Raw genomic sequence first — 261,862 nt, forward strand, 5'->3', positions numbered from 1 at the left:
ACACAAGGACAGAAGGAGAGTCAGCTGTGTCAGAGTGACACTGTGTCAGTACTCCCTGGTGGCCTTTAGAGCAGTTGTGACTGGTGGAGGCAGGTGCCAGATGACAGCAGGGCCAGGAGTAAGGAAGGCGGGAGGTGGAGGCAGGGAGTGTAGATGTCTGGTTGTGAAGGGGAGGGAGAAATGGGGCAGTGGCTGGAGGGAGATGTGCTCAAGAGAGGGCTTATTTTTCAGATGAGAGAGACTAGAGCACTTTCACTTGTTAGGTGCTGTTGAAAGTTTCTGGGACCGGGGAGAGGTTGTGCATACAGGAGGAAGACAGCAGTCCCTCTGGGGCTGGAGAGAATGGAAGGCTTAGGGTTAGGTCAAAGGAGCTCTGTGCTCCATAGCATGGGCCCCATGGGACTAGGACAGAGAAATTGTTGGCAGCATGGAGGGCCCAGCTGAGGTGGGTGGCCATTGATCTGGAGGCCCCAATCTCCTAAGCCATGTGCTTTACTCCAGGGCTCAGAAAAAGGCTGGTGGACTCCTCCAGCGTGGGGTTCAGACAGACAATGGTTATTTTGAGGAGCTGAGCGAGAGTGGAGAGATGGAGCGAGTGATGTGAGGTCAGAAAGAGAGTGGAAGGGTGAACGGATTGAGGCTGAGGAAGAGCGCTAGAAACTGGATGCATGGGCCAGAAGGTGGGGAGATTATGATATGGGGGTGCAATGTCTGAGTTCTTGGTGTCAGGAAGAGGTTCTGTCCATGGGAAGGTGTGATTGAAATGGAGTGGAGGGCAAGGTCTTTGGAGATGAGGTCAAGGCACAGAAAGGCCAGGTTGTGGGCTAGATGGACTGCAAAGGCCACCGAGGTAGGATGGTGGTGGCAGCTGCGTGGGGAGAAGACTGTGAGCCCATTGCCAAAGTCTTCGGTATATGAGGGGAGTAACCAGGAGGAAAGTGTGCATAGGGTGAGGTATGGCTTCAACTTCAGAGACTGGAGGGGAAACGGGTGGATCCGGCCTTGGGGAGCAGGGAGGCTCCGTGGCCCCACCTCCTGACCCTGAGCTTGTGGAGTGTGAGAAAATGAACACCCTGCGCTGGACAGAGTTGTGGGAAGCCAAGACTTTGAGGGGTAGGGGCAGCCACGTGTCAGTTACTGCAGGAGGTGAAGGCTGAGGGTGTGGAGGTGTTTGTTAGCTTCACAGTGAGGGCTTTGGGCTCTGGAGAGGAGAAGGGTGTTTCCTCGGGAGGACGATCAGAGCAGGGTAGAAGGAGAGCACAGCAGGAAAGGGAGGTTGAGGTCCCTTCTGGGGCTGTGAGCCAGGGATGAACGTCATGGGTGGCTGAACATTGTGTGAATACAAGTGCTGGCCCCCACAGGGCCTCTCGGGCAGGCTGGAGCACTCCTTACACAGCTGTACTCAGGAGGGGCCTGGCAACAGTATGCTCCCTCCTCCCCCGCCCCCCAAAACGGCTCTCAGGACACAGCTGCACCTTTTAAGCTGTACCCCACGATTATAACTGCTTGCTGCAGGGAGGGTGTGGGGCCCCTAAGCTGAGATTTGCCCAGAGAATGTGGTAAATGTCCAGCTGTTAATGGGACTGTTCCTCAAAAAACATCTCACTGGGCCAAGTTTGTTATCTGTAGATAAAAGATTTTCAAGGCCAAGCACTTGCACTGGAAGGCCCCTCTATCCAAAAGAAAAAAAGTCTCTGCCCAGCTGCGGTCTTGTGTTTGAAATTGTTTCAGTGGGGGAACCACAGCTCTTAATTTCCTGAGATCAGATAAGTGGTAGAAGGCAAAGGGCCCTGGGGTGAAGGACGTGGCTAATCAGCAGATTCCTCACCCAAAGCAGGTGTTGGCTGAGTGAAAGAATGAGGGAGAAAGAGGCAACACTTAGCACTTTAAAAAAATGATTTGTATTGCGATGAGACAAACACCATTAGCCTGACAATGGACCCCATGGTGGTGGAAATGGAACTCGAGCATTTTAACCCCCAGTACAAAGTGCTCGGAGAAAGCCCGAGCTAGACCCTCAGTCTTCGTCTTTGGCAGCAACTGTACAAAGCTTGCCTCTCTCATCTTTGATTTTATTTCACTTTTCTCTCTCCTTATGATGCACCCACCCTTCTCACCCCATCCCTGTCCACCTCCCCTATCCCTTAAAATACTTTGAGACTCAGCTGAAGGCCACCTTCCCTAATGGCCCTGATTTGGTGGCATTGCTGCCCTCTCTGAACCTCTTCTCTGACACATTTATTCCTTTCACTCTGAGAAACACTGATCTGAATACCTTTCCTGCTAGACTGTAGGTTCCTTGACAGCAAAGACTGTGCCTTTGGCATCTTTATTTGACTAACGCAAAGCTGGGGTCATTGTTGAGTGAACTAAATACTATGAAATCAGACTCCTCTGCCACACAGAGATTGCCACGCAGTGAAATTGTGAAGGAACATTGGGTGTAAGAACAGTCAACCAAGGGCAACATGGAGATATATCAGATTTCAAGAGATTCTGCTGCTAATGGAATGGAAAATGATAAGACCTTGAAAGCCACTGTGGTTCTAGAATCAGCAGATGGCTCCACACCTCAAAGCCAAAACATACCAGTGGTGCCAAAAAAAAATGTATACACATTTTAAAAGATGTTAACACTTTGGTCAACTTTGCTCAAGCAGTAGTTCGCAGTAATCAGAAGTGTCTGAACGCTGATGGTAACCACACTGAGCACCTCTTGCAATTGCAGAAGTCAAACGTGACTTGTATTCATCTTTTGTTATCGGTATATATTAATATAGTCTTTTCCTTTCTTAAAATGTGTACACATTTTTTTTTGGCATCCTCTGTATCTTCATTAACTAAAGCTAAGATTCTCTCAGTGCTTGAGGTGTAGCAAGGGTCTGTGTGGGGGAGATTATGAGTGATCTCTCAAGATCTGTGGGTTTCACTGAGCCAGAGGGCAGCTGGCCATCTGTCTTGAGTGATTACCTCCTCATGTCAAAGAACCTGTGAACTTGGATGGAGGGACAGAGAAGGTGGGGGTTAATTGTGAAAGATTTTCTAAAATTCAGATATTTTGTTGTTCATACATCTTTTTGCATTAATTTTGATTTTTAAAATTACTGCCTTAAAATATGATTTATCGTGATTACTGAATATTTTGGTGCTCACCTAAGTTGTGTGGCTGAGATGTGTTACTTATCTCACCCTCGTCCCAGATCTAGTTCTCAGGTAGGAGTGGAGCTAAGTTTGGTCTGGGGAGGAAGGGTCTGGTGACTGGCTCTGGAAAGTTAAGAGCCAATAGGTTTGAGATCAGGGCAGGAGGGAGACAGGGGGCGATCCTGAGGAAGGAAGTTTGTGTTTTAGGAAGATTCATTCATGTGCATGGTAGACTGGCCCGGGAAAGGCTGGAAGCAAGCTACTGGAATTTGTATACTAGATCATGTGTTTCTAGAAGTTGAGAAGCTAAAAAAGGAAAAAAACTGGAGGTATTTGGGTCAGACTTCTTTCAAGACAGATGTATCTTAATACATTGGGTGGTGGAAGTAAAGGGGTCCATGTAATGGAAGAGTTAACAGTCCTCACGCAAGGAGTGCCTGCTATATACTAGAGCAAGGGTTGGCAAACTTTGACTATAAGTGGCCAGACAATAAATATTTTAGACTTTGTGGGCCAATCTCTGTCCCAACTACTTAATATGGCCATTTATTGTGTGAAAACAGCTATAGACAGCACGTGCCTGAGTGAACATGGCCGTGTTCCAATAAAACTTTATTTACAAAATAGGCATCAGGCCTGATTTGACCTGAGGTAGTTGTAGCTTATTGACCCCCTGCTCTAAGGCATTGTCACCTTCACGGTCAAGGCCATGTGGCCATGGTTCTAATTAGTAATTGCCAAGAAAGCATGGAAGAAGTGCATCCACCATCCTAAGGCCTGGAAGTGGCATACTTCCCTTTCAATCACATTCCCCTGGAGAAAAGTTAGACCTGTCCCACATCTTACCACCAAGGGTCTGGGAATGTAGTCTAGGGAAGAAGGAGATTTCAGTGGTCCATGAGCAGTCTTTGCCACAGCTTCCTTTAGGGGCAGTTTCAGAACCTTCATGAAAGGTATGTTTACATACTCAGATAAATTTTGATGAATCCTTCACTATTATGGCAGAAACTGTTTGGGATGGAAAAGAAAAAGCCAAGTGTAGAAGGAATGATAGAATTAGGAAATCACTATTTTCCAACCACTAACGTAATCAATAATTCGGGCAAAGATCATCAATAGATGGTACTGGATGAAAGTTTGAGGAATATGATGTGGTCTCAAAATCTCTCTCCATAGATAACTTATTAATTTTAAAGGGAAAAGGCACCTTTACAATGGAGAGATCTGGCAGTCACAACCTTTATCAAATGACCAAGCTTAAGATCACCAAAAATGGGACAAACATTTATGCCTCCTGATCTGATGGAATGGGAAGTACACCACATCCCCTGTGTAACAGTCTACCAACCTGAATCTAATGATGTGTTAACAATCAGAAAAAATCCAAATCTTTGTTGGACATTTTACTTAACAATTGGCCTTGCATCTTCATAGACCCAAATGCCATGAAAGAAAAGGCAGAGTTTCCTATATTAAAGGATGCTAACAAAATGCGATAACCAAAGGCAATACACGATCCTTGGCTAGACCCTGAACTGGAAAAAAAAAAGCTATAAATGAAATTTTTGGGACAACTGGAGAAATTTGAATATATCCTGTATATTAGATCATATACCAAATGTTAATTTTCTTAGGTATGCTCATGGAATTGTAGTTATGTAGGATAATGTCCTTATTTTTAGGAGATACATTAGGGGTGAAGTTTCATAATGTTTCATCAAAAATAAAAAAGTACAGGGGACGGCCGGTTGGTTCATTTGGTTATAGTGTGGTGCTCTTAACAACAAGGTTGCTGGTTCGATCCCCACATGGGCCAGTATGAGCTGCGCCCTCCACAACAAGATTGAAACAACTACTTGACTTGGAGCTGATGGGTCCTGGAAAAACACACTTAAATAAATAAAAGTTTATAAAAAATTTTTTAAAATAAAAAAGTACATATATTTATACACATAAATATACATGTATATATCGGGGATATCAAAAAATGTATACACATGATTTGTATTCATCTTTTGTTATTGGTATATATTGAGTATTACAATTTTAATACAGTTTTTTCCTTTCTTAAAATATGTATACTTTTTTTGGCATCCTCTGTGTATACATATTTGAATGTAGACTAGTAAAAGAAATGTGGCAAATGTTTAAAACTGGTGAACCTATAGGTGAAGGGTATATGGGTTTTCATTGTACTATTTCTTTCTACTTTTCAACAGGTTTGACATCTTTCAAAATAGTTTTTGGCCAAGCCTAACTACCCTTAAAAAACAAAAAATAAAAAAAATTTTCTTATTAAATGCCATCATCAATGTTTTTTGTTTTTGTTTTTTTTTTAACAGAACTGGAAACTTTTCATTTTTACCCTCAGGAAAAAACAGAAAAGCTTTATATAAAAATTTTAGATTACAACGTTTTCCAGAGGATGTTAAACTTTATTATAAAATCCTAAGGGGAATACATTAAAAATCTATTATAACTAATTGAGTTCAGCCAGGTTGTGGGATAATACCAATATACAAAAATCAACTGTATTTTTATATATTAGCAGTAAATAATCTGAAAATGGAATTAAGAAAACAACTCCATCAAAAATAATTACTTGGAAATAAATTTAAGAAAGGAAGTACAAGATTTGTACACTGAAAACGACAAAACATTAAAAGAAATGAAAGAAGAGCTAAATAAATAGAAACATTCCATATTCATGGATCAGATTTAATATTGTTAAAATGGCAATATTCCCCCAATTTGTTTACATTCAGTGCAATCCCTATCAAAATCTCAGCTGTCCTTTTTGAAGAAATTAACAAGCTGATTCTGAAATTCGTATGGAAATGCAAAGGACTCAGAAGAGCCAAAATAATCTTGAAAAAGAACAAAGTTGGAGGACTCACACTTCTTGATTTCAAAATTTACTGCAAAGCTACACTGTAGTAACTGGCATAAAGACAAACATATTTCAGTGGAATATAATAGAGAGTCCAGAAATAAACCCTTACATTTACAGTTAACTGATTTTATGTCCTTAAAATGTTATTATTATTTAGAAAAGAGACTGAAAATAAATCGATTAGCTAATGATACATCTTTCCTTTTTTTTTTTTTCATTTTTCCATTTCTGGGACAGCACAGTTTTATACATATTTTTAAATTGTGGTAAAATATAAATAACAAGATCTACCATTTTAAGTGTTGTGCAATTATCACCACTATCCATCTCCAGAACTTTTTTATCATCTCAAACTGAAATTCTGTGCTCATTAAACTACCCATTCCCTCCCACTTTCCCTCTCCCCCAGCCCTTGGTAACCCCTATTCTACTTTCTGTCAATATGAATCTGACCCTTCTATGTACCTCATATAAGTAGAATCATACAGTATTTGTCCTTTGTGTCTACCTTATTTCCCTTAGCACAATGTCTTCAAGGTTCATCCATGTATCATGCATCACCATTTCCTTCCTTTTTAAGCCTGAATAATAATCCATAGTTATGTATACACCACATTTTGTTTATTCATTCATCCATCAATGGATATTTGGGTTGTATCCATCTTTGGGCTGTTGTGAATAATGCTGCTATGAACACTGGTGCACAAATATCTGTTTGAGTTGCTGCTTTCAGTTATTCTGTGTATATACCCAGAAATGGAATTGTTGCATCAAAGGGTAATTCTAACTTTTTTTTTTTTTTGAGGAAATGCCACACTTTTCCATAGCGGCTGCACGGTTTTACATTCCCATTAACAATGCACAAAGGTTCCAATTTCTCACATTCTCACCAACACTTGTACAATATTTTTTTTGCTAATTTTTGAATCTTTTGCTTTAAATATATTTTTGATAGAACTTTATAGCTATAGATTCCAACTAATTGTAATTATGGAAAAATGACTACTATATCAACTAATTGAAAAGTCCTCATTGGCAAACCAAGGAGTCAAAACTGATTTACCTTCTGTTAGGAAGTCTGGCTTCATTTTATATGTATTTCCACAAAAAACATCTCACTTTTGAATTTTAAGACAGAGAGCTGTGTCATGAATTTGTTGTCTGAAATAAAATACTGCGTCTCAATATTTCTTCCTAATGCTCTCTTCACTTTCCAAGAATTCTCTCTCAGGATTGATGCACTGATAGTACTGAGACGAAAGAGGTCAGGTCTTCATAAACAAAACCTTTCACCTGGCAACCCAAGAAATTTTTACACAGGGACATTGTGCCATTGTAATGTTGAGGATGTGTAAGAAGTATGTCTTTCTTTTGTAAAATGGGAGAATGGGGGTGGTGGAAAACACTGAAGTTGACTCTTAAAAATGTATGTGCCTATGCATTTCCTGGAGTCTTTCTTTGTATGTGTATCCCTGTTTAAAGAACGCTTGTCTAATTTATTTTGTCCCCCTCCCAACTAGACATTATTGCTTTATGCAGTCTGTTGGCTTAGTTTTCCCCACGTGTCCACTTTCTTTGTTCACTATTCTTGCATTGGAGATCTGTTTTTAGTTATTCTTTTCCTTCCTCTTGAAGTACATCGTTTAGAATTGCCTTTGGTGAAAATCTGTTTATAGTAAACTAAATTTGTTTTCTGAAAATATCTTCTTTGTGTATTTGCACTAAATGATATTTTATAATTCGAGGTTAACAGTTATTTCCTCTCAAGACTTTTTCTGTTGTCTTCTAGTTTCAATTGTTGCTGTTGAGAAGTCAAGTGTCAGTGTTATTCTTTTTAGGCAATCAGTTTTTTGTTGCGTTTGAGACCTGTCATTCTGCGGTTTCACTATAACATGTTGTCTATCTTGCTTATGATGTTGTTTTCTAAATCCAATGATTCCTAACTATGATGAAATCCAGGAAAATTGCAGCTTTTATTTAATATTGTCTCTTATTTTTGAAACTCCAATTTTATATAGATTTGAACTTTTTACTCAATTCCCCAAGTCTCAATCTTTTATTGTTTTCTGTACATTTGTATATTTCTGCTGTTTACTAAGTAATGTATACTTGGTAATTTTCACAAGTTATAGTTGTTTTCTTTAGCTGTGTTCAATCTGTTTAATATATCCACTCTATTTTTAATTTCAATGATTTTCTTTTTTCACTTGTGTAGGTCGATTGTCTTTAAAATTCGCCTGGTCATATTTCAATGATTTATTCTTGCTTGGCTTTTTTTTTTTTTTTTTTCATGAGTTTTTTTTTTTTTTAATGAGGAAGGCCTCTTATTTAGTTTTTAAGGAGGGCACAGCTCACAGTGGCCCATGTGGGGATCGACCTGGCAACCTTGGTGTTTATTAGCACCACGCTCTAACCAACTGAGCTAACCGGCCACCCCTTTGCTTGGCTTTTTGATACCTTTATGCCTCTATTTTTAAACATAATTATTTTGTATTCTGCATCCAATACTTTCAATATCTGAAGTACTTGGTTTGCAATCATGTTTTGTATAGTGGCTTATATCCTTGTGTTTTGTAATTTTGGACTGTGAGCTCATATTTGGGTGGTCTTTATCTACAGGAATCCTCTGAGGCCCCAGGTAAGGATGCATCCCCCAAAGGAAAATCTGTTTGCTTTTGGTAGGTACCCCAGAGCACTATCAACTGAAAGCCACTTTAATATCTCGGTTTGTTTTCCAAGCCTTAATGGTAGCATAAATCTGAAATTTAATGACATGTAAGGGCAAACCTGTGGTTGAAAATTCTTGTGGAACTTTTTTCCCACCTAGAGGTAAGGCTTTAATAAATTCCCTTGTGGCAGATAGGATTTTTTCCCCCTCCACAGCCCTTTCGCTGAAGGTATAGCCCTTTGAATGTCTCAGCTACTGTGTTTCCCCGAAAATAAGACCTAGCCAGACAATCAGCTCTCATGCATCTTTTGGAGCAAAAATTAATATAAGATCTGGTCTTATTTAATATAATATTAATACTGGGTCTTATATTAATTTTTGCTCCAAAAGACACGAGAGCTGATTGTCAGGCTAGGTCTTATTTTAGGGGAAACATGGTATATGTGGGAATCTAAGTTTTAATTTTTTATCTTGCCAAGGCTATGTCTCCTGTCTCCCACTTAGTTGTTACTAGCCAAGGTTCTAACTTGTTTGAGCCTCAGTTTCTTCCTTTGGAAGCTGGAGCTAATAATAATATCCACAACATAGTGTTTTTATAAAGTTAATATTTTAAAGTACTTAGAGCAGGGCCTGGCATAATTAGTCAATGAACATTAGCTATTAGTGTTAGCTGTTACTTTTCCTACTTGGCAAACAGCCTTAGGAAAGCGGCTCCAGTATTGTTTTGTGTCCTTAAAAAATTCCCCTTTTCTGTAAGTCAGCTATTTATTTAATGTTTGTTATACTTCATCAAGAATTCCTAGGTGTTTGCTTTTTAAGAATATCTAAGTAATCTGTATTGCTGGAAATAAAAGTTGATATTTTTGCTGTACTTAAAAAAACATTATGAACACAGCTGGTTAAACTCAGCTTAACCTGATTCTTGATAGATGAAAGCATGGATGTTAATGATTTGATCCTTCTGTTGGTCTTTATGTGCCACATGTGATTACTTTTTTTAAGGCCCTTTTTGATAAAATAAATGAACTATTGAGTGATAGGAATTTGAGAAAACAGTTTGGAGTGAAAAAAGGTCCATAAATGAGTCGACAGGGCGACATCTGAATCCGACACAAGGGAGGCAGTTTGGACTCCTAAACACCTTGATTTTTGTCAGTGCAGTGAGTGGGATGGAAAAACATTTTTAAAAAATGTGGTTTGAATACTTGTCATTTAAGAAAACTTGTAAGAGAATAAAAAATGATTTTTAAAATATGTATTATTACACATATAAGCAATGGCTTACCTGGCGAAAATTGGTTAGTTGGTTCGACTTTGAATTACTTGCCTTCATGGAGAAAAATGTCATGACAAAGGATAAACACAAGGATAAGGGGTAATAAGTTCAAGTTAGTCACTGTTCACTTTCATAATTAAAAAGTGGCTGAAATTAAAACTATATGTCTTCATGTGGAACAATCTTCCACATCAAGTGGAAAAGGCAAGATGCAGGACAGTGTACATGTTACGCTATCATTCCTATAAAAAGATATAAACTTGATTATGTAGAGTATCTCTGGAATGATCGACAGAAACGGGAAATGGTGGCTGGTGCCTCTAGGGAGAATGATTTCCTTTACACAGTGCTATTGTAGGTTGTACCATGTGAATGTATTACACACACAATATAGTTTTTAAAAGGAACTCACAATATCGTCTTTGTAAGATTTTTCTTCTGAAGGGTAAACATCCTCAAAAACTGTAAGGCATCCTCAAACACTCTAAGGTGAAGCTGTTCGTTTTTAAAAACCACAGTATGATTGCTGCAATTAAGAACTGGATAAAGATAGTTGGCTGTGAGGATGATGAGCTGTGAAAATTAGTGTTATCAAAATAAAAATTAAACTAAACCCACCTTTATTTACTTAGAGATCTTTGATGAGTATTTCCCTGAGGAGTAGAAGGCTGATCACTGGTGGGAGACTTTTGAAGTCGGCTACCTGACATAAACACTGATCTCTTAGCAAGAAGGTCCACTTGTTAAAAATCCTACCAACAGCAACCTGAAAACATAATTTACCACTTTTTTCCAAATATTATATTACATATTATATATTAGACCTGGTCTTATATTAATTTTTGCTACAAAAGACGTATTAGAGATGATGGTCCAGCTAGGTCTTATTTTCAGTGAAACACAATAACTTATTAACTGGAAAGATTTTTATTTTTTCTTTCTTGTATATCATTAAAAACATTAAAAATATATTAAAGAATGGAATGCAAAATGTGCATGAATTCTGGGATTAAGATAGGAATGAGGAGGACTCTGATTTCTCACTTCTGTAATGAGGTGGAAGGGTAGATGGTGAAGCCCAGGACCAGGACCAAGGGGTAGGGAGCAGATGGACGAGGGGTAGGGAGCAGATGGAGCCCCATAACCCGTCACTCTCCTCCATCGCACCTGCCATAACAGAACTTGGTGCTGTGTTGTCATGCGTACCACCGCGGCACAGGTCCTGACCGATAGCCTGGGCCAGCTCACAACTATGCCCGCCTTGCTCCCAACTCCTTCCCCCCTTCCACAATTCTTCATGAAATGCTGAGGATGGCCCTAGCTAGTTAAGCCTTGTGGGGGCAGAGCCCCACAGGGAAGTTTACAGGCTCTCGGCCTCACGTGGAGGGGTGCTGGCTCGGGTAGTAGATGGCCGTCAGCTGTGGCTGATTGGCCGTCGGCTGTAGCCATTGAGCCAATTGGCCACTAATATAACTGCTGCGGCTACGAAGGAGAGCGGAGGAGAGTGGAGGAGAGTGAAAGAGAGTCGTCGGTGGGTTGCAGACAAAACGGACAGCAGGTGGCACGTCCAGTGAACCCAGCCTCCAGTGAGACCGTAGTGGTATGACTCCCCTGCCTATGGCTCCGTGGGTGTTCCTTTTTGGCCTCACCATATCCTGCGTTCTTATGTGGGGAGCGGGACCAGAGACCCTGCAGGCCTCCCTGCACGACAAATGGCGCAGCGAGCAGGGTATGGTGCCAGCCAAAACCTACCGAAGCATGGTGGAGCGGTTTGTTCGTGTGAGAGCCCAGCTTCGGGAGGCCCATAAGGTGCGACACCGGGAACGGGAGGCGCGGTCTGCCTGGGAGACTCGAGCCTCCAGCTGGCACACCACCTTCTTGGGCATAGAAGGCGGTGTCCTCCTTTTGTTGGTCTGCTGCGGCCTTAGGATCCAAAGCTTGTGGATAGCTTACAAGGAGGCCTCCCCGCACGACAAGCCTTAACCATTTTGCTAATCTAGGAAGGGGAGAAAGGGGCTGGGGAGAAAAGTGAGAATGATTTGATAGTAATCAAGTTATCAGGGGAAAGACATTATATTTCATTTTTGACATAGCTGAGGTGCCTGTAAGATACCCAAGTAGAAATTTCTAATAGGCACATAGTATAAAAATCTGGGTATATAGGTAAGAGATTTGGGGTCATCCTCTTATAGTCGTTGAGGCCACAAGGGCAGGTGAGGTCACAAGAAGAGAGTATCCCGCGGTGGAGCTCCATCTTGGCTGCACGCTGGAGTCAAACGGAGAACTTCAAAACCAAAGCAAAGCAAATCTATAGCACAAAACTGACGCTGACCTTGCCTGCGAAGATTCTGATTTAATTGATCTGGGTGCAGCCTGGGCACTGGGATTCCTGAAAGTTCTCCAAGTGATCTACCAAGGAGCCAAGTCAAGAACCCTTGGCTTTAGAGTAGGAAGAGAAGCCAGGATTGATCCCCAGCCCAGGGAACACAAACGTGATGATTCAGCAGAAGGAGCTTGTAAGGGAGAGCTGTGCTCCCCCAAAAGAGAGAAAAACAGTGGTGTTACAGAAGCCAAGGAAAGACTGTTTAAGGAAGGAGAGGTGGAGAGTCAAATACTGCAGAGAAGACTCAAAAAGTGTCCGTTTACTAACGTGATGTCTAGATGTTATTATAGCATAGTAGGAAACAGCCCCCCCAAAGCTACCTTAATTTCAAAATTCATGCAAATTTTGCATTCTATTCTTTTAACATGTTTATTTTAATATATTTTAAATTACCTATCATGGAGGAAAAACAAAATAAAAACTCCAAATTTATGAGCCATCACGAGAGATTATCTTCATCTTCTGGGTTCTTAAAATTAAATTGCAAACAAAGTGCACCTGATTACAGCCCTAACTTGTTCATACTGACTCCACTGGCTGTAGAAATTCCACATTTTTTTCAATTACTAACAAATATATGTATTTGTATTAATTGAGATGAGTGAGAATAATCAACTCACCCCAAGTCAGGAAAAAAAAAAATCCATTCATTTTGCTAAACCAAGAAAAGATATGGAGAAGTACATGTCATCTACAAACCTAAGAGTAATGTTGCTTTATCCAGCTTCAGGGAAAGTACTCTGAAATTAGGCAGTCTGGTGTCGGGTCTTAACCACACACCACTCCCCAGCTGGAAGTCCCTCTGGGCTGCCAGGGTCTGGAAGCAGAAAGGCAGAGGAGGAAGGGGGTCACGTCTCCTTGGTAGTTGGTTTCATTCAGGGCAGTCTCCGTTTATTTAATATACTGGAGTTTGATTTCATACATGTGTCATACAGGGTCTCTGGTCCCGCTCCCCACATAGGAACGCAGGATATGGTGAAGCCAAAAAGGAACACCCACGGAGCCATAGATAGGGGAGTCACACCACTATAGTCTCGCTGGCGGCTGGGTTGGAGACACAGGATGCAGGAGCCACATGATCTGCAACCCGCCGTCCACTTGTCTCTGCCAACCAACCTCACTTGCTAGCCGGAATCTGCCTCTCTGCAATCTGTAATCCACACTCCACCACTTCACGACACGCCAGGACGCCACACCACCACGCCACACCTTGCCAGCTTAGCTACGGCAGTTTTATCAGTGGCTAATGGCTAACAGCCAGTAACAGCCGATGGCCAACTAGTCACAGCTGATGACCATCTAATACCCGAGCCAGTACCTTTCTATGTAAGGCTGAGAGCCTGGAAACTGCTCTCCGGGACTCTGTCCCCACAACACGGCAACAAGATTCTTTGCTTAAAAAAATCCCTACATTAGACTCTAAAGTCTGGAAAGACTTTCAAATTGGATATATTTAAATCATAATGTCTTTGATATTAGTTAAGTTTTCAACATGTTTTTGGCAAGCTAAAGTTTCTGGGAAAATTTTTTTTAAAAGCACATCTAATTTTCTCAAAGCTCTAAATAGAAATATAAATAGGAAATGTCTTAAAACTTTGCAAATTCAGGATACAAGCTTGAAGAGAAAACAAAGGAATTGAAATAAAACTGATGACACATCTTTTTCAAATGTCACATTTAATGTTTTCACCACTGTACTTCAAATCTACATTGTACAAAGTGACCAGTAAGTGTGCCACGGTAATTGACCAACCTCTGAGATTGTACCTTTCACACCAGTGTCTTCTTGGGCTCTTTTGATACTAAACACGTTTCTCATTCAAGTGAATTGAAATGCTTCAGTTGGGTGGATTCTCAGGAGCCTCGTAAAAAAAAAACAAAGATATTGCACCATCTTTGTTTAGTAATTCAATGTTTGTTTCTTTCACAGCAAATAATTACTTCATTGAAGTTAAAACTTCCCAACATAACTTATTAATAGTCTTCAAATTCAGCTCAGATCACTCAAGATGAAAATACTCTGCTAAATACAGATAACTTACAATAACTTTAACAGTTAATTGTCCATAACACACACCAAGGTTTTTTTCCTAGACCAATTTTAAGACGATCCATTAGTATTCCTTGTACAGGTGAAAAACAATCTTCAATTTTCTTGTCATTTTATTTTTAATATAAAAGTTGGAAGGGACATTCAAGTTTCAAGTCTCCACATTGAACTTAAAAAAAAAAAATAGTCATTATCAGCATGTGGAGGTAAACAAGCCAAGTTGTATAACTCCAGGAGGTAGAGGCCTTCAATTTGTATTCATATATACATATGCACAGAATTCAGTGTTCCAACAGAAAAAAAGAATTTGTCAAAAAGTAATAAGTTATTTACTACTGTGACATTTCAAGACTCCCACAGCTTTGCCTAAGGACACAACACATGTGACATAATTCCCTATGTGCCTTTTTTTGTGTGGCTTTAAAATGTTTAAAAATTTGTTTTTGTCTTTTATTTACTTATTTATTTTTATTGTCCAGTGCAGGAAAAGTCTCACAAAATTTCACAGACCTAAAATGTGCAAGCTAGTTCTCTCTCTATACAGCAATGTTGGGATTCTTTTGAAATTAGCCCAGAAATGAATTATTTACACACATGAAAGATGCATGCTTGAGGGTTCTTTTATGTAAGAAAGAGCAGAAAAACTTCTAATAAAAATAGATTAAATATATATATATATATTTATACTGGGTAAGGAAAACAGAAGTTTAGTCTCTCCTAGTCACAAACTCATTCTCTCTACCCACAACATTGGATTTTAGACAGCACACATTACCGTCACGGCTCTAATGAGAAGCTAATTATAGGGCTCGATCATTAGGTGGCATGCCCCTCCCGCCTCCCCCCCAGGTGCAGCCACGATCAGCTCACGTGGCCCCATGATTGGTCGCAGGCAAGGTTTCTAGATTCTTTAGTTTTAGAAAACCCCCAATTTTCAGGAATGGCTCAAATATCAAAATGTATGACTGTCCTTTGTATGTGTGTATGTGTGAACAATCTCACTTCATTTTTAAAAAAGAAAAACAAAACAAAACAAAAGCACAAAACCCCAAACTCCCAAATTTGGTTCAATTCTTTTTTGTTCTGAGGTGAGCCATAACAGCTGCACTAAATTCATAAAACATGTGCAACTCTGGGTAAAATATTTTTCTTCTAAAAGCACAACCACTTTACAAGATTAAAAGTCTAGTAACATTTCTAAATATTATTCATATCATACAAGTAGTGGTTGTTAATTTAAAACTTCATTAGTAAAATTACAGTACAAGCATGATTAACCTCCAGAATTGCAAATCCCAGACTCCAGTGGAAAGCTACATTACATCTTCAGTAGTACATTATCTTCCACCATCACTCCCACACCAGAGGAGATGGGGGCATCTCAGATGGCTGAGCAACAGTGGAACTAGAAAAAAATGGAGAAATGGTGAAATTAGTTGTAACACCACAAAGGGCAAAAGGCAATTCACTGCTGCCTATTTTCCTTTCTTCCTTTAAAAAAAATTGTAAAGTTCCAGATTATTATTACTATATTATTATTGTTGCTGTTATTATTCTTTAACGTTATCTAAAGTTGCATTTCTTCCAAATTGTTTAAGGGTCTGTATCTACTGTGAGGCTCTATGGTCCAGTGGCTTATACATGGATTTGAAAACAACATGTCATTTACTTGTTGTGTGACATAGAGCAAATTCTTTCATCCTTTTTTCTTCTGGAAAGGGATAATGCTATCCACCTCAGTATTGTGATGAATAAATGAGATAATGTATGCAAAGTGCTTTTCACAAAGACTACTTCAAAATATAAAGTAAATGGTAGCTATTATAAATAATAATGTCTATAATCAATCAGGAAATTAACCTTAAAAAATGCAGAATTAGCCATTTAGAAGTAGCCTCTCAAAATATAGTGACTTGAAGTGGAGACCTATTTTGAATGAGCCTCATAAGCCTTCTTTATCAAGTATTAATTGAGTAGTAATGAGTAATCATTTAGCATTTGTTATCCACAGATCTGTTTTTTCAGTTATTTCATGTGTCTCTCTAATGCTGCCAACTAGAGTATAAACAGGAGGGTGTGTGCGTAACCACTTTGCTTCCCTGGGGTCCAGGATAATGAATAACTTGCACCTGGAAAGGTATTAAAACAGCTGATTGACTGGGTCACTGATTCTAAGGGGAAAAGTATTAAAACAAAGTAATTTTAAACCACGAAGAAAGAAAGGTACAACTCAATTCCTTCTTTCTACTGAAAACATAGGTGGAAGAAATGAAAGTCACCCCGATTTAAAAATTCTACACAAAAAGTCTGCATTTTGGTTCAATAAATTCAATCAACATCAATACCACACGAAGGTCAATTAGAATGGAAGTGAGAAGGGAAAGAGACGCAGGGAGGAGGAGGAAAAAGGAGAGCGAGGAAGGCAGGTGGCGAAGAAAGGAGACAGAGTGGCCTTTCAGGTAAAACCCGCCCTACTCTGTCCTGCTTGGTGTCACCAGAGCCAGACCTTGTTCCCGTTTCTCCTTGGCCACCTAGCCTGATGTTAGCCGTTGCCGACAGAAGGCGCTGCAAGGAGCCTACAAGGCCACAGCAGTAGGAAGCAGCTGCCCTTTCTGATTCTGGTGTTTTTTTTCTGACGTGAAAGATCCAGCTTTGGTTGACCCAAACCTTCTGCCGAGTTTCTCTGCAACCCAGCAGGCCTCTTTGATGGACCAGTTCTGTCTCCACTTTTGAAAGTTTCTTCACTACCCTGATGCTGTGTGTTCCTGTGATAGCCATATCCTCTCCACAGAGGTCCAAATCTTATTAGACTTGGGTGGAGGGGCCTCCTCTAAGTTCTCCATTTCTTCCTGGTTCACGCTCCCTCAGGCTAGAGGAAGGTACAGGCTTTCTGCATTTGCTACTGAATCCGGGACCCTTCTGAATCCTCTTTCATATCCTGCCGTATAGTAATTTTCCTAGTTAATGCTTCTTATTATTACATTGTACAGGGTGTGGTTTCTTTCTGTTGTCTGGACCTTGATTGATCCGAAGAGTTAAGAGAAAAAGAGACTGAGAAGGGAAAGGACAAAGAGAATGACGCTCGCTAGGCTCCAAAGTGGGTTTACAGCTCTTTAACCAGGAAGGCTATCATTGGCTGTTTCTCTACGTAGCACACACCAGCAGGCCTCCTATAAAAGACAATTTTCTTTCTGGCAGTTACTGTTAAGGTAATGGGGAGGGTAGTGGGAACACAGGTGACCATGTCTAACTCCAGGAGAGAGGCTGCCACCCGGCTGCTATAGAAGGGCAGGACGACCCCTACGTACACAGTCAGGCAGCACAATGGGTCATATAGGGGAAAAATGGCCAAAGCAACCACAGTGAACTAGCATCACTGTAAACACTAATGGTTACATTTTAATATGCTTTTGACTAAAGCCAAAACTCCTAACAGAAACTTTCTGTTGGACCTTTTTAAAATCTGTGGTACCTAATCTAAATAAAAACAGAAATACGCTGAAGAACCAAATCACAATGGCATTCTTTTAATTCGAACAAGAATTCCATATAGTTACCTAATAAAGCTCTTAAAAGCAGCAGACTGAGGGTTGATGCAGAGAGGCACTCTGTTTCCTTTCTGCTGTTCCAGAATGAACTGGTGAATAATTTCTGCGGAGAAAACAAACATCATAAAGGCATGCCAATTTGCAGGTCTGGGAGCAGTGGATTCTCAGCTAACTCTAAGCCGGCATTTCCCACTGGTTTAGTTAAATCAAACACCCGTCCTCTATCAGGCAGAATCCAGCAGCAATATCCTGAAACCAAAATGAAAGTTGCTGCTAAATACAGACAAACCTCCCCCCTTGTGACCCACCCCGCCCCAAAGTGGCATTATAAGGGCTGGAAATCCCATCAGGAGGAGGAGGAAAATGGTCTATAAATTTGAGAGTGACCCCACAGAGTTGGCATTAGGAATGAATTCTTCTAAATTGCTGGTAATTACCACCTTCTTGAAAATCACTAAGAAACCTCAGTTGGTGTTTAGGCACATACTTTGGGGACTACTCTTCTAAAATGCCCTAGAACAGACACACAGATCATTCAGAATTTTGGGTGTCATTAACCCCCATCCCACCCCAATAGGAGATTGTGTCAGGAAATCTTATGAGTCGACTAGCAGAAATTCCCTTCTCTTGTCATCATGCAAGGAATGATTCCCTCAGTGGGTGTTATACAAAAAAAGAAGTCCACTATGTTTCATTCAATGAAATAAATTACACTGACTGAATACATATTAAACACATTGAGTCACACTCATTAAATAAATCAGCTTTGAAAATACGAACAAAATATTCATTCCTTTGCCTGACCTTCCCCTGGACGTAATATTAAATCAAGAGTTTTTGTAACACCCATAGCCTCCTTGGCATATATGTCCTGGACAAACAGCTAGACACAAGGTTGTAAAATAAACACATGAAGGAGCTTTGGTCACCCTCTAGATCTCAGCTTTTCACAGCCACAAAATGAAAAATGTTACTAGTTATCCTGGCTGGCCAAAGGCCAAAAAAGATACTCACCTTTAACCTGTCGAACAGAACTGAGGTTCTTCTCAAAAGTGTCATCAAATTTGGGATTGGTGATGGGCTCAAAGTCACTGGTATAAACTCTTCCAGTAGAGGTGGAAAAGCAACATTTACACATACACGTGTGATATCGTAGTCGCCCTTCATCTAGGTAGGGGTGGGCTAAGGCATCCTTAGCGGATATTCTTTTGGACTGAAATCAAATTTAGAGACCAGCACATCAACACTACAGATAAACATGACTGTCCCTACAGGAGCTTTCACAAGACACAGTAACTACTTTATACAGCTGATACGGTATATCCTGTGTAAAGAGGGATAACTGAATTTAGATGTGGGAAATGTAGCAGTAGAGGGAGTTTGTGACTTAGAACAAGAAACTACTGTTAGAAACCACTATACACCACAAAGCACTAAGAAATGACTTTGCTAAGATCCTGAAAAGTTCCTACCTTGAAATAAATGTATGTAAGGTCAAAAATGACAAATACCATGGTATTTAAATATGTAATATTTTGGAGGGGATAAGTTTACATTTTAAGTAACAGTTGTATTTTCTAAGCATTTAGAAGAGAGGTGATCATGGTGGCAATTATATAAAGCTGCTTGAAACTTTTCTCTTAGAATACCAAATCAACTTAGGGCAAAAGCCTATCTGAAAGTTGCTGGAGTTGGGCAGCGGATAACAGTCTGAATGGCATGTTTAAGTATTCGGCTCAGTCTTCAAATCAGCAGCCTGTGGTTTTTGACACTTCAGATCAGAATACTTAATATACTAGTTTCAGGTTGATAAACTGAAAAACATTTCTCCATTGAAAAAAAAAAAAGAAAAAATTGTGCCTCCCTTTAGCTCAGTGGACATATAAGTAGTACCGAAAGTGAATTTTAAAGGATTTAAGGATGGATTCAAGCATAGAGAGTAGAACAAAAACTGACCCTTTGCCCTGCTTCCACAATGATCAAGCACTTCACATAACACAATTTAAACAAAGAAAACCGTTTTGTATTCAACTAAACCAAAAAATACCTGGGTGTTCCTGACTGGTTCTGGTCCCCCAAATAGTAAAATGTTAATTATTTGCCATAAACCTAGATTCCCTAAAAACATTTTTATCTCTGACTTTTTGCTATGCTAATGTTAAAAGGCATGCCGTGACCTTTCAGGACTGATCATTACAAAGGAAAGCTGCTGTTTATCCACCACAGACAAATATGAGCTTGACAACCTTTGTTTTGTTCCTTTTGCCCCCTGCCATGTTTGGTATTTGGTGATCCAGCTGAAGTCTGATTCACTGGAACTCTTAACAAGTAAACTTTTCCTTTTTCTTCCACAATGAGTCCAGCTATTCCCAGAGATCCCACTGGGACAAAGGGTGACTATCAGAACCAAAACGAACAAGCCGGCCGATGGTGCACCTGGCCCAAGACCGGGCCCCTCATCCCAACAAGTGAGCTCTTCGGCTTTCACACACTAAATCTGGTTCCTGGCCAAGTCTGTTTCCGTTTTCGATTGAGCATGGCTGATCAGGTCCACACTGGTGGCAGCAGTGATTGAATCTGGGTTTTAATTTTATCCTCTCACCATTAAGTCATTTCTGTCAGGTAGCAGATGTCAGAAATCGAGTCCCTGTCAGCTGCCACCAACAGCTGTAATCTGGTTTGTTTCCATGTTAGTCTGTTTTGTTTGTCTGAGGATTCTGAAATTTGAGAAGGCAGGGTTGAAAAGATTTTGGTGTTTTCCCAACTACTGATAGCGTGCTCTGTGTTTGTATGATCTTTGAGCACCCATACTGGGTCTTCTAAAGTGTCTTACCTAAGAGAAGCCTTTGTACAAAAAGTAAATCAAATCCCTAGCATGTAATGATCAACTTCCATTTCTCTAAACAAATTAAAGTCCCTTCGGACTTCTGAAACAAGGTTAAAAAAAGGAGATTGTCATTTTGTAAGAGGTATGAACATGGAAAATAAGTTAACTATCTTGCTAAATTGAGAAAGAAATCACAAAATTACTCAAATTTTCAGCAATGGTATTTTTTTTTTCTTTTTTTTTCTCCGTTGTTTTTTTACTCCGTTTTTGGCTTCTTTGTCCAAAATTATCTGTCCATATATATGTGGGTTTATTTCTGGGTTCTCAATTCTATTCCATTGGTCTATGTGTCTGTTTTTCTGCCAACACCATACTGTTTTGATTATTGTTGCCCTGTAGTACAAGCTGAAATCAGGGAGTGTGATACCTCCAGTATTGTTCTTTTTTCTTAGGATTGCTTTGGCTATTTGGGATCTTTTGTGGTTCCATACAATTCGGATGATTTTTTGTTCTATTTCTTTAAAACATGCCATTGGGATTTTGATGGGGATTGCATTAAATCTCTATATTGCTTTGGGTAATATGGCTATTTTAACTATGTTGATACTTCCAATCCATGAACATGGAATGTCTTTCCATTTCTTTGAGTCTTCTTCAATTTCTTTTAAAAATGTCTTATAGTTTTCAGTATATAAGTCTTTCACATCCTTGGTTAAGTTTACTCCATTTTATTCTTTTTGTTGCAATTGCAAAAGGAATTGTTTTTTTTTTTTTTATGTCTTTTTCTGAGATTTCATTGTTAGTATATACATAGTATGTACATTGATTTTGTAGCTGGCAACTTTACAGTATTTGTTTATTGTTTCTAATAGCTTTTTGGTGGAGTCTTGAGGGTTTTCTATATATAGCATCATGTCATCTGCAAAAAGTGACAATTTAACTTCTTCATTCCCAATTTGGATGCCTTTTATTTCTTTTTGTTGCCTGATTGCTCTGGCTAGGACTTTGAATATTATGGCAGCGGTGATAGGGGACAGCCCTGTCATGTTCCTGAACACAGAGCAAAGGGCTTCAGTTTTTCACTGTTAATTATGATATTAGCTGAAGGTTTATCATATATGGCCTTTGTTATCTTGAGGTATTTTCCTTCTATACCCATTTTATTAAATGTTTTGATCACAAATGGATGTTATCAACAGTAATGGTATTCTTTTGAAGGACCTAATGGTGCTTAATTATGTCCTTTGTATCTTAATTACATATTGTGCATATCTTGTTTCTTTAATGGTCAACATTTGTAATAGATACGGACACTTGTTTCTATCCCAATTTTGTTGCTTTAGCAAAATTGGCTCTTCTACTTTTGAAGGAGTTGATAAAATTTTCCATTTTATAAATATAAAATATTTCTAAGTAAACAAATCAATGTACTTTGTATACTTCTGAAGGGAGTTAATACATCATATTATGATATTTCTTAAAATAAAATGGAGCTAACTCCCATTCCAACCGGCTTTTAGAAACACTATTAACACATTAAAGATATGTAAAAAGAAATGGGAAAAAATTTTTTTTTTAATTATTCTTCCTTATGTATTAAATATGTTGGCTCTTTAGAAATTTTTTCTTGCTAAGGTTGTAAATCAAAGATTTAAAAAGGCTTTATCTGTAAGTTAAAATAATACTCTTGGTTACTAGGTTACAAAGTAGGAAGCAAAATGTGTAATTGTATAAGAGGTCATGTGATATTCCTTTGCAAGATGACTGGACAAATCAGTCTAATAGTTATAAAACCTTAAAAACAACTGTTTTCTCCCTGATTTTACTGTCATGTACAGATAATGCTAGCAAAATATTCTAGTTTATACAAGTTGTGGGTTTGTTTTCTCACAAAAAGCATAATCATTTTGCATTTGAATTTTCAGATAAACTAATTATCACTCTTGTCTAAAATTATGGAATTTCAACGTTATGTATTCAAGTAAATTAGATGAATGATAATAGGTAATGTGTTTCTAAAAAGAAATTAGTTTTTAGAATGCCACACAACATAAAGACTTAATGTGTCAACTTAAATTTTAATCTCCTGATTTTCAGTTAACATTAAGACTCTATTAATACTAATTTGAATTAATAAATAGTCTTTAGATACCTGGACAACATAATTTTAATATACCTAGGCTCTTCATTAATACACTGTAGAGTAGCCATCAGTAAACAGTTAAAACAGATGTGCCAATAAATACCTTTGGGTTAAAGTACACGTATATTTTTTTTAAAGAATGTAAAAGAATGTGTGATGGCAGGAAGCTGTGTATGCAAGATAACATGTGTTTTGTTTGTCAAGGGGAAAAAAGGAAATAATTTTGTCTATATTCCTAATAAGTATTGTTGTGCTTTAAAAAATTGCTTGTAACTACTTATTGACTTTAGATAAATTAAGGTCTCTCAGATTTGTTTAATGTCTTCACTATTTTGAGGCAATAGTTAATTACATCTTTATAAATTATTTATTATACCCCATTCTTTCCAATACTGTTGATATTATAATAAAAGCACCAGAGCCCTTTATTCTTATCCTCTGGTGGTTTCTGCTTTTTTCTTAGATTTGCCTAAAGGCTCATGCTCCAAGCTAAAGATTAGGATTGAGTCTCCCATTAGCAATTTAACAAGGACCTCAGCGAAGAACGGTCATCAGGTACTTCTGACATTTGTCTTCATGGTATAAATTCATGGGTATAACTGATATCTTCACCACCGACAGCCACCTCTTAGACTGAACCAAGTAATTGAGTTAGGAATTCCAGGAAGGTTTCAGTCCAGGAGCAGACACCTGGCAATAGACTGCTTCACCCGAGAGCAACAAAATAAGACTTACTTAATTACTGCAGACTAAATGGACTAAATAAACTTGACTTAACTATGGTTAATGTTCGATTTTTAATGGCTATTTTAAAAACATCATTTCTTTCTTCATGTATCGCTAACCCTCAATTTAACAGGTTAAAATCAGAATAAAGCACTCTTTAAAATGGTTCTAGTTCTAATTGAACTCTCAGAACCAGAAAGCAAAGAATCCTTTCTACCAACCATAAAACTAATAAAGCATCAGGCCAATTTAAAAATAATCATTTTGTAAAACAATAATGTATATTGGTTGGCCTTGTTCTACGAGATCATGATAAAATGGTTAAATATTACGCAGTGTTCCTTAAATAAATTCCTTTATGTTTTTAATGACCAAGAATCTGTCCTCCTTACCAGATAAATCTTCCCTCCTTCTTACAGATAAATCTATAACTATGACCACACCACAAGTTTCATTGAATTAGGCGTGACAATCCCACTATTAAGGAATAAGGACTATGTTTCACGTGTAGAACAGAGGTTTACAAGGCCTCCCAGGAAACCATGCTTGGTATCCCTTCTATGGCTTAGGACATCCCAGCCTTAGGGTTGTAAAGACTAAGAGCTTCTGGCAGGTCAGGACCGTTCATAAACATGCGACCTCAGAGAAGGAGGACACGTGACAGCGGTAAGTACTGCAGGTAAAAGCTGACATGGGTGAATCTCATGGTTCTTGGTTCCTAATCTGGAAGAACTAATAAAGAGAATAAGGTATTTCTGACACATGAAAGTACATTTTAATCTCAGGGCCTTGACAAAATCCTCTAAGGGCAGACAGAAAATACCTCTGAAGCCTGAAGTTCGTGGCTCTAGTTTTGTTAACCATACAAAAGGTCTTTATGTATCAAATCAACATCTCCTGTGAGCTATGTAGATAAACTTACCAAATAAAACAAAATACCAAACGAATGACACTAAATCACTAGCTCCTTGAGCAACTTATGTGGTTGGAACAGTCCTTAATGGCAGGAACTTGCCCACAAGGAGGGACTGTGAAATTCAGAACTGCCACTTCGTCTTGCTTCTGTATCACTAAAGTACCTCACATGCCAAAGTAAACAAACAAAAGGAAAATAAAAAATAAACAAACACTAAACAAATAAAAATCCACTTTGTACCCCGAGATGTAACAAAAATAACTTGGTCACTTGATTGGTTCTGGTCCACCAAATATAAAAGCTTGACTATTTCTTACAAACCTGGATTCGCTAACAAAACATTTCTGTCCCTAAGTTTTGTTATTGCTGATGTCTCAAGACGGTTCTGACCTTTGTGGATTTGATAGTCCTTTGAGAAAGTTGCTGTTTTCTCATCACGAACAGACTAATGTAAACTTAATAATGGGTAAGTTTGTGGGTACTTTCCCCCTTTAAATATCTGTTGTTTTTTGTATTTGGTGACTTCCTTGTACTCTCAGCACGTAAAATTCTTTTCTAAATGCTTCCACTTTTGACAATAATTATGGGCACAGATGTGACTAATATTCTTTGGATGAATGAATAAATGAAGAGCTGAATTTTGTCCCCGAAGAGTCAAGTTTAGAAATGGCATTTGGAAAAGCTACATTTCAACAACTCAGAGAGTAAATATTTCTTTATGCAATGTAAATGGGCAGATCTTTTCAAATAATATTAATTTTTTTCCTCCTGATTTAACTTGGTGCCAAGTTCCTTTTACAAATATCGCGATAAAAAAAGGATGACACAGTTCCTTATCTCTCTTCACCTCAATTCGTATGTGTTAATAATCAAACTTCTGCGTGATGAGTAAACATGATATACATGAAACTGGAGACTGAAGTTTCTTTTGAAAAGTCATTATTTACATTGCACATCTATTGATGTTTTTCTTGGAACACACATATTTTGAATTCATTAAAAAACATAAAAACAAACACTACTTACTGGATCAAAGACCAACATCCTGCAAAGGAGATGAACAGCTTCATGTGTAGCCTGGCTAGACAGGGTATAAAGTACAGGAAGAGATGGCTGTGAAAAAATAAAGAATGCAAATATGTAAATGAGTCTTTGGGTACATAGATATGGAATACAGCCAATTTATGATAAGTACCTAGCTCAAAAGATGTATGCACATAAGTCTAAACTCAAAGGGAATGAGTATTTCCCTCATTAACCAGTCTTCAAAAACAACTGTCATTAACTTCCAGTGGCATATTTTATACTACATGATTAGCCATTGTAGCCTAGAGCACAAAAGAGCCAATGGAAAATGAAAGCTAGTCCTGTAAAAATGGGGGGGGGGGGGCCCTTCTAGCCTTATACTGTAAGTACTCTGGCAAGAAAGACCAAATGCCTAGGGGTGGGAGAAAAAAGATTTAATACGTTGGCCACATGCAAAGTGAAGCATGTAAACTGTGCAAAGTAAACATGTGAACTATGTCTTATGGCAACATTACCACAGAGTTGCTAAAACACGAGTCCTAAAGAAGCTGTAAGACATTCAGGAAGTTACAGAATCTTTTAAGCAAGTATGCTGTTGCTTTTGCTGGTCCCACTTATTTTGCCTTTAAGCACTTGATTTCTCATTCAGTCACTGTCTCTGTGAGTGGCAGGCATAGCCACGTGCCAATGTCTAACACTCTTGCACTGAGGCAAGGAGATGGCTCTGATGACTTGAGAAGCCCCTGAGCTTATAAAGCCTCCATTTCGCTGCTTGGAGAGTCAGAGGACAGAGGAGGTGAATGGCAACACTGCTGTCTCTCACACAAGTAACCCGAAAAGGTCTCCTTGTACCTCAACCACAACCTCAGAATCTTGCTATGACAACTACTAACATCAAGTATTTTACATATCTGCCTCCTTCCAACAAAGCCACATAGGAAAACCCAATAAGAACAAGATACCTCAGAATCATCAGGAGGTAATTATTCACCTTACAGAAGTTTTCTTCAGGATCAAGGAGTAATAGTAAACTAGAACTCCCATCTCATCTTAGTCTAACAAATTAGATAAATCAACATGTCTGAATTTCAGTAGTCTTAAGTATTAAATGAGGCAGATAGAACTAAATGATCTCCTAAGTTGACTTTAATTCTAAAATTGTATGAGCCGCAGCCCTAGAAGTGGGGTGGGGGGGGGCGGTCATAGCCCTCAGTTGAGGGCCCTGGAGAAGAGGTGGGAAATTGAGGAGTCCAGTTTCAGAAAAAAATAAAATAAAAAAAATTGTATGAGACTTGACAGGACTACTACAGATAAAAAGCATTGTACACAGAACCCATATATAGTTGGCATTCAAATATTTTTATATCAACTTACTATTATTTATTGGTACATTTACATGTTTGCAGATAAAGTATTTTTGTTAAAAATATGTAAGTCTATGATAGTTCTGCAATTTGTATTAGTCAAGATAATGAGGTGTGTGGAGAGTGTGAGGAAGAGGTTTTAACTTATAACTCAATTTACAAATTTTTTCCCCCCTAAGAATTGTTTTTTTGACCTTTTTACTTATTTAAGTGTGTTTTTCCAGGACCCATCAGCTCCAAGTCAAGTAGCTGTTTCAATCTAGTTGTGGAGGGTGCAGCTCACAGTGGCCCATGTGGGGATCGAACCGGCAGCCTTATTAAGAGCACTGCGCTCTAACCAACTAAGCTATCCGGCCACCCTCTGCTAAGAATTTTTTTTTTTATTGTGTAAAATGGAGTAATTTGATATTCTTAAAAGATTCTGATTCTTGGTTTGACTGAATAGCCGTCTTCTTTTTCACTGGTTTGTGCAGGTTGGCAGTCAAATTCCAGCCAATTCTTACTGACTCAAATGCTTCACCATAAGCAATTCTTTCCTTTCCACTCCCCATGTGAAACCTACCCCTCCCCCTCATCCTAGTTTTGTCGTGGAGGTTATGCTATAGCTTAGGAAAGGGAATACCGGAATGAGTACTAGAAGATGTGGGTCCAAATTCTGACTTTGCCATCACTAGACTTGGGGAGGTCACTTGAACCGTGGCTTTCTCATCTATGAGGCTGCACTAGTACAGACCTGCCTACTGCCAATATCAATGCTAAGCTAACATCCGCCAAACGCCGGGCCCTGGGCTAGGTGTGGGGGCAACAAAGATGAATCACATATCTCAGGTCGGCAAGAAAAACATAAATAGTTCCAGAAGCCACTGAATGGAAGATAGAGAACAAATCAGAAGGCAAAATTTGTAAGACTTGAGACGCCTGGATATGGGACGGGAAGCTTGTGAAAAGCAAATGAAATTTAAAATTCAATCTTTCCTTACAGAAGTACACCCCAACAAATACACTCAAACTAAGGCTAAGTTTAATTTCAGCGTAGAAGAGTCCGTCATATTATATGCTTTCTTCTTTGCTGTGTTTATATGCATGTTAAAAAGAGGCACATAGAAAAAAAGAAGAGTCAGTTCATGATGCCAATACCTCCCCAGAAAGATAACCATTAATAACTTAGTTCCTAGCATCGGCTCCCCAGGAAAGATGCGATGTTAGAGACGCTGCGTTTCTAATTCCATTATCTTCCCCTCTAATTCACCAGCCATTATGGTTGAAACCAGTTGGGCCCAGGGTCTCAGAACTAGACAAGAAGTTTGTATTTCTCATCAAGTGTAATTGAATCGATTTCGGTAAGAGAAAAAACAGAATGCTTGGAAAGATGCCCTAAGTATCTCCTTTCGGAAAAAGTTTTTGCCAATTCCCCTAACATTCACACACATCCCTTCCCCCCCGCCCCCTTTAAAATACACCAGTCCATTTTCTGTTTGTTCTGCAAGTCTGTAAGTCACTTAGCAATGAGGGAGTGAGTGGGTGCCAGTGCTGAATCATGAGGACAGGAAGGGTTATAAAGAGCGTTATTAATGACTGTGATTGTCAGTGAAATGAAGCAAGCATGAGCTTCTGGAAGTGGATGAGAAGCCCTCAATGGATATGCCAGTCATAAGCCAACCGCAGTGTGAGGGCCACACAGCAGTTGGCCAGGCTGTTTGAGTCCTGTTCGATGTTCCTATTAGTTTTCATTTGGCAGCAAAGGAGCCGTGAGCTTCAGTCAGCAATGTTAAATGAGTATACACGATGCACAGTGCACTACATGCAGTAAGCACTGTGGGGTTATATAAAAGAAACTCCCACTTGAAAATAAGAAGTTTGAACTAAATGAACTCTCTACCATACTCTGATTCTGTTCAATGTTCAGACACGGTCCCTGTCAGGGGACAGAACTATTTTAACTCCAGTGAAAATGTATCTATTTCTGACACAATCAGCTGGGAACAACTTGAGGAAAAATGGAAGATCTAAACCTCGTAAGAGTTGAACAAACGACGAAATTAGACTTTTCAATCCTATCAACAGGTCAGAGCCTCAACAAGTACCTCTCTACCTGAATAGATACTTGGGTCATGGCAGCTGAGGTTCTCTTCATCCAAGATTCTGAGTTGTAGAAGAGACAATAAATAAAAAATACTATAGGGTTTTTGTCTGCCCAGCATTCCCTGACCTTTAGGGAACACTCGTTTCTCACTCTCAAATCAAGTGGTTTGGCCAGGCCCCCACTCCAGGGATGGCACCTGACCCAGGCCTGGCCGATCCAACAATATATTCGCCTGGGCTTCAGCACAGTACTGGCTTTAGCACAGGCATATGGTCTAAAACAGGTAAGGGACAGCCATGGATGGCTAACCCAACACACTCCCCCAATCCTCTTCTCCCTTATGGACCTTCATTATATGGGATGGAAAATACTCATTTTTTTTTCTTTAGCCCTCCTGCATTTGGGAGGCCACATATTACACAGTTCTGGACAAGGACATATAAGCAGAAGTTTGGTAGGCAGGCTTTTGGGAAAACTTTTGCTTTCCTGATAAAAGTGACAGACGTTGCTATTGCCCCCTCTTTACTCCATTTGCTTGCTTAGAATGTGGATATGATATCTGGACAACCTACAGCCATTTTGTGACCATGAGGCTATCAGCAAGACAGTAAGAAGGCAACATTATAAAGATGGCAGAGCAAAAAAAAAGAAAGAACTAGATTCTTGGTGACATAATTGAGCTGCTGTGTCAGCTCCAGACTGCCGACCTCTGGACCAGATATGAGGCAAACATCAACTCCTATTTCTTTAAACCACTGTAAGCAAGATTTTCTATTACTTATAACCAAACACATTCCCAACTGAATCAGAGAACTTCCCAATATTTTTTTCTGGATCCATTTGGGAGAGCTCTCTCCTGAAGGAGTGATATTGCTAGTAGAATGTAGGCCTGCACTGCTGGTTCCATTTTTGCAAACACGTGGGGGAAAGCCTGTCTGAAAATGAATCCAACACAGGAAAACAGAACAGAGGCTCAAAAATTCCTGGCAGGAAACATCAGTTGACTACCTGAATCCAGCAGGTCCTCAAGTCAGTTGTAGTTCAAGACTTTTCAGTTACATGAGCCACTAAGTACCTTTTTTCCTGAAGCCAGTTTTAACTGAGTTTCACTGGGAAGAGTCCTGACGATTACACCACACGGAAGTGTGTATATTCATCAACCAACACAAATTAATTTGAGGCAGTAATCTATGACTTTAAGAAGACAGCTAATTAGGTTCTCCTGTATATGTATATATTTTTCACAAAGTCCCAACAAACCATAGTACATATTTCGGTTTGTACAAATATATGTAAATAAATGCACTGAAAAATGTTGGAAAGATATTCTCAAATCAATGCAGAGGAGACTCTGGGACGGTGTGTGGGGTAGCTAGGGATGACTAAGTCTCAGTAAAATTTTTATTTTACATGTACTTACATATAACTTGCATATAAACAAATCAAAATAAAAAAACAATCTGCTGTGAAGGTCTGTGTGCCAGGCAGTGACTGGCTAAGAATACAGGTTTTAGATTTAGAGAAATCTATTTTTGTGATCTGGCTTATGGCCTTAAGCATATTATTTAACCTCTGTAATCCTTCATCTTCCATCTGTAAAAAGGAATAATAAATGATACATTATAGTATTGTGAGGATTTAATGTATTAATTAATCTTTGCATTCCTGGGATAAACTCCACTTGATCATATTTTTTTTAAAATCATAAGCTATATCTACTATTTTAGAATATAATTGTTAATATTTATTAAGTGTTTAGAATGCCAGATATTATTCTATGCTTTCCTTGCATACACTCTTTATTATTATAACAATTTGATGTAGAAATCATTTTTATTCCCATTTTATAGGTGAATAAACTGAGGCACACGGAGGGTAATTACTGTGTCACAAAATGAGTTACTAGTAGAGTCGGGATTCATGCTCAGTCTGCCTGAAAACAGTAGTGTACAACTCCTGGGATATCATTCAACATGCTGTACAATGTGGTGAGCCTGAGACTGACACCACTGCCGCTTTTAATTACTACAGTCCAGAGAAACATAAACAGAGCACATATCCGGCATGGAGCACTGAGCTCTTTGCAAAATTGTCATGATGTACAGAACTACACAAGCTGTAGTGTATATATTGGATTGGGGACCAAATTAATCTTTTGAGGTTAAAAAAAAAAAATCCAAGTGGCTGCATACCAAATATACTTGGTGTGTGGGTGTGTATGTATGAGTCTTTCAGTCTCAGCTCTAAATAGCTATAACATGAATGGAGATAACTTCAAGCAGCTGCTAACAGGCTAACAAGCATATAAGATATGCTTCATGGGGTAAAGGAAGGAGTAGGGAGTGTGAAGGGAAAAGGCAGAATCTGACTACTGGCTTAAGAGCTTCAGGGGTCTGTTAACTTCTCTTGAGAGCAGTGGTGGTATAAAGATCAACTAGCAAATGGAGATAGAAAACAATTTCCATACTGGGGGAAAGAAATGAAACCAAATACTATGCTAAGTTCATTTACATTCAATTATATATGGCAAGTATAAAGTTATACTCTATACAAATCCACCTGGGTTAGTGTTCAAAGACCATGAACACCTGCCTGAGAGACCGTCTGCAGCTTTAAAAATAAGACTTTAAAGTCTGTGCAAAGCATATCTACCCTTTTAGCAGAAATGGTCTCCTAATTCCTACTCCATCAGTCTTCTCTTCAAAATTAAAATATTCTGACACCAACACTAGCCAGAGGTACCCCTAACTTTTACCTTGGTGCTCTCTTAAAGCCATCACTAAACTTGGTGATGAGCAAAATGTTAAACTCTAAGAGGCATTACTGTCAAGAGGCCAATTCATGTAAAAATGTATTAAGATAGGATTCTGTTAAACACCTTAACCTATTTAACTAGTTAAATAAATATGGAATTTAAAATTTTCCTTTCTTCCACCCTTTGTTTTGGATAATATGATATTTACTGTTTTTTTATTTAATCGAAAGTTCTAGGTTTTTACAACTAACAGATTTTTAAAATTTCTAGTAGAAAAAGGACTCACTTGCCAGGAAATGCTCAAAGGAGTGCATAATGACTTTTGCTGCAGTAAGTTACATTTTGAGCTGTTCTAGACAGCAGGCTGGAAACTCCAAAGGAAGTCTTGCTCTCTCAGCTGCTGTTTAGCATCTCTGACACAAGGATGACTTAGCTGCGAACTATTAGCAATGGTTAAAGTTCCTCTAGAAATGGAAGGGTGGCACTGAGGAAGGCTGGCACCAGGGTATCTGATCGTCGTTACTTTTCATTACTGGCTACCTTTAGCCAGGCAAGATTTACTGACCTAAAGAGGTCAGTTAAAGAGGAAAATTATTTTCCTACTGCCAAGGATACATTTACCAAGAGGTATTGATAAATCAGTTTAATTCCTGATATTGGCCAATACATAGAACATAATAGATATTTTCAGTTCCTTCTATTAATACAGAACCTTCCTCCAGCGTATCTGAGCGTCATTACTTTTTAAGACTTACTGTGCTCTTGTAAGGGAGTTAGGGCCTCAAATTATTTCAGCTCTAAACTAAATGCTATACAAGGGTATAACCAGCAGGGCCTATTTAAAATACCAGCATCTACATCTCTATTTACTAGTTCAGGCTGGTTTTAGGAGCTAACATACTTTACCCATGGCTCTGTATGCCGGTGAAAAATGGATGCACTGGAGTGACACCAGAAGTATAGAGGGAACTGGCAGGGAAAGGCAAGGCCTTGGCTTGACAAGGCCAGGTCTGGCTGGTAATGTGAGAGGAGTGTCAAACTTACTCTGTCATTCGGTCAGTTAGGTCAATCAGATCTTCTAATGAACAGTCGGATCATCTAAACACCCAATTTAAAAGAAACCACGGCAAAGTCCAAGAAAATTAGTTGCCGAGTCTTTCTGTTTCAATTTGTTCCTAGGAAAACTATTCCCCTTACTCAGTCTTCACCTCATTAAGATGTACTGTCCAAAGGAGATTAGGAAAGTGCTTCTGAAAAATGCTGCTAAATCAACAGGGTGGAGATAAAAACCATCCTGTCTTTCTCAGCGGTGACTTGGCTGGTTGCAAGTAACATCGATCAGTGCAAATCTGGCAATCTTTCTCTTCATACCTCTTTTCTAACAACACTCCCATTTGATTCTGTGTTAGTGGCAAGAGTACAATAGAAACAGCTTCACATTCTTCGCTGAAATAAGAGATACCAGGTATTTTGGCTGAATATTTGGAAAGGACATCTTGATATATATATATACATACATATACATATATATATATATTAGGTCATGGCATTGCGGTCAAAGCCCCACCCCCCAGGAACTTTTCCCAGACACACTGAAAAACCAGGAGACAAAAAGTCAGGGGTCATTTATTAGCAATGGTGTTACAATAATATTTACTTTCTCCAATAGTATTGGGAATTACCATATTTTTGATTTGGCAAATATTTAACATTTTCTTACTTATGGCCATGACATGCAAAATGAATAAAACTTACAAGTAATGTTTCTGTCTAAAAATTCTCACTTCATTAATCTGTTGGAAGGGAAATCGTGCCCCAACAGATGGCGACCGAGTACAGGTACCCGCCTTCTCCTTTTACCTGTTTATGAGGACCCCTGAGTATGTGTGCCTTAGCGCCTTCACAAGCCGTCCTCATTGCTTCCAGTGATGGTGTGCCCAAGAGATCCGTAATCAAATCCAACTACAAGGAAACATAAAGTACAGATGGATAATAAACCCAGGAAAACAACTTTTCTTTAGAGATGAGGACCAAATTTGGGGGAAATGAACTTTAAGGCGAAAACCCCAGAAAAATGTTTATTAGGAACCCATGTGATAGAAACACAGAAAATATGTTTTGGCAAGCACGGCGTTCTAAGGCTATAAGTGCTTCAGGAGTCTGCATCTACCTGCCCCGTGTCTTGATACTATAGCATCCAGGGTCCTTGCTGAGGTGAACTGCTCTTTCACTGATGGCTAAGGACTGTTATTTTCAAACAGTTAATGAACAGGTTCTGATGCTTCACACGGATTCATGCTCCTCCAGGAGCTAACCCACCAATCAGGAAGCTGCGATTTAGTAAATACCCAGAACATTCATAGCTGAAATGAAACCTAAGCCATCAACGTTGGGGCTAGTTATACACCCTTTACATTCTAGCTACTCTAGAAATCTCTTACACTAACAGGAAACTCTGGGACTTAGAATCTAATAATGACAGTGCATAAGGCCACATTTAGTTAGCTGGGCACAATAAAAGAGACCGATAAAAACCAGTCTTCTCACAAATAAGTCTTTGTAAGTACCAAACTACCTTAATTTTCTGTTCTAACCTTATAACCTAATTAGCAATAACATTTCATTCAATTTCCTCCAGAATGGAAAATTCTTACCTAGAGAATACTTCTTTTCCTGGTGCTGGGGATACCAAATATAAAGCACTATTTTCTGCACTTGTCTAAACCGAGGGGTAACCATCACGATCACTGCCCTCCAGGATAATGGAGATATCTAAGTAGCTCGTTTTCCACAGAAGTAAAGATCTCTAAGCTTTTTGGGAAAAGTGTGTTGGTGATACTTTTGGACTTCTAATAAATCCCCTAAAGGCAGAAGGAAATGACTGGCTCATGAAAACAAATGGAAAACTTTCAGAAAGTTGCTTAAAATGGGTCCCACCTCTATGGATGAGAAACATTTTTATGATGTTTGCTGGTACTATAGTACCTAGGGTATTTATTTCTCAAAGATACAAAGAAAATGCTACAGAAAAACAACTAATTCCGTTGACAAGTCAGATTCTTTTTCCATTCCAGATCTTGATTTCTCACCCCAAAATACACTGATGATAGATTTGAGTTCTCCTCCAGTGGCTACGTCAGACTGGCAAGCTCAAGACCCATGTATTTCTCTAGAATCTGAGTTATCTGAACACCACTTATTCCAGTTGCTTTACCTTTTCTTTTATATATGGGGTGCCAAAACAATGTATACATGACTTGTATTCATCTTTTGTTATCAGTATATATTGAGTATTACAATTTTAATAGTTTTTTCCTTTCTTAAAATGTGTATACATTTTTTTTGGCACCCTCCGTATTCTTTTCAGGAGCAAACTAAGACCCTTATTTAATATATAGGTTTTGAACAACCCCTTAAATTGTACTTAAGCTTTTCTGTATGGCAGCTTCTTATATCCAGATATGGTAGTTTTATAGGTAAGTCTGTTAAACTCTATTTTCTAAAGAAATTGAACAGTGAAGTGGATACTGTCAACAGTACCCAACATTAGGTTATATATAATGATTTTTATCACTAGGATCAATTTTTAAGATGTAAACTTTAAAAAATTAAACTTTGAATATATAGTGGAGAAATAAATTTAAATGTTGATCACAGCATATATAATTTCTAATATATCAGTGAACAATTCTTTGTAGAAAGAGCATTAAAGAAATGATTCCATTGTTGGTCAAGTGTTCGAATTACAAAGAATTATAAAGAATACAAAGATATATAATAGTTAAAGTGATCTTTTAAAATGTGATCAATCAAATCTTAATACTCCCTTGCTCACAACCTTCATATAGCTTTCCATTACATTTTGGAGAGAATAAAATCCAAAGTGCTTGTCAGGTGGCCATGGTCAGGCTCTTTCTCTCTCTTTGACCTTGTCTCGTACTTGCTCCTCCTGATCATGCCATCCTTTCAACATGCCACACTGTTCCCACCTCAGATGCTTTATTATGCTCGTTGTCCCTTTTCCCAGAACACTCTTCCCCAGTATCTTGCTCCCTCATTTCACTTGGGTCACCCTTCCAGTGCTATCCCCTCAGAGAACACTTGAGCACTGCTCTGCTTCATGATTATTCTCTATCCCTAACTTGCTTTAATTTTGCTTTCTTTTTTTTTTTAAAAATAAATGTTATTGGGGAATATTGGGGAACAGTGTGTTTCTCCAGGGCCCATCAGCTCCAAGTTGTTGTCCTTCAATCTAGTTGTGGACGGCGCAGCTCACTGGCTCATGTGGGAATCGAACCGGCAACCCAGTCGTTCAGAGCTCGTGCTCTAACCAACTGAGCCACCTGGCCGCCCAGTTTAATTTTTCTTCATAGAACTTATCATTACTTGGGATTATATTTATTTGTACACTTATTTATTTTCTGTCATGTGGAAGTTTCACAAAGGCAGGAACTAACTTTGCCTTTACTGCTGTACCCCCAGTATCCCAGCACACCACCCCCGTCATAACGGTTAGCACTCACTGAATGCTCCCTGTGTGTCAGGTCTTATGTTCCGCTTTAGTACTTTATTTAATCTGCACAACAATCCTCAGAACAGTTTAACTTGCCCAAGATTTAACAGATGGTAGGTGGCAGAGCTAGGATTTGAACCCACCAATTTGATTCTACAGCCTGAGCTCATCATTGTTATGTTCTTTTCATGCAAGTCATACTGTTAAAATTTATGAATAAAAAATACTTAGAAATGATCCTAAGAAAATATGTGTAGCAATAAATTAGCTACAAAGGCAGACAATGAAAATATCATGAATGGCTTCCCAAAGCTACATTTTAATCAGCTTCTGATGTTCTCTGCCATATTTAAACATTTTAGCCCAATAATGTAGGTTAGAAACGTTTCTAAATGTTCAGATTGAAAGAAACCAACACTCAAAATTTATATTCTAAATACAAAGCATAAGTTACCTTACTTAAGTCACCAAATACATTTTCAAGTCAGACTCACTCAGTTAGAAAGAACAGAGGTTCTCTAACAACTGAAGTTCATACCTGTGCAAACTGTTGCAGCAGGGTCTGCTGCTATGCATCGGTGCCTGTAATAAAGTCAACACACCCGCTAAGAGCTCCGAAGTTATAAAATGAATCTCTCTGTAATCTTCAACTTCATAAATTTCTGAATTTTAAGTGAACTTGAATTTGCTAAAAGCAGTTCAGACAGTACAATGAAGAAGCCCAAAGACATGTGTGCAAAATGGTTTTTCCTTGAAATTTGTAATAGAATTGAAAGCTTCTAAAGCTTAAGGTGATATCATACCTGCTGAATGGGACTCTGTGCCTGAAACAGTATTCTTCGTCCTAGTAGTTCTGCAAAGATGCATCCGACAGACCAGATGTCAATAGCATTGCTGTAATGACGGCTGCCCATCAGGATTTCCGGAGCCCGATAATACTGAGTAACAACTTCCTGAGTCATATGACGAGATTCATCTAATTCTTCCACTCTGGCCAATCCAAAATCACAAATCTAAATAGAAAAGATTATCGACATATTGTCAAGCAGACAAATGGAGAAGCAAAACAAAACTGCAAAAAACCAAAATCTTGATAGACCTCTGAACTTTCAAGTTTTCAATGGTGCAGGTAGAGAATATTTGTGTCAATATGTAATTTGATCTTATTTGGATGAGAGGGAAGAAAAGTCTCAAACTTCCACATTTCTATATAAAGTGATGTATTATAAAATATGCTTCTCACCTTTAATCTGTTTTTAATTGACAACTAAACCAAAAAAAACCAAAACAAACTCAAAACAGCTAAATGCGTATTTCTAGGTTTCTAAAACCCAAGATATCTATTTTCAAGGCTGGTTCATCGAGAAAGATACTTAAAAAAAAAAAAAAGTGTATGTTGAAGACCTCTTAAGCTATGTTCACTATCTTTATGGAATATATGTTAATAAAATTTCTTTAAAGCTATGGGTTTCAAACAGTCCTGCTGAATTCAGTTCTGAGGAGATACTTCAGGAGCTCCATAAACACTGTACCAAAACTTCACCTGTATCAGCTATCTGTTTAAAATATTAACTCACATTCAAATATGTGAATATGTCAAAACGTAGCACACTGTAGAATACAAGTGCTACTAGGTTCATTCATTTCTTCACGCCATAAATATTTAATTGAACACTTGTATGTTTTAGACAGTATGCTAGAAGCTGAAGACATAACAGTAAATGAGAAAGACTAATTTATATGCAGATGTAAGAATAAATCTTTTTTTGCTATTTGTGTTTAACTGAAAAGACTGCTGAGATTGCAAGGTGAGCTGTTAGTAAATAGCTACAGCAACATTTGCTTATTTTCAGGAATTAAAATTTTCTTCATATCGGGCAACCAAAACACTGGGAGCATTGAAGATGAGATAAGAGAGTAATGGCCATGGAAGCTCCAGTGTTCTCAATGATTAACTTTATGAATCAATATTCTAAGTGACAAAATAACATTTTTTATCTGTTTTCTAGTAACTAAGTTGAGGTCCCAACATAAGATTTTATTTGGAAAAAAAATGGGTCTGGCAACTTACAAAAGTTTGAAAACCACTGCTTTAAAGAAAACAAGTTTTACCACTAATTTTTGTCAATCTTCTCAGACTTTAGTTTACTATGTCTGGTCACATTAAATGAATTCATGATTGTATGTGGAGATATTAAAATCCTCTCAAGGGCTAGAGTTCAACAACACATTATATTTTACAATGTATTACTTGGCCATGAATTTTTAGCATATCTTTTAAAAGAAAATAAGACCAAAGAAAACAACTTACACCCACTTTCCTATATCTTATGAGTGTGTATGTGTATATATGTATGTATATCTGTGTGTGTGTATATATATATACACACACATATTACACACACACACACACACACACACACACACACATTATATTATGTAAAATACCACCCACCCAACTAAAAATGTTTCTGTTATAAAGCAAGTCCTTTGTTAAAAACATCAGTCTGAGCAGGAGCCATTTTTTGGCAAGTTACATGGAAGACAAGCTACACTCAAAGTAAAAAGCTTGTATGATTAGATAACTAAAAAAAAATACTGAGATTCCCAGCAAAATTATCCATTTTGTGCATAATGAGAAACAAAATATATTCACAATATGAAAGGATACTAATGTAAAGGAAATGTCTTATCATAATTATTTTCGATGAATTTGTACATTTGAGAAGAGAGCAATGTTGTAGCCTGGCGCTCTACTGCGGCATTTAAAAGTTGGCCACTAAGACGAGTCAAAGGGGCAGAGCAAAATTTCAATTTGTTCTGATCTGTGTGTTGTTTATTCATGAACGACATTTTCCTTTAGTTATTCATGTAGCCAGAGGTACCAATACCATAACAGACGATTTGGAAAATGGACTTCAAGCAGTTAATGGCATCAAGCATGACAAGTTCTACATAAAGTGCTTTGTGAAGTTCTCCAACCAGAAACTGAAATCAGAAAAAATTGGCTTGAATTGTCATAAAACTGATTTGGTCTCAGTGGGACAAAGAATTCCTGCCTATAAGGTTTTTAGTTTTTTAAAAATTTAAATAGGTTATGGGGATAGGTTGCATCTTTCAAAAGTGGTAAGGTAGCGTGGGAATGAACTCAATGAAGGAATATTTACATCAGTGGATTCTGGGGACAATTAGTTTCTCCGTGGAAACAAAAGACTGAACTACAATATTAGTTGTTTTCAGGTAAAATATGAAAAATAGGTTTTTAATCTTTTAGAGTTAAAACAGGAACAAAATTCTTGAAGCAATATAGAGACTTTTTATTCAAAGCAGCATAACATATCAGCTTTTAAAGAAAACTAGCCCACAGTTTAAAGAAAGCACTTAAAATAAAAAATTAAATTCATTTATATATTTGGTTTTAATGTTTAGTCTAACTGCCAACGAGCTAATAACCAGTCTGATTACTTTTATTTTTAATTAATTATTCATTTTAATTTGAAAATTATACTACTTGACATACAATATTATATTAGCTTTGGGTGTACAATGTAGCGATTCAACAATTATGTATCTTGTGAAGTGATCACCATGATAAGTCTAGTAACCATCTGCCACCATGCAAAGTTATTAAGGTACTATTGACTATATTCCCTATGCTGTACATTAGGTCCTCATGATATTTTTTTTAGAAAATTTTTATGAGTTTATTTGAGTCCAACTGATGACAACTGACGGGGAGCAGGATCTCAAATGCTCTCCTCATGATTTATTTTATAACTGGAAGTTTGTACCTCTTAATACCCTTCACCTTTATTTCCCCACCCCCCACTGATTACTTTTAAAGTAGAAAACATTTTAAAAAGTTTTCCTTTTCAAATATATCAGTTAAAATGTTAAGATTTTTCATTTACGGTAGACTGAAACACCATGTAATACTGTAGCCACTCATAAAACAAGTGGAATTTTAATTTTCTCACACAGAGATGACACAGGAAGGCCCTTTTTTCTAATGTCTATGATGGGGAAAAATATGATGGACCTCTCACTATTAAGGAGTTCTGCTAATACATACCTCTATTAGAGGTGGGGAAATGCACATGTGTGGATTTTGCTATTTGTGAGTCACTCTAACAAAAAACAATGGGGTGGGGTTGGTACTGGAGGAAAAGTAAAATGGAAATGGATGACCTGAGATTTTGAAGCTATTAACTATATCCTGTAATCAATTCCCCTTCAGAGGAATAACTAAGGATTGACTAGTATATATTGTGGAAATACATTTGACCCCTTTCTGGCTTAGTATTTTCACTTTTAAATGTTTCCACTTCCCTACTTTTGCTACATCAGTCAAACAGCACATAAAAATGTTAATCGTGTAAAAACAGTCTTCTTAAAAGCAGTACTTCATTCTCATATAAATAGAAGCTAACCAGTCTTTCAAAATTTCTTCTGATATACACTTCCTTCAATAATGGAACAATCTGAAAAGAAATCGCCTCCTCTATTCTTGTTTCTAGTCACACTGTAATTCCAATTTCAGTGTTTCCAAACATATGAAAAATATCATGAAAAATCCACAAGCCAATACTACAAATTAGTTACTATGGTCATGACTAGTGATATTGCTAGAGAAAACTGGGTTCTTTAATTTTTGGTCAAGAAATGAAAACAAAATGAAAAACCTGCCTTGACATTCTGATTTTTTTCTTAGATATGTAAAAAAACCAAAAAGCTACCTTTAGAACACAATTGCTGTTCACAAGGAGATTCCCTGGCTTAATGTCTCGATGTAAAATGCCAGCTGAATGGAGATATTTCAAACCTGAAACAACAAACAGATTTAATTGCAGATATGTAATTCCTTTTACTCAATCAGTGATTTGGGGAAAACCAGAGAAACAGAATACAGGATTTAAAATTGTTCCTTAAATAACTGCATAATAAACATCCTTAAAAGCTTGACTGAGTATAATTTTGCTACCGTAAAATAGTGTCATCAAAGGTTTATACAATCTAGCGATAATGTCTATAATTAAAAAGATTCTTTAGGTTTAAGTACAGATAAGCTTTTCAGGCACTGGAGTTAAGGTTGACCATACCAATATCCTTGAATTACTCGTAAGTGAGGCTAGTGGAGCTTTTCTATTTATACTTTCAACCTGTGATCCTGAGCCTGCTCCAACAAAATAGTTCCTGTTAATCAACAGGGACTCTTTTTCCTGGGACAGGCATTCATTGATGTGACAGAATTCAGAAAATTGCCCAGGTTTATTGCTAGTATTCTCCACAACTGAGAATCAACATGGTAATTACTTTCAAAATACTTTCGACATCTTAAAAGACTGGGGGTGGGGGCTTTAGCTCTGCTAGATAAACGTCACAGCTTCAAGGCTGTCTTTTAAAGAAAATATAGCAATAAACCATCTTTTTTACAAATGTAAGAAAGATCTAATATCCAATATTTTCTCTCTACCCTCCACCCAATCACTAAATATCAACAATCTAAGGAAGGTGAACTTTCTAGTTTTTATGTATACGTGTTTTAATCCTTTTGGCAGATGCTTTTCAATTTTTATAAAGAATGTCTTAATCCTATGAACCTTGGGGAGGGGAATATCTTTCTATGTCAGAAAGCTGTTTCGGCTTTAAACAATTCTTCATTTGTACTAGCAAAATTCTGAAGGACGCACCCAATGTCCAGGAAGAACTCCAATGATGTCTGCCCAAATTGCTTCTCTATCAAGTCAGTACTCTTTAATGAGCCAGACTGGAGATTTAGCTGGCTGTGTCTATCAGTCTCATCCAGGCTTTGGCTTTAAGAACCATTCTGTTTTTCTAGAGTTGGACTCAGGTATGCCAGCCAACACTCTAACCAGGCCCACCTACTGCTGGCTTGAAGGAAGGACGACATGCACAGGAAACACAGTTCCTTTTCCACTTGGTGATCTCCTAAATCATCGCTGCTTGACAAACCATCTTGCTTATTTACCGCTGTAGATTAACCCACTCAACTGCCGAATGAATTAGACAGGGCCTTCTATTTCATCACTGAAAATAAGAACCATGTGGCCAACCTTAAAAGCCTCTAATTTAACATCAAGTACAGAGATTATTAAATATACCTTGGACAAAAGAAAAAAAGTCTTTAGGGAAGAAGAAAGCCTTGGAAGGTCAGATTAGTTAAAAGTTCAAATGAAAAGCAAAGCAAAACATTTCATTTATACAGCGACAGTACCTTTTTCTTCATCAAGAAAATCTTACCTCGCAAAATCTGATAAAGAAAAACTTTGACATGATCTGAGCTGAGTGGTTGAGGAGAGACGATAATTTTATGTAGGTCACTCTGCATCAATTCTGTGACAACATATCTTGAGGATAACGTTAAGGAGAGTTCAGAGAATTCTGCCCCTAATGCCCTCAAAGTAGGCACTAGGTATAAAGATTAACTTGCATTCTTAAGGCTGGAAAAAGCTTACGAAAAAACAAACAAACTTCTAGACAGTGTAATAGAGGTGAGAAGCCAGCCCTCAGAAGATGAAACACTGCCAAAATTAGAGCATATACTGTTTAAAAGTTAGTGGAGTAAACAACCAAGTGACTTCTCTATACTCCGTGTTACAAAAGGGAAAATAAGGGTAGTTTTAAATAAATCAGGCCAGGAAGAGTGTAAAGACCAAACAGTCTCAGGGTTTATTCAGACATATTATTGGAGGGTCCTCTGAGAGTTGGTGGTCTCACCCTCGGCCACCATGACACCAATGGAAAAGATGACAATTTACCTATCAACTGTGGCTCAATGTACTTTATAAAGTACGGTAGTCCGAAAAACATGTAAAATGGTTAGTTCAAATCCAAGTCTCTACAATCCTAATAATTCTTTTATTACTTAACTTTTTATATATTTTGCCCTTACTAAACTTTAAGTTTCCTATGCTTTGTACTGTGTTATACTCTCAGGGTTTTGCTCAATCAACCAACACATGGCAGATGAACTCTTGCAGAGGTAATGTCTTTTGCTATATCTAGAATAGGACAGAGTTAGGTCTTAGCCTGCCCGCAGTCAAGAACTACTCACTAAGTTTGGGTGAATTCTATGATTTAAGTGAAGTCGTGCACTGCTCAACAATGGAGATACTTTCTGAGAAATGCATCATGAGGCGATTTCATCGTGCGACTATCAGAGTGTATTTACACAAACCTAGATGGTACAGCCTCCTAGACCTAGGCTATGATAGTGTGTGTATATATATCCTATTACTCCTAGGCTACAAACCTGTACACCATGTTACTGTATTAAATACCGTAGGAAACTAACACTATGGTAAGTATTTGTATTCCTAAACATAGAAAACATACAGTAAAAATATGGTACATAAGATAAAGAACGGTACACTTGTATAGGGCACTTACCACGAATGGAGCTGGCAGGACGGGAAGTTGCTCTGGGTGAGTCAGTGAGTGAGCAGTGAGGGAGTGTGAAGGCCTAGGACATCACTGTATACGAAGACTACGTTAAATTTATAAAAAAATATTTTTTCTTCAATAACAAATTAACCTTAGCTTACTGTTCTTTTACTTTATAAACTGAAGTTTAAAAAAACACTTTTCAACTCTTTTGTAATAACATTTAGCTTAAGATACAAACACATTGTACAGCTGGACAAAAATTGTTTTTCTTTATATACTTGATAAGGTTTTTTCGTTTTTAAGATTTTTAATTTTTAAAAATCTTTTTTGTTAAAAATTAAGACACAGATACACACATTAGCCTACGTGCATAGGCTAATATGCCCATATAGGGTCAGGGTGAGGGTCATCAATATTTCTGTCTTTCACCTCCACATCTTATCCCACTGAAAGGTCTCCAGGGGCAATGACACGAATGGAGCTGTCATCTCTTAGGATAAAGGACCTGTCTGAGGCTCTTCTTGAGGAGGTTTCACGCTTTTCAGAAATATGTCTGTGGTGGTTTGCTTAGTTGCTTTTTTTCATCACAGATTTGCTTCTAAGCAGGTAATGTGCCATGAACACTGCTCTTTACTAGTGTATTTGCGCTGGCATTTTCCTCCACGATCAGCTTATCTAGAGTTTCCAAAAATTCTTCAGCTGCCTTCACATCAGCACTTGCAGACTCACCAATGACTTTCGTATTACATAGTGAACAACGACTCTCTAATCATTTAAACCACCCAGAGCTAGCAGTAAATTCAACATTGTAGTCAGGTCCAGCCTTTTCTTTCAACATCGCAAGCAAACTTTTTGCTCTGGCCGTGATCGTCATGGTGGTTAGAGGGATATGCTCTTGTGTCTGGTTTTCAATCCAGCTCATTAGAAGTTTCTCCACATCTGATATGGGACCTTCTCGCATTTTTGTTAGTCCAGTTGCCTTCAATGAAGCAGATCCTTCAACAGCTTCCATCACTTTGTTCTTGTTCTTGAAGATCGCAGCTATGGTGGAATGGGACATGCCTGACTGGTGAGCAATAATCACCACTCATTTTCCATCTTTACAATCCTTAATCACTTTTAATTTTGTTTCCAGGACAATCACTTGACATGGCCTCTCACTGGCAACTAGCAATGCATTTTGTACACTTAGGGGCCATGATGAATAAAACAACACAAGATTAAATCAAGCACAAGAGAAAATGATGCAACCAAAAACTGCGGTAAACATGAGAGGTATGAGGCCGCTACTGGCATAACACAGCATACTGTCTAACAGCAACTTTTTTTTTAACAAGTCGAAAGTACACTCTGAAAATATAGTAAATACATAAACCAGTATCACAGTTGTTTATCATCATTATCAAGAATCATGTGCTGTACGTAATTGTATTGTACTATGCTTTACCACGACTGGCAGTGCAGGTTGGTTTACACCAGAATCACCACAAACACGTGAGTAATGTGTTGTGCCACATTATGATGGTTATGATGTCACTAGACAATAGTTTTTCAGCTCCACTATAATCTTACAGGATGACTTGTCTTATATGTGGTCCACTGTTGACTGAAACATGTTACATGGCACATGACTGAATTAAAAGAAAATTCTATTGGTTCTATCAAAATTTAGCCATAGAATTTGACGTCTTAGCATGTCAGCTGTTACCACACTGGCCCAAGACCCCTACATTTCTAAAATACAGCAGTCAGAATAAATTTTTTACTGTTATGTTTTTATTTTGTCTATATATTGACAGTACTTTATTATTTAGAAAACATAATTTTTAAGGTTCTTACGCTCGTAGGGATGATTTTTTATCTAGGTTTTATTAATCAAATTCTCTCCAAAGAAATACATTCTACTTCATAATGAAGATTAGTGAGGAAATGAGATTTGGCATGTAGAACTTCTTCTTATAGGACAGTATAGAATGTTACAATCATTCTATAAAATGATACACGTCATCCAGGTTAGATTTAGTTTTGCTTCTTAACAGTTTAAAACTTTTTTCTTAAAAATTTTCAAACACACAGAAAACTTGAAAGAATTAAAGTGATCAAACACACGCACACACACACACCACCACCACCATCACCACCACCACCACCACCTAGATTCTACACTTAATATTTTGCCGTATTTGTTTTAGCACACATTTATCCATGGCTCTTCCCATTCATCAATTCATCTTATTTTGTGTATGCAATCCACAGAACAATCTTATAGAATAAAAGTCAGATTACATCCTTCTTCTGCAAAAGCTTCCCATTTCATTTAGAGTAAACATTTCATTTAGAGTTTACTTTTACAGAAAAAAAAGTAAAAGTCAAAGACCTAAAAAATGTCTGTACAGGGCCGTAATTGATTGGGCCTTCTTCTCTGACCTCCTCTCCTATCACTTCCTACCTTGTTATTATTTGAACACGCTAGATACCCTCTGCCCTTAGGTCTTTGCTCTAGCTGTTTCCTGCGCCTGGATTGTGCTTCCCCAGATATCTACTTGGTTAACTCTTTCACCTCCTCTGTGATTTTACTTGAATCTTATTTTTCAAATGAGGCCTACAGGACCACTCTAATACTGTGTCCTACACACCTTATCCAATTGCTACCCCCTTGCGCAGCTCTACTTTTTCTTTTAATACTTATCCTATGTAATTTACTTATTATGCTTATTGTTTGTCTCCCCCCCTGCTCCATGAGGGCAAAGGTTTTTGTCCGTTTCATTCACAAGTTTATCTCAAATTCTCAGAAACAATGCCTGCATATAGTAAGTCCCTGTAAATATCTGTTGAATGAATGAATTATTATTGAGCACCTACTAGGTACTAGTCACTCTACTAAGTATTTAAAATATATCATCTCATCTAATTTTCATGACAATCCTACAAAGTAGAAGTTCAATCTTCAATTACAAATGAGGAAATTTAGGCTAACAGAAGGCAAGTAACCTGCCTACGGTTACATAGCAGTGAAATTTAGATTTGACTACGTTTAAAATTGTTTCAATGGCCCCACACAATTTCAGATTTTATATTGTTATATTTTTAAAAACCGTAATAAAATATACTAAATGTTCACTGTATTCTTTATAGAATTTCAGTTAATAAATGCAGAAGCTATGATAGGTTAGGGGGAAAAAAATCGCTGTTTTTTAACCTCTATTATCATGCATGTAGGCGCCAATTATCAATGGCTGCTAAAACCACTTGAAAGGGATGAGATTGACATCACCTCAACCCACCACTTAATCTTAATAGCACTTAATGTGGGACAAGATATTATGTCCCTATGATATGCACACCACTGCTTAGAAAGTACTCATGTCTAAAAGAACCTTAATATAATCAATCCTCTAGCTCTAATGACCAGTTTACTAGAAATATGAGAAATAAAAACCCAAAAGTCACAATGAAGAAGTAATCCACCAAACACACAATGTTGATCATTCTTGGAAAAATCTCTCTAACAAATCAATGGGGAAAAAAGGTGTCTGATGGGAAGGGAAGGTAGAAATGAATGTTTTTAAGGTCCTTATCAGTTAGAAATGCATATTTAAGTATTTACAGGTAAAATAATGTGATGTTTGGAATCTACTTTAAAATACTCTAGCCCTCCTTTCCCTCCCTTCTCAATAAAAAAGGATAGAGAAAATGAGATTGGCAAAATGATTAATAATTGTTGAAGCTGGGTATCAGATATATGGTAGTTATTATACTATTGTCTCTACTCCTGTGTATTTTTGAAAATTTCCAAAATAGTTTAAAAAATATCCTTCATGGTAGAAAACTGGAGAAATGCAAAGAAGCCAAAGAATATAAACACTACTCAGAATCCTACCTCTTTGAATTAACCTATATATGTATAACATCTGCATGAAAATGTTGTGTGCATATATATGTATATTTAAAATTGGAATTATAATATACACATAGCTTTGCTACCTGTTCTCTTAACTTAAAATATAAGCATTATACCATTATTAAATATTCTAATAAAGCAAAATTTTTATGACTGTATAGTGTTCTAATGTATGGATATTACAATTCATTTAACCAATCTGTCATTGTTGAAAATCCAAGTTATCTTAATTTAAAAAAACTATTTTGAATAACCCTGAGATAAACATTATATACTGTGTTTCCCTGAAAGTAAGTCCGGGTCTTATATTAAGGTTTGCTCCAAAAGACGTATTAGGGCTTATGTTCAGGGGATGGCATCCTGAAAAATCATGCTAGGGCTTATTTTTCTGGTTAGGCCTTATTTTGGGGGAAACATGGTGTGTGTGTGTGTGTGTGTGTGTGTGTGTGTGTGTATGGCTTCATGTGAATCTAATTATTTTCCTAACAATATATTCCTTGAAGCGGAATTATGTGTCAAAGTAGATCATATATTACACACACACACACACATTCACACACACTGGGGGTGCCAAAAAAATGTACACATTTAAGAGATATCTATGTATTACTTTTCAAAATTGAATTAAATCATGGTAGCAATGTGTAGTATGATGTCTGCTCAAAAGATGGTGTTCATCCAACGGATGCCAGCGTCATTCATTGTATTATGATTTTAATACACTTTTTTGGCACCGTGTGTGTGTATACACACACACACACACACACACACTTTAAGAAAGGAAAAAACTGTATTAAAATTGTAATACTCAATATATACCAGTAACAAAAGATGAATACAAGTCATGTTTGACTTCTGCAATTACAAGAGGTGCTCAAAGTGGTTACCATCAGCATCCAGACACTTCTGATTAGTGAACTACTGCTTGAGCAATGTTGACCAAAGTGCCCACTTGTATACATTTTTTTGGCACCCCCATACACACACACACACACACACACACACACAGCGGGTGCCAAAAAATGTATACACATTTTAAGAAAGGAAAAAACTGTATTAATATATATCAATAAGAAAAGATGAATACAAGTCATGTTTGACTTCTGCAATTACAAGAGGTACTCAAAGTGGTTACCAACAGCATCCAGACACTTCTGATTACGGTGAACTACCTGCTTTAACAATGTTGACCAAAGGTTAACATCTCCTAAAATGTGTATACATTTTTTTTGGCACCCCCAGTATATATATATATATATATATATACCCCCCAAGTATGTGTGTGTATACATACATACATACACACACACACACTATATTCACTTAAAACATCTTGTGAACATCTTTCCATGGTATACAATTCTTATCATTTTAAGTGCTTATGTAATTTTACATAATATATCAAGATTTAAGCAATCCCCTACCACTGGACGCTTAGGTTATTATTGTTTGACAGTAATGTAGCTCTGTGGGAGGACTTAGAGCTTTATAGTTCTGTTTCATGAGGGATCCTCAATTATGTATAGATCCTCTCTCTTGGATTAATCCATTTCTCCAGAGGCCAGCCCTCCAAACTTCTGTTTTAGAAGGCACAGGCCAGGTTATCATGGTTCCGTATGAGTGGGAGAAGGAACCAAAGACACCGTAGCTCAGTTCATGCTGTCTCCAGAGAATAAAGCTTTAGTCTTCTGCAGGACAGAAGCTCTGAACATATTATTTCTTACACAGGCTTGCAACCAATCCTATGTTTAGGCCTACCTGCATCCCTACTTTTTGAGATACTTGATGTCTCTAACTCCTGAGCTGTTCTGATGTTCTGTAGCAAGAACCAACCTGTTTCTGGGTTCTCACTACTGCCAGCATAGGTTTCTACCTCTTTTAGTTTTTAACCCTTTACTGATATTTTAGGGGCACTGCAGGAAGGACTGAAAGATTTGTGTTCTATCAACTGTGTTTTCATGTTGAAAACTATTTCTATGTTTATTGGCTACATATATGTGAGAGTATGAGAGAGAGAAAAAGAGAGTAAGAGACAGAGAGAGAGAGAGAGTGAGAGAGAGAGAGAGAGAATTATTCTTGTCCTTTGCTCAATTTTTCTATTGGGGTGACAATTTTTACTTGTAAGAGTGCTTTACATATTAACCCTTAATGTCCTTATAAGATTAACGTAATCTTCAAATTATCAAGTTGAATTCATAGTGTTGATGCTTGAAAAACTTTGTTTTGATTTCTAAAAGGAAATAACTGAGACAAAAGCCCCCAAAACAAAGAATAAGTATGAAATAATATCATATGCTTTCTTCTAATAGTGACTACATTTTCAAAGAAAGGGAAAAAGGAAAACACTGGCTGGCATGGGACCTGTTCTAACCAGGTATTTTATAAACAATTACTCATTTCAGGAAAGAAAGTTCTTACATTTAGCATTATGAAACATATGATTTCCAGATCAGGGTGTTGTTGACCCTAAACCAGCTGGATTTGAATCGAGAATTCTGGACCATTGCTGACCCACAAAAATAATAATTTCATAGAGTTCAACCTAAAATAGAGCAAAGTATTACCAGATATCAAAAAATTGAAAAGCAATGTGTTCCAAATGAATATAGAGCATGATTTCAAATGGTACGTCAATTCTTCTATACTAAGACCACATACATATGTGCTTAATTTCTCTCACAAAATAATTTATTTCTCAAAATAGAAACCACCAGATAGTCCCTCTGCTAAACACAAATGACTAGATCACGTCACTGTCCTCAGGGTCTGTGAACTTGAAACACCTTTCATTCAACTTCGCGTTTTAATACTTAAGAAAGACGAGTTTAAGAGTGCTACTTTCATATCTCTGTTTCTTGAGATGACAGACTGGGTTAAAAAAGAATGGGGATTGGTTAGCAAACTCTTAATGGAACCAGAAAGTCCAGGGCAAAACCACAAAAAGCCCCTGTCGACCTTTACCATTTTGTTTATCTTTGTACAGAGATGGTTTCTCCTCCTCCAGTATCTTTTAAACATAAAAGACTGAACAATTTTAAATGTATGATTTTTACAAAGTAATTAGAACGGCCAATCCACAGGCATTACGTTTTGTCAAGCTTTAGTTTAGCAAAGTAAATTCTTCATTTTTCACTCCACAAGTAAAGCATTTTTTTTTCTTCACAGAAAACAAGCTAACAACCAGGCCGACCTTTTACAAATTTACTTGTCTGGAAAATACAATTCCTGAATTCGAAGATTTAACAATATAGGTACAGAAATTCAGAAGGAACACACACCACTTTATGAGAAGGTTTCTGCTTCGCTCTAGTACAAATCCCCTGAAGTCTCAATCCCCAGCATAATTTCTCCCAGATGTCTCAACTAGTTGCCATGCCAACTAAAGCAGCTTAAATTAAATGAGGGGCTGAAAAGGCACCTGCATCACTCCAGGTCTGTTGTGCATTAAATAAAGCTCTCTTGACAGGGACTCAGAGATGCCATTAACTTGAACAGCAGCTATCTGATTATTGTTTCTGAGTAATTTAATGAGGGTCTCCAAACAAGAGGAAAAACAGGGTACTCTTTCCATCTCCTGGTTTTTCTAAATGGGACAGCCCCTCCATAGCTGATGTACCCACTGGATCAACGACTCTGCTATGGCCTTTTAAGTTACCATTGGGTAAAGGTAAAATATAGGACCAAAGTTAGGATTTTCAGGAGAATATTAAAAGATCAACCATTTTGTCCTATTAAAACTTGTCATTAAAATCATGATCGTAAAAAAACACACTGTGCATGGTATGCCAACCTCAGAGTGATTTGAACAGCCCTGCTATAAAATAAATTGCTGCTGATTGCAGCAATTAGTTAAGTAGCTCCATGAAATATGGATTTCAAAAAGTACTGATTTGCTTCAGAAAAAAGAATGATGCAAATTAACAATTATAAATGTATGGGGGGTGGGGTGGAGCACGGCAGCGCTGATTCCTCTGGGGCCTGAGAGAAACAACTGTTTGTGTTGTTTTAAAGAGTTAATTTTTTTGGGGGAGGGGTAATATTGACGTTTTAGAAGCTTCTTTGTAACAGGGTAGAAACCAGTGCTTTTGCTGCTTTCTCAAATATTATTAATCACAGGGAAATATCACTTAATAGAAACACAAACTCAGGGCAGAGAAGTTCTTTTACCCAAGATCACGTTCCCAGTAGGTAAAAAGACAGAACTACCTCAGGTTCCCTGACTCCTAGTTCAGTGCTCTCTATACCCCACCCAACTGCTTCTTATAGAAGCTTGCCTACTATTCCCCTTTCTTAACCAAATATCACAGTATGCAGATTACTTTAAAATAAAGAAAAGCTGAATTACTTCTAATGATGTGCTATGAAGAGAAGAAAAAGAGAAAGGAAGCTCACTTTTTATTGAAGCTACGACGTGCCACTTTCCATGTCACCTCACTTAATCCTCATAGTATCTAACGTGTAACTCCACTAGGCTGGGAGAGGTTAAGCTGCTGACACAGAGCTTGGGTGCAAACCTAGGTTTGTAAAGATTCTGAGGTCTGACCCTTTCCATGAAATTCATGTGACTGACGTTACTTTCATGTTGCAAAAATCAGGTTTCAAGGAAAATTTAGAAACTTAATACTTCATTACACGATGCAGCTTTTAGAATCTCTCCCTTGCCATGTGTTTTCAAATGGGAAGCCACTCGCCATTTTTCAATATTCTGCTGTTCTAGGTACTGGAAATGCAGTGGTTTATAAGAGTGTCCCTGCCCTCACTGAGTTTATAGCCTAACAAGGGAGATGAACAATTAAACAAGCAATTACAATACAGTCACTCAAAGATTACAACAATATTATGGTTGTTAATCTCATAAAGCCCCTTAGACGCTGCTTTGGAATTGAATACGCCAGATTTGCCCTCAGATAAGCCAACAAAAATAAAAGCAACAAAAAGCACAACCACGAGATATTCTTCTAACGAGATAAATCTCTAAGTTATTAGAATTGCTAAATTCTAGTAATTATAGAGATTTAAACCTTTAAACATGTAAGAAACCATCAAGATTTATTCAGCTCCTACTGAATTTCTAAATTACAGGCACATTCTAATTGGTAATTTACCTGTATCTGTAAAAACATATATACTTGCATTTGGTTTTCTAAAATGGTTCACCTTAAAAATTAAAAAAACAAAACACATGAGAAATAATAAAAATAAAAGCAATTAACATTTACTGAGTTCTCACTATGGGCCAGGCACTTTCTAAGTACTTTATATGAATTACCTCAATGAATTCTCACAAGCGGTAGGTTATTCTAAAGAACTAATTGTTCTCTTTTTGAGTTTTAGTCTTTCCTCTTGGAAGGAAATGAATCCAAAGTAACTGCCCAAATCCACATAAGTACTCTTCTTCATTTCTTCTATAACCTGAATTGTAGTCTTCATTCTGTCACTACCAGGCCACAACCTCAAATAAGAAATAATCCCCCAGTTTGCAGAGGAATTATCTCAGTTTACTGAAAAGTATTTTTGAGGCTACTTTGTACCACTTTTAACAGGTCCCCTCATTTAATCCTCATAACAACCTGGGACTATTCCCACGTAACAGATCTAGACTGGAGGTGAAGAAATGTCAGGTTGAAGGCCAAGTAATGATACTCCTCTTGTCAACAACTGAAAAATAATACAAAGGTTAAAAAAACCATACGGGCAAGTTTTTCTACCTCGTTCTCTCTGTTGCCTTCCACCTGCTGAGCATTCACTTTCTTCAAGTTGTATTCCTTTCACCCTTCTTTAGTCAAATTACAAAGCTAAAATTGACAAATAAACACTTTCCTGTATCTATGAATCATATATGCTTACTTGAATAGCTTCAGATTCCCTATTATTATTTTTTTAATAGATGAGAATTTAAAAAATTACCACGTGTCTGTATAATAGGGACCCCCTGCTTTGTGTGTGGTAGGATGGAGGGTAGGACTAGTAGCCCTTGAAATTGGAAAAAAAAAGAAAAAAAAAGAAAGTCCGAACTAGAGATTGCTGGTAATATAGGACAGGTCTTTGGTGGAATGTCTAAGTTGAAAACATAAGTTTGGGAAATCATTACATATGGTAATAAACAATAATTTCTAGTTTTTTTACAAAATGAAATCTGCCACAGATGGGGTATTCATTTTGCTTTTGATTATAATCTTCTTTTTTCTTTGCACAAAGTTTTTCATCTATTAAAAATATTTTTTCATTTCTTTCCTTCTATTTTGAAAATCTGGATATTGAAATTATGGTAGCATGTCACCATTAATGGGGTATAAATTCAACTTTAATGACATGACACTCTTCAGAATAAGGCACACCAGGATTCATTCTGTATAATAAGGAACACGAGAGTTGTCAGTGCACAGTCCCCAACATAACATGCAGGAGACCTGCCAGAGGAAGACAATGTGTTCAGGTAGGACAGAGTTTGAAACATGAAAAAACAAAAATAAGGAATCTTCTGAGGATCAAAGAAACAAGGTGGGAATATATTAGATATACCAGAAAGGCAGAGAAAAAGAGAGGGCTGTTTGGAATTTTAAAGTTTTGTACAATTTTCTTTGATGCAAAAAGGATTATGGGCAAGACGACTAGGAAACTCATCTAGAGCCTGGGAATGAACTACAACTCAATGGCAAGCCTCCCCTGGCCTCCTGCTCCAATTAAAACAAATCTGTAATATGATCAATATTTGTTTAACCCACCTCTGAGATGCTGTGTCTATTTTAGGAAGTAATTTAAGAATGCATGATAATCAGCCTCATGCCAGAAAGCCTGACTACTCCAACTGTCAGAGGTAATTCTGCAGAAAAAGCTACACAATCACCACAGAAACAAATGCTGACACCAAATTCTGACCTTTAATGATGTGTAAGATGATTGAGTCCTTTTGTTTTTAGGAAGTCATGATTACTCAAGGAGTCTCAGAGGCTGCAGGGCTGGTGCCAACAGCATCTTTGTTTGACCATCGTCATTAGCATCGATAAATACTGACTGGGCACCAAGACAGAGTAGAGAGCATGCTAACTAACTCAGTGACAACACAGAGAAAAAATACAGATGAAAGCAAGGCAACATTCAAAAGGATAGAAACAGTCTGAGATTATTACGTGAAAATCAAATACAGAAAACAAAAGCAAAAAGAGTTTAATGCAAATGGCCATAGAAGCTTGACCGAAAAGAAAAATAGGTGGTATTTACTGAATTTTCTTTATGGTAGGCATCCAGCTTTAAATGTATTTAGCCTCATAGACTCCTAATTATTCTAAGAAGTAAGTCCTATTATGATTCCCATTGTTAACAAGCAAAGAGGTTTAGAGAGAGGTAAAGGAACCAGCCAAAGGTCACAGAGTATTCAGCAGACTTGACGCTAGATCCCAGCCTTTGTTCTTAACCTGTGCTCTTTCCAAAGATGAACTAAACCTCAGAAAAAAGATGAATGCAATACTTCTACTTCAGAAGAGAGAAGGCCAGGAAGCCAATTTTTAAAGTGAAGAGTTAAACAGATTTAGGCAGTGGGAGGCAGTGTAGTGTAGGCTTTGGAATCAAAGACCTGGTTAGAATCTCGACTCTGCCATTTACTAGCTTGGTAACATTAGCCAAGTTAATGCCAGGGTTTAGATGTTATATGTGAATCACATAAAAAGGCACATGGTGAACAGGGATTATGTGGTACTGTGTTTCCCCGAAAATAAGACCTAACCGGAAAATAAGCCCTAGCATGATTTTTTCAGGATGACATCCCCTGAACATAAACCTTCATGCGTCTTTTGGAGCAAAACTTAATATAAGACCCGGTCTTATTTTCGGGGAAACACAGTAGCTGCTATCATCATCATCATCATCGTTGTTATGGGAGGGAGGAAGAGTACTGAGTTTATTAAGTATCAATATGCCAGGCACTGTGCCAAATTTCCCACCTACATTAATTCATTTATTCCTTACAATAGTCCTTCGAGGAAAAATATTATTTCTAATTATCACTGAGTAAACTGAGGCTCAGGGAAGACTATCAAACAATTTTTCCAAGGTCAAAAAGCTAGTGTGTGTGGAGGAGTGAGCAGGATTTGAACTCAGGACTGCTCAATATCCAAGACCAGGCCTTTGCCAAAAGGACTGTGTTCTTATTCCTTCCCAACATTTCTCCCTCCCCCCAGAATATAAATAAAAAAGAAACACAGAACAGACAAGCAATTTCAAAAGTTCTTTTAAGCTACTGACCTTAAAAGGAAAGACCAGGCAATCTTAAAAGGACATCATTGCTGAGGAGGAAAATTTTATTCACTTCTTATTAAGCGGTCTCATGCGGGTTTTTTGGGCACCAAACACCAGTATGTCCATGATAGTCACACTCCTTCATATGAGGACAGAAACCTTTTCTCAGATCATGAAACGTTTTCGACAGGGCGTATGATTTTTGAGAGAGACTTAGGTTGGTTTTGGACAGAATGGAAACTCAAGGGAGCCATTAAAAGTACTAATCTCTGTGAAGTCTCTGAAAACTTTCCACACAGGGCATGCCTGATTTTGGTAACGGGCTTCTAGTAACCTGAGGTCATGAGACCAGAGTGGCAAAAACGAGCTTTCAGGTTGGTATCCCACAGCTGATTAGTATTCTACATTTCCCCAACAACAAAAACACATACACAAAAACTTCGTTTGGCGCATGCATAACATATTTTCTTTGGAAAAATGCCGCTTTGACCTAATCCTATTTTCTGCCATTTGGCTCTCTTGTCACTTCTAAGTGATGCATCAATAAGAGGAAATGGTTTTCCATTAAATATGTAATTATTAAACCCATCACCAATTGTATAATTCAGTGCTCCTAATATTTAATAACTATTCATATAGTATGCAGGGCAAACTGATATAAGTAGTACGTGAATAAATTGTACTTTGGCTGAAATACAGATTTGCGCTAGTGTGCTGTAGGTCTATTAAGTTCCCTGAAGTACTGCTCTCAAATAAACTGAGTTGGTAGCAGGAGATTCAGGTGGTCTATGAAGTGGCTAAAAGCCCCACAGCTTCCTCATATCCTCCAATTAAGGCAGGTCTAATATATTTAGTGACTTCTGAAACCTCTGGGTTTCCATGTAACACATGCCGTCTGGTGTCTACTAACCTTAAAAAATAAAGCCAGAACAGTGGGATATAACGAAATGATCAAATAAATAGTCCTGTGAGCGTTCTTGAACTCTCACACCTGAATTAAATATGTCAAGAGGCTAACAATCAGAAGGTTAACCAGAAGGTTAAACAGTTCAGGAGAATAATGGAGTGATGAGGGTTTTCAGCAGCTCAAAGTAGGTGTGGCTTTGCTGTTATTCAATATTACCCTCTACTAATAGTTGGGAGGCTGAGAGCATTTCACTCTCACCAGCTGGGAACATTTTAGAGATGTATTTATTTTTGAGAGAGGTGAAAAAAGTAGATTCAAGCTTCAGATTTTTTGGCTTCATCTGGAACACAGGTGTTTCAAAAAGGTGGTATGAATAAGTTCCTCCAGCTATGCAGTGACTCTTCAAAGCAGAGGGAAAAATACTCCAACTGTGAGTTGGAACTTTAAAACCACCTCAGGATTTGCTAATACACCAAAGCCTAGGTAATCTTTATGCAGCCATAAAGGGACTACTACTACTAGGGGATGTAATTACTATTACCGTGTTTCACCGAAAATAAGACCTAGCCGGACCATCAGCTCTAAAGTGTCTTTTGGAGTAAAAATTAATACAAAACCTGGTGTTATATGTTATATAATATTATTATTATATTATATCATATTATATTATATTATACACGGTCATATTTTAATATAAGATCGGGTATAATATAAAATATGTTAATTTTTGCTCCAAAAGATGCATTAGGGCTGATGGTCCGGCTAGGTCTTATTTTCGGGAAAACATGGTATCAGGTTCAACAACTGTTGACATCTAGAGTTCAGAGCTATAGCAGGCCGGCCTGCTTGCTGATGTAAACTGAAGTCTGAGAACACATTTAATGTTCTGTGTTCAATGAGTGACTGATACATGAAAAACTATTAATAACATGTTAAAAGCTTTCAAATAGCAAAATAAAGGTATTTAACTGGTTTAGCTGGATTGGGAGAAGAAAATGGAGAATCTGTTGTATCAAATTATTTCCCTACGGAATAAATATGGACAAAGCTTTGAAAACAATTTAATCCCTCAACAGTCCTTACTGACTTCAGCTAATGAAAACTGATTCATTCTTTCTTCCATTTCATATTGGACAGAAACCAACACTAAGCCAGATTATGAAAAAGAAATCTTGCAGTATCAAATATTTATCAAGTAGGAGCCATATGGGTCAACAATTCTACAATCTTTTTTTTTTTTTTTTAAGAGTCTTCATATGAGTGTGATACATGTTGTACAAATATGAGTCAGATAGTTTCCCAAAAGGACAGAGTAAATTTTGGGGGGTTTAATAAATTGTAGTATGCAGATCCTCAAGTCTGGCTCCTCAAGCTATAGGTTCTCTTACATGTACATGAAAAGTTCAAGAATGGCAGTTAAAACATGCTTAAACTCACATACAGCACTAATTCTGAAACTCTACCATTCCTGTTTGAAAGAAAAAAAATCTCACAACCATAAATATTAGACTTGATAGTATACCTTTCCTCACATTTTTTTTTCTTCCAAAATCTGGTCCACAGAGTAGGGAAATTTCAACCAAGATTTCAGATATGTAACTGCCTCTGAAATAAAAATGAGGGAATTAAATAGCATGCATAATGAAAATCTGGTTTATGGATATCGTGGATTTCAAACAATGCTTTCCACATGAAATACAGCAATGCATCACAGCAGTGCTTTCTCTTTTAACAAATGGACAGCCCTAAATCTCATCATCTTCTTTCCAACAAAAAGCATGGGCGCCTTTGCAACTAGAAAAATAATCCGTGTGCACTTCAGTTAGAATCACTGACCTTTTCTGAAGCATGCCTATGCTTCTCTACAGAAATCAATGGACTAAAAGGTCACGTTGTTAAAATGTTTGACTACAACAATCTCTTTCCCAGGCCAAGGCAAATTCCTTTTCTTTTTAAGGTAAATAATCTGTTGTATGGAATGTTAAAGTTTTAAAAATTAAAACTACCTTTAATTTGCAATTTAAAACTGACTACAAAAAATCAATTCTGCAACCAGAAAAAAAACTGGAAAGCTGTCATTCTACAGAGTCTGGCCTAGCCCAGAAGGATCTGTTGGCTGAGTCCTTGGCACTAAGGCTATAAACACATATGAAATAAAACAGAAAGAACATTCTAGAGAAAATGATGTTATTTCAAACCTCAGCTCTCTTCTCCCCAAAGTGCTCTAGAGGAGGCAAAGGCAACCTTGTGTGTCTGTCAAATGTAGATGGTAAAGCATGGTGACTACTGATCTCCCACCATCACAACCCTCCAGAGCAAACGCCTATATACACAAACCTAAGGAATAGAAGCCAAAAGAATGACTGGAATAGTCACTATTTTTTTATGAATATCAAAACGAGACATTTGAACGAAGAGCCTCTACCTAGTCTAGAAACATTTTACTTAAGTTTAATTCATGAAGAGAAGGGGCAAATTCTTCAGTCACCTCTTAATCCATTCAGAGGATAAAGGATGCACACATCGGTCATATAAAATGCATCAGGCTTGTTTCTGCCAACATAACAAATCTTAACATTTCCTCCAAGAGACAATGAGCCCTCAAATTAGATCCACCCACCCTTTCTTAAGGGTGGAAAACTTACTTCTGTATCCAGACAACCTGGTTTCAAATGTCCTTCTGCCCAACAGAATTTGAGAGCAATTTACTCCAGACTGATCTATTGTAAAGCTGAAAGAATGATGTCATTAAAACCGAGAGTAGATCGCTATCAATGGTATAAGCAACCACAAACAGCATTCTGAAGGGAGGACAAACCTCTCAATAAGCCAAGGTACAGATGCTCCCTTACCTACCCAGAGCTACCCATCACCAGTGAAATAAATTTTTGGGTGAAGATTTTAAAAGGCCAAGTTATTAAAAAGAACAGTTATGAAGGACCAAGAGGATTAAAAATGTACAGAGAATAAAATCTAGAAGAATCTAGGAGAGGTATATCAGAGAAGTCTGTTTCTGAGTACTTTCTATGGCAGTTAAGAAGAGACAAAATAAAATGGTGGTCTATTTCATTTTATTTATTTTTAAGGAGGGCGCAGCTCACAGTGACCCATGCAGAGATCGAACTGGTGACTTTGGTGTTATTAGCACCGTGTTCTAACCAACTAAGCTAACTGGCCACCCCGATGGTGGTCCATTTTAAAGGGACCTGCCTCCTCTGTCAAGATATTACATCTATTGTATGTCAACTATATCTCAATAAAGTTGGAAGAAAGGTAAGATCTGACATAGTGCCTTATCCATTTGTTCACAGTGCCCACTTTCTAACACATAAGGAATGCATCTCTGTTAAACACTGAGATGTGCCACCTGTGCAGTGCTATTTAATGGGAACAGCTATACAAAAAGGGTTACATAGACCCACCAACAGAAATCAGATACTGCCTAAAATTTTGCGGAAAATTAAAAACATGACTGGAAATATTGAAATATATATTTATATCCTACTAATAAGCAACTGATCTTATATGGATTGACATAGAAAGGACTAGTGAAATGTCTTATTCTATGAAAATTCTAAGTTCCAGACAAGTTTTCCAAACCTTTTTGGGGAGGGAGAGAATGAGGGCAGAGCAGTTTTTTTCCACTTAAGAAAATTTGGTTAATATCTCTATTTTAACCCTGATTACCCAGTATTACAATGATTTGAAAATTGTCACTTGTCTCCACTGAACCATGGACTCCTAAGGATAACAGCAGTGGCCATTATACTCTACACTACCTGCTGGAACATCTTGCCTGAGGGTGAAGTTCCAAAGTTAGGGCATAAAATGAACATTAAGGATCACATAAACATCATTTGGGAAGATGCTATGTTGGAGACCAATGTATCACTCTCATTAGATTCAGCAGTACTGTGTTCTGCGGTATTGGAACAGAGTGCTGTTTTCTTCAATCAAACCCCATATGAAACAACTGGCTTATGTTACAGTATCATGCTATATTAAAGTACCTCTCTCAACACTATGGGAAGTGTATGGGAGCTGAAATTACCGGCTGGAATAGCACGTTCTTGACTCCTATCTCAAGCTCACTCTGGAAAATAATCTAAATGAATGGCAGTTAGCATAAATTAATTCTCTCTCTCTCTCTTAATCATGTTAAAAAAAACATGCTGCAATACGCTTCAGGTAAAATGCACGACTCTGCCTCTATGATAAGTTAAAAACACTAATTGTTTAAAGAATGAATGAAGCAGAGATTTTGGGTGATGAGCACAGGCTCTGAGCCAAAGACACATACAGCCTTAAGCTTCTGAGACTTCATTTTGAATCCTACCCTTTTCACTGCTGATGTGTCAGAATAAAATAAAATTGGAACTTTCTGCCTAAATATGACATATTTTGACTTTCTTATGGCTTAAACAGAAGATGAAGTACTGTGTTTCCCCAAAAATAAGACCTACCTGGACAATCAGCTCTAATGTGTCTTTTGGAACAAAAATTAATATAAGACTCAGTCTTATTAAGGCCAGTATAATAAATATAATATAATATAATATAATTAATATAATATAATATAATATAATATAATATAATATAATATATAATATAATACCAGGACTTATTTTAATATAAGACTGGGCATAATATAATATAATATAATATAATACAATACAATACCAGGTCTTATATTAATTTTTGCTCCAAAAGACGCATTAGAGCTGATTGTCCGGCTAGGTCTTATTTTTGGGGAAACAGGGTAGGTCCTGAGGTTTTTAAAGATCTGTAGATCACAGTTAATATCGTTGTCAAAAAGCATTTATGATGGATTTACATGAAGAGCATCAACCTGGCGATGGGGAACATGGTCTCCACTTAAAGAGCTGGTAAGTGGAGGAGTTAGCTACTTCTTTCTCTCCTACCCTTTTTCCAGACTATGGTTGGTCCCACTACTATTGCTTACAGAATTCTCTCCTTTAAAAAAATACATACCAGAAACTAATTCCATAGTCTCTTACCCTTGTCTTTTCTAGCAGCCTTTACAACATGATCCCAACTTTAGTTAAATGACACAAATAACTGCTTCACATTCGCATATTCAAAGTCCCTCAGGTGGTAACTGATAATTTTCCTGCTGATAATTAATCACTCCAGTGCTTTAGCCTAGTGGATCCCAACTTTGAGGGCACATTCAGATCACTGGGGGTGGAGGTGGGGGGTTGGGGGGGGGTAGCGGGAAATTAAATTCCGATTTAATTCCAATTAAATCGGAATTTCTGGGAGGTAGGGTCCGGGCATCCTCATTTTAAAAAAAGCTCTCTAGGTGATTTTATTTGCAGCCTGGGTAGAGACTCTCTGCCCCTCAGTTTCTTAACCAGCTGAACTCTAAGGACTTTCATTATTATTCTATTTTGTCCACCTCAAAGCATGGCTCTACTTTCTATCTTGAAGTGATCATAACGTGTGCTAACTACAGATTCCTTTCTTGGAACACAATCTCCAAATTCGAACTACACTACTAGGCCTGCTGAACCTGCTCTTTGCTTTCATCCCAAGGTTCTGTCTTTGCTTCTCACCTCTCCTTTTTCTCAGAGCATCCCAATTCCTCTTCTGATTTCAATTACTTCTCTTCCAATGTGGCCAGCTACTCTGTAATGTTCTAGGTAGCACCCCCAGATTTCCTCATTTCTTTGTCCGGCCTCTGTAAATACCCAACCAGTCATCAACATCAAAACCCAGGCCGTTCAGTACATGGCTGAAAAGTCCCAGTCAATTGCCAAGAATCCTGCTCTCCTTGCACAACAGCCACTGCCTCTCAGCCTGAGTCAGGTGTTTCAAAAAAAAATGTTTTTTTTAAATTGTGGTAGAATATAACATAAAATTTACCATGTTAACCATTTTTATATGTACCAATTCAGTGGCATTCAGTACATTCACAATGTTGTGCAACTATCACCAATATCTAATTCTAGAACTTTCTTATCATCTCAAACAGAAACTCTTTAAGTTTATAAAGAACATTTCTGACTGTCATAGTCCTCACCACACACACACACAAAATCTTTCATTGGGCTTTCAGATTCCTACTGAATAAAAACGAATTTCAACATTCAAGGCCCTCCATGACCTGGCCCCAGCTAGCCTAATTTCTCATTCTTCATGCTAAACTCTAGCCACCTGGATAATGTGCCATTCCCTAAAAGATGCTCCTGATACCTACGCCCTCCATCTGGAATATTCATCCTCCTCCATGCTACCCATCCAAGTCCTTCTCATCCTTCAATACGCATCTGAAATGCCTTTTCATCGTTTAAGTCTTATTGTTTTTACTGCCTGAAGCAATCTCTCCGTTTAAAGTCCCACAACACCTGCCTATATTCCTTTTGGAACATTCTACCCTATGATAGTTATTTCTTTGCATCTTATCTCATTCCACATACTCCATTTTTCTTGAGGGAGAGCGTGAGAGGCAGCAGTGGGGTAAGAGCCCTCCTGGCCCACTAGACCAGTCAACATGGGTTCAAATTCCAGCTCTGTCATTTCTAAGTGACCTTGGACACGTTGTTTACCTCTCTCAGGTAGTTTCTTCATCTCTAAAATGGAGATAAGTATTTACAACAGTACCTGACAAATTAAATGGAAAAAAAAAATTAAACAATTCATCTTTGTATCCTCCAGAGATTAATACAATATTATATACATAATAGTGCTAAATATTTGGCTGAATGAATAAATAAGGCTGACTAGATATTGAATAAGTGGTGGTTAAAGTCAGGATTGTTCTGCAACTTTTCCTTTGTTTTGACTTTTTGTCCTAGGCTTCAGAAGTAAGGAGCCAAAATTGGTCGACAGTGGTTAAGTGAAAGCTTTTGTTTTAAATTATCAAATGCTTTTCAAGTAATCCAGATTGGAAACTAAAATGTGAAAGAATGAAAATCAGACCCCCAGGACTCTCAGGATATGTCGATTCTTTTCTATTGCTATACTTTCCAACCTAGATTATAACTATTATTTATATGATTATATCCGACTAGATTACAAACCTGGAGGGCACAGACTATCTTATTTATTCATTTTACAAACATTTACCTACTATATGTGTTAGACACTGTTCTAAGTGCTGGGAATAAAACAGTGAGCACAATTTTTTAAAAATTCCTGGTTCTAGGAACATAATTGATACTTATGTTTATGGAATAAATGAAGAGAAAATTCTAACAATATGGCAATCTTCAAAGCGCTTAGGATGCAGCTTTCTGGTCCTTGATGGTACGCTTGTTGCAGAGTCCTCTTATACATGCATATATACATTTCATTTTTCAGCTCTTCACTGACTCGTACGATTCCCTGAGGGTTTTGGAACTGTTTAATTGCACCAGGGAATCACATATTGCGTATTCTTTAAATTAACAAAAAATGTTGCTATAAAATATAATGTATAATACTATCATTAAACTACTATATCCGGAGAGCCAAAAACTACATGACTGTCTACCAAGGACTCTAACTGGCCAAAAATGGACACATAAGCTTCTTTGCTGCCTTTATGACGAGATTCCTGTTTAAACATTGCCTGCACAAGCCAAACCTGTTACCCAAACAGAAACACTTCTGCAAGTGAAAGGAAGAACTTATAATTATACCAGGATACCAGGTAAAATCTAGGAGTTTTGGAAAACTGGGACACATGGTCACCCCATTAGACTCTCATTTCCACTGGTTTTAGGTTGGAATTGCTTCTAGCACAGAAGACCTGCACCACCTATATCCCTCTCCATAAAATAATAAGATGATGTTTCAAGTTAAAAATAAGCTTTTCCCAAAGCAAGCTACATTTTTATTTCCAATTCAGCAGGCATCCAGGCCTTTCTGGAGAGGAGTTTGTTTATGTATAGAGTCCCGACTCCTGACTGAAGTTTGATAAATAACGTTTTCTAATCAAACAGTTGGAACTGGTTTCTCTTGGACTAAATTTCAGCAGGCTAAAGTAATAAAGTGCCAAACTATTTTCATATATTTCTATTTCCAAATAGAAACTCAAAGTTTAAAATTACGATCCTTTAACAAACTGCAAGTTCAACTCAGAAAAATACATAATCTTCCTTAATTATTAAAGAATGTATTTTCTAGGTTGGTATATTAGATTTAAAAAATAGGATAACACAACAGCTAGATGACATAGAGGTTATGGTAGAATTTATGGGTCTTCCATACCTGACTCCTGCTAAATCTGTTGTGCCCTGTAGGAAGATTTGTAAAGTTATAATCTAGACACTGTCTTTTAAAAAGTTGCTTAAGGAGCTATCTAAAGATGCATGGTCTCTCAAAACCCAACCTAATTTTTTGCTGGGGACTAATATAACTATTTCATTACAATTTCAGGGAAAGACTTATCATTAACTGCATGATACTATATGCTGATATTTACTGTACACTTGATTACATCAAAATGTCCCCTGACCTCAGATTTTCTAAAATATTAACTATTAATTAGTTTTAAAAACATTTGGTTTAAAATGTTTGCCTACTAAAAGTTATATGTGCAATACAACATTCCTAAATTCTAATCTTAGAAAAAAGTGTAATGATGTGGTATGTATAATGGAAGGAACTGAACCCTTTGGAACTCAAACAATATGACAAATTCAAAATTTTGACTCTGTGAACTGACTCCTTTCATTAACTAAGTATTAGAACATCCATTAGATGAATAGCAGCATACTTAGAATTTACCTAAAACAAGAGCCTCAAACAGACCTCAAAAACAGTTTCTTCAAAGCACAATTCCATGATTATATATTTATATCTCAAAATGCTACCCATTCTAAAATCTGTAAAGACAAAGCAATCCTCCAATTTAAAAAGCCACCATCTAAAACCACATATAGTGTCTATGCCATATTTCTGAGACACTACAGAGGGAGCTACTGACACAGGTAGATAACATATTAAATTGAAACCAAATAGTAACTCGAGATCCTATTAAATCTTCAAAATTTTTGGACTTTACCTATTGTCTTACTTTTCAGATGAAAATAAAGGGAAAAAATTTTTTTTTGCTTTGTCTACAACAAATTTATTTGTATATTAAAAAGCACAGGATGCAGAAAACTTCCTATTTAGGACATGAAAAGAATCAGCAAAAGTAAGGCAAAGATATAGTTGAGGCATTTCTTACATTTCCATTTAAAAACACAAATTTTTAGTATCCTATACTCCAAGCTAAATCATTCCTTCCTAAAAAGTCTTTATAATCCTGTGGCAGCTATAGGTTTAATTCCTTTTTATGTTAAAACGATTCGGTGTTTTCCAAATGGCACCACTGAAAAATACTTTTTTTCTGTTCATCATTCTACATATAGCTAAAAATTATGCACAGAAAACAAGAACACTGAGGTTTAGGTTTGAAAGATTTTTCCTTCTGTAGCCAGCTAATTTCTGTGAAAGCAACAAATGTCTATTTTTTAACCTGAAGGTAAAAAAATAAAGAAGTAATACATTTAAATAAATGGTATACCAGAGCGTTCCAAAAATATTTTATGGCAAAGTCTTTTATTTAAACATTCAAAACAATGTTGGGGAGAGGCATTTCATAGAAGCATTCTGCTAACTAATAAAATGGGCTGAAATCAGCTACCAATAGCTACTCTACCACCTATGCCACTCGTGGTTTTTAATCATAACGATGCTAGCTTTACCTCTGCTCTGTTAAGTATTTGAAATAATAACGAATCAAGGATCTCCCAGACTCAATTAAATTATGGTCAATAAGTGATTGAGAACTCCTAGCTTATAGAAGCACATTTGGGTTTTTAAAGGAATGACAAACATAAGTACACAAAACGAATACCTGATATAAGAAATTCATGCTTGAATTGGAAGACAGAAAATGGATATAATGAATTAGCTAAGTGTCCAGTGGAAGAGAATCTAAATATATTTGGCATTTATTAAATATACCCATATTCACCAATCATCTCATAGGAAAACATTCTATCCCCACAGAAGGCTTATGTGCGATAAAGGGTTAACTCAGCAAAACCTACACATTCCAAAAGTCTTTAGGACTGGCCCCTGACCAGTTCCTGGGAAATAACCTTTGTGTCCTTGCAATATTCTACCTCATAAGAGTATCTCAGTATACCCAGGGCGTTGGCCATACCAGACAGTTTATGTTAACAATGGGATTTAAGGTGCACACCTGTTTTTGTTCGCTTGGGGCCTTGATCCACCTGCATTAGTTTAACCTTTGGATGGGGTGAAAGTTGGAGGGCTGGAGACTGCGCAGCTAAGGTCAGTCCCTCAGGCGCGCTACGCCTACCTAACTGACTTCCAATAAAAACCCTGGACTCCAAGGCTCAGGTGAGCTTCCCTGGTTGACACTTGCCTGTGCTGTCATACATTTTTGTTGGCAGAATTAAGCACTATTTGTGCAATTCCACTGGAAGCGGACAACTGAACTTTGCGCCTGGTTTCTCCTGGTCTCTGCCTCACGCACTTTTTTCCTTTGCTGATTTTAACTATATCCTTTTGCTGTTAACAAACTGTAACCGTGGTAGAACACCTTTCCATGGTCCTGTGAGCCCTTTCAGCGAGTCACTGAACTTGAGGGTTATCTTGGGGACCCAAGACACAGCCTGTAAAACAGTAAAATTCTTATTCAATAAAGAGGATCTCTTCTAATTTCAAGGTTTGGTTAGCAACTTTATTTCCCAAGAGGCAGAAATAGTATTACACAATCCTAAGAATGCCTCCTAGTAGGTGGATTCGCTTACCACCAGATAAAAGGAATCATTACTGCTTTCTCCTCAGTTGCTACTACTGACCAACAGTTGAGGAGAAAAGAACTTGCTCAATTTTTCTATTCTTAGGTTAAGTTTGCACTTTTAAAAAACGGGTGTGTCAGAACCATCTGGCCTGGCCCAAGATCTCCGATATACAAAGACACTCTTATCAGCCAGGAGTCAGTCAAGAGCCAGTCCTTTCTTTGAAACATGTGGGGTTGGAGCACCCTAAGGCCACTGAGTTAACTCTTTACAAAGGGATTAATTCCACAAAGGACCAGTGGGTTAAAATATCACCAAGGGTTATAACATTCAAGAGCTTTTGGTTTATCAGATCAAAATATCCCAGCAATGCCGATCAGTGACAACTCAATCGCCTTACAAGTTTCCCAAATCCCTAGTCAGCTTAGCTGTTCTCTTTCCCTTTGGGAAGTTTTTAATTGTCCCAGTTATTACAGAAATTATCAAAGATAATTTTCTAATATGGAATTACCTACCACCTGTGAAAGAATAAGATTTTTGTTGATCTCACTGCTGAATCTGAAAAAGTATCTTGCTATTATATTGGTTTCCATTCTGAGTCACAGGCCTAGTGTCAATAAAAAGCCTTGAATGAATAAACTGCACTATCATGAGCTCATTGAATTCAGTGTTTAGGATTCCCTGTCACTTAAAGCTTCACCAAGTTAACTGTAGAATGGCAAACAGTGATGCTTTATCAAGAATGTCAGCTGGGCTAACTTATGTCCTAATATTTTTCACGCACAGTTCCAGGAGCTATTACCAGGCATTAGTTTACCTAACATACTATTTTTACACATTAACTGTAGTAACAGGAAAATGTTAAAGCCTCTATCCTGAGAAAATCATACATAGAGGTTGAAATCAAGACTATAGAATCTGACTGCCTAGAATTGAACCTCAATCCCGACATTTACCAGCTCTGTGAGCTTGGTCAAGTTTTTTTTCTCTTTTGTGCCTCAATTTCCCCTTCTGTTAAGTGGGAATAAGCACAATACTTTCCCCCAGATGGCTGTTACAGGGATTACATAAATTTCTATGTGTAAAGAACTTAGAACTGTGCCTCGTATCTGATAAAAACTTATGTAAGTAATAGCTATTACCATCACCATCACCACCCCGATTCCAAGGAACCTGGGACATTTAACTTCCATTATCTCTTTCATTTTCATCTTACCCCAAGTGGTAGAAAAAAGGGCAGAATTATCCTCTTGACTGTTGCTGTATAGGGACAAGAGCACTTTATTAAGTTCTATTACAACATAGCTGCCTCATTGGTTTCATGTGCCAGATGGGGATGATAACAACCTATCTCATAAGGCTGCGTGGAGATTAAACAAAACACTTGCTCAGAGGTCTTGTTTTGTGTTATCACCACTCAGGATATATTGATAATACTAAGCTCTGACAGATACTTGAGATTTCAAAATTACCTGATTCCAGGTACTCAACCACTTCTGCAAGGATGAGATTTAATATACTTCAAGTCATGAACCCCAAAAGGTGCTAGAAGAACACATTAATAAAAAATTGTCCCCTTCTTTCACATTCCCTGGTTAGGATACATTTCTTCAAAATAGTCAATGTGTGGAGGTTGGAGTATGTCAAGGGCAGAGAGTACCTGAGAAAAGGAAAAAAATAAAGTCAAATTTAGAGAACTAAAAAGGAAACAACCTATGACATAAATGTACATAAATATTATTAACACTGTAATGATTTAAGGTTTAATTACAATTGCCCACTGAGATTAACTAAATTTATCAGTCAAGAAACATAGTCCTAAACATTAAGAGGGTTTGTAAACTTACTATCTACAAGATAATTCTACCTACACCAAATGAGAGAGGCAATTGGGTTATACTACATGCTACCAGAACCCCTGCATAGGAGAATGTTGAAAAGAAATGTCCTTTTTTTTTTTTTTAAACAGGACTTTTTATTGGGGAACAGTGTGTATTTCCAGGACTTTTTTTTATTGGGGGAACAGTGTGTTTTTTCCCAGGACCCATCAGCTCCAAGTCAAGTTGTTGACTTTCAATCTTAGTTGCAGAGGGTGCAGCTCAGCTTCAAGTCCAGTTGCTGTTTTTCAATCTAGTTGTAGGGGGCGCAGCCCACCATCCCATGCAGGAGTCAAACTGGCAGCCTTGTTGTTGAGAGCACGTGCTCCAACCAACTGAGCCATCTGGCCACCCAGGAGCTCAGTGGCAGGTTGTTGTTTTCACTCTAGTTGAGGAGGGCGCAGTTCATTGGCCCATGTGGGAATCGAACCGGCAACCCTGTTGCTCAGAGCTCGCACTCTAACCAACTGAGGTATCCGGGCACGCGGAAATGTCCTATTTTTAACAAGTGGTGTTGCTCTAAGATCACGAAGAGCCATAGCTACAATTCAGTCCTTTAATCCTCTGTTCAAAAAATGTTTACTAAGTGCACTCCACCTGGCAGGTACTGTGGCAGGCTTTTGGGTTATACTGAACAAAACTGATATCCCTGCTTTTGTGACTAGGGAAGAGGAAGGCATTAAACAAATAGTTACACAAATATGTAATTATGACATTTATTAAAATGAAGGGAAAAAGTAAAGAGGAATGGGGAGAAAAAGCTTCCCTGAAGTAACACTACTCTAAGTGGAAGGCTGAACCAGAGCTGGTCAGGCAATGAGTAGGCAATGTAAAGGCACTAAGGCAAGAAAGAACCAGGAAGATTCTAGAAACAAATGCCAGTGCTTATGGAACATAGTGGGTGGGAAGAAAACAGACTGGGATAAAATAGAAGAGAAAGACAGGGGATCTATCACACAAAATTTCTTTAAATTATGTTAAGCATTTTGAATTTTATTCTAACTACAAAAAAAGAAGTCACTAGGGTGGGAAAAAAAAGACTTCAAGGCATCTGAAATTCAAGTCCTTATAAAAGCCGCATACTACCAATGTGGCTTCTGCCACTGAAACGTAACAAATAGGCCCACTTTCCCTACCAGCTGGCTAGCTACTCTTTTAAGTTTCATTTATGATGTCACACTTAAGAATCTGAACATATCTTGCTAATGAGAAATGCGGCTCAAAGGATATGGAAGAAGTTATTGAACAGGAAATAAGTTATATGGAGGTACAAGTTCAAATTTTCTGATCTTTAGCCTAGTTTATTAAGAAAAAAATTTTTTTTTTAATTATGGAGAATTTCAAACATATAAAAGTGGGCAGAATAGTATAAAGAATACTCATGTAATCAATACCTGGCCTTACTAGTTATCTATACATAGCCATTCTTGTTTCATCTATATCCTCCATTCTCCCTATATAAGTTTGAGGCAAATACTAGATTTATTTCAGCCATATATCAGTAAGCATCTCTAAAAGATAAAAACTTTAAAATAATATAATTATCAAACATAAAAATTTAATGTTTAATACCATCAAATATCCAGTGCTCAAATTTCCTTTAAAAAAAAAAAAGTTTGTTAGTCTAATCAGGAGCTAAACAAAATTTACATAGTACGGCTGATTTATGTCTTTCAAGTTTTAACCTACAGATTTCTCCTCTAACCCTTTTTCTTTTGCCCTTGCAATTTACGTGTCAAAGAAACCATGTTCATTTTAAAGGTTATTCTTTCCTCGGCCAAGCATGTGTCACTTTAAAATTTTAAATTAAACTAAAACCTCCTGTAATAAAAAAGCCTTCACTCACTTTAAAACCAGTTAAACATACAGGTTTTGAAATAGGATAGATGTTTTATAAAGAATGTCTATCTTTCCTTTCTGAATTAAAATGTTTTTACTTAAGACTGTTGGTATAAATGAAAAATAACTGATTTTTCAGTTTCTTCAAAGAATAATTTTTATCATATGAAAGATAAAATATTTCATTTCTATATTTTAAAAAACCTATAATTAGTTAGTGTCACAAATTCATATAAATTCATTTCTCATTGTGTGATAGAACAATTTTTAACATGAATAGTTGATGTCTGAGAAAGGCAGTTAGAAATTAGTGTTTTACTTGACATCTTTCAGACTCTAAAATCTGTATCTGAACAACATACATCCTGTCTTGCAGGAAAACAGAATGCAATGAGTGACAGCGTCCATTAGACAAAGCTGTTTTACACTTCAAATCTATCTGCTATAATTAGAGGTTATCTAGAGGAAAGTGACAACCACACATTTAAACCTTGATAGAGAAGAATGAGGCTTTCTTACTTCAAATTTGATGAGGCTTTTTGTAGAAAAGCCATACAAAATAGGGTTACACATTTGCACTAAAGCATTTAGCTGTGATTGTTAGCTTTAAAGGTGCAACTCTGACTGGAATTTTTTAAACGCCTGTTGTTTTTTTTTAATCCTGTTTTTTTCTACCTCAAAATGTTATCAGAAGATGGCATTCCACAGTGTTTCCTGGTGGCAGAAACAGTGCTAAGACCAGGAGAAATGATCCAGAAGTCTCAGAAGTGAGAAGTGAGTACGTGAGAAAGAATAGTAGCAGAGTTTCAAACTCCAAACGTCATGTCTGACTCCCTATTTAAATAGCCTGAGTCCCTCTATAACCCCACTATTATTTGTGGGAATAAAATGCTTGAGATTACCCTTATAATGTACATACAGGAGGATGCTTGTAAAGACTTTGACTTGTATGTAAAGAGTCAAAATATCCCAAAATACCACCAATTCTTCAAAGGATCTAAAATATAATAAAAAAATAAGAAAACTTGTCTAATTAAAAAATGAACTAAAGCTACATTCTTAAATTATGGTCATTATGAAATAGTGTTTCAGCACATTTCTCAAATCTTTTACAAATTAAACAAATGCTCATTATGGTAGCTTTTTAGCATTTTCACCTCTGTGATGTTAGAAGAGTCACTATAAATTGGTTACGTGATGAGTAAATGCCTTAGTTTTTTTTAGTCAGCTATTTATTAATAAAACAATTGATGTGAATCTCAATCTTAACATAAAGACTAAAATTTTAACTATTCATAGAATTGAGTTAAATCCCATGTTTAGCAAAAAGGAGCTACTGCCTCCCCATTCTCTCGCCCCCTCCGACAGATTTTAAATTCTTTAAGGTAGAGACTATGTTTTTACTATTATTTTTAAAATAGAGTTGTAACATAGTAAAGTACACAATTCCTAAGAGTATAATTCAATTAATTTTTACACACACACAGTGTCAAATGATGTAATATGATGAATTTTTACTCCATGCTTAAAATCTTTGATCTAGATTTTACATTTCAACATCCCAGAAGGCTCCTTTGCCCATTTCGAGTGAAAACCCATCCCTGCCCAGAGGTTACCACTATTCTCATTTCTAGCACCATAGATTTGCTTTGCCTTTCTTTGAGCTTTACATAAACTGAATTATAAAGAGTGGAGTCTTTTGTGTATGGCTTCTTTCATTTGAATCTTTATACCTGAGATTCATGGTTGGGATTACATTGAATATACAGTTCAACTTGGGGAGAACATACATATTAACCACACATCCGTGCTGACATGTGGATCAGTGGGTCATCCCTTTAATTGACATGTAGTATTCCATTATATGAATGGAACGCAACACAATGTACTGATCCAAGGTACTGTTGGCAAACATTTGGGTTGTTTCCAATTTCTAGGTATTATGAATAAAACCGCTATGAACACTCACGCACAGGTCTTTTGGTGGATACATAAATAATTTGTCTTGAGTATAACAAGGAGTATATTGCTGGGCCACTGGGTAGGTGTATATTTAAGTTTAGGGGAAATCACCGGTTTTCCTAAATGGTTTTACAAATTTACACTCTCACCAGCAATGATAAGCATTTCAGTTGATTCAGATCCTTGCCAACACTGGCTTTTTAATTTAGGTATTTTGGTGGGTATGTAGTTTTAATTTGGGTGGGTATGTATGTAGTTTTAATTTATATTTCTCTGATTACTAAAGACTTGGAGCCCTTTGTCATATGCCTATTAGCCATTTGGTTATCCTCCTTTGTGAAATTCTTAAGTCTTTCACTGATGGGCAGAAACTCTCAATTTGTAGAAGCTCTTTATAAGATGTATGTTTAGATACAGAATTTACAGTTTGAAAAACGTCAAGTAAAATATTTATTTCTAATGGTCTTCCTCAAACGCTATATATTTATTTAAAATTTTTTTCTATCCCATTATATATTCCGGAAACAAGTTTTTATGTTGGATTTATACTGAGATCTGTCTTTTCATTCTCTTAACTTTTGATGAGAATTAATTCTTATTGGTAATGGTGTCCAGTTTAAGAATCTTTTTTTTAAATGGTCAATGTTTTCCTTGTCCAGCTAATAAATCTTTGCTTATCTCAAAGTCATAGAAATATTTTCCTATGTCTTATTCTAGGAGATTTATTATCTTACCTTTCACATTTAAGTTTATGATCCATTTTGAATTAATTTATGTGTATGTTGTGAGTAGAGGTTTTTCACATGGATAGCTAATTGATTCCTGTTTATTGAAATAGCCATCCATTCTCTACTGGATTGCAGTAGAGGTGCCTCTCTTGTAAATCAGGTGAACATATACCGGGGGTACCAAAAATGTTAACACTTTCACACCCTCTGTATATGTGTATGTCAGTTTATAGATGCCTTATTCTGTTCCATTCATCTGTTGTGCTGCCTCGATTACCGTTTCGTCATATGTCTCAATACCTGAAGTGTGAATCCCCAACTTTGTTCAACTTCTTCAAGACTGTCTTGAGAATTTTAGGTCTTTTCCACTTCCATAAATTTTAGAATGTTTGTCAATTTACACACACACACACACACACACACACACACACAATCCTACTGGGATTCTGGATGAGATTACACTGAATATACAGTTTGACTTGAGGAGAATATGCTGATTAACAACAATGAGTTTTCCAAAAGACTGTGTTATTTTAAATGCATCAAGAATCTGCCCAGTACCACACATTTTAGGCACAGAGCAAACAGAAACAAATCCACTCAAAAGTAGACTAACCTACAGCACCCTTGGTCTTTCCACACTCCTCAGTGGCAGAAGCATCAGCATTAATAATGTCTACAGCTAAACAGCACATGTGCATTTAGAGAAGGCTCCTATGGTCCCCTATTGGTATGATTATTTACCTTACTTACGTAGGAACCCAAAGAGGCCTTGTCTGAGTTAGGTCAGACTATACAAAGGAAAACGAATGATCCTCTTTGCCTCCTCTACTCCTCTCTAGAGTAATCCAGAAATAAGAGATTGGGAAAAAGTAACTCCGAGAGAGAGAGAGAGAGAGAGAGAGAGAGAGAGAGAGAGAGAGAGAGAGAGAGAGAGAGAGAGATCACTGAGTTTATCTATCATTCCAGACCCTGAGATTTCTCTTTTTCTATCACCACTTTCATTCCTTTACTCACTCACTCTTCAAAGACTGCCTATTGTGTGCTTAGTGCTATTGCCCAAGGACAAGAAAAAGCCCAAGACTTGTATTAGAGACTCTTAGCAGGAATCAACAGGCCTAAGGGGGCTCTGAATGGGCTTTAGAGGACTAGTGAAAGCCTAAAATGACACAAAAATTGTGTGTATGAGCATTTTTCCAAGAGGGTTCATAGCTGTCATCAGGTTCTCAGAGTACAAGATTGAGAAAAAACGGAATCATCCCCTTTCCGTGTTAATAACATGACAATTATGTGTGTATACACGCATACACATGTGCATAGGTGGGTGAAGTAAAGAATATTTTGCCAGATTTTATAATAGCTCAGATTCTGAGTAGACATTAGTGATAAGCCTAAACAACATCAATCTTTAGAAAGTTCAACCCATTTCTATTTCTATTTACCACATCAGAGTGAACCTATCCTTTAAGATGATAAACAACCTGTTCTTTAAGGGAAAAAATTGTGTGTGTGTGTGTGTGTGTCAGATTGCCTCAAATCAACGAATTGATAGGGTGACTTTGTAGGTTCTGCTCAAAAGAAAATCCAAAGCCTCCCAGGGCTTTGTAGCTATTCTCTGACATATAAAAACCATCCAAATTAAAATCCAACCTTCCTACAACGCATTGCCAGGTTAATTTTTCCAGATGTCATTTTCATCATGACATTCCTTTCTTCTCCTTCTATTCAATCAAATCTTAATCGCAAAAGACTCATCTTAAGGTTTCCTTTCTCCGTTTTTGAAGCAACTTTGAGTTACTAAGTCCACAACAATTTCTCTCTTTTCCTTCATATTATGGTGCTCGTCTGCTAGCATTCACCTGAGAAACTTTAAAAAAATATCGCTCCCTGGGCTCAACCCCAGAGATCCCAATTTAGTACCTCTGGGATGAGACCCACGAATCAACATTCTGAAGGCTCACCTGGTGATTCTAATACAATTCCAGGTTTGGTTTCCCAGCTTTTTGCTACGCAGAGAACACACTGTCCAGTATTAAATGTTTAACCATGCAGGCAGTCCTCCCATAGCACTGTTATAGTATTTACCACATTACTAAACTCCTTGAGGGCAGAAACCCCTAGAAGCTAATGTAGTTTGGGGATAAAGGATGTGTACAATAAAAGTTTACACAATTAATGAATATGGGCTCTGAAGCAAGACGGATTTAGACTCCAAACTTGTGCCACCTTGACCTTGGGCAAGTTTTAACATTAAGCTTTGGTTGACTCCTCTGGGATAACAAGCCCTATCTGACAAGACTTTTAAGGATTAGATGAAGTAATATATATAAGATATCTAGCATACTCCCTGACACATAGTAACAAGTGTTAAACACCTAGTCTACTCCCCTCAAAAAAGGACCATGTTTTAAAACATTTTTGTACCCTCCACATGACCTAGTAGCACTGCACTCTATACACAGGACACAATTAATAAACATTTGTTGCCTTAACTACATCAAATACCAGTTGCCACTTAGACTGGCATTCCACACATACCAGGTATGCTGGCCCTGAGATGCTTTTGGAGATAGATCTCAGAGCACAGCATAAATTCATTACGTATAAAACAGTGGTGCTGCGCCCTCTTCATCTCCAACTATCTGCCTCACTTTTGAATAGTTCCACAGAAGTCACTACCACTCTTATGATAGAGCTTAGGAGCTCCAAACAGTGGTCGGTACGTTTTGTTTTTTCTTTAAACTTTTATTTATTTTAAGTATGTTTTTCCAGGACCCATCCGCTCCAAGTCAAGTAGTTGTTTCAATCTAGTTGTGGAGGGAGCAGCTCACAGTGGCCCATGTGGGGACTGAACCGGCAACCTTGTTGTTAAGTGCACCGCGCTCTAACCAACTGAGCTAACTGGCTACCCCTGTTATGTTTTAATAAGGTGTGATTTTCAAGAGTTCAGTTTGTTTCTTTTCTTACACTACTCACTCTGACACTGTCTTTGTGACTTAATTAGTTACTCTGTAGAAATGAGTTACGAGAAAAGACACCAATATATATAGATAGCAGTCTATTATACATACCATCCCTCCTTTATAAAAAAAGCCAAGATAGGTCTGAATATAATAAACCATTTGAAGCCTCTAGTAAGCACACTTCTGAGGCCACCTTCAAAACATTTCTTCACTGTGGATACCTTTACTTGAGTCTCTACCAATGTACACAAGGTTTGTACTCTTTGATGGCAGGGTGGTACTCATGCAAATTCGAGAAATAAGTAACTAAGCAAGCACTAGACATCATTCTAAATCACTTCCATAATCTGAGGAACCAGTCCTAAAACAGCAATTTGAGTGGTATTTGGAGAGTTAGTGAAACAAACATATTGCTAGATAGTTCTGACTGGCTGAAAGATAGCAATAACTTTTTAAAAAAAGTTTAAGGAAAATAGATTTCAAGAGGGGTAGTCATTAAAATGAAATATGTCAAACCAAAGAGCTTCAAGTAAACCAAAGTTTGATATTTCTAGTTTTACTAAATACTTTAAACTTACACAAATTTCTCTCTTAAAGAGAGAACCACACTTGGGCCAAAGTTCTAAAAGTTATTGTACAAATAGGCAATGAGACTCACAAGAAATTATTATTTTTCTGATAAAGTTTTTACTTCAGCAATTTTAAAATACCTTAGGTTGAGTACCAAATGCAGAATGTGAGGCAGTTTTTCTTTCCACATGAAACTGAAAACTAAGAGCCCAAAGCTATCATCCCCCAGGTAAATTCTACATGTATCAAACTTTTCAATCAGTATTAATTATGGTGAAGCTATCTCTCAAACCACGATGATTCTATTCACCCGTGAGTCTTGACAACTCTAAACACAGCCATAAAAAAGCTAACCTATGTTACTTTAAGAACTATTTTGTTTTTTAAGAAGAGAATGTTTCCCCACGTCTATAACTCAGTCTCTGATAGAAACATTAAAGGATAAAAATAAAACACTTAAAATCAGAGGCCAGTTATTTTCACTTAAATCACCCAGACTACATATTACACTCTATTTTTATGTTGAATATTAGTATTGTTCCTCAGCTATTAGGTTGGTGCCAAAGTAATTGCAGTTTTTGCAATTATTTTAGCCTTTTAAACCATGATTACTTTTGTACCAACCTGGTAAATATTAACCTTTGCTTTGCATCAATTAATATTTATCTATTAATAAATCTTAGAATTCGCTTAAATTTGCTCACTGTTTACAAAAAATATCTAATTCGTTGCAGGTTTCCAAACGCATTAATGACTTGCACGTTCCCTTTTTAACTTTTTCTTTTTTTTTTTTTCTCTTGACTCATACAATTAAGCATGCTTAGAAAATAGTTTATCCCAAACACCAGTTTCACTTACATTATCATGTTTGAAAAAACACAACATCTTCAATTCCCGGAAGACCCTTTTGCAAGAGACCAGATTCTGGAAGACGTTGGGCATCTTTTTGAGTGCTACTCTCTTTCCATCTCTTGGATCTGTTACTGACCTAAAGAAGCCATATTCAGGGGGAGAGGGAAAAAAAAGACAAGAGAAATCAATTCCAAACCTTGTTCTTTAATGTTTCAGAGCATGACAAATACCTTTATCTTAAAAACGCAACATTAAATCCACTTAATGCTTAAGGGTATCAGTGAGAAAGATTTTAAAAAGTACACACCTGTACCTATAATCAAAGGGAATTGTTTAGCCTACACAACGCATCTGTTACGCTTTTTTCTTTTTTAAAAAAATTCCTATCTAAATGTCTATAAACACTAAGTCTTTCTGAGAGGGTACCTGGCAATACATCTGAGGTGGAAGGGCTATTAGTGGCAAAGCCATTTTGAAAACGGCACATGGAGTTGTGGAAAGGGGCAGTATAGAACATTAATGTGATTGAGGTCAAATTAGTTTTACGCTGGATTTTCAAAGCCAAATTCAAGATGGACGAGATGTTCACTCAGATGTTATCACGTTCGGTTCAACATAGAGGACACAATTTGAATATTTTGGTTTCTTACATAAATGAACAGCTTTTAGTAATAAGGATTTCAGTACCACCACAAGCTGAACAGTGTCCCGTCCTGAGAAGACTGTCAGCTTCTCGCGACAGCTTCTAGGTTACGATCACCTCTTTCCTTTTGTTTCTCAGCTCTTGGTGTGGTAGCTGCCTCCTGCAATTATTACCTCTTTAAGAGCTCAGTGTCCCTCTTATTTCTCTGTTAGCCATCTAACACCTGTATATCCAATTCCCTGTATTTCCTTCCCTATGTTTGAAATACGAGTGCGGTTTCCATTTTTCTGACTGGACCCAATTGATACACATTAAATCAAAGTTTTAAAAAAAAATCAATAAATTTGGTAAATATTGGCCAACTGGCCACTTGGCAAATTGATTTTCCATAAATTAACAGAAAGCTTTTTTCCTCCCACCCATCATCTATGAATGGTTGTCATCGTATAATTTATTCCTCTCAGATTTATGTTGCTAGATTCCCACTTATCATTCCCAGCTACCATTATCTTTCAGTTCCTGTTTCAGTCATCCAATGCTTTGGTTATCCCTCCCCAGATCTGTGTCATTTAAAATCTGATCTGTAGGTCATCAATGCCTTTATCCAAGTTTTTAATTAAAGTTTAGAACAGAACTGAGAACAGATCTCTGCAACAGATGTAACACTAGAAACCATCTATGAGACTGGCATCCAATCATTAATCTTCGATATGGTTGCCGAATTATTTATTTATTTAATTAACTACAATCACTCCATTTTATTTCTTCATCTTGCTCACAAGGAAATCAGACATTCATCAAAATGCCTTCCTGAAATAAAGCATTCCTGTTATCTACCTGTCTAGAAACCATACCAAACTTCTTTATGACTTCTTTATAAATTCATCTTAGTGATCACCACTTCCTTTCCTAAACGCTCATGAAACTCTTAAATGGTGCATTGTAGTATTTTTAAACAGCATGAGGACTTTTCTTTCTTCAATTGATTGGAAATTTGATAAATAATAATTATTTTAAACTCTTTAACAGCTTGAAATGTAATTCAACTAGGCTAAGAGACCTAACATTCTTGACTGTTGTTTAAAAAATAGCAACCCAAAACCACATTACTTAAAATCCATATAAACTGGAAAAGTAAAATAGGAAGGAAACTGAATATAGTATTTAATTCAGATTATTAAATACGTATTTTTTTTTTCTGTTTAAATACACTACTTCTGTAGCTAGAGACTAGAAGAGAAAAATGTCAATGAAAAAGCAAGGAAGGAAAATTTGGGATCACACATTGCATTTTGTTGTCAATATCTCTTGAGTCTTCATTAATCTAGGGCAGTTATTTGGCATTTCTTTGTCTTTCATGACACTGGCATTTTTGAAGAGTATAAGCCAATTACTTTGTAGACTGTTCCTTAATTTGGGTTTGTCTGGTGTTTTCTCATGATTTTGCACTTTTAACAGGAATAACACAGAAGTGATATCTTCTCAGTGCATCAATTTAGGAGGCACACAATGTCAATTTTCATTACTATTGCTAATTTTGATCAATTGGATGAGGTGTCTGTCAGGTTTTTCAACTGCAAAGTTCCTATATTTTTCCCCTTTGTAACTATGCGAATATTCTTTTCCTTATCAAACTCTGACTTGCTACCCTTGGCATCCACTGATGATTTTTTTTCCCCACCTGAATCAATTATTACTACAATGACTGCCAAATGGTACTTTAGTAATTTTAATACCTGTACAATAAATATTAGTTTTACAAAATGAGTAAATTGACTTAACACAGTGCCCTTTCTAACGGCTTCATACAGAACTATTCCTTCCCAGCTTGACTTCTGACTGGTCTTGACCCTACTGTGGTGAGGGAAAGCTGCGCTAAGATAAGCCCGCACCTGGCTCAAGGTTGGTGCTGTGTCTAGTAATGTTTTTTTAAGGTAAAAATTCACAAAGCAGCATTTTATTATTCATGCAAAAGTCAGTCATGCCTGTGGCTGGTAACAATATAGTGCTAATGAATGTGAATGGCTGCGCAGTAATTTCACGCCATGTTGAGTTTGTTCTCTCTTAACTTGAGGTAACAGATGCTTTAGTTCAGCACAAACAGGAGCACAGAACACAGATAAGCATGGGAAGCCTGTTACACAGGAATTCTTTTCTTTTCTTTGTTACTGAAAGACTTGCTGTGCTTAGTTTCTCTCCTGCTGTCATACCCTGGTTATTCCAACTGCACTTGATAATGAAGCTCCAGCTGCAGAGATAACAAATAACATTTAGGGCAACTTTCCTCATTTCAGAAAAAAGGAGCCATCCTTCTACTTATAATTCACTTCCTGGTCAGTTACTTTCTCTACTAAGTACAGGATGCCATAAATAAAACAGTGCATCTGGCATTTCATCTAATTACCTTCATGAGATTCAAGTTATACTAATGGTACTTACTTCCTAAGTTTTAAATTAATGTTTGATTCTGTAAACAATATATTCAAAATAAAGTTTTAAGGATTGTGAGAAAGAATCCTTTCTTTCTCACATCTGCCCGGAGCGCATCAATCCTTCTCTGCACTTAGAATACAAGCTCAACTGTTTTTTTAAACAGCCAGAAGAGCCCACAAGCCATTCTTTAGAGAGACAAAGTCAATCAAAACAGTACAATACCAAAACAGGAAGCTTTTTAGATCTGGTGTAGTCGTTTTGTTGTAGAGTGTTCTTAATCCCAGGAAACTGTGACCGTTGCCACATATCTGCTTAAATTACTGACTCACAGAAGGGTTGGAATGAAATAAGAGTGGAGTTTATGAGGATACTTTTGTAGGCACTAGAACGCTACGTTATAACATCTTTAAGTTAGTGTAACTAGTCAGCAAGAATCTCCAAATCATATGCGCCTCTTTCATATTATGTTAAGAATCTTTCCCCCACATTGTAATAGTTTTAAAGTTCATGTTTCTGATAATGTTTTTAACTATTCAAGGCAAATAACTTATAATGAGAATGCTTCAACTTGGATTAAGAAAATCGGGTTCTTCTAATTCTATTCATATAAACTTGTAATCAGCAATCCTGTTGTTTGCTTTATGTACAATTACTACAGCAACTGTACCAATACAGTACACATCTCAATAACAGAACCTCCTAACTGGGCTCTAAATATTTAGATTATTGCTTTCACATTCATTTTGAAATTCATTTCCTTAGAAGTTATTTTTACTTGTATTTAGATTAAGTCTGCTTGAGAAAACAACAGCAAACTCTGAGGTAAAATTTCTGCCAACAAATAAGTCTAGAAAATGTATCTTATTTGTACCTTAGTCCTTGGAATAAGCAATTTATTTTTATGTCTTTCTGGTCTTTCTAACCAGGATTTTAACAGGCTATAGTTTGTGTGCACTCTGACATAATTTACAGAGCTGCATACTGTTTAGAAGAACAAACCTTCTAGGCTTGCCTGCTTCCACCAAAAACACATAAAAAGGATTCTCATCTTTCATATTTAATTTGTTCCAACCAACCAGAGTTTCCAGATTTTTTTCAATGTCTATCCAGATTTGATAATAGCTGAGTTAGCTCTCTACATCAGAGATTCTTTTCTTGTTTTCAAGATACTTATAAAATGATCCCTAAATTTGTGAATCTGATATTACAAGGAAAAAAGGCCTTATACAATAGCTGGAGCAGTGAAATAGTTCATTTTTGTCTCATATCCTAAAACTAATGATCAGAAGCAGCAAAACGTCTACCTTTAACAGAGTTAAATATAAACTTAAACATCCTTTGTGTTTAAATAAGTATAAATAGCAATGATCCCAGCAGGTGGGCCATTGTGATCTGTAGTGAGACACCCAGGGGTGCTGACAAGGGAGGATGAATAAGGAGCAGTGAAGCCATCCAGTATCAGCCTGCCATATTTATTTTCAAATACTTATTACTAGTGAGTAAGATCTAACTTTTAAGACCTCCTCAACTCCTCACCAGTAATCACTGGTTAAGTTAAAATAAAGGTGGAAATCACTTTATGCTAATTGTTGTTGTCTTGGGAATATTCTATTGTTCTTTAGATCATGTGTTTATTAGTTCCATCCTTACTGCAGATGCTGGGAAGTCATGGAGACTCTTCCTCCTCAGTCAACATCAAATATCTCTGTGAGGAGTCTGACCCGCCTGCAGGAAAGCTGCCACACTATCTTTTCAGTGGGGATTTTCTCATGTTAGAGGGTGAACATGACACAGCCTAGCCTTCATGGCCCACTAGCCATAGCCCTGTCCTAGAAACACACCTATGAATATTGTATGGATAGGAGAAGCACTTGCAGTGAAGGAAAGGTTTCTTTAAAAAGCCACAAAGAAAAATAATTCACAACCACGCCTCCTTGCATTTTAACACTTGGAGCAAGAAGAGGTTACAAAGGGTAACCAAAACTAAAACAACGTGACACAAAAATGTGCTTGCTTTTAATCCCACTGATGATTTCCTGAAAGATACATGTTCAGTAAGAGAAACACTGAGGAATATAAAGTTTTTAAAATGAAGAATGGCAATTTTTGTTGCACATTAGATTTACAAATATAGAAGATAACAAATGAAAGAAAAGAACAGTTTTATTCACATCGTAGGTTTATAACAACATGGTTTTGCAGACGTCAAAAATTGTAATGAATTTAGAAACAAAGTTCACATCATCAGAAAAAAAATGTTTAATTGCCACAGGGAATGCTTTATCATTCAGTATTTTAGTGGCTAAGCTAATATTTATTAAAATATTTAGGAAGCAAATACTGTTAGTATAATTTGAATGCTCATGAAGGTAATCAGATTAAATTATTAACTTACTTAACATAAAATGTAAGTCCCAATATGCTGTTAGTTAAAAGCAAACTGTCTGAACATACCAACCAATATACCACTAAAAAGTTAGTTTTGAAATAAAAGGGGAAATTTGAATATGGTTTGGAATTACAGTTATAAATAAAATGTTTATATTTTCTAGAAATCTATACTTAAGTATATATATAGGTGAAATGACATGATGTCTAAGATTTGTTTTAAAATACTTCAGTAATAAGTATTGTTGGAACAAATGAAGCAAATCTTGATAATTATTGAATCTGGTTGGTGGGTATAACAGGGCCTAGCTATTCAAAAGTAAAGGAAATATATGTTTGAAATTTTCAAAAAAAAAACAAAAATCTGAGGGTAAAGCAAACAAAAGCTATGCAAGACCTCTACATAAAAAGACTGAAAAATATACTAGAAATTGAAGATATAAATAAATGAAGAGACACGCCATATTCATGGATTAGAAAACTCAACATAGTACAAATTTTAATTCTCCCCGATCTAATTTATTGATTCAGTGAAATTCCAACCAAAACCCCAAAAGAGTTTCCTTTTGTGGATCTAGACAAATCAGTTAGAAAATTTTAATAGAAATGCAATTATGTCATGGAAAGCTAAGACACTCTCGAAGAAGAATAAGGTGGGACTAATAGCTCTACTGGATATAAAAACTTACTATAAAGCTATAGTAATTTAGTAATTTTGGTACAGTAGACCAATGAAATGGCAATATGACCCAGAAAGTGTCTTGCATAGACACCTGGCTTATCATAAAGCTGTCTCTGCAGTTGGAAAGGTTGTGCCTTAAGCTTTTGTTTCTCAGCTTCAAACCTATCCGTCTATACACTCTGCAAACCAGTTTGGTTTTGCCAACTAGCTCCATGTTAGGCTCTGCCAATAAGGGGCTGCAAGGCTGGAAGAGGAAAAAAAGGACTTGTTTTGCTCCTTCCTGCGGGCTTCCTGTCTGTCTCTTGTTTCTGTGTCACCCTACCAATACTTCTAACTCCCAGCAGTGGTAGTGCCTTCCTGTAACAGTCGCTGACCCCAGTTATAGTTTTCCCAGCACTTGTAGAACCACCCTCCCTGCATCCTCCACCCTAGACACCAGCACTAGGGAGTTAATCTCCTTTCCTTAGATGTCTGCATTTCTGCTGCATGGGGTTCCAAGTCTTAATAATTCCAGCCTCTTCTCTTTATCCCTCCAGCTGTAGGGGTGATGGCGACTATTTCCCTGATACACTTTAGTGCTCTCTTCTTGTCTTTTTAGTTATCTACAACTTTAGACTTTAGTTACAAACAACTTTTACAACTGATCAGCAATTGTTCCCGCTCCCCGCCCCCCATATTCAGCTATTTAAATAACTGGTATAATTCTTTCTCCTAATTGGACCCTGACAATGACAACATTCTTTTCAATGAATGGCACTGGAACAATGGAGATCCATATGGAAAAACAGAATGAAACTTCATCCCTACTTCACTCCATATACCAAAATAAATTGTGGGTGGATTATAGAATAAATGCGAAAATCGAAATCATACAACTTTTAGAAGATAACATATAGAAGAATAACTTCATGATAATGGAACAGGGAATGATTTCTTCAATAGGACACAAAAAGTACTAATCACAATGGAAAAAAACTGATATATTTGACTACTTTAAAATCAAGAATTTTTCATATCTATACATTGCTAAGAGTAAAAAATGCAAGCCACGTAGTAGGAGTTGCTTGCAACACACATATGAGGAACAAAGGGCTTTTATCCAGATACATAAAGAACTCCTACAAATAAATTTCTAAAAAGGGCTTGAACAGGCATTTTACAAACAAGGATAGTCCAAATGGCTAACAAACATATGAAAAGGCCTCATTAGTCATTTGGGAAATGAAAGTTAAAACCACAATAAAATATATAACCAGCAGTATGGCTAATATTTCAGTCTTGCCTATACCAAATGTTTGGTGAAGCTGTGATGCAATGGCAATTCTTATAGACTGCTAGTGGGAATGTAAATTGGTATGATCACTTTGGAAAACAGATTGGCTTTATATACTAAAATAAAGGTATGTATACATTGTGATCCAGCATTTTGATTCCTAGACATATACCCAAAAAGAATGTGCATGTCTATACACTAAAACATACATAGGTGTGTTCATGGTAGCAATATTTGTAATACTCTTAAAACTGGAAACAACCCAAACATCCATGAACAGGATGGATAAACAAATTGTTACATACTCACATAATGGGATACTCTACAGAAATTAAAATGAACTATTGCTACATGAAGTAACAGATTAATCCACAAACATAATTTTGAACAAAAGAAACCAGTCACGAATAGATACTGTAAGATTTCATTTCTATAATATTAAAAATATAAGTAAAGTTTAACTCTAATGTTTAAGGGATGCATACTTAGGAGACAGAAACTATTAAGGAATCAGTTACCATAAACGTTAATATAGTGGTTAACTTGGGGAAGAGAGGAGATACTGAGGGGAGAGCAGAGGGGACTTTTGGGTGTTGGCAATGTCCTATTTCTCACGTGGATGGCAGCTACAGGGGTGTGTATCTTGCGATAAATCACTGAGCTGTGTATTTTATTTTGTGTGTGTTTGTGGGTGTTACTACATAACTAAAAAGGTAAGGACAAATTTCCCAGTCAAATTTTCAAGCATAAAAAAGCATTTTAGATTTAAATTTGTATAATGAGCAATTTTTAAAGAGGAAGATGCTTTCCACTATTTTTCATAAAAATATACATCTATACCAGCCCAATGCATTTTGTCAGATCTTTTTTAGTTCATTCTGTAGAGAGAAGTATACATAATATTTTTCTTATGTCTTGGTAGAATTCCAAAGGAATTTGCTTGCCTAAAAAAAAAAAAAAGTTTTCTTCATTATTACACAAGAATATGCTATTAAGAAACATTCCACAGGAGAGTGCTGTCAGCAGAATTACAGTCCCACCCCTAATCTAATCACAATCTCCTAACTTCCTTCATTGTGAAGCAAAATGCTGAAGCAGCTACAATAGATAGATGTGCCTCAGGTTTCTAATTAGATAGCCTTTTAAAAATAACTAAAACCAAAAATATTGCAAATACAAAACAGGAGGCAGAACTTCCAGCTGTGGCAAACTGAAGAGGTCAGCAAATCTCCCACCAAAACAACTATAAAACTAGACAAAAGTGCAAAAACAACCATTTCAGGACTCCAGAAAACAACCAAAGTCAAACAACAAACTTAAAATTGTTTATTTATGAAAAATTGTGGTACTCTGGGTAAGAACGGTGGGAGTCCAGGTGTTATTGCTTGGGGCTGCTTCTTACCCATCCCCCAACCCCACCCAAGCATAGTCCATGCAGTAGTTGTACCTGAGCAGGGCTGGCCATGAAAACCAAGAGCTTCACTGTCAGAGGTTGCTGATGTGATCTGAAGTGAAGGGTGAAAATACACACCCAATGGCACTGAGAGTAAAAGTACTAAACTCCACTGAAAAAGAACAAAGAAAGCCTAGGCTCTGTCAGCCTGAGGCTGCTGTCCCAGTAAAGAAGAGGGGTAGACTAACAGAAATCCAGAAATGTAACAAGGAGATTCTGGAAATGAGAGCCACGGGGGCTAGGCAAACTCTCACACATCCCTGGTTAAGTAGAGACTGTATGCTCGTATTTGTTCAGAATTGACTGGAGAGGGCCCAGCTGTCCACATATCCATGGCTAGCTGGGAGGCTTCCCACATTTGAAGGGAAGAACTGGAAGGCTAAGCAGAAAATAAAAGCCTGGGCATATTGAAACACTAGATGAGCTCACTAACACACTCACAGATGGATCAGCAAAGGGTAGAAGCCTTGCTGGCTCAAGACGTCTGAGTACAGCCTTTAACCAATCACTGGCTGACCATTAAACTATGTAGACACAAGGGGGACCCCAAGAAGGCCAGGCTAACAACTAAAAATGGCAAGTAAAAAACAAAACAAAACAACTGAGCGGAGACTGGAGTGGCTGCACCCCACAGGAGAGAAAGATTCTGGATATTAAGTCCAGTCAAGTTACTTAACTATAAGAAACATACATACTAATAGCAAAAATGACAACCTTCAGGGGTGGGAAAGGGACTGGGGAAGAATCAGATCCAGAGTTGTTACAATACATTATCAAATATGCACAGTTTTTAACAAACAAAAATTACAAGACATGTAAAGAAACAGAAAAATGTGACCCATACTCAGGGGAACTAGCAGTCAATAGAAAGTGGTTTTGAGTGGGCCCAGATGTTGTATTCAGAAAGATTTCAAAAGTACCTATTATAAAAACATTCAAAGAATTCAAGGAAATCGTGCTTAAAGAATTAAAGAAAAATATGGTGAAAATGACTTGACAAATAGGGAATCTCAAAACACAAATCTCAGTACTACAAAAACAAAAACAAATAAAATTCTAGAGTTGAAAAATACATTAGAAATGAAACAGTCACTAGATTGGCCCAATAGCAGATGTGAAATAGCACAAAGAATCAGTAAACTAAAAATTACACAATCTCAAGAGCAGAGAGGAAGAAGTTTGAAGAAAAATGAACAGAACCCCAGAGATCTATGCAATAACACTGAGTGTATCAACATATACCTAATGGGATTATCAGAAGAGGAGAGAGAAGAAGGGGTAGAAAAAAATATTTGAAGCAATAATGGTTTGAAATTTCTCAAATCTGATGAAAAACAATCTATCTACAGATCCAGAAAGCTGAAAAATTTCCATGTAGGATAGACACAAGAATTCTACACCTAGATACTTCATAGTCAAACATAGATAAAGTCAAATATAAACTCTTGAAAATAATGAGAAAAACAATACTATTAATGACTGACTTCTCATCCAATATAATAAAGGCCAGAAGGCAGTGGAATTCTGTATTTGCAGTGATGGGGAAGGAATGGGAAAAAATTCTATATCCAGTTAAAAAAGGCCCTATACTTCAAAAATAAAAGCAAAATAAATACATTCCAAGAAAAGAAACGACTGGGAGAATTTGTTGCCAGCAGACTTGCCTTACAATAAATAACAACAACAAAAATTCCAACAACAAGCCCATAAGGATATAAGCCCAGAGGGTAACTCAAATCCACAGGAAGAAATGAAAAAAGAAATGGCAGATATGTGGATAAAAAGAATATACTGATGGGGCTATACGATATACAGAGGGTGTAAAAAAAGTAAACACATTTTAAGAAAGGAAAAAACTATTAAAATTGTAATAATATATACCGATAACAAAAGATGAATACAAGTCACGTTTAACTTCTGCAATTACAAGAGATGCTCAAAGTGGTTACCATCAGCATCCAGACACTTCTGATTATGGCGAACTACTACTTGAGCAATGTTAACCAAAGTGTCCACTTGTATACATTTTTTTTTGGCACCCCCAGTATATGACAAAAGGGAGAGGGAGTTGAGCTATATTGGAGCAAAGTTGCTGTATTTTACCAGAAGTAAGATAGTATTAATCTGAAACAGACTGTTCACAAGTTAAGATGTATACTACAATACGTAGAACAATCAATAAATGAAAACTAAAAAAACCAAGAGGATTAAAAAAAATAAACAGATGAGTTAAAATGGTCAACTAAAAAATAATTATTTCACACAAGGAAATACAATTTTGAAATACAAATTTGTTTAACACAAAAAAATTGAAGGAAGAGTGTAGGAACAAAAAACCCTTGAAATATATACAAAAATTTAAAAATTTAAATGTAAATTCAATCATATCAATAATTACACTAAATGTGAATAGACTAAACACTTCAATCAAAAGGCAGAGACTGTGACTTAATTTTAAAAAAGCAAGATTCAACTATATGCTATCTACAAAAGACACACTTTAGATTAAAAAATAAAAATAGGTTGGAAGTTAAAGGATAGAACAAGATATACCATAGAAATTGTGCCCAGAAGAGAGCTGGCGAAGCTATATTAATATAAGACAGAATAGATTTTAAGACAAGAAAATATTACTAGAGACAATGAGGGACAGTTCATAATGTTAAAAAGATAAACACATAAGGAAAGTATAACAATTATAAACATATACAAGCATACCTTGCTTTGCAGATATTGCATTTTTTTCCCCCCCTAGGAACTGGAAGTAAGACCTACCAGCAAAATGATTACAACTCACAGAAGGCTCAGATGATGATTAGCATTTTTTAGCAATAAAGTATTTTTTAAATTAAGGTACGTACATTGTCTTTCTTGTTTTTAAGACATAATGTTATTATACACTAAGACTATGCTATAGTGTAAACATAACTTTTATACTCGTATGCACTGGATAATCAGAAAATTGGTGTTAGTTGCTTTATTGTGCTACTTGCTTTATTGCAGTGGTCTGGAACTGAACATGCAGTATCTCTGAGGTATGCCTGCACATACTTAAAAATAGAGCCCCAACATTCACAAAGCAAAACTTGACAAGAAGAAACAGAAAACTCAACAATTATATTTGAAGGTTTTAATACCCCACTCTCAAAGAATAACTAAACAGAAATTAAGCACAAACAGAAAAGATTTAAATAACACCATCAGCCAACTTGACCTGAGTAACATTTACAGAACACTATTCAACAAAATAGAATGCACATTTTTCTCCAAGCACACTTAGAACATTCTGTAGGAAAGACCAAATGCTAGGTAAAAAAACAAGTATCAATATATTGAAAGGAACTAAAATCAATTAAAATATATTGTTCAGCCCACAACAGAATTATATTACAAATAATAAATTTGGAAATCTCCAAATATTAAAACATTACACATTTCTAAATAATCCATGGTTCAAAGAAGAAATCACAACGGAAATTAGAAAATATTTTTAATTGAATGAAAATTAAATACAATATATCAAAATTTATTGGATGCAGTTAAAGCAGTGCTTAGAGGAAAATTTTATACCTTTAAACAGTATATAGGAAATAAAGGTCTCAAATCAGTAATATATAAGTTTCTACCTAAAGAAAACTAAAAAAGAGCAAATTAAATGCAAAGCAAGCAAAAGGAAATAGTAAAATCAGAATGGAAACAACGAAACAGAAAAACAAATCAAAATAATCAATGAAATAAAAAGTTGATTCTTTGAAAAGGTCAAAAAAATTGATGAACCTTTTTAACTAGACTGACCAAGAAAAAACAAAGATACAAATGAACAGGAAAGTAAAAGGGTATCACTACTGAATCTATACAAATTAAAAGGATTATAAGGGAATGTTAAGAATAACTTTGTGCCAACAAATTAGGAAACTCAGATGAAATAGAAAAAGTCTAAGACAGATAAAAATTACTGAAAATGTCCTAAGAAATAGAAAATCTTGAATAAAACTGTAACAAGAAATTGAATCAATGATTCAAAATATTACCTCAATGAATAGCCCAGGTCCAGATAGCATCATTAGTCAATTATATCAAATATTTAAAGAAGAAATAGTACCAGTCCTTCACAAATTCTTCCAGAAACTGAGAAGAAACCACTTCCCAACTCATCCTATAAGGCCAAAGTCAGACAATGACATCACAAGAGATGAAAATTACAGCTTCATACCCTTCATGAACATAGATGAAAACATCCATAACAAATGAGTAGGAAATCAAATCCAACAACAAAAATCTAACCCCCACTGTGGGGACAGAGCCAGGAGTGCAGGTTCCAGGCTCTCAGCCTCACATGGAAAGGTGCTGGCTTAGGTAGTAAATGGCCATCAACTGTGATTGGATGGCCATCAGCTGTAGCTAGTTGGCCATCAGCTGTAACCAGTGAGCCACTGGCCACTAATATAACTGCTGTGGCTACGCTAGCAGAAAATGGGGGCTAGCAAGAAGATGGTGGCTGGCAAGGCAGAATGCAGCTAGCAAGTGAGGTTTGTTGGCAGAGACAAATGCTTGGCGGGTTGCGGACAGTGTGGCTCCTGCTTCCTGTGTCTCCAACCCAGCTGCCAGTGAGAATATAGTGGTATGACTCCCCCATCTATGGCTCCATGGGTGATCCTTTTTGGCCTCACCATGTCCTGCGTTCTTATGTAGGGAGCAGGAGCTGAGACCCCGCAGGCCGCCCCGCATGACACCCACTCATGATAAAAACATTAAAAATCTAGAAATAGAAAGGAACTCTTTCAATCTGATAAAGGGCATCTGAAAAACATAGAACTAACATCTTACTTCACAACGAAAGACGGAATGCTTCCCCCACCAAGATCAAGAACAAGACAAAGATGTCTGTCTGCTCCAGGGGCGGCTGGTTGGCTCAGTTGGTTAGAGCGCAGTGCTCATAACACCAAGGTCGCAGGTTTGATTCCCACATGGGCAAGTGAGCTGCACCCTCTACAACTAGATTGAAAACAACGATATGATTTGGACCTGATGGGTCCTGGAAAAACACAGTTCCCCAATTAAAAAAAAAAAAAGATGTCTTTGCTCCAGCGACGTCTACTCAAATTTTACTGGAGGTTCTTGTCAGTAGAAAAAGCCCTATTCTGATGTTTTGCTGTATAGTTTCTCCCCTTAATATCCATATATGAGGTGTGATAAAAAAATACGGTGAATGCTGCTGCTGAGTGCCATCCAATGGAAAGGCAGGGATCTTCAATACAGGAAGCGGTGCCTCGAACCTTAGTAACAGTGTGTGATAAGTTTCAGCTTGTTTAGTGCAGTCAGTTGGGTGTGAGCTACGGTTGAGAGAAGGTGTGTTTTAAAGTGTGCCGTAAATCATCCTCTATCATGACAACACTCCATGTCACACATCGCTTCTGGTATACGGCAGTTTCTGTCAAATAAAAGCATTACGGTGTGTCCTCATGCACCTTATTCACCAGATCTGGCACTGTGTAACTTCTGGCTCTTTCCCAAAATCAAAATGACCATGAAAGATAAACGTTTTGAATCAACTCAGGACATGGAGGCAGCCACGATAGTGCAACTAAAGACGCTCATGAAAGAGGACTTCCAGAACTGCTTCAGAAAGTGGCAAGAACAATGGGATTAGTGTATATGAAGTGAGGGGGAGTATTTTGAGAGGGTTTAATGGCAGTGTGTCTTTTACTGTAATACATTTTAATTTAAGCATTCACTGTGGTTTTTGATCACACCTCGCAGTTTTCCATATTAATAGCTTATTCAAAGAAACACAGAAAAATTATATTTTCTTTCTCTTTTACTTTAATATTAGTGTTTTGTAGATTGATTCACTATGAACGGGGTGGGGAATTGAGATCCTGCATTTATAACAAGCTCCCAGGTGGTGCTCACATTTATAGTGCCAAGTTTTTAAGATATGATGATATCTTACTTTATTAAATATTAAATACACTAATATAGTACACATGGGACTTTAATACATTTGGCGTTCCCATTAACCAGGGTACAACATCCCTTTTATTCAAACATCTTTTATGGTTATTAAAGTTTTATTGTTCACATACACACACATTAAGCTAAAGTATTTAAATGTGTACCACTGTAAAAAAGTATATACTTATTGTTATATAACCTATGGTTAAAATACAATAACATACGATGCTCCTCAACTTACGGTGGGGTTAATGTCCTGATAAATACTGTAGAGTATTGGTTGTTTACCCTTGTGCTCTCGTGTCTGACTGGGAGCTGCAGCTTACTGCCTTTACCCAGCATCACAAGAGAATATCTTACCACATATCACTAGCCCAGGACAGGATCAAAATTCAAAATTTGAAGTATGGTTTCTGTAGAACGCATACTGCTTTTGCACCATCACAGAGTTGAAAAACTGTAAGTTAAATCCTCATAAGTTGGATACTGTCTGTCCTTTATTTTTAATTTAAAATTTGCAATTTTCCTAAATTCAATTATTATACTGTTGTATTCTTTAGATTTTCTTGGTATGTAACTATCATTTACACTGTGATAATTTAATTTCCTTTTTTCATATAGCTGTACCTCATTTAATTTTTGAAAAAACATTTATACATTAGCTGACATTCTATAGCAAACTGCATGTTTTATTTACTTTTAAAATGGATGATGCTTCTCCTTCTCCATTTTTGGCTAATGTTGACTTTTTAGCTACAAATAGATGAGAAAACTCTATTTCCTCTATACTTTTTAAAGTTTCATAAATAGGTGTTGATTTTTATAAAATATTTTTAGAATATTTTAAAATATTTTGGGGACATTATGATTTTCATTGTTATATAATCTAATTTTTTTAATTTGCCATTTATAAATCCTTCAGAGCAAGGACTCCACTAACATGTATCTTTGTATTTTCTCAGAGTCTAGAATAGTATCTTCCCTAGCCCAATGAATGTTGGTTTAATTGATTTTACCATTTCTCGGAGTAATAGAATGGAGTATGGTAATAGCTTTCCTTACACCAAAGCAATCTTAAATTTCTATACTAAACCTCAGTTGGTCATGGTGAGTATTTAAATGTTGAATACTTTTTAATATGCATTCTATTCACATTATTTTGCTTAAGAGTTTTTCCATCTATGTTTATCAACAAGATTGGTTGTCATTTTTATGTTCTGGCTTTATCAAGTACCATATCTGTCTGCCTCAAAAAACAAACTGGTAGCCTTCAGTGCTTAGTAGCTATTTATATGATATAGGTATCACGTGTTGAAAAACATTTACCAGTGATTCCAGCAAATTTTCTTGTGTTTCCTATTGCAACTGACTTATTAAAAAGTTATCTCGTTGTATAGTATTCTAAATTTTTATAGTCTAAATTCTAAATATTTATAAAAATTATTTCAGTAGTTCTCATCTTAATTTTATCTACCTTATTACTATTCTTTTATTAGATCCTTTTGAGATTAACTAGGTTGTTAAATGCAGATTTTTTTCTTATTGAAGTAGACATGCAGAGTTGAACAAAAACTGTAAGTTTAGTTTTGCTAGCCTTTTAAGCTAAAAAATTAGTGATGAGGGTTTTCATGTCTTTCAAGTAGTATAGCTTTCTGTAGTATGTATTTCCCTTTTTCATCTGGTTGAAAACTTATGTTTTGCTACTCACATCTACCTTATTGCACCATAATCTGAGAATGTTGTATGTAAATTTATGCTGAAAGTATTTACTAAGACATTGTGTGTATTCAAATCTGTGCATTTAAAATAAAGCTCATGAGCCTGCTATTTCCATTTCATTCTCTCAAAATTTTATCTTATTATATTACTGAGAGCAATAAATTTTTGGTTTATTTGAATTGAAATTCTGATAGTGAGTTACTGTCTCCAACTGTACGTAGCTTCTGCATTTATTAGTTTTTGTTTCCCATGGTTTCCTGCTATGTAATCTGGAACACATCTGCTGACATGTAAGACACATGGTGTGTAACACATCCCAATTTTACAAAGAAAGTTTTGGGATAAATACGAGGTTGGACAATTAAGTTTGCAAACTCATCCTAGAAAAAGTGCTACATACCCCATTGCTGAATATCACTATGGTCACCTGTGAAGTACTCCCCATGGGAAGCTATGCACTGACGCCAGCGCCTAGTCCACCCTTCAAAGCAACTGTGGAACTCTTTTTTTGGAATGGCCACCACAGCTGTCGTCGTATTACCCTTAATGTCCTGAATGTTATCAAAATGTCTACCTTTCAATATTTCCTTTATCTTCAGGTAAAGAAAGAAGTCATTAGGGGTGTGAGTAGGGAGCGTGTTCTGATACAGTTATTTGTTTACTGGCTAAAAACTCCCTCACAGACAGTGCCCTGTGAGCTGGTGCATTGTCATGATGCAAGAGCCATGAATTGTTGGCGAAAAGTTCAGGTCGTCTAACTTTTTCATGCAGCCTTTTCAGCACTTCCAAATAGTAAACTTGGTTAACTGTTTGTCCAGTTGGTATAAATTCATAATGAATAATCCCTCTGATATCAAAAAAGATTAGCAACATTGTTGCAACAAGTTCACGAACTTAATTGTCTGACCTCATATGTATATTCATTACCTCATATATATATTCATGATATATGAACTGAAATGATTTTAAACGGCAATGTATAGGAAAATACTATTTTGTTCATATAAATAAAGCACACTATATAATAGAATTTAGTTGAGGATAACAGGTGCTGAATATGCAAAAATATTTTAAAAACTAAAAAAATTTAACGAGTCAATCTTGTTTGAGGTATATTTTCAATAAAATAGGTATAGTGAGGTACACAAATCATTATTCTATGTATTTCATGCTAGCTTCTTAAACCACAGTACACATGCTTTAAATGCTGGATAAGTTTTAAAAAACATACATTTTGGAAAAAATGCAATGGCAAATATTGTAATTTACTTTACCCCGATTTTTAATTATGGAAAATAGAACAACAAAGGAAATGAAATAAATCTCCCACAATAAGAACACCAAACACTGCGAACAATTTTTTTCATATGTTGGTGTTCTACCATAGGGCTGGCAGCAGGCCGCCTTGGCTCTGGGCACTTACACCTGCTGGCATGATATGGCAAGCAAAATAGCTCTAAATGCGCTGGGTGATCATAATTAGCTAACAATGTCTACCTCTGACCCACCTAGAGAAACAGGGATGGGCTCAAATATTGCTAGCAAGAGATAACAAGGGTTTTCTTTTATACCCAATCTATGTGGTATATCACAACGTCTTCTTCACGGCTCACTTAACAACAGGTAGGGGGAGGACTTGGCTGCACGAACACCTGGCAGGGGTGTATCTGATGACTGAGACCTTATTTTTTCCCAAATCCATTTTTCACCAGCAAATGACACCTGCAACCCTTTGAAGAGTAATCCATATTTTCTCCCACTTGAAAGGACAGCTGGAGAGAAGGAGATGAAAATACCATCCCAGTTTTAGATCTGAAGCATACCAGCATTTGGATAAAACACAAATTTAAAAGTTTTATATTACCAGCTTAAAAAACACACAGATTAATATAATATGTAGATTATATCATTATAAACTATAAAATCTCAGGTAAGGAGGAACGCATTTGCTTCAGCCACAGCTTATTAGCCATGTTAGAGAAGCCACCTGTTATACCACAGCTAGAATTTCAGGTGTGTATTACATAGTGGAAGGATTTTCAATCCTTTGGGCTATGAATTTAAAAGAACATTGGGTGAAAGGAGGTGCCTGTTTCCCTTCCTTTTAGCTAAGACAGAAAACCTTGGACCAAGGTGAAAATTCAAGATAGCAATCACAGACAGTTATGCAGAATGTCACAGGAAAATGATCTGCTGCCTGGCATTTTACTGAGGAGAACATCTAACAAAAGCACCTGAAAAATGGAAGACTACTAAGTCAAGTGGAACTAAAGTAGGAGTCAATGGTGCAAGTTTTAGTAGTCGGAGTTCAGAGAAGGTGGCCATGAGAAAACCATAGTGGATTTAGAATTAGGACTGCATCAGTTTTTTTTTGTTTGTTTGTTTGTTTTTTTGCTACTTATATCCAAAATACCATCCGAGGGAAAAATAAAGGTTTTCCTGAACCTACAGGGTTCCACGTAAAAAGATTTCAAGATTACCGCTACCGCCTCCTACTGAAAATTACTTCCATACAGATCCTGAATCTCTCCTTGACAGCCTTGCTCTGCTTGTTGTCAGTTTCGCTTCAGGAAGGATGAAACCAACCATCAAAGTCATGAGGATGAGAAATGTCAAGTTTGTTTGCCAAAAAACAGTCTATCTGAAAACGACATACAACATCTATTAATAAGATAATTAAAACTTAGCCCTTGTCTTCTACTGACTGATCCCACTTGATAAAGTAAAAATGATTGTTTATACAAAGCAATTTGTTTTTGGGTCACACAAATCTCCAGGAGAAACAAGCCAGAGAAATAAGGCACTGCCAAGGTCTAACTGAGAAGGGGCTAGAAAAAACAGCTTTACATACCTCTATTCTAAGACCATATCTCAAAATCACTGCCTGCTCTTAGAGAATACAGTAGTTTCAGTGAGCAATGTAATTAAGTGAACATCAGGCAGGAAACATATTCATTATTAGACAAAGGGTCAATGAGGACTTTCTTTCAAGTTGATAAGGAATTCTCAACTTATTAAGTAGCAACTACAACCAATAATGGAAATAGAATATGAGTTATGGACCTTGGTCTTACAGAGGATTTTATGAATTTGATGTCAAAGGCAAAGGAAGTAAGAGCAAAAATAAATGAATGGGACTATATCAAACTAAAAAGCTTCTGCACAGTAAAAGAAATCGTCAACAAAACAAAGAGGCAATCAACCAAATGGGAGAAGATATTTGCAAACAACACCTCCGATAAGGAGCCAATATCTAAAATACATAAGGAACTCATACAACTCAACCACAAAAAAAACAAACAATCCAATTAAAAAATGGGCAGAGGACTTGAAGACTTCTGCCAAGAACACATACAAACAGCCAATAGATAGATGAAAAGATGCTCAATTTCACTAGATATTAGGAAAATGCAAATCAAAACCACAATGAGATACCATCTCACACGTTAGAATGGCTATTATCAACCAGACAAGTAATAAGTGTTGGAGAGGTTGTGGGGAAAAAGGAACCCTCACACACTGCTAGTGGGACTGTAAATTGGTACAGCCACTATGGAAAACAGTATGGGGTTCCTCAAAAAATTAAGAATAAAATTACCATATAACCCAGCAATCCTTCTTGTACCCCTATGTCCATTGCTGCACGGTGGCCAAGACATGGAAACAACCAAAATGTCCTTCAATATGATTAGATAAAGATGTGGTACATATACACAATGGAATATTACTCAGCCATAAGAAAAGATGAAATACTGCTATTTGTGACAACATAGATGGCTCTTGAGAATATCATGCTAAGCGAAATAAGTTGGAAAAAAGTCAAGAACCATATGATTTCACTCATATGTAGGATATAAAACTGAAAACAACAAATGAACAAGACAAACAAAAACTCACAGACACAGACAAAAGTTTAGTGGTTACCGGAGGGAAAGAGGGGAAAAGGGGAGATAGAAAAGGGTAAAGAGAGTCAAGTATGTGGTGATGGAAGGAGATCTGACTTTGGGTGATGAACACACAATGCAATATACAGATGATGTATTATAGAATTGTACACTTGAAACCTACATAATTTTATTAATCAATGTCACCCTAATACAATTAGTAATAAAAAAGAAATAGAATGTGAGTATACAAAATAAATGTATGAGTCAAAAAACTAGCAAAGTCCAAATAAATTCTTCACAGAGCTTATCAATCTTAAAACTACTTCCCTTGGAACTTAAACTTACAAATCTGCTATGTTTAAGAAAGTACCGTGTTTCCCTGAAAATAAGACCAGCTTTTACATTAAAGTTTGCTCCAAAAGATTCATTAGGGCTTATGTTCAGGGGATGTGATCCTGAAAAATCATGCTAGGGCTTATTGTCCGGTTTAGGTCTTATTTTTGGGGAAACAGTACATATTAGATTTTTGCCCATTTTCAAAAGTATTTTACTCAGAAGTTGGTTTCAAAAGTTCATCATGGACATTAATTTGCCACCACTGTGATAACCAGGTAACATTTAAAATCTAAGCATATTTCCAAATTCGTTATTATCTCATCTGTAAATACACATAAAAAATTCCCTGAATTAAATCTGTAGAACTTTAAATATATAGTTACTATCTGAAGCAGCTCTTCTTGTACTGTTTTTAATATACGGCTGAATACAAACAACGTTCAAACAAAAATTTTCACATTACAAAAATTCCAAAGTTCAGAAAAAAGGGTAAAGTATGACCTTAGAAAGTGAATGCAAAAATTTTAACTCAGAATAAAAAGGCATGCAATGCAGAATTTCAATGGTGTCTGACTTCTAAACGTCTATAGTGAGTGATCTACAGGACTCATCATGTCACTCTCACACATTTAAATACCACATATATATTTGCAAGAAACAGGGAAGGAATCACATATTATAAAATAAAACTTCCCTCCATTTCACCATCGTTGTTTAGGATGGAATAGTAAGTTCTAAGCTCCCTTATGTTGGACCAGAAACCAGAAGTTCTATTCCCTTTACAAATGGCTATTCTTAAGCATGTAGCTTAAAAATCCTCTAAAGAGGACAGCACATAAGGAAGGTAGGATAAATTTATATAACATTAGAAATGTTTTACTATTCTGCTTTGTGAAAACAAAGACTTTTTCAGTGTCAAAATCATACTAAAGATAAAAAAAAAATCACATGGAAAAAAGATCTTCAATGATCCAAGATACAATGAATAAATCTAAAAAAATGAAGATAGGCAAGAGATGGATATTAGATACATAAAAATATAAAATTTTACTGAAAAACACACACAAAAAATAACTTGAATAAACAGACTTAGACTAAACCACATTCCTGAAAGAGAAGAGTGTGGCAAGACTGTATTTTCCAAAAATGGCCACAATAATTATTATTAGGTTGATGCAAAAGTAATTGCAGTTTAAAAGGTTAAAAATAATTGCAAAAACCGCAATTACTTTTGCACCCATCTAAAATTAGTCCCACATGCTCTTCAAAACCTCACTATTCCTCTCACAGAGAGAAGGGCCCTGTCTTCTTCCCTTCCCTTGAATCTGGGGTTGACTGTGACTAACAGTGTTATTCAAATGCTGAAATTCTCCCAAACAGAAGTCAAACAAAATCTTCCTATCTCTTTCTCTCTCTCTGGAACTGAGCTACCATGTAAAAAGTCAGGCTGCAGCCCCATGCTGAAGCGACCACATAGTGATACCGTGTTTCCCGGAAAATTAGACCTAGCTGCAATCAGCTCTAATGCGTCTTTTGGAGCAAAAATTAATATAAGACCTAGTCTTATTTTACTATAATAGAATATTATATAAGACCAGGTCTTCTTTTACTATAAGACCCGGTATAATATAATATAATATAATATAATACCCGGTCTTATATTAATTTTTGCTTCAAAAAATGCATTAGAACTGATTGTCCGGCTAGGTCTTATTTTCGGGGAAACACGGTAGAGATGCCTAAAGAAACCCTGCTGTTTGAATTTTCCCAGCCAAAGCACCATTTACATGAGTAAGAAAGCCTTCAGATAATTCTAGCCTTCAGCCTTGGAGCTGTCCAGGCTGACACCAAATGGGCAGAAACTAGCTATCTCACTGAGCCCTCACCAGAAGGCAGACTCATGAGAATGTTGTTTTTAGCCCTAAGTTTTCAGGTGGTGTTACATAGCCATAGTTAAGTGGTAAAATATTATTAGGATGTAAATTATTGATTTATCTACAAATTTAACAAAATTGCAATTAACATTCCAATAAGAATTGGGAGAAAATTTAATGAGTCTGTGGCAGATTAAAGATGGCCATAAATTCTTGGGACACTAGCCCATGCCCTCCCTACCATCGAGAGTTGGGTCTACATCCTTTTCACAAAACCTCCTCTGACCAACAGAATACGGCAAAAATGACACTGTACCAGTTTCTAGGCCCAGGTCTTTGGACACCAGCAGTTTCTACTTCTAGTCTTGGAACACATGCTCACAAAAGTAAGACCAACTACTCTGTTATACAGAACATGTGGAGAGGGCCCAAGGCTATATGGAGAAGGAGAGTGCCCAGATGATTCCAGCTTCCAAGTCATATCCTCTAAAGTTGCCTGACAGGTGAGTGAAGCCTTCTTGGACCCTTCAAATTAGACCAACTCACAGCTGAATACTGCCAAAAGACATCAGTCAGTATCATGAATTCCTAGCCAACCCTGCTTGAAGACTGACCCACAGATTTTCAACATATAAAATGACTGGGTTTTAAGTTACTAAGTTTGAAGTGTTTTGTTTTGGAGCAATAGCTAACTGAAACAGGTTCCAAGATTTATTTGAAAGAATAAATAATGATAAATAGATGGGAAACTGACAAAATAAGAAGATACTTTGCTGTCCCGATGTAAAATGCAATAAGCTACAAGTAATTAAGCTACTAAGTTAAGAAAATTACCTGCTTAAAAAAAAAGGAAACAATACTGAATGGAGAAAAATAACAGAATCCAGACTTTCTACACAACATTCATAATGCCCAGGTTATAATCCAAAATTACCAGACATGAAGAACCAAGACAATAGAACACATGCACAAAACAAACAAACAAACAAACAAACAAAAAACTACATGCACAAAACAAAGTAAAATTCATCAAATCTGACTGAGATGAACCAGATGTTTAAAAAAAAGACAAAGTTTTTAAATGGTTATATAATGATCAACAAAGCAAATCAAAACATGCTTTTAATGAATGAAAATTTCATCAGAAAAATAAGAAATCTCAGTAGAAAAATAAAAACAAACAAAAGGCAAAAGGAAAGTCTAGAGCTAAAAAAAAAGTTCAGTTTCTGAAATAAAAAAATTCATTGAATGAACTGTAACAGCTAATCGGAAATAGGAAGGAAAAAGTAAGTGAACATGAAGATAGATCAATAAAAATTATCCAAGATGAAGACAAAGAAAAAAAATTTTAAACAAAAGAACAGTCTCGGGAACCTATATGATTAGACCAAATAATCCAACATATTTGTAATCGGAATGCTACAAAGAGTAGAGAAAGAAAATATGACAGAAAAAAATATTTGAAAAAATAATGGTTGCTATTTTTCCAAATCTGATGAAAAGCATCATAGTCAAACTGTTGATATTCAAACATTAAGCACAAATATTGAAGGCAGCAAGAGAAAAACAACATATTATATACAGGGAGAAAAAAATAAACTGATTCACAAACTACTTCTCATCAAGAACCATGGAAGGCCAAAAGAGAAGGTAATAATATCTTTGAAGTGTCTCTGAAAGAAATAATGACAATCTGTACTTCCACATATTCAGTTAAAATATCCTTCCAAGAAAAAAGGCAAAATAGAAATATGTACAGATTAAAGCAAAATTGGCAGCAGACCTACAATATAAGAAATGCTGAAGAAAGTTCTTTAGGCTGAAGGGAATTGATACCTGATAAAACCTGGATCCTTGAAAACAATGAAGAACACTGAAAATGATAAATAACTGGTTAATGCAAAAGCTTATTTTTTCCTGTTTGTCTTTTCCTCTTAATTCTTTACAAGCCATAAAACAGTTCAAAGAAAAATTTATATCATTGTTTTCTGGGGTTCATAATGCACTATACTATAAAGAATGAGATGGTTTGGGAATAACATTGCAAGATTTCAATATTGTATGAGAAGTAGTATTTTAATTGTAGGTGGGCTGTGAAAATGGTAAGGATGTATAATGCTATTGCTAGGGCAACTACTGAAAACATAATGCAAAGACGTTATGTACAAAAGCCAAAAGGGAAACTGAAATCAAATTCTAAAAGTATAGTTCAAATAATCCAAAAGTGAGGGGGGGCTGGCAAAAAGGAACATAAAAACAAAAAAACAGGAGATGATGAGAAACAAAATGGTAAACCCAAACCTGACTATATCACCAATTATGTTAAATATTAATGAACTAAAAATTCCAATTTGAAAGACAGAGACTGTCAGAATGGATAATAATACCAAACACATACGCTGTTCGTAAAAGACACAGTTGAACCATAAAGACAGATAGGTTGAAAGCAAATGAATAGAAAAGGATATACTATGTAAACAATAAGCATAAGAAGTCTGGCCTGGTTATAGTAACATTAGATAAAATAGATTTCAAGACAAAATTTATACATGATATAAAGAGACATTTTATATGAACTAAAGGACAATTCATCAGAAAGACATAGCAATCATAAGTGTGCCTGTGTCCAATAACAGCTAAAATTTACAGAACTAAAGAGAAAAGCCGACAATTCCATAATTATAGATATGATTTTAACACCTCTTCTAGTAATTGGCAGAACAGCTAGACTAAACATCAGAAAAGACATAGCTGACCTTTCCTTAATTGGTATTTATACAACATCACACCCAACAACAGCAGAATAGATATTCTTTTCAAGATTATATGCTATGTTACCAGGATAGACCATATCTTGAGCTGTAAAACAAGTTTCGATAAATTTTAAAAAGATTAAAATCATACAAAGAATATTATTTTATCACAATGGAATTAAATTAGAAATTTATAACAGTAAGTTCAGGAGTAAAAACACAAACATCTGTAAATTAAAGAGTGTACTTCTAAATAATCAGTGAGTCAAAGAAGAAATCACAAGAGCAGTTTGAAAATATTTTGAACTGAAGGATAATTTGGAATGCAGTTAAAACACTGTCTACAGGGAAATTAATAGCTTTGAATGACTATTAGAAAAAAGAAATACAAACTCAATAGCCTAGATTTTCACCTTAAGACACTAGAAAAGGAATAGCAAATGAAACCCAAAATAAACAGGAAGGAAATAAAGAAAAGAAATCAATTGAAGACTAATAAAATTGCTAAACCTTTGGTAATACTGATAAAGGGAGGGGAAAAAGGAGTAAAAAAGGACAATTTGTCAGTATCAGAAATGAATAAGGGCACATCACTATAGATCATGCATCTATTAAAAATATAAGGAAATATTATAAAAATTTTTAATGCTAAATATAAAAACCTAGATGAAATGAGCAAATTTTTTGAAAGACACAAATGACCAAAACTGCCCCAAGAAACAGATAACATGAATAGCCTTATATGAATTAAAGAAATTACATTCATAATTTTAAAACTTCCCTTAAGGAAAATTCAATACACAGATGGCTTCCCTGGTATATTCTGTCAAATGTTTAAGTAAGAAACAAAACCAATTCTACAAACACTCTTTCAGAAAATAAAAGAGGAGGGAACAATACTCAATTAACTTTAAGATCAGTACTATCCTAAAATCAAAAGCACAGACATCACAAGCAAAGAGAATTACAGACTAGCATCCCTCAACGTTGCCAGTTCGATCCCCACATGGGCCACTGTGAGCTGCACCCTCCGTTAAAAAAAAAAAAAAAAAATCCTTAACAAAATGTTAGCAAATTGAATTCAATGGTATATACAAAGGATAATTCATCACAATCAAGTGGGGTTTAACCTGGAAACGCAAGGTTGATTTAACTTCTGAAAATCAATGCAATTCGCCATATTAGAATAAAGGAGAAATGGGATGCAATCACTTGAATAACTGCAGAAAAAGCACTTGAGAAAATTCAATACTCTTTCATGATTAATCAGATGATCACTTTCTCAACCAAATTTAAACAGACAGCTAAAATCATACTCAATGATGAAAGGCTCAATGTTTTCTAAGATCAGGAACAAGGCAAGGATGTCCACTCATACCACTTCCATTTAACAGTGTCCTGGAGTACCTAGCCAATGCAATCAGGGGTAAAATAAGTAAATAAAAGGCACATGGGTGAGAGTTTAAGAAGTAAAACTATCCTTATTGATAGATGACATGATCATGCCTGTAGCAAACTCTAAGGAAACTACAATAAAGCTACTAGAATTAATAAATTAATGTCACAAAGTCCCAGGATATGGGGTTAATATACAAAATTCAATTGTATCTCTATGTACTACTAACAATGAACAATTAAAGATAAAAATTTTAACAACCCCATTGACAACAACATATAATGAAAAGTAATGTATTTAAGATTAAATTTAATGAAAGATTTGCAAAATCTATACACTGAGAACTATAAAACATCACAAAGGGAAATTAGAGCCAACCTAAATAAAGAAATATACCATGTCCATTGAATTCAAAGACTTAATATTATTAAAATAGCAAACATTTCAAAATTGGTCTTTAGATCCAATGCAATTCCAATCAAAATCCTGCAGGCTTTTTTGAGGAAATCAACAGTTGATTTTAAAATTTACATGAAAAGACAAAGGACCTAGAATATGCAAAACAATTTTGAAGAACAAAGTTGAAGGACTTACACTACCTTATTTCAAGAATTATTATAAAGCTACAGAAATCAAGATGGTATGGTACTGGCATAACGACAGACACACAGACATAAAACAGTAGAGTCCAAAAATAGACCCACACGTAAACATGCCAACTGATTTTCAACAAAGGAGCCAAAGTAATTTAAGTGGAGCGAAAAGAGTTTTCACCCAAAGGTGCTGGAATAATGGGATAACCAACCATGTGGAGAATAATGAACCATGACCCTTACCTCACATTATACATAAAATTAATTCAAAGTTGATCACTGAACTAAATGTAGGAGCTAAAATTATTAACTTTCAGGAAAAAGATAGGAGAGAATTTTTATGTCTTTGTGTTTGAGAAAGATTTCTTGGAGAGGACACAAAGAAGCACAAACTATAAAAGGAAAGAAAAATGAAATGGACTTCATCAAGATTAAAAACTTTTGTTGTTCCAAAGAAACTGTTAAGAAAACAAAAAGGCAAGCCACCAAATGGGAGAAAATATTTTTAAAAACATCTGACAAAGACTTGTAGCCAGAATATATCTCTTTCAATTCAATAGTAAAAAGGCTAACAAGCTTTTAAATTAAAAATTAATAAAAGATCTACAAACTTTATAAAAGAAGATATGCAGATGTAGAAGAAGCACGTGAAAAGATATTCAACATCAGTAGACAAAGATAAACAAATTAAAACCACAGTTGAGATTCTACTACACAGCCACTTGAATGGCTAAAGTTTAACAAGACTGACATTTTAAGCACTAAATCATACTATATTGTAATTATGGACATGTTTCTCTGTTCTAATAAAATGTAAGCTCACAGAGAAAGAAAAGACTGACAATAATAAGTGGTAGTGAGGATTTGGAGCAACTTAACTGTCATACATCGCTGGTGGGAATGTAGTATACAGACACTTTGGAGAGCAGTATGGCAGTATGTCATAAACTTAGGCATATACGAGTACTTAACATGTGACCTAGCAATTCCATTTCTAGGTGTTTTACCCAAGAGCAGTGAAAATATATATCCACATAAAAACGTGTACACAAAAGTTCACAGCAGCATAATTCACAAGAGCCAAAAATTCAGTGCAATCCAAATGCTCATCGAGTGATGAATGGATAAACAAATTTTAGCACATCCACATTACAGAATACAAGTCAATATTACAAATGAAATATTAATAAACAAAATAACATGGATGAATCTCAAAACACTATGCTAAGCAAAAGGGGTCAAATCGTATGTGCCATATGATTCCATTTGTTTCAAACTAAAAAATCAAAACTACTTCGACAGAAAGTAAATCAATGGTTACCTGGGATTACAGGTAGGAGAGGGGACCAACCACAAAGGAGTAGAAAGAAACTTTTAGGGTTAGAGATCCATTCTATGTCTTCATTGTGGTGGCAGCTGCACAACTGTATATAATTACCCAAATTCATCAAACTGTACAATTAAAATGAGTAAATTTTATGGTATATAAAACTTTTTAAAAAATCACACAATCATAAACAAAAAAAAAATGGTGTTCCACTTCACTCATAAAAGAATGACACTGAAACTATGAGCTATTATTTTTTTCTTCAACAGACTTGGCAAAAATTATACTAATGATAAAAGGTGTTGATTAGTACATTTCTGGAGAGTAAGTAGGCATTGTATACCTAAACTCTTGAAAAATGAGTGGACCTTTTGACCCATCAATTCTATTTCTAGGAGTTTTTACTACAGAAATAATCATACAAATTAAATAAAACTATATACAAAAATGGTACTGGAAAGCTTTACAATGGTGAAAAATAACTGCGAAAAAGCCCTGTACGTCCAACAACAGGTGATCAGTTAAATAATGAAATATCCATCCAATTAAAATGATGTGGCCAATAATATACGTGTCCTTATTGATGTCTGAAGATGTACTCAACATTAATTTGCATGCTCTTTCCTGCATTCTATCCTGTGAATTTTTCACAAAAATGTTTACCCTCTGCTTGTGAGAGTTATGGTACCAAAGAGTGACCAGTAACTACTATAATAGTCCGACTTCTAACTTTAGAAGAAAAGTAATTAACCATTTCTACCCTCTCAACCCATCTCAGACATATGAGGCTGTAATTTCTGTCTAATTTTTATGGTGATTAAAGAAAGAACCTTTGGACTTGACTCAGTCTGATCACAAAAGATCTGACATGAGCAACTATCTCATTCCAAAAGCTCTGTCCCACAAATGTAATGTTATTTTAATAATTTACTTAGTTTGCCCTAAGATAGATAAAGGAGTAACAGAAGGTTCTAATATACACTTTTTAGGTATACAGTGTTTGGGCCTCAGCTCCTTATGTATAAAAAGAAAATGGCAGAGTATGGGATTGACTCATTTCTGGTTTGAAGAAAGATAAGTAGTCTATTAAAAATCAGTCAACACCTTAAAAAATTATAGAATTGGCAAATACAAAGTGCAAAGAAATAAATCTTTGTCAACTAGCTTGGTATACCTTGTAAACATTCACTTAAAAAAAAGCCCGCATAGAATATTAAATCCCGGTGAATTTAATCTAAACCAAAGGAACATTCACTGTATCACAAAAATGGAAATTCAATCTGTAAAGGGGACTAATGAAGGCAGGAATCACAACTGAAAAGTGATATATCCTCAATGGTTTCCTAGTTGCTAAGATTTGAAGTCAATTATCTTACTTGAAGACAGTGGAAATGTACAAGAATTTGTCATTATAATCACATCAGCATCAGTTAATACTACTCCCACAACCATAAGTAATTTCAAACAGAAAAGAGCAATATACTACTAGCTATTCAAGGTTAATAATTTATCATACCTGATGTTTCCCAGTCCAACTGGGTTCAGATTTTCAAATCAAGGAAGGATAATTTATTTATAAAAACGAAATACAACTTGAGTTTCCATCTAACACACATTACCATGTCTAACAAATTTGCCCTGCGACTCAGCATATCTTAATTCAAAGGAAAAAGTAAACAACCTATGTCAAATGCTTGTAAATTTGACTACAAAGAACGATTTCAGTTTTACTTGTTTAATGCCCAACCAAAGAACACAAGTTACACATACACACAATACATGAAAATCACTTACTAAATCTTCTTAAAAGAAGAAACAATTACATTTAGAAGAATGGCCAATTATAAATAACATTAGTATAATTTAAAATTTTCCATAATCAATCATTTTGCTGTCCGAACATTTTTTTGTGCAGTTACCTTCAGAAGTTACATAATAAAAATAACTTGTTGTATGGCTGCAGTGCCTCATTTTAAAGTTAAATCATACCCCAAACCAAACTGAAATACAAGCAATTGGCTCAAGCAAAGTTCCATTAGATGGAAGAAGAATAAAATTATCATTAAGTCTGGCTGGAGATGGTGGTGATGGGATGTGGTCCTCCAACATACAAGACACAGATAAAACAAAGCATGAAACAAGGGAAAGACTCCATCCTATCACTATTTAGACCTCACAGTGTCTCACTTACTTATATATATTCTACAAGGCAACTGCTGGGAGAAGAATGTGCCTCTTACGTTCTAATAGGAAAGGAAACGATTCTTTATCTTCCAATAGTAAGGGAATTCTGAAACTGTTTCCCTGATACAAGTTATCTGTAAATGCAAATTTTTACGAAGGCCTCATTTCTTTATTGAGGAAAATGAAGATATTCAATATTCTTTCTTTTTCCTTTTCTCTTTGCTGTTTGGAAACTGAGGTGGGAGTGGGGAACTAGGCCAGTGTCTTCAGTGTCTACATAGGCTTTCTACTAATTTAGCTCAATGGCCCACTGAAAGTTTCTCTTTTGATGCCCAGGTGTCAGGATTCCAATATTGGGTTCAGGTAACCTTCTCAGTACAAATGCAGTGGTGGACAGTATGTTCTCCTTTTTCAATACTCCTTTGATTATATCCCTTTAGGTCTAGAGATCTGAAGCTATACTGCAGGAGGATTTTAAAAATCGTAACATTTCATTTTCAAAAATTCAGGTCTATACCAAAATGAGGTACAATAGTAACAGTTCTATAAGGTTTTGGTCAGCCTACATTCTCTAGGCTTATTTAAACTGGGCAGAAAGTAAACTATATTGTACTTTTTTCTCATGCATGAAATTATAATTTTACATAGTAGAATCAAGGACTTAGGCATTCTGCGATCCTCTTCAAAATTAAGTCCTATTTTTAGTGAGTCAGTATGAAATCCAGAATGCTGTTTAAACTATTCTTCTGAAATCAGTTAAGTAGCTACCATTCTTTTACAACTTCTTCAAAAACTATATTCTTGATCTATAAAAGAATGCTTGGGCTGACATTTCTTGAATATCACTATTTAATAAGTTAGGCAATTATACTTCATTTGTGAGAGAGAATTGGAGAAACACATGAGAAATTTTGGAAATGTTAAATTCTCCATTCTGGTTTTATGATTTTAAGATAACTGCAACAGTTAGAACACACAACTAAGAGACAAGGACAGGAACATACTTGGGGGAAGATAACTTTTCTATTTGAGCTAGCTATTTCAGGAAATCCTAGAATACTTACAGTGAGTGTCAGAATGCCATCTGGCTGTACTATTGATGTAATTTTTATATGTAACTTTAAGGATTGATGCAATCCAGGGAGAGGTTGGGGAGCGGGATGCCTAATGGGATAATCACTACAACTATATTTATCTTAAGGGCAGAAAAATTGGAAGCCTATGATACTGATTAAGAAGTGACTTTTACTGGCACCCTGCTTTATAATAAAGCCCCTGAAGATTAGACTATACAATTATGCTATAATTCCGAGCAGTAGGATCCTTGACTCAGGAAGTGAGACTTGGATAGAGAGATGTATCTTTTCCAAAGAGCTCGAAATTTCTTCTACAACTATGTGAGTTATAGTTGGGGGCGAGGGGGAAGGTAAAATAATTCCATCACATGTAGACGCTAGTAATCCGAGTTAGGAATGGAATGAATCAGATACACTACCATGTAAATGGTCAGCAAACTCCTCCTAGGGTCCAGGCCACTGTTCAAGATGACTACCCTCCAGCTTTTGAGGGGGTACTAAACTGCTTCAGAGAGAGAGGGAGATAAAACAGGAGAGGTAGGACAGAGAGGCATCAACAGGAGTGTGGTGTAACATTTAACAGCACCACACACCCAGTCTCTTCTCCCATGAAAATCCCTTCTAGCACACAGAACAACAATTTGCATTTGAGGCTCCTGACGGCTATTACTTATGCATTCCCAGTGTTCCTTCTCATCTTGTTCTGATAAGCGGAGCATTTCTTCCACCATCCAAAAAGACTTCTTAGGAAATTAAAAAAACTGGACCTGGAGGGGTCCCCTTTTCTCTCTGGTTAAAGAAGAGCTGTAAGGATGTGTACTGAGAGTTGCCTCTGCCATGTAAACAATTCAAGAAAATAAACAGAGTTTGCAGAGAAAGATAATAGAGACAGAATCCTGATAATATTCAAGTCTTACATTTCAGATGTATCTAAGTCTAGTTCTACTTCTATCCATCTTGTGGTCTGGTTATATGAGCCAACAAGTCTTTTGCTAGAGTCTGAGTTGAGCTTAGGTAATCCAAGAGACCACCTCTTACACCAACCTTTCCTAGATGCTAATTTTCACCTGTATAAAAATAGCTTTTCTCTCCTTCTCTTCACCTCAAAAATCATAAACACTGTTATTTACTCCTCCAGCAAACCCCTAGGAGATAGTAGTGTGTAAAATAATCCTTCTTGGGCCAGCTCGGTGGCTCAGGCGGTTGGAGCTCCGTACTCCTAACACCGAAGGCTGCCCATTCGATTCCCACATGGGCCAGTGGGCTCTCAACCACAAGGTTGCCGGTTCAATTCCTCGACTCCCACAAGGGATGGTGGGCTCTGCCCCCTGCAACTAAGATTGAACATGGCACTTTGAGCTGAGCTGCCGCTGAGCTCCCGGATGGCTCAGTTAGTTGGAGCGTGTCCTCCCAACCACAAGGCTGCCGGTTTGACTCCCTCAAGGGATGGTGGGCTGCGCCCCTGCAACTAACAACGGCAACTGGACCTGGAGCTGAGTTGCGCCCTCCACAACTAAGATTGAAAGGACAACAACTTGACTTGGGAAAAAGTCCTGGAAGTACACACTGTTCCCCAGTAAAGTCCTGTTCCCTTTCCCCAATAAAATAAAAATAAATAAATAATCCTTCTCATATATTTAATCTTTTCACAACTGACCTTACATTATATACTACCATGCATGCAAATCAGTAGCTCCTTTGTCAAGAACGCCCCTCATCCCTCCCAATTATTACTTCCCTTTCTGGTATGTAAGTCTTGGACCCAGTCAGTAAAGAACAAGTCGCTATAGCTGGGTTAATAACGCACTATTTATAAATATATCCATGACGGTCATTTCAAAGGTGCAAAAGAGAAAGGCAGCCTTATTGAAATGTGTTCTTGCTTTTAGGTTCCTAGAACAGAAACAAGCTGACACCAACTTTCAAATTACTTGGGTTTGAAACCGCTTTTGGTTTTGTTTTGGTGGTGTTTTATTCGGAAATCTGAAGAAAGAATCTAATCATTCCCTATATAGCAAACCCTAGGAAGTTGTGAAAATTATAGCCTTTTCAGCGAGTGTAATTTCACTTCACATAAACAAAAACAAATCATTCTACTTGTTCACATCATCTCATGAGAATATAGCTGCTTACTGGCAAAACTTATGAATCTATCATATTCTAGTAAAAATATTACAGCTTCTTTCTGCTACCCTTGTTATTGAGCCATAGTTATTTTTTTCAATCTTTCTTGTCATTCTCTTGTCAGAGATGCTAGGTTCAAGTCCTAATGTGTTCTAATGCAAACCATATCCTGGTTTAGGCAGTCCAGTAGCTGAATAAAGCCTGACACGATGCTCATCAATTATTAATACTAGTAGAAACCATTAAAGAATCTAGTATATCAACAAATTAGCCGGACAAATGAAATAAATAGTGAGAGCCTTTGACATGCAATTTTCATGGCAAAGATTGTTACCTTCATTTTTCAAAAAGGAAAATAGGTGCACAGAGAAGTTAACAAATTTGTCTTGGGTCACAGGGAATGAGAACTGGGATTGGATTAAAATTTGTTGGACTCTAATGTGTATGTTCTTTTTTTTTTTAATACCAGGCTGCTCTCTCTGAACTCTGAAGTTACAGGAAGCAGCAATTACAACGATACCACTCTATATCTTCCAAGGACTTCTTTTGACCACAACTATCTTTGACAGAATTCTCCTTTTTTTTTTTTTTAAATTAGAAACTGCTCATCTGGTAAGCCTATGGAGTAAGTTAAGGGGAATATGCAGGGAGGATATGGAGGGAAAGTTAATGGGGACCACCCACAAAAGCTCTACTTCTGCACATGCTATTATATATAGATCAGCCTACTTTAGGAGTGCTCAATTTTGGTTTCATTAAGTATGTATGTATTTTAGAGCCAGCCCTATATTTAAGAAACCCATTGCATATTTTCCCAGCATTTGGTCACAAGACTATTTCAAAGAAACTAAAGTCCTTTGCTTTGTTAATATATGTCCCTTCCTCCCTCTAACTCCCTTCCCAGACAGTTATTATTCATTAGTTGGAAGAGAGTATTTCTTAGAAATCTGGCTTAGGAAAACTTTAAAAAGTAACAAAAATTAAACCATTTAGTTTCTTAGCTATTTCTACCCAAGGACAGGATAGTCTGTTTTGTTTCACCTTTATCTCCCTGCTAACGTGTTACACAGCAGGTGTTTGTTGAAAGAGAGGGCTTTAAGCCCTGGTTAGAAAACAAGGAGTTTTATAAAACACTGTTCACTGAGCTTGAAGATGGAATAATCTTAATAAGGGAAAAAGAAATCCTAAAATACTGTTTCAAAATATTTATGTAGTTAATGGGAACGAGAAAATTCCCTTGCAAAGTATGGCTTCCTCCAGAGAAAAACAAATATCACCAAATGAAAGAATTACTACACTCTGCGTAAAAGTTCTAGATCTGTTTTTGTTGTAAAGAGATATGTGTATCCATAAGTTTTCTGAAACTGCTAACATTGAATGTTCCATTTCAATTATCTAAATCCTTTTTATCAAAGACAAAAATGCTGACAATCCTTCCTTTCCCCTCTACTTTCCTTTTTTTTTTTTTTTTTTTTTTTTTTTTTAAGCTATGAGCAACACACTCATCTTAATGCATTAAGACTGGAAGCATGAGACCAAAGGAAAGTTGGTCCTGACACAGGGACATTTTACTTTAAAGACGGGAAGGAAAAGCCACTGTGCGGTACTACGTGTCACCAATCCACGGAAGTTTTGCTTCTGGCAGCATATTTAAGAAACACTTGTACATTGTTAGTTATAATGATTTCTAGGTCTTTCTTGTTCAACAATGGGCAACATTTCAAAAGATGATAAAATGACATTCAAGACATAGAAGCTAAGCTACTTGGCAAAAGAAAAAAAAATTGATGCCAGCATGACAAAGCCTTTTTCATTTTGGAAGATATATAATAAGTGCACTAAAAAAGGGGGGGGGGGGCTAAGAAGGGGACATTACCCAGTGTGATATACTTCACTTGGATTAAATGCTATAAAACTTGCAATGTGTCTTCTGGGAAAACTCAAGGTGAAATCAACAAGGGTCTCCCTACAGGAAAAGGGGTGGTCCCACAGAACAGTCTCATCTTACAGATTCCTATAAAAATTTCAGTCTTTACTTTTTAAAGGACACTATTAGGAAATAGGTCTGACATCTATGGGAATAACTTTTATTTGGATACTTTGGTTCAGATTGCTGAAAAGTAACTAACCATGTGAATGACATTTATGCGGGAGCAGTTATTTTATATTTAATATAATAAAATGAAGCAATAGAAGCTATAAGAACTTCACTGACCTTGGTTCAGTGATATTTCTGACACATGTAAATACAGAAATTAGACACTCAAGTATTTACTGCCCAGGTAAAATGTTTGTCACAACAGCTTCAGGTACTTTCTGTAAAGACATTAATTACATGCTATAGATCCAGCAAAAGATCGCTTGTCTCTCAGGGGTGGGCGGGGTGGGGGCATGTGGAGAGACAGGTGGTGGTAGAGGGTGACCACAGGGAGACCAGTGCCTCTGTCGGCAGCCCTCATACCCACCCTGCTGCGCAGCCCTCCATGGAGGCCTGGCTCTTCATTGATTAGCTGTTGCTGCTGCCATTGTGACAGGATTGCTTTCTCCATCGAACCTTCTGGGGCTTATGGTAGCTTCGCCTTCTCAAGATCTCTCATTACTCAAGAAAGCATCACCAAGAACGAGAAGGGCTGGAAGCCAAGTCACCAACTGCCAGGTCTCACACACTGGTGACCTTCAAGGACATACTTGTGAATTTCACCAGGGAGGAGTGGCAGCTCTTTTGACCCTGCTCAGCAGATTCTGTACAAGGACGTGACGCTGGAGAACTATCAGAATCTGGTTTCCTTGGGACATCAGCTTCCCGAGCCAGATGTGATCCTCCAGTTGGAGAAGAGGGACGAGCAGTAGCTAGCGGGGAGAGGGAGTCACCAAGATGCCCACCCAGATGGCATATTGAAGTTGAAATCAAATCTTCAATTTCCAGTAAGAGCATTTCTAAAGAAAGACAATCCGATGACATTAAAATGGAAGGAATGGTAAAGAATGATCTCTGGTATTTGTCATTCGAAGAAGTCTAGAAATGTGAAGACCAGCTGGACAAGTATGAGGAAAACCAGGAGAGATATTTGCGAAAAAATGTAGACGTGATTGTTAGATTCAGGGACCTCAGAACTGCAAGGAACATGAATGAAGACGGCCTAACTCGTACTCTTCATTGTACAGTTGAGACACTGAGTTTTCTCAGGACTCACATGATGAGTGACTCACACCCAGAACTGGATCACAGGTCACTTGATCACTGCTGTTCCTGTCAGTGTTTACATACCATTCACATGTGCAACATACTCCTACAGAACTACTTTTCATTGTAAGCACTGGTTCTGTATGGGAGTGGAAGAGGAGCCTCTTAACTGGACCCCTTAGAATTTCTGATAACCTGTGGCTCAATTTTCTTCAACTGTATCATGGAGATACTACTAGTACCGACCTCAGAGAGTTGTGTGGATTAGGAGATAATGTATGTAATGTACTTAAAACAGTCCCTGGCACATAGTAAGTACTATATGTGTTAGTTAATAACATTACTATTACCAACATCATAAGAAATGTAGGAAGACATGTATGTCTGTGGATGATCACGGAAGCATTGCTTATGATAGTGTAAAATTTGCAATATAAAAACATGTGTAATAGCAAAGTGGTCATTTATAGCATATCCATGTAATATTATGCAGACATTAAAATTATGCAAAGTTTGGTAACAGGAAAAATATTGATGCTGGCGTGTGTCATGAAAAAAACATGATAAATAATTGTCAATATGGAATAAGCTCGAATATGTAAAAATAAATAAATTGTAAAAAATGAAAAGAAAAAAAGGATTGCTTGTCCCTCAATCTCTTCTTCCCCAGAGGCAACCATTATCCCGAGTCTTGTGTGAATCCTTGATATTCATACTTTAAAATTTTTGATATATGACTGTATCCATAAAAACATGTATTACTGTTTTAAAAATTTACATAAATGGCATCACAATGGCCTAAGATTTTACATATACCTCGCTTTCCTCCACAATCAGCCTTGTTTTTAAAATTGACCCATGTTGATCCATCTTGATTTAGTTCACTCATTATATGTATAGCCAAGTACTCCACTATTTAAATAAACTATAAGCCCACAGATCCAAGAAGTTCACTCAAGAAGAAACATGAAGAAAATTATACCAAGACACATCATAATCAAATTGCTTAAAACCATGTGGGGGATGGGGTCACAGGTACAAATTTTCAATTAAAAGATAAGTAAGTATTGGGGATATAATGTACAATATGATGACTATAATTAACACTGCTGTATGGTATATTTGAAAGTGGATAAAAGTATATCCTAGAAGCCCTCATCACAAAGAAAAAAAAATGTTTTGTTTTTTTTAAATCTATGAGATGATGGTATTAACTAAACTTACTGTGGAAATTATTTCACAATAAATGTAAGTCAAGTCATTGCGCTGTATACCTTAAATTTATACAGTGCTGTCAACTATATCTCAGTGAAACTGAAAAAAATTGCTTAAAATCACTAATAGAGAGAAAAATCTTAAAAGCAGCAGGAGAATGAAGACATATTACATACAGAAGAACAAAGGTAAGGATATGGCATATTTCTCACTGAAAATAACGCAATCAGAAGATAACAGAGCAACATCTTTAAAGCACTTAAATGAAAAAAATTGTCACCCTAGAATTCTATATCTAACAAAAGTAACTTTCCAAACTTAAAGACTTTTTCAGACGTGCAACAGCGGAAAGAATTCATTGCTAGAAGACTTGCACTGTAAGAAGTGGTGAAGGAAGTCTAAAATCAGCAAAAAAAAAAATGATACCACACAAAAATCTGGATTTACACAAAGGAATAAAAGAGCATGGGCATAATACTATAGGTAAATACAAAGACTTTTTAGTATTATTTTAAAATCTGCTTAAAATACATTTGACCATTTAAGCAAACAACAATGTAGTGTGGGGTTTAAAAATATATGTAGAAATAAAATGTATGACAACAATAGCACAAAGGCAAGAAGGGGCAAAATGAAGTATTCTATAAGGTTCTTATGCTATACATAAAGTAGTATAATATCAACTGAAGGTACACTGTGATGACTTAGAGATATCCTGAAGCAACTATTAAAATAACAGCAAAAAGTTATAGTTAAAAAAGCTAGTAAGACAAAATGGCATCATAAAAAATACTCATGATTCACATAGAAATTGAAAAATTGGAAGTCACTGGGGTGGCTGGTTAGCTCAGTTGTTTGGAGCATGGTGCTGATAACACCAAGGTTCCCGGTTCGATCCCCGCATGGGCCACCATGAGCTGTGCCCTCCTTAAAAAAAAAAAAAAAGAAGAAAGAAAGAAAAATTGGAAGTCATCAAAATTAAGAACTTCTGCTCTTCAAAAGACACTGTTAAGAAAATAAAAAGACAAATCACCAACTTGGGAAAACTTATTTGAAAATCATATAGCTGATACAAGATTTGTATTGAGAATAAAAAACTCTTCAAAGCTCAATAAAATGGTAACAAACACACTTTTTAAAAAAATGGAGAGAAGTCCTGAACAGACACTTCACCAAAAAAGATATATATAGAAAATCCTAGTCAGTAACAAAATGCAAATTAAAACTACAGTAAGATACCAGTAAATACCTATTAAAATATCTAAAATTTAAAAGATTGACCCAACTAAGTATCAACAAGGATATGGAGGAACCAGAACTAACACACTGTTGGAGAGGTAAGGTGGTAAAACCACTTTGGAAAACAGTATAATGAAAAGTTACACATACACTTTTACACATATAACTTAAAAAGTTATTACTACCCAGCCATTCTACTCCTAGGTGAATTGAAAACATTCGCTCATGCAAAGACTAAGACATCAATATCCATAGCAGCTTTATTTGTAATAGCTCCAAACTAGAAATAACTCAAAACTGTGGTATATCCCTGTAATAGATTACTCCTGAGCACTGAAAAGTAATTATCTGAGGATCTAATGTATAAATGGTGACTATAGTTGAATACATGGTATTATATAAAGTTTGCTAAGAGAGAACTTAAGTGTTTTCACCAAAAAAAAGAGAAAAAGGTAAACATGTGAGGTGATGGATGTGTTAACTAACTTAATTGTGGGAATCTTTTCATCACAATGTATATATATATATATATCAATCATCCAGTTGTACACTTTATAGTACTACAATTTTACTTGTCCATTATATCTTGATAAAGATGAAAAAAAATAATCTTCACCTGTTTTCATTAATCACATTGTTGGTGTTGGTATGCGGAGTGCTATGCACCACAGGAGGAAACAAATACATGTTTATGTGATATTTTACTTCTATCATTTCTGCTGCCAAGATTCTCAATATGATAAAGGAGATACAAGGGTAAGATCAGAGTTTTAATAATTAATTTCAATTTGAAGTATCAGTATGAACTCCTGATGTCATTTTATCTTCAAAAGATCTGTCCGGCCAGCCTGGTGGCTCAGGTGGTTGGAGCTCCATGCTCCTAACTCCGAAGGCTGCCGGTTCGATTCCCACATGGGCCAGTGGGCTCTCAACCACAAGCTTGCCAGTTCAATTCCTCAAGTCCCGCAAGGGATGGTGGGCTCTGCCCCCTGCAACTAAGATTGAACACGGCACCTTGAGCTGAGCTGCCGCTGAGCTCCCAGATGGCTCAGTTGGTTAGAGCGCGTCCTCTCAACCACAAGGTTGCGGGTTTCGACTCCCGCAAGGAATGGTGGGCTGTGCCCCCTGCAGCTAGCAGCTGCAACTGGACCTGGACTGAAGGGATGGCAGCTTGAGGCTGAATGGCGCCCTCCACGGCTGGGATTGAAGGGACAGCAACTTGACGTGGAGGGGGGTCCTGGAAGTGCACACGTTCCCCAGTAAAGACCTGTTCCCCTTCCCAAATAAAATCTTAAAAAAAAATAAAAAAGATCTGTCTACTGAAAAAGCCTTAGAAAACAATGACCAACCCAAAAGGAATTAATACCTCTAGTGCTCAGGGGACCTTGGAGAAATGGTTGATTCTAGTTCTGGGGTAGGAAATGTACAGGTGGAACATTTTGCCGTATCTAGACTACTAAGATTATGTTGAAAGGACTCAGGAGGCCAGTGCCAAGACAGCATAATTTGTACGTCAATAAAGACAATAACTGCAATGAAATCAAAATATCAAATATGCCTAACTCCATAAATCAATAATATTCATCAGTCACTGCTGGAGGATGCTAGTGAACCAATTCATTATTTTGAAAACAGATAAAGGGAACAAATCATGCATTTATCCTACCTTTCCTATACAAACCATACCTACCAACAGGTAGTCAAAGAGAAGATGAAGTTTCACATTAAAGAGTATTTCAGCTAATAAATAAGAGGGAATGGTAGAATCAGAAGATCACCACTTTGCAAACTGTAGCAAAGTGATGGGTCTGGGCATTAATTACCAATGTCCACTAATATCACAAAAAAAGACAACTCAAAAAAGGAAGGAAAAAAAAATCAAATGTGAATGTGATCAAGCCTGCATGGATGGAACCAGTAAATCTCAGTAAGCTCTAAAACAAAATCACCTAGATGCCTTAAACTCTAAGGGAAAAAAGGGAGACATACAGAGAGGGAACGAAGCACTTCCTGATGTGGGCATTCTCAGACTACTGTAACCTTTTCTCCTTGGTGACTCATCCACTGTATTAAGCTATAAACCTTATGACTGAGGACGAAATCTCTCAAACTGACACCACAAAGGTGACATGTCTAAAGCCCAACCTCATCATGAGTTATAAACTCATAGTACTAAAACGAATCTTAAGAGATCATCCGGTCGAACCACCTACCTAATACATTTATCAAATGCCAACAAGGTCACTTTCTTCTTCAAAAACTGAACAAATGAAACAAAATGATATGGATGGACCTTGTGAACATTATGCTAAGTGAAATAAGTCAGATGGAGAAAGACAAATACCATATGATCTCACTTATATGTGGAAACCAAAGAACTGAATAAATGAGCAAACTAAATAGAAATAGTCTGAGAGATACAGAGGAAAAACTGATGGTTGCTAGTTGGCAGGGGGGTGGGGGTGAGGGAGAAGGTGAGGGGATTAGAAAGCACAAATTGGTAGTCACAATATTGCCACAGGGATATAAAAGACAGTTTGGGGAATATAATCAACAATGTAAAGATTTTTGTAGGGTGTCAGATGGGCACTTGTCTTATTAGGGAGACCAGTTCAGGGATGGTGTAGATGCCTGATCACTGCACTGTACACCTGAAGCTGAATAATATTGAATGTCAACTATAATTTTATATATATATGTATATATATATATATATATATATATATATATATATATATATATATACATATATATACATATATATCGTCACGGGATATGGAGTACAGCATAGGGAATAGAGTCAATGGAATTCTAACAGCTATATTATGTCAGAGGTAACAGATTGGGGGAAGGGGGTTATCACTTTGTGAGGGGTGTAAATATCTAACTATTACATTGTTTGGTACACTTGAAACTAATAAAACTAAAAAAGAAAAAGAAAAAAAAAGAAAGCGCTCATAGTCACACAACTAAATGCAGAACGTAGCTCCAAGCCAGGTTGTTGCCTCTGAGTCCAGCACTAAGCCAACTACACTCTACACACAAATCCATGTTTAGGGGTGTTATACAAAGAAGGCTGATGTGTTAATTTATTTAGCCAATGTGAAAAGGCTACATATTATATTATTCCGGAAAAGGCAAAACTATGGAGATAGGAAAAGGCTGAGTGATTGCTAAGAGTTTGGGGGGAGGGTGGGATGCATAGGTGGGGCATAGAAGACTGTTAGGGCAGTGAAACTATTTTGTATGATACTTTAAGTTTGGATATGTCATACACTTGCCGAAACCCATAGAATATATAACAAAGAGGGAACTCTATTATAAACTACCGTGTTTCCCCAAAAATAAGACCTAGCCGACAATCAGCTCTAATGTGTCCAAAAGACGCATTAGAGCTAGGTCCGGCGAGGTCTTATTTTTGGGGAAACGGTATGAACTTTGGGTGATAATGTGTCAATCTTGGTTCATCATTTGTATCACGCTGGTGGGGAAGTTGGGGGGGCAGGTGAGAAAGATAGAAGGGAACTCTGTACTTTCCACTTAATTTTGCTATGAACTTAAAACTTCTCTAAAATACAAAGCCTATTAATTTTTAAAATGATAACATGATCTATTTTATAATATAATCAACGAAGATTTTATCATTTTTACTTCAATACTTGAAGAAAAAGGCATGGTATTTCAGGAAATCTTCTAATAAATAAATTTTAATTTTCTTCTATGCAATGGTCTAATCTCCTATTCAGTTACCTTTACCCCAAATAATCACAGATGCTTTCTAGGAGAAAATAAAAAAGTACAGTACTTCCTGGATTGAAGCAGTAGCACTCTGAATAGTTTTAGCTGACTGAATAACTAGAAGCATTAATGAGCTTCATTCAATGCTACTTTACTTATTCTTTTCAGTGTTTAAATAACAAACATGCATTTACAGGCAGAACATCCTTGTAAGAACTCTATTCCATAAATCTGAACTATAAAATGCTTGAGAAATGCTTACAGGAAAGAGACCTACAATAGTAACGTAAGGTTAATGTTATAAAACATGAAAAGCCAAGATTCGTTTCTCTTCTCCAGTATGAATGAACAACAGATCAGTGACAAGCAGCTGAAGTTTCTGAACATTTTCTTATTAATTCCCTCCATATTAATGCAAGGTTTAATTATAATAGTATTCTCTGCATCAAACTGATCAAGATGCCTGATTTTAATCTCTAGATTAACGTTTTAGATTAATTTACAGTGCCAGATGCCTAATAGGCTTAGAAATAGTTACAATTTAAGTATTCCAAGACAATTCTCCAGAATGACTTTTGTCCCCAAGGGCTGGCAAATGGAAACGAAGGGAAGGGAGAGGTTTGTAACTAGTGTAAGAAAAAGAAGGCAAAGCAAAAAAAGGTAAGAACAGGAAAAGGAAGGAAAGGGGACATAGATACTAACCAAAGAAAGCACCAAGAAGAGGAAGCAATTAAAAAAAAAAAAGAGCTGGCCAGACACAAAGCATTAGATTAGTGTAATTTTATATATAGCTTTGACTACAATTCTCAATCTTTCGTGCTACACCATTACTTCAGAGGCAGAAGAAATAGGGAGAGAGAGCAAAATATGCCAAGAGGGAGATGAGTTCAATTACCACTATGGACTCAATTTGGTTAGATAACAGGACAAGTGTCTGAATAAAATGCATGTGCCAAGGATAGCTAACCCTCTCTTTCCTTTCACTGTTTTACAGACCATGGGTTCTCTGTATTTTATTCACATAACATTCAACTTAAAACACACACAAAGATGCATGGAAACGAGGGTATTCTTCTACCTTCTCCATTCTCAGGCAAAATACCAGGAGAAAAGATTATAGCTCTCTCATTATTTCAGCTCATCAACAGTAACTAACTTTAAAAATCATTCAACATTTTAATCATCGTTTTCTTCAAAAACCTAGTCTCTAAGTTAGAAATAATGTGAAGAGTCTCTAAGTCTCTAAGTTAGAAAGAATGTTAGAAACAAAAATGTACTTTCCACCCTCACCTGTTTCTATTTGCTGTTTTCACTACATGGGAAAACATTTCTAGATAAATTTTGTTTGTTGATGTTTTTAGCCTTATTTATATCCCACCCCATTCCAAAACAAATGGGAGGTAGCTAAGAAAGACACATACAGTGTATGATTTTTAAAAAGAGAGAGGGGAAACAAGAGTCTAGGGAAGGGGGAAAAGGGTAGGAAAAGTTATAATGTGAAGGGGGGGTGCTAGATGGTGGTCCGTAAGCTAAATATTATTCTACATTCCTGAACCAAAGAGGCTGCACATTTAGCTATGAGCTTTACAGCAGCCAAAGCGAAAGAGGAAAACTAAGAGTAGTTTTTAAGTTGAGGCACGTTCACTCAAATGCCCAATTTTGTCAAATAAGACAAGTGAGTCTGTGGGTTCAATAGTTAAACCCACAGTTAAAATTCTGAAGAGACTCAAGAATATAAAACAGAGATAAACTTGAGGCACAAATTGTACAGAGATGTTGTTGCCTAAGCAATGGTAAGAAGTTGCCACACAAGTTGTTCTTGCCTAATACATAATATGTAGGTGCTGCCGGGAAGCAGCCCCTCAACTCCCGTGGATGGGGAAAGGTTACTTTCATTTCTATCCAGCGATTACTTGTATTTGATGCAGGATTTCTGGCAATTGCAAACACAGCCAGACCTTTTACAAAGGTAATTGCTAGGTTCACATAAATCACCTTAGAGAGAGGAGGTTTCTTTAGGAATAACATCAAGAGTCAGTTGTTTGGATCAGTTTAATGCTGTGAGTTTGTTTCTGAATGTTTTAAACATTGATTTGCCTGCCAGGTCACATAATGTAAACCAACAGGCTAATATAGCCAATACTCCTCCTTATGAGCAATGTAAAGTTCTACCATATTTCATTCACTGTAAGATGTCAGTAAGGATAAATGTGCCATTGTTTTATGTACCAGCAAAAAGGAAACACACATACACTGTTTATGAAGCGATGGGATACGACTGACTGTAAGAAACATCCTGATTATGGAGATGTTAAAACAAAAAGTGGATATCAGAAAAATGTTTACACATGAAACATGCTCCTTGGAGCAACATGAGCCGGCCTGCTGTCCATTCGCCAAACTCTGGTGTTGGCACTGCCTGTTGCCTTTTTCTCCGACCTGTGCCTTCTCTATTGTTAAATCATCCCAACCTCTACTCTAGTTGGTCTTCTCACCAGCCTGTCTCTACTCTTTACCAGGTATTCTTTCCATCTCTTTTTCATACTACTATGTATTTCTTTTCCTCACCTGTACATATTCAAACATGGAAAGAGTGCGAGGCAGAAGGGGTATGTGTTTATAAAATCAGCTTCTCCAATGGACACCCACCTTTTTTTTCTTTCTGAAGGACATGTATATAATAGCCACAAAATGACTATTTAATTCATCACAGAAAGAGACAAAATCAGGCAACAGGAAACAACACGATTCACAGCCACCCCTTACCATCAAGGTCATTTAGGAAACTTCCTTCAAAAAAAAAAAAAAAATAGTGCCCTAGAGGCAAAAATTCCCTTTGATATTCCAGACACAAAGTTCTGCTTCCAGAAAATTCTACATATTTCATAATCTTAAAGTAAACTAGAATTTATAATTGGGATCTAAATCTCCATTTGTTCTAAATTCATATCACCTAGCCACTCTGGAGATGGTAAGGCAGATTAACATTTTAATCATAATTTAATCTCTCCTTAAATATGACCAGTCCAAGCAATTTACCAAATACCAAATAAAATTTTTTATTTTCAATTGTTGAATAAAGTTTAACTGCTTTAAAAGTTATTTTCTAAAAATAAACAGCAAATTAAGTTATAACAGTCCTATCTAAAAGCTTAAAAATTTAAGATTTGTTATAAAGATTTTAGGAACTCAATTCAACCAAGTTTAGTGAATGCCTATTACATGCTAGGGACATAGAAACAAATAAAATCTAATCTCTAGCTTTGTGTCTATAGGGATATCTCCCCTTAAGATAGACAGACAGAAGACAGACAGACAGGTTAGCAGTATGGAAACAAATAGATTAATTCATTCTATCTGCAGGTACAGATAAGAGTGGGAGTTCAGCCAAAGGGGAGAATACCTAGAGAGAGGAATGAATATCTGAAGTGAGTGATGAGTAGGATGCTTTTACCACAGTGGAAGTGCAGGGATGGACATTCCAAGTTTGGAGATAGAACTGAATATGGACTTTATTTCCCCCTCATACTATACCTTGTCACACTTCAAAAACAACTAGAGGTAACTCCCAAAGGCAGAGTAGAAGAGGAAATTAGGTTGAAAATGTACCTAAAAACACTGGATAAAAAGTGTTTCAATAAATCAATTCCTTACCTTCCCCAATAACACCATCAAGAAAAAGCCTTCAACAAAGCAGAGGGAAATGATGCCTTCAACACTACATATAGTCTGTATACTCAATTCTGTACCTCTTTGGGAACGGCAGGGGGCCTTAGATGCTTTGAGAGGAAAATGGTGTTGAGAAGAGTTTTGGTCTCAGTTCCAAGAGCAAGGTGCGTGGGGCGGGGGGGGGGGGGGGGGGGTGTACTCACCTTGAGGGGGAAGCAAAGGAATTCCTGAAGGCAGAAACAGGGAGAAAGCATAAATTCACAAGAATGAGGAACACTATAGCCAGAGTTTTCCCTGGAGTTACTGGCCAATCCTTGTGGGACAAAAGTCTAGGTTTAATGTCTACTTGCTGAGATGACAAGAGGCTACCTCCTGCCCTACAATGGAGGCAGACTGGACTAACAACACCTGTATAGAGATGCCAAGACTCCCCAAAAGGCTGCATCCCTAGTGGGTGAAATAGGAAAAAACTCATTCTGCAGAGAGAAATGATAGGAAGAAGCGTCTTTATTGGCTTTGGTTCATGGTAGAACTGAAACATGTCTTCACTGCAAATTCTTAACCATAAGTAAGCACCCCCCGTGGGGCTAGAATTCAAACCAGTGGTGTGGCCTGAAAAACTAACGTCAAAAATTTTAAGTAGCTTGTGCCCCTAGACACTCAAGATATCGCTGGGGAGGAAAAAAATCTGATTCCTAGCTTCAGAAAATACAACAAAGTTCCAAAGACCACGAGCTCACAATTTAAAATAAAATCACAGAAACAAGCACCTATGAGTAAGAGTCAATGACTAGCAAACTATAGAATTAGTCCAACAAAGACTGCAGATAACAGAATTATTAGTTGCACAGTATGAAATAATTATTTTCGATATGCTTGAAGAAATAAAATAAAAAGTATGACGCAGAAATGGGAGACTATTAAAACTGACTCGGCAAATTTGAAAATAGACAATACTATATACATTACCTATGGACTTTAAATATGAATGTTAAAATTTCTAGGGCAACTGAAAAAACCGAAATCAAATGTGAAACTTACAAACTAGAGTAAAGGGGTAGGAAATCTTAAGCAATTCAAGTAAGGAGAAGAAATATGTAAAGCAAGACATACGGAAAATATAACATAAGATGGTAGAAATAAACTTTAAAAGAGCAACACTCACGATTGATGTAAATGAATTAAGTGCTTTACTTAAAGGATTGTCAGATAGATTTTAAAAAAAAGTAAATATATGTTGTTTACCAGAGACACATAAAATATACATACAATATAAGGACACAGAAATGTTGACAGTAAAAGAATAACAAAAGAGAAGTTGAAAGATACACCACAACACTGAATGAAGAAAACTGGAGTTTACTATTTCCAATTAGGGTGTAGAAATTAACAAGATACTTCTCCTTAACAAAGAAAAAAGGTTGGATAAGCAACAATATCATGGTTGGTTGGTTCCTTAGTTGGTTGGTTAAATGAAAGTTGAGAATTCAAAGAAACGTAAATAAACTAAATTCCAGAAAGGGATAAGCCCTTGCTAAGAGAGAAAACATCCAAGGCCCTTTTCATCCCCAGTGGGAAGAGGAACAAACTGGCCACTAAGATAGGTAAGGAGAAAAAAACAGAAATATTTAAACCAACTATTATTGGCTGAAAATGGGTTAGTTTCATTGACTACCGAGTTGACGATCTCCAGACCCAAGATCTATGCCTTTTCTGCCAATTCTTTCTCATGGGGTCTTCCGTAGAATAGAGCAGCAGGACTGCTGAAAGAGAGATCTCCTCTAGTGCCACAGTGCCTTCATTGAGTGTAAGGGTGCAGGTGGTGCAGGAGGGCCTACAACTAGTCAATATTAGATGGTGAAATTAAAAATAAAAACAGCACTTCCAATAGCATTAAAAATATTAAATACTTAGGAATAAATTTAACAAAATGTGTGCAAGACCTCGATAATGAAAACTCAAAACACTGCCAAGAAAAATTAAAGACAAAAATAAGTGGAGAGATATACCATGTTCATTGACTGGAAGGTTCAATTTTGTTAAGATGTCAATTCTCTGTTTGATTTATTTTATTTAATTTTACTTCATTTTATTTTATTTTATTTTAAGGAGAGCGCAGCTCACAGTCGCCTATACGGGGATCGAATTGGCAACCTTGGTGTTATTAGCACCACGCTCTAACCAACTGAGCTAACCGGCCACCCCTCCTATTTGACTTATATATTGAACATCATCCTAATCAAAATCACAACAGATTTGTAAATAGAAATTAACAAGTTAATTCTACAATGATATGGAAATGCAAAGGTTCTAGAATAGCCAAAATAATCCTGAATGAGGTCATAAAAGTTGGAGGACTTTCACTGATTTAAAGAGTTACTTTAAAGAAATGGTTCTCAACTGAGGGTGATTTTTATCCCCTTGGGGGATAATACTGAGTCAAATGATAAGTGTATGCTTAACTTTACAAGAAACTGCCAAACTGTTTTCCAGTGATTTCAATTTTGCATTCCCATCAGCAAAGTACGACAGTTCCATTTGCTCTACATGCTCATGAGCATTTGGTATTGTCCCTTGCCCATTCAGCATTGTCTGGAGACATTTTTGGTTGTTACATCTGGGGGATGGAACTAAGTATCCTATAATACACAGGATAGTCTCCCACAACAAAGAAGCATCAGGCTCAAAATGCTGAAGATTGAGAAATCCTGCTCTAAAGCTACAATAATCAAGACAGTATGGCATTAACATAAGAATAGACAAAAAGACCAATGAAACAGAATAAAAATACAGATTAGACTACACAATGAACTGTTTTCCACACCAGAAGAAGGCAATTCAACTTTAAGGAAAGTCTTTTCAACAAAAAGTGTTATAAGAACAGTATTAAAAAATAAAATAACAAAAAATCTTTATCTTACTCCATATACAAAAATTAATTTGAGACAGAAAAGTGACCTAAACATAAAAACAAAAACTATAAAATTTCTAGAAAAAAGACCAAAGAATATTTTCATGACCTTGAGGTCCTGAAAGCAACATGGATGAACTGCAAACCATGTAGCATAAAAGAAGATTGTCAAAAAGAGCACATATTGCATTTTTCCATCTATATAAAATCTAAGAAGTAAAATTAATAAAAAATGACACTGTGTTTCCCCAAAAATAAGACCTAGCCAGACCATCAGCTCTAATGTGTCTTTTGGAGCAAAAATTAATATAAGACCCAGTATTTTATACTATTATTTTATATTGTAATATTATATTATATTATGTTATATTATACCCATCTTATATTATAGTAAAATAAGACCAGGTCTTACATTAATTTTTGCTCCAAAAGATGCATTAGAGCTGATGGTCCAGCTAGGTCTTATTTTCGGGGAAACATGGTAGAAACAAAAAAAGTAGTTGCCTAGGGCAGGAGGAGACTGCATGGTGGAATTCACGTGGGTGATGAAATGTTCTGTTATCTTGATTAGGGTAGTGCTAACTATTGTCAAAACTCATCAAACTGTATACTTAAGACCTATATATCCTGTTGCATGTAAATTACAACTGAAATTAAAAGATTAATTTAAAAAAAGAAAAATTGGCACATGCATTACCAAAAGATAAACTTTGCAGGAAAATAATTTTTACAAATAAGAGTACATATTTAGAAGGCTCAACATTAGGATATAAATTCTAAACTTAAATGTAATAAGCACCTCAAAATATATAAAAGCAAAACTTAAGAGAAAAAGAGAAATATAAATTCACCAGAATAAAAGATATTAACAATATATCAACTGAAAGATAATGCATATAAAAACATATTTAATTACATATTTAATTTTATAAGATATAAAATATTTAAATAACACAATTAGAAAATTTTATTTCATGGACACACACAAAACACTATACACTAAATAACTGCAGAATAAATGTAAGTTTCAAACACAATAGGATATTTATAAAAAGTGATCATACATGAGGCCATAAGGTAAATCTTGACAAATTCAAAGAAAATGAAATCATGCAGATCATATATTCAAATCACAACAAAATAATGTAACAAGGCAGTAACCTGAAAATAAGGATCAGTTCTGAAAATTAAAAACACACTTGTAAATAATCCAGAGGTTAAAGAAATGGGACATATATATATGGCCAATTGATTTTTGAGAAAGCGTAAGACCAAATCAATGGAGAAAGGATAGGCTTTTCAATCAAGTGTTGGAACAACTAAACATCCCTATGTAAAAAAAGGAAGCTCAGCCTAAACATTGTACCTTACACAGAAATTAACTCAAATATGGAATACAGAATCTCAACACAAACAGTAAAACCATACAACTTTTAGAAGAAAACAAAGGAGAAATCTTCATGACCTGTTAGGCAAAGAGTTTCTAAATATGGCACCAAAAGCACAATCAATAAAAGGAAAAAAAAAAATTGATCAACTGGACTTCATCAAAATTAAAACGTTTGCACTGCGGAAGACACTATTAAGAGAATTTTTTAAAAAAGAACTATAGACTGGGACAAAATACTTGCAAATCACATATCTGAAAAAGGAAGTATATCCAGAATATATAAAAGTTACTCAAATGGACAAAGACTTGAACAGATACTTTACCAAAAAGAAAGAATAAAGAGATGGCAAACAAGCACATGAAAAGACAGATGCTCGGTACCATTAGCCATTAGGGAAATGCAAAACCACAATGAGACAGCACTATATACTTATTCAAATGGCTAAAAGGGGGCAGGGGCATGGTCAAAGGACAGTACCAAATGTTCATGAGCATGTGAACCATGTGGAACAAATGGAACTCTCATACATTGCTGGTGGGAATGCAACATTGCAATCACTTTGGAAAACAGTTTGGCAGTTTCATATAAAGTTAAGCGTACATTTATCATTTGATTCAATATTTACTCCTAGGTATTTACTCAAGACAAATGAAAACATGTGTCCACAAAGATTTACGTACGAAATGTTCCTTGGAATTTTATTTGTAATAGCCAAAATGTCCATCAACAGGTAAATGGAGGGGCAGGCCCAGTGACTCAGGTGGTTGGAGTGCTGTGCTCCTAATGCTGAGGTCGCCGGTTTGACGGCCAGTGTGAGTGGCCGGCGGCCAGCGTGAGTAGCCAGGGGCTGCTGTGTGCTGCTATGAGTGGCCGGCAGCCATCGTGAGTGGCCGGTGGCAAGCGTGAGCAGCCAGCAAGAGCTGCCATGAGCTGCTGTGAGCAGCTGACCGACAACCAGAGACCAACTGCCTGAGCTGGGGGGGAGCTCAAGATTCACAATACCAGCATGGGCCAGGGAGCTGTGTCCTACACAACTAGACTGAGAACAACAGCTTAAACCGGAGGGTGGAGGGGAGGCAGAAGAAAGGGGAATAAAAAAGAAAGGAGCATACACTAGATTGAGGTAAAGGAGGAGTGAAGTAGAGACAGAGACAGTAATGGAAGACTAATCTTTCAAGGAACTTGGCTATGAAGGGAAAGAAAGAAGTTAGGTTGGTAATCTAAAGGATGATAAAGACTGAATTTAGAGGTGAGCCTTGAGCAAATTTATAGGCTTTGGGGAAAGGTACTGAAAAGAGGCAGAGGTTGAAAATCTGAGACAGTCAGAGATGGAACAAAGCCCGTGGAAAAACTGAAGAGAATAGGATCGAGACAGAAAAGTGGAAGAAAGCTACACAATGTTGCCACACATATTGGTCTGAGGGTGGAACAGGAAATTATCTAGTTCCTGCATCCTTTGGCTTTATTTTCTCTGAAATAGAGGATGAAGTCATCTGTAGAAAGTGAGGAAGAGGTGGAGTAGGAACTTGAGGAGAGTGATAGAGGTTTGAAATAGCTGTTGTGGGCAGTGGAGGAAAAAACTGACTTGAGACAAGTGTAAGACTTGCTGGAGAACACTGAAAGTTCAGCAAAGCTTATAAACCATGAACTATGTCAAACTGCCATAAAAGTATTTAAATGTCTAGGGATGAGCCTCAAGCAAATAAGGAGAAAGGTACTTTCTTCCTCACTGCTGGCTCATAATAAAGTTTGTGGTCCACATTAGAAGTAGCATTGACCTAAACTACTACAGTTGCCTTCTCCCAGCTTCTAGACCTATTCCTACTGCAAACAGTTCTCCTCAGTACTGCCTGAGCACCTTTAAAATATATCTGGGGGGAGGCCAGATGCTCAGTTGGTTAAGAACGTGAGCGCTTAACAACAGGGTTGCCAGTTCGATTCCCACATGGGCCAGTGAGCTGTACCCTCCACAACTAGATTGAAGACAACGAGCTGCCGCTGAGCTGCCAGAGGGGTGGCCGGATGGCTCAGTTGGTTAGAGCACAAGCTCTCAACAAGGTTGCTGGTTCAATTCCCCCATGGGATGGTGCGTTGCACCCCCTGCAACGGCGACTGTACTTGGAGCTGAGCTGCACCCTCCACGACTAGATTGAAAGACAACGACTTGATTTGGAGCTCATGGGTCCTGGAAAAAACACAGTTACCCAATAAGAAAAACATAAAAATAAATCTGATCATTTTAAATGTTTAACTCATTCAATAGCTTCCCAGATTCAGATAAAGCTCTGACGGCATTAAAATAGCAAACAAGGTCCTTCTTATTCTCAGCTTTTAGCAATCACTCTTTCATCCATCTCATCTTTCACTCTAGTCATAATGAACTAATTCCAGGTGCCCAATCATACCATGGTCTCATGTACCCATGACTTTGCACATGAAATTTCTTCTGTCTGAGCTGTCCTCCCCCCTCCACCCTTTGACCTTTCACAATCAAAATTTAACTCAGATGTCATTTCCCTAATTTGGCCTACTACAAAATTTTTAAAAAAATAAAATGCACTGCCTAACTATAGGGGTGACCATTCAATATAAGATTGTTAAGAAGTGTCCCCTTGGAATTGCACAAACTAAGTACCTGGGTATCCCACCTATGTCTTCCCACAGGTAAGCATCCTGTGCTTATCTGTATGCATATCTTAACTGTAGTATTATATGCTTAGAAAGATTCAAGTACAAGCTTCTTCAAGGTAGGGATGTGTTAGGGAAGATTTCTTGGCCTCATAAATTAGGCTGGGTTCTATAATCACTGTTTTCCTCGTTAAAACAAAGGTGGTAAGTACTAACACATAACAATGAAAACAGCTGATATTTATTGAGTGTTTGCTATGGGCAAGGCACCGTACTAAGCATTTTACATGTATCATCTCATTTAAATCTCAGGAGTCTGAGACAGGTACCATTTTAATCCCTATTTTATAGAAGAGGAAATTGAGGCACAAAGAGCCAAAGCAACTTGCTGAGAGCCACATCAGTAGCAGAATGTGAATCTAGGTAAATTATCTGAAGAGATTTATTGTCTGCCTTCCCTATTTAACATATTAATTTTTTCCCCCGTGGATCTTCACTGCTCAAAACTGAGTGAATCACAGGTCTTCAATTAATATGTTTGCTAACTTAAACATGACTAAATTCAGACCTTTACATTTAGCCCTACTAAATTTCTGCTTGTCAACTTCTGCCCATCATTCTTACAGTGCTGTCTCCGAATACTCGTCATCTGCTGTGGTAGCCATCTTTCCTAGCTTCCATTGATTTGGAAATTTGATAAGCCTTCTATGTTATTGTCCAAGTTCTTAATAAAAATGTTGCAGAGTCCTGTATTTAGGTTCAGAAAATTATTTTGACATTTTAATCTGAACATTCACCCAATTATTTTATCTGAGATCACAACTATTTAAACTACTTAAAAGAACAGACCCATTATTTGGTAGGGTTTTCATAAAACACTATTTTTGCCTTAACTTTTCTCAAGGCCTGTACTTTTTCAACAGGTAAATAAACACTCTTTTCTCATTCCATTCAGTTTAATTATTTATTAGCTTCCAAATGCACTTTTCAGGGTTTCTCATTTTGTCACAATTCCTTTCTGCTAACCCCCTATTTGTCATAAAAGCTCCAGAAGAAAGAGTGGAGAATAAAATGTTCCATATTACTAATTGAACTTTTATGAGGGGGAGGGGATAAATCTTCCACAAGTTTGACTCTACAAACAACATCTTTGGAGAAAGGAATTAGGGACTTTCTTTACATAGCCAAATATAGACAAAACATAAAATGACTTTTAGATCATAAAATTATCTCCCCTCTCAGGACAGCATTTTAGCAAACACTTTTTAAAGAATAAAGTTCAGTAAGAAAGACAAAATAAACTGATTTTTTTTTTAAAAAACCTAAGCCCTGAGAAAATGAGTCAACCGAGGAAAAAATGGTATAGACACCTAAATCATCTTCAATTTTCAATTATTTTCCTTCTTAGAGGCTTTATAAGTATTAGGCATCAGGCATTAATATTCCTCACCCATGATGTTTATTTGGGTGAACTGTTCCAGTTGTGTTACCAACTGACAATGTAACAAACAGAAAAAAGATAAGGGGTGGCTTGATTATTGTCTTAAAGATAAAACAGTTGTTAATTTGTCGTAATTTAGTAATTTTTGCTAAAAGTATTTATCTAAGTTTATTGTGTTAATTATATAACACATATGGCTTTAATATTAAACTTTTCATCATTATCTAAAGATACCACAGTACATTTTAGTAAATTTTAAACACTTACCTAAAACATTGTATAATTCCACGTTTTGATTTTAATAAGAATTTTCTTTTAATCTATAAATTCACCTTGAGAATCCCCAAACTTTGTAAATGTTATAGGAAGCTTAATAATGGTATTTACATTTAGTGAAAGATAGCTAAATGAAAGGAAATGGGCATCAAGTTAGTTATTAGATACAGAACTCTTTGACCAGAAGGGCAAGAGGGCAATAAAACTCAGAATTAAGCCACTAAATGAAGGTTATAGTGCCACACCACTGCAAGATTCTAAGAAAAATGCTAACAGCCTACCCCATCTATAATCCCTCACTCTCTGTTCAAATGACCTATTTATGAATTTCAATAGGCATCACCTCTCAAATCTTCCCCACTACATCACATGGCATTATTTTCTACACAATTATTTTTATAATTTGAGAAATCCAATGTATCCCCTGTATACCAAAACTGAAAGGAATAATTACTAGAGCATTAACTAAGTGTACTGAATGAAATGATCTTTGTGTCTCTTCTACCTCTATAACTACAAATTAAAGCTTCTAAGGAAAAAGTGTATTTCTAGTTTTCAGAATGGACTCTCATTTGACACTTCCATGAGGTAAAGACCCCCACAAAACATGTGATAACTTATATAACTCTCAAATTCAAGTTAGGAACTCAAGTGATATTGAAATAACACAAATTAGCTGGTGCTACTTTCATCACAAGCACTGTTGAATCATAATTAAAGCAACAGAAAAATCATCTCTGGGATCGTTCAAAATAATGCTTTACAAATGTCTTTTTTCAATCTTCTTCTAACTATAAGATTATGGGCAACTTTGGAAAAAAAAACTCATAGAATTAAAGAATGGTAAAACATTGCAACTGGAAAATCTAGTACTTCAACTTTCAAATCCCAACAGCTTGAATCTCTGGGGAGTCTATGTAAAATTAACTGTTCCTACTACCATATTAGTTATATGAGGATGCAACTTTTAAATAATGACCAGTACTCAGTATTGACATTCAGGGGTTATTCCCTAAAGAAATTCCCCAAAACTGAAATTTAAAAAATAACAGAATCATTAGTTTAAGTAAAGAGATATACAATAGTTTTTCATAATAGAAAAGAATTATTTTTATATTAAGGTAAGGTAAACAAACTAGTGAAACTTATGCTAATATCTTCAAAACTATCATGGATACCATAAAAAGTTAGCTGGAGAAAAATTTAAAAGGAATGCCTCAATGAACCACTCTTATATTTAACCTAGTTCAGTGTTTCCTCTGGTTTGAGGAGCTTGAATAAATGGGGCAGTCATGCTCTAAAGTATACAGATTCTGTATAAAACCCTTACTCATCTGTTCCCTCAGATATTCATTAAAATGTTGACAATGAAACAAACTCACCTTCATTCTTTATCATATCTGTTAATTAGAAAAAGGAAACAAAATTAATTAAGTTACTGCATTGTCTATTTACACCTTTCTCTAAGAAGCTCAAAGTACTTTAACGTCCACTTAATCTTTATCATTTGTATAAAGCCCCAAAATAAGCAAAATTAAACAATATATTATTTAGGGAATTTGGGGGGCTGATTGAACTATTCTAAAACTGGTTGACGGTTATGGGTGCACAACTGTATAAATTTACTAAAACTCAGTAAACTGTATACTTTAAATGGGAGAATTTTATAGAATTCTTTTAAGAATAAGAATTTTAAGAATATTCTTTTAAGAATAACAAGTTTAACTTTTAAGAATAAAACTTAAAAATAAAGCATCAAGAGAATGAGAAGACATACCACAGATTGGGAGAAAATATTTGCAAAAAAAGGAGCTGAGAATTTATGTCCAAACAAAAACCTGCACATGGATATTTACAGCAGCTTTATTCGTAATTGCCAAAACTTGGAAGCAACTGAGATGTCCTTCAGTAGGTGAATGGATAAATAAAATGTAGTACATCCAGACAATAAAATATTATTCAGCACTAAAAAGAAATGAGCTATCAAGCCATGAGTAAACATAGAACCACCTTAAATGCATATCACTAAGTAAAAGAAGCCAATCTGAAAGGCTATATCCCGTATGATTCTAACTATATGACTAAAAAGGGGGAAACAATAGAGGCAATAAAAACATCAGTGGTTGCCAGGGATTGAGGGGAAGGATAAACAAATACATGGAGAACAGAGGATTCTGAGGGCAGTGAAACTATTCTGTACACTACTACAATGGTGAATGTATGTCATTATACATTTGTCCAAACCCATAGAATGTACACCGAGAGTAAGCCCTAATGTAAACTATGCACTTTGGATGACAATGATTATGTCCATGTAGGTTCACGGACTGTAACAGATGTATCACTCTGGTTCAGGATGCCCACAGTGAGGGAGGCGGTGTATGTCCAGAATCAGTCAGTTTACGGGAATTCTCTGTACTTTCTGCTCTATTTTGCAGTTAACCTGAAACTGCTCTAAAAAATAAAGTCTATTTAAAACAAAAATAAGATAAAATAAAGCAGATTATACACCATGAATAAGTGGGATATATCCCAGGAATGCAATATTCAAAAATATTTAAATGCAAGTCAAAAATATTCAACATTCAAAAATGAATTAATATTCAACACCCTTTCACACTCAACAAACTAGGAAGAGAAATTTCTCAAGCTGAAACAGGGCATCTGCAAAAAACCGACAGCTAACAACATAATAGAGAAAGACTGTACACCTGTTCCTTAACTTCAGAAACAAATAAGAATGTCTGCTCTTCCCCCAGAAATTAGGAAGGGAAATGAAATAAAAGGCAGCCAGATTGGAAAGGAATAGTAAAACTATCTCTATCTGCAGATGAAATGATTATATATATAGAAAATCATAAGGAATATACTAAAAAACTATTAAAACTAATAAAACAAGTTCAGCCAGGTTGCAGGGCAAGATCAATATACAAAAATCAACTGTATACACAAGCAATGAACAATCCAAAAATGAAATTAAGAAAACAATTCCAATTACAATATCATTAAAAACAATAAAATACTTAGGAGTCAGCTTAACAAGAAGTGTAAAAAGTACTCTGAAAACTGCAAAATTGTTCAAAGAAATTAAAGAAGATCTAAATAAATGGAAAAACATCCTATGTTCATGGATTGGAAGATAATGTTATTAAAATTACAATACTTTCCAAATTGACTTACAGATTCAATGCAACCCCTATCAAAATCCCATATGGCTATTTTGCAGAAATTGGCAAGCTGATCCTAAAATTCATATGAAAATGCAAGGGACCCAGAATAGCCAAGACGTTCTTTGAAAAGAACAAAGTAGGAACCCTCCCATTTCCTTATTTCATTATCATAATCAACGGTGTGGTAAGGAAAGATCTATAAATCAATGGAATAGAACTGAGAATCCAAAAATAAACTCTTACTTTTATGATAAATTGATTTTCAAAAAGAGTGCCAAGGCCATTCAATTGAGAAATAACCGTAGTATCTTTTCAACAAATTATGATGGGACAACTGAATACCCACAACAAAGAATGAAGTTGAACCCCTACCTCACATCATACAAAAATTAACTCAAAATGGATCACAGACCTAAATATAAGCGCTAAAACCCATTAAAGTCTTAAAAGAAAATATAGGTGTAAATCCTCATGATCCTGGGTTAGGCAAAACCTTTTCAGATATGACACTGAAAGCGCAAGCACCAAAAAACACATAAACTGGACTTCACCAAAATTAAAAACTTTTATGTTTTAAAGGATACCATCAAGAAAGTGAAAACACAAGCCAGAGAATGGGAAAATACATGTATTTGCAAATCATATCTGATAAGGGACTGGTATCTAGAATACATGAAGAACTTAACAGCTCAACAACAAAAAGACAACCCAATTTAAAAATGAATGGGTAAAAGACTTAATAGACATTTCTCCAAAGAAGATGTACAAAACAGCCAACACGCACATGAAAAGATGCTCAACATTAGTCATTAGGAAAATGCAAATCAAAACTGCAATGGGGTATCATTTCACACCTACTAAGATGCTTATAATCAGGAAGACAGTAAGTGTTGACAGGATATTCTCAAATGGGAAGCCTCTTACATTGCTGGTGGGAATGTAAAATGGTTCAGACACGGTGGAAATCAGTTTAGTCGTTCCTCAAAAAGATAAACATAAAGTTACCAGGTGCTAGACGACCCAGCAATTCCACTCCTAGGTATATACCCAGGATATGAAAATATGTTCACATAAAACTTGTACATGAATATGTGGGGACAGAGTCCCAGAGAGCAGTTTCCAGGCTCTTGGCCTCGCATGGGGTGGGGGTGGGGTGGGGGGGGCGCTGGCTCTGGTGGTGGTTGACTATTGGCTGTAGCTGGTTGGCCAATTGGCTGCTGATGTAACTGCCCTGACTGTGCTTGTTGGTTGGTTGGCAGGCAGAAAAGCGGACGGCGGATTGCGAGACAGTGTGGATCCTACTTCGTGTCTCGCCCGGCTGCCAGTGAGACTATAGTGGTATGACTCCCCTATCTATGGCTCTGTGGGTGTTCCTTTTTGGCCTCACCATATCCTGCGTTCTCATGTGGGGAGCAGGAGCTGAGACCTCGCATGACACCCTGCATGACACATGGCGCAGCGAGCAGGGTTTGGTGTCGGCTGAAACTCTCCGTAAGGTAACGGAGTAGTTTATACGTATGAAAGCTCAGCTTTGGAAGGCCCGTGAGGAGCTGAGTCAGGAATGGGAGGCACAGTCTGCCTGGGAGACTCGAGCCTCCAGATGGCACACCACCCTCTTGACCATAAAAGGCGTCGCCTTCCTTTTGGTAATCTCTGCTGCTGTAGGCTCCGAGGGTTGCGGACATCTTGTACTGAGGCCTCCACCCAATCGGACGCCTGGCGCGGCGAGCAGAATTCCGGACAGATAGGAATGGTGTGACTCTGGGCAGGAGGACATGTGGCCCCCACACGGTGTGTGGTACCCGGTGGCCACTGTTCTCAGAAGTTGGACCCCTGAGGAGGGGTGGGAGGACATGGATGGCTCTCCGGCCAGCGTGGAGAGGGCCCTACAGGTTCTAGCGGAGCAGTTGCCGGAGGAGACGAAGGATACAGCCGACCTGTGGGATGGATGTTCCTCACTGCGTTGTGTCATAACATGGAAGACGCGCTTAATGAAATAGCTCAGGTGCAGAACCAACAGCCCTGGGGGGAAGCGCTAGAAGCTCGGGACAGTTGGTTGGAGAAGGTTCTCACCGCAGTGCCTCATAATTCAGAGGAAACGCTTGCTGGAATAGCCCAGGTGCAGGACCAGGCATCCCGGTGGGAGGCGATGGAAGCTCGGGACCGCCTGTTAGAGGAGCCCCACAGTGGAGACTCTGAGGCAGAGGCGGATGACGCAAGTGGAGACAACGTAGCTCCCAACCCCCAAGCCCGGCCCATCTTGAAGCAAAAGGTAAAACGTGAGCAACCTTTTGGGCTCCGGGGGTATTGCTGCCAGTAACCCAGCTGTGACTGAGTTCACAACCTACACCCCTTACACTCCCACTGAGTTGCAGGAGCTGGGGAGGCGGTACAGACAGCACCCTGGAGAGCCAGTCTCGGCTTGGCTACTGCGTTTATGGGATGAAGGGGTAGACAGCATTCTCTGCTCCCCAGGTGAGATGGAAAAGCTAGCCTCCGTGACAGTGCATCCGTCCCTGCGACAAAGGTTATAGAATTGCCATAGATTGGCCCAAGACCAGGGCAACCACTCTCTAATGGAAAGGCTCACTGCTGCGGGACATAGTATGGGGAGAGGCTGGTGAGCTGCCAGATATCGTGAGTAAATGGCAATCATATACTGAACTTACTCATCACCCATGAAATGGGTATGAGACATGCTCTTTTCAACCCTAATATGCGGGGGCCGGATGAAAGGCATTTTAAAACCAGCATGAGAGATCTGGTTTTGGATACTGCCCCTGCAAGTGCTTTTGGATCCTTGGTTGCCATTCTTATGCCCTATATGGGGTGGCGGATCCATGAAGTTAAAATTGCCATGGTCACCCTAGGGGATGTTGAAAGATGGCAGCAAAGGAAGTTAAGACAGGAGGTCCGAGCAGTTAAGGCCTGGAAGCCCAAGTCAAAAGTAAGGGGGCGAGGTGGCGGGCCTCAGAGAGTAACACGCGCACAGAAGTGGCGTGATCTTGTGGCAGCAGGGGTTGATCAGGAAAAATAGACATACAACCCAATGCACTCTTGTTAGTACTTTGGAAACAGTTGCATCCAGAACAGCAATTCCTGCAAAGCCTAAAGGACAAGTCCGGGAAAGGTGCCAGTGGCAGCGACCCTCCTTTCCCAGGACAAAAAGCTAGCATGTATCCTCTTAGATGGAAGGGATTTCCCATTGTTGGTTCCTAAGACTGCTATTTCTTTTCGCCTGTGGATGCCTAATGGCTAATACGGCACATGTCCCCTCGCGGAAGATGCTTGTCACGTAGATTGTGAGGCAAGACCCTGTAGGGGTGGAGTGTGGGGATAGAGTCCCAGAGAGCAGTTTCCAGGCTCTCGGCATCGCGTGGGGGGTGCTGGCTCTGGTGGTGGTTGGCCATTGGCTGTAGCCGGTTGGCAAATTGGCTGCTGGTGTAACTGCCGTGACTGAGTTGGTTGGCTTGTTGGTTGGTTGGTTGGCAGGCATAAAAGCGGACTGCGGATTGCGGATCGTGTGTATCCTACTTCGTGTGTCTTGCCCGGCCGCCAGCAAGAATATCGTGGTATGGCTCCCCTATCTGTAGCTCCGTGGGTGTTCCTTTTTGGCCTCACCACATCCTGCGTTCTTATGTGGGGAGCGGGAGCTGAGACCCTGCATGATACCCTGCATGACAATAGTCCTAAGTAGTATTGCTCAAAATAGCCAAAAAATAGTATATTCATACAATGGAATGTTATTCAGGCATAAAAAGAGAAGTGCTGATATATGCTACAACATGGATGAACCTTGAAAACATGCTGAGTTAAAGAAGTCAGTCAAAAAATACCACACATTTTTATGATTCTATTTACATGAAATGTCCAGAATAGGCAAATTTATAGACAGAAAGATGAACAGTTGCCAGTGGCAGGGGAAATGGGGAGTGATTTGCTAATGGGTATGAAATTTCTTTTGGTGGTGATGAAAATGTTCTAAAATTTAAATCAAAATTTACTGTAAATATACTATATCCCACTGAATTGTACGCTCTGAATGGGTAAATTGTATGATATGAATTATCTCAAGAAAGCCATTTTTTTAAGAGCAGGTAATAATATAAAATTCAGTATAGTGGCTTTCCCATGGTTGGGGAGGTAAGGAAGAGAGATGGGGTGGGGGAGGTGTTTAAAAGTAGCTTTAACAGTGTTGGTTTTATGTTCTATTTCTTAGGGTGGGTTGTGGGCTCATGGATACTCTTTTTATTATTCTCTGTAACCTCCATCACTTATCTTTTATATATACCAGAGGTGCCAAAAAATGTATACACATTTAAAGAGATGTTATCTATGCTCAAGCAGTAGTTCGCCATAATGAGAAGTGTCTGGACGCTGATGGTAACCACTTTGAGCATCTCTTGTAATTGCAGAAGTCAAACATGACTTGTCTTCACCTTTTGTTATCGGTATATATTGAGTATTACAATTGTAATATTTTCCTTTCTTAAAATGTGTACATTTTGGGGGAACCGTGTGTGTATCAATATTGTTTGTTGTTTCAAGAGCACTGATTTGAGCGGAAGCCCTATTATGCTACTTGTTAGCTATGAAGCCTCAGGGAAGTTAGATCTCTATGAGCTGCAGCTTCCTCTTCTAAAAATAGGGACACTACCATGTATCTCCTTAGGGTTTTTATTCTTTATAATAAAGAAACTCATAGGATTTCTTTAAAGTAGAAGTTATTATAAAATCTAAGTTAAAATATGCTATACTCTCACCTTACTCAAATAACCATTGTTGGTAGATATCCTTCCAGACTTGTCTGGAACACATGAGAAATTTTTTTTATATTTTAAGGGAACAATCTTTGACACTGATTTTCACTTAATAAATTATGATCATCTTTCAAAGATAACCACTCCACTATTCATAGACATTTAGGTTGCTTTCAACCGATAATTAATAGTGAATGAACATCCTTATATCATCTAAGCTCAGTATCTTCAAAGGCTGTGTGCATTTAATTTTGAGAAACTGTTCTCCCAGAAAGTTTCTAACCATCAATGCTAGCATCAAAAGTTTGTGTTTGTTCCACTATATCTGTCACAATTGGGGGAGTTATCACTTCTTTTTTAATGTCCATCTAGCAGGTTAAAAATAGTATCTTATTTCTGCATTTCTTTATGAATGAAAGTGAAAATCTTTTCATGTTTTTAAACAATTTTTTTTTCTTTTACGAACAGCTCATTCTCCTGTTTTGTCCATTTTGTTAGGTTATTTACTATTGTTTCTTATTGCTTTTAACACCTCTTTAAATATTAAACATATTGACTTTTATCTGTCATATATGTTGCCAATATTTTCCCCCTTTTTTAAAGTATTTTCTCCTAGACTTTTTTTTTTTTTTTTAAAGAATCTTGTTTTATTTTATTTTTTCAGTATTTCCAGGACTTTTATTTTTTTTTGGGGGGGGGGGGACGGGCCAGTAGTGTGTTTTTTCCAGGACTCATCAGCTCCATCCAAGTCAAGTTGTTGTCCTTTCAATCTTAGTTGTGGAGGGCGCAGCTCAGCACCAGGTCCAGTTGCCGTTGTTAGTTACAGGGGGTGCAGCCCACCATCCCTTGGGGGAGTTGAACCAACAACCTTGTGGTTGAGAGCATGCGCTCCAACCAACTGAGCCATCTGGTCACCCGGGAGCTCAGCAGTGGCTCATTGACTTCATTCTAGTTGCGGAGGGCGCAGCTCGCTGGCCCACATGGGAATCGAATCGGCAGGCCCGTTGCCCAGAGCTCACGCTCTAACCAACTGAGCCATCCGTCCACCCTCTCCTAGACTTTTTAATGGTGTATTTTACCAAACACACATCTCAGATTGCTACACAGACAAACCTGATGTTCTTTTCTTGCTTTGAAGTCAAGGTAATCAGCTCTTTCCCTCCAAGATGATGAAAACAGTTGTCTATATCTGTATTTTCTTCTCACATTTTTGCTTTTTATTTTTACATTTCAATATTTAATCCACTTGGATTTTATTTTTGTACATAATGAACAGGGATCTAACTTCATCCCTCCCCACCACTAGCTAAATATCCCAACAAAGATACAAAATAAGCCAGTTGTGTATTGGAGCTGGTTCATACTGGCTCTGGAGAGACATTTTCAGGAATTTTGCAAGCTATGAAACATAGCCATTATTAAAAATTAAATTATATAATCTTACAATGAAATAAATCATATTTACAATAAAGGTAATACATATTCAAAAACCACCACTTCCCAATTATTATTATGATTTATGCTTTTAGGGTTATTTAATATCTACTTTGTCTGAATGGTGAAAATACAATGGTGTGCTACTGTGTTTCTTTTTCCAATTCAGTTTTTAGTGACTTCATGTTGGTAGCCTGAAATTGGCCATTAAAAGAGTATTTACACCACAGAAATTGGCAAGCCCTACAAACTAGGGCTTTTTTATTTTTCAGTTAAATATATACCAGCAAACCACTGAAATAAACCATTCTTTCCTCATTAACTTAAAGAGAATCTCATTTATTCGTGAGTTTATAGAACAGAGTAAGGAGCTTACAATTCTGTGCTAGCCTCACAGACTGCCCTGGTATGTTTTCATGTAGTATTAGATGAGACTTCAGACACAGTTTCTACTTTTCTAACATGAGATCACAGTACTGCATTGAGAATGTATTTTTCCTAAACAATTCAACAGCATTCTTAATTTAATGTATATTATAGAAAGCAGTAGCAAAATAAAGGACTATTTTGAGGAATAGCTGGTTACTACGTATATACTATTTTTAAGTTAGGGCTCTTTACTCTTAAAAAAAATCCAAATGTAAGAAAACAAAACATCACCAAGGGATCATCTAAACACCACTCTAAATGTTCTCTCATAAAAAATTCCTCCATTGCATGAGGAAGTAGGGATCTACATAATGGCAAGACCCAGTGACAGTACTCTTCTTTGACAGTCACCATCTCATACAAACAGTAGCAATTTTCAATTCAATAACAAACATTTCATAAATTCCCACCAAGGACTGTATTAGGCTCCGGAGACACAAACGAGACGTGGCCCCGGCCTATGAAGCTCTCATCATTTTCAGTGGAGCAGTGAGTTAGAGAATGTGTATAAGTAGTTATAAGCATTTGCTTTTATTAGCATTGAGAGGGAAAGAAACGGAGAGACTGATTTTGATTTGTCTTCTAAGAACGAGCATCTATTTTAAGAGGGGAAAAAAAATCAAAGTATAAACACTAGTTATTTAAAAAGTTTGCCCACCTACAGAGACAAGCTGATATGTGTTGGTAACTAGATATTCAGCATCTACACCAGTTAGACAGCCATGTCCCTATTTTAATCTTTCTGCTGAAGTACTTTAACAAGTCAGTAATTTACTTGCAGATATTGATATCAACTGCATGAAATAAACAATATCTGCTGCCTATATATTTCCTTACCTATCACAAGGCATTTAGATTTGTAACTCTAGCTACCTCATTCTAGGTGTTTACATTATGAAATTATGTAATATAATAGCTGGGTGGACTCAATACAACAACCCTTTTTTGCAAATAAACCAAAAGACTTCACTTTTAAAGACCTGCTGTCAGTTGGTTTCTAGTAAGCCTACTACCTCATATTGTAGCCCAGGGAGTGAACACATCAGCAGCCCTTTCCATACACAGTTGCTGTGGCTTGATATACAGAGTGACAACTTCAACCGCTTCCAAACACTGATATTTTAGACTTTAAAATCTATTTCTTAGGGATTTGTGCTATATATAGAAATAATCATTACCCTTTGGGAAACAATGGCTCATTTACTGAAAATGAGTTTAACAAAGGAATTATTTGGTACTGAAAAATACAGAGCAGTGAATTGGGTGACACAAATACAGCATCATCAGCTCATGTGACTGTATTAGAGTAATTTACTTAAAAAAAAACCTACAGTAACTTAAAATTTAGCTTCAATAATGTAATATTCTCAGTCATATCCTCTGTTACAAAATTGTGAAACCAGACCTTAGGTTCTTATTTTGAAAATGTCCCTTAACTCCCAATCTGAGATAAATACCACAAAAAAGAAAAACTTTGCAGAATGGAATATTTCTACTTTGCCTGAAGCCTAGTTTTGACTGGTATATGTTTCAGTTACACGATTCACACTGAATTTTGTTTTAAGTATTAAGAGAATAAATAGCATTCCAAAAGTCACAAGCTTGAAAACTTCCAGTTCCTTCTCTAGTTGGACAACTTACAAGATTTATTACATGGAACAGTGAGTTGATGCAGTGACCATAAATTTCTTAACATTTTAAGTCTAAATTTAATCAAAACGCAGTTTCAGCAAATTCTGTAAAAATAGCCTCAAAGTAGATAAAGCAAAAGTCACAAAATGTATACATCTAGAAGAATAGTTTATGGGTATATTATTGTATAATCCTTCTAAATTTTCTGAGGTTTAAAAATTTTCAAAAATAAAAAGGGGAGGAGCACAATATCGTCAAAACAGATACACAATGACATACATGTACTGTGAAAAGATTGAGTTGTCTTCCACCAAAAGCCTTGGAACTTGTGACATTAAACTTTTACCAGAAACCTTAGAGTCACTGGCACACAAAAAGCAACCAACAGAGTATTCTAAATACTGTTTTTTTAGATGCACTGTTCCTGGTTTCTTTATAGAGTTTCTGTTTTTTTGTTTTTATAAGAACACTTCCTCCAGTTTCAATGGGCATTAAGTTGGACAGGTATTACTGGTAAAGCAGCAAAAGAGTAAGGGTTCTGGCTCAGCTTCTAACCAGCTGTGTGACCTTGAACAAATCTCTTAGCTTCTCCAGGTCTCAATTTTCCCATTTATAAAAGGAGGCAGTTACACTAAATGCACTCTAAAGTATCTTCCAACTCTATAATTCCTTTCAGATAAGAGTGCTAGGCTTTTGAGAATGAAAAAAATAGCCCTCAAAAAAACAAAAAGGCCAAAATCTACCTTTAGTGAAACAGACAAGACACTAAATTGTACATGCACAGTATAATCATGAGCCCAACTCTAATAATACTACAAACACATACACACACATTTCAGGTAAAAAAATGGACAAAAAAAATATACCAAATGCTATCAGTGGCTCTCTCTGAGTTGTAGGTTACAAACAGCTTTTCTGTATTTTTCTAGTTTCCTACTATAAACATTATTACTTTGATAATGGGGTGGGAGGAGGGAGTTAAAGAGAAAAAAAAACCTTTTATGTGCTAAAGAAAATTTTACATTTGGAAGGCTTTCTAGAATTTGAATGAATTTTTCAAACAGTTGGAGTTAATCACAAAAAAATGTCTAGTATAATCACATACCTGATACCTGTCAACAATCATACAAAAGCTGTTAATTATTTGCCCTAAATTAGTGAGCTTTAAGGGGTACCCTATTTTTTCACTCATACTGAAAGTGGCAATAATAATTATGATAGCTACTAACATTTACATAGTGTCAGGCACAATTCTAATTCATTTAATCCTCACAACAATCCTATGAGAGATATACTATTACTATCCCTAATTTACACACGACTATCATGAGGCACATAGAAGGTAAATAATTTGCCTACAGCTTATTAGCCGTTTATTAACGGTAGAGTCAAGATTTAAATCCAGGCAATCTGTCATCAGAGTATAGGCTCTAATCTACTAAATCATACTGTCCGTTTGTACTTAAAATGTTGTCCTCCTCAGGTCATTCTTTAACTTTTTTTTCTTAATTAATTTTTATTGGGTAATACTGGGAAACTGTGTTTTTCCAGCACCCATCAGTCGTTGTTCTTCAATCTAGGGGTGGAGGGTGCAGCTCAGCTCCAAGTCCAGTTGCCATTTTCAATCTAGTTGCAGGGGGCGCAGCCCACCATCCCATGTAGGATTTGAACTGGCAACCTTGTTGTTAAGAGCTCGTGCTCTAACCAACTGAGCCATCTGGCCGCCCACTGGCAGCTCAGCGACAGGAGAGCTCAGCTCAAGTCGTTTTCAATCTAGTTGGGGGGGCGGGGGGCACAGCTCACTGGCCCATATGGGAATCGAACCAGCAACCCTGTTGTTCAGAGCTCGCACTCTAACCAACCGAGCCATGCAGCCGCCCCATTCTTGAACTGTTTTTGCCTTCAAAATTCTTCTGAACTATTTTTCTTGAAACTAAAGATAAATATGTAAGTACTACTATAAAAAGACTGGCCAAACTTTTAACTTACTAGCTTACAATTATGATTCATTTCTAAGTCATTACTTCAAAGCTACAGGGAGTATAATTTAATCTCTAACATATCACTAGGTAAATAATATTATAACATCTGAGGAATTAAATAGCATTAATTACTAAGTTTAATGTTGGGAAGTTTAATAAAGAAAGGTACTTTATTGATCGACATTATTTATTCTCATGAATCTTTTGGGAAAAAAGCCCCTAAAACAAACTGTTGTACCTCTCTAAAATTTCTATTTTATTTGAAATGATATTTTAAACTGGGTTGCAATTAACTCATTTGATTTTTAAAAGCATATGCATCAGTATTTATTTTGAACACTGGCTTTATGACACACCCAGTTAACTTTACAATAACCCCAATTATTGTAACATGCATAACCTGGAAAAAGGAACACAGAGGAAGCCAACCAATTAAATACAGTTGAAGATTCTCACCTAATTCCTAGGCAATTCAAACTCAAACCAAGTATGCATGTGTCTTTTTCTGCACAGTACCCACATTACTTGCCAATTTTTATGGCTTCTGGGTTACTTTTAATAAAGCTCAAATTTCCCCACATCTGGATTACTAAAATTCTAGCCTGTCAAAGTAAATATAGAAATCAATAGTTTCCTTTTGAAAAATTAAAAAGAGGAACGTGGAGAAGAAAGTGGGGGGAAAAAACTTTGCACCAGGCTGCCTGTTAACTTAGATGTGCAATGAGACAATCACCCGATAATTACACCCTTTGGGTACTTCTGTACTGGTAAGATAATAAAGTAAAATAGTCACCTGGTTTATTTCAATTTACTCACACAATTTGCAAATCTGCAGCTCTCTGCCATGGTACATTAAGAAAATTAGCATGTAAGAAAAATCACCTGCTTATGTAAATTGAGGATGGTTTTTATCCAAGCAGACGGAGGAAAAAAAAAATAGCTACAATCTGGGTCAAATGACTAATTTTATCTATTTGTTCAAATGTCTCCCTTCACCTTTTCTCTGCAGCTCAGAGCAAGAATTTTAGGTCAAGAAATGGATAAACAAAAGTTTCTGTGTTGTCCAGTCCCCTGTAAGGAGTTCGCTGCCTGACATTACTGAACTCTATACCACTTAAATTGAAAACAAGACTGAGAACTTTATCTAGATAACAAAACCACAACACTGAGAGAGGAAAGAAAAGAAATCAATGGGGGATAGCTGATCTAACTGGGAAGGAAAGCAAACATGGCAAGGATCAGGTACCAATTTTACCTTCTGCTACTTTAGGCAAACAAAGCTTCAGAATAGAAAAGGAAACCACTCCAAATAATTCAGGGCAGACAGGACAACTTCTCTACAAAGAATATTATTCCAGTTTGCTCTATAAACGCTCCGGTCAAGTTCTTCTGAGTCTGACGTAAGTTAGATGAATGCGTTCTTGGTCATTAATGACTGCCTGCCCTCTCGGCATCCATTGCTGCAATTCATCCCTCCCACTTATAACAGGCTGTCCATCTCCAGGTCCAGGGGTAGACCAAAAGTAATCCTATCTCCACTGACAGTGACTGGTTCAGAAATAAGCATACAACCCAATAAAGGCCCAAAGAGACTCTAGAACTGTTCTGTTCAATAAGGTCAAGTCACCACACTGCAACAGGGTTACATTTATCTCATTTTTCCTTTAAACAATTCTAGAAGCTATCCAACCTCTGTTGAAGATATTCTTTAGAATCAAACATATACGTATACATACACACAATCATTCTCTCAAATGCCATCAATGATCTACTTGCTAAATTCAATGGTCTTTTTTTAAAAGTATTTCTTTTTTCAGTTACAGTTGACATTCAGTATTATTTTATATTAATTTCAGGTGTACAGCATAGTGGTTAATCATTTATATAATTTATGCAGTGATTTCCTAAGATTAGTCTAGTACCCACCTGGCACTATACATATTAATAGTTATTGCAACATTATTGATTATATTATCTATGCTGTAACTTCACATCCCCATGGCTATGTTGTAACTACCAATGTGTATTTCTTAATCCCTTCATCTTTTTCATCCAGCTCCCTAACCCCGCCCCCCCACCATCACTTTCTTCTCAGTATCTATGAGTCTGTTTTTATTTTGTTTGCTCATTTATTTTGCTCTTTAGAGTCCACATATAAGCATATGGCGTTTGTCTTTCTCAGTCTGACTTATTCACTTAGCATAATACCCTCCAGGTCCATCCATGTTGTCGCATCAGTGGCCTTTTCTCCACCTTCATTTTCTTTGCCTTTATCTGCACCAAAGATCACTCCCATCTTCCCATCTCCTGCCATGCCTGAGTTGTCAATCACCATGAACACATTTTTCTGACTGCCCTTTTGTTTCGCCTACAATAATTTCTTCCATCTACAACTGAGAACATTCCCTGAGGCTCAGACTTCAACTACTTCTATTCTTCTATTTACATATTTTAAAAAAGAAAATCAATCTGAACAATTCTTTCTCTTACTCAAATACTTTCAGGGGTTGCCATTCCCAGTGTCAACCTTTTTCATTATCACCCCCACCCCCACCACGACAAAGGAGTGTTTTTTAACCATTTTTCTCCCCATCATCCCCCCATGAAATTTTAATACCATAGATACACTGTGTATCTATGTATGTGCTTTATTCATAAAAAGAGTAAGAGGTGTTTTTCGCTCCTCTCCCAAGTACCAATGGCAACGCAACTTGTCAGCGGGACATTCCAGCTTCTTCAGGACCTGGCTGTAGCTTGTATCCCCATCCTTAGCTCCGATCGCACTGCACTTTATGTTTTGGCAACTCCAGCCCCGGAGTCTCCTGCATATAGGCCCATCCACCCAGAATGCCCCTCCCCATTCTTTGACTCCCATTCTTAAAACTCTGTTGAGATATTACCTCTTCTCGGAAGCATCTATACCTTCCACAGAAATCCCTCCTCTATGTTCCTGTAATATCCAGGAAATATCTCTATTGCTGCCTTTATGTCAATGCATGATAATTATCCATTTACAAATTTCTCTCTCTCCCAATGGGTCATAATATCCTTTAAATTCCTATCATCCAGCACAGTGCCTGGGAAATAAGTCCACACACACAATAAATGAGTATTGTAAGAACAAGGGAAAATAATATATCTTTACATTTTTTTATTTAATGGTTTCAAAATTTAGTTTCAATTCTCCATCAATTCTCCCTGAGAGCGAGGATGTATTATTTTTCATACTGTTTACTTAACTGTAAGCTCCTCCTGGGCAACATCATGACTTAAACATCTCTGTATTCCAGTACCAAGAACAGTACAGATAACAGCAGAAGCTTGATAGAGGTTTGCAAAATTATTTATAGAACTAAATATCCTCATTAGTGTTTACAATAGTGCTGGTCAGTAGCAGGATGACAATAAAAATACACTGATTAGTGAGTTCCAACAATGTCAAAACCTTCTACCGTCTGATAATAGACATGATTCAATTGGCCAAATTAATTCAAAACACAGATATGAAACTGGGTTTAGGTAAAGAGCACCAATCATGATCAACGTCAGACATCCCTCTACTCACACCATTACAACTAACTGTTCAGGTTCAACTCAATAGTTTCCTTAGAAGTCATCTGTTCCTAATGCCAGAGTGCCAGAATTTTTCCTAATGTTAGGTAGCTTAAAACTACAGACAAGCTCTACAATGACTTGTCACATGCATACTGACAGTTGCCTCAGGCATTCTGTGTTGCCCCCAAGCAACTACAGGGTCAAACTGACATGCTATATTGCGTTAGTTAAGAAATCACTGTTGATCTACACTAGATGACCCAATCAACAAATAATTCACTGGAGTATTATGGATGCACAGGGAATTTTAAGTAAAACCCAACTATAACCTTATAATGAAAGAGCCTCTACCCAATGGCTTCTTTCTGTTTGGTTGGATGACAAATGGAAAAGTTTCTTTGCCTTTGACAATTTCCACCAAAGATCTCAAATCAGCATATTAGGGAAACATATAGTATATAAACAGTAGATTCTTGAACTGCGAGGACATACATCAACAAATCTAATAAAAATCACCAAGCATAGCCACTCCACAATATAGAAAGTCAGTGAAAACGCTAATGCTCCAAGTTGTGAAGATAACGAAATATTCCAGTACTCCGTTAGAGAATGGCCTTATATCAAGGAACATTTCTATAGTTGTCCATGTCTTGAGGCTAAAACCCCAGAACTTAGATTCAAACATATATTCAGTTAATGCATTTTGCAAATATTCTTTTCCCAGCATAGCATATTGAAAGGGAACCCTATCTGCCCTTATTTCTTTTTCAGGACGTGCACCAGTGGTACTAATTGATGGCTAAAAAAGCTGCATGTAATTCTGAGGCATACTGTTGTTTTAGCTTATTTGAAAACGCAATTCTTTCTGAAATGTCTTTTTTTTAAATAAAAAATATTTGTTTTTCTTCTTCTAAGCTGATATTCAATAGCATAACATGAAATTTATCCCCAAGAATAAAATGCATTTTTGTTGTGGTTTTGTTTCATTTTTGGTTTTTGAATATTATTTGGGTAATCTTGACAGGAGCCTAAGTACAAAATGACTTCCAGTATTCTGAAATGTATACTTTTGAGAGTTGGAGGAAGCTGACCACATGAGAGAGAGGTTTGAGGACTGCTAAACCCAGGCAATTTTGACACTGGCAACTAAGTTTCTGTCACCAAGAAACCTGCTCAATATCATTAGATTGTTTACTTTTATTCTCTAACTCTCTTTGCTTTCTTGACCATAAACCTGAAGTTTCTAAAAGTACATTTGTTTGTAGTTAAAATTAACAATATAGATTTCCACATTTCTAGTTTCACACGAATGCTCTGTTATGTCTAGAAGAGCAATCATTTCCTTTTTATGGTGCAGGCTCTGCCTCTTCAAAGCTCTTTTCACATAGCAGACACCCCCAACCCCCAAGAATCCAGCTGTGGCTGTTAATCTTGGCCAATAGAGAAACTTCTCAATACTACAAATTCTTAACCTGCAAACTGCAAAACACAGTTAATAACAATACACTTTAGCATGCTACACTTTCTGATGCAACTAACTCCAGGATTTTCCCCAAACATATCCCAAAAGCATTCCCCATTTTTCCAAATTATAGTTCGCTATTTGAGGAATAAGAGGACCAGAGAAAACATCAGAAAAAAAATGATGCCTCTAATTTTCATCAGATGAGCAAGCTAGACAATCTTTGCCGTGCATAAGAATTTACACTGAATAATTTTTCATTAAATCACACATTTCCCCACCTCACTGGGATCTTGTTTAGCAATTCACACTTTTTCATCCAAACACAAGTAGAATAAATTTCCAGTACAGCTGAACTTTGACAATAAGGATGTCTCTCACTTGTTACATTCTGAGTAGAAAAAAATTTCCTTTCCAGTACGTAAATCCGTAATACTTTCTAAAACAGTGTAGATGACCTGACGAGAACACCTACCAGGTCCACACAAACACGTATATTATACATTTTTTATGTGTTTGTTTTTTTACTTGAGAGACGAGGACAGAATATTTTTTCCCCCCAACTCTAAATCCAACCTTCCTGATCTCCCTGGCGTCTAGCACAACTACGTGGACACGATGATATTTAAAGTCACGCCTCCAAAACTAGTCTGCAGGTTGATTTCACCTGGTAAATCTCACTATACATGAAATCACTTCTATACACATTAATACAACAGTTTGATTTTCTACCAACAATAACTACAATAAAAACAGCTAACGTTTATTGAGTAAATACTGTGTGCTAGACAGTGTAGCCATTGGTTCACAAGGATTACCTCATTTAATCCTCATGCCAATCCTCTGAGATAGGTATTATCACACTCCTCACTTTATAGAAGAGGAATAGAGAGGTTCAACAATTTATCAAGATCACACATAAAGTAAGTATCACTACAGTGATGCTTCAGTTGTGAAAGACTTAAATGAAAGTAACCTGCTGAAGGTGTTAGAATAAAATTCAAAGTTCTCCAATTTGGGAGTATAAAGGCACCAGACCAACTTCCAGGATCTTTATCTTTCAATGAATCAGGTAAGTAAAAAACCAAAACACTAATTTTATAAAGTAGAAGCTTTTCCAAAACTCACTTTTATCAAGGTGGCAATATGTGCCATTAATTCAATCTATGATATTTCAGGTTGCCAATGTCAAAACTGCCTGGATTTAGCAGTCCTCAAACCTCTCTTATGTGGTCAACTTCCTCCAACTCTCAAAAGTATACACTTCATAAGACCCTGAAGCCTTATACTGTAATACTCTGTCCCAGAGTTGTCACATTTTTAAACACAACATACTCACTTTCTTCTAGCAAAGATGAACTACAGACAAAAAGGTATTTATAATATGCTCACCAAATGACTGAGGTTTCTGTTTGTGGGTTGTTTTGTGTTTTGGTTTTGCATTATGAAAATGACCATGTGGGCATTTGGAAATCTTAACAATCTGATAAAGAAGGTCAAATTATATATGATGCTTTGATAATCCATCAACAATACTCTATCATTGGCAATGCTATTCAGGCTACCCCATGATCATATTACCAGGTAAACTGGAACCCTTACTTTGAGATAAAAAAACAGCAGACAGTTGTTAATGAAACCTTAATTGAACTGTCAAAGCACCATCTTTACCAGCAAGCTAATAGGTAATTCACTACTTTTACACAACTGCCCGATACTGATAAGTTATTCCACTAGTTAAATTCAGCAGAGAGAAATCAAGCCTGGTAGACTAAATTGCTCCGTGATAAATCGGAATGGTAAAATGCTACATCACTTCTCTCCTTGTCTACATGGAGGAACAACAATATTCCTCAAGATTACATGCAACGTTTTTTGCCATCAGTGCCACTGGGTGCATATACATAAAAAGACATGAGAGCAGAGATAGTTTCCTATGCTATGCCAAAGAAAAATACTTGCAAAATGCATTAAATATATTTGAATCTAAGTGAATCTTACAATGTCCAAATAGGTATATGGTGCTTTGAATCAAATGATGCATCACTGGAAGAGTATTTTTATGTTCCATTTTAATCATTTTAGAAAATAATTGTTTCTACTGGGTGCTTCCTAAATTAAAGAGAAAAATTCTGGTAGAGTTAGTTAAAGGGTAAAAAGCATCACTTAATATCTTTAGCTTGGGTTTCAGAATACGAGTGCAATTCACACTGGTTTGGTGTTCAAATCTCTAGTTTTAATAATCTTAATCAGGTCACAGCGGTTATATTCCAAATACAATAAGCAATTCAGACAGCAAGTCATCAATGTGTAAATATAAAAATAGAAAAGCATTTACATACTAAAACACACACCTGGAACTCTTCCCTTTTTTTCATACCAAATTGTATTTCACCTGTAACAGCTGATAAAAACAATGCAGCTAACTAGAAAAATCTGGCTAAAGAACAAAGAAGGACCTGACCAGATCAAGTAACCAAGCAGCAAAGGTGCCGCAGCACTGTGCTAAGTGCTGGGGAGAAAAAGTACTCTAGCAGACCTTACCCTCAAGGGGCTTACAAATGTAGTCAGTGAAATAGGCAAACACAAAACTGGTGTATTACAATAGAAGATGGTGCTCAGAAGGAGGTACTTCAAGTACATGGGATGAACTCCATAGGCGGTAGAAGGGGGCAATCAGCGAATCTAGAGTGAATTCAAATCAAACACATTCGGATTTTCATGTATCAGTAATTCAGAATACCCACTACCAGAACGTTCATTGTGGGAGATATTTCAGCACTCCAGTTCCTCACCTCCCTCCCCTTTAAAAATAAAAACTTTTCCCTTAGCACCAACTTAAAGTTAAGACTTCTACAAATCACATCACCATTTGATAGATATATAGGTAACACCTTTATAATCAAGAATGCTGCAACCTATTTCCCCGTCAGTATCTCTAGTTCTTAGCATTGTACACAAAGTACTAGAATGAAAGAGCATCCAGGTCTAAGAAAATCCACATACATTCTCAGTAAATCAGTGATAAATTTTAAAGCAAGGAACAAAATTTTTCCTGTCCACTCACCCCACCCTCATCGCCCTCCCCCAAGCTTTGAAATCCTCAAGGGTCAGGCAGGAGATGGAAGTTCACAGTGCAATCCCTGAGGATAGGCCATGGAAGGAAGGGGAGGAAGGCAAGAACAGGCAGGTCCCTGAGCAGAGTGACTAAAGAGGCACCATTACCGGCTATACTCTTTCCCACCAACCATCCCACTCACCTTGGAGAAGGGAGCACTAAAGCAGCAACCTCCTGAAAGAGCTACCTGGGCAAACACTGGACTCTACTAGTTCAAAAAAAAAAATCAGATCACTTAGTAGCCTAGATAGTAAAATCTGAAATATATATAAAGATGGTCAAATGTAATGCAAAAATGATACTCATCACTTATAGCCTGAAAAACAGTGACGAAAGGAAACATTTACCAGGCTAGTTCCAAAGAGTTCGTTCTTTTTCCTGTGGTGATGGGGGCTTTTCTAGCCATTAGCAAGAATCTATTTTTGAACACACTCAAAACATCAATTCATCTAGCCACACCAGAATACTTAATCCTTGGGGGAAAAACTCAGTTCACTCTAGTTTTGATAGGAATAGAATCCTACAATGATAAATACATTTTATTATACACTACTAACCTTCCTACAAAGGGTAAATAGACAAAATGTTGCATTTAAGAAGCTCTTAGACTTTCAAAAATACCATAGCATTAGTAAAGACAGAGGAATTTCATGTTTAAAAAGTATTAATATACTTCCTACTACAGCAACCAAGGGATAACAGGAACTAAAGAGGCACTAAATGACACTAAAACATTACACCAAATGTGGGCCACTGCATAGCTACAGTCTACTGACCTCATTTGTGGTACTCATGTGTGATGCTATATTTAATGCATTCTTATCAAAAGGCTAAAGCTACATACTTCCCAATTGTAACTTTATAATTTAAAATAAACCACTCAAGAAATGACTTAACTGGTTCAACTATGAACCCTATCTTCTTTCTGAGGATAAAGATCACAAATCAGGGACTGAGAAGACAGAAAGGATAGCCAAGTAGTTGTGCAAAGTACATCCGCGTGGCAAGATGAATGAAAGGAACTGAGTTTGGGTCAGTGGTGACATTTGCTGCAACTGGGCAACTGATTCAAACCAAATCATACAGGAGAGATGACCAAGGTCTTTGCAGGAATAAGCATTTCACACATTCAACTATCGATCCCACATTTAGTGGCTTGCTTAGGTTCTAAACAAAAAGTTTGGTAGACAGCAAACTTATGTATGTTACTCATCAGAGGGTTCTCCACCAAAATTTGTCATGACTCAAAAGCATAAGGCTACATAGCCAATGCACTTTCCCACGTCAGTGAGCGTGTCTTCCTACAGTGAAGTGGAGAAGCTTGCTCCACTTTGGTCAACCTGGAGAAAACCATGAGATGACTCACCCAATCACCACCACGAGAGGAAACCATGACAAGTTGTGTCTCTCTTCTGATACTCACCAGACAACACCAAAGGCTCCATATCCAATTGGTCTATCCGGCTCAACATCCAGCTGCTGTTGTGGATGATGCGAGTGCTGATGATGGTGCGCCTTAACTGTAGCAGCTGCGGCAGCCTGTACCTGAGCTGGGGCTGCTGCAGCTGGTCCAGGAGCCTGACCCGGTGCCGGTGATGGGAAATATGGCTGTTGCTGCCCAGGGTTTAACATGGCTGCAGCTGCGGCCGCTGCTGCGGCTGCCGCAGCTGCCGAAGAAGTATGCTGCTGTACAGGGTGTACAGCAGCAGCCGACCCCGGATGAAGATGGTGTTGCGGGTGGTGGTGGTGGTGCAGGTGAGGAGGAGGGAGGTGTGGAAGGTGGTGGTGATGGTGGTGGTGGTGACCTGCTGCTGCTGCAGATGTACCGCCATTGTAAGCCGCCATCATTTTTGCGTTGGCTCTTGCGCCACAAAGAGACATTCAAAAAAAATGCTCTTTGATTGGAAAGCAAACTGGGTCAAGCTGTCATTTGGCCATTTAAAAATGAAGAAAAACCACTCACTCCACCTCCAAAAACATGGAGCGTAACTGGCCTTACGTCTTCATCAGTCAATCCAAGTAAGTAAGAGGATCTTGGTGTTGAAATTTGGGGTGAGCGTGTGTGGAAGGGTGTGGGTTACCAAAAAAACAAAAGAAAACAAAAAAGAAAAAGAAAAAAGAAAAAGGAAAAAGGGACCCCTTCCCCCCAGGTTTCCTGCCACAAGTGGGTACTAAAACTCCATCCTTAATTTGGGGGCGGTTCCAATTTCGAATGTGGGAATAAAGGCCAAACCTCCGGACCCCCTGAACTCCACACACGAAAAGGATCAGGTAACACACCACCCTTGGAATCTTGTAAGAGGGTTGACTCATCTACCCCTTCCATTCCCACATCCTTTTTTAAACACTACCACCTCCTCAAAAATACAATTTAAAAAAATTCCAACCACCCCGAAGGAAAGAGATGAGGGGAAATTTCCAGGGAAATCAGCTTCCCCCCCCTCGAACTCTCAGGCCTCCCTACATCTCCCCCTACTCCTAGTCAGGTTGACCTGATTGGACTGGGGGTACTAAACTTTCCTGAACAGAAAAGAGCCAAGGAAGGAGGCAGAAGGGACAGAGTGAGCAGAGGAGGCGGCAGGGCAGGGCAGAGAGGAGAAAGAGAACCGGGGCAAAGTGAAGGTAAGGAGGTGCAGAGAGGAATGAAAGAGAGGTGGGCAGCACTCGGACGCTCAGACAGAGGGAACCGCCCCGGGATGAGGTTGGGGTCCCGGGGCCAAAGAATAGCAGCCCCCGGGAGGCGGGCGGGGTGCAGTCGGAAGCGGGCTGACTCCTACCCCCGCCGCCGCCGGCTGCTTCTGCTTGAAGGGTTGGGGGGGAGAGCGGGTGGGTCCCCCCGCACGACGGCCCCCGTAGGGCTCAAGGCTGCTCCGTCTCCCCCCCTCCCCCCCACCCGGCTTCCGTCCCGCGGCCGCTTTCTCCTTAGTCGCTGCGGCCGCTTTCTCCTCAGCCGCCGCCTCCTCAGCCGCCGGTACCGCCGCGGCCGGACTCACCTCCCCTAGCAAAGCCGGATAGAGCGGAGCCAGCGGCGGACACGCGCAACCAGCCGCCAAGGCCCCGCCCCCGCCTCACACTGACCGGCTGCCCTAGCCAATCCACGCCCACCTGTCCGCGTCCGCCTCCAATCCAGGGCCGGGAGCTTCAGACAGGCGCACTGTTCGGCCAGTGGCAACAAGGTGTAGGTCTCCTGGGGAAATCCCGCCCCCGATCCAGGATGGGCAGATAGAAAGACCAATCAAAAGGCAGAGTTTGGCCTGACCGACAAGGCTAAAAGCGAATTAAAAACCAAAGATCTCCGTGACATTTTCTTTCGCCTCTCTCCTCTTTTCTTTTTTCTTCTTTTCTTTTTTTGGCAGGCGCAGGAAGCTGCGTCCTGATCCCGCCTGCAAGAGCTGGAAGAGAGGGTGGAATGAAAGAACCAATAATGAGCTGGGGACCACGAACAGAGCAACCAATCCTTGGCTTGAAGATGAAATGGGCTGGGACTGGGGCCAGATAGACACTTGATTTGACAAATGGAAGAAAAGATTGACCTCAGTCCCACCTTTCACATCTCCTATAGGTCAGGATTGTGGAGAATTCGCTGTCATATCAGCGACGACCTCTTCAGGGGGCGGGCCTAAGTGAAAGGGGTGTGGTCTAAAGAAAAGGGGGCGGGACAAAGACGAAGAAGGCGGAGTCTAAATCTGCGCTAGTCCATTGATGGGAACCCTCTACCGTAGTATCCCTTTTAAAGGCGTAAGATGTGGAGAAACAGGGGGGAGCAAAGAGGGATGTCAAGCTACAGAAACTCAAGGTCCAAGGTTACTCAACACGACAGTCACAGGAGAAACTCAGTAGATTAACAGTTCATAACCTATAGCTGGTGCTCCATGGCTAATCCTTATCTTGGCACAAAGAAGCATTATCTCCAGCATTCACAACTCCACCCTCAATGGACAGTAAGGCTATCGATACAAATACAAATTAAAACAACAAAAATAATAAACTTAACAACAAATGTTGTAATTTTCTCCTATATTTTCCAAGTCAATAATTTCTAGTAATTGAATCTTACTAAAATAACATCTTTCACTTTCACATAACCTCACTTATCTGAATTTTCTTTTAAAATATGGCATAATAAGCTTACAGAACCTTATTTTAATAAAAGTGTCCACCCAGAACCCTGGAGATCATCTTTGATTCTTTTGCCTGCTCACTCCTTCCCTTCTAATCAACTATCAAATTTTAAATACTTTTAAACACTTCTACATGCCCCTCCTCCCACCCCTAGTCACCACAGTATTACCCAAATTTTCACCACTCGCATCTTTAAGGCATCCTCCTGCCTACAGGCTAGCTCTCCTCTACTCCGTCCTCCATTGAGAGGATCGCAATCTTTTAAAACTACAAGTCTAACATGTCCCTACCCTTGACGAAAGTCAGTAAATGTAAATGGCCCAGCACTATCTGGTTCCCACTTTCTTCAAGGGCCTTATCTATCACCTCCACCTTCTTTACTGCAGACATTCTAAACTTCTTTGAATCCTTCAAAGTTTGTTGCTTCCAAGCTTCATGCATATCTTCAGTTCAAGACACTCCCCACTAACCTCCTCTCCTCTAACTTATCATTCAGGTCTTCACATATGAGCGTAAGTTTCACTTTTTTTTTTTTTCTGGAAAGCTTTCCCCAACCCTGTTGCAGAGTATGTGTCTCTGTTATAAAGCTACGTGGCACTGCCTCCCTCATAGCACTGAGAACTCTATATTTTAATTGTTTACTGAATTTGACCAGGCGAGAAAGCTTGCCTGTCCCACTCAATGTTGTATGCCTGTTTCCTAAGGCAGTGTCTAAAAGATGAAGAAACAACAATATTTGCATGAGTTATTGAGTGCAGGAGAAGTGGGTACCAATCTAAGCTCGGCTGTTTACTAGTTCTGACTTAGGTAATTTAACTAACCTGAATTTCAGTTGCCTCAGCTGAGAATGAAGATGATAATATGTGCGTCAAATTGAGATGTTAAATTAGGTGGTATATTTTAAAGTTCTTGGCAAATGGTAAAAGTTAGTATGTCTTCACTCTGTCTCCCTAGTCCCATCCTCACATGGTATTTGGGATGCCTTTCCAACTTCCCAATGCATATCAGTCTCCTCCAAAGTGTAGTTTCCTAGAAGCATCTTAGAAATGCAAAGTCTCAGGTCTACTGAATCAGAATGTCTTGGCAATGGGGGCAGGAATCTGTTTATCAAGCCATCCAGGTGATTTTCATACGTGTTAAAGTTTGAGAAAGCACTGGCCAGAGGGAAGGGGCTGAGTCTTCTTAAACTTTTACCTTTCAGCACCTAGTATAGTATCTGGCCCCTAGAAAGTACTCAATACGTGTGAAATAAATACATGCAATCCACCAGAAAATGTTTGCTCTTAAGAGCTACTTATGTCTGCCACAAACATTTATTGAGCATGAACTGTATCTAGGCATGATGCTAGGTTCAAAAGTGGAGGAGGGGGATACTTGAATTAAATTCTCTGCCCTTCAGGGGCTCGAAGTGTGGTATAAGAATTTCCAAACTAGTGTGTGTACACTCCAGGTGGTGCAAAGTGAACTAGGAATAGGCTCCAGGAGGAAATTAGTATAATAAATGCTGCTTATTTTTTATGTCATCTTTTTAAAATGTCCATTTTGTGAATGTTTTATAATGTACATAATACACAGAGTAGTGTACATGTATATAATCTTTAAATATACAAGTTGGGATTCATGACCCTCCAAAATTATCAAAAAATATTGAGAAATCACTGGTCTAGTGACCATTCAATGTTCATAGTTTAGATCAGTGCTGTCCGACAGAAATATAATGAGAGGCACTATGAAATTTTAAATGTTCAAGTACTCATATTAAAAAATTAAAAGAAACAGAATTATTTTTAATATATTTTACTTAACCCAATATATCCAAAATATTTTCATTTTTAACATGTAATTAATGTAAAAGTTGTATATATATACTTTTTTCCCCCTTCTTCCACCTACCCCCACCCCACTCCGGTTCAAGCTGTTGTTTCTCAGTCTAGTTGTGTAGGACACAGCTCCCTGGCCCATGCTGGTATTATGAGCTTTGCGCTCCCCCATGGCTGAGGCAGTCAGTCGCTGGGAGTCGGTTCGCTGTTCACAGCAGCTCATGGCAGCTCACGCTGACTGCTGGCCACTCACGCTGGCCACCGGCTGCTCCTGACAGCACACAGCAGCCCAGCTCCAGGGAGCGCCAAAGTTCACAATCTTCGCTGTAGAGAACGCTGCTCACTGGCCCATGTGGGAATCGAACCTGCGACCTCGGGGTTAGGAGCACAACCTCCAACCACCTGAGCCACCGGGCCGGCCCTGTATATATATTTTGATACTAGGTCTTCGAAATCCGAAATCTGATGTATCTTTTGCGTCTACAGTACATCTCAGTACATCTCAGTTGAATTAAAACATCAATTTCCTCGGTCACACCAGTCACATTTCATGTGCTCATTAGCTTCATGGGGCTAGTGGCTGCCATATTAGACAGCATAGATCTAGATCATGGGTGTGAATCTCTGCTCTGCCCCTTCCTAGCTCTGTGATCTTGGGCAAGTTGCTTCACTTGTCTTAGTCTGAATTTCCCTGTCCATAAAATAGAGAGGATCCCTAACTTCTCCAGTGGTGGTAATGATTCAAATAGACAGCTGTAGAAAGCACAGAGCTCGTCAGGGCCTGCCTGGCTCATCAGAGATAGTAAGTGAGGTGGTTATTATTAGTATTACAATCCAAAGCAGAGTGTCCTACAGTGTCAGATGAGAAATACACTTTGGGCACTGCTCAGCTCATGTCCCTAGCATTCCATCCACGTGGGGCTGGCCTAACAGCCGCCCAATTCCCCTCAAACACATCACCAGACAGCACAGTATCCGGCCCTTTCCATTCCGTTCCATTTTCAGGAGCTGAACATGATGAACAAGAAGTCGGAAGTTAGTCAGCAGGATAGCACTTAGAGCCTAAAAAAAGCAAGAAGGACATCAGAATGCATAAGCAGGAATAGAATGTGCAGGAAGTGGGAGGTGATCTTCCCTTTTTTCCAAGAACTGGCTCCCCCTTGAGTTGCCAGGGGAGATTTTGTAGAACCTGGGCCAGGCCAGGGGGATTAAAAGGAAACCAAGAGAGCAACTCACATGCAACAGTGTTGGTTGCTCAGTGACTGTTACATGACAAATCATCACTACATTCCATTTTGCAAATGAAGAAACAGACTCAGGAAGGCAAAGTAACTTGAACCTCACAAACCCAGGGAGTGGCCAGCTCTGCAGTGCGTAGTCTTACTATTGCACCATACAGCTGGAGGGAATGGCCAAGGAAACGATGCTATGGAGTCAGGGAAGAGTAGGCAGTAAATTCTTCCACTTTAAAGCCTGACAATCAAGGAATTCCCTCACTGGGTTCATGATACCTTCTCAATTTTTTTTTTCCAAATCCTCAGTGGCACGCAGTAGGACCAACCTCTGACCTTTCAGCACACAAACCCTCCTGGGTCATACCTCCTCCATGTCCAGACTCCTCCCTGTAGGCCTGGAATTCCTTTTACCTAAGTTCTACTCACTTTTCAAGGCTCTGCTCCTGGAAACTCAGATCTTTCATGAAGCCTTTCTCTGATACTAGGCCCTCTGGATGTCTCCCTCCCCTGAAGAACTTAGACATTCAAATGTCTTCAATTGAAAGGGGATACTATGAAAAATGTCCTAGCTGTGTGAATTTGGGCTCTTAACACTTTTGAGCTTTAGTTTCTTCAACTATGAAAGGGGGTTAGTAATACCTATTCTGAAGTAGAATGTAATATCTACTTTGACGGGATATTGGCAGGATTAAATAGGGTCATATATTAATATATGAAACACCTAGGACAGGGCCTGACACAGAGTAGCCACTCAATACAGATAGCTTCCTTCCCCACTTCTTTGGGTTGTTTACTGATCAATTTGTTTTTTCCCCTGGCGTGTCTCCATTTCCAGTGCTCTTTTGTTTGGGGAGTTGGGTGGGAAGATAAGATGTGATACTTAAATCTTAATAAATTGTAAGTTTATTCTCTTATTTACCCCCCACTTATTTTCTAGTGCCCCTCTAAGCCCTCTATCCTCTATTGGCTTTGTGACAGGGTCTAAAGCTGTCAGTGCCAAAGTAAACCTGGAGGCTTGATAAAACAGAGTGTGAGCAAGTATAGGGACAGAGTCCCAGAGAACAGTTTCCAGGCTCTCAGTCTCACATAGAAAGGTGCTGGCTCAGGTAGTAAATGGCCATCAACTGTGATTGGATGGCCATCAGCTATGGCTAGTTGGCCGTCAGCTATAACCAGTGAGCCATTGGCCACTAATATAACTGCTGTGGCTACGCTAGCAGCAAAATGGGGGCTAGCAAGAAGATGGTGGCTGAGCCTGCAAGCGGTGCAGTGAGGGTTGCGAATAGTGTGGCTCCTGCTTCCTGTGTCTCCAATGCAGCCGCCAGCAAGAGTATAGTGGTATGACTCCCCTACCTATGGCTCCGTGGGTGTTCCTTTTTGGCCTCACCATGTCCTGCGTTCTTGTGTGGGGAGCGGGAGCAGAGACCCTGCAGCCTGCCCCACATGACAGACCCAGTCTTATTTTACTATAATATATAATATAATATATATATATAATATAATACCCAATTTTATTTTACTATAATATAAGACCAGCTATAATAATATAATATAATATAATATAATATAATATAATATAATACCGGGTCTTGTATTAATTTTTGCTCCAAAAGCTGCATTAGAGCTGATGGTCCAGATAGGCCTTATTTTCGGGGAAACACGGTAGTATTAATAGGACAAGGGTCTGAAGGTCTGGGCTGCTCTTACTAAACGCTACTCTTTGGTAAATATTAAAATGTAGCATAGAATTTTGCAGATGCAGCTGTAAACAGGATGAGCTTGACAGGAACCCAGCCTGATAAGTGTAGCCGACTGCAAAGAAGAAATCAATGTGTAATTAACCAAATAGTGTATATAAACAATGGCTAAGCCTCCCTTCCGAGAGATGAGAGACCGAGAGACAGAGGTTTGCATGTGAATCCAGTGTCTCTTTTACTTGCTGCAAGTAAATAAAACTACCTAACAACCACATCTTGAATAGAACACCCCAAGTGGCGAACCCCTTGAGTTTGGTGACAATGGGGTCTTCCAAGCCAGGTGGCAGCTGCTCACTGCCTGGTGCCCACCCAATTTATTGGTATGGGGTATGACCTGTACGTTAGAATTTTTAAAAGCTTCCCAGTAGATTCCAATGTGCAGCAAAGCTTGGAACCACTGGATTAAGGGGCCGCATAATCAAGACTCAGAAGCAAGAAGCAGGTCACCTGATAGCCCTTCAGTGACAAATATAACAAACAGGCAGCTAGTTTGTAATACTCGCCTCCTCCCCTCCATACAGGTTCTCATGCCAGGCAAGCCTCTATGAAAAACTAAGGCAGCAGAAGGTTGTTGCGTGAGCATGGTCTCAGAGCATGGGGTGGGTGGGAATGGGGACACGGACAGGAGGCTGGTGGGTGATCTGAAGAGTCAGGGGCATTGTGCCAGTGTAACTGTCTGACTGGAAATTCCTGGTGGTTCTGGAAACACTGATAAATTCCTGCTCCAGGAACGTCATGACCCTTCTACTAAAACCACCTTTATTCTGACTGAGTGGCAAGCACTTGATTTACTTCATTTTAATCGTTATACCTTCAGCTGTGCTGATTGAACCCTAGTCATTTTGGTTGAAGTCTACCTAAATTTCCACAAGGGAAGTGGGGGAAGAATGACATTTTTTCTTCTATAGCTGGCTGGCCAGGCCCCTCTTCTGGGTTCCCAAAGGCCCTGTGCTTATTTCTGTCATGGTACTTGTATCACATGACATGACGGATATTTACCTGTCTGGTGCTGTGGGAGCTCCGTGTGGGCGGGGACTGTGTGCCTGTTTTTCTCTGCATCCCCAGTGCCCAGTGTGGGTTCTTAAGCTGAAGTAAAGGGAACTCATCCAACACATTATAAAGTATTTTTAACTTACTTTGACAAACACAAGTAATTCAGGAATAGAATCTTGTTTTAAGCAAAACTCTCCCTTGACCCTCCCACCCAGTCCTACTCTCCTCAGAAGTAACCACTATTATCTGTTCAGGATGCACTCTAGCTAGACTGTTTTGTGGGCACGTACACACACACACACACACACACACACACACACACAAAGGCACATTTAGAAATATGGTTTTATTTTTTGTGTTTTTAAAACACATGCTATTATACTATACATCTGGTTTTTATAACATGCTTTTTCACTTAACAATATATTTTGGTATTCACTAAACAATATGCTATGTTTTGATGATCATTTCATAATAATTTACTGATCTGCTTTGTTCTTTCAAAATGCTGACTTCAAAAGGAGACCCTGAGATAAGGATTCCGGTGCAAGTACTTTATGTGAGAGGTGAGAGGTAGGAGAATGAGGCAGTGAGACAAGGAAGGGAAGGAAGCCGATGATGGATGTTGAATTAAGCCCATCGTCAATGTAGGTAACCAGAGCTCAATTCCACTGGGGAACTTTGGGAGTCAATGTAAAACACGATTGTAGAACCTTCTACATAAAAAGAGCTGGAGTATTTATCCATTGGCTCCCATCTACCATTGGTTGAGGGCTGCTTCAGACAGGCATTAATTCCCCTGAAATTTTGGCTCACTATGCACCTGGGCAGAGAGATCTCTGGTGGCCAGAGAAAGCCCTCAGTCAAGAATACGCAAGTGCTAGCAGTTGGAAGTCTACTGGCATGCACAGACATGGTAAGTCCCAGGTTACATGGGTAGAACCCTGACAGGATCTGCTACAGAACTGACGCACCTTACTTATTAAATCATTTCCCATTTAAGTTGCTTACATTTTTTAGTTATTACAAATAAGGCTTCAACAGGTGTTCCTATGCATGCCTACTTATGCACCCGTGCAAATATTCTTTTAGGATCGATGCCTACTAGTGGGTCCATCTATTACGCAATGTTTCGCTCTAACTTGACAATTCCTGGGGAATGCCCTCTGAATTCCAGGCTGCCAGAGTGTGGCCATCCTCTCTTCCTTAATCCCTCAATCTTGCCCTTTTAGGAATTCTTCCAAGATTGAAGAGCTGAGAGCATCTAATGACTTTCCTCGTGCACTGTATGGGCATCCCATGGCCTTCTCTTTTCTCTCCATAGGCTATCCCTATGACTTTACTTTTCTCTTCTGCCTTCAAAACCTGTCACGCTGGTATATTCAGATTGGAAGTAGTATTCTAGTAATAAAAACCACATTTTGGAGCAATGGGATTCTTCTATTATTATTTGGCCAGATACTTCACCTCTATATGCCTACCTAGGCAGGCCATCGTTTCTGAATAAAGAGCGCAACAACCTGAGAATGCATCTGTGCGGTCCTTTATATATATAGTAACTAGTAGAAGGACACAATGAGGAATGCCTAAAAATTTTCAATTCAAAAAATCAATTGAAAACTTTATTGTTACTTTTCAAATCAACTTTATTGAGCTGTATTTTGCCTCCAATAAATATTTTATGTTCAGTGAGTTTTGACAAACATATACACCCATGTAACCACTATCTCAATTAAGATAGAGACCATTTCTATCCTTGTCCCTTTCCAATCAATCCTTCCCACTCTTGACCCAAGGAACCATTTATTTGGGTGGTTAAAGGGTATTTTCATTTCTCTTGAGTAAAGACCTAGAAATAGGAGTGCTGGATCATAATGTAAGTATATGTTTACCTTTGTAAGACACAGCCCAACTATTTTTTGAAGTGATTGTAATATTTTTACATTATCACCAGTAATGTATGAGCGCTGCAGTTGCTAACCCTTACCAACATTTTGGACAGTAGGCTTTTTAATTGTAGCCATTCTAGTGGGTACATACTGGTATCACTTTGTGGTTTTAATTTGTATTTCCCTTATCACTAACGATGTGATGTAAACATATTTTCATATTCTCGTTGGTCATTTGTATAGCTTCTTTTGTGAAGTGCCCATTCAAATCTTCTGCCCATTTTAAAAATTGAGTGTCAATGTCCTTTATATTGTCTGTATACAAGTCCTTTGTTATACATATGTATTGTGAATATTTTCTCCCGGTCCGGGGCTTGCCTTTTCAAATTTTCTTAATTATTTTTTGAAGAAAAGCTTTTAATTTTGATAAGTACAATTTATCCTTTTTTTTTTTTATGGCTAACTCTTTTGTGTCTCAGCTAAGAAATCTTTGCCTGCCCTGTGGCCATAGATTTTTTTTCTTATATTTTTATTTTTTACAATTAACTCTATGATTCATTTAGAGTTTATTTTTGTGTATGGTGTGAGATAGGGTCAAAGGATTTGGGGGGGATTCCCTCTATTTTGCTATCGAGCTGTTCCAGCATTATCTGTTGAAAAGATTATCTTTTTTTCATTGAATTACCTTAGTACACTTGTTGAAAAATCATTTGATCAAATATGTCTAGATTTATTTCTGGAAACTCTATTCTGTTCCATTGAATTATGTGTCTGCCATGATGCCAGTACCACATTGTTTTGATTAGTATATCTTAATAATACATCTTCAAATCAGGTAATTTAAGTTCCTCAACTTTGTCCTTTTTCTCCCAAATTCTTTTGGTTATTTTGGGTCATATGCACTTCTATATAGATTTTGGAATCAGCTTGTCACTTTCTACCAAAAACAAAAAAAGGCCTTCTGGGATTTTGATTGGTATGTCATCTAGTCCATAGGTCAACGTGAGGAGAATTGACATCTTACCAATATTGAGTCTTCCAACCCATGAGCACAGTATATTTCTCCATTTATTTAGGGCTTTTTTCATTTCTTTGAGCAATATTTTGTACTTTTCAGTGTACAGGTCTTGAACATATTGTGCTAAATTTATCTGGAAGTATTTCAAGATTTTTAATGTTATTGTAAATGGTACTCATTTTTAAATTTCATTTTTCCACTGATTCATTGCTGGCATATAAAAATACAATTGATTTTTTGATATTGACTTTGTAGTTTGTGGTCTTGCTAAATTCATTTATTAGTTCTAGTAGCTTTTTTTCTAGATTCTTGAAGATTCTATAATATTATTAATCTATAAGTAAAAAGTTTTATCTCTTCCTTTTCAATATTTAGGCCTTTTATTTATTTTTCTTGCATTATTGCACTGGCAAGAACCTCTAATGAACTGTTGAACAGAAATGATGAAAACAGACTTCCTTGCCTTGTTCCCAATCTTAGGAAACAGTCCTCTAGCATTCAGTCTTTTAGCATTAAGTATGCTGATCCTGGTAGATTTTTCACAGATGCTCTTTGTCAAGTTCAAGAAGTGCCTCTCTAGTTTTAACCTGTGCTTTTAGTTCTAATTGTTTACATTTCACCATATTAAAAGATGTTGGGCCTTATTTCTATTTTCTCTAGTAATATAATATAGACAGGATGGTTTTGCGAAATAGACTTGAACTCTGCCACTTTCCAGCTATGTGACCTTATTCAAGTTCTCCATCTTTCACCTCAATTTTCTCACTTGTAAAATAAAGCTAATTAATTAATTTTTCAAGGTGATTGTGAATGGTATTTGGTTTGCTTACATGTATCTGACACATAGTAGACACTTGAAAAATATTATTACCTTCTTTCCATTCCTTGTCTTCTCTTAGTAATATACTTTTGACTTTATAGTGACATTTATAATGTCTGCCCAAATTTCACAATAGAGTTTTTAAAAATAGGTGTTGGTCACATAGGAAGGTAAAGGTTTCATTGATAGATGACAACTCAGTGGATCACAGGAACATATGGCATCCAATCAGGTGCTTCCCTCTCTTGACTGCAGATTCCATAATTATTCCCAGGCTAAGACTTTCTGGGATTAACAGGTTGTCCTACCCACTACAAAAACAAATGCAATGTTCCAAATTATACCTAATTATATCATGTTCACTGCTTTTAATAGTATATCCAGAAAGAATGATTCACAAGTCTTGGCTCCAATTCAAATGTACAGAGAAACTTATTGTTAGTTCATACACGTGTCTTCTTAGGTCTGGAATTCTTCAGTTCTGAACACAGGAGGAGTCAAGGATACTAGGGCAAAAAGTGTAAAAATGATGTTGTAAGTCCCAGAGCAGTGATTCCAAATGCCAGCTCCAGAGCAAGTGCCTGATGCAGTGTTTCACACAGACCTCTGTAGAACAAGAAATATGAGAATGATTTGTGAGTTCTTCATAAAGCTAAATGTACTGTTCCTTATTCTGAGATTCGATTTCTCCTACCTTTTTGGTATGAAAATGTTTCTTTACTATTATTTCATGATGATGATTATTTATTATCTGTGTTTGGTAAAATAAGTTAGCAAACTTATCTAATTCTACCACACACCGCCAATTAAAAAATAATAATAAGTCACTGGCCTGAGAAATAGTAGAGTATATTTTCCAGGAGAACCGCAGTATGCCTAGATTTGTGCCGTGGTAACAGATTGTTTATCACCGTAATTACTTAGGGCAACTATGGACCTGCTTGGAGTCACTTCGGAATTCCAACCTCTATCCTCTAACCAAGGAGTGTTGTCCCCAGTGACAGAACCACGAGGGATTGACGCAGAGGGCCTGTGATTCTCTAGTGGATTGGCGTGAGCCTCACCTGATCTGAGAAAAGTATAGTTGTCAGTTTTGTAGCTCTAAACGGGGATGTATTGACAAGTTGAAAAAGATACAGAGATGGGTAAATACCAAGATAAAGGGCCCATGTCAATATGTTGAATATTTGGGGGGATCCCAGCAAGCCTGGTGCAAGGCATAGAGACAGAATCATGAGCGAGAAGAAGCTCAGCCAACTTGGCTGAAGTTTAACCTTATAAGCTTCTGTTTCCATAGCTGCTAAGTGGAAATGATCACCCTGTCTTGTCTGTCTGGAGTGTTTGCTTGTGGATTGAATGATAATGGATAGGAGAGTGCTTTGCAAACTACAGTGTCCCAGACAAATTTAAGAAATGACTCTTTTTCACTTTGTTGACAATTGAGAAGGCAATATCTCTAGACACATGCCATAGCTCCAGGCGATCTCTTCACTGAGAAGAGATGATGGAAATGTACACGGCCTGTAGGCTAAATACTGTCAGAACATGTTATCACCAAATGAATCTGAACAATCATGTTTTTTACGTCATGTTCTCAAACCTAGGAACTAGGCAGAGAGGCTCAGCTCTGGAGAGATGCTGGATGCAAAGCAGGGTCTGAGGTTCACAAAAGGATAGCCAGGGCCTGTGTGAGCTGTTCATGCCTCCATATTCTGGGCAAACTGCTCTGACTATACTTGGGCTGCAATGATATGCTGGTGTAAATTCAGAAGATGGTTCTGAATTTGAACACCTATCCTAGCATGAACATATTTTTCAAACAACAATAAATTATTTTAATTGCCCTAAAGTCCATGCTGTTAGAATATATTCAGATCACAGTCAATTCTTTAATAATAACAATTATCAATTGTTAACTACTACCTATGCAGCGGTACTATTTTAAGTGCTTTAATATATTACCTCATTTAATCCTCCCAACAACCCTATGAGGAGGTACTATCATTGTCTCCATTTTTTTAAGATGAGGAAACTCAAACATAGAGAACTAAGTACCTTATCCAAGGTCATGCTGACAAGTGACACAGATTGGATTGGGACTAGGAAGTTTCACCCCAGGTTTAACCAGTATTGCTCCTCTATTTTTATTAAACACATGCTCTATTCCAGGCACGGATCAGTAAGCTATAGGGATTAATAAAATCAAATCTATGCCATTGAAAAATAATCAAGTGGAGAGCAGAGCACACATAGTTATAACACAACATTGTAAGTACTACACTAGACACACTTATACTTCTACCTCTGATTTATTTTCCGCCAAAACATCCCTTATCACCATTTAACAAACTACATATTTACTTATTTATTATGTCTCCCTCTACGAGAACTATCAACTTCATGAGGGCAGGATTTTCATTTTGTTCATTGGGCTATAGCCCAGTATCTAGAGGAGTGCCTGGCAAGAAAATATATTTAGAAGCTCCCTTCGAGGCACAGGAATGGAAATTACATAAAAATGAACAAGAAAAAAAAATGAACAAGAGGTGTCAAAATATCATATGATTCTCTCTCGGCCATCTGGACTGAGAAGATCTTTGTGGAATGGAGTGTGCTGAAAAGCTTCAGGGAGGAGAAAGGACATCAGCTAGAACTTAGGCAGTACAGTTGCCCTTTAAATATTCTGGAGTTATTTTATGTGTATATTCACATACACTCCAGTCCTCCCCCACCTCCCTCGTCCCCTTCCATCATATTAAGCAGGTTGGCTTTGTCCACAAATTGATACGTCTTCATGTACCTGTTCCCCTTCCTAGAGGGCCCTCCAGCTGTACCCCCTCCTACTCTCACCTCTCTTCTGCTTTACAATCTCAGTTTTATCCTTCAAAACTCATATCAGCTGTCACTTCCTCCCTGAGATAACCCACCTCTGTGCTCCCACAGCACCCTCTACAATTATTCAAGACTAGAATCACGGTTTTGTCTCTGGCCTTCCATTGTCCATGTCTTATTCAGCCCGTATTTCCAGAACCAAACACCGTGCCTGGCATGAGAATGATACTTGTGGAATGTTTTTGAATGGCTAATGAAAAAAATTAATCTCTCTCTCTCTCTCTCTCTCCCCCCCCCCCCCCACACACACACCCTCATTACAGGGACTATATCCTTTAATCCCAGCACCCCTTTCACTAAGCTTATGAAAGTGTTCCACATGGAAATTGTTCAATAAATTTTGAATAAAAACAACCATAAAAATATAAAGGATAATACCATGGGAATACTTGTACTGCTTGTACTTGTAAAACATGTTACAAACCTATACAAAGCTACAAAGTAAAATAGCGTGCTAATTGTGCAAGAATAAACAGGCAAATCAATGAAACAGAACAGAAAGCCCCTAACAAATAAAAGCATGTGTAAGTATTATTTTATAAAGTTGGCATTTTCCAATTAGGAAATGACGGATCTTTCAGAAAATGCTGGGACAAGTTAAAGATCTGGGGTGAAAAGAAACGTAAATCCCTGTATCACATGATTCACTAAAATAAAGAAAGATGAATTCAATACTAATTCATATTTTGTTTACTATGTGCCAGACCTGATGGCAAGTATGTCACAAGAATTAACTAATTTGAACATCATGATAATTTTATGAGGTTGGTACTATTCATTTTATTTCTGTTTTCAGATGAGTAAACTGAGGCTCAAAGAGTAAGTTGATCATGTTCTCATAGTTAATACTGTTCATAGTTAATAAGTTCAAACCTAGGACCAGTTAACTGTATAGTTCTTACTCTTAACTGCTACACTTTAGTACCTCTCACTAAAGAAGTTTAAACACTTGAACCACAGAAGAATTGCCACTAAAAGAAAATATTTAGGTGTCATGTTTCCTTAGCCTCCTCAGGTCTATGTCGTTTCTCAGACTTTTCTTGTTTTTGATGACCTTGAAGGTTTTGAGGGGGTACTGTTAAACTATTTGTAGAATGTCCCTTAATTTGTGTTTACCCGATATTTTTCTCCTGGTTAGACTGGGACTTTATGGGTTAGACTGGTTAGACTTTATGGGTTTTTGGTAAAGTGTAATTCTCATGAGCTCATATCAAGGGCATATGCTAACAAGATGACATATTGCTATTGATGTTGACCTTGGTCACCTGGCTGAAATAGTATTTGCTAGATTTCTCCATTGTAAAGTTACTCCCCCTTCCCCTCCTCCCATACTGTACTCTTTGAGAGCAAATCACCAAGCAGAGCCCACACTCAGCGTGGAAGGCCATTTCCTGCATCCTTTTGATGTAGCTTCCTGCCTTCCTTAGCAAGGCACCCTCACCTCACAACAGCATCTGCTTTTGGAGCCTCTATTCTGAGACAGATCATGGCGGGTTGGCTATCAGAATTTTTTAGGAGGTTGCTACTTAAAAGTCTTTACAAAGCATACTCAGATGTAGAGGGCTTTACTGACCCCTCTGAGATTAATAGTGGGTGAGAGAGGTCACCAGTAGCCAGAATTCCAGGGCTTGCTGATGACCTTTCCCCAGTCTAGATCCAGCTCTTCCCAACTAAGTCCATATCCTCTATCTTGTGTTTCACCTCCACCAATACCTATATAGAAGGGTCAGTAAATGTTTATTGACTAATGGATTGGGTTTTTTTTTAACTTGAAGGTACTCATTTGCCCAATTGTAAGGTTCTCCAAGGCTTTATTTATGCTGGTACAAGTCAGCATTTTTTTTGAATGACATTGATATATACTCACTTAAGTAAATTAATGTACCCATCTCAGCTGTTCTCTTTGGCTATGTGCACAGGTTCACATTCCAAAGCATGTGACCCTCATACCAAAATAAAATAAAAAAGATGGCTCAGGCTTTATGCTGGTACATTTGTTGTGAGCATTAGATAAGATGACATAAAGCATTTTACACAGTACCTGACACATAGCTTGCACGCAATAAATATTAGCCATTGTGATTGAGAAGTACCAGATTTTAATTTTTCTTGGCATTTGTTAAGTTATGCCACTGTGCTGGTGGTTGCATGGATGGAGAGGTAAAGAGAGAAGAAGGCGATGGAGTGAGAGCCATTTCATGATTCATGAAATTATGAATAGAAGAATCTCACTTCTTACAAAAATAGAAAAAGTACTAGAAATGCAGCAATAAGTAAAGTATTAGCATGTGCATCTGGAAGTACTGTTATAAACCAGGTGTGTAAAAAGGACCACCTGGACCTGAACTTGTATTTTATTTATTACTTGTGATTTTATTTATTAAAAAATATTTAATGATACTCTAAGTGCCACGTATTGTATTAGGCATTGTGTATATAACTGTGAATAAGAACTATTTGGTTCTCACCCTCATATCTACTGTTCAGTATTAACTGAGACAGCAGTTAATAAAGAAGTAAACAAATGAATATGTAATTACAAATTGTGATAAATACTACTCATGTCTTATAGACAACTCAAACTCAGCTTATCCAAATGAAATTCATTGTTGTTTCTTTGCACCTTGTCCAGTGTTCTCCATCTCTGTAATTGGTACCACCAATCACAAGAGTCTAGATCAAAAACCCTGAAGTGATCCTTGACTCAGCTTTTTTTATATCCCAGCCAATCCTATCTTTTGACTTTACCTTTAAAATGTATCCTGAATGTAACCTCTTCTTGCCATTCTCAAGATTATCCCATTGCCCATCATCTCCCACCAGGAATATCCAATATATCTCCCTACTTCCACCCTTTCTTCTGTAAGTTCTATTCTTTACACAGCAGCAAGAATAGTCATCTTACTTATGACTTAAAGTGGTTATTTTAGCATATCCCCCAAATATAATACCTAGGAATAAATGTAGCCAAGGATGTGAAAGACTTGCACGCTGAAAACTACAGAACACTGATGAAAAAAATTAAGTAAGACTTAAATAAATGGGAAATCATCCCATGTTCATGGATTAGAGACTTAATATTGTCAAGATGGCAATACTACCTAAAGTGATCTACATATTCAATATAATCCCAATCGTAGTTCCAATGACCTTTTATGCAGAAATGGAAAAGCCAATCCTTACATTCATATGGAATTGAAAAGGGCTTTGAATAGCTAAAATGATATAGAAAAAGAAGAAGAAAGTTGGAAAACTTATACTTCCCAATTTAAAAACTTACTACAAAGGTACAGTAATCAAAACAGTATCGTACTGACATAAGGATAGACATATAGACCAGTGAAAGACAATTGAGGGTCCAGAAATAAACCCATTTATCACTAGCTGATTTTTGGTAAGGGTACCAAGTCCATCCAATAAGTAAAGAATAGTTTCTTCAACAAATGGTGCCAGGAAAACTAGATGATTATATGCAAAAATGAAGTTGGATCCCTACCTCACACCATAAACAAAAATTAACTCAAAATGGATAAATTACCTAAATATAAGAGCTAAAGTCATAAAATTCTTAGAAGAAAATGGGTAAATCTTCCTGATCTTGGATTTGGCAATGGATTTTTAGATATAACACACAAGCATTAGCAACAAAAGAAAAAATAGATAAAACTTCATCAAGATTAAAAACATTTGTGCATTAAAGGACATTATTAAGAAAGTGAAAAGACAACCTACAGAATGGGTGAAGATATTTGGAAATTATATATCTGATAAGCTTCTAGTATCTATAATGCATAAAGAACTTTTATAGCTCAACAACAGAAAGACAAACCCAAGTTAAAAATGTGCAAAAGACTTGAATAGAAATTTTATCCAAAGAATATAAACAAATGGCCAACAAGCATATGAAAAGATGTTGAACATCATTAGTCCTTAGGGAAATGAAAATCAAAATCACAATAATGTACTACTTCACATCTACTAGGATAGCTATAATAGAAAAGACAGATAATAACAAAATTTGATAAGAATGTGGAGGAAGTGGAACCCTCTTATGTTGCTGGTGGGAATGTAAAGTGGTTCAGCCACTGTGGAAAACAGTTTGGTATTTCCCAAAAATGTTAAACATAGAATTACAATATGACCCAGCAATCCACTACTAGGTATCTACTCAATCAAATTGAAAACTAGTACTCAAATAAATACACATACATTTATGTTTATAACAGCACTATTCGCAGTGGCCAAAAGGTGGAAACAGCCCAAATGTCCATCAGTGGATGAATGCATAAACAAACTGTTTATTCTGCAATGCAATTATTATTCAGTTATAAAAATGGATGAAGTACTGATACATACTATGTTAATGAACCTTGAAAACATTATGCTAAATGAAAGAAGTCAAACACAAAAGATCATATATTGCATGATTCCATTTATATGAAATATTCAGAATAAGCAAATCCATAAAGACTGAATGAAGATTGGGGGTTGCCAGGGGCTGGGGAAAGGGAGAACGGAGAGCAACTGCATAACGGGTATGGGGTTTACTTCTGGGGTGATAATAATGTTTTGGAGATGGTGATTGTACATCATGAATGTACTACGTGCCACTTAATTGTTCACTTTAAAACGTGTTTTTTTTTTCCACGTTTTAAAAAAAATGGTTTATTTTATATTATGTGAATTTCACTTTTTTTTAAATAGTCCTTTAAAAAAGGAAGTCACATTATGTCACTTTAAGTGATTTTAGATGACGTTGAAGAGTCAGCTTGAGCCATATCAGGATCATGCTTCCTGGGAGGCCAAATCATGATCAATTGAAAGCCATTTACCATAAAAGACCACTGTCTCAGGGGCTAGAAATATAGACCACCACTGTCCCTACAAGAGAAAAGGTCGGAAGGTTGCTTGAAGGAGCAAGGAATTAGCCCCTGGGGCTAATAGATTGATGGATGCCTACTGACATCAGCATTGGATGGCCTAATTCATCCTCCTCATCATAGTGATGGTTTTGCCAATGGTCTATGATGTTTCAGGTCTTATTGTTGAGGCTCCTTTGGGGATGAGCACTACTCGTATTTGCTGCAGCATCTTTCTTTTATCTGTGTTCTTCTGACTGAGCATCTTTCTCTTTCCTCTGTACTACCCACCTGTTCAACTTGGCACATTCTTTAGGCCTATTAATATTGTCAATTACACAGAAGAGCCACCCCTATGTCTTTCAGGGGATTATACATATTTCTAATCCCATCCATTATCTTATTTAAAGTCCAAGCTGTGTGTGTGTGTGTATTTCAACGGGGCCTCATGCATGGACTCCACATAGCCACAATACTCCCAAATTAACCCAAGTGGCTGGGTAACTCTCAGTTCAATGGTTCTCAAGTAAAACAAATGCAAGGGTATTGTGGGAGTGGGAAAGGCAGTGAGTCAAAATCATGTAGTGAGTTCTTCTGAACTTTACATGGTTGACACCCTACCTCACTGCCAGCTCTGATAGACCAGAGGGTTAGGGTGGTGGAGAGGACAAGCATGAATATTTTGGATAAGCTCCACAGGTGATTCTGAGAATCTTTTCCCTCCTCCCCCATCTTTGTGAGAACTCTTATATACTTCAAGGGAGCCACTGATTGTGGCTGGAAACTTGAGACACAGAGACCCTTGTAACAAAGAAAGTACACCTTTTCTCTGAATCCTGAGCCCCAGCTGATTTGAAGAGACAGGAAGATCCCACAAGACTTCCTTCGATGCTTATCCCTTAGCTAGGTCTTTACCACTATTTTTGTTTCAGAACCACCCACCTAGTTGAGGCTTTCTTTCTCAGGAAAGGCATTTATCCACCAGAGTTCTCACCCACCAGAGAGTGGGAAAGAAGAGGACTGGTAGAAGTGGGAGTTGCAAGGCAAAAGAATATTTGTTCCCTGGTGACTGAGCCCACCCCCACCCCACTACTTTGCAACAGGAAAAACTGACAAAAGGGTTTTACAAAGTGAAAGAAAGTGAATGAGTTCACAATCACTTTTGTGGTGGTAGAGAGCAAAGCTGCAGGTTGAATCTTCTTTAGCAATGGTCAAATATCCCAATTCACTTGGAAATCTGGGTTGGTGAGCTTAGCAGAGCGTGATGCCAACTGCAAATTTTTCCAGTTGCAGAAGTCGGTGTTTGTCGGTGGGGGTGATCCTTTTCTGGGTGATTTGAAATATACACAAGAGGAAGCAGTATTACTGTTGGAATTCTAGCAGCCTTGAGTTGGCCATGTCATACAACAGTAAGAAATGAGTGGTTTTTAGCAGTGGAATTTTAAGTCTATCAGCATATCAGGAAGATGCTTTAGAACAACCTACCAGAGCCTGGTTGGTGATGGGAGGAGTTGGCTCTGTCCCAGCCCTTCTCCCCCATTTTATCTCCCTCAAACCAAAGGCCACACTAAAAGCTTCATCCTGACAGGTGACCAAATCAGCACCGCATGGGGTGACTAAGTGCTTTAGATTGCAGCTTCCAAAATAGAACTGATTCCTTTGGAAGACGAGGCCAGGTGTGGCAGCCTGCTCTCAAGCCAACCAGAAATCAGGAAGGTGTTTTCTGCTGAGTTTGATTTGTAAATTGGCCAGAAGTGACCCACAAAAATGTTTTGTTTGGCCCACGTGATATTTTTAAATTTGGATTTGAACCAACATTTAGAAATCCTGATTTCTGGGCTCTTTCTTTCTTTCTTTCTTTCTTTCTTTCTTTCTTTCTTTCTTTCTTTCTTTCTTTCTTTCTTTCTTTTAATCAGAAGCTCTGGTAGTACTGAGCCTGCCTTTTATATGGCAAGCATGGACTGGAGCTGAGAAGCAGCATCTTCCTTTAAACAGTTTGCCTCAGTCCCTACTACTAACACAGGACATGGATGGACTTTCTATACTCAGGGTCATTGGCGCTTAGACTTCCTTTAGTGTGCAGGTAGCAGCCAACATGTCCCAGAACACTCAAAACTGAAGGGAGGAAACATCAGACCCCTAGCCAGGAAAGTCCAAAGTAAACCTCCAAGGGCAAACCCCCTCAAGTTGTAATGGGGGAAACACATGGGAAGTGCCCTGGAGATGAATTAGTAGCCCTCCTGGAAGATACACTAGGTGGGGGAGAATGCAGTGGCTGCTTTGTACTAAGGCAGAAGAGGTTAGCATTTATCCCCAAGGAATCTCTTGTCTCTTACCCTCAGTTAGTTCATTTCTAGGCTCATTGGATCTGCAGTAGTTCACAGCAGAAGTGGGTGTGTTGGGGTTGAAAAAGTGTCCCTGGTATTGACACACATGCCTTATGATCGAAAACCACTGTCCTAACCAGGCTCCATGAGCTGTGTGATCACGTCCATGGGGACTATTGTTCCTCTGTCAGAATTGTGCCTTGGCTTTGAATCCCTGAGGATTGTTTCATGACTGAAGGCAGAAACGGAAAGCCTGGGACTTATAAGGGTTGCCAAGAGCAGTGGTTCCCAAATCTGTCTGTGCATCAGAATCCCCTAGAAGTCTTTAAAAAATTCAGATTCCTGGGCTATATTCCACACCCACTGCATTAGAATCTTTGAGCATGGGGTCCAACTGTTTGCATTCTTAACACGGCCACCAGGGATCCCGATGTAGCTATCTTAGTGTGCCAGCCTGTGCTTCTAAGATGGACGTTTGAGAGGCACTGGCTCGCAGACAGGAAGATGTTCCTGAACCTCCCACATTCATCCTGCCACCAGCAGCCCCGTGCCCCATACTCAGTCCCTATTACGCCTTTTCCCTTATTGGAATCCCTGAAGCCACAGATATGTACTCTTGTGTTAAGATTAGCTTGAGTTTGAATCTTGACATTTGCAAACTGAGTAGTGTTGAGTAAGTTATGACCCCTCCTCAAGCTTTAACGTCCACATCTGTGAAATGGGGTTACTAATACCTACTTCCCAGGGTGGCTATAAGGACTTTTTGAGATAACATGTGTAAAGCATCTGACTAAGAATTGGGTACAAGTAGTTATGTAGTAAATGCTGGCTCACTTTCCAGAAGATGGATCAGCTAAGTACTCTTAGGAAGTTTTCATCAGGACTCTTCCACCAGGCACCCTAATAACCGAGTTCTGCTGTCAGCCCAGGACTTGGGTGAAGGGACAAAAGACCTCACCTTAAGGAGATCTGATAACAACATGCAGCTTTTGACATTTCGGCTTTATATGTCAAACTTAAGAATCTACTCTCTTTACTAATGTATAATTGGTTTAATTCCCTTAAACTAAACAAAAACTATTCCCTATGGCAACAGTAACTATTCTCCTTCTTCCCTATTACATACCTGTCTCTGAGGGAGAGAAGAATAATTTAAGCTATGTACTCTCAGTATAAATCTAGAAGACCAAGTCCCCTGAAATGTACCCTTAATCTCTCAAAAGCTTGTGAGAAGCTGAGGTATACACAAGTATTTTCCTAAAAGATGGAAAATAAAGCAAGAGATGAAATTATAAAAGACATTACATTCAACCCAGTAGGGCACCATTTAAAAACTTTAAAAAGTTACACTGTTTGCAAAAAGCTTTAGGTCAGATTCAGTGTCAATAAATAACAATGAAACATCTCCTAAAAAGTTGAAGAGAGTGATACAGGTTTCTTTATCCTAGCAGGTATTTAAAAAATGTCTAATCAGGTTTGTTTCTGGTATTACTAAGCACCACACCTATGGTCTCTAACTTCAGTGCTTAAACTTGTGGCAAGAAGAGCAAGAAAGTCAGGGAAGTCCTGGTCAGAACCATGGGCAGAAGCTAGGTTCTGGAATTAGAGTAAGGAAGGCTTGGGGAAGGAGCTGTCCATGCACTTGGTGCTGACACTCCCAGTAAGCTTCACAGTGACAAGCTATAGGCAGACGTAATATATGGGACAATCTTGGAGTCCTAGCCGATCCCTACCTAGTAAATTTATGCACCCCAAATGGGGGGGTGGGGTGGGGGTATTCCTAGATCAGTACAAATGCGCCTGAATCAGTTAAGGCCGTCAAAGCTTGATGCCCTTGATCTGTCCAGATGTAGAAGATGACCCACAAACACCACCAAGAGTTTAGAGAGATCATAGCCAAAGAATCTCACAAATGGAACTGACATTTTATTGAGCACCTAACTGCCTCTGTTACGTCATTTACTTCCAACCACTCATTTAAATCTTAAGAGACAAATATCATTATTCTCATTTTCAACTGGGGAAACAAAGACTCAGTTTAAGGAAGTTTATCCAATATCACATAGTTAGTAAGTAATGGTAATGTGTCGCCTTCTGTCAAACTCAGCCTCAGCCTTTGTCTAACTTCCAAGCTTGTAGCCTTTGGCCATGTGAAATTTACCTAGGGCTGGAGTTAAGATCTGGGTGGAACCGTGCCTATTGGATGGACAGGAGGGTGGGTGGCCCTGGGAAATCAAATTCAGAAGGCAGGTATTCAGGCCAGAATCTGAATGCACCATGTTAACTCCACGCCTTTTTTTTTTTTTTTTTTTTTTTTTTTTTTTTTTTTTGTATGATAGGGACATTTGGTGAAAATAATGCTCACCTTCTTCCTCAACCAGAAACACATCTCTAGTAGTTACTAGCAAGATGTTTATCAGTGAGAACAACTCTGCCAATAAATGGAGGCAATCTTAATTCTGATATCCTTCCTCCTACAGAGAGCACTAGGGAATTTAATATGTCCCAAATGAATGAATTCCTCACCCCACCCTCCTTTTCCTCTTGTCTTCTCTGTCATCTGAGACCCACATTTGATGCCTTCTTCACACTTGTTCCCCTAACCTTACACAAATCCCCTGGTTAGTGTTATCTCCACACATCTGCAACTCTCCCACTTCTCTCATTTCTACTGCCACTGCCATGGTTTAGGTCATCATCACCTCCTGCCTAGACTATTATAGTAGCTTCTGGTTTCCTTGCCGCCAATTTTGACCCCTCCCCCATCTGTCAAATTAATCCAAATCCAGACTATATTATTTTCCTATATTTAATGTAGTGAGCATAAATGGTTAAGAGTGAGAGCTCTGGGGCTAGGCTACTTGGGTGTGAATTCCAGCTCTGCCATATACTGCGTATCCCTGCACAAGTTACTTAACTTTCTTATATGTTAGTTTCTGTATCTGTAAAATGTGGGTAATAATAATGGCACCTGCTTCAAAAAGTTGTTGTTGAGAATTAAATAAAATAGTACCAGCCATTGCCTCATGTCTCTGGTCGCCTTTACAGCAAAACTCCTTGAAAATATCTATACTCACTGTCTCCAATTTCACTGTTTCTTTTACCTTTCTATCAAAACTTTTTTTTGTTATAGGCATTTAAAACATACACAGAAGAGAACTGGTTTAATATATTCACATGTGCCCATCCTCCAATTTTCAATAATTATCAATTTATGGCCAGTTTTGTTATATCTCTCACTCCTTCTCTTGGATTATTTTGCAGCAAATCCCTGACGTACCATTTAATCTGCAGATATTTCAGTATGTACTTCTAAAAGATTGGAACTCTTTACCAAAAATATCAATACTTATCACATCCAAAAATGAACAGTGATTCTTTAACATAATCAAATATCCAACTAGTGTTCAAATATATGATTTCAAATGTCATGGTTACCTTTTCAGTTTGTTTGAATTAAGATATAAATAAGGGTCATTCATTGTGATTTGTTGATTTACCTTTAAAATGTCTTTTAATCTATAAATTTCCCCTTCCATCTCTTTTTTTTCATTTTTCCAATATTTTTGTTGAAGAAACCAGCCATTTTTCCTGTAGAGCATCTTATAGACTGGATTTTCCTGATTGCCTCCCTGTGGTGTTGCTAAATGGGCTCCTCTCTCCCTGTGGTTTTTGTAAATTGATAGTTAGATCTAGAGGCTTAATCAGATTCAGGTTCCTTTTTATTCAGGAGTGCGTGTCTTTTCATAATACCAATGGTAAGCATTGTCAAGATCCATTCATTCAGCAGGGGCTGCAATATAATGATATTCTATCATTTCTCCCTTATTTGCTAGCTTCTCCTCACCAACTATTTGATTACCCTGAGGAAAAAGAGAATAAACATATGATTTTTCCCTCTTATTTACTAATTTTTTTTTTTAAATCGAGCTGGTTCACTCCAATTTTCTTCTTAAGTCACTCTAATCAGGATTTCATGCCCCACCCACCCAGCACCCCCCATCACACACATACCTTGAATCTACTCTTGTTGAGGTGACCAGTGAACTCTATGATGATCAATTCAAAGGTCGGTTCTTATTCCTCATAATTGATCCGTCAGCAGCATTTAACATTGAGGATCAACCTTTCCTCTGGAAACACTTTCTTCACTTGGTTTTGAGAACACCACTCTCCTGGTTTTCCTCTTATATCATTGGCCACCCCTTTTCCATCACCTTTGCTGGTTCATTTTTATCTCCCTAAACCCCTATGTACCTTAGAGCTGTCTCTAAACCTTGTCTCTCTATATACACTCAACTCCCTTGGAGAGCTCATCCAGTCTCATTATTTTAAAATGCCATTTATATACTAACTACTTCCATATTTATATCTCAGTCCATACATCATCCTCAGACAGCAGACTTATATATAACTGTCTACTTGCTATTTCTACTTAGAAGTCTCATAGTCATTTCCAAGTTAACGTGTCTCCCAATTTTCTCCTAAAACCAGCTTCAGCCACATATTTCCACATCTTATTTGACGACAACATCCTTCCAATTGCTCTAGCCAAAATTCTTAGAGTAATTTTTGAGTTCTAGTTTTCTGTCATACCCCATATGAAACGTGTTGATTCTCCTTTCAAAATATATCCAGGATCAGATCCTCTTTCACGCTCTCCACTGCTACCATGCTTGTCCAGGACACTGTCACACACCTGGATTATTGAAATAGTCTCCGGTTCATTCCCTGTCTTCCCTGTCCGTATCCTCCACTTTCACTTGCATTGCTACCACCCAAAGTTTGAAACTCAATTTCGACATTCCTTATTCACATACTAGAAGCCTAGAGTGATCCTTTTAAAATATGCAGATCATATCGCTGGTCTGCTCAAAACCCTCCCAAAGGTTTCCATCATACTCAAAGCCAAACCCAAAGTCCTTATAAAGGCCTACACGGCCCTACATGATCCGCACAGCTTGCTTCTTCTGTGACCGCATTTTCTACCAGCCTTCCCTCATGTGCTCCATTCTAACCACACTGATCTCCTTGAACAAACCAAGAACACTCTTGCTTCAAGGACCTTGTATTTGCTGTTTTGTCTGCTTAGAACAGTCTTTCCCTCCCAGCACTCTTGGTTCATTCTTTAACTTCCTCAAATCTTTGCTCAAAATTCACCTTTTCAATGAGCCTATTTCTGCCCCCCTTTTAAAAACTTCACCTTCCCTAGCACCACTATACCCTCTTCCTACATCATTTTCTTCCATTGTGCTTCTCACCATTTGAACATACCATATATCTGTCTCATTTATTTTATTGGTTTGCTCCCTCCTCCCCCAATGGAATATAAGCTGCAAGACAGTGGGATTTTTATCTCTTTTGTTTTGTTCAGTGCTTTATCTTATAGTCAGGAATAGAGCCTAACATATGGTGGTACTGATGGCTTCATGGGCGGACAACCAGTGAGGTTGCACAGAGCCCACTCTCAGAAGGGGTCCCTTGCTTGAAGTTTAATGCTCTGAGGTCACCATCTTGAAATTCTTACTAATTTTAACTTTGAATCTGTGTTTTATAAATTAAGTCTAATAGAACAAGGGAGCATGCTCTGGGCCTGAGAGCGCCAGTGTACATGTGATTCTGCCTCTGCCACCCCCCCCATCTTTGTGATGGGTTCTTGTCTAGCTGCTCCTCTGCCCCTGCCCAGCAGCCACTGCCACCCTGTGCCCCAGAGGAGAGGGTCAGAGTCATGGTCTAAATCACAGGGCAGGGCACTGGGCACCTTTGTCTGTACTTGTCCTGCCAGAATCTCTGTGCTCCAGGAATGTAGTATTAAATACCAAATAACAAATATGATGACTGGTGAAGAGAGACACTGCAGACAAAAATTAAAAGCTGTTTCTTCCTTTTGAACAAGAGCTCCCCATTTTTACTTTGTACTGAGCCCTGCACATCATGTAGCTGGTCCTGTAGTGCTCAATAAATATTTGTGAAATGAATAAATGAATATTATATGTAGAGCTCCTTGAAGTATCTGGCACATGGTGAGCATTCAACAGAAGTTAGCTATCAACAGGCATTGTTTGATTAGTGGCCACCTCTTGCTTCAAATTTAATACTCAAGTTACATCCAACTAAGTTTTCTCCCTACTTCATGATGTTTCTGGCACATGTGTCTTTGCTTATCTTCTCTTTCCTTTTCCTCTACTTTCACTTCCATGGCTACCATTCAACTCAGTTATCCCTTCCTCTAGGAAGTCTTCTCTGTTCCTCCCAAATCAGATTCTCCTGTGTTAAGTCCATCTTCTTCTTTTACCAGGCTCTGTTTCTCCAAGATGGGTCTATGGCTGAGCTCCATCCAAAGGCCGAGGACTTCATTTGGTGGAATTTGGAATGTGGCTGTGCCTCCAACCAGTTTTGGTACCTATTTTGCCAAGAGTGAGCCCCCTCTCTAGGCCCCTGGCCCCTGAGTTGAGTAGTTGCTGTTCCTCTACCTCATGCCTTACCGAGAGCCAGGTTGATTGCTCCGCCTTAGTCTCCAGGGTCCTAGTAGGACAGGGACTTGCCTGAACCACAGCCTGCTATCGGGATCCTGACACTCATCTTAGTTGTATAAACAGACATTTCTTCTGGAACCGTGATGCAGTTCCATTTAGCATTGCATTTTCTTGCACTTGCCTTACACAGTTTTTTGTTTGTTTGTTTGTTTGTTTGTTTGTTTGTTTGTTTTGTGCATGCTTTTTAACACTTCTGAGCCTCTGCATCTTCCTCTGTGAACTGGGGATGAGACTATGTCTGGCAGGGTTGAGAGTTTAAATAAAGAAAGCCAGCCCATAGCAAGAGCTTGGAAAATGTGTGCTCCCCTTTCTGCCAGGTGTGTTATTAGCTACCTGCATGAACCCTTCATGTGGGCCCGGGCCTCCTGGTTTCCATGCTGCTGTGAACACTTTTAAGCTGCCCTATCTCCAGCCTGTACGCCACACTGGTCCTGCCTCAGTGCTAATGACCATCGCCCCAGAAGGTCCTCCTGGCCCCAGAGAGGGAAAAAAACATCATTGTTTTAGTTCAAGTGTGATAAACAGTGATTGACAGGCCTGAAAAAGAAGCTGTTGAATAACAAGAAAAAAAGCCTCTAATTATTCCCCTTAACCTGTCTGTTATCCTGTCTGTTCAATTCATTCTTTGACAACCGCCTTTCCCCCCTGCATTAACTGTTTAGGAATAAATTATTTTGAAGAAATGTGTTTTCAAATAGATTTGTTAAAGCTAAAATGTTGACATTTGGAAACTCTGTATTCTGAATCTGAGCTCCCCTGCCTTCCATTGAGAGACTGGGAATCACGCTTGCTGGGGAACCATTGGTGATGGTAGCTAACAGGGGTGCCCAGGTCTGAGAGAGAGAGACCAGCTTCTGGTCCTGGATCCTTCATAATTAGCTGGGTGCCTTCTGGCAATCCTTTACCCTCTGGAGACACAGTTTCTTCATCTGTAAAATGGGCATACTCAACATACCACTTGGAATAATTGCTGTTATTGGAAATGCAAAGGATTATTATTATTATTATTATTATTATTACATGGTAGTCAAAATACTGATCAATTCAGTGAAAGAAAAAGAATGACTGACTTTGGACTGGTTGCCTCCATTCCTGCTCTTAGAACTCAGTCTCTGACCTTGGCCTCTCAGGCTAGGTCCTCTGCAAAAGTCCTCACATCTCTGTGGTGAAGAGAGCCAGAGAGCCCTTTAGGGACTCTCCTGGGGCAGAGGCTCAGGCAGGAGTGCGGGTGGAGGCAGGGAGGAAGAGGAAGGCTTTAGGAGGAGGGAGAAGGCAAGGCAACCCAGGATTTTACTGTGGGAGTTCAGAACCACAGGTTTTGTGGTCCTTGTCATAGTTATTGGTACCCTGGCCCCATCACTTGCTCATCCTTCCTGCTGTTGCTGGGCCCTGGGGACCCACAAGTTGCCCTGATGGTCATTGTCAGTAACCAGGGTGTAGTTCAGTCCATGGAATGGGCTCTCTTGGTAGTGAGTCCAGTGTGGTCTGCATGAAGTCCCCAGTGGGTGATGGTAAGGCGAGGATCCTGAAGCAGGAACGGGAGTCCCTACATAATCACCGCGTCTACTTTTTAGAGTCGGGCTGATAGCTGGGCAGCACTCCTTAAGAAAGGATCTGAGAATTATACTAATAATATTAGTCATGTGCATTTTGAGCACTATTATACGTCAGGTAGATGCCAAACAGGGAGCATTTGTGCCTTTCAAGATATAGATAAAATGGCCTGCTCCCCACCCAGGCAACTCTGCAGCCTGTGGACGTCTAAACTCCACTGCCGATCTCTATGACTGGAGATGTGTACTCCCAAGGCCAAGTGTGCCTTCAGGCTCCTCTGTCCTCTTCTGTGGCCTCCCTTTTGCGCCACACCATTCCAGGCATAAAATTCTTCCATTTCCACAGCTAGAACTTCTCATGTCAACATTCCCAAGGTTATAATGTGGGCTGGAGAGAAACTCAAAGGGAGAGGGCCACACCCTTTGTAATTAGAGTTGCTATCTCTCTCTTCTATCTCCCCTTTCCTTCTTTCCCTCTCCACCTTTCACCCCTCACCCCCCTCTGTTTTCCTCCCCTTTGATCCTGACTTGCTTTGAAACCACCATACTCTCCCTCTCTCTATTTGTGAAAAGTAATTTCTAAATGCAATGCGATATCCTAGACTGGATTCTGGAACAGTGGAAAACTGGTGAAATCTGAATAAAGTCTATGGTTTCATTAATAGTATTGTACCATGTTAATTTCTCAGTTTTGACAAATGTATCATGTAAGATGTTAACATTAGGGGAAACTGGGTGAAGGGTATATAGGAATTCTCTGGACTACCGTTGCAACTTTTTCTATCTAAAATGATTCCAAAACAAAAAGTTAATTTTTGAAAAAAAGTACTTTCCTTTTCTCCTTTCTGATGTCTCAGCACCACCTCTCCTAGTCCCATCTTCTACCCTAAGCTCCTTATCAGGGACGTTTCCAAGCAAACAGTTCTCTGCCTAATAAAATTCCTAGTGTCGGTTAAGATGATATAGTTTCCTCTGTCTTCCTTCAAGTGTACATTGTCTTATTTAATCTGCACCACAACCCAAGTGGGAGGTATTCTTACTCTTAATTTCTAGATTTGGAAATTGAGCCTCATGGTAGTTAAGTAGTACAGCACAGTAAGCAGCAGGGACAGAATTCAAATCCAGATTTTTATTCTAAAACCCGTGCTCTTAACTACTGTGTTGGCTCTCTTTTCTTTTGGGAAGGGTTGTACTCTTAGATCAGCATTTAACCTTATTTCCCAAGTCAAGCTGTTACCAGAGAGCAAACCCTTCTGGGTGCGGTGTCCAGGTTCTTGGCGTGTCGAGCAAAGAATTGAATGAGACACAGGAATACAGCGGTGACAGAGCAGTTTATTAGAAGTGAAACTACACTCCAAAGACATCGGGAGCGGGCCTGCCAACAGAGTGGCTCACAAGGAGGCAACTGGTGAGGACTTGGAGTTTTTATTTCCTTCTCTTCTATAATAGAGTTGGCTACTCCTCTCTAATTGTGGGGCTGTTTGACTGATACCAGTGACTGGTCATGGTTAATGGTTATGGTAAACAAGGGCAAGTTTGGGCCGAGAGGGGAGGTATTTTGGGTGGTTATTTCCCGTAGACTATGTTGGACCTGCAGGAATGTTACCTGACGTATCCAGGCATCTCGGAGACCCAATTCCTGTCTCTAACTGCCTGCCTCATGTTCCCCTTGAGAAATGTGATCCCCATAAGTCTCTATGAGAAGTTGAAGGACAGGAGGTCTCTTCTTCTGTGTCTGCTTCTCGTTGAATGTGGCCGTTGTCCCTGCCTAGTGGGGATTCACGGGACTCTCGTCCTATCTGATATTAGATGAGAGGAAGGAGTCTCGAGATTCTGCCTGGAGGACCATGTTGACCTCTGTGGTTGGGATGTATTGGAAGTCTTGGTGAGGTATCACTTGTATCCTAACGGCCCCTAGATGAGGAGAGATAGATTTTAGTTAATGGAGTTAAAAGTGTTGGCCCAAGAAGCAGGATTCAAAACCATTGGCACAGGGTGACTGCGTGATTATTCAGCTTCATGGAGCCTGGCCTTTCTTCTGGGTTAACCGGTCATTTGGTTACTGTTCACCTGGGAGCTAGGCCTGGAAAAAGTGCTGTGATACAATAGTCAACCGACATTAATCACTAGTTTTAGAGTAATTATGTAAATCAGAAGGTAGGAGATTTCTATGATTCAGGTGAAAAACAATCTATTGTTTATGATCAAGAAACTGATTTCAACAATGATTGTAACCAGGGGTTAGGGAGCTAAGACACTAGGAAAAATTGGCTCATATCAAAGCTGCCCTGACAATCATATTGTAAGTTAATCATTCATCCCATCCATCCATTGATTAATTCAACTTTCATTGAGTGTACCATCTGTTAGGCACGGCTGGAGGAATGAGTCGCGGGAGAACAAAATTGGTCTATTAGAATTTATTTGGCGTGTTTGAGCTGCAGGAGGTCAGGGTAAAAAAGACCATAACTTCCCCGTGCAAAAAGGGGTATGGAGTTTTATAGAAGGTGGAAAATGAGGTTGTTCCCCCTTCAGTGCTTCAAGGGGTTTTTGTTGCATTCTCTCTAGCAACCAAGGGTTTTGGTGCATTACCATGCCCTCTGGCTCCAGCTCCTGGCACCCACGCCTCTGTCTGGACCACCCAGGACCACCCAGGACCACTGATCACAAGCACCTAGGAGACCAACAACGGTACAAAGCAAGACAGGATAAGATGGTTTCTACATTCCAGGCGGCTTCTCCAGGCCTAAGGCAAACACAAGCTGTCAGGTACAAGGTACAAAATAAGACAAGATGGCTTTTATGATAAGAAGGTTCCTGTTCCTGGCCTAAATATGGCCTAAAACCATCCTATGTGCTGGCTGCATAGTAGGTACTAGACTTTGTGGTTGGGAAAAAAGGGTTCTATGGAAAGTAACCTCACAGAATGATCTGATCACAAATTCCTAGTAGCTGGGCAAGTCCAGGTGGGTCGTCACATCTCAGGCATATAACTTCTTTAGTAAAAGGTTTATCTTTGCCTTAAGTAAGACCTGTCCATTGTTTCTGTGCATCTAGGTTAACACATCTTTTTTTTTTTTTTAAAGACTTTATTGGGGAACAGTGTGTACTTCCAGGCTTGTTTTCCAAGTCAGGTTATTGTCCTTTCAATCTTAGTTGTGAAGGGTGCAGCTCAGCTCCAGGTCCAGTCTGACGTTTCTAGTTGAAGGGGGCAGAGCCACCATCCCTTGTGGGACTGGAGGAATTGAACCGGCAACCTTGTGGTTGAGAGCCCACTGGCCCATGTGGGAGTCGAACTGGCAACCTTCAGAGTTAAGAGCATGGAGCTCTAGCCACCTGAGCCACCGGGCCGGTCCTAGGTTAACACATCTTTGAAATAAGCTGTAATCACCTTCAAGAAAGCACATAATCTTGTTAACTATCTTATAATCCAATCCCCACTTTGCTTTCTCCCACCTCCATGTAACCTTCCTGACCATTCCCTCCTTAATTTCAAATGCATAAAAGAAATTGCAAACTGTTATTCTCTGATGCGTTTTACCCAGTCTGTTGAAATCTTGCTTCCAGGGGTATTCTCTTTTTGGCTCAAATAAATTTTTATAAAAATTCTGTAAAGGTTTGGACGTTCTTACGTTGACAGGTTCCAGAAATAAGTAAGACATGATTCCTGCCTTCAAGGGACTTTAAGTCTAGTAGAGGTGACAGAAAAACAATTTCAATAGCTATAGAAAAGTGGCAACAAGGGGCAATGTGGAGCTTGGAGGGAGGGGTCACCTGTACCTCGGACAGGAAAAGCTTTATGGAGGAAGAAAGGCTTGATATGAATCTTTAAGGATGAATAAACATTGTCCAGGAGGAATCAGAAGTAGGAATACAGTACTGCAGGCCAAGGAACCAGCAGGAGCGAAGGCATGGAGTTGTGAAAGCATATCCAGGAGGTGTCAGTGCTGTGGCCTGTGGCCTGCTGGGAACATGGAGTCATATGGGAGGGTCATGGGAGGTGAAATCATACACACACAGGGGCCAGATTATGGGGACCCTGGGGCCTTACTAAAGAGATTTGACTTTATCCGGTAGGTGATGATGAAGGGGCAAAGATGAGTTTTAAGGAAGGGAGTGACTTGGTTGGATTTGTGGGTGTGGCTGCTGTGAGAGGAAGGATTAAAGGGGCAAGTCCTAAATTGTCAGTGCCTTGCCTACTGGCGAGCACAGCCTCACTGCTGGGTGAAGGCCTGCCTGGAGTTGCTCGTGATAATCTGGAAGCCCAACTGTAATAACAAAGAATGAGATCAATACGGACAGGGAAGCAGAGCTGAGAGATGGAGATAGTGACAAAGGCCTTCAGAGACATCATTTAAGCCCATGAATCCAGATGTGTCTGAAGCTATGTCTAACCCCACCCCATCCTTCCAAGTTATGAGCCAACAAATCTTTCTTAGATTAAGCTTGTTTGAGTCGGGTTTCTGTTCAAGTTATTGAAATTCTCTGTACCTCAGTTTACTCCTCTGTAAAATGGGGATAATAGTATTACCTACCTCACAGGATTGTAGTAAGAATTAAATGAGATTTTATCCATATAGATATAGATATATACACACACAATGCCTAGTACTGTGTCTGGCGCATAGGAAGCACTCATTAAGCTAGTTATTATTATAATCATCATCATTATCATATCATTAAACTCCTGGGCTTAAGCCCAAAGCCATCAATCTGAGCCTACACTCCCTGTCACAAGCAGAAGGACAGCTGTACTTTCCATCAGTTTATTTTCCAAAGGCTCAGGATTTGGCAGTTGCTGGTAAAGCATTTTAATGTGGCTCAGTGTTTTCCTTTCTGTCATTTTGTTGTACCTGCCCCCTGAGGCAGCTGAAGCAGAGAAATCCTCGAGAAAAAAGAAATAGATAAAATAAGAAGCTGTGATGAAGCTCCCTGTTTTTCTTTTCATTGGTAAGCCAGCGAAGACTTGAAACCCAGTGGATCAAAACACAGGTTGTGGCCCCTGAAGGTGACAGGTTGGGTGTTCTGGGATCAGCAGGGACAATATGGGGAGACATGGCCGACAACAGCCAGGGCAACAATGCACTCTGGAAGCAGTCGTCTTCAAATTCATGTAACAGCATGAAGATCACCCATCGGTTAGAGCCACAGACATTCAGAAGCCAGCTTAGAAAACTCGAAAGATTATTTTTAACTACACATACCAGACAGCCGGGCTGGCTCCTCTGGCAGCTCTGTCAATCTCAGCAAATCTGAGTTAGAGTCATGGAAGGTGACAGCCCGGGAAATGATGGGCTAGAACAGCATTTCTCTTGATTATGCAACAATTAAAGAATAACTTTTAGACGAGGCTGACCCACCCACCAAAGGACCACACCAGCGTCGCAGATAGGAAGCCCCTTTCTGTTATCAGTGTACATCCGGGCCTTGTCTACCTGCTCCTGCTTTTGACTGATGAAGGACTCTTTTGAGTTCCTGACCCATTGGTTTTGTTTCTTGCTTTTAGCCCTGCTCTTGCATTGGAATTTAAAGATGACCTTCCACATCTTTACTTTAACCTTGAGTGGTTTCAAGGTCAGGCCTGCATTTCCAGTCAGTTTGCTTAGGATAACACCCTGCCTGGCTGGAACCAGATCATGCACAGGTCTTTCTGACCCTTCCCACCAAGAGGGTACTGAATGGCTTTCCTACTCTTCTTCCTTCCTTTGCCCCAGAGATGCTGGATTATAGGCAGGGGTGAAAATCTAGCATCTAAATTTTAGTGAGTATAATGCCTTGGGTGATCTCGTGCAGGTGGTCTATGGATCATGCATTCAGACACACTGCTTTACAGCTTTCATGAACAAGGTTCTGGAGTTAAGATGGTTTTGACAGTGAATCAGGCGCCTGCTTTTTACTAGCTATGTGACCTTAGGCAAGTTACTTCACCTCTCTAAGTTTCTGTATCTTTCAAGTTTTGTGAGCTGTCTGACCCAGTGTTTAGAAGGGGCTAAGCAAACGACAGGTGTCAATTATTATACTATCCTGTTGGTAGGGGACTCCAAAAGTCAAGCAGGAGAGATGGTGAAAGCTATTGTCTGAGAAAAAAATTAAAAACCCAAAAACAAAAAACAAAACAAAACCTTTATGAAGAGAGGAACAAAGTTAGTGTGGATGGTTTTTTTGGGGACTGGTGGTAGTAAAAAATTAATCCACCTAATTGTGTCCCATATACCCCCAAGGTGGCTCCCACGATCCCCATCTCCTGGTATACATGCCCTTGTCTAATCCCCTCTCCTTGAGTGACTAATACTCACTTCTAGCAAATAGAACACAACAGAAGTGATAGAACACTTCTGAGATTAGATTATAAAGGCACAATGGCTTACACCTTGGGTGTCCTCTCTCTCGGATCACTTGTGCTGCGGGAAGCAAGCTGCCATGTGAGCAGCCCTCTGGAGAAGCCCAGGTGTGTCATGGTTAAGCAATAAGGTCCTTCGTCCGACAACTCATGAAGAACTGAAGCCTGCCAACAACCATGTGGCTGGGCTTGGAATCGGATCCTTTAGCTCTACTCGAGCTTTCAAATGAGAGCCCATCCTTGGCCAACAGTTTGACTCCAACCTCATGAGAAAACTTAAACCAGAGGCACCAGCTAAGCCACATTCAGATTACAGATCCATAGAAACTGTGAGATAACAGGTGCTTTTGTTTTAAACTGTGGGGTAACTTGTTACACAGAGAGATAATACAGCATCTTGGCTACCTGGGCTTTTAATTTGGTTTCCTTCTGTCTTGGGGTTCTCCAAGGGCCTGCTCAACCTAGTGATGGTTCTCAGTGGGAGACTGGAATGTGTGGACGGCACTGGAGTTGCAGGAGAATGCCCAATGCAGCAGAAAGGAATTACATGATGATCTCATCCCTGAGAGAATGGCAGTGGAGGAACATAGAGGCTGGAGAATAAGGCCTCTCTGTGGTGTAAGTCCAGCTGGGCTGGACAAGCCCCAGTGCCAAGCTTGGGCTGACAGTGTTAAAGGCTATAGAATTCCCCTTGGCAAAGTTAGGGCTTCTAGTAGGTCACGGGGACAGGATGAAAAGTGAGAGAAAATTGGGGCAGCTGTACAGAGATCGGAAGCATTGTCGTTCAAGTTCAAATGACCAGGCTCTGCTACATACTAGCTGTGTGACTTTGAACAAGTTGTTTAACCTTTCGGAACAAACACTTAAAATAGAGATGATAATATCTACTCGGGGTGGGGGTTATTTTTAAGATGAAATGGGATAATGTAGGGGAAGCTTTTAGCAGAATGCAGGTGAATAGCTGATATTGCTATTCTTCGTAGAAGGGGCCCAGGTTGGGGGTCCTGCCTCGATTGTTTCTGCTGGAGTCTGGGTAGATGGTAGGAACCAGCAGGGACTTCCAAAGCAGGGTGGTGGAGGGCAATTAGGTGAGACTCTCCCTTAAAAATATATGCAGGAATGAAAGGCCGATGGAGAGCACCACAAAAGGGGATGGAAACATCAGAGAAGTCATGAAAAAGCCCTATAGTCTACTGAACACAGGGTAAGCCTTAAGATATAGCTGAAGGCTTTGACTTAAAGAAACTCTTACAGACAACTTAATCTAAGGAGTCTGTGAACAAAACTGGGCAAAGGTTCTTATCTAGAAGTCATGACTCATGGTTCTCCAGAGAATTTATATGGGAGGAAAAACCTAACAAGGTGTATTCAGACCTCATTAATGTCAGCAATTCGACACTGAGGAGAAAGTATCAGTCTAACAAGTTGAAATTCCAGAGAGTATTAGAAGAGAAGTGATGCTTCAGAAATGATACCAAAGTATTTGTTGAAAATATTACAGAAAATAATTATAAAGGATAGAGGTGATTAATCCCAGTTGGCTGTAAAGATTTAAAAGGATGAATAAATTGAATAACAAGAACATAGATGACCATTTCCCAAGGTTTGCAAGGGTTATGTTTCTGAGTCTGCTCCACATAGAAAATTGTATGTATGTTGAGGTTGCATACGTGAATTTAACATATTCTAAAGATGGAATGTTGCATACAAGGCCCTACAGAGTACAGAGTGCATGACATGATAAGGTTGCCTATATATGCTCAGGCCCTAAAGTTTTTGAAACATTAATAGGTAGAAGCAATTACAATTTACGGAGCATAATTTTCTGCAACTAGATTAAGAGATCTTAACTCACCTTTGGGGAACACTTTTACTTTAAGAAAAATCTCAGAATGTCCCTTCAATTATCCAGAGGTAAAACATTGTACTCACTCATTGTTCTTGAAGGAAATGGTGGCATCATTGTTAAACTGACTGTGGATAGTGATAATGTAAATTACAACTCTGTAAAGCTGCCATTTATTGAACACTTACCATGATGTGGTAAGAACCACTTGGGATGCTCATTAAATATACAGATTCTGAGCCCCTCCCTGGCGATGTGAGTCAAAGGGCTGGGGGAAAGCCCTGGAATCCATAAATAAACTGAACTTTCCTCCAACGATGCTCTAGCTTCAGGCGTTTCCTTCATTATCCTACAACCCTAGTCCCGGGGATCCAAGGTCACATGGCTAGTAAGTGAAGTGGAGTAGGAGGCAGAACCTGATTCTCACTCCACGCTGGCATGAAAACCCCCATGTGGTGGGGGATACGGAGTGTCTCACCGGATTGCAAGTGCAGGAGCAACATGGTGCTTCCAGAGAGAAAAGGCCTCTCAATCACCCTAGGTGAGCCAGAGGCATTTGTCTTAGGAAGACCAGGACATAAGTTGTCCCAGTCTGTGAGTGCCCAGGTACAAGCCTGCCCCATGGAAGACAAGCCATTCATGTTAGTGCCCTTGTCCTCTCACTGTAGGCTCCAAACACTACTGACTGAAATTATTATTATTATTATTATTATTATTGTTATTATTCCGTATTATTACAAAGAAACTGCCATTCCAGACCAGCAAGGAGAATTCTATTTCCCAGCTCTCCTCCTTCTACCAAGACAGGAATAAATGCAAAGTGCTGGGTGACTTGGTTTCTAGTTCTTTCTCTGGTCAGTGAGTTGCTCTAGTTACTTGTTTTGGCCTCAGTTTCCTCCCATTTTCTCATGTGATTAGCAGGGACGCTCCTTGAGCCAACATGACTTAAACTTCTTGATGTATTTCTCCCCCCCCCCTCCCTATTCCAAGATCCTAGCTTGGTGCCTGACACATAGCAGGCATTTAGTGAAAGTTTACTGACTGCATGAATGAATGAATCAATGACCTTTCGGGTGTGGAGGTATCTGCAGCTCTGCCCCCCTTAGACATCCCCCTCTCTGGTCTTATAAAGGTCCTTTACTCTGCATCTGAGGTCATCAGCCAGGACAAACGAGGCAACTTTGGCACAGATATCTTCTGCTTAAGGGAAGCCCATTGTGTGAAAACCTACAGTTATGGGAATAATAAATTATGATGATGGTGGTTCTTTTAAACAGACATCTGTGAGGAAAGATAAACAAGACCTCACCATAAAGGCCTTACAATTGTGGGCAGGGCCTGGGAAAGGCTGTTAAGAATACAAATAATGAAGCGCTGTCACAAAAGACAGAAAATTGTTTCTTACAGTCTTATTTACGCTTAAAAAAAGCCCCAACTACCATTTTGATGTATTTCCTTCCAGTTGTCTTTGCTTGCATATTTTTTGTAGAGCTTGTAATGCATACAAATTTTTAAATCTTGCTATTTTTTATTCCACAAAACATAAACATTTCCTTATATTATGATAAAGTCTTCATAAATTTCAGTTTTAGTGGTTAAATAATACTCCATTTTACGGATGTACCATACTTTATTTAACCATTCCCCTATTGTTGATTATTTAGTTTCCAATATTTTCCCTTTTATAACCAAGTAGTTCTGCAAAAAAGATCTTTGTGCATTAAACTTATTCCATATTTAAGATTATTTCCTAAAGACAGGAGATCAGGGGTTGAATGCTGTAACTCAGACAGGGATATTCTTCAGATTCTTGGGAATATATCATTCCTAATCTGGGAGATTTTCTTATTGTTCTTGAGAATCCAGGCTCTGGATTCAAACATTTGCTGAGTGCAAACCCTTGCTTTGGTATTAACTTGTACCTTGGGCACCTTGGTTAACCTTTCTAGGTCTCAGTTCCTTAGCTGTAAATTAGGGATGATTGCATTCTCTCCATGGGGCTGTTGTAAAGAGGAACAAGTAATACGTGAGAAGCTCGGTACCTGGCACAGAGTGTGTGCTCCATAAATATTAGCCATAATTAATTTTGCCTATCTGATTATCAGCAGGGACGAACCTTTACATTTATGCTTACTGTCTGTTTATATTTCTGTGTGTGTGTGTTTGTGTGTATGAATTAAGACATTATCTTAGCGTGAAAATACCTAAACAATAAGGAACTCTAAAAGGAAGTATTTATCAGGCAAACTACTGGACATACAGCTCTTCCTCAGGGTTCATCAAACCCCAGAGAAAAGCAGGTACCAGTGTCATATAATTTCTACACAGCATCTCTTCATTGTGTTAGTTTTAAGATCTATCATTTCCTGTCATTTTTCTCTTTAAACATTTCCTTTAAGACTAACTACATTCTTAGGGATGTTTTTTATTATGTCAAGGGATCCTGTGGCACTATATCTTCAATTGTGGAACAAATTCAGAGGGAAAACTGGATCAACTTCTCTAGGAGTGCATGTCTCTGGAAAGCCAGAAGTCCCAGGGCAAGAAGCCTAGTCATCGCGGCTCCTAGGAGCACAGAGCACTCCCAGCAGCCGCTGTGGTTTCCCTTCTCACTGACAGCGTCTATAAATCCATTTCCTGTCTCGTAATTATGTCTCTTGCAGTAATTAGCCCCTTCATATCAATGAAGCCAAATTTCCACGTGTCATGGAGTGAAGCCGGAGTGTATGAGACAAAGTGAGATGCAGGTTTGGCTCCCTTGTGGGGAGGGAGGACTGAGTCCTACTGTGCGCCAGGCTCTGATGGCTGTTTTGCATACCCCGTTCCATATAATCACCACACTGATCATTCTCTCCACACCTTCACCTTTGCTTTCACTGTCAGAATGCAGCTTCTGCACACGCGCTCAGGTGGAAATTCAAACCCATCAGCAACGACTTGATGAACAGGTGACCCATGCCAAAGGCTCTGCAGGTGCCCAAGAAGGAGATGGTGCAGGAACCAGCCAAGCGTAGCTCTCCTGAGGCCTGGTTCCCTCCTGGAATTTCACCTGGACCACAGCCCCTTCGCCGCCCAGAGGCAGGCAGGCAGGCAGGCATGGAGCCAGCATCAGGGTGGTACAGAGATGCTGGCAGGTACTTTAGGGTCCCAGAAGCCCAGAGTCCGCTCGGGGACCCCACTGTGGAGGGAACATTTAGGACATCACTGCAGCCCTTGGGAGGACCGGGCAGGGACGTGTGGGCAGACACAAGGCTGGGGGGCGGGGCAGAGTGGGTGGGTGCAGGCTCACCGCCTTGAGGAGAACACTGGGTCTCGGTAACAAAGAGAGCACCGTCCCTTTATCTCACCCTCCTCCAGCTTCCTCTTCTCCTTTCTTTTTCCTCTCACCTCTTCTCAAGCATATCCTTCCCATGAGCTGGCTGAGTTTGGGGGGAATCCGTAATCCTTTAGCTGACAGAGAATTTGAATGGTAGGGGGAGGGCAGGCACAAATTGTCAGGAAGGCTAAGAAAAAGAGTTGGGAGGACATTGGATTAGCCTTGAAACCTTGAACAAGCTACTTAGATACTGCTAAGTCCCTTAGATTCCTTATCACTGATTCCTGGTCTCTGATCTCTGTCTTGAACACCTTGCTGGACTGGGGAGTATGATATATCCCATTTGGATTCAAGAATGTCCTGGTTTTTCAGTGACATGTCTGGGGAAACATGTATAAATGCATGTTTATATCTATGTATGCATACACCCCCAACTTCACATACACAATCAACTGAATGTATGTATTTTTGTCTTTTAGAAACCACCATATGTAACAATAAGTAGTTACTACTTATTAATCACTTGTTTTATGCCGGGCCCTATGTAGGCTCTGTGCATGTTCTTATTTAATCTTCAAACGCTATGAGGTAGGTATTATTAGCCCCATTTTATAGACAAGAAAACTGAGACCCCCAGGTTAAGATGATTTCCGAAGGTCATGGACTTAGTAAGTGTTAAAACTGGAACGTGAAATAGGTCTGAAGTCTGAACCTTAGTCTCAGTCATTACGCTGTTTCTAAGAATCTGGGCTTTTCCATAGCCAGACATTTTTGAATTCGGAGGGAGGATATTTCCAAATTCCATTTCTCCCAGTCTAACTCCCATCTTTCAGTCCCACTGTGGCTCTGGTTTAAAGCGATCTAATACTTGAAATAAGAAAGGCTTTGAGAGTGTGCTGTGACTTTCATCTCCACAGAGGCCTAGGATGTTTCTCCAGCCCCTTCCCCAAAACTCAGGGGAGAGAGAGCCTGGGCTAAGGCTTCAGGCTCAGAACAGGGTTGCCAGGGGGCTCCAACTGGGTGATGGCCCTTTCACACCAAAAAGCGGCTCCCTGCCAACAAGACGCTGCTGTCCCCCTCTCTTCACACTGCATTGTGAAAGCACTGTACCCCTGTGTCTTCTCCTTTACCTGCCTTTTCCTTCCTGACCTGGTGCCCTCTTTTTCTCATCATACAGAATTCTAGAAGAGTTCACTACAAATCCAGTTTCTGTGCCAGGCAAGAAGGCCCTTTCTCCATCTTTATCAATTCAAAAAGTGAGCTGGCAATGGCTGTGGGGCAGGAGCTTGGGGTCTAGAGCCATGGGTTCAAGTTTTGGCTCTGCCACTTGCTGTGTCACTCGACTTCTCAGGGTCTTCAGCTTCCTCCTCTTTTTAAATTTTTTTTAAAAGAAGGGGCTAATAACATCTCTGTTCTAAGTCTGTTGCTGTTATTAATCAATTCACATGAAGTACTTGGGACGGTGCTGAGTATATATTAAGTGCTCAGTAGCCCTCATTTTTTTCACATGTCAGACACTTCACAAAGTGCTTTACACACATGATTTTTATTTAGGTCATACAACAATCCTCTGAAATAGATGTCATTATTATCTCCATTTTCTGGATGAGGAAAATGAGGCTCATGGAAGTTAGGGTCACACCGCAAATAAGTGAGAGAGCTAGGATTCAACCAGGATGGCCTGACTTCAAAGCACATGCTCCTCACTGCATTCTCTCCAAGACCTTTCTGGGGCTTCCTAAGGGGAACCCCTGTAGTGTGGGGATGGCTGCCTGCAGCTGGCTCATGTCCTGTGAGGAGAGGTGGGGGCAGGGTGGTGCTGATGGCCTTGTGGTGAGCTGGACCCTGTGATTGCCAGGGTTCTCTCCAGCACTAACGCTGGGGATACTGTCCCTAGACTGACTTGTAAGGGGTCAGAGGTGTCTGGCAGAGTCAAGATGTGAGGTGAAGGATCTTAAGGGCTGACAGCAGGCAGGGCAAGAATAAACTTTGCATTAATCTAGTCTCCTAATAATCGTCCTAAAGATAAGCTTGATCAGATATGAGCATTGCAGAGATTGATTTGCCTAAAATAAGAATCTCATTTGCATTTTTCTGATTTTTCCCCTACTTCATTTAGCTGCATTAAGACAGCTGCGGATCTCACCAAGGACAAACATTTGAAATTGATGGATATTGCCTACGTGTATTTATGAGGCATCTGATCCTTCCCACCCACCTATGTGTGTGTTGTAATCTCTTGACAAGGGGAGGGGAGGAGAGTTTAGGGAACTTCAAGGTGACATCTCTGGCTTATTAATACAGTATTAGCATTTTCAACTTCCCTTTGATCATGTTTTTTAATGTATATAGGGAATATATATCTATGGAGCCACCATACAGTCAGAGACTCTTAAGCCAAATATATTTCTTATGTAAATAAAGTAAATTGGAGAAGATCCTAATAGTCTTGAATCTGAGTTAGAATGTAATGTAAGATGTAATTTCACATATCTCTTTTCATTAACTATTCACATCATCCTGGAGAAGTAGCTAGTGCAAGCATTTTTATTCCCATTTTACAGATGAGGAAACTGAGGCCCAGTGAGGTTAAGGTATATGATGTAGGCTCTGTAGTTTGTCAATAGTGTCCAGCACCTCTTGACTCACAGCCCTGGGTCTCAAACCTTGTGTTTTCCACACCAGGGTTCTTTGCTGACCCAGAGGCCTGTGAGCAGCTCTGGGAAGAATTTCTTCTCTCAGAAAGGAAGACTTGGTCCTGGTCGTACAGACAAAGTCACACACCCATTTGTCCTCCAATGACCCTTCATGGGGGAGACAAAACCAGTGAGCATCTGAAAGTGCTTGTTAGCAGAACTGATCACTGATATAAAGACACATGAGGCCATAACATCTAAGCTTTAGAAAGATCCCACTGATTCTTTTCCTATCTTCACCCTGGGGACCAGTCTTCTCTGTGGCCAGCCTCTCTTCAACTTGATCTGGTGATTAACTTTTGGAGTGGAAAGAACACGGACTATAGAATCAAATAGTCACGGGTTGAATCCTGGCCTTGCCATTAATGTCAGCTGGTGTGCATAAGGGTGCCCTCTGTGTGGAACTTAATTTACTTAATACACTGTATCACTTAATCTCAAAACGCTGCCAGGAGGCAGATTCTAATATTATCCCCATTCTGTGTATAAGAAAACAAAAGCATAGAAGGCTAAATAACTTACCAAAAGCAAGACAGTCTTGCTCCCTGATTCCAAATCTTAACATATTTTTAAAAAATTTAACTTAAAATATAGGTAATGAATTCATTTGGCTCAAAATTCAAAAGATACAAAAAAAACAAAACAAAACTGAAAGTTCTCCTTCGTGCCCCACTGTCATCGAGCCAGAGTCCACCTTCCTGGAGGCAACCGATTTTACCAGCTGTGTGTTTTCTTCCAGAGGTTTGTTATACAGATACAAGCAAAGAAGCAAGTCAATTTCTTTTTTCTTTTTCTTTTTTTTGTGTGAATGCATAAATCCTTTTTTTTTTGTTTTTTTAACCAAAGAGCTATTGTGAAAGTTCTATATATAAGACAACAGTACAGTACAGTAATACAAAAGTAGTACTTTTAGTTAAACATGCTGTATTCTTTCAATTTTTCTGCCTTCGTTCTTGCTTTTCCCTCAGTACAAAATGCGTGACTCCTTACTCACACTCCTCATCTGGCAAGCTCCTGGGCATCTTTCAGGATGTAGCACAGACGTCATCTCCTCTTGAGGAACCTTCCTCAACTACCCCCTCTCCCTGCTTACCGTTATTCACGTCTTTCTTTGCATCCTCACATTTTCCACATATACTATAATTATTTTTTAAACTAATCATATTCCCAAGTAACCTGATAGGACCCAGGAGGGCATGCATTCATTCAACAAATATATCTTTTTTTGGTTAGGTTCTGCTCTTTTTACTTGAAGTGGCAGCATACTAAATGAACTAGTCTGTTTCTTGCTTTCTAGTAACTTTTTATTATACAATAATTTTCACACATATACAAAGGTAGAGAAAACAGTGTGACCCCTTATATAGCCACTAGCCCACTTCAACAATTATCCACACCGGGCCAGTCTTATTCTACGTACACCCTCGGTCCTGCCCCCTCTCCCTGATAATTTTAAAGCAAACCCAGACATATAATTTCATCTATAACTACTTCAGAATATATCTCTAAAAGAATGACCTTCAAAAAACACAACCATAACATCTATCCCATGTAAAAGAAAATACTGTAAACTATCCAGTCAGCATTCTGATTTCGTTGATGGTGTGGTTTCTGTCTCTCTCTCTGTCTCTGTCTCTATTTCCGTTTCTCTCTCACTTTAACAGATGCTGCTTTGTTCAAATCAAAATTCAAGCGAGGTTTGCACATTGCATTTGGTTGATCCCCTTGTTTTTATTGCCTGACAATACTCTTGGAGATCACTTCCTACCAGAAAATAAAGAACTAGAACTACTTCCATTTTTTTTGCCCACTGCAGAGTACTCTCGGTATGGATGTTCCATCGTTCATTTAACTAGTCTCCTGTGGGTGGACATTTAGGTCATTCCAAACCTTTCGCTATTACAAATAATGCTGTGTTGAATAACCTTGTACGTCACTTTGCACATGGGGGGTTGTATTTGCAAGAGAAATTCTTGGAAGTGGAATTTCTGGGTGAAAGGATACATATATTTGTAATTTCAAAAATTATTGCTGATTGTTCTTCTTAGAGGCAGTACGCAAGCAACTGGTACTTCTACCAGCCATGTGGGTGAGAACCATCTTCCCTGTATCCTCTTCAGAGGCAACATCCCCTCTCAGACCTCTGTCCCTGCGATTCCTTTTCTCTGGAATGTCGTGTCTCATCTTGTCCCGCTGGTGAACTATTCTTTAAGGCTCAGCTCAACCCCCACCCAGTCTGGGTTTAGAGTTGGTTCTCTCTCAGTGCTGCCAGAGACCCCTTTTTACAGCACACATCATACTGCATTCCGGCTCCTCTTTGTTGACTCATTTCCCTCCTCTACTGGTTAGTGAGGTCCTTGAGGGTATAGACCAAGGCACAGAGTAAGTGACCTACATAAATTGGTTCATGAAGGACTGAGAAGTTAGGGCATATTCTCTGGGTCTTGTGTGGAGTTCAGAGACTTCTGCTCTTTGCTTGGGTGGAGCAAATCCAGAGTCATGGGTGCATCACCCACTTTTGTAACCCTCTGGCACCCACGTTTTTGGGCTGAGAAAAAAAAAAACTTAAGCTCCAAATTGCCCAACCCAAGAAGCGTGCAGCAGACAGCAATGAGGCTAGGAGGTCTGAGTATCAGACCTGCAAATGGTTTATGGATTCTGAACTTTCAAATTTAATCTGGGCTGGAAACCTTGATTTTTGTTGTTTTAAAATCTAGGCTCTCTTCCCACCTCACAAATGACAATGTCATCCTCCAAATTATTACTATCTGGATGGGCAGGAACAGAATTAGGCCTCGCAAAAGCGAGTTAGGCAGGGCAGGTGGGGGTAATCCCATGCACCCGAGATGGGGGAGGGTACAGCAGATGGCTCCCTAGGCAAGCCTTGAAAGCCAGGATTAAAAAGTAATTTTCAGCTTGCTGAAAATGGGACTGCAGATTTGGGTCACTGCACTTAACTCTTTCCTGTAGGCCAGAGTCTTGGTGCTAAGAAGAGGTGTCCTGCTTAGGAGACGTGCTAGGTGAGAACGCCTTGGTTTCTCCTCCCTGAAGGCCTCATGGAGACCTCCTGCCTCTTCTTGAAGAGGGAACTCAGGCCCTCAGGATTAGCCTCTTCCTGGAGACAATGCTCCTACTTCCCCTCTGAACTTTGTCAGAGGGAAACCCCTCCCAACGCTATGGGAAGCATTGTGCTTCAAGGGATTGAGTTCTGATCAGAGGCCAAAAGGGGCATCTCATCCTGTTATCAAAAGTATTTTCCCTACAAAAGATGACGTGCTACCTTGCCAATTACCTTCTGTGCTAGAGATGCTACAGTTCTGTAACTAAACAGTATCTATTAGTATCTGTCCCTGTTACCAACCCCATCGCCCCCCACCCAAATTCTTTTATCTCAAAAGCCAACGCTTTAAATTCTTTTCCCTGAGGAATGATATTTCCCCCCTGCACTCTTGGATTATAGAACTGTAATTAATGGGGTTTCCCTTTTCTCTTTGGTTGCCAGGAAACGCAGAGCCAAATTCACAAACTAATGCCATGGTCTCCAAGAATGGATCTTTCCCCCGCTTATCTTATTATTCTATTCTAACTTACATATTCTGATTTTATTTTTAAATTTATATTGCACTATATTGCTGAATGTATATCCTGTATGTTATATCAAATCCTTTGTGCAACTAGGTAGAGCATAAATAACTAAACACAGAAATTATTCATACTTTCATTCATTAATTCAACTTTAAAAATAAGCACCTCTTAGATGCTTAGTAGTAAGTAGATGAGTGGCTGGTACAAATAAAATACATTTAAACATTTATCACCTATTATATACCAGGTACTGTGCTAGGGCCTTTTATGTCATCTGTTTAATTTGTGTCCAATGACAATGTATGACGTAAATAATTAAATGAGTTGAACTACATTAAACTCGTAGCCCAGTGCCTGATACTGTACTTACTAAATAAGTGGTAGTTATTCTTCTTATTAGGTATCATTATTCTCATTTTAAAAGGAGGAAACTATAGTTCTGAAAGGTTAAGTTACATTGTTGTGAGAATCTGATGAAAGTCCTGAACCATCCTCCTAGCGGACAATAGGTGTAGCAGGCATTTGATGTCTTTTTGGCTATCCACAATTCAACGCTCTTTCAGGAACTGTCCTTTTATTTCTCTTTGGGAAACTCTACTCCCTCCTGCATTTGTGGTTCATGTGCTCCAGGCCAGGCTTCATCCCCCTGCTCCAGGGGAGGAGTAGGTGACCCAAGCATGGCCAATCGGGGCTCTGAGTTTACCTAACCATAGGAATTGGTTCAGGGGTACATGTGACCTAGATTGGTCCAATCAAAGCAAATCCGAGGGTCTGTGTGGATGTTATTAAGAAGAGAAGTCTCTTCTCTTTATTGCTAGGCCTGAGTTTGACCACATCTATGACTGGAGTTTGGGCAGCCATCTTTCTCCTCTGAGTAGAGAGCCCGTTTGATAATGGAGCCAACAGGAGAATGTGGAGGCCAGAGATGGAGAGATTGAAATGGGTCCTGAGCCCATTATTCCCCTGGGTCACGTCACACCTGAAGCCAACAAGATCTGTTCCATCATAGTTCAGTTGCTGAGCCAATAAATTCTCTTTTTTTGCTTAATCTTGTTTTAATTGGGTTTCAGTCACTTACTGCCAAAAAGATCCTACTTTACATAAGGCATTCAAAAATTTTTGCTCCTTTTCTTTTTCCATTTAATGAACTTGCCCAATGTCACAGCTCATAAGTGGCAGCATTAATATTTGAACCCAGTTCTGGTGCCAAAGCCCACGTATGTCATGTTCCCTGCCTGCAGGAGCTTGCAGTGTTGTTGAGGTACCAGACAGAGACACATAAAACCTGTGAGTGATGAGCCAAGGTGGGGACAGCCTGGCCATTATGGAAGTCGTTTTTCTGGAGCACCCTCACCCTGCACTCTTCTCCCCAGAATCTGTTAGTGGTCTGGGAGAGGCACAAATGCCAGCTGGCTCTGCAGTTTCTATGCAAGGAACTGATGCTTGCCCTGCTTATTTAAAGGAGCAATCTTGCCTGGAGCAGAAGCTGGATGAAACAGGGCTATATCTACAGCACTGAACTCCGACTTACCATGTGACCTCTTTGGTTGTGTCATCTCTCTCTGGAGATGGGCGTTCTCATCTGCAAAATGAAGCTCGACAAATGAGATACAAATGAGAAAAGTCATTAAACTGAAAGGTTGCTTCTGGGCTACCCCTACCGGAGTAAACTGCAGGACTGGGCCTCTCCTGTCTGGGAGTCCTTGAGGGTGTGTGTGAATAAGTCCAGTTTTACACCATCTCCGCTGCTCTGGAAAGACCTTCTGCCCCCCAGTTTAAGGCTTCATGTTTCCCACAGTCGTCACTGCCCAGAGTGCCCTCTGTCTGTGGCACAGCCTGTCTCTGGTCTACCCTTTAGTACGCTGCTCCAGTGCCTTGGACTTCTCATGAGGAAGGGACGTCCCTTCTCTGGTCCTGCTCTCATGGAGAGACTCTCCATGGAGCTGTGTGCTTTTTGTGTCATGGTCAACTTGTGGGAAAAGAAGGCCAGGTTTTGAGCTACTAGGAGGCTGGGTGTGGCTCTGGTTCTGCAAGTTTTGTTACTTTCAGGGCATCTCCCTGCCTAGGGAAGTGCACCAAGCTGCACATGGGAGAAGGAAAGAGCCAGAGTCCTCACTCAAGCACAATTTCAACAAGTGTGCAAGACTATTGTTATAGGCAGCACATTGAAAGGAAATAAACCTGGTAAGACAGATCTTGCAAGGAAGCTGCTCACCCAGTTTTTCTCATTCTAGGCAACAGAATCATAACCCTAATAATCAGTGAGGGCCCACCCCATTTAGGATTCAAAGGTGATTAAAAGATGGTGCTGGTAAATGTTTAAAAACTGGTTCTCCAGGGAAAATAAAAAGTGTTTATTGCAAATGTAGTATAATTGATATATGTTTATTATAAAATTTTATAGAAAGGGTATATAGCACACAATTTACAAATAATAAAATACACAATGCTTTATTATATATTCCATGTAGCCAATTGATTCTTACAATGCTTTTATTGACCTTTGTTGAACTCTTGTGTCTGTAGCCAAACTATAGTTGCAATTCAACTGTGATTTGACAAATGAATAAATGCTTGATTATTATCTGATTCCGCAAAGAAGGCATTCATGCCACCAAACGAATGACTTTAATTCCAATGTGAACATCACTTGATATTTTAGTTTGCGTTAAGCAGTAAGACAAACAACAAAGATGTGTATTGGAACGTCATTTTTTCATCAATGACATAGTGACTTCTTTGCTGAATCAGGTAGTAGTTTTTGAATACTGGAAGAATATTTCCTTAATTTTTTGTGCTAGTCACAACGTAACAGTTATAGATGCAACATGTGTTTTAAGTGAATTTGCATAATTAACATCTTCTCCATGGTTTCTTAACGCTATACATTCGACAATTTCCATGGTGTTGATACTCCCACCCTGGCTGATTTCATTCTACCAACGTTAAGTCCCTGAATGTGGAGTTAGGAAGAGATGCATAGTAATATAGTTTTATATATAGTATTTCTACTTACAGACACAACCAACATAAATAACCTCAAGAACAGAGATGATGATAAAATACAGTAAAATAATTAGGAATTGATGAGTTTTGAGGATTTATTATCTTTGTTTTTAATGTAATTTACTTCACTATAAGTGCGTATAATTTAATTTTTAATAAGGGCTGTATTTAATAACTAGCTTGCAAAATTCCTGAAAACTTAACAATTGGGTCTTGTGAGCCAGTACAAGCTGGCTCCAGCACCCCACTGCCTAGGATAGTGGCAAATCACACTCCCAGCTCAAAACATATTTGGTAAAGAGAACTAGATCAATTGCTCAGCATATTAATACCTGAAGAATGTTTAAGGCTTGTTCCGCTTTCCTATGTGATATCACTAGCCATGTGGCTGAGGGATTAATTCTAAAGCACTGTGGATCCGCTAGGCCTGTGCTTCTCAAACTGTAATCCCTGGACCAGCCGCCTCAGCATACCCCCAAACGATTTGGAAATGCAAATGTTAGGGCACATTGCCAGCCTACTGAGCCAGAATTTCTGGGGATAGGGCTCTGCAATCATTTCTGATGTTTTGGATACATATCCAAGGTGTTCTGAGGCACCCTCCAGTTTGATGTTCTTTTCCGAGGACTGTAGTTTGAGCCGTACTGTTCCCCGGTGTCCCCACACTGTTCTTGCCCCACGCTGTGGGCTAGCTGTTTCATTCCGAACCAGTTACTTCTTCCAGGTGAGCTCAAAGGGCAGTGGTTAGGGAGAGTTCTCGTCAATTGTTCCTGGGCAAGGCTTCACCTCCATCCAACGTGCTTTGCCAAACGGTGTTGTGGGACAGGCGCTCGGCTAGCCTCTGCCCCAGGGCTCAGGGCTTCTGTGATCTCTGGGATCAGTATTCTCCTGCATTGTGAACACAGCAGGGGTGGTTTAAATCGCGTTTAGTCAGGAGAGGGGCTTCCTGCTTTGAATGGGGGCTCAATATAGATGCCCCATTTGTGCTGTCCTGTGATACTGACTCTGACATAAAATTAAACATTCTTCCTTCCTTGTAAATTAGTGGAAGTGACAGAAATTCTGGGTCAAATGGGCTTAAACAATCAGGAAATTTATTCTTTTTCATAACTGAAGTCTATATGTGGTTTAGAGGTTCCACACCAGCATCAAAGATGCAGTTCATTTCCATGTCTCTGCTATGCCAACCTCCATATTACGTTACCCTTAGGTTGTTTGCAAGATGGCTGCAGTGATGCCAGCCATCACAGCCAGAGAGTCCAAAGTCCAGAGCAGGTGTTCTTCACTGAGCTCCATGGACAAACTCAGGGAGACACGAACCTAAGTGGGAAAAATAATTACACCAGTAACCTCTAACTGAAATTTGGTATTTCCTTCAATTATGAATGTAGGCAATAAACTTCAGTAGTAGCAGTGTGCTGTGGTTTTGCCACCAGCAGAAATTCCATATATTTCCACATAACATAATTGTGAATACATCGTGAATTATCATTTATGCTTAACCCCACTTTAAAATTTTAGTAATTTTATACCCGTCACTAGATCTTGATATTGAATGTGTTAATAAAGTATTTCATACATTATTGTATCACAAATATACTGTTTTAATATTACATTATAATTATTTGCATGTAATTGTTCTATGTATTTAAAATTACTACTCTAAGAAGGGGTCCACATTTGCAACAATTATGTGGACAGACGTAGAGAATATTATGCTAAGTGAAATAAGTCAGACTGAGAAAGACAAACACCGTATGATCTCACTTATATATGGAATCTAAAGAACAGAATAAACAAGCAAACAAAACAGAAATAGATTCAGAGATATAGAGAAAAAAACTGATGGCTGCTAGATGGGAGACGGGTGGAGATGCGGGAGAAGGTGAAGGGATTAGAAAGTACAAAGTAGTAGTCATGGGCCCATAACCCAGAGGTCGATGGATCAAAGTAGTAGTCATAATATAGCCATGGGGATATGAAATACAGTATGGGGAATATAATCAACAATGTTGTAAAGATCATGTAAGGTGCCAGATGGGCACTGGACTTATCAGGTAGATCACTTCATAGACTGTGTAGATGCCTGACCACTGCACTGTACACCTGAAGCTGAAATAGAATAATATCGAATGTCAACTATAATTAAAAATATATATATGTATAAAATATATATATATATGTGTATATATATATATATATATATATATATATATATATATATATGGTCACAGGATGTAAAGTACAGCATAGGGAATATAATCAATGGTATTGTAACAGCTCGTATATGATGTCAGAGGACTAGTAGACTAGTAGATTGGGGGGTTATCACTTTGTGAGGGGTGTAAATGTCTATTACATTGTTTTATACACCTGAAACTAATTTAAAAAATAAAAAAGAAGGGGTACATAGAATTCACCTGACTGCCAAAGGGATCCTGGCACAAAAACAAACAAACAAACAAAATTGTAAGACTCGCTGAGGTGAAAGAAGAACGGAGGCCATCTCCTCCCACCTCTCTGGTGTCTCTCTGAAGAAACATCATATCTCATTGGACAGCACTGGGTCACATGACATCCTTGAGACAATCATTGTGAAGGAAAATAGAATTATCCTTGGACCAGTTAGGTCCACTCTTGGTCATGGAGTGTAGTCAGTTTTTCCTGAGGTGTGGAGCTACTTGTGGTAGAATGGATATCAGAACAAATTGGGACCCTGATAGGAAAGAGGAAAGGGAGAATTGATGCTGGGTGGGTAGGCCCTCAGGTGCTGTGCATCAGGAGTTTCTCATCACTTTCTGCAACATATCAGAAGGATAAGACTAAGATTTTTTTTTAAAAAAAGGCATTTTGGGAGTGTAGGAGGGGAAGATGGGTTTTTTACCTTTCCAGAAAGTTTTCCATATGAAGGTATGTATAAGTTGCATCTTGGAGAACGGATAGGACCTAACCAGGAGAAAGATGGAACAGTGTTCCAGAATGTGGAAACAGTGTATGCAAAGGCTAGAGACACGAAAGGGCATGATGTATTCTAGGGACTACAAATAGTTTACTGTTTGGTAAGAGAGGGAGTGGTGAGAACAGAAGCTAGAGTGGTGGCCTGAGGTGCCAACATGGAGGGCGTTAAGCCCCAAGGTTAGGGTTAGAATTCTATCCTGATGAACACAGGTAGTTTCTAAGGGGTGTTTAAGCAGAACAGTGACATGATCCTGTTTTGTTCTTCTGAAAGGTCATTCTGGCTGTAGTCTGGAGCACAGATAGATAGAAGAAAGACTGAAGGCCCCTTAGGAACCTGTTAAACTAGAAGAGAGTTGGTGGTCTGAACAAAGGTGGTAGTGGTGGGGCTAGAGAAGAAAGAATGGCCCTGACAGAACTTAGGGGACTGGTTGGATATGGCGTGAGGGTGGTGATGAGGGAATGGATAAGACCCAGATGACCCCCGTATTAGTGACTTTGGCAAGTGGTGGATGGTGGAACCATTCACTGAATAATAGGAAACAGGAGGAAATGCAGTTGGGGGCAAGGAGAGGTCAGAACTGATGATGAGATCATAGGTTCAGAGTTGGACAGATTGTGATACAATTTTGGCTCATTCTGGTCTTGGCATTTCCATTTCTTCTATTTTCCCTGAAAGCTCATAGCCTCCACAAGTTTTCCACAAGAAACATGAGGCTAGGTCTGAGGGCTCTAAGGTCTCTGTGCAAATAGGAAGACGTGGTACAGAAGGGATGACACTCAGTGATATAATTTTCGGTCCACTGCTCCAAAGACTCACTAAAACAATAAAACCACCAATTCTGTCTCCTCGTACACCAGGAAATGGAAGTGTTGCAGGAAAACCAACTGGTATTGTAATTACAGGCTTTTAAATAAGTATCATGGGTGATATTTAGCACCACCAAACAATGAGGGGTTGAAGACCTTTTGTTTTTTGTCCTGTTCAGAGAGTGCAATCAGACTCAGCAGAATTCAGGGACTTTTAAATAGATTTGGAAAGTGACTCTGAGCCAAGGTGCCTGCCACTTTACAGAGTAAATTATCAAGGCAATAAGAGGCTGGAACTTCAGCCTGGGGAAACGGTTAATTGCTTTGCCCTCTAGTTATTGTTTTGGGCCTATGCTTACTGCAGAGTGTAGCATTCCGAGAGAGGGGCTATAAATTTCATGACAGGGGATGGGGGGACCTATGCAGGGGTTGGGTGGAAGCAAGAAAGGCAAGCAGTTATTGATGCAGGGATAAATGATCAATCCTGGGAAATATACTGTGTTTCCCCAAAAATAAGACCAGGTCTTATATTAAGTTTTGCTCCAAAAGATGCATTAGAGCTTATGTTCAGGGGATGTCATCTTGAAAAATCATGCTAGGGCTTATTTTCCGGTTAGGTCTTATTTTCGGGGAAACACGATATATACCTTTTTTAGGCAGTTCTAACAAAACCCTATTATTTTTGGCTTCTTCCTGTGTTTTCTACTTCCTTCTCCCATTTGTACATACACACGTATACCCATCAGCAAAGCAGATGCACCTGTGGATCCATTCAACAAAGCCTTGGGCCCGCCATTGTTTTAGACGCACATATGCACACAAAATCCTTAGTCATGGACATTATTAATCCAGGTTCTTTAAAAAGAGGATGCCTGGCTTGAAAAAACAGATTTCATGAGGAAGCACGGACGACTGTGTGGATTTCACGTACCCCACATCCCCAGCCCTTCCTGTCCTGGGACTCTCTGCCGTTACTCTTTCTCGATCTCTTGTCCTAGGCTTTGAGCTAGACAGAATGTACCGTTACGCCAGCCCTGTTCTTAGGAGCTGACAGGCAAAGGCTGGTAGCATTCACATGACTTTGGCTGTTGGGGGTGGAGGCAGTGGTTGCTGTGGCTGTGGCTGCTGCGGGTGTTACCTGGTGGGTGGGGTGATGGAGAGACAGGTGGGTTCTTTCACACGCCATAAGTTTGTGAAGGCGTTTTGTGCTTGGCAGCTATTTGTGTCTTTGCCTTGCAAGCTATGGGGATGCCACTGTTCCAACAGGTACCTGAAGGTAAGGGATCAAGTCAAGGGAGGTCAGCTGTGGGCTGGGCTGGCAGCTGGCTTCAGGTTTCATGGGTCACAGAGGTGGGCCAGAGGCAGGAGTCTGAGCTGTGCTCCATGGGCCAAGGCCATGTGCTGCTGGCCTTGTTGCCACTGCCTGTGGAGTGGGTGGCTATGGCAGGCAGGCTGGTGAACTGCAGGTGAACCTGGTCTGATTCAGGCAAGGGTGGAGACACCAGAATAGCGTTTTAAAAAGTTTGTTCCACGGAACATTGATTCCAGGGACCCTAAAAAGGATAAAAGCGTTCTGGAATTATATAAATTAAAGATACACTGAGTTCAATAAAGGGAAATGGATCTCTTTACTGAAAAACTTCTCCAACTCATAATTTGCTAAGGAGTGTAGTAAACCTTCAGGCAGGGATTAGAGTATATAATGTTTCCCAAACCTGTTTGACTGTGGAACCCTTTTTGGGTGTAGCATCTCATGGGGTAAGGGTTCCATAGGACATACTTTGAGAAACACTGTCTGTGCTTTCCTTGCATACTGAGTTTATATGACCAGGCTGGGTGTTCAGATCCTGGTACCAGGATGGTGGATTTTAAATCCAGCTATTGGTGGGGCTACTCAAAGCCTTTAGCATTGGTATTTCTTGCAATGCCAGTCAATGAATATGTCACAGAGAGTTCTCTAGGAACCCAGAGCTCTTGACAGTAAAACAAGACTTAAGCTGCTTTGCTCAGAATTATGCAAGTGATTTAAGGTAGTGAAGTAGGAGAAGTAGCGAAGAAGTGCCTGTCTGTAGTAGTGGGGGATGGCAGTGGTACATAACCTTAGCCTTGAACAATAGAGAGGGCAGGACTAGTGTGAAGATGAATCTGCAGGGAGGGTGAGGTAACATCGCAGGGCTGAGTAAGAGGGAGGAATACGGTGTGGTACTAACAAGCTGGGTTCTAGATTTGCATAGACCTCATTCATACCCTGGCTCAGCTGTTCGTTAGATGTGGAATCCAGGCAAGTTTCTTAACCATTCTGAGCCTCAGTTTCCAAATCTGTAAAATGGGTTAATAATTGTACCTACCTCCCAGGTTATTTGTGAGAAATAAGTGAGACAATACCTGTCAATCATTTAGCACATGACCTGCTACAAATCAGGAGCTCAGTGAGTGTCTTTTTGAAAAGATCTGAGGCTGGAACAAATATATGTCAGCTGACAGAGGGGCCAGGGAATGAATGTGCCCTCTGCAGTATACAGAGGGCAGGTGGACAGGAGCAGGGTGAATAAGTGAATGGATGGAGTTACTTCAGTGCATTCAGGATGGCTGAGTTGAAAGAAGAGGCATAACAGAATTAGTTTTCTGCTTCTGGAACTTGGGCCAACCTGGCTTCAACTTGGCTTTGCTATCTATCCCCAGTCAGTGTATTAATGAGAGAAAACCACTAATACGTGCAGTAAACTCTAACCTGTGCCACTGAGAGTCTAGCATCCCTTGACACGCAGTGGGGCCATGGGCTGCGGGCAGGGGGAGGAATCTCTGCCACTGGAAACCTGGCGTTAACTCATCAAAGGGAAGGAAAAGGTCACTGGCATTTTGGGATGCCTGGAATCCAGTGAACCAAGCAATGAGGTCACAAATTCACCCTCTGGCTGTACAGTCCCATCTCATGAGGTGATTCATCTCCTAATGGAGGGGAGGAGGGGATAATGAGCAGCTGCTTCTCCTGCTCTCTGTGGATGGTGCTGCCTCCAGGCTGGGCACAGGCAATTTGAGGAAATGAGGGTTCAAGGTGAGGCTTGCATGTGGTGAAGCGGTTTGTACCACATGAAGGGAAAATGGGGTGAAGCTGGCTTGTGAGTTATGAAAGCCAACACTGGCCAATGTCAAAGAATATTCTCCTTGAGGTGGAAAGGCTTCCTGAAGGCCAGTCCCTACCTGGTTCTCTGAGGGGTGATAGGTGAGGTGAGGGTGCTGGCAGGGCTGTTTCGTATGGTCTCCAGAACTGCCTGAACGCTGTTCTCTCTGCAGCACAGGCAGTTCTTGATCAGGTTCTTTCTGGTCGAGGAGGATGTGCGCTCAGGTAGTATTTAAATCAAACCAGATAGGGCATCAATAGCCAACTTACTATGTTATGAGCTTTTCCATACGCTAACTCACTGAGTCCTCACAACCCTCTGTGGTGAGTTTTCTTACTAGTCCCATTTTGCAAAGGGAGAAACTGAGCCAAGGACAGGTTAAATAACTTACTAGAGGACATATTAGTATTAAGAACCAGGATTTGAACGCAGGCAGTATAGCTTCTGAAGTTTAGGTGCTGAACCACTGTGCTAGGGGTTTAGCAGAAATGGAATTCAGTGGTGAGCTGCATGAGATATATACGGGGAAGGAGCATGAGCTCCTCCTCTGGCTTGGTCTGGGTTCCGGGAGGCAGGGTGGGGTAGGCGGCTGGCTCAGGACCGAGTACAGGCCAGAACCAAATATCTGACGTATAATTGTCTTGCAGACAAAAGCAAAGAATCACAGAGGCAGCTCAGAAAGATTTTACTGACTAAGTTGCTTGTGATCTTTGCCAGGGTTTGCTGCCGCAGTAACATTCATGATATTTGGGGGATGGAGATGGGATTATCTACTGGCCCTGTGATGGTCCCTCATGCGTCAGGGGCAAGGGGATTCTGATTCCTGGGAAGGAGGAAAAGGGCACTGGCTTTAGAGCTATGTAGGCTCGACAGGGCTTGAAATCCAGTTCCAAATCACAGTAACTGTGTGACTTTGGGAAAGTTATTTAACCTCTCTGAGCCTCAGTTTCCTCATCTATAAAATAGGGGTAATAATATGTACCTCATAGCTTTATTATGAGGATTCAATGAGATGATGGATGCACAGCATACAGTGCGTGGGGCGTGGTAATGGCTTGGTCAATGTAGCTTCCTCTGTATGCTTGCCTTTCCCCTCCTCTCTCCTGGAAATATATGATTCTCTAGGGTGAATTAAAAAAACAACAACAAGAGAAAGGCAGTGTCGTTGTAGGACCTACTGCCCTCCTTAAATGCCTGTGGCAAAGGATTCTGATTCCAGTTGTGCTTGGAGAAGACAAAGGTGCAAAGAGAAGCCCGCTGACCCTGCCTGGCTGTGTCTCTGTGGTTGCAATCACCCAAGCACTGATTCTGCCTCAGGAACTGACATCAGAGATTGCACATCAGTCGGGATGGGGCTGAGGTGGGCCTGAAGGGGCAGCTGGGAACCTGCGCAGGGAGCTGCACCTTCGAGAAGGCTGAGACCAGAGGAGGTGGCCTTGAAGGAAGACAAGATCATGACTCCCACCTGGCAGGAAGGCCAGCCTCTCTCCAGGAAACAGACACAGTGGGGTCCTAGGTTCAACCCACAGCCACTCCCTCCCTTCTCTTGCCCCTTCTGGAAATAGCAAACCAGGTGCTCAACTTGCCCTCTGAGCCACCAGGAAAGAAACCGGCTAGAGACAGAAGGCAAGTGGAATGCAGTCATTCATTCATTCATTTATTCATTTATTCAACTCATATTTATTGAGCATGTATTTCCTCCACCTGTGGCCCAGGCTGCAGGCTACATATGCAGACCTCACTTCACAAACAGCACACTTACTAGTAGTGTGACCTCAGTCCAGTCGCTTAACTTCTCCAACATTAGTTTCTTGTACAATGGGTAAGAAGTAACCTACCTGGCATATGGCTGGCATTCAATGAATATTGTTTCTCTTCCTCCCCCACCTATTTCTCCTTTCCAAATATCTGCCAAGGGAGAGAGGATCAGAGGCTGTCAGCACTCATTTGTATGTGATTTTGTATAAATGCGGGGTGTCTTTTAAGGTGGGGAGGTGGAAAGCTGCCAGAGGCCCACTTTTGTCTTCACTTGTTCTGCTAATCATGCCTGTTTCGGTTATCTATTGCTGCAAAATGAACCATCCCCAAAAGGAATGACTTAAAACAACAACCATCATTTTATCGTTTTGTTTGTTTGTTTTTATTATGAATGATGTTTTATTTGGTCATTTTTGTTTACAACGGAAACTCTGGGAATTCAAAAATTAACATCCTTCTCGGTGAGCTTCTTGTAGACACCAGGAAAAGTTTCACCTTTGTGCTGCAAGTTGTTCCACGTGGCTTTGTCCATCCAGATGGACCTTTATGAGCCGGCTGCCGTCCAGTTTCCTGTGGATTCTCTTGCCCACAGTCTCACCTGGGGAAACCAAGTCCTCCAGGATCACATCATGCACTGTTGTCAGAGTGCGGCTCCTGGGACACTTTTGCTTATTTTTTGGATGGCTTTTTCCAGTTGGCTTAGGTGGAATTCTCCTCTGAGCGGTAAAGTCAACATGTTGCCCACTGAACTTTTTCTCCAATTCGCGTACTAGCCGGACTTGGATTTTTCTGGAAAGATTTCAGTTGAGGAACAGGAACAAAGAGCATAGTAACTGTCCGACCACCACCAACTTCGCTTTCCTTAGCTACTGTTATATTCAGCTCCCGAAGCTGGGTCCTGAGGTTCGAGTTCATCTCCAGCTCAAGGAGAGCCTGAGAGATGCCGGACTCGAACGCGTCTGGCTTCTCTCCATTGAGCTTCATGATCTTTGCCCTCGAATTGAACATGGCCTTCTCCTTGGTGAGCGCCAGCCTGGGAAGCCATCATTGTATTGTTAATTCTGATGGTTCTGTAGATTAACCCGACTTGGCTAGGTGGTTCTCTCTCAGGATCCCTTGGGCAGTTGCAGTCAGATGGTAGCTGGCATTAGAGTTATTCCCTTCTTCGCTCACATGACTGGCTTTGATGCTGGCCTTTGGCTAGGATTTCAGCAGGTGCTGTCACCCAGATACCTACGTGTCACCTTTCCGTGTGGTCTGGGCTTCCTCACAGCATGGCAGCTAGTCCAAGACTGAAGGTTCCAAGAGAACCAGATGGAAGCAAAAATACTACTTCTGCCAGCCACAAGTCTGCCTAGTTTCAAGTGGAGGAAAAGTTGACCATATCTGTCAATGGGAAAATCATCAGTGTCACCTTGTAAGAACACGTGGGATGGGAGACCTTGTTACAACCATCTTGGAAAATACAATCTGCCACACTGCCCAACTACAAATTTCCAGAAGGAAGGCTTGGGGCTTGACTCCCAGGGGTGAAATTGCTAGTGCACAGAGAAGTGCAGGTCCCTTGAAAAAAGGTTTTAGGTATGAGGTGGGGGAGTTCAATAACTGCCAAGGTAGTTCTTGAAATTCTGGGATTCCAGAATTGGATCAGATTCTCCCAGAGGGTAATGGGGCAGAAAAATGAAGATAGGGAAGAACAATATAGTCTGGCATTATGGGAATTTTAGGTTTAGGAAAGAGACTCTATTTAAGCTACTTGAGGAGGGCCCTGGGGACTCAGGGGCTGGGGAAATACACTGGGGTCAGAGGTCAGTGGGCACTCACCCCTAACACCAGGTGAGGGTAGCTTCATCCTTCATCCACATCTCGATTTTACCCCAAAGTTGGCCATTCCTAGCAGGAGACGATAAAATGGTCTTTTCTCTAATGTGCCTGGGACAATCCCACGTCCTGTATACACAGACATCAGCATAGATGTTCATCATTCGACCTCTTCTTAAAAACTTAATGAATATGAGAGTGAGTTTGGAATTAGTCTTTAAAACAATAATTCTCCAGGTGGAAACAGAATGAAATATGTGCAAATATATATGATCACTCCCATAGAAAATAAAAGAGGGCGTTCTCCCTGCTCTGCCCCTCCCTGTGAATGAGGCAGAAATTAATCTGTTGAAATCAAATGTATAAATTATACATGGATGGGAACCGGCTCAGGCGTAAGGTGTCTGATAGGCTGCTGATAGAAATGAAAATGAGGTTTGAAAGATCAATTCTGCTTTTAAATCAGCTCTAGTCCTGCTCGTGCCCCTGGGCCTGCCTGGCAGAAACCCCCTGACTTATCAAATTAGAAAAAAACACACCCATTCCCAAACCTTTGGAACATGCACCTTCAAAGTCATTGCTAATGTTTTAGATGATATTTCTGTGCGTCATCAGGAATAATAAAAAGGCAATAAAAGTTTGAAGGCCTATATTTTTGCTGTCTGATGGCTGGTGTAAATCAACCCACCTCTTCAAAGGGATAGACACGAAGTTTTACGGTGTGGGCTGTTGCCTGCCAAGGAAAGAGGACTGGGTCTGAGTCTGAGGACAAATGTCACTTACAGTCCAGTCATTACTGTGTAACCCTCAGCCTGTCATTTAACCACTCTGGGTTTATTGCTCTTCCATTTGTCTGTCTCCTTTTAACCTCACCTATTCATTCAGTTAACCTCTTGAGTACCTACTATGTGCCAGACACTATGCTCCACACATATTTGGTGCTCACTAACTATAATTAGCACAATGATGAATATAGCAATTCCCTGTCTTCAAGAAATTCCAGGTCAGAGAAACATAAACAGATAAATTGCAGTCCTACTTTGTTAGTGTTAAACTAAGGTGCTTTGATCACAGGGTTTGAAGATGGACAGGTGTATAAAGGAACAGAGATTGTTTTGCCTGACAAAGAGGATTACTCCCCACTAATGATCATCTGGCCAGAGCTTCACAATGTGTCCTCCGAGCATCTTTACGATGACCTCTGCTGAGGAAGTAGAAGAGGAAATAAGCTTAGATGGCAACAGGAGCTATCTAGGTGAGGGAAAACAGAACTTGACCATGCACGTTATAGGTGGACGAGTGAGACTGCGAGGGCTCATTTAGCTCCAGGAAACTTCTCTGTATCTCCAGGGCCTTGCACAGAGCCTGGCTCAGAGAAAGTGCACCCCACAGTTTTCTTTAACAAATGAATAAATAAATAGTTCATTTCCTGGCGTTATTTCAGGATAGAACATATCCTGTCCTGCTTGTATAAGCAAGGTACACACTTACCTGACAACCTGGCTGGGGAAGGCTGTGGAGGCTACACATCTCTCTGTGATGTTATTTGTACCCTTTTGAACTGATGGCTCACTCCTTAAAACGATGTGGCTCTGGCTATAATATACATGCAGCAAAGTACATAAATCTTAATCAAACAGCTTAGTGAATTTTTACGTATGTCCACACCCATGTAACCACCACCAGATCAAGATACAGAGCGTTTCCTGCTCCCCACAAGACTCTCCTGTGCCCTTTCCAGCCCTGCAGAGGAAATCACTGCTCTGATGGCTCTGCTAAGTGTAGATTCTATCTCTGCATTCCATCCTATATAGAAAGAAAAAAAAATTAAGGTAAAATCACTTCATCCTAGGGGGGAAAATTAACAGGTTGATTTTATTCCTCCTGACATTAGAAAACACAGAATCACTAAATGTCAGCTCGGGCAGGGGTTTTGCACATCTAGGTCAAGAGCTTCTTACCTTTTCAGGAAGTAAGACTCTTTCTCAACATCAGTTTATTACATAGATCCCCATATGAGAAGAGTTGTTGTTGCCTTTTTAGAGTCTTTTGATTAAGAAAATAATGACCGGTGGTTCCTAGGGCTGGGGGGAGAGGGGAATGATGGAGAGTGAGTGTTTGTTTAATGAGTACAGAGGTTCAATCTGGGAAGATGAAAACGTCCTGGAGATGGATGGTGGTGATGGCTGCACAACAATGTGAATGTACATAATGCCACTAAACTGTACACTTACAAATTGTTGAGATGGTAAATCTTATGTATATTTTACCACAATAAAAAAATTAAACAAATATATGGTGATGGAAGGAGAATTGACTCTGGGTGGTGAACACACAATGTGATTTATAGAGGATGTAATATAGAATTGTATACCTGAAATTTATGTAACTTTACTAACAATTGCCACCTCAATAAACTTTAATTTAAAAAATTAAAAAGGTCAAGTATCATTAAAAAAAGAAAACAATGGCAAAAATTCCTGTGAATTCAGTGAATGCTTTAAAATAAATTTTCATTGTGTTAATAATTGTAGATCCTATGTTCTTTTGGAAAACAGTACGTGTAAGTGGGAGAGCTATTTTCCCCACCAACAGTGTAAAGTACATGCAAAGATTCCTAAGACTTAGCAATGCCTGCAAGACCCCTGCCTCCTCCCAGTGCCTGAGAACCACAGATTGAAATGAACTCTTCATTCCAGCACCCCTCAGTTGAAGACCCTGAGACTCAGAGAGGGGCGTGACTTGTCCAGGGTTACACAGCTGGTTTATAGCAGAACCAGGATAAGACCTCTGGGCTCAGGTCCCTCTAGCAGGTGCTCTTGCCTCTATACCACCTCTATTCTGTGCCAGCTGTAGACCAAATGCGCTCTTCTGAGCCTTGGTCTTCTGTTTCATGCAAATACTTAACTAGATGTGATTACCAGCTTGGGGACTCCTCACCTGCCTGTCCCATCTGGGCAGGAAGTAGGATGTACAGCCAAGAGATGGGGCCTCCTGATTTTTTTGTAATTTGACCCTGAAGCTCAGTGGGGAAATGGGGGTGGATACAGACTCATTCTTATCATCAAGGCCGTGTTATGGCTCCTGTGAACAAGGGCAGATGCACCTGGAGGCACCATGTTCAACGCCAAAGGCTGAGAGTCGAGTTTCAGAATAGAGGTGCTCTCAGAGGCGAGAGTGGGTGCCTTGGCTATTTTGGCAAGAGCTGACAGTAAGGAATTCTTCTCTCACACAAGCTGTGCAGAGCATTTTGTACTGTGGGCTGTCCTGCCTCCGCTTTCCCTTTCCCAGCCTTGGTGGATGCTGCTGCTCCCCAACCCCCTCCCTGACACTGCTAACGACAGCCAATTAATTCAGCATAATTTGGTTCATTACAAGCCCTTAGATTGGTGACAGCGTTTTCTCAGAGTGCAGAGCAGCCTTCCTGGACTTTCTCAAAGGGACAAGGCTTTGAGTCTAGGAGGAGGGAGAGGGCAGAGTCCTGCTTTATTTACCCAGTTGGGTACCATGGAGCTGGTGGGTGCCTGAGAGAGGCTGGACTGTGCTCACTTTGGCAAAACACATCCTTCCTGGTGCCCCCAGAGCTCTAGTTAAAAATATGATGGAAATAGGGATGTGGCAAGACACCTCAGCAGGAACCTCAGGCCACCCTCGGGGCCTACCCATAGGCACCATCCTCGTGGGGCTAAGGATGGCAGTGTTGTGCCAAGTGGGCCTGATTTGATGACTGTGGGAGTTCCTGCAGGAGCCTGGGGGGAAGGAGACCCTGGCTGTGGCTGAGATCCAGCGAGGCAGTCAGCAGGGTCTGTTTTTATAAGGGGTCTGGTCTTCAATGGGGAAGAAATGCTTCAGAGAGCTAAGACCTGCCCAAACAGGGCGGGGCCACGGAAGGAGTGCTGGGCCATGGGAGCAGGCTGGGGCAAAGGACTGGGAAGGATTTCCGGATTGGGCAGGCTGGGATGGACTCATAGCCATGCCTTACCCATGGTGTGACCGTGGCCTCCTTCATCTTCATTGTCTTTGATCAAGAGCAAGATGATGCTACCTCCTTCTTTGGATTGTGAGAACGAAATGGGGTGACGGGAGGCCTTCAGTGTGGTGGGTAAGGGAGGAGGCTTAGCCGCAAGGCCAGCCTGGGTTACAATCCTGGCTCCACCATTATGCAACCCTGGGCAAGTCACGTCACCCGTCTAAGTCTCAGTTTCCTCATTTGTTAAATGGGGATAACAATAGTATCTGCCTTGTAGCAGTGTTGTCGAGATGAAATGAGCACCGAGAAGAGTCCTGGCCCACAGGAGTTGCACAACACATGTGAGCTATTATTACTTTTATTGATGATACGTGTAGTAGCATGCCCAGCGCCCGGCCTGGAAGGAAACTTCATGAAGGCTTGAAAGTGTTTATACTGTCCCTTAAACTTAAATTCCTGATGACTTAAATTCCTTGTTTTTAAATAGAGATACTACCTACCTCAGGGGTGTTTCTGTATGGCTCTGCCAGAAAACCCGTCTGAAGCACTCTCCTCCCACCCCAGGAGGAAATGTTCTGCCCCTCGTGCCCTACTGCCAGACTGCAGACTTCCATCCGGGCCCTTGCACGTGCGGTACTGGTGGTTATTTTCCTCTTGGGAGTGGAGACTGTGAGGACGGAAGCATCCATGTGCCTCTGTACCTCTCCTAGCACCTGGCCTGTGGGAGACACTCAGGGAGGGGTTTCCAGATGAGCTGGTATGGGCTCAGGGGTCATGTTAGCTGGATTCGGGGAAGAATATATGTCAGGATGAGCAAGAAGGTGCCTGTGTTGGTGAGTGGCTGCTCTGTGAGCTGGGAGCAGCAGGTCTCACGCCCACTGAGGCCCCAAGCCTGCCTCTCCTAGATACTGGATTCTCCCGAAACCCTCAGGATACATAGAGGAAAGGATTGGGGTGGAACAGAAGGGGAAATTATGCAACTATCCCCCTGTGCCTTCTCATCCCCCCACCCTCCACCCTTGGTTAATCACCAAGTCTGCAACATTAAAATCTCCCGGGGAGCTGTTATGAATCTGGAATGCCCAGGCCTCACCCCAGACCAATTAAATCAGAACTCCCTGGGGGTGGTACCCAGCCGTGCATATTTTCTTGTCAAGTCCTCGGGTGATTCCAGTGTGTTGCCAAGGTTAGAAATATTAGATCAGCTAGGGACTGACACTGTTTCAGCATCCTGGGAACTGCAGGATTCAATGATGTGTGTCCCATCGATTCAGGTTTCCGGTGTTGCTGTCTTAGAGGGGAGATGCAGAGAGTTACTGATATTTACTGGGCATCCACTACCACAAAGCCCCTAGTTGGGTGCTGAAGGGAATTCACCAATAACCACAGCAAAGATCATAACATTTATTAAGTGCCTATTGTATGCCTGGCATTTAAGAGACATTTGCTGACCCTCACAAAAGTTCACAAATCCTTTACCCCCATTTAAAGATGAAGGATGTGGTGATACTGCCAAAACCCTGCTCATTTTTGCCCTCATACAACCAAGACTGCTTATGACAAACATCTGTGAGTTTGGGCCTTTTTTTCCGGTCAAGGGACCTGAGCATAGTTTTTTTGTTTTGTTTGTTTTTTGTTTTTTTTTTTCTGGTCAAGGGAGCATGCTGGGACCACTCACAGAATAAGCTAGAAATGTCTTCAACCCGTATGGATGGAGAGTTGGTGGATAAACACCCCAGTTTTTTCACCTCTCAGCTAGGAGAGCTCTGAGATGTATTCTACACCCGTGACTCAAACTTTGCTGCATATTAGATCACCTGGGGAATACAAAATTTTTTTTTGATGCCCAGGCCACATCCCAGACCAATTAAATCCAAATCTCTGTGGGTGGGACTCAGGCATATGTATGTTTTAAAGCTCCCAGGCGATTACAAGGTTCAGCTGAGTTGTGAACCTACAATCTACATTGTCACCCAGAGTTGCCCAGCAGGAGTGAACTCCAGTGACCAGGTGTGGTAATTTACTTGTTAATGCGTCCTATTTGGGGTTCCTTCCTTTCTCTGTCTCACTTCCCCATTTGTCTCCCGGAACTTCCTCGGGTCACCTCCTGGTACACTTCTGATATTGAACTCCGGTTTTAGGATCTGCTTCTGTGGGCATCAAAGGAAGCTGAGATCTGGAAAGGTAAAGCTTCTTGCCAAAAGCCTCACAGCCAGGACATGGCAGAGCCAACATTTGTAGTCCTGCTCCCCACAGACTTTGTGGTATGATGGAAGAGACAGGTATTCAGAAATCTATAATATAAGACAAAAAGAAATGAAAGATCAAGTCGATCGTCAAACAAATGTCAGAGGAACATTGAAACAAAAACAAAAACAAAAACAAAAACCAGCCCAGCAATTAAATGTGATTGGGTGTCAGGAAAGGCTACATGAGTCAGAATCATTTATGCTAGGCAAATGAGAGGGATTTCCCTAAGTGGAATGTGGGACAAGGTCACTGCCAGTGTTGGATCAGTGGGAGTACAGGCCCAGAGACAGAGCCCAAGGCAGATCTGGATGAGTGAGTAGTCAGCGGGGATGTGATGTGAGCTAGGGCTAGAGAAGGTGGTAGGCTTAGACAGTCCCTGAAGATCAGGAGGTTTCTCTGGTCTCCCAGTCCCCAGGGTCCTTTCCTAACCTCCCACATTAGATCTCCTTCTAAAACAGGGGTGTCCAAACTTTTTTCAACGTTTTTCACCAAGGGCCATATGCGATAAAATACACAAACAGCCGGGCCACTCACTTGAGGTGAAGTATGTATTGCCTCACCTGGTTTATTTAAGTAAACTAAATATATTTTTGGAATTTGCTGTGGGCCAATTAACAGTGGATCACGGGCCGCAGTTGGCCCGTGGGCCGCAGTTTGGACACCCCTGTTCATGGTTGGGTGAGAGTCACCTCCCTGTGATCTTTTACCCAAACGGTGAGGGCAAGGGGCCAAAGCAAAGTCATATCCTGGGACACGGGTGGAAGGGGGAGAAAGAGGTCCACTGATGTCAAGTACTGATAGTGAACCTGGGCTGCTTATGGAGGAGAGACGTCTCACAGGGACAAAGCGCCAGGGGTTGGGGTCCCTCTGACCCCACCCTCTTCTCCTCCCTTACTACCCACCTCTCTGCTGTTCACAGCACTAGCTTCTCTTGGTCCAAAGGCTACAGGGCCTTTGTCTCTGCTGTTTCCCTTGCATTGAGAACTCTTCCTTCAGATCTTAGAATACCCCCCTTTCTCCATCACTCCAAATTCAGCTCAAATGTCACCTCCTTGGGGAGGATCTCCTGGAATACCTTCCCCTTGCTTTTTTCCCTCCCCACAAGCTTCTCTCCTATCACTTCATTTTATTTTCTTCATTGCACACAACACAGCTGAAACTCATCTTAGGTCTATTTCTGTTACCTTCTTTATCCTGCCAGTCTCCCCCACCAGGCTGCCTGAGAAGAGGTAGGACCGTCTTTGTCATGTGTGTGTGTCTGTCCCCCTCAGCTCCTAGAACAATGAATGATTGAATTGGGCAGGCCCAGAGAGCCATGCAGCAGAGCCTGGTGACAGGAGGGTGTCCAGGTGAATTCTGGGGGTTGGGAGGCAGGTCAAACTATCTTTACTCTTCCACACTGCGTATGTGATGAGCTGTGCTCAAGCGGTCAGCCTGGCTGGTCTAAATGAGCAGTTTCTAGCAGTGACCAATCAATACTGATAGAGGAGCTAAATCAGGTTAAGACCCAGCTCTCTCTCGGGTTGGTGTCATGCCATAAATGGCTTCCCAGCAGCCCAAGGTCAAGGGCACAACTCTCACCCCGTTCCCATCCCCCACTGCTTACTAAGGGCCACTCCCTGCTGCCCAGGAAGCCTACCCTGCTGCATGCACGTGTGCTTTGGGCCATTGCTCTTCTTCTGCCCTGCTTTCCTCTCATTCCACGCATTAGAATGCCCTCTCCTTCTGCATTTTATTTCTGTGTCCAAGGTCTGAGGTGGTCATTGAGCACATGCTGACATTTAAAGACCCAACCGAGAAATCAGTCAGCGTGGTCTGTCCTTCAGCGCCTCAGCAACCGGTGTGGCTGAGCCAGGCCTCATCTGGCTCACACCCTATCGATTTGTAATGTTATCTGTGGGCTGCTGAAATTACATGTAGAACCTGCTTTGAGAAAAATGAGAGACACTGGAGCAGAGTGGTCAGGAGCCTCAGGAGCCAGACTGCCCGGACTTGAATTGCAGCCCCTGTCATTTTCTGGCTGTGTGACCTGGGCCACTTGCTCAACCTCTCTGAAGGGAGTTGACTGGAATATCTGCACTATAGGAGTGCAGTGATGACAGAATGAGTTAATAAACGTAAAACAGGAGAATGACATCTGCTAAATAGTGCTATATATATATTCGTGATTGTAATTGACTTTAGACTGGAGATAGAAACGCACTTCCCAAGACTGTTAGGAGGATGAAATGAAATAACTCACATACAATCCACTTAGCATGTTGTAAATACTTGATACATGTCAGTTCTGCCCACAACTGAAGGAGACACAATCTGGTGAATATAAGCCAAGGATAAGGATCCCTTGAATTAATGATAATCATTAGGAGTAAAAGAGGGTTTGTTTTATGAATTCACATATTACTCAACTTTTTGGGAAGATGACCGTCAAACAGAGCAAGGTAAGCCTACTATGAGTCTGACTAGGAGTCAGGCAGTGGGAAGCTGCTGTATCCCAAGGAGCTTGTTCAGTCTGTGATGAGATGGAAGACCATGTGGGCCGGGGGGGTCACAGGTCCTCATGTGACTCCCCAAGCCTGCTTAGTGAGCGGTGGGCGGTAGAAATCCTCCCGCGAGTGACCCCGGCTCCCAGTTTCAGATACAATGTCCTTTTTATATCTACCCTGTGCCTGGGCCAGGACTTGGTCATATGCCTCTTTGGATTGAGGGCAAAGGGGAGAGAGGGCTGGGAGGGAGAGGATTAAGAATCACCCAAGTCCCATAAACATGACCGGAGACAGCCGTCAGAACTGGAATGTGACAAAAGAAAAGTGCCAGGAAAAATGCTGCGTCTGCAAGAGGGAGAGGGGGGAACCTGCCATGATTGGGCTGTGGGCTGTCAGTTTTACATACATTTACTAACTTCAAAAACCCTGGGAGGATGGAGCAGAAGGGATACGTCTGAAGTCACATGGCTTATAAACGGAGGAGCTGGGATGTGAACACAGGTTTGTGGGTACCAGCGTCTGTTGTCCCCACTGATGGTGCTGGGCAGTACCTTGATGGAGCAGAGACAAAACCGAAATCTGCCAGGGTCTCCCCAGCATTCTGCAAAGGGAGGGCCCACTGTGTTGGGGAGATGCCAATATTCAGGTCACCAGAGATGAGAGTTCTGTTGTGGGTCAAGGTTAATGTGGCTGTAGTTTTGTAGACAATGCCTCCAGATGCTGCGTGCCCTTGACTCATTCTGTGCTCATCTTTACATTATAATTTAATTCCCGGGGATCTTGTTAGCAGGAAGAGATGTCCCAGATAGAGATGTACTTGTTCCTGTTCGTGGTAAGGCCCATTTCCCAGCATAACTGTGTGGCAATGTGGAGTAGAGGAAAGAGTATTGCTTTTAGAGTCAGACTGGCTCCACCACTCATTTGCCTGCCTTCACCTCTGTAGGCTTCTGTTTCCTTCCTCATCTGTAAAATGGGGTCTAATAAAAATCTATCCTCAGGGAGCTATTGTAAAAAATGCCTGACCCAGGACCGGAGACACAGTGGGGGCTCAATGAATGGTAGATATCTCTGAAACACATTAACATTCTGGTTTGTCAATCAGTGTTTTGTGATTTGATCTCACAGTCATTGGGTAGCATCAGAGGTAAGATCCTCACTGGTTTGTAGAGATGTAGACTCTGAGATGCTGACTGTTGCGAACGCCCTGAGAAGACTGGGAGCTGGATGTGGGGAGGGGCAGGCAGAATGTGGTCTGAGGCAGATGAACACAGGGGAGTATTTGAAGAGGAGAACGTAAGGGCCGGGGATCTTAGGAGTCCCCAGCTCTGAGAAGACTCCAGGAGGCCAACAAAGCGGGAGGTGGGAGACCTAGGTACTCAGGAGTGGCAGGGAAGCCACAGCTGGGCCAGCACCCTCCCCACCAACCACGTGCACATACACAGCCCCTGGGGAGCTTTGTAAAATAGATCCCTGGGCCCATCTTTGAAAATGCTGATTGAGTAGATCTGGGTTGATGCTCATGAAATTATACCTTTAAAACATTCTGGACCGTCGCCGGGCTGCACCATTTGAGCTGCACCATTCTCCTCGGGACCTGCACCCCCGCAGCTGCCGCTCCCCTCACTGTTGGTACACCCACCATGACGAAGACGGACAAGAAGTCCTCTAGCCAGAGCCCGGCTGAGTGGAAGCTCTTCATCTACAACCCGACCACTGGGAATTCCTGGGGCGCACCGCCAAGAGCTGGGGTTTCTTGCTCTTCTACCTAGTCTTCTGTGGGTTCCTGGCTGTACTCATCACACTCACGATGTGGGCTATGCTTCAGCCTCAGACGATGAGGTTCCAAAATATCATCACCCGATTTTTAGCCCAGGACTTATGGTTATTCCAAAACCAGTGACTGCGTTGGAATATTCATTCAGTATGTCTGATTCAGAGTCCTCAGAAAACATTCTCACATCAGAACACTGTGTATAGATAGCATGCTACTAACATACGTATTACATACATACAATTGCTTATGGGGAGAACTGAAAGGTAAGGTGCAGAAAGAAGACTTAGTTTTCACTTATACCCATCTGTGGGATTGGAATTTTCTGTATCATGTGTATATATCAAGTAATTATATTTATTAATATAATTTAGAAAATAATTTATTGAGGTAAAATTCACATAACATTAGCCATTTTAAAGTGAACAATTCAGTGGCGTTTAGTACATTCACAGTTCAGCAGCTCTATTTGGTTTCAAAACATTTCCATTATGTGAAAATAAAAACCCTTTACCCATTAAGCACTTTATCCCTATTACCTCCTCCCACCAGCCCCAGGCTGCCACCAATCTTCACTCTGTCTCCATAGATTGCCTATTCTGGATTTTTCATTTAATTTTGTATGATTTCATATAAATAGAATTTCTGACAGTTAAGTTTGCAAACTCATCCTAGAAAAAGTGCTACATACCTCGTTGCTGAATATCACAACGGTCACCTTCAAAGTGCTCCCCTTGGGAAGCTATGCACCGATGCCAGCACCTAGTCCACCCTTCAAAGCAATTTTAGAACTCTTTTTCTGGAATGGCCATCAGAGCTGTCATCGTATTACTCTTGATGTCCTGAATGTCATCAAAATGTCTTCCTTTCAATATTTCCTTTATCTTCTGGTAAAGAAAGAAGTCATTGGGGACCAGATCAGGTGAGTAGGGAGGGTGTTCCAATACAGTTATTTGTTTACTGGCTAAAAACTCCCTCACAGACAGTGCCGTGTGAGCTGGTGCATTGTCGTGATACATGAGTCATGAATTGTTGGCGAAAAGTTTAGGTTGTTTTCATCTTTTTCACGCAGCCTTTTCAGCACTTCCAAATAGTAAACTTGGTTAACTGTCCAGTTGGTACAAATTTATAATGAATAGTCCCTCTGATATCAAGTTCGTGAATTTCATTGTCAGACCTCATACAATGTATCTTTTGTGTCTGGCTTCTTTTACTTGGCATAATGTTTTTCAGGTTCATCTACCCTGGCAGCATGTATCAGTCCTTCTTTCCTTGTTGTCGCTGAATAATATTCCATTGTATGACTATACCACAATTTGTTTATCCATTTGTCTGTTGATGGATACTTGGCTACTGTGAATAGTGCTGCTATGAACATGCATGTACGTATATAATTGTTTGAGTATCTGTTTTCAATTCTTTTGAATTAGCACATGGTAATTCTACGTTTAACTTTTTGAGGAACCACCAAACTGTTTTCCCCAGCAGCTGAAACATTTTACATTCCAAGTAATACCATTTTAAAGGTTCCAAAGATATTGGGTGCAGAAGAAGGAAAAAATAAGCTCTGAAACTTTTGTTTTCTAAGTTGGAAAATTTAAATCGTTTGCCTAAAATCCAAGCAGGCTCTTGGTGCACAGTCTGAGGGGCCCTCTGTGCCACAACTGGCACCAAAAGCGGTGGCCCACACCCTCCTCCTGCCCACCTCTCACTTGCCTTCCAGACACACCATCACTTGTAACTTTCACTGTTACTGACTTTGAATGGAAGTTTCAGCCGCTCCATTCTTCCTCTTTCTGTTGAAGGGCTGTCGGTGGGATAGGAATTACAACCTTAGCTGCTATCTGTGTTGTTTGACTAGCTGGCGTGTTGCTGGCTGCACTTTCCAGAGAATTAATCCCCTAAGTGTGTATGGTAAGTGATGAAAACCTGGCAAGTAAATAAGGAGGCCGGCAGTACTCCACTGACACGCCTCGGGAAGAGGTTAGCTTGGCTCCATGCCCCATATTCAAGGTGCCCAAGCTCCAGGGCCATCTACAGTTGGAAACAACCAGACTTCCCTTCCCTTCCCCTATTTCTCTTCTCTCCCTCCCTTCCTTCCTTCCTTTCTTCCATTCCTTCTTTCTTTCATTCAACAATTCAATAAACATTTAGGGAATGGAGCACCTAATCTGTGTCTAGATATTTTTATATGAGTTATATTGTGTAAGACTCATAATAATAGGACTATATTATTACCCTCAATTCAAACTGAAGAAATGGAGATTCAGAGAAATTAACAATTTTTTTTCCAAAGTCACACAGGTAGTAAATAGAAGAATCAAGACTTGAAACTGGGTTCCCTCGTGACCTAGATTATTTAGAATTCCTTTTCTTTTCCTCTATTTCCTCCCTTTCCCCTCTGTCTCCCTTTCTTCTATACTTACTTCCATCATGCTCCGCATGCCAGGCACCCTAGGTAGACACTAAGGATGTCATAGGGAATAAGATGGACAGGTGCAAACTCTTTCCTGTTGCTCTTTCATTGAGTCCTATGACCCCTGGGCATCATCTCAGACCTATTCAATTTCTTCTCAAATCTTCTCTTTCGCATAATGAACAAATGTAGTGATCAAAGAGCTATGATGTTGAAGATGAACTAAATTCAGGCCCTGGGTTCATGTCTCCTTTGATAGAGCCCCAAAAGCTCATGGTTCAAAGATGTGATTAACAAATCTCATCATGCCCCTCCCCTGCTCCAACACCTCCAGGAGTGCAGGGCAGGCAGACATTTCTGTGCCCTGAGAAATGGTAAAGACCCAAGTTGAGCTGAACCACGTGGAAAGGTTGGGGAGAGCATTTTAAGGAGTGCTTTTCTGTGCATAGTGTGACATTCATGGATGGAAGTGGCGTCAGCTGGGCCTCAGGCCATGGAGGCGTTTCTCCAAACCGAGAAGCAAGGTGAAGGCTTTGAGGCTGAAAGACCACCTCTCCTTAGAGGAAGATGCTCTCAAGACATTGCACACCAGTTCATGTGTGTACAGCGCCCATCTTGTCTTTATCATCATTGCTTAAGGTTTTGCAAATTCAGGGAAGTTTGTGTTTCTATTATGCGAGGAAACATATGCTGAGAGGTAGCAATGTTTGTTTTAGTGGAAGCATTTATTTTAATAGCTTTATAAATCACACCAGGATTGCATTTATAGCATTGTTAAGGATCTGAAGGGGTCACTAAAATGTTTAAGTTAGACTTCACTGCTGTAGTTTATTGGAGTTATTACACGCTGTCAAAGGTCTATTGTAATTCTGAGCAAGGCAGAAGGGAGTTAAGCTTGATCTCACCTTCTTGCTCCCCCACCTCCCACCCCACTGACTTTTAAAGTGAGGAGTTATAAACAGTGAATGGGGACACTTTACTAGTGTCCTTGTATTGCTGCCAGCCTCCTCCTGTATACTAAAGAGGTCAGGATTTAGAATCTGGAGACCCAAATTCTGGGCTCTATGCCATCCAGTTGAGGGACCTTGGATAAATCACTTAAATTTTTCTGGGCTCTTTTCCTTAGCTGTTTTTTTTTCCTTTTTTTTTTTTTTTTTTTTTTTGTAAAAGGAATGATAACACCACCTTACCTATGTAACAATGTAACATTGCCAGGCTGTCCTTAGACCCAAGTGAGAAAAAGGTGTGCTTGGTAAGCTACTATATGGCTTTTATAATTCCCTGTCTCACTCTGCTGCCAAGTTTTGGGGTTGACATGAACCAGGGGCCTCTGAGGGGAGGTGTATTTATTTCCTGTTGCTGCCATAATAAATTTTCCCAAACTGCGGGGCTTAAAACAACAAAAACTGATTCTTCCATAGTTCTGGAGGCCGGAAGTTTAAAATCAAGTGGTTGGCCGGGCTGGACCTTCTGGATGTTCTGAGGGAGAATCCCTTCAGTGCCTCTCTCCCAGCTTCTGTGATTCTGGCAATCCTTTGCTTATAGATGTATCACTCCTGTCTTTGCCTCTGTCTTCACATGGCTTTCCCCCATGTCTCTTTGTCTCAAATCTCTCTCCTTTCTCTTATAAGGATACCAGTTTCTAAGGGTTAGGAATCAGTAGTGGCTGAGCTGCATGGTTCTGGCTCAGGGTCTCTCATGACGTTGCAAATGTTAGCTGGAGTTGCAGACACCTGACGCTTGACTGAGGCTAGAGGGCCTATTTCCAAGATGGTGCCCTCACATGGCTGTTGGCAGGAGGCCTCAGTTCTTTACTACATGGACATCTTCATAGGCTGCTTGAGTCTCCTCACGACATGGCAGCTGGCTTCCCCCAGAGTGAACAAGCCACAAAAGAGAACAAAGGGGAAGCTGCAATGCTCTTTATAACCTAATCTTGGAAGTCATACACCATCACTTCTGCCATATTCTTTTTGTTAGAAGTGAGTCTCTAAGTCCAACCCAGACTCAAGGAAAGGGAAATTAAGTTCCGCCTCTTGAATGGAGGAGTATCAAATAATTTGTGGAGTTTTAAATCCACTGCAATTAGCTATTAATTTCTATAGCAAGCTTGGAAACTATTATGTTGCTTTCCAAGGGAAATTTGTGTTTGACAAATGAACACACAGGTGGGCAATGAATGAATCTCAAGTGTTGGATCATTCAGGCATTTAAGTAAAGTAGCTGTCTTTGAAGAGGAGAGACTTCCAGAGCCCGTAAATAACACCATACCTTCCATTTACACACCAGCAGTTCACCCTTACCCCAGGAAATTCCACTTCTCTTGGTCTATACCAATGGAGCCCAAAAATCTGCATTTAGAAGCTTAGCAGGTGACTGTGAGATGCAACCAGGTTTGAGAACCACTGATGTAGGTCATTATTTTACTCTCCCTAGAGACACACACAGCTCCTGGTTCTGTTTTGCTCTAGCTTCCAGCTTCCTGGCTTTACACACCAAATCCATATCCCTTTAGACTGCATTTCTGGTTTGTTGGACCTTGTTTTTCCATGTGTTTTTCAATTTTGCTTATTTTCTAGCCACCAGCCTCAAGGAATCCCCAGCTCCTGACAGGGCTAGCCTTTGCCCACCCCTCCCCCCACCCCATGGGGGTCAGAGGATTCAGGCTTAACTAGCCTTTCTGTCCTCTTTTTCCACAACTTTCATTCTTTGCTACTGGATCTATTGACCAGGTCTTCACCATCAGACCAAAATGGAGGATGGGAACAATTATTCAGATAATTCAGACACTCATTCAAGCAAAGAGGATGATTTCTTTTTTCCTCCTGAATGATCCAGATAATCATTTTAATTCTCAGCTTCACTTTGTCTCTGGAGCCCTGGCCTGTTCATTCTGTGACTCTAGTTAAAATTTGGTCCCAGTGATAAATATTTCTGATCTAATTGTTTCCTCTACTCATGCTCCAGAGGGGGTATTTTCAGGAAAGAGGATCTGTAGGTAAATGAAAATTAACTTTAATCCCAGACAATATTAGAATCAAAATAAAGCTCTCATGGCAGACTCACTATCTACGTTTCACTTTCTGGAAGGGCCCCAGTCTATGTCATTCTCCCCCAACCCCTGACACACGAAGCAGCAAGGAGCAAATTACCATTTATTAAACTCTAATTATCTTTCTCGTTTTCAATACCATTCTCTGTGCGTATGTGCAGCACAGAAGCCTGTACTCCACTGCCATTAAATTAGCAATAAGTCTTGTTAGCATAGCATTCATATTTATAGACAGGGTTGAGTGATGTTGTAGTCACATGGTGCAAAGTTGAATGCCCTTAATAGAAGGTTAGGGACATGTCCTCACCCTGGAGCGATCCAGGCACACAGCAGATGCAGGCGATTTGAGGGGACTTTTAACAAAGACCTACACTGTTTTGAGACAGCTTCAAGCCTTTCATGGGAATCTATAAAAGTTCAAGCAGAGATATCTCACTTGGGGAGAAAAGCATATGCTTCTTTATTTGGGTGTCATAGAGACCTGGAGGCTGACAGGAAATAACCGCGTCCTATTTTGTTGCTCTCAGAACAACTGTTCAGAAAGTGCATTGCAAAAAACAAACAAAACAGAAAGTACATTGCAGATCGTCTTTGAGCTGCTGGGTTTGTACCACTCCTCTACACCCAGGATATCCAGGCTGGGCATCTGCCTGAGCAACAAAAGTTTTTCATAAGATTCTTCCATGATTGCTTCTTACACTAGGTCACCCTCAAGTGCTTGTGAGGACAGTAACATGTCACAGGCCAAGTGCTGTATCTTATCAGTAGGGGAAGTTTAGTTGTACACCTAGCACCTAGTTAGCCACAGTTCATGGATAAAATAGGTCCGATGCATCTGGCTCAGCAAACCCAGGTCTGTACAATTACAAAGTACACGCCCTTTTCAACAACACTGAGCATCTCTCTGTAGAGATCCAAAGCAGATTCTTTTATTTTCTGTTTCCCACTGCAAAACTTTGCCGACTTCTGGAAAGCAGGCAGATTCCCAGCCATCATCATCTTTCAACCAAATGTTGCTCCAAATGGCATAAAGTGACCTGCGCACTCCACAGGGTCGCACTTTTCCTGCATAGATCCGAATTCCATGGCACTTGCCAGGCAGTCTGTACCACCTGAGGAAGCCGTGTGTTTCACAGGCTGCCCATGCACCCTTCCTGCTCCTGGTAAAGTTCAGTAGCCTCTGGGTCAATTCCTTGACCAGACCCAGGTCTTACCTGGTCTCCCACTTCTCATCTTAACTCATTAGATTTAGAATCTGGGAGCTAGAGGGAACATAAGGAAGAAGCTGGCCCAACATTTTCATTTTGCAGACAGGTCCAAGGCACTGAGGCAGGGGCAGGGGGGTGCTCAGAGCAATCCATCCCCCTTTGCTGACACCTGGCCGCCCTCCACCTATTGTTCAGCCAGGGCTGGCAGCTCCCTGCAGTGTAATCACCCTCTGCTCATTAACAAGCTGTGCTCATTTGCATATCTAAATATCCCTGTACATAGAAAACAGAGCCGATTACATCTTCCCTTTATGTATATACAGGAAAAGGGCAGGGAAGAGGCAGACAGGAAAGTCAGATCACACACTCCTTCCTCTGTCCTTCACATTCACCTGTTGGTCAGTTTTGCTTTGATTACAAGCCAGCTTGTTCTTTCCTTGCAGAGAGAGAATTGATAAACTTTATCTTATAATTACTCACTCCTTTTCATTTGGAAAAGCTGTGATTCTTCCCTATTTTTACCTCTTCTGACTCCACTTCTGGGAGAATACCCCACCCCCTCTTTAACACACATACACACACACACACACACACACACACACACACCATAGCCTTCTACATCCATCAGCTTTATGCAAATGTATAAACACACTCACCCTCATTCAGGATGCTCAGAAACAGGAACTGTCTATCTATAGATCAGCCTGATTACAGTTCATTTTTATACAGCTTGAGAAGCGTGAAAAGTCACAGGCTGAGGATAAACCAGTCCTAAATCGCCACATAGATGGTTGTGGCACATGTAGATCATTTATTCCAGAAGCTCCTTAATGGGCCCCTGGGATCTACCCTATGGATTTCTCATCAGTTTGTAGGAAAAGATGCTGCTTGAATGATGTCTTCTAGGGCAGTGCCACCTTAATCATGGTGGTGGTGGGGGGCAACATACTCATCTCTGCCCAGCTGCCAGCTTCCTGGGAAAACAGCTCCTAAACAATGGACCCCAGAGTAAGAGGACCAGCCCTGAGAGATGGAGTAGGGCTGGGGGCAAAGTCTAGACAGTTGTGGGACTTGCTCCCAACTTTGTCTTTCACTCCATTCATTCTGCAAGCATTTATTGGACCCCCTACTGTGTGCACAATCCTCCACTAGTTTTGAACACATTTATGCATATTTAACAAATACTTATAAGTGCTTGTTAAGTGCCAGTCACTGTTTTAACTGCTTTACAAATATGACCTCATGTAATCCTCATCACAATCCTATGAGCCAGGTACTATCATTATCCTCACTTTACAGATGAGAAAACTGAGGCACGGAGAGGTTAAATAACTTTCCCAAGGTCACACATCTCATAAGCATGGTGCCAGTATTCTAACCCAGACTCCAGTCTGTGCTCTCAGCCACTATAAGGACTTGCCATGTAGCTGGAACAATGGTAGAACGCAATAATGACTACTGGTTTCGTGCTTCTCCAGCATTCATTCACCCTTTCTCTGCCAATAGCATCAGTATTCTTTCCCCCAGGTGGCTGGGGTGGATGTGGCCCCATTCCCAGCTCTGGGGGTGGGTTTTCATCAGTTTAGGCCAATCAGCATATCCCATCCCCAGCCACCCTGATTGGTCAGGGACAAGCACATAGTCACAGAGAATGACTCCTCGGGATTCTGAGGGAGATATTTGGGGGAGACTCTCTTCTACATGACAGTGTAAAGTGAGGAGGATGAGCTGCTGGGTGAAGGGAAGTGAGAGTGGAATAATTATCACGTGATATTTAAGAATGAACGTGTGGAAGGCAGAGGAGAGAGCCAAAGAGACAAATCAAATCCTTGGTGAAACTGTTTAAGCTGCTAGATCAGGCTTTGCCTGAAGCTACTATTTTCTCCAAACTTTTCAGTTGCCTGACACATAGGAGGCTATCAATAAATATTTGTTGAATACATGATCTAACAAAATCGCTTTATTGCTTAAGCGAGTTTCAATTAGGTTTTCTGTCATTGGCAACTGAAAGATTCCTAACACACACACACAATAGACATAAGAAAAATGTGATATACACGTATATAGCACACCCTGGCAGAAATTAATTTTGTTAAAACAATATTCTGTAAGGTAGGAGGTGGGGGTTTTGCCCTCTTTAACCACCAGCATCTTTAACCACCAGACATGGCTTCCTGAGTGTGAGTACCTATTTATAATAGTAGAAGGTTTCTTTAAGCTGGGACTTTCTGAAAGTGATGAAAGGATTTGTTAATGGTAAGTGAGCCCACACTCTGAAATGAGACCTAGATATAGTGTGTGATACATATTTATGGGCTATAAATGAGCTCACAGTGATTCCTGCAGCAGGTCCCCGCCCCCCAAAGGGATGGTGGTCCTGGTAGCCTGGTGTGGCTGAGGAGGAAGTTGCTGGTCAGTCAGGAACCTCTTTTTGGTTTCCCATTGCTTTGCCCTAAGGTCGGAGCTGGGGCCCAGCCTGCCTCTCCCTCCTGGACCTTTATTATTAAAGCCAAGCATTTGGGTTTTTACTTCCTCAATGCCCAGACTTTAAGAACTAGAGTGCTATTAGTTACTATCCGTGGAAGGCTGTTTCCCTCTTTGCATCCCCCCAGCTGGGGCTGTGGGGTTTGCAGGGCTCTGCTCCAAAGCAAAGGACTCTGTGTGACTTCAGCTGCGTGGAGCCATTGTGGCAGGGAAGGGGGGAGCACATCTTACATCCTTATCCCCGCCAGGAGTCACTCTCTGCTAGGATCCAGCCTAAAAATGAATCCTTGATTGTACAGAATCACAGAAGGTGCTGAGGACACCAACCTCTCCAAAATCAGAATTTCATGTCACGTGTTCAGTTAAAATGAAACCAACAGAAATGATGCTTAATATTTTATTCTTCTGACCCATCTTCATGACCGCTGCATAGATATTCAACATCACACTCCTCTTGCTTCTTTGAAATACCCTGACTCCCCTTGTTATGAATGGATATTTGAGCTGTTTGCAAATCAAGTTATCAGTTTTGTTTTCTGGAGTTTGTTTGCTTTTGCCAGCACTGGGCCCCTCTCTCTATGGACCACAAAACAATTCCTGGAAAGTTATGTGTGTAAGGGTGGGTCTTAGGTACACCTAGGTACCTAAGAAAGACTGCATGTAAACTAAGTGTGTTAAGAAGCTGATATTATGGTGCCCGGGCTCTGGCAGGCAAGCATTTTCCTTCCTTCCTATAATGCAGGTCTTAAAAATAGCGAAGTCCTGTTTTAAAATTTAGAGTCTGTGGGATTGTTTCCTCCACTCAGTGGAGGCAGAAGTTAGTGCCTATGAAGTTTAGTGAGTGAGTCTTACGCTAAGAAAGCCCCTTCCAGATCTGGGATGTTCCCAGACAGGTAAAGACATTTCTCATTCAAGACTATCTGCCAAGATCAAAATGAAGGTTGTTATTAGACAAACAAACCTTGAAATCTTTCACTAATGTAAGAAACAAGAAAATAAATTGTCTAGGTATTGTCTACTGTGGCTGGCATAATTGAGCATCTGAATTCTTCTCTGATATGTAACTTGTAATTAATCCTCCAGCCTCTTTAGGGGGTGAAAACGTTCCTCTTACCAAGCAGTCGTACTCTTCTTGCTCTGCTTCCAGTTCCCCTGGAGAGGGGGCACCCCTGGCTAATTCCTCTCCCACTGTGATGAGAGTCCCTCCCTGGCAGTGGTGTTAATATGTGTCCCTGGGTCTGGTCCTGTTGTCCTCCCATCCCCACCCCAATTCCATATTCTTCTGACTCCAGCTTGTCGCCAGGTGTTTCCCGCTGATACCAACAGAAGATGCATGATGGGTAATGCCCAGCAACTCTATGCTGAGGCTGCCAGTGCCCAATGTTGAGAGTTGTTCTATCTGTGCCAAGGGTACCATTTCCTGCAGCAACCAGACCTATTTCTGAGTCACGAATGGTTGTGGTCTAAGTTTCTAGAGCCCAGGCTTTCTTCAAAAGTCATGGAAGCTCCCTTGACCTTGGAACTCACTAGGTCCCCATCCAAAGGGTCAGAACCTTCCAGGTAACCAGCTGAAGGACAACCTCAGAGACAGACACTTAGCTGGGCTCACATCATCCCTGTGCCTCTTTGTCTTTGAACCAAACGAGGCTGCCTTAATTCTGTCGTGGATTCAACTCTTGTTAGCTGGGTGACTTTCAGTAAGCAGCTTAACCATTCTGGATCTTATTTTCTCATCTGTAAAATGGAAATAACACTTTTCTCATTGGGTGGTTGTAAAAATGAAATGAGATCAAGTATTCCATGTGCCAGGCATTATAAGTTACTCTTAGGAAACACTTCAGCCCCTAACCAGTGTTCTGAACACATCTGGCTGTTAGGATTACTTCATTTTTACAGTTTTGTTTCCATTTATTGAACACTTTCTATATGCCAGGTGCAGTATGGAGCACCTGTCATTCATTATTTCATTTGTTTCTCACAACACCCCTATGAGGTAGGTTCTATTGAAAGCCTCGATTTAAGGTAGAGTAAATTGAGTCCCATAGAGATCAAGTGGACTTTCTCAAGGCCATCCTTCTGGTAAGTGGTAGAATCAGGGGTTGACTCCAAAACAAACAAACTTCGTCTCAAGCTAATCCCTTGTTGCAGGACTTTTCGGGTTTTTTTTAAAAAAATATTTTATTGGGGAAGGGGAACAGGACTTTATTGGGGAACAGTGTGTACTTCCAGGACTTTTTTCCAAGTCAAGTTGTTGTCCTTTCCGTCTTAGTTGTGGAGGGCACAGCTCAGCTCCATGTCCAGTTTCCAGTTACAAGGGGCGCAGCCCACCATCCCTTGCAGGACTTGAGGAATCGAACTGGCAACCTTGTGGTTGAGAGGACGCGCTCCAACCAACTGAGCCATCTGGGAGGCAGTTCAGCTCAAGGTGCCGTGTTCAATCTTAGTTGCAGGGGGCAGAGCCCACCATCCCTTGCGGGACTCGAGGAGTTGAACCAGCAACCTTGTGGTTGAGAGCCCACTGGCCCATATGGGAATCGAACCGGCAGCCTTCGGAGTTAGGAGCACAGAGCTCCAACCACCTGAGCCACCGGGCTGGCCAAAGGGGTGTTTTAGACTATTATTAATGAAGAAAATTCTGTAATGTCATATTAGGTTAACCACGAAATCCTCAAAGCTGGGGTCAGGGTCCTTGAACTGTTTGGTGTGTTCTGCTTGTTTGTCCAGAGATGCTGGACAAGACAGCCTCTCTCATTTCCTGATTCAAACCAAGAAAGGCATGTACCCCTGGCTGGAAAGGTATTTCCTTCCCTTCATCTTTCACAAAACTGGCTTTGGCTCTCTGCTTCCATGGCAAAGGTACAAGGAAAGGGACAGATACTTCATACTCCCCTTATTTAATTTTTTAAAAATTTTATACAGACAGATGTTGATTTGCTTATTAATTTGTCACGCTTTGCTTTAGTTTGTTTGAATACATTTTTGCTTTGATATAATTTTCAACTTACAGAAATGTTGCAAAAATAGTATAAGGAATTCCCACATTATCTTTACTCCGATTCACCAAGTGTTCTCATTTTGCCCAATTTGTTTTCTCTCTCTGCGTTTTTTTCTAAACGACTAAAAAGCAAGTTGGAGTCATCACGTCCCTTTTACTCTAAATACTTCAGTGTACGTTTCCTAAGAACGTCACCACCATCAAGAAATTTTACGTTGACACAAAAGTATTATCTCATCGACAGTTCGTATTCAAATTTTTTCCAATTATCAGCAAAGTGTCTTCTATAGATCTTTTTCTAGGCCTATAATCCCTTTAGGATTACTCACTGCATTAAATTATCATGTCTTTTTAATCTGGAACAGTTGCTCAGCCTTTTTGTGTGTTTTTTACCTTGACATTTTTGAAGATTCAAAATGGTTGTGTGGTATAATGTAGCCACATTTGTGCTTGTCTGGCGTTTTCTCACAATCAGATTCAGGTCATCCATTTTTGGCACAAATATCCCTGAGGTGATATGGTGTCCTTGGTGCATCACATCAGTGGGCACAGGATGTTGGTTTGCTCTAGTAGCTTTGGTTATTTGGTTTTTCTTTACTCTAAAGCTACCATTTCCCTTTGTAATTCATAAATAATTGTGATCGCCTTTGTTCGTTTCTGCTTTTTCTGCTCTGCCAAATGTCCACAGCAGCTCTGATATTAGTCCTAAAGTGGGAACTGAGCTGGTTCTAGAAGAAAACCCTAGTGTCCTCCTCTGTCGATAGTCCTCTTTCTCTTCTTTTTTCTCACTTTTTAAAATTGAGGTATGATTTACACACGTCTTATGTAGAGACACATCTTAAGTGTACGACTTGATGTGGTTTTCCATGTGTATGTGTCCACAGAGCCCCCACCCAGATCAAGACACAGAATATTTCCAGCTGCCTCGCGGATCTTGCCTTTTGATTCGAGATGTAAGGGAGGAGCCATTGAAAAGTGTTGAGCCAGGCCGTGATCTGCTCTGACTGATGTTATCAAAAGCCACTCAGGTTGCTGTGTGAAGAGTCCACAGTGGGAGGACAGCGAGATAAGCAGGGAGGTGGCTTACATTGGGTTTACCCAGAAGCATAGACTGAGTCAAGCATTTAAGGGCAAGAAGTTTATTTGAGAAGGAGTCCAGAAAATGCCAGTAGAGACATAGGAAAGTGGGACAGGGAAGGGAAAGTAGTCAACAAAAGGTGCGTTAAAGGAGTTACCACTGTGGGAAATTGGAACTTAATTCTCCTGAGGAACTCTGGGGGCCAAGGTAGGTAGGACATGCACCTTCTAGTTATCTTGTCTTAGGGATAAAGAAGTTGGGGTAGTTATACCTACTCTCTTCAGTCATTGGTTGAGGGCCATTGCTGGAGTGGCTAGCAGAGGTATTAATTCTCCAGCACTTCCTGCCGTGTGGAGAGTAGGGTCCCATCATCAGAGAAAGCTCTCAGGCAAAGAAATGCAACTGTGCAGGGATGGCCTGCAGTGGGAAGACCCAGGAGAGGGTACTGCAGTGGTCCGGGCACATGGCACAGGCTGGGGGACAGCAGTGTTCAGCCGGCAGCAGCTTGTCCAACATGTAGGAAGCTGGTGGTAGGAAAGCAAATGCTTGCTGCTGTGAAGGCAGTGGAAGTTCCAATAGGGAACCTTGCAGAAAGGAGCCTGGAGAGGGAAAACAAAGGCCTCCTGCTTGTCATAGCACTTATTTGAGAGGCCACCAACTTGAGAATCCCTCTGGAGCCCTGGAAGTGACTGGAAGGTGGGATAGGAGTGTCTTTGCAGGGGCCTTTTGGCTCTGAAGGAGTTGACAGGGATGCAAACCAGAGAAATCTGTTCTGTTTCTATGCCCAGGCCCCAGAAGTGTGGTTGCATTTTGATTATTTCTCTCTGCGACTGGCCTGGATCTCAGGCTCAGACCACACCTTTCCTGCTTAGTTTGGATTTCTGAACGCTGACTCCATTTTATCTACCCAACCTTTGACCTCAACTTGTTCGTCTGGACTCAAAGCACCAACTCTGTCCCCGTACACACCTCTTTCTCTGTCATCTGACCCGGTCGTGACCTCCTGCCAGCACATTGTCTCATCTTGCCAACCTGGCACAACTCCCAGAAAGGCTGCCCTTGGCTTGTCCTATTTCATTTCTCTCCCTAATTTGACACTGACATTGACAGATAAAGACAAGAGAGAAGCCAAACCCCAGGGCGTAACCAGTATCATTCAAGCACCACTAGATTAATCTTTAGGCTCTAGGATCACGTGGTCTGGAATATGAATCTCTGCTGCCTTGTACGGAAGTGGGGAGTAGCTTTTGGAATTCACATATGGAAGAGCCATTCGCCCAACCGGACAACCCCAATCACTAGATTTGGGGCCTCCAGAGTCCAGTTTTTGGAGAGGATAGAAAAAAACCTGATGTCAGGGAGGAACAAGAAGAGATAGAGAGAAAATACGGAACTTGACGAAGATAAGATGTCTGTATTCCACAGTTGAACCCAAGCATGGCCTGTGGTCTGTGTGGGGTCTTTCTTATTCCAAAAGGGATATGTGTTTACAATCTTACAACTGCCACATGGAGTTGACTTCTGCCCAAATAAAAGCAGTCATAGCTAAGAACTCCTTGGCTCTTGATTTTAAACATCTTTATCGTTGCACTCTGTTTTACCGACTATTAAATTTCCGGCACATTCTTGAAAATAAAATAAAAAAAAGAAAGAAAAACCTGCTACGAGAGAGAATTCCAGCTAACTGCAAATCGGGAGGGGAGCTACTTGAATGCCCTGACTGGCCATAGTAAAAGAATTTGTAGACACCATTGGGCATCATGGAGTCCTGGACTTGACCAAAATTTGGCAGCTTTAGACTTGCTGGCTGCCTGCCCCTATCAGTCATGACTGGGAGAGGTACCCATCGTGTTAGAGCCTACTTTTATTCTCATCTCTTTCCTAACAAGCCTTTATCTAAACGCAAATGGGATTCCAGTTTTTCGATTAGGATATTATCTAGTCATCCATTCCAGAAAAACCACGATTAACAAGTGATTGTATTTCTGACTCAACATTTCTTTGTTTGGAAAGTTCATTTGTTGTGTGACACTCCTGATGGAAGTGGGCTGAAGGAACCATTCTTTATGTGTGGGGGGATTTCTGCCAAGTTTTCTTAGATGGAAAGTTGTTGGCTTTTTATCATTATGGATAGGGGGTGATAGTGGAGGGGGCAGTGTGGAGGGGTGTGATGTTCTCCCTAAAATATTTTTCTAATGTGTGTTAGCAGCTAAATTTGGCTGTGTTTGTGGGATTGGTAGAGTTTTACTTCAAGTGACAAGGCAGAGCATACTGTCTCAGGATTTTAACTGTAGTTGAGTTGTACATGCTGGGGAGACCACTCGGGGGCAGCCTGATTCAGTGGGACAGTTACATGCATCCTGGCTTACCACATAGTGAAGTTGTGGGACCTTGGGCAACTTACCAAACCTCTCTGGACCTCCAGTACCTCATGTAAATAATACCACCTAACTTCTAGGGTTGTCAGGGGATTACATTAAATGAGTTAGCATTTGTAAATTGTTTGTTAGATTAGAGCCTGGTGCACAGGACATTGCACGAATGACATCTTTTCCTGCCTCTAATAATAAAGTCTACCATCTTTTTTTTTTTTTAATTTATTGGGGTGACAATTGTTAGTAAAATTACATAGATTTCAGGTGAACAATTCTGTATTACATCATCTATAAATCCCATTGTGTGTTCACCACCCAGAGTCAGTTCTCCTTCCATCACCATATATTTGATCCCCCTGACCCTCAACTCCCACCTCCCACCCCCCTTACCCTCTAGTAACCACTAAATTATTGTCTGTGTCTATGGATTTTTGTTTCTCATTTGTTTGTCTTGTTCTTTTGTTGTTTTTGGTTTATATACCACATATCAGTGAAATCATATGGTTCTCTGCTTTTTATGTTTGACTTATTTCGCTTAGCATTATACTCTCGAGATCCATCCCTGTTGTCACAAATGGTCCTATTTCATCTTTTCTTACCGCCAAATAGTGTTCCATTGTGTATATGTACCACAACTTCTTTATCTATTCATCTATCGCAGGACATTTTGGTTGTTTCCATGTCTTGGCCAGTGTAAATAAAGCTGAAATGAACATTGGAGCACACGTGTCTTTATGGATAAATGTTTTCAGATTTTTTTGGTAGATACCCAGGAGAGGGATTGCTGGGTCATACGGTAATTATATTCGTAATTTTTTGAGGAAACTCCACACTGCCTTCCATAGCGGCTGCACCAGTCTGCGTTCCCACCAACAGTGTATGAGGTTCCTTTTTCTCCATAGCCTCTCCAACACTTGTTACTATTTGTCTTGTTGATGATAGCCATTCTGACTGGGGTGAGGTGATATCTCATTGCGGTTTTTATTTGCATTTCTCTGATGATTAGTGATGTTGAGCATTTTCTCATATGTCTATTTGCCATTTGTACGTCCTCTTTGGAGAAATGTCTCTTCAGGTCCTCTGCCCATTTTTCAATTGGGTTGTTTGTTTTTTTGTTGTTGAGTTTCATGAGTTCCTTGTATATTTTGGATATTAGCTCCTTATCAGAGGCACTGTTTGCAAAAATTTTCTCCCATTCAGTTGGTTGCCTCTTTATTTTGTCGATGGTTTCTTTTGCTGTGCAGAAGCTTTTAAGTTTCATATAGTCCATTCGTTTATTTTAGCTTTTACTCCCATTGCCTTTGGAGTCAAATTAATAAAATGCTCTTTGAACTCAAGGTCCATAACTTTTGTACCTATGTTTTCTTCTATGCAATTTATTGTGTCAGGTCTTATGCTTAAGTCTTTGATCCATTTTGAATTAATTTTGGTACATAAGTCTGCCATCTTTTGAGTAGCTACTGAATGTCTGGCATTGTGCTAAGTATTTTACATGCATTTATCTTGTTTAATCCTCAAGGATATAAAGTACTATTATGATCCTGATGATAGTTTTAATGTGTCAACTTGGTTAGGCAATAGTGTCTAGTTATTGAAACGAACACTAATCTAGGTGTTGCTTGAAAGTATTTTGTAGATGTAATTAACATCTATAAGCAGTTGACTTTAAGTAAAGGAGATTACCCTTGATAATGTGGGGGGCCTCATCCAATCAGCTGAAGGCCTGAGGAGCAAAATCTGAGATTTCCCAGAGAAGAAATTCTGCCTCAAGACTCACCATTATTAACTCCTGCCTGAGTTTCAGCCTTCCCTACAGATTTCAGACTTACCAGTCCTCACAATCATGTGAATGTGTGTGTATGCATACACATATGAGGAAACAGATGATCAGAGAAATTAAGTAATTGTACAAGGTCATGTAAACAGGAAGTGGTAGGATTTGAATCCAGGTCTCTTCTGTCTCTCTTCTCTGGTCATAACATTTCAGTTGCCATGTTTATGGGTTGTGGAATGCTCTCTTATCCTTGAACTCTGAAGAAAGAAATTATAGAAATGCAACTCCTCTGACCATCCAGTTTGCTCCATATTCTGGTGACACTGGAGGGAAGATTGAAGCAGGGACCAGGGGAGAAAGAAAAGGGAGGAGTAAGGATTTTATTAGTGGGGTTTTTTTTGGTTGCAAACAACAGGAGCTGACTTTCCCCCAAGTGATCCAAGTTCAGGATTAGAAGAGTTTTGTTGAGGCAGGGCAGCTCACAGGAAACAGTGCTCTGTGGATTGGACCATGAGAGCCCTAGTAACGGTCTCACTGCAGGGAGAGCCTGGTGAGCCCACTTGGGCCTCAGAGACTAACCTGGACATTGCTTCTCCTTCCTTAGGAGAAGTGCTCAAGAGGACATCCGTCCAACTGAGCAGTTTAGGTCACATTCTTGCCCCACTCTGTACCGGGACACAGAGAGAGGAGCTGGACTTACAGAGGGAAGGGTGCTAGGAATTGCCACCCATAGATAATGAGGGAAGTTTTGATTCCCAAAAGAAAATCGGGCTACTATTAAGAAGGGAAATGCATGTTTGACAGCCAACATGATAAATGACCATTATAGCAGCAAAGGATTCTTAGATTGAATCCCCTTTGGCAAAATATTTCAGGACGGGCCCATCACCAGAAGTGGTTCTTGGGTTTGTGGGGGTGGTAGAAATGATGGAGAAGCTGATCTAAAATGGTTCCATGCCACATGGAACTGACCTAAAATGGTGACCTGAGCATAGAGAGAAGTCCCCAGCCTAAGCCCCAGCCCACTTCCGCATGACCCCCTCCAAGCCAGACCCCGAGCCAATCACCTGGCGATACCTACCCCTTCCCCAACTCAAGGAAGTCCCCAACCCATAAAAACCTGCTCAAAACCTTGCTAGGGGCTCAGTCTTTGGGAACATCCCGCTGAGCCTGCTGGCATAATAAAGCTGACTCTCCTAACTCTCTGAGTGCCGCTTGGGTTCGTTTCCGGTCCTGGTGTCTGTAACAGGAGCACATCTGTCAGCGTTAGCTTCAGATTTTGAGCCTTCGGAAAAAGGCTCTTTGTATAAAACTTTCCATATTAAACATAAGTAGCAATAATAATAACAACAGCAATTAATCTCCATCAAACACTTACTGTGTGCTGGGCTCTGTTCTAAGTGCATTGCTGAGAGCTCGTCTTCACAAATCTGTGAGGTAGATACAATTATTATCACCATCTTACATGTGAGAAAACGGAGGGATGTGGAGGTTAACTAACTTGCCCACATGGTTAATGAATGGCAAGTAGTACACAATAATGCCTTTTTACAATTCCAATCCGAAAATATTAAATAGGATAACGACTGTCATATAATCACAGGCAGCAAAGTGCTTCCCGCCTAGCTGGAGAGAGCTGACAAGGCCTGATGCTTGCTTGATAAAGACTCTGCCTTGATGTCTAATCGGAGATGTTCAATTCCATTTTCTTAATGGCTGTCAATCAGTTCCCCACTGTTTCCCCTGAGGCTAGACCCAGCAGGGCTGTCATCAGCATTTAGGAGTAGCATTAAGAACAAAATCTGATGGGACTGTTTGTTTTTCCCCAGTGGATGGCCCTTCCCTCAACACAGTCAGAAATGAGCTCAGTTGTCAGCTCAGTGCTGAATGAATTGCTTCCCAAATCACTGGGCTTCCCCACAGCATCCAGTGTTACCAGAGAAAACAACTGAGATGTGAGTTCAAATGATGCCTGCCATCATTTCCGGTTCCAGGAACTTCACCGTTAGACTAGCAATGTCCTGTAGATATGTAATGTGACCCACATACATCAATTAAAATTCTCTACTTTTAAGAAGGTGAAATGAATTTTTAAAAATACATTTTATTTTACACTAGAATCCAAAATATTACAATTGTAACGTGTAATAAATCTAAACATTCATCATTGAGGTATTTTACATTCTTGTTTTCATCTTAAGACCTTGACATCCAGTGTGTATTTTGCATTGAACACACCACTCAGTTTGGACAAGCCACATTTTGAGTGTTCAGAAACCCTATGAAGCTAGTGGCTGACGTACTGGACAGTGTAGCTTTAGACCGTAACTCTTTCAACAGCTTCTTTTCTCAAATACAAGCACCTGCCAGGTGCCTATATGGTCTGCGACCTCATGGAATTTCCATCCCAGAGAGGACATTGTATAGTAAACAAGTAAACATGCAAATAAGCAAGGTAATGATAGCTTGTGATGAGCAGTTGTCTCTTTGTGATTTTGGTAGGAAGCTTGTATATGATGGGCAGAGGGGGTAGGGAGGCTTCTCTCAGGAGGGGGACATCTGAGAGCTGGAACCTGAAGGGCAGAAGCAATCGGCTGTGTGAAGTGGAGGTAGAACCTTCTGGGCAGACGGCAGAGCCAGTGCAAAGGCCCTGAGCCTGGAAAGCCCTTGGCTTGGGAGATGCAGAAAGGAGGGCTGAAAGTCTGGACACAAACGCTGAAGAGCTGAGTTGGCCGGGACCAGATTGCCTACTCAGGGTTTTGGATTTTGTCCTAATCATGAAGAGAAACCACTGACCTGTTTTAAACACAGGAATGGCAGAATCTGATCTCAGTTTTAAAAAGATAGCTCTGGCTGGTAACAGGGTAAGTTGGGCTAATAAAAGCCCCACTCCTTCCCCTTCCCTCCTACAAATACATAGAAATGCCTTCATTAAAGAAACAAACAACAAACAAACAAAAACACCTAAATAAAACTAAGCTGAAGTATATATCTGAGTTTGATAGAAAGCCAAATAACCCTGGGTCAGAGAATAAGAGACAAGTTAAAGACAGCAGGAAGATCCCAGTGGACTCTGGCTCTTTGGAGTGGGAGTGGGGTCAGAGGAAGTTTCCAGAATATGAACGCTAATGGATATGGGCTGGAGATTTCATGCCTGTACTGAGTCGAGGACAAGGCTTGGGCCTACTTGAAATGGGGAGTTAGAACTGAAACCCCTTCATAAATGCAGGAGCTTCAGAAGAGTTCCCCCCCCACTCACCCACCCAATGAAATGGCCTAAAATACCTTCCCTCCCCAGCTTGAGGATGAAATAAGAAATCTTGTCTTTGTCTTGTAGAAGAAAGAATGTGTGTACGATACTAGAAATTCAATCCTGTGCCATGCAGAAGGGTGGAGTAAAATAATTACATTGAGTGGTGTGGGAATTGGCAAATTAGTTCTAGAGCAATGGGTTGGAGTTAGGTAGGATGAGGAGAGGTTGAGCAGTGAGGAGGCTCCTGTTGTATTCTCTGGGCTTCCTAAACTTTCATGTGTAAATGAATCATCTGGGAATCTTTAATTAAAGTGCAGATTCTGATTCCCTAGGTCTGGGATCAGGCCTGAGACTCTGCATTTCTAACAAGCTCCTGAGTGAAGCCAATGGTCCCCTAGACCATTCTTTGAGTAGCAAGGCTCCAAGGACAGACAATGGTGGCTGGGACTAGGTTGGTGGTGGGATGGAGAGTAGAGGATGGATTCAAGAGAGATCAGGGCGAGAATCGACAGGACTTACTGAAGGACAGAAGTGGAGTGAGGCAAAAGGAGAGGAAAGGATGACTTCTGGGCTTTGATAACCGGGTGATGGTAGTGCCATTTGTTGACATCGGGAAGACCAGGGCAGGAACAGACTTCTTCTTCTTCTTTTTTTTTTTTTTTTGCAGTGGGAAGGGTGACTGTATATAGGAGGAATCAAAAACTCAACGCCATGGGGCAGCCAGTTAGCTCAGTTGGTTAGAGCGCTCATAATACCAGGGTTGCTGGTTTGATCCCCACCTGGGCCGGTGTGAAATGAGCCCTCGAGAACTAGATTGAAACAACTACTTGACTTGGAGCTGATGGAGCCTGGAAAAACACACTTAAAATAAATTTTAAAAGTTTATAAAAACAACAACAAAACAAAACAAAAAACAAAACAAAAAAACTCAAGGCCAGGCAATTGCAATTACTACTGTATGCCCCAATCTTCCTTCTCCGTAAGAGAAATGCCTCTCGGAGGCATCAGGACAAAGATGATCCATTTTTCTAGCTTGACCTCCTGACAACAATCTTGGCTTTGTAGGTCCAATCTGGCAGGTTTTAAAGGCTTAATAAATAGCCAACTTTGTAAATGAAGTCCAGAAAGGACCAGCAAATTCCCCCTACCTGCTTCTCACACACTCAGCACACACCTCCCCTGATTACCACTGGCCGAGATCCTGACACTTACGTCAGTTAAATTTAGGCTCTGCATACTGGAATCTTCCAAACTTCTCAGCATGGAGTCATTCTGAATGTGCATTGCGGTTTCAAATAAATAATATAACATGTGCAGGGTTAAGGATTTTTTGGACAAACATATTTATTTTAAAAAGGAAAATGAATTTTTTATGCCAGGCACCCTGCGAGGTACTTTTACAAACATCATCTTATTCTGTAGGTACCACAATTCTTCCAGATAGGTTCTGTTATTCTTATTTGCATAGATAAGGAAAGTGAGGCTCAGAGAGATAAGTAACTTGCTCAAGGTCCCACACAGCCAGTTGGGAGTTGAACTTCTGTCAGCCTTAGTCCAGAGTGCAAGTTCTTTTTACAATGGTCTCTGCTCCCAATTGCAGGCTCTGTGCCATGTGCAGAGCGGCATACACAGAACTTCGGAAAACATCATTCCAGCCCTGGAGGAATTTAAACTAAATGGGGAGAGAAGTCAATCATGCAAACATAACTTGACATGTGGACTTTTGTTGCTAGTTAGGTGCCAATGTCATTGGAGTTATTCCTTCAGAGTCACAGTGACGGAGGATCCGCGGAATCTTCCAGAGAAGGTGGGATTTTAAACTGTGCATGCAAGAATGGTTAGGACCTGGAGAGAGAGAGGAAAGCCTCCCAGGTAGCTATTCCAGACTGGGGGGCTAATGCAAGCCAGGCAAGGAGGCAGCCTCTACTAATAGATTTTTCTCCCCTCTTTTCCACCTCTCATCGTCACCACTAAAATCCAACCTGGTTTTTCCAGACCCACGTTAAATGCCTGACCCATGTATTTCTTTCTTGAGGTCAGGGACTTTGCTTCATTTATTTTTGACTCTCCAGAGATAAAACAATGCCTGGCACATAACAGGTGCTTAATAAAAAAAAAAAAAATTTTTTTTTTGAATAGTTGAATTTTTTCATGATGATTTTCCTCTCCTCTGCACCTCTCTGTTATTTGTTTTGTACCACTCTGTATTGATTGGGGTACACCCAAAACACTAAGAGACAGTATTTTGGTGATTAAAACAAGATAGTGTATCACTTCCACGTTAGAGTAAGGGTAGAAGCAGTCCAAACTGATGTGGTGTGGGGTACCCACATCCTGCTAGCTAGTAGCTCTGTCATCCCTAGTATGTCACCTTCATCTGCGTGGTTGAAGGTGGCTCACCACCACATCTGTGTTCGAGCCAGTAGGAAGGGGCACAGAGGAAAGGGAAGACAGGCTGCTTTCTTTTGGAAGTTGCAACATGGACGTAGCACACACATCACATTCCTTCTCATCCCATTTCCAGGACCTAGTCGCATGGCCCGATCTAGCTACAAGGGAGACTAGGAAAGATAGTTTTTATCTGGTCAGCCATCTAAGGCTAACATTTCTATTATCAGAGAAGGAGAGAGCAGATATAGGGGTGTGGGAAGGGCAGGGATCAGTGGCTGCAGCGTCTGCCACCCTTTCTTTTCCTATACTGCCTTACTGTAGATGTCCAGACAGTTCCATATGATATGCTGGGCCTATTTTTAATGTCTAAGGTACATTTACTATTGAATTTCTTGCAATTGTCGAATTGTATGTGGTCATCTTATCCATCCTCTGAGGGCATGAGTTCTTTCACGGCAGAGGCTGTATCTCGCACCGCCTTGATCTTGTAGCATGCCTTATACTTAGATGCTCAGTCAATAGTGCCGAATGAATACATGGGTGAGGAGAAGTGCTTTTTCATTATCCCATTACCTTGTGTCTATGGAGTGGGATTGGTCAATGACATTGTGCCAACAGCACAGATAAATCAGCATTATCCGGGTTGAGGTCTCACAAAATGTTGGAGCAACGAGGAACATAAACACCCTCTTCCCTGCCCTCTGGTGATGCACTGGAGCCAGAGAAGAGTCAGATCTGGTACCATATTGACTCTACTCCCAAGACAAAAGTCACACTTTCAATGCACCACCACTGTCCCCTTCCCCTTCCCTCTGGTTCTTTCATAAGAAGGACCCACTCTCCCCTTCAGAATGTTAGAAACACTTCTTTTGAGTTAGAATGCAAATATTTGGGGTGGGGGGAGAGTCATGAGGATTGACATTTTCTAAAGAGTTCTGAAATTGCCCTTCTTGTACATTTTGGTCATCTGGTTTGGGTGTAGAGATGGAAATCACTCAAATTTACCTTACGACACTGGGTTACATTTTGACGATGCCAGGCCAACAGGCCCATGAGAAGTCTGTTACCATGGCAAACAATAAGGTCACCTTGTGATTAGCCACTTGACCCGAGCGTGTTATGTCTAGACGCTCACGCTAAGGGCGACATCACCCAGGAAAGAGATCATAGACCCACTTTGGTTCCTGCTTTGTCACATTTTCTTCAGCCTCTTGGACCAAGTCAAGGTTTCCAGCTCTTTCTCATATTCATGTCTGGCATTTCCTTGCTCTCTGCTCTCTCAGGGCGGGGTTACTTTCAGTGGACAGCCGCTGCCTCTCCCTCCCCCAAGCCAAGAAGGGCCCTGACTTCTATGACAGCAACTCCATTGCACTATTTAGGTTTAATTAGAGCACCATGACAGATGATTAGTTTACACATCAAAGCACTGAAACAACTCAACAAATTGGCTCCATCCCAAAGCCTAGCACAGGAGCTGGCCTTGAACTCAGAAGTTCTGCCCGCAGGGACTGCAGCACTCTCGATGAAAGCTCAGGAGCCCCGTGCAGAGGCACGCAGAAGGAGTTCTGCTTCTCAAGGGAAGAAATGGATACTAGCTGTTTCCAGCCCTAACTGTGAGGCTTCGTCTCTCTCACCTTGACTTTCCACCTCTAAGCCCTCCCTTAGCTGCTGCTTAAAATGCACGTGCAGTCGACTCTCAGTTCTTTGGGGCCTGATTTATCAACCCATGAATCACCGAAGCCCTTTGCTATTGTAATTCTCTTTTTTACCCTGTTACTGTCCAAGTGAGATTTTGACTATTCATTCGGACACCTACCAAGGAATGAGAGAGAAAGCAAATAATTTTCAAACCGGGCCACTTTGGCTACCAGCTGATGATTTGTTTGTTTGTTTGTTTGTTTGTTTGGGGTTTGATGGGGAAGGGGATAGAAACTATAGGTTGCAACAAAGTAAATGAATTATTTCTCAGTCTCCTTCATGCACCCTCTCCCCAGTCCTTATAGATGACCAAGAGCCAGGTGAACACTTGAGAGCTGTCTTTGCCTTTTGTTACATATTTCAGACCCTTTATTGTCATGCTGGGGTTCCAGAGAGGCTGATGATATGTTGGGAGACATAGTTTGATTCCTCTGGCTCAAAAGACCAGATTCATACTAACAATCACTTAATTTGGTGAGAAACAAAACCAAAAAAATCCCTAGAAGTCCATCTGGTAGTTGAACTGAATTGACCCTCCTACTTGGGCTCATCAAAACAATTGGCATGTCCTGCTTCAAGGTCATACCCCTAAGTCAATGCCAGAGCTGAGACTTGAATCTAGGTCTTCCTTCGTAGCCCTTATCTCTCAGGACTATGTGATCTTTCTAATTGTTGGAAAAAAACAGGGCTGCAGCCACATAAAAATCTCATGGAGCACAAAGGCTCAAGCCTCTCTCCTGAACAATTGATGGAGACGCAGTGCATGGTGGGATTGTCATTTCCTTGCCTAGGGCCTTGGGGGTGAGTGGGCATCAGCCTCACCACTGTGATGTGGGCAGACAGATGAATGCTGGCTGCCTCTAGCACAGGACAGTGGGCGGAGCTGTACTGGGTCCAGACTGCGGTAAGCAATGCACTTCAGGAGGAGGATGACATGGCATTATTAGCATAAACCAGCAGCCTATTGATCTGGCTGATTAGAAAACCTTCCAAGGCACTGAGGTAATTAGCACAATTTACGGAGTAGCAGTTATCAGCTTCATTGCTTAATTAACAACGTAAATATCTTTCTAAATGACATTTTATAATCATGATCAGACCCTCTAGCATTTGCCCTGTTCACTGCGAATTCCTTCCCAGATGTATAGATAGTCGCCTTGTTTTCATGCCTAACACCGCATTTCTGCATCACATACGATAAAGCAATTGCACGTGCCCCACATCTTCTCTGTTGTATCTTCCTAGGGATCTGTTCTGCCTTCTTCTCTCCAGCCCCAAATACACAGTCTGCCAATTGAATTGCCAATTAAAAGTACTTAATTAGACATGAAAGGGGAGTTCTGTCATGTTCTGGATTCTGAACTATTTTTTATTTATGTGCTTAGCAGGATAAGTCATCTTAAATTAGCATCACATTTTTTTCCTCTGAAGAGCATGTAAAAAATGAGGCTATTAGGAGGAGAGGCTTAACACAATATTTGTGTACACTAGTCATGGGTGCAGAGAATCATCCCAAACACATATGTTGCTTTGGCAAGCAAGGTTACTTTTCATGTTTATTTTATTTCCTTATCATTTCTTGTTGAATTCATGTTTGCGATGGAATCTTTGGCCTGCCTAATGAAACCTATGTGCAGGGAACTTGATTGTTTTATTTTATTTTACTTTTTTGATATTCAATTCATCTATCCTTTTGAGCATCAAGTGCCACACTAAAAGATTATTGTTCCATGTCTAAGTTCCAAATGACATAGACACAAATTCAAAAATTCAAATCTTTATGGAGACCTGGGAGTGGAAAGTTCAGAGGCTCCTAAGCTTCACTACACAGAATGACCTGAAGGCTTTCCATTACTGGAGGCCTGATGATTTCAGTTGCTGGATTATTCACTTCTGATTTTTTTGCCCCCAGAACTCATGGTCAATGCAGTGACACATCTACAAAGTATGCAGAAAGGGAATTTAATACAAAACCGTGTATATCACATTGATAAAGCGATAGGGAAGGCAAAAATGAATTTTAGAGGAATTTGCTGTAGGTTTTAATTAACCGTCTTGCCCTTGTTCCCCATTATCATTGATTTGTATGATGAGTGCCAATTATATGTGTCATAAGTATACTCCTTTTTGCTGAAGACAAGAGATCTTATGTGTGATGCAAATAAGGGTTCTCAGAATGCTAATTTTGTAATGAGCCAATGCATTCTTCAAGGAGTTTATAGGCGAGTGGGGGAATAAAACATGTGCATAAATAATTTTAATGCAAAGTAGGAAACTGGTGTGTCAGGAGACAGTACAGAAAGAATTATGGGCAAAAAAGGGGCTGGAGAAATAAATTATAATTGAGAGATTCAGGAAGGCCTGCTTGCAGGTTGGGGAAAATTGGCATCAAAGCAAATTGAGAGTATTGGGTGTGGTTTCCAGATGATGGAAACAGCAGGAAGAAAACACAGAGGTGGGCCAGCGTGAAATTTACGTGAAGAAGTTTACCATGGCCGTTACAGGAGGAATGTAAAAGGAAGCACTATGGAGGATGCTGTGAAGGTAAATCAGGGCTTCATTACGCAAGACCTAGAATCCAGGCTGAAACATCCGCATCGTTTCCTGTAGATCAGAGGTCGGCAAACATTTTTTTTTTTTGTAACGAGCCAGAGAGTAGATATTTTAGGCTTTTCAGGACATGTGGTCTCTGTCACAACTACTCAACTCTGCCATTGTAGCACAAAAGTAGACACAGACAATATGTAAATGAACAGGCATCGCTATGTTCCAGTAAAACTTTACTGATGGGCCCTGAAATACGAATTTCATATAATTTCCATGTGTCATAAGACATTTTCTTTTGATATTATTACTGTCCTCTGTTATTGGGGCAGGCCATGGTGTGAAGCTGTAACGATCCCCGAACCTCTTAAGTTTGTTTTTGTTTTGTTTTTATTGGGGAAGGGGTACAGGACTTTATTGGGGAACAGTGTGTACTTCCAAGCCTTTTTTCCAAATCAAGTTGTTGTCCTTTCAATCTTAGTTGTGGAGGGCGCAGCTCAGCTCCAGGTCCAGTTGCTGTTTTCTAGTTGCAGAGGGCACAGCCCACCATCCTTTGCGGGAGTTGAACTGGCAACCTTGTGGTTGAGAACTGGCAACCTTGTGGTTGAGAGGACGCGCTCCAACCAACTGAGCCATCCGGAAGACAGCTCAGCTCAAGGTGCCGTGTTCAATCTTAGTTGCAGGGGGCGCTGCCCACCATCCACTTGTGGGACTCGAGGAGTTGAACCGGCAACCTTGTGGGTGAGAGCCCACTGGCCCATGTGGGAATTGAACCGGCAGCCTTCGGAGTTAGGAGCATGGAGCTCTAACCACCTGAGCCACTGGGCTGGCCCAACCTCTGAGTTTTTCTTTACCTTTGGCCATATCCCCATAGCCACAGAGAGCCACGTGCTGATGAGCTTGGATCCAGTGGACAGAGATCCTCAAACATAGGGCACCAAGTGACTATAACGGCATATGCATGCATTGGGCGTTGTGGTTCTATCACTGCTGTGGGCTCAGGACCAAGCTTCAGCAGGCAGGGCTAGGGCAACATGGGGGCTGTGTGCTCCTGATGGACTGAACCATATTTGGTAATTAAAAAGAAAGACCTAGGTCAAGAGTTTGGACAATCCATGTATGGTAAATGTAGTACTCAGAGGGTCCTCTACATTTATGAACCCACACTTTGGTATACTGTACTCTGACAGCCCTAAGCCACCTTCCCTGGGCCGAATTAGGTCTTTCCATATATCAGCAGGCTAATAATAACTTCCATCCATCTCTTGGGTGAGGTTCTGTAGTTTCCAGCAAGTGATTTTCCTCCTCCCCACCCCTACACCCCTCACTGCACCAACCTTCCCTCCAGGACTAGGACAGAGTTGAAACTGGTGGTCTGGTGGGAAGCCTCACAGCCCCTGCCAGCTCTCCTTCCTGCCCAGATTCCCTGAGAGCTAAGACAAGGCTGAGGGAGGCAGGTCTGGAAGGAATGTTGAACTAGCTTTTTCCTTTGTGATCTGGATCAAAGCAGTTATCTATCTTGTTTCCAGATGTATCTGACATAACAAAGGGTTTTTAAAAATCATAAAATAAAATGTATTTTTTTTCCGATTTGGAATTACATGTTTATGCTTGAATAAAATTAATCTCATTTATCTCCTTCCCCTTCATCTTCTCTGCCCTTTCTTCTCTCACCTAGAAAAGTCTTTAATTTTTTTTCTAACACGAGCTAACACTGAACAACACATGGCAAGGAAAGGGTTAATTAGGTGACTGACTACATTTTACAACTTTCAAGAAAGAAGGTGTAGTCAGCTGACCCAAGGATGCTGAGAAGGGCAGAGATGGAACTGTTACGTATGACAACAGGGAAGCCATCGGAAACCTTGTTAAGAGCAGGTTCAGTGCTGTGAAGATGGAAGCCAACTGTTTCCCCTGAGGGGTGAATGGGGGAAAGAATGAAGAAGCGTAGACAACTCAAATGATGGCTTCTTGTCATTTAGGTCTCAGTTTAAATGTCACCTCTTTGGAGTGATCTAAAGTAGCCATCTGGTGACTATCACTTGGCCATCTTTTATTTCTCTGCACAGAACTTATTCATGACCTGATCATGTCTTCTTCCTTTCTTTGTGGTTCTCTGCCACTAGGACACCACATGTGTACAGCGATGATAATGTTTTATTTTTCTGTATTCCCCAGAACCTAACAGGCTCCTTGGTACCTGGTAGGTGTTCTATAAGCATTTGTTGAATGAGTGGATAAAAGTTCAGTGGTGACAGAGAGTGGAGAAATTTCATGGTGCTTCTCAATCTTTAATGTGTCTAGGGATGACCTGGGGATCTTGTTAAATGCGGATTCTGATTCTGCAGGTCTGGGGTGGGAGATTCTGCATTTCTCGCACGCTCCCAAGTGAGGCCAATGCTATTGGTCCATGAAAACCACATTTGGAGTAGCAAGGTCTCTAGACCACTTTGGTATGTTGCTTAAAATGAACAGAATTGATAAATGGAGGAGGAGAGAGGGGATAACTATATGAGCAAAGATTTTAGGAAGGCAGAGGGAAACCTGTGGAGGAATTGGTTTTTCAAAGGTGGAGGGAAACTTCCCTCAGTGTAACAGGAAAGGAGAAGTGGTGAGAAGAGGAGGAAGTTCTTGACTGAGGGTGTCTAACTTTTCTATGAGGTCATCAGCTAACAGTGAGGGTAGAGGTGGGCTATGGGAGTTCTGAGAAATAGTCCTTTTCCTCCCAGGCAGCCTCAGTATGCTTTCAAATTGGAATCATAAATTTAAAGTAAAACCCATCAGCTCTGTTGTGTAATTTTCTCAACAGTAACCTGCTTGGAGAAGAAGGATGGTAGGTTCATCTACAGTGAGAGTGACAGAGGCTGAGAGGAACCAGGGAGTTAGGGTATTGGTAAGCGGGAGTGATTTTAGTGGTAGACAACAGTAAAGCACAGGCGAGAGACACTGCTACTCAGTCCCTGCTCTCCTGGGGCTGTAGTGGGAAGATAATATACATACATATGCATGTGCCACATGCAAATATATTGTATGCAAATGTAGCATATGCAAATATAGCATATGCAAATGTAATGTATACGTAATTAGCAGAACCGCCCCCAGAGTGCCTGAACCTTACCATTGTGTATACATGGCTAACTTACAACTGCCAGCATCTGAATCTCTTTGCTTAAGAGCATGGAAGGCCAGAAGTAGTACCAGGGGTTTAGCACCCCTGAGAGCATCATTCAATCAGTAACTAACAGGAATCAATGTATAAATACCCAGCTCTCATGACTCTAGGATGGGATAAGTGGTGTGTGTTCCATATTGGTTCCCCAGCAGGATGAAGCTCAGTTGCTCATGGTGGTGACTTGCTGGGCAAGATTCTCTTTATGAGCTGCCTTCCCTTCGCGGTCTCATTTCCTTTACTGGGTGTTTTCTAGGATCATCTACCAAATAAACTACTTGTTTTCGAATCCTTGCTTTAGAGTCTTCTGGGAGAATCCAAACTATGGTAGATACAGTCATTATAAACTGTGATGCACGCCATGGAGAAAGTTCCAGGCTACTATCTGGGGGCAGGGGGTTTCTGCTGCAATGTCGAGTGGAAGTGGGGACAGGGGGCATCAGGGAAGTTGAGGAAGAGACCTGTGAGTTGGGAGCTAGAGAAGGAGCAGGTAGAAGGAACATGGGGCATTTGAGGTTCTGAAAGGTCATTTTGGCTGCAGCAGGGGACCAGGAACATGGAGTGAAGCCTAAGACACCAGACCCTACAGGGTCTTGTAGGATGTGATAAAAAAGTTTAGCGTAGTTATTCAGAGAACAATGAGAAGCCATTCAGGGGCCTCAAAACGGACAGGGACAAGATCAGATCTGCCTCTAACAAAAAGTGGACAGGAGATCAGGAGTGGGAGAGAGGGAGTTCAGGGGACTCTGCTATGACACAGGATTTTGCATGGAGATTTGCATTTGGAGGAATCTCAATAAATGTTTACTGAAATGCAAGGTAACTATTAACTATATATTTGATTGACCAGACACCTAATTTCCTGGTCAAAATGAATCATGGTTTCCCTTAATTAATGATGACCCTTTGTTAAGGGCTGCTTCCCTCAACTGTGTCAGGTCTTTCTCTGTGGGAGAACACCAAAAGGACAACTTCCTTCCTTTTTCTCATTCTCTCTCTCTCTCTCTCTCTCTCTCTCTCTCTCTCTCTCTCTCCCTCTCTCTCTCTCTCTGTGTCTTCTTCTCTCCCCCTTCTTCTCTTCTACACCCCTCTATCTCTCCTTTTCCTCCATATAATCCTATTTAATATTCATTATTTTGTAGTCTCCATTTCTATTAATTGTAGCATTAATTCTTACCCGTGGCTGTCTTAAGACTCACAGATGTAGTCAGTGGAAACAGAATTATACTTTGTGAGCAAGTTTATTTTAAACAGATCAGATCGATCGTTAGTCAAATGCTATCAAAATGCAAAGAAGAATGTTTCCAAGCATTTTCTCTCTTTTGTTAATATCACCATATACACATCCATTATTCACTTGTACTTTTTATGGGGAAAAAATCCATTTCAAAGGTGATTTATAAAAAAAATTGTGTGTGTGTGCATGTTATTTATAATCTGAAATCATGAGACATTGAGCATATTTTTAAGAGATGAAAAAGTGGAGACATATTCAGAAATGACATACATCTGATCATCGGTGTGGTCTCATGTGTAGCCACTGTAAATATATTACTATAAGAAATATACAATGATATTTACCAGTCAGCAAGTTTAGATTTATGGAGCTGCAGAAAGTAACACAAGACAGAGGTCCAGGAAGCCTTAAAATCCAGGCTGTAAATTACTCTCTAAGAGTATGCTGTAAATAGTCACAATTGTACCCTTTTCTCTTTTGTGCTCCTTTTTATAAAAAATCTTGAAATCCTTGCTCATCCCCTTCTTCAACCCAGCAATTAAAGAAAAAAGACACTAGATGTCTGAGATTTCACATAATCTTTATACCCAATATTTTCATTGTCTTAAAACAAATCTTCAGTAGTTGGTGAGGGTTATTTATGCTTTACAGCACCCTGAGGTGGAGAAGATCTGTTCATTGGGTTTTCCATTTTTACTCTGGTGTCCCCTTTTGACACATTCACCAGTCACCCCAAACCCCTCACCCTGTGTGCTGGCAGGATTTGAGACATGCAAATTGCAAACTGGTAAATAGCAACTTTGCATATTTTGAATAGAAGAGAACAACGTGGTACCACTCATTCTGTTCACAGGGAAATCTGAGATAATGGAGTTGAGAGCAAGGGCAGACCGAGGGTCCTAAGTGTTTTCTTCAAAGTGTTTATTATGCTTATTAAATCTATTGTAAGTGATGAATTAATTTGAATTATTTACATGGTCAACCTT

The 261,862-nt window shown here is 39.3% G+C and overlaps 1 protein-coding gene and 1 pseudogene across 1 annotated transcript; both read right to left on the reverse strand.

Annotated features, from left to right (window-relative positions):
* Positions 1-15,472: 15,472 nt before the first annotated feature.
* On the reverse strand, positions 15,473-158,685 carry NLK (nemo like kinase). Its single transcript, XM_019731400.3, has 11 exons — positions 157,073-158,685; positions 78,326-78,455; positions 69,133-69,188; positions 42,574-42,680; positions 41,049-41,134; positions 37,116-37,325; positions 33,660-33,761; positions 25,598-25,684; positions 18,974-19,172; positions 17,969-18,062; positions 15,473-15,816 (listed from the first exon to the last, which is right to left on the reverse strand). Exons 1-11 carry the CDS (start codon positions 157,528-157,530, stop codon positions 15,762-15,764), a joined length of 1,584 nt encoding a protein of 527 aa, XP_019586959.1. The 5' UTR covers positions 157,531-158,685; the 3' UTR covers positions 15,473-15,761.
* Positions 158,686-217,321: 58,636 nt separating this feature from the next.
* On the reverse strand, positions 217,322-217,912 carry LOC109447246 (small ribosomal subunit protein eS7 pseudogene; annotated as a pseudogene).
* Positions 217,913-261,862: the final 43,950 nt, after the last annotated feature.

This window comes from Rhinolophus sinicus, chromosome 12 (assembly GCF_057876585.1).
Source record: "Rhinolophus sinicus isolate RSI-liver-muscle chromosome 12, RSI-T2T, whole genome shotgun sequence".
Lineage (NCBI taxonomy): Eukaryota > Metazoa > Chordata > Mammalia > Chiroptera > Rhinolophidae > Rhinolophus > Rhinolophus sinicus.

Excerpts from the sequence above, each read along its gene's own strand:
- NLK (XM_019731400.3), bottom strand. The coding sequence starts at position 157,530 with ATGTCTCTTTGTGGCGCAAGAGCCAACGCAAAAATGATGGCGGCTTAC. Across the intron at positions 33,762-37,115 it reads CACAGAGTCCCATTCAGCAG|TTGGATTTGATTACGGATCT; the intron begins GTATGATATCAC and ends GTTTCCTTGTAG. Across the intron at positions 19,173-25,597 it reads GGATGTTGGTCTTTGATCCA|TCCAAAAGAATATCCGCTAA; the intron begins GTAAGTAGTGTT and ends ATTTGATTTCAG.